This window comes from Rattus norvegicus, chromosome 7, assembly GCF_021556685.1.
Source record: "Rattus norvegicus strain SHRSP/BbbUtx chromosome 7, alternate assembly SHRSP_T2T, whole genome shotgun sequence".
NCBI classification, from domain to species: domain Eukaryota; kingdom Metazoa; phylum Chordata; class Mammalia; order Rodentia; family Muridae; genus Rattus; species Rattus norvegicus.
In genome coordinates this window covers 129,245,215-129,489,007 of record NC_141540.1, presented here as the reverse complement: position 1 = coordinate 129,489,007, position 243,793 = coordinate 129,245,215, and the positions used below count along the sequence as shown (strand labels likewise).

The following is a 243,793-nucleotide window of genomic DNA, read 5'->3' as shown; positions in this document are numbered from 1 at the left end:
ATCTCCTTTTCAGTCCTCACAGGAAGACACAGAATCTATCTCCTTCTGAGCTTCATGGGAAGACACGGAGTCCCATCTATCTCCTGAGTCCTCATGGGAAGACATGGGGTCCCCTCTATCTCCTTCTGAGTCCTCATAGGAAGACATGGGTTCCCTCTATCTCTTCCTGAGTCCTTATGTGAAGACATGACTCCATCTGTCTTCTAGCTCTGGCAGGACAGGTGCAAACTGACTAGTGTTGAAGGTCAACATTCTCAATGAAACAAACCAACACGTTCTGTTCCTGGTGACCTTCAATGATCAATTTTATTATAAAGAACAGTATCAAAATATACAAATCTGCTTATGAACCACCAAGAAATGCAGCTTTTTAAAGGGCCAAGTGAGTATCAGCTTTTTCAGAGTAGGCAGCTTCTCCCTCTGAGGTCTTCCTGGAGAAATGGGGTTGATGTCCATGGGCCACATTTTCTATATATCCTCTCAATAACTTAAAGGGTGAGTCTGGCTTCTGAATCCAGATGTCTATCACAAATCCTCATGGGAGAGTGGCTGTGTGGGGTTTTCCTCTGTGACTTCTGTCAGAAGACATGCAGGTCACCGAGTGAGTATCAGTGCTAAAGTACCTCAAGGATGGGCTTGGATGGGAGGGCAGCTGGTGGATGAGTGCTGCTATCGCAATACCCAGTGGTTGGCTCACACCCTGGGGACAGCACCCTGCCTTCCTCCTGACCTAGCAACTTTCTAAGGACAGCTCAGGGTGAGCCCCAACACCCACTGGGGTGCTTAGGCTGACACTTCAGAGTTTCACAAAGGCTGAGCAGTGAGGTGAGGTAGAGGGCAGGCGATCATGTCCTCTGGCTGCAAAGGTCCTCTTATCCTTGGCATCTCACTGACCGCAGCACAGTCAGGTGACCAGAGTATTCCCAGGCGTGGACACACAGCTGTTTGTTCAGGCTGGGCTTCTAGCAAATCCTTTTCACTCTTAGCCACTCTGAGCTGCCTGTTTCCACTTTCTATAATCCCTAGAGTCTGTCAATCTGAGCTGTCTCTCAAGGAGAGGGGCTGACCACCTTCTGGCTGGCACTTATGAATGTGGCTTGCCTTAGAGATAGGGCTGTTACAGACAATTAGTAATCAAGTGGGCCCTAGTCTAGGATGACTGGTGGCATCTTTATGAAAAGGGAAGAAGGCTTGGACACACGAATGTCACACGAGGACTAGAAAGGTTCTGGAAGGACTGAACAGACGACCCTATTTTACAGCCTCAGAGCCAGCCACAGACCCTGACCTTGGGCTGGGGTTCCAGAACCCCACACCACTTTTAGGAATCCTCTACAAGGCTGTTCACTTCGCTCTTCCCTCTGAGAGGGGCTGCAACACTTGGCTTGTCCGTTCTCCACAACCACCTTCAGACCCTATCTGAAGCCACTAACCAAATCCTCCTCTGTATGGCCTCTCTCACACTGCTGCTGCTACCTCCTCCCCCTCCACGACCCTGGGTGGGCACTGCACAAACTTTCACCTGTCCTCTGAGCTGTCACCAGGGCAACTCTGTGTTAATTTCTTGGCAGTTTTCAAGTGTCTGGTTAGCCCCAACCCTGAGCAGAGCAGGCCACCCCTCCCTGTCTTCTGCTACTCACCGCTTTGTGCTGTCTGCACACAAGCGTCTTCTGTCTCCTCAAAGCCATCCGGACACACGCACACAAAGCTCCCTGGAACATTGTAGCAGTTTTCGTTTCTTCTCTTACAGGCTTTTTCTTCTAGTGAGCATTCATCTATGTCTGAAATGAAAATTCTTCATGTCAGTAAGTGATTGCAAGCGCACACATACACCTCATATTATGCAAGAGGCTCATTCACAATTCGCTTATCAGTGAGAGCAATGGGATCATGACTGCCCATCAGAGGAGGAAGTGAGGATCAGTATGGTGCTCAGAGGAGAGCTTCCTGGGCCTTGGTGGCCAGGCCTCAACTGGCAGAGCAGAGACATCTCAGCATGGAGATAGGAAGCCCAATGCCCTTGGCAGTGCCCAAGATAGTGGAGGTGACAGCCAAGACCCCTGGAAGCTGGTGTGATATAGGGGCTCAGGCAAGTGTGGCTCCAACTGGAACCACAACATTGTCTATGCAGGGACAGAACCCATGGCCAGCGTGTGTCAGAGGCTGAGGGGTTCCCATTCACAAAGGCCCCTTGGGCAGGTGAGGTGTTCCTTCTAGAAAGTTCACCTTGTCTAGCAGACAGCTCACTGACCTGCACACTGTCCACTCTGCTTGGTGTAGCCAGCGATGCATTCTTTACAATTGGCTGGGCCTTTTCCTGTACAGCCCACACAGGTAGAATCACATTCTAGAAACATGGAGGAAGACGTCAGACCACTTCCACTTCAGTAAGGCAAGAGTAGCACACCACAAAACAGACCCTAGTGACATGGGGGAACTTAAGAACAAAGCCACCCGAAGCCCAGTGACAGTCTGCTTCCCCAGCCAAGTAAGAACAGCCAAGCGTAGTCTGCGGGCTCTGCAGGCCCAGTGTCACAGTGGACACGGCAGCCTGCTTGCACTACCTGGTACAACTGCAGACAGGGGGTGGCAGCCTCTTCCCTGCCGCCCTATGAATCGCCTAAGACCCTAAAATACTTATGACCTTGACTGGCAAATTTGGACAGCAGAGTGTGAACAAGCTGGGTGTGGTGGGCACCCCTCTAATCCCAGCGCTCAGGAAGCAGAGGCAGGAAATCTCTGACCAGCAGGGTCTACACAGTGAGCCCCAGGACCACACCGAGAGATCCTGTCTAAGAGTGTGCAGAGTCTTCCCTACGGGGGAAAGGCCTGCTGTGACTGAGCGAGGGAGCTGGAGGCAGCGGAGCACGCCGAGGCTACCGTGAGGTGCAGGGACAGGATGATGCGTGGAGATGTGCTGGCTTTCTGCATGTCGACCACTGATGTGGCCACTTTGAGTTCAGAAACCATACAAAGGTCATCCAGGCCACACAGGGTGAAGGCAGAGAGAAGCCTATGGAGATGACAGGTCCCAGCGCTCTGGTCACCTTCACAGATGTACGATCCGTTGACATTCTCACAGTACTGTGCCTCACTGCAGGGAGGTGTCTCTGCCGCACACTCATCTACATCTGGAAGGAAATGAGGCTGTGTGTGAGCAGAGCCCGAGGTGGCAGAGCGGAGGCACCACCTGCATGACCTTAACGTAAGCCCCTGTGCTTCCACACGAGCTCAAACCATCTCTTCCTTCACTAACCCCCTCAAGGCTCCAGACCAGCTTGAGGCTGAGCTCTGAATTTGCCTAAGGCCAAGCAGCTGCAGAGGGGTGAAAGCAAAACTGGAACTAACAGAGGAAGAGGCTAAGGGGCACCCGAGGCTCCAAAGAGCAAGGCAGCAGCAGCTCCCCTAACGTCTCAGTACAGGGTTTGCAACAGGAAGGGGCAAGGGCTCAGCAACAGCTAGGCCACATTCCTGGTGACGTGGTGCGCCCAGTTGTGGGGACACTGGTTTAATCCAGGTCTGCGTCCTTCTCAGAACCCACATGCAGGCCCTAAGAGTGGCTCTCACAGCCCCAAGTGGGGCAGAGATGGAAGCCACAGACGGGAGTTGGACCTCCCTGGGGATCACCTCTGTAAGGAGCCCCTCACCCCTGCCCACCCCACCGTATGCTCCTCACCCACGCAGGCGTCTTCCACTCGTGCCCAGCCCACTTCACACTGGACACAGTCTTTGTTGCTTGGACCTGAGCATGTCTTGCAAGACTCATCACAGGCTGGAAAGGAAAGGCTGTGTTAGGCGGCCTTCTGGGAGCAGGGTCCCATTGTCTCCCACACTGAGGAAAGCTTCCTTTAGGAATGAGGATTTAAGATCGGCAGGAAAATAACAAAAAAACAGTGAAACCTAGACAACAAGCAACCATTAACTCTGAGCAAGATGTCGCCACATGCAGCATCCCTCTGGTCAATGATGAGGACTGCTGACTATCTCCTTCACAGAGCCATAAAACGTCAAGTGAGCTCAAACACGGATGCTGCCCTGGGCAGGCAGCCAACCACAGCAGCCTAGGCTGCTGGCGAGTCCAGTGCTCTGCTGAGGGACTGGACAGACAGAGCTGACTGACCTCAGTCTCAGGCAGAAGCTACCCAGGTAACCTTGACAACCCTGGTGAGAACAAGGGAGCGGGTGGGCCCATGCTTAACAGTAGCCTCCAAGGGTCCTGGTTCCCTTGTGTAGCCATGTCTTGTCAGCCCAGGAAGTCCTTATTCCCTCTGAGAAGTTGTTTGATCGACTGCAGACACATCTCAGCCTCTATATCTTGCCTCCCTCTCAAAAACCACCTGGCAGGAAACTGAAAGACCTGTCCACCCTCGCCTGGGAGTTAGCCAGAACATTTTAGGTGATCATATGGAATACGGCCATTACTTAGGTCAAAAAACCAAGGGCATTTGGTACAGGCATGAGAACCTGTCACACAGACACTGAACTGCCATGCCATTCCCAGAAAGGCTTTAAGAAACAAGTAGCTTTTCCTTCCGGAGTAGTTTATGGATACTCCAAAAAGGCCGCACCGCCAGGCCTCCTGCACTGCATACGGGGCTGGGGGGCCAAGAGATGCCTGTTCTCGGCTGTGCAGCTTTAACAGAGGACTGCTTCCCCATAGCCTCACCATCAACCAAGCTGGTCAGACTCTGGGCGCTGGTGCTTACCCAAGCAGATGCTGTGGGTCTCGTTCCTCTGCAAACTGAAGTAGCCATCCATGCAGTCAATACACAGTGGTCCCTTGTAGCCCGCGTGACACTGGCAGGACCCGTCGCCCTGCCTGCTGCCATCGCCGCTGCAGTAGCCGTTGCCACTACAAGGCCTCTCGGACCCACCCTGGCATTCTTGGAGGATACAAAACCTTTGCTTGGATTATGCCCCAGGGGTTGGTCATGTTTCTTCTCACATGTACCTCACAGCCTAACAGTCACTGGGATCCCTTACAATCTAAACCTGGCACCATGCCTGCTGAGGGAACAGGGGCCTGAACGCTGAAGGGCCAGAGCCAGACACTGGCTACCCGGAACCCGCAGGATCAACACTGTATTACCTGTGTGGAGCCAGCTATGGGACAATGAATTATGTGCCTGAGAGAAATCCAATGTTGTGTTCAGCATACAGCCAGGGAGGAGCAAGCAGAGCCAGCTCAGCCCATGTGTATGCCTGAAACTGAAACTTCTGTCACCGGACCCAGCCTGACTGATGATCAACAGGACTGGCTCGAGTCTCAAGGCTCCCCTCAGAGAAGGGCCAGGACTAGGTAAGCAAGCTTGCCACCCCCAACTCCTGTCAGTACAGATGGGCTCCTGAGACTGTGATCCCTACCCTAAAGACTCATGAGGAGAACTTCCTAAAGTCAGGAGTTAGCAGTGATGCGGGAGCCTATGGTCCAGGGTCACAGGGCCAGAGCAGGGTTGGACAGCTACCCATCTGAGGAAAGAGGCAGGGTCCCCACATAGAAAGATCATGCAGTTCCAGTTCCCTCTGTGCTTTTAAACACAAGGGAGTCAGAGAAGAGTAACAGGAAAGATGCAGGCTTGGGATTTCCCAAGGAGGAAAAAAAAAATGACGTATACCTTTACAGTCTGGCCCGTAGGTGCCTGGAAGACAGCATGCTTTCAGTGTGCGTACACAGAACCACTCAAATAAGTTGGGGTAATCCTTCTTCCTGAGGATTTAGAAATGGTCGTTAAATCCCATGAGATGTTGGGCTGGGACACGCGTGGCTCAGTGGTGGAGCATACCCAAGAACGCCCCTAGGGATGCTCAAAGCCTTGGATAGCTTCAAACCCTAAAATATATACTTCGGGCGTTTATAAACATACCGGTGGGTTTCAAAACAGTACTCAATGATGCACCGAAGCGAGGCTTATCGCTGCAATTTTCACTTCTTACCTCCAGGCTGAAGCAACTACCTGGGGTGATGTGGGCTAGGAGGCACACTGTACATGCCTTCAGAGCTACAGGATAGGGCAAGCAAGGAAAACACAGGTCCTCTTTGCAAGCCTCCGACTCAAAGGAGAGGGTGGCAGTGCCTTGGTAAATTGGGACAGGGATGTAGGACATCTCCTGCTTCTGTACTGGGAAGAGACCACAAAACTAGAGATCAGAAGATGGGGTTCTGGGTACTCACAGGGACTGCCACCAGGCCTCGAGCTGCTCTTCCTGCTGCTCCAAGAGTTGGTTGCACTCAAAGTCACTGCTGTCACACAGACCCTCCATGATCTCCAGAAGCCGGATCTCACTGAAACACAATCTGTCAGCACCCCGAAGCACCAGCACCCCAAAGCACCAGCACCCTAAAGCACCAGTCCGCTCACTTTACACATGTCCCACCTAGAGACTACTTTAGTGAAGAGGGGAGTCTCCACAACCATGAGCAGGGTTAGTCATTAAGGGGAGGCTAACCTGGGGTGTGCAGTCGACCCAGTAATGGGAAGCACCTCCGCACGAGGAGAGCTTATTCCATTAGTCAGGGAAACCAGAAGTCTCTAGGAGGGCTAGGGGCTCCAGTTTGAGTTTCCAAAAGTCGTGTGTGCGTGTGTGTGCGTGTGAAAAAGCCTTCCAGTGCATGCAGAAGTGGCTGTAGGAGTGTGGAGGCCAGTTGAGTGGCCAGAGGCAGGGATGACCAATGACAGATGTCCACCATCTAAGACTTCCATGTGCCGGTGGTCTGCACTGACCCTCAAAGTCTGACGGCCGACGACCGATTCACAGGCCATGGCAGCAAATCCTTGCAGTTCTTGGGACACTCACCTGAATTCATACTTCGACAGAGTCTTCTCTTCCCACGCCGTGTTGCCGCCTCCGAAATTCTTCCTGGCCGTGTTGGCCATCCCCTGCAGAAGAGGTGGCACCAGCTCGATGGTCCACTGTGAACCCCGCCAGCCCCTGCCCAGAGCCGCTGCCCCGGACCCACCGCCCGCCCACCTGGTTGAACTTGTCCACCAGCGTCCGGCACCTCTGGCACTGTGTCGGCTTCTTGGAGGCCGCGGGTGGCGGCAGCAGCAGCAGTAGCAGCCCGAACCCGGCTGCAAGCAGCAGGTGCATGGCGGGAGGGCAGCCCGGCGACCCACCGAGAACTGCGGCGGAGTCTGAGCCTCCGCCCACCGGCCCGCGCGCCGGCCGTTCCCCGGGCTACTTGACTGCAACGCCGAGGCCCCGCCCACCTTTCACACTGCGCGTTTCTATTGGTCGGAGGAATCCCCCCTGCCTGATGTGGACCAATTGAGGCTCGCCACGAGAAGCCACCAATGAGAAAGCCCCGGGTCAGCGTCCCGCGAGAATGAGGCGGAACCGTAATCTATCCGGTCTTCTTGCCCCGCCCTCCACGAGTGGCCTGCGGCGGCCATCTTTTCTCCGGGCGGGAAGTGCCCGCCTCTGTGGCCAGCTTGAGCAATGGTGGCCATGTTAAGTTCGGGCAAAGATTTGGCTTCTTGGCCTGGCTTCCGCGGCCGGCTTCCTGCGGAAGGTAGTCTTGTGAGTTCCGAGGGGCCATGCGGATAGCAGAGGAGGTTAGCGCGCGCCGCCGGGATTGGGGTACTTGGGAGGTGATGAGGCCGGGGCTCATCCGAGAGCGCGTGACGGCCTTTGAGTTCCTCACCTGGGGAACGGACCTCTCACTTAGGGGCTGGATATCTCACCTGAGGCCTGGACCTTTCATCTATCTTCCTCACCTGGCGGCCGCAGGTGTCATCTATAAACTGCTCTACCTCTGGGTCCGGCTCAATGTGGTTGGAGGGGGGGCAGTAGTCGACATTTCCGCAGGGGGTTCAGACAGTGAGTTCACAATGACCTTTCGAACTTTAAGTGACTTGAGTGAGCAGGAGGAGGAGACGATGTGAATTATCTGTATTTTAGAGAACATCTGTTTATATAAACAATACAGTTTCGTCTGGTCTTTGGTTTACAAGTAGGCCTCATTACATCAGATAAACACTTCCAGGTTAAAGCCACAATTTGAACGAATGACTCCGACAGTTTCCTTGTTAGGTTTGGAGTCACAATTGTCAGGGACAACAGGATCTTTGAAGGGTGCTATCTAATCTGAGGTGCCCTCCTTCTCCACGCCACATTTGTATCTGAGCTTGGCTGCTGGAAGGCGATTAGCCATCTGCCTTCCCTGCAGCTGGCCCCATTCCTGCCGATAGCTGGGTTTTATGTACTGGCGAATATCTACCTATATTGTTTTGCTCCTGGCTGGGTATTCCAGCTCACCCTGGTCTGTTGTCTTGGAAAATGGCTGCTGTTGGTCCTCAGCAGAAAACACACCCCTTTGTGGCTGTGAGGTAGGAGGAGGATCAGGTGAGTTCCATGGGCAGTAGTCACTCTAAAGCTTGGGTCTACTTCAAAGTTGTGCAGAGCAGATAGTTGAAACAGCTAGTCGGACTGCTGCCTCCGAGGCTTGGCTTCTTCCTTCTCTTGGAGACAGGGTCTTGTAATACCAAGGATGACCTTGAACTTTTGCTCCTCTTGCCTCTTAACCTGAGTGTTGAGAATACACAAATATATCTAAGTATCTGGTGTTTATGTGGTTCTGGGGACCGAACCCAAGGCTCTGTGCTCTTAACAAGTTGCCTAGGTTGTCTTGTTCCTCCTGTCTTAGCCTCCCAAGTACTGGAATCATAAGTGTGCATCACCATGCCCCAGTATGATTTTGTGTCAGGCTAGGAACTTTATGTACACATTGTTCCATAACATAATTAGTCGACAGTCAGACTTTTTCAGTTCAGCACTTTTTATTGGGTCTAACACAGCTGGACATAATCAGGTGGGATGAGATGTTGGCCCCACTCACCGTAGCCTTGCAACCAAACTTGGAACGAGCAAGTGCAAGCTGAGGCTTATTTACACTCCACTAAAGTCTTTAGGATAAGCCTCCATGTGGGGATGGGGAATACCTGTGGGGCATTTTCCTGATTGATGATGTGGGAGGGCCCAGCTCACTGTGGATGATGCCTGGGCTGGTGGTCATGGGTGCTATAAGAAGGCAGGCTGTGCAAGCTAGTAAGCAGCACCCCTCCTTGACCTTTGCATCATCTCCTGCTACCACGTTCTTGCCTTGAGTTCTCCCTTGGTTTCCTTGGATCATAAGCTGTGTGATGAAATTAGCCAATTCTCCCCCGAAGTTGTTCTTGGATGTGGTGTTTTATCACAGAAATGGAAACCCTAACTAAGACAATAGGAACTATGAGCGTCATTATATGTCAAGGGGTTGGGACTGGAGAGATGACTGGTTAAGAGTGCTGACTGATCTTTTGGAAGACCAAAATTTAATTCCCAGCACCTACATAGCACCTCACAACTATAATTGTGATTACAGTTCTAGGGGATCAGATGCCCAGACATACATGCTGGCAAAACACTCATATACATAAAAAACAATTTTAAAAAATTTAAAGGGTGCATTAGTCAGGGTTCTCAAGAAGTCTCGAAGTAATAGAATGAAGTGTGTGTGTGTGTATGTGTGTGTATACACATATATACATACACACATGCGATTTATTAGAGTGGCTTACAGACTGTGGTCTAGCTAGTCCAACAATGGTTGCCTATGAATGAAAGGTCCAAGAATCTAGTTGTTCAGCCCACAAGGCTGGATGTTTCTTTCATATGGTCTTTAGTATACACTGGAATCCTGAAGAAATAGGTGCTATTGCCAATGAAGGAATGGATTTGCCAGTGAGGCCAAGAGAAAGAATGAGCGGGCAAAGAGCGAGCTTCCTTCTTCCACATCCTTTATAGAGGTGACCAGCAGAAGGTGTGACCAGCTTAAAGATGGATCTTCCTACTTCAGAAGATTTACTTAAAAGATCCCTTACAGGGTACCCAGCTGCTTGGGTTTTAGTTAATTTCCACACATGTCAAGTTGAGAGAATAGCCATCTCAAGGGGTGCTGTGCTCCCTCCTCTCCACATCTCACCAGTGTGACCTCAGGCCGAGTCTTAGGAGTGTCAGGCCGTGTAAGGTAACAGTGGTACTTGTCTTTGTTTCTGTGAAGGTGCATGAAGTTTAAAGCTCTTCATGGCTGGCAAGAAATCATCAGGCAGGCAGTCACTGCTGCCTCTGGGGCTGTTGGTCACTGTAGCTGCCATCCACCTTGTTGCCTGTCCGTACACCAAGGTAGAAGAGAGCTTCAACCTGCAGGCTACGCATGACCTTCTGTATCACCAGCTGGACATAGACAAGGTGAGGCACTGCCCTGAGCTGAGGCTTGCTCTTCTCGCTAGCCTTGCGCTGACCACACTTCTCCTTGCAGTATGACCACCATGAGTTTCCTGGAGTCGTTCCCAGGACATTCCTGGGGCCGCTGTTGATTGCCGCGTTCTCCAGCCCTGTGGTTTATGTGCTTTCACTGTTGGAAGTCTCCAGATTTTATTCTCAGCTGATAGGTAAGGGCCCCACGAGGGTGAGAGCTTCGACCTTACATGAGCACAGGTGGGGTGGGGATGGGGTGGGGTGGGGATGGGGTAGGGATGGGTGGATTCACCGTAGCCTTCAGCCAGACTTGGGACAAGCAAGCAGGAGCTGTACCTTAGACTCCACTAACTTGCCTTTAGCCAACAGCCAGCCAGGGCTGAAAGGAAGTCGGAGGCTTGGATGGTGTAGGTCTCAGTGCAAACACAGGCCCCATGGCCACTACCGGTACACACGTGCACTCCTATGTAGTCTTGCATATTGTTCCCTGGCTTCACCTGTGTCTCCTGTTGGATCCCTCACATCAGTGACTTTTTTGCTCATTTCATTTAGTCAGAGGCGTCCTTGGACTTGGTGTGATTTTTGGACTCTGGACATTACAGAAGGCAGTAAGACAGCAGTTCGGGGCTACGGTGGCTGTCATGTTCTGCTGGATATCAGCCACACAGTTTCATCTCATGTTCTACTGTACGAGGACGCTCCCCAACGTGTTGGCCCTGGCTGTGGGTATGTAGCTTCAGGATGTGCCTCCTGACCCTCACAGTATTGTCTCCACGACATGGCTCCTCATAACCTGCTCAGGATCTCTTGTTACGGAAGCAGGCTTCTCTGTATCGGGGCTGGTACTCTAGAGAACACCACCCTGAAGCACCCGTGTGCTGTCCCAGCAGACATTCTGCCTAGGCAAGTCAGCTTCTCTGGCGCTTGTTCATTTGAGGTTTTAGTATGCTGGGAACATAGTCCTACTATGTAGTCCAGACCAGCTTTGTGTGCTAGATCCCCCTGCCTTAAACTCCGAAGTGCTGAGCAGCTTCTAGAGTGATTTGTTTATTTAAGCTTTTGCATGCATGGGTATTATGTATGTATTTAAGCACATAATGTGCGTACAGTACCTTCAGAGGTCAGGAGAGGGCATCAGGTCCTCTGCAGCTGGAGTTAGAGAAAGTCGTGAGCTGTCCTGTGGGAGCTGGGAGTGAAACCTGGGTCTTCTTCAAGAACGGCCAGCTTTTTAATTGCTGAACCGTCACTGCTGCCCCGGAGTAATGTGTGTGTGTGTGTGTGTGTGTGTGTGAGAGAGAGAGAGAGAGAGAGAGAGAGGGAGAGAGAGGGAGAGGGAGGGAGAGGGAGAGAGAGGAGAGAGCGCGCCCCTCACTGTGTGTTCTGTTGTTCTGTTTTGCAGTTTTACCGGCCCTCACAGCCTGGCTGCAGCACAGATGGGCCGTCTTTGTCTGGCTCTCCGCCTTTGTCATCATTGGCTTCAGGGCTGAGCTGGCTATGCTGCTGGGCATCATGCTGCTGCTGACCTTGTACCAAAGGAGGATGTCTGTGGCCAGATTGCTCCAGCACGCCATCCCAGCAGGGATTCTTTGCCTAGGCAAGTTGGCATCTCGGCTTTGTCTGTGTGTCTGCCAATGGTTTTGGTATTTGAGACAGAGTCCGACTGTCTTAGTTACTGTTCTGTTGTGAGGGCACACCATGACCAAGGCAGCTTATGAAAGGAAACTTTTAATTGGGTCTGGCTTACAGTTTCAGAGGATTAGTCCGTGATCATCATGGCAGGAAGCATGGCAGGCAGGCAGGTAGGCATGGCACTGGAGCAGTAGCTGAGAGCTGCATCCTGATCCACAGGCAGCGGGGGTGGGGGTGGGGTGGGGACAAGGCCTGGTGCGGGCTTGTTTGAAACCTCAAAGCCCAGCTCCACTGACACACCCCCTTCATAAGCCACACCTCTAATCTTTCCTGAACTGTCCACCAACTAGAACCTAAATATTAAAATTTATTAGCTCTTGGGGGATATTCTTTCTTTTTATATTTATTTTATTGTATATGACTACACTGTAGCTGTCTTCAGACACACCAGAGGAGGGCATCGGATCCCATTACAGATGCTTGTGAGCCACCATGTGGTTGCTGGGAATTGAACTCAAGACGTCTAGAAAAGCAGTCAGTGCTTTTAATGCTGAGCCATCTCTCTAGCCCAAGGAAATATTCTTTTTCAAACCACACACCCACTGTATAGCCCAGGCTGGCCTCAAATTTGAGCTCTTCCTGCTCAAGCCTCCGCAGCTCTGAAGTGACAGATGTGTCAGTTGGAAACGTTGTGTGTGTGTATGTGCGTGGCATCCAGAGGTCAGCCTCGGTGTCAGTCCTCAAGGATAGCCACTCGGTTTGTTCCTAGGGTTTTTGAGATATATTTATTTCTATTTTCTGTGTATGGGTATTTTGCAGCTTTTTTTTTCTGTGAACTACATATGTACCTGGTTCCCATGGAGACCAGAAGAGGGCATCGGATCCCCTAGAACTGAAGTCATGGACAGTTGTCAGCCACATGGAATTGCTAAGACATCCCTTCAGCCTCATACCTGGATGTGTGTGTGTGTGTGTGTGTGTGTGTGTGTGTGTGTGTGTGTGTGTGTTTTCTTCAGACAGAATCTCTACATACCTTTGGCTGTCTTGAAACTCACTTTGTAGACCAGGCCGGCTTCAAACTCACCATACCTGACCTATACCTGGCTTTTTCTGTGGGTTCTGGGATAGAACTCTCAGGCCTTCCTGCTTCAAGGAACGTTTACTAAACTGTTGCCTCAACCCTTGAGATTTTTTTTTTTTATTACACTTAGCTTTTTTTAGTGTGTGTGTGTGTGTGTGTGTGTGTGTGTGTGCATGGCCACACATGGGCCTGTTCTCAGCACAATGCACATTTGGAGGTCAGAGCACAACGTGTGGGAGTCAGTTCTTTCGTACTATCATGTAGGTCTCAGGGATTGAACTCAGGTCATCAGGCTTAGTAGCAAATGCCTTTACCCACTGAGCCATCTCACTGGCCAACATACACGTGTCTGTTTGTAGAAATAAGTGTGTGTGGTTGTGGGTACCCATAGAGTCCAGAAGAGTATGTTGGGTTTCCTTGTACCCAGGAATTGTGACAGGCAATTGTGAGCCTTCCCTTGTGGCTCTGGGAACTGAACTTGGGTCCCCTGTAAGAGCAGTGTGCACTCTTAACTACTGAGTTCTCTCTCTAGTCCTCCTCCTTTTTAAAAGATGCAAACAAGATGTTCTGAACTTTGGCAGCAGTAGAACTTGCCAGTTCTGTCCTAGAGGTAGCTTCTAGTTGGAAGCCTGCATCCACCACTGTCCTTCAGGCTGCTAGGACAGGCAAGAGGAGGGCAGTGTGCCACGCACTGGGGAAGACACTTGATGAGATGGTGTCACACACCATCAGCTCCTTTTATGGGAAGCTGCTGGTGGTTTCTGTGGCCAGCAGTCACTTTGTGGGGCAGTTAAGCACAGTACTCATGTGAGTTGAGGCTTGAATTTTATAGGTGGCCATGTTCCTTACTGAGGACACTTCTGTTCTGTTATTAGGGCTGACGGTTGCTGTGGACTCCTATTTCTGGCGATACCTTGTGTGGCCAGAAGGAGTGGTGCTTTGGTACAACACTGTCCTGAACAAAAGTTCCAACTGGGGTGTATCCTTTCAGTATTAGGTAGGAGTGCATGAGCTAGTCAGCCCGATGACCCTGGCCTGCCTCCAGTCAGCCACAGTCTGGCACAGGTTGGGTGGCTGTCTGAGGGTCAGGGCAGGAGCTTCTCCTAGGGCTCACTCTCTGGCAATGTCTCCCTGAGTATCACCTAGTCCTACCCATAGTCCTCAGGGTAGCTGCTTTTTAAACATTTACACGGAGTACTTCAAATGGTCTCATGGTGAGAAAGGAGAACACAGCGTAACATACCATCCTCATCTCTCAGTACTGGGAAGAAAGGAGAAACGCTAACGGCAGTTCCCATAGTCCTCTGCAGAGCCCTCAGTTACACTGTAGCTGGAAGGGTTTGCTGTGCCCAAGATCAGTCATCCCTGTACCTCCTACGCAGGTCTCGCTATGGCTTTGGCATAACTGACTTTGGGTTTTATGCTGTTACCATTTTAGTTCCATTAAGTGGACAGTGACTCGATCTCTGACAAATTCATGCCTCCTTAACCCCAACCTGAAGACCTCCCCACTCCTGTGGTATTTCTACTCAGCCCTGCCCCGAGGCCTGGGCTGCAGCCTTCTCTTCATACCCCTGGGTGCAGTGGACAGGAGAACCTTTGCGTTGGCTCTGCCAAGCCTTGGATTCGTGGCTTTATACTCGCTCCTCCCACACAAGGAACTGCGGTTCATCATCTATACCTTCCCTGTACTCAACATCATGGCTGCCAGAGGCTGCACCTATGTGTGAGGGTTTTGTCCTTGAGACACTTTCTACTTTTTCATTTTGACTATATATATTTTTTAAAGATTTATTATAGGTATAGAGTTCTGCCTCCATATACACTTGCAAACCAGAAGAGGGCATTGGATCCCATTACAGATGGTTGTGAGCCACCATGTGGTTACAGGGAATTGAACTCAGGACCTCTGGAAGAGCAGCCAGTGCTCTTAACCTCTGAGCCATCTCTCCAGCCCCCATTTTGAGTATATTTTTTTGAGTGCGGACTTTAATTACCCAGGTGCTAGGTATTTTAAAGGTTCATGAGGAATAGATTTACACCAGGCAGTGGAAGCACATGCCATTAATCCCAGCGCTTGGAAAGCAGGGCAGGTGGATCTCTGTGGGCTCAAGCCCAGCCTGGTCTTCAGAGCTACGAAGAACCCCAGGTGGGGTTTGTGGGAGAAAGAAAGAAATAGATTTGCTGTGCAGAGAAGCACATGCCTTTGATCCCAGCACTTGAGAGGCAGTGGCAAGTAGGTCTCTGAGTTTGAGGCTACTGTGATCTGTTTAGTGAGATCTTGTCTCACAAAAGGAAAAAATACGTAAGAAATAAGTAAGTTTGCCAGTTTGACATGGAATAGGATTGTTTTAGAAACAAAGAGTGTTTGGTTTGGCATACACTTAAATTCAAGCACTGTCATTGAGTGTCCTTGTCACTTGAGCAGAGCTTTGGTAAATTGGGTGTCTGTGGTCCTCCGTGTAGCAAAAGGCCTGTGCTCGGTGCCTCTTTCCGTGTTTGTGAGTTTTACTTCTGCCTCTTCCCAGCGCCTTTGTCCCAGGGCTGCTCATGGGAGAAATGGCCAAGGTAGGCCTTCAAGCCTGGGAGGTGGCTGGTCCTGGCTGGGTTCCAGGGCTCTGAATGATTGATCAGGTGGATGGTGTTCTTGGTCCAGGCTGGTGGATGGCAGGAGGGCATTGGAGCTAGAGAAGATACGGTGGTGCTTTTGGTTAATTGTGGAGACATAGGGCGGCTGTGGCTTGGGTTCGTGTGGAAGATGGTGTGGGAGTTGCCGGGGACAGGAACAATGGATGGTACAGATGATGGGGAGGTAACAGACAGAGCAGGTGATGTGACTTGTGGATCAGGAGGTAATAGGGTCAGCTGCTAGTGCAGGGGTTAAGGAGAGGCAGGCTATGAGGAGGGTTCCCTGGGCTGAGTGTGTAGCTAGTTCATAATGTTGTGGGCTCTATAGATCTAGAAGGTCCACTCTGCCCTTTTCCTCGTTTAGACCTGGAGAGTGAATGCCCTGGGAGCCAAAGCAGGAGCCATGCTCAGTACTCACCACTTGGTGGAAACAGGACTGCTGAGCCCGGTATAGGTTGCTCTCAGAACTGGCAGAGTCAGTTCTGAGGGGACTGGCTGGGCCCAGGCAGGACAAGATTCCGGAGAGGCACAGCGATGCTCACTCTGGTAGGGACAAATACATGTTTTCTATTCTTCCCCAGAACAACTGGTAGAGGGAAGGGGCCAGCCCATGGAGCTGCCTTCAGACCACCCTTCAGCTCATGGCTTAGACCCTTAACTGTTCACTTGTACATATTTGCACAAGTTGAAGGGATTTTAACAAGATCTCTCTTAACAAGACACAGTTTTCTTGTGGCCATGACCGAATACCTGACAGAAGCAGCTGTGGGAGGAGTAACTTGTTCTTCAGCTTAGTGTTAGAGATCTTACTCCACAGTCTGCATTAGTGAGGAACTAACTGTTAGAGATCTTAGTCCACAGTCTGCATTAGTGAGGAACTAACTGTTAAGAGATCTTAGTCCACAGTCTGCATTAGTGAGGAGCTAACTGTTAGAGATCTTAGTCCACAGTCTGCATTAGTGAGGAACTAACTGTTAGAGATCTTAGTCCACAGTCTGCATTAGTGAGGAACTAACTGTTAAGAGATCTTAGTCCACAGTCTGCATTAGTGAGGAACTAACTGTTAGAGATCTTAGTCCACAGTCTGCATTAGTGAGGAACTAACTGTTAGAGATCTTAGTCTACAGTCTGCATTAGTGAGGAGCTAACTGTTAGAGATTTTAGTTCATAGTCTGCATTAGTGAGGAGCTAACTGTTAGAGATTTTAGTTCATAGTCTGCATTAGTGAGGAACTAACTGTTAGAGATCTTAGTCCACAGTCTGCATTAGTGAGGCAGAACAGAAAGACACCAGGAACTGCTCACTTCAAGGTGGGCAGGAAACAGAGGAAGGACCAGGCATAATCTTCAGAACATGCACACACACACACACACACACACACACACACACACACACACACACTCACACACACTCACACTCTCTCTCTCTCACACACACTCACACTCTCTCTCACACACACACACACTCACACTCTCTCTCTCACACACACACACACACACCTGTAACCTACATCCTCCACTATACTCACCTCATGGTTTCTAGAGGCTCCTGAGGAAGTGCCACTCACTGAGGGCCGAGTGCTGACATGTGAGTCTGAGGAGCACTGTATGGTTTAATTAGCACTATCCCCCATAGGTTCATCTATTTGAACACGTGGTTCCCAGTTGGTGGCACTATTTCACTCTGTCCCTTAGCTGAAATAGAGTGAACTTTTACTGAAAATTTGTATTTGAGGCCAGTGATTTTAAAATTTAGTTGGTAGACTAATTTTTTTAAAGGGTCAGAAAGCAAACATTCTTCTTTATGTGGGCCACACAGTCTCAGTCACAGCTACTAATTGCCATTCTGTTTAAAGTCATCCTCAGAGACATAGAAATGTTCCTTCTGGTAGGGACAATGACTGTGAAAATGGAAGCAGTACCATGTCCCATCAGTGCTTGTTTACAATATGCCTTTAAAAGACACTGAGGTGTAGGGGCTGGAGAGATGGCTCAGAGGTTAAGAACACTGACTGCTCTTCCAGAGGCCCTGAGTTCAAATCCCAGCAACCACATGGTGACTTACAACCATCTGTAATGAGATCTGATGCCCTCTTCTGGTGTGTCTGAAGATAGCTACAGTGTACTCACATACATAAAATAAATACATCTTTAAGACATTGAGGCAGATCAGAACAGAACCCAGGTTAATTTGGGAGTGATCTGAGCCACAGCTCAGACACCATGGTTCAACCTGAATTCTGCTTTTCTCGACCCAGTCAGGCCTTAAAGACAAACCCTGGGAGAGGTGGGGATGACATTCATTGTCTAAATGGAGCAGGGGTAGCAGGGCTCACACCTAGACTCGCTGTACTTAGGAACAGCAACCTAAGCCATCCTGTTCCACAGTAAACTTCAGCTCATCCTCAGCTGTGTGGTGAGCTTTTCTCAAAAGTAAAATCAGGGAAAGGGCTGGGAGAGCTCCGCTCCACTGTAGTTTGTCCAGCATGCAGAGCTCTGAGTCGGCCTTCAGTACATCATCAGTTAGGTTCAAGCTCGTCTTTGGCTGGACTCCCCCATTTCCAGACCAGCTGGAGCACATGAGACCCTTCCTAGGTAAATAAGTTTCAAAGAAGCTAGATCAGTGCAGGTGGGTAGCAAACTGACTTAGAGTGGCGGGGGGGGGGGGGGGGGGAGATCTATCAAATGTACAATTGCTTATAACAGAAGTCACTATCCCCTGCCCTATACCCTTGGCAGAGGGAGCCATGTCCCATCATGGTGGGGACTCCCAAGTCAGTGTGCCTGCCTGTTTGATTCTCAGTAACTCAAGACCACCCGACTGACTTTGCCTCTGGTCTTAGAGCAAAGACTGACGGCCTCTCCCAAACAGCTTGCCTTAAACTAGGCAGGGCCTTTCCATTCTTTAGCATTCTTATCTATGGAGGATTTAGAGGCACCCAAACTTCATCTCTACGGACCACCTAACTGCACCAGACACCGCGGTATCTGAGCTTTTCTATTCTGCTAACAATTAGGTTTTCTGTGTACAGTAATCAAATATCCTGTAACATTCCATGTTCAGTGAGAGGCACTATCTGAAAGGAAGAAAATCCTGATAGAGCAGGGCCCCTGCTGTCCTCTGACTTGTCCACGTGCATGCAGATGTGTTGTTCATTTTGTACAAAGGTGCACATGTGCACCACACTCATCCCCAGCAGAAGATACTGCTCCTTCCTCAGCAACGAAAGTCAGTCTTGGGAAAGGAAGGGAGTGAGGGTGAGGCAGTACCAGGACCTGCTGCAGGGTTAGGATAGTCTCAGCAGGCAACCACAGGGTGTATGAGGTTTGACCTGGGGACACCAGCATGCGAAAAGATACCTCAGTACAGGACACCTGGTCGCAGTCTGCCTCCCTGCCCTTCCATGTTGGAGGCCTTGGTTTGCTTTGTGTGAACACAACAGGAGCAAGCAGTGAGCTGGATTTCTGCTCAAGAGGAATGCGGAGTCTTTTTAATACCCCTCAGGGCTGGAGGGATGGCTCAGTGGTTAGAGCACTGGCTGCTCTCCCAGAGGTCCTGAGTTCAATTCCCAGCAACCACATAGTGGCTCCCAACCATCTGTAATGGGATCTGACGCCTTCTTCTGGTGTGTCTGAAGACAGCTACAGTGCACTCATATATAATAAAAAAATAAAATATTTTAAAAAATACCCCTTAAAAAGCTAGTATAAACTCGAATTGGCATGTAGAGTGAAAATTTGGAGGATGTTTTACTGTGTGTGTGCATTAGTGGGGAGGTGCGCTGCTGTGGTGTGGATGTGGACGTGAGAGGAAAAATCTGGAGTCTGTTCTCGCTCTACCTTTGTGTGGGTTCTGGGGAGTCACGGTCAGGTTACCAGCTCACATGGCGAGTGCCTTTACCCACTGAGCTATCTCACGGCTTTATGTTTTGAGATAATCTTGCTATGTAACCCAGGCTAGCTTCAAATTTGCCGTCATTCTTCCTCAGCCTTCCCAGTGGTGGGATTCTAGGCCTGCGCCACTGTGCTCAACCACAAAGTTCTTCAGAGACATGTTAGTCATTTCGGTCAGTTGAGGGTTTTTTGTTTGTTTATATCAGCTTTTGTTTGTTTTTTTATTCGGTTTTTTTTTTCAAGACAGGGTTTTTCCTGGCTGTTCTCGGATGCCCTCTGTAAAACCAAGCTGGCCTTGAATTCACAGAGATCTTCTGCCTCTGCCTCCTGAGTACTGCGATCAAAAAAAAAAAAAAAAAAAAAGGTGTGCGCCACCACCGCCTGGCTTTAATTGAGAATTTTAAGGCAACTTTAACCTAAGCTCAGGCTCAACACCCTTCCTGCCCCCATCCAGCCATTACGAGAGATGAATGAGCACAGTACACAGAACAGAAGAGCCAGGCAGCGGTGGCTCACGCCTTTAATCCCAGCACTCAGGAGCCGGAGGCAGGCGGATCTCCGAGTTCAAGGCCAGCCTGGTCTACAGAGAGAGAGTTTCAGGACAGCCAGGGCTACACAGAGAAACCCTGTCTCAAAAAAAAGGAAAACAGAACAAAGAGGACAGACGAGGGGACACTGACATGAGTCTTCCATGTAAACTGAATTAGGTAGGGGCAAGTGGTGTGCGTAATTCAGTAGTCCTGGTCCATTGTGGTCTGCCTGACCATTACCTTGGTTCTGGTTCTGCATGGTGGAGAGAAGCCAGTGTCAGGGTGATCTGGGAGGGTGATCTGTCTGGGTTTTAGGACGACTGGAGACCTTGAAGGATATGGTGGTATTCCTGCCACCATATGCTTTTCATTAAACATCTCTTTTTTTCAGCCTGAATAAAAAGTCTTGGCCGTACAAGGTGAGAGCTCTGCTGGTGTTTGGACATGTCGTGGTAAATGTGGCGTCTACAGCCACATCCCTCTATGTGTCCCATTTCAACTACCCTGGTGGGGTTGCGATGCAGCGGCTACATGAACTGGTGCCACCTCAGACAGGTTAGTCCAAGGTGCTCCCTGGGGAAGCCTGTGCCTGACTGAAGCTCTGCGCTGGCTTCTGACTGAGGTTTGGTTTTCTCAGATGTCCTTGTACACATCGATGTGGCTGCTGCCCAGACAGGCGTGTCACGGTTTCTACAGGTCAACGATGACTGGAGGTTTGTTTTTGAAATATTATAGCGACAGGTCTAGTTGCTTCTCACAGAGGCCACCTATAAGGGGTGGTTGAGTGCAGTGGTGACAGGTGGCCTTTCTCTGGCAGGTATGACAAGAGGGAAGATGTGCAGCTGGGAGCAGCGGGCATGCTGGACTACACCCACATCATCATGGAGGCAGTGCCTGGGCACCTGGCCCTCTACAGGGACACGCACCGAGTCCTAGCCCGGATTGAGGCCACTACAGGTGTGAGCCTGAATCTAATGAAAGTGCCGCCCTTTGATGTCAGCCTGCAGACAAAGCTGGTACTTCTAGAGCGGCTGCTTAGGCCGGCCTGAGGACAGGAGATCTGGAGCATCAAGTGTGGTCACCACCTAACTCAGTAAAGACAGGAAAACAGCACAGGCCAGGGACTTCCAGTAACCCCCGGCGTTGCCCTGCAGCAGGCTGGGCCAGGCCCTACAACAGCCACACCTGAGACACAGGGCCGAGAATGTGGAGCCACCACCAAGTGTGATAATGGCCTGTTCAAACCTGTCTGCCATGGTTAGGTGACCCACAGGAGTGTTTATATTCATTCTGGGAGCCATTCAGAACCAAGAGGACAATGAGTCAGGCTAGAACGCCCTGCCACCCTGCTCTGCAGTGACCCCACTATATGTTTCTTGCCCCTGAACCACACTTGTTGCCCATGGCCTCAGGAGACGACGATGTAAAACCAGGTCTTTACAGATTAGACACACACACACACACCACCAATCATGGCAGCTGTTATAGTCCGAGGCATGCTACCTCCATTTCGGATTAGTTCTGAGGACATAACACATTTTCATAAAAGAACAGAAATAAAAATTATGTTATATTATGTCTTGTTATGTGGTCACTTCTGGAGACACTCTCTGCCCTGGTTTCACAGTAAGAGCCACTGGCTCTGTCACTGTACCAAACATCCAGTCATACAGATGACATGGTGTGTACACATCATGCATCCAATATGCAGGTCCACACCACACAAGCTCATGCGTGTGCAGATAACACACACACAGCCTGGATAGCATCTGCACAGTATACTTCACAGCTACAAAGGCTATGGTGTGTGCGTGCGTGCGTGTGTGTGTGTGAGTGCGTGCGTGCATGTGTGTGTGTGCGTGCGTGTGTGTGTGTGCGCGCGCTCGTGCTGTGTTCAAACATATGCAAGTGCATGTTAAAGCTAGGGGGACATTCCTGGGTCTTGTCCCACAGGCACCATCAGTTTTCTGTTTCCTGGCAGGTGAGCCCCAGGGGCCTGCCTGTCTCTGCATCCAGTGCTGGAATTACGAGCATGTACTACATGTGTGTCTGTTCCCTCCCCTCCCCACCCCAAGCCCTCCAAGTAGTTCTGTGGGCTGAACTCAGGTCGCCGTGCTCACAAGGCAAGCAATCTACCGACAGATCCTCCAGCTGTTTCCAAGTCTTTGAGAGCAGGTAGTTTGAGGCATGTCCTTTGGCTTGCTTGTGTAGACTTTCTGTCTGCACACAACCGTGTCATATACCACAGGGCAGGCTTTAGACTCCAGGTTGCCTCCTGACCCTCAGCCAGTATTCAAAACACTGCCTCAGCCATTTATTTCCATTTCTTATCTGTACTTATGTGTATTCATATATTGTCTTTTGTGTCTGTGTACCTGTGGCTTACTGCTTAACTTCGATGGTCTGAGAATCATTCCTAACTCTGTGTTCCTGTGGTGTGAGATGTCCCCAGTGGGGAGCCCCATCACATGGTACTTAACTTGTGACATGCCCCTTTGAGCATTGCCAGGTGTATAGCACTTTCAGGTGTGTGTCCTGTGAAATTAGCCATGTCTCAAAGTTTCTGGGCTTTTGGTGGAGCGTGGCTTTAGGCCGAGATCTGAGGCTGGGTGTCCTTGTTGACCTTGGGGTGTCTGCTCTTAGGCCCTTCCTGTAGACAGATTAGGAAGTACAGGCATGTCTACATGTAGAGACACATGAACATGTCTGAACAGTCACGGGCCATATCTACACTTCTTGTTTTTGTGGGGCTGGGATTTAACTCAAGGCCTCACGCATACTAGCCTAGCATGCGCCATTGAGCTCTATCCCTAGCTCCAATACTCATAATTCATCCCACGTCATGGAGGTCTTGCCATTTCTTCATGTCACAACTGTGCAACCCCCAACCACAATTAGAATCCTAGTTCTTGGCAGTGTCTATAAATTTGTTCAACAACAAAATACACATTTAGTTCTGGGATTCTGTACCGCCCATCTCTATTTGAACTACAGGACTGTACTTCTAGGGATCAAGCCACTCCTACAGATAAGCTCAGAGAGGTTTCTTCATCCACCTCTGTTAACTACTCTGAGCTATAGAGAATAGAGCCCATAAATGAAGTAGACTGATGTCTCATGCAACCGCCAACTTTACTCAGAGCATCGGATAATTTATGCCCTGGCAGTTAAGAGTTCAGAAAAGTTGGGTTCGGTCCCCAGCTCCGAAAAAAAGAACCAAAAAAAAAAAAAAAAAAAAAAAAAAGAGTTCAGAATGACAAGGACAAGCCACACATAGCATAAACATTTTTCCATAGAGGCATACAGACAGATAAAAATACCCATCTATAGTGAATAATGTAGTGTAAACTCATTCCTATCCACTAGGCATGGGAGGGGCACGAAAGCACATTCCAAGAACAGTTCTGTGTTTTTGAAGAAACTGGAGTCAGATTCATGTTGTGTTTCCTTGGACTTTCCTCACAAGCACTCAGAATTCCCCTCGCATGAATGACTCCATTTTGGGACTGTGTTCTGATAACACCTCCTGCTCTCTTTTTGGACATCAGTGCCAGTGTTTATCTTTGTAAGGATAGGCAGAAACACACGTTTTATTTCTCATTGTAGACGGCTTTTGTCATTTACCAGCCTCTCTGGAAATGCCGTGTCTCTGTATGGAACGCCACCAGGGAGGCTGACTATGGCTTCTGTAACACATCTTCTAGGTACTCGGTGTGTATCCGGCCTTTTGTAATTCAGTGCCTCGAAGGATAACCTCGTGGGACAGACTGTTTCCTCTACACACAGAGGTGTGTCTTCAGGTCGAGGTATACAGGAGCATACTGGGCAGAGGGAGATCATGCCGTGTGTGTCCTACCACCACTCACTGGACAGAGACAGGCCTCCAGTATGGCCGCCATTCTGGCCACTCACTGGACAGAGACAGGCCTCCAGTATGGCCGCCATTCTGGCCACTCACTGGACAGAGACAGGCCTCCAGTATGGCCGCCATTCTGGCCACTCACTGGACAGAGACAGGCCTCCAGTATGGCCGCCATTCTGGCCACTCACTGGACAGAGACAGGCCTCCAGTATGGCCGCCATTCTGGCCACTCACTGGACAGAGACAGGCCTCCAGTATGGCCGCCATTTTGGCCACTCACTGGACAGAGACAGGCCTCCAGTATGGCCGCCATTTTGGCCACTCACTGGACAGAGACAGGCCTCCAGAATGGCCGCCATTTTGGCCCGCTTCCATCTGCAAAGCGGACCATCAGTTTCAAGATGATTTTATGAATTGGCTGTTTGTATCTTTTGTCTATATTCTCTAATGGCTTTTACCTTGTTTTCTTCCACTTTGTAAGATGATGTAATCGTTAGATTTTATTTCCCTGGTTAATGACTTCTTAACCCTGTTAGTCTAGGACCTTATGAAGGGGCTGTCTCCTTCCTGGGAGTTTCTGCTTACCAGTGTCTGGGGGTCAGACCACCATCAGCCTTCTCCTGTACACTCAGAATGCAGCTGTGCTCCCTCTATACCCAGAGTGCAGCTATGCTTTCTGAGTGTGGCTGTCCCTCCTGTAAACTCAGATTACGGCCATGCCTCCTCTATACCCAGAATGAGGCTCTGCTTCCTGGGTCCTCAGCTCTTCCTATGCAGTATTTTCCTGATAGTTTCTGCCATCTGGAAATAAGATCATTTCTCCATACCAAGCACAATCCCTTTTTTGCTGAGATTACACTGGAGAGTACACTTTGCTTATGAAGAAGGCTCAGCCTGCCTGATGCTGTTGAAGTTTCCCAGGGAAGACAGAGCCATTTCTCCCCTGTACTCACATGTCTTTTAAGTGCATGAGGATGTTTTATCCTCTGTTTCTATGCCAGTTTGGATGTGTGTTACTAAACTTATTCCTAAAGGTTTAGATTGCCATCTCCCTGGATTATTTCTAGGTATGAACTGCTGGGGTTTTTCTTTTCTTTTTTCTTTTTTTAGACTTATTTATTTTATGTATATGAGTAAACTGTCACTGTCTTCAGATACACCAGCAGAGGGCATCAGATCTAATTACAAATGTTTGTGGGGCTGGGGATTTAGCTCAGTGGTAGAGCGCTTACCTAGGAAGCGCAAGGCCCTGGGTTCAGTCCCCAGCTCCAAAAAAAAAAAAAAAACAAAAAAAAAACAAATGTTTGTGAGCCACCATGTGGTTGCTGGGAATTGGAACTCAGGACCTCTGGAAGAGCAATCAGTGCTCTTAACCACTGAGCCATCTCTCCAGCCCAGTTTTTTTTTTTTCTTACTAAGATACTATGTACATATAAATGGTTACTCCTATGTGACACCACACACAGGCTGTAGAGCCGTTCACCAGAGGTGTTTGCATTTGATCTCCTCTTATAGCTACCTTGAAACTGGACTTAAAAGGACACACGGGTGCCCTTTCTAGAACGGGCTATCAACTATATAATGCATCATTCTTTGCTCTTTCTTTCCTGTGATATTTGCTTTCTACTGTGGTAAAGATCATTACCACAGGCAGTCCTGGGAGGAAAGGGTTTATTTCAGCTTACAATTCTCAGATCACACCAAGAAAATTCAGGGCAAGGCAGAAACCTGGAGGTAGAAATTGAAGCAGAGGCTATGGAGGAGTGCTGCCTGCTTGCCTTCTTACCTGCTTACACTGCTGTTTTACACCACCCAAGGACAACACACTGGAGGATGGTACTGCTCTACTCCCCATCCCCTACAGCCTCCCCAACCCCTGCCATGAGCTGGGCCCTCCAGCATCAATCATTAATCCAGAAAATGCCCTATGGACTTACCTACAGGCAATCTGATGGGAGCCTTTTCTCACTCAGCCTTCCTCTTCCCAGAAAACTCAAACTTGTCAAACCCACCCACCCAGTGATGTTTCTGAGGTTCCTCTCACCGTGTGTCAGTATTTTGTTCCCTTTGTCTCTGAGAAAACTTCACATTGAGTGGCCATACCCCAGGCTGCTTGTCCACCGCTGATGTCTGCTTATTAAAATGTTGATGTGGAAGTGTGCGCCTGTGTGCACACATAGACATGTTTCCATTTTTTTGCTCAGTAGATTGCTCGCAGAAGAATTATTGCTGGCCTAGGATGTGTCTTTGAGGTGGTATGCCATTGTTTCATGTACAAGTACAACAGTGTCACAACTTACGAATGTGCAGTGTGTAATGCTCCAATCAGAGCAGCACTTCTCTTTCCTTAAACATACAGTGCTCACTCTGGGGGTGTAGGGTATGTAGCTCATGGTTGCGTTCTGGTCCAAAGGGTGGTTTGTTGGAGCACTGTCCAGGAAGAGAGTCGTGTGAGCATGCTGAGTGCTTGTGAGAAGACTCTAAGAAAACACTGAATTGTTCTGGGAAGGTGTTTTCCTGCCCTTCCCAGGTACAGTGGATAGGAGTGACTTTACTTCAGATTACTCAGTATTGCTTGCTGCTGTTATTCTATTAAAAGTCTAAACTATCTTTCCTCTGCCTTTGGCGGGGGTGGGGGGGTGACTTATTTATTCCAGGTGCGGCTTGTCCTTGTGACAGTGTACAGCTTAAACTCATGAGAACTTTACTCAGATGGCCTTTTTTTTTTTCTTTCTTTCTTTTTTTCGGAGCTGGGACCGAACCCAGGGCCTTGCCATGCTAGGCAAGTGCTCTACCACTGAGCTAAACCCTTCAGATGGCCTTTCTTAACCCTCGAAGTCCAACTTGTCTGGGGCTCTGAATAAAGTTGGCTATTGCATGAGACTTTAGTCCACCTCATTTATTGGCTCCATTCCAGGTCCCACTGCCTCTACAGTGATGACAGTGATGGTCTCTTAGTTTTAGTCCATGTCACTGAGATCTGAACTGTATTTATGTCATGACTAACAATGGTGACTATTTTGTGTGTACACTGGTCATTCAGGTATCCTTTTTTTAAAAGATTTATTTATTTATTATATATAAGTACACTGTAGCTGTCTTCAGACACACCACAAGAGGGCATCGGATCTCATTACAGATGGTTGTGAGCCACCATGTGGTTGCTGGGAATTGAACTCAGGACCTCTGGAAGAGCAGCCAGTGCTCTTAACTGCTGAGCCCTCTCTCCAGCCCTCAGGTACCTTTTTTATAAAATATGTTCAAATACTTTGTACACTAATATCTTTACCTTCGTTACAGAACTGTGTTCTGGATATACACCCTAGTATCTTTGTTATGAAACTGTTTTTGTCTTGCCAGCTATTTCGTGTCCTTGCAGCCCTATTTTGAAACTTCCGTCCAACCCGGTCTACAGATGAAGAGAAGCAGGCCAGGCCGGGCACTTACTTGACAGGTCAATCCACGTATGTCTTTACATGCAGACGTGTGTCCTGAGAGCATCCCTACCTTGAGAGAGCTGTGTGAAATAGGACATGAAGACCCTCACCTTCACAGGCAACAGCAAGAGCCTCACCTTCGCAGGCAACAGTAAGAGCCTCACCTTCACAGGCAACAGCAAGAGCCTCACCTTCACAGGCAACAGCAAGACCCTCACCTTCACAGGAAACAGTAAGAGCCTCACCTTCACAGGCAACAGTAAGAGCCTCACCTTCACAGGCAACAGCAAGACCCTCACCTTCACAGGCAACAGCAAGACCCTCACCTTCACAGGCAACAGCAAGACCCTCACCTTCACAGGCAACAGTAAGAGCCTCACCTTCACAGGCAACAGTAAGACCCTCACCTTCGCAGGCAACAGTAAGAGCCTCACCTTCACAGGCAACAGCAAGACCCTCACCTTCACAGGAAACAGTAAGAGCCTCACCTTCACAGGCAACAGTAAGACCCTCACCTTCGCAGGCAACAGTAAGAGCCTCACCTTCACAGGCAACAGCAAGACCCTCACCTTCACAGGCAACAGCAAGACCCTCACCTTCACAGGCAACAGTAAGAGCCTCACCTTCACAGGCAACAGTAAGACCCTCACCTTCGCAGGCAACAGCAAGAGCCTCACCTTCGCAGGCAACAGTAAGAGCCTCACCTTCACAGGCAACAGTAAGACCCTCACCTTCACAGGCAACAGCAAGAGCCTCACCTTCACAGGCAACAGTAAGACCCTCACCTTCACAGGCAACAGCAAGAGCCTCACCTTCGCAGGCAACAGCAAGAGCCTCACCTTCACAGGCAACAGTAAGACCCTCACCTTCACAGGCAACAGCAAGAGCCTCACCTTCGCAGGCAACAGCAAGACCCTCACCTTCACAGGCAACAGCAAGAGCCTCACCTTTGCAGGCAACAGCAAGAGCCTCACCTTCACAGGCAACAGCAAGACCCTCACCTTCACAGGCAACAGCAAGAGCCTCACCTTCACAGGCAACAGCAAGAGCCTCACCTTCACAGGCAACAGCAAGAGCCTCACCTTCGCAGGCAACAGCAAGCTTTTGCCAAAGAAGTTATTACATTTCTATCCTGACCAGGAACACACAAGAAATTCCTTTATCCACCGATAAGGAGGACTCAGTGCTTTTTTTTCTTCCAGTCATTTTGGTGGACACATTTTTCCTTTCCTAAATTTTCATTATAAAAAAATGTCACCATATAGAGAAGTTGAAGAGAGAAGCTAGGAACAGGGCAGGCTGTGGTGCTGCACGTCTTAGTTATTAGCATTTGGAAGGGAAAGACAGGCAAATCTCTGAGTTCAAGGCCAGCCTGGTCTACAAGGAATGTTCCAGGACAGCCAGGGCTACACAAAGAAACCCTGTCTCAAAAAACAAAACTGAAACAACAAAAGAAAGAAAGAGAGAGAGAAGTGGTGGGGAGGCTCAGGGTAAAATGCTTGCTGTCATACCAGAGTCTCAATATGTAGGTCTAGCTGGCCTGGAACTCAATACATAGACCAGGCTAGCCTCAACCTCACAGAGATCTGCCTGCCTCTCCCTCCCTAGTTCTAATATTAAAGGTATGGGGCTGGAGAGATGGCTCCTTGGTTAAGGTCACACTGGCTGCTCTTCCCAGAGGACTTGGGTTCAATTCCCAGGACATGTATGGTGACTCACAACCGGTTCTAACTCCAGATCTAAGGGACTCTCTTCCATTTGCCTCTGTCCTCTGTGGCACCAGGTATCCACTGACACACATGTAGACCAATGCCCATATATATAAAATTTAAGAAAAAAAGCAATTTTCTGGAGGTTGCTAAGAAACCTTAAAAGTTAAAGGGGGCTGGAGAGATAGCTTAGCTGTTAAGAACACTGGCCGTTCTTCCAAAGGAGCCAGGTTGAATTCCTAGCACCACATGGCAGCTCACAATGTCTGTAATTCAATTTCAGGGGATATGACACGTGTAGGCAGAGCACCAATGTCCACGAACAACTGTGGACAGTGCATTGCTGGGCAAATGGTCCTGGGCCATCTGAGGAAACGAGATGACCAAGCCAGGGAGAAGCACTCCTCGGTGGTTTCTGCATCAGTTCCTGCATTTGAGTCCCTGCCCTGAGTTCCTTTCAAGATGGACTGTAATCTGTGAGCCAAATAAATCCTCTGCCCCAAGTTGCTTTTGGCCAGTGTTTTATCACAGTAACAGAGAAACAACTAGGAGAGTAGCTATACAAGTTTGCTTTGCCACCAGCCCAGCCGTGTATGAAGGTTGCTTCCCACTCCCACCACATTGAGGACAGTACTTGTTCTTGAGGGTAGTCAATTCTGACTGCGGGGGAGGTGGAGCCTGAGTGTAGTTTGACTTGCATTTCTCTGGTGATGAGGATGTTAGTTTTTCATCTCCTTCTTGCTCATTTGACTCCTCCTTTAGAACTGCCCAATCTGCCCATCCCACCTATTGGACTACTTGATTTGGGGTGGTTTTATGTTTGGATATTACTCCCTGATGAGTCGAGTAGCTAGCAAAGGTCTTTCTACTAGTCCGTAGGTGTCCTTTCATTCTGCCAGTTTCTTGTGGTACAGCAGCTCTGATTTTGTGCAAACCCATTCATGGTTCTTGCCACTTATTTCCTGGCCTCCTGGAATCGTTTTTAGAAGATCCTTGGACTTGCACTTACCTATATTTTGAAGTCTTTTCCCTGGTTTCCTCTAGCAGTTTCAGTGTTTCTGGTCTTACATTCAGGCTTTTTGTTCCATGCTGAATTCTTTCTTCCTTTCTTTCTCTCTTTTTTTATTGAGGGTTCGAGAAAAGGATCCAGTTTTAGTCTTCTACCTGTGAATAGCCCATTTCCTCAGCATTATTTATCAAAAAGGCAGCTTTTTCAAACCTCAGTGGCTGGAGCTGTGTTGGTTTATCCCCTTGGGCTGTCATTTCAAATACTGTGTTGAACTATTTGTCTGGCATTTTAACATCTTGCTATCATTGGTCTTAGTTATGGAGGAGGAGGAGGAGTTATGAATCATTTAGAGGAGCCATGCTGCCTTCATTTTCCATGTATCTCATGTTCATGAGCTACCGTCCATGTCCCTTAGGGTAGACAGCTCTCTCTCTCTCTCTCTTCCAGTTTCACTTGAGAGCTCTCATTAACAGCTTTCTCTTGAGGCTCAGCTGTCAGTAGCACTGAGGAAAACTAATCACTGTAACAGCAATACCACCAAGCCAAATTAGATACAGAAATAAAAACCAACCAACGGGACATATTGGTATTGGCTATTGGTAAATAGCCATGAAAAATGAGAAGGTAAAAAATAATGTAGAGAAAGACTGCTAAATTAAAAAGTAAACTAATAAAAACTAAAAAAAAAAATAACATGTGAAAGAAAGCAAGCTATATAAACATGAGGAAAAAGATCAAGAGAAAAACTGATTATGTAATAAAGAAAAACGCATGATTAAAAAGGCTCTTTAAACACAAAAAAGAATAGTATTAATATAGTAAAAATAATAAAAAACTGACAAGAATGAACATTTTTGGGGTTGATATTGAAATATGCAGCAGTGAAAGGGAGATGTGTTGTAGCTGAGTGTCATTCGGTCCGGTGCTGAGAATTAGCCAGGAGAGGAAGGTCAGTTCAAGTTACAAGTACCCTTTGTGTACACCGTGAACCAAAGGTGACCACATTCAGCTTGTGGGCTGGGCAGGACCTCATTTACTTGGCTCTCCTGGGCAAACCAGGAAGGAACTCAGGGTTGTTTTTTCAAAGGAATGCATAATACGTTATCCACCCAGAAGCCTGGGAACAGATGTAGCTAATAGCCTGGTGGTGACCTTTGCAAATATCTGTGACTAGGACCACACCAGATTCTTCCCCACACCCTTACTGACAGCTTACCAATCTATAGAACTTTTCTGTATAGATGTCTTATGTGTTCATGTTCAACCTGTAGAACCATCTTTATGGATGATGTCACATGTACTTACTGTGCTGGCTAGTTTTTATGTCAATTTGACATAAGCTAGAGTAATCCGGAAGGAGGGAACCTCAGTGGAGAAAATGCTTCAGTAAGATCAGGCTATAAAAGCAAACTGAGCAAGTCCAGAGAAACAAGCCAGTAAGCAGCACCACTTCACGGCCTCTGCACTAGTTCCTGCCTCCAGATCCCTGCACTGCTTGTGTTCCTGCCCAGACTTCCTTCAGTGATGAACTACAAGAAGTCAAATAAACCCTTTCCTCCCTAATTTGGTCATGGGGTTTATCACAACAGTAATAATCCTAACTAGGACACTCACTCCAGCTAAACAGGAAGAATTCAGGAACAACCCGCCCCAGATGTCATCTGGAGGTCGGAAAACAAACAGCTCAGAAGGTAAGTCAAGGCAGGAGATTGAGAATGAACACATTCACTCAATACACTTACAAATACCTGTCTGCCTAAGTCTATGCCATGAGAACTGGTAACCAGCACGAGGCCTCCTGCCTGCTCTCTTGCAGTGCTACCAGCAACTGAGGACAGAGACAGCCTGGCTGTGTCCTTAGTGCAGAGGGTGCCAGGTATTAAAATACATCCATCACCTGTCAATGTAATATCCAGAAGATCGGTGCTTCCAATGTCAGTTGTCACAGTTCTGCTGAGACAAACAAGCACGGTTTTTTTGCAATCTTTATATTCTATGACTTGAGCGTGGCAGTGTGATGCTGAGAACTTACAGGGACAGAATGGCAGGTGAGGCTGGGGAGGTATGTGGTTCGGTTGCCTAGCACGTACCAAAGTCTTGGCTCTCTCTTCAGTAATGAACAAAAGCAAGGTTGGTAACATACTCTGTCCTCTCAGAACCTGGGAGGCAGAGGAACAGTCAGAAGTTAAAGTTCCTTCTCATCCTTCATCACATAGTGAACTGGTGGCCAGTCTAGGCCACATGAGACCCTACCTCAAAAAGAAAACCTGCAAGCAAATGAAAGGAACAGACGGCAACTGCTGTGGGCAGGGCTCAGCAGTCTTTCCTTGCTCCTATCTGCAACTGTAACGCTTTCTCTGTCAGGAGTTCTGGCTGGGGATAGCGCAGTGGGTGGACTGTGGAACTCATGGTCAAGAGCTCCAGGGCCCTCTGGAAATAGGCTGGTGTCCACTGGGTAAAAGCACAGGCATCAGGTAAGAGGAAAAGCAGAGATAAGTTCTAACCATCATTACCGCCATCAAAAACGCACCTGTTAGGAATCCTGTCCCTACTCCCCAGGGTCCTACTGTGACTATGTTGACATTTCAAACACTGAATGCAGTTCATATGTATTAACACATAAAATGCACTTCTGTTTTATTATCCTAAAAATAAAAAGGCATCATCAGTCAGCAATAGAAAATCGCAAATAAAAAGTTTAATTTCAGAATCCAAGTTCATCATTTATAAATACACTAAAGCGTAGTCCACGCAAATTCAGACTAAGCCTACATACAGTATTTCAACAAAACATTTTTTTTAAAAGGTCAGAAGCAAATGAATGATTTATCCATAATATTTGATTTGAAATGAGAAAATGAAAAACTTTTTTTAGACATTATAAGCAAAACCTTTGGAGTCTGGTAAAGAATCTGACAGCTGAAACTTCATTTTGATAGCCTTGGGATTTCTATAATGTCCCAAGGACGGTTGAGTCTTCCCTATCACAGGAAAAAAATCTAGATGCCTAAGGCTTTTCTCATGACTGCAATAAACAAGTGCTCTCCCTGTTAACAAGCTACCTCCTCAAAGTAGAATCTGAGCTATAGTCTGGTCAAACTGGGAGGGGGTCAGTGCATACTTCTTATGAGATAGCTTTATTGTAGAGAGACGCAAAAACTAAATCAGAGGCCTGGAGATTTGATCAGCGGGCCATCTGTTGTAAACGTGTCATATCATGCTCTGGTGAAGTCCGAAGCATGACTTTAAAACGTGGATCCAATTTCAAGGAGCTCATGATAAGTGGGATATCTCTGAGTTAACTGACCATGTAAAACCTGAATGCAAACACCTGACATGGGAACGTTCTCATGACCAACTAGCCATGTGACTGACACTCCATGATATGCCCAAGTTCAGTTTTGTTTTCAAACGCCTGGTTCTGTCACAGTAAACAGCTTCCAGAATATCCTCTCTTTGACATACTCTTGGAGTCTGTGGTTAAGAACTGTTCAGTCAGGATGGCTTACCGTCCACCTCCTGCAGGTTTCATTTGACAGCCACAAAAGCTGTTTTGTTGCAATTAAAATAATATTTAATTAAAATACAGCACCTGATTTGTGGTTTTTACACAACTGAATAAAAACCCTACACAATAAAATTGTTTACATCTTCCTTTCACTCTAGTAAAACAGATTACTATCTCCTTTAAAAAAAAATTAATAGTTTAAACCTGATCATCCTATTTCATAATTGCCAAGACTTTGTTTCTAGTGGGCTTCTGAAAACGCACCTCGACACCTGGCCTGAAGGAGGAGTAAGGCACATGTGGATATTATGGTGAGAACTGGCAGGTAGCCCCAGATGCCTGGTCTGGTGTCCTACATGGCCCTGCCAGGTGAGTCAGCCCTGGTACAATAGCTAGCGCTCTGAAGCACCTCTCCTTCCAGTCTGGTGGCTCCGTCTCTTGAGTTCAATACTGAAAGCATATTAAGGGGAGATTCACTTTTAAAAAGATGAGCTTTTCAAAATGCTCCATCATGAGCCTGGGCTGGCCAAAGCTGCCAGCCTCCATGGGTGTGCTGAACAGCTTTTCTGAGGGGACTGTACTTGGCGGACAGCCCAGAAATCGCACTGCTAAGGTGGACAGCCCAGGCCAGGATGACCGCTTCAGGTTCCAGTAGGCGAGTGGGTCACAGCTGTGCTCCAGCACCTCTTCCTCCAAATATGCAAGCACCATGTCTTCAGGTAGCTTCTCTCTCTGATCTCTCTTTATTGGTGCGAGTGACCACAGGCTCTCCTCTGTGCCAGTGTCTTTAAGTGGGGACCCTGAGTCACAGCCATTGGAGGCGGCTGTGTCCTCTGAGGTAGAATTCAGTATTTCTAGCTCCCTGATTAAGTCTTGCCTATACTGCTCTGCCTCCTCCTCCGTGAACAGGGAAGCTTTGTAGCGAGGGTCCAGCAGTGTGGCAAAGATGTACCTGGGGTCATGGAGGGTGGCAGACAGGCGGCTCGCCATGGCTTCCTTCAGGGACTTAAGCATGGTGTCAATGCCCATTGTCTCCCCAAATAGCATCTCAACTTTTCTGCTGAGGATGTGGATCATGGGGATGACTTGGCTCAGTGTAGACATGTGGGCACTCATCTCTCGGCTTGCAGCATCGAATGGTCTCAGCACATGGCACACCGACTGCATGACCTCCCACTGGTCACAGCTGATCAGTTCTCTGAAGTTGCACTCAATGGATACCTCGTTGACTGCCCTCTTCTGCTCAATTAGACGTTCAAGCATGTGGAATGATGTGCTCCACTTGGACGGTACATCCTGGATCAGCTGGTGCTGGGGCAGCTCGTACTCTCTCTGCAGTTCTGCTAACTTCTCTCTTGCTCTGGGTGACCGATGGACCCGCTCACATAGCTTCCGGGCAATACTCAGTAAGTTCTGCACCATCCTCTGGCTCTTGATGGCCTCGCTCACAATCAGATTCACTGTGTGACTGAAGCACTGCACACTTGAGTGTTCACCCTCACTCAGCATCTTCCCTATGCTTGGGTTGTCAGTGACAGTGATGCCAATCTGAAGACCAATGGAAGTCACCCAGGCTTCCCACCAACACTCCAGCTGCTTCTGGATGCTGTTTCCACTGTAGTCACAGTCGATCTGTGACACATCTAAAAGTGCTGAGCAATGGTGGTCCTCACAATGTGGTCGGACTGCGGATGCGAAGGTGACCCAGTGAGCTGTAAGGGTCAGATATTCACGAGTCTGGCTACTCATCCAGATTCCAGAGGTGAAATGGACCACGCCGCTCTCAGCTTCCTTCAGATGTGACATAATTATCTGTTTCACATTGTCATACATACCTGGGATGGCTGTTCTGGAGAAGTAGGAAGGGGAGGGTAAGGAGTACTGAGGTTTCAAGTATTCAAGCAGCCTGTTAAAGCCAACGTTGTCTACAAGGGAGTATGGCTGAAGGTCAAGTGCAATCATTTCAGCTATGAGACTTGTGATTTTTTTGGCAACTGGATGAGAGTCATAGAACTTCTCTGTGGAGTCACGCAAAGAGGAAGCCCCTGAGAGCTCCATGCCCAGAGGCCTCCGGATGCCTGGAGAATGGGGCAGAGTGGCCTCTGAGACATCATTCTTGAGTACATGGCCATGGAACCGCTGCAGGTGTCTCAGGAGACAGCTGGTGCCCAGGTTGGTGGGCTTCTTGCCCCTGCTGATGGTCCGGCCACAGTGCAGGCACACCACCTTTGTTGAGTCTGCCGAACAGATAGAGAAGTGATTCCACAGCTTTGAGGTCTTCTTGCTATTAGTAGGAAACATACCTTGATGGTTTTTTCTGATCGCTGCTGGCAAGTCAGTTAACTTGGAGGAGCTTTCTGCAGAAGCTAAGGTGGCGTATGGAGAGTTTGCCAAACTTGTACCCAGAAAGTCCTTCTGGTTCCCAACAACCTCAGGGTGGCGTCTGTACAGGTGTCGCATCAAACAACTGGTGCCAACATCCCCCTTCTTCCCCCGACTAATAACGCAGCTGCAGTACCGGCACACTGCTTTGAGACTGTCCATGGGGGCCAGGGAAAAGTGATGCCAGACTTCTGACTTCAGTCTTCTCATCACCTTCTTGTTTTGCTGGAAGACCGTGCCTGATTCAAACCTTGGATTTACTGTGTCTGCTGGCCGCTTCTCTGGAGAGGACACTACAGAGGCCTCCCCAAAGTCATCAGAGGATGACAACATGGACACATCTTCCCGGGACACATCCCCAGGATTGGTGTGTGATGACAAGTCCTCAGGAAGCCTGTCTGGGGATGAGGAGGCAGAAGGGGGCTCTTTCACGTCTTTGCCTGGAGACAATGATGCAGAGTTGACATCCCCTTCTGGGGGCAGCAGGGCAGGCAGCAGGGTCGGGGGCATAGGGTACAGTGGAGGGATGCCTGTGCTGCCCCCGTTCTCCTGCAGTACAATGGACCGATGTGCTCTCCACATGTGCCTGATGAGGCAGCTGGTGCCCAGGTCCTTCCCGTTCTTCCCCCTACTGAACTCATTCATACAGTGGACACAGACAGCCTTGGAGCTATCAAGGGGTGACAAGTAGAAGTGCTTCCAGACAGCTGACCTCCTCCTGGACCCAGATGTGCTCTTGGGAAGGGAAAGGTTTCTGTCTGCTATGGTTTCTGAAGTGTCATCATAATGGAGCATGGAGAGGTTGGGGGAGGAGCCTGCCAAAGCCTCCTCTCTGTTATACTTTTCAGTGATAGGTACATCAGAGGACACCTCTTCAGAAGAGACTACAGTCACAGATTCTTCCATTATTTGGTCAGGGGATGGGATCTTGGCAGCCATTTTCTGGACAAGTCTGACAGGTGAGAGCATAGTGCTGAGGTCTCCCACATCTGCAGGCTGTGGTGGAAGCAGAAGAGAGGGAGAGGAAAAGGAGGACCCTGCTGATAGACTTCCATTTTCTTGAATGAGCTTGGTGGGGTGTGCCCGCCTCACGTGTCTCATGAGGCAACTTGTACTCAAGTCTTTTTCATTTTTGCCCCTACTGAACTCTTTCATACAGTATGTGCATATTGCTTTAGTGCTATCTCGAGGGGAAATAAAGAAATGCTTCCAAGCCGGAGACTTCTTCCTGGAGCTTATGTGTCGACTGGAAAGAAGGCTCTGGGTCACGGCTTCCATGGCTACGTTGTACAGTGTGCTACTATACTGGGAGAAGAGTGACCCATAGTCATCCTCACTCTCGGCAGGTAAGAATTTCCCAGAGGGCTGACAGGCACAGCTTGCTGCCCTGATTTCTGCCTGTTCATCGCCACTGTCTGTCTGTCTCATATCCTCTGACTCACTTTTAAAGTCCATTCGGCGTTGCAAACTGTGACAGGGAATTTGATCTTCATCTTCCTCCTCTATTTTGAAATTTACTTTGTCAGAAACAAAATCCCTGTCCCCCTCAGGACAAACTTCCTGCTTATCCTCCATGACCAACCATAATTATCCTGGTTGCTTTATCATTCTGACATCTTAAGTTAATAAAAACTTCTTAAAATGTCCACTTGTGACCCCTATAAAGTAGATTTTATTTGCGTTTTCATGATCTCACTTTCTAGGCTGATTAGTATAGCCCACCATGGATGTGACGGGAAAGCCAAGTATGTTGCTCACACAAGCACAGTGTCACAGGGCATGAGTGCTGTCCTGCAGGAACTGCAGTCTAATGCTTCTTGTTACATGCAGCAGACTTCTTCCTCTTCCCCAAGACAGGAGCTCCACCATCTCGAGGACACACACAGTCCTTCTGTACTCCCTGTAAGAGATGATATCAAATTAAGCATGGAAGTGAACTGCATATTCAAAATTATTTTATCACAGGGATCAGCCTAAACATATAGGAGAAAATTTCCATGATAGAAAGCTAAAGTCAAAAACCTTGCTAGTGACATTTTGCAACCCAATCACATAAAAACAAAACCCCCCAAAATCCCAAAACAGCAAAATTAGCAAAAAGATATAAATTCAGATCCTAGTGTCCTGCCATTTAAGGGGCAGGGAACGAATGGGAAGCAGTGGTGACACTAAACGAATTTCACAAGGAAGTTACAGCCTCCTTTGCTTTTTCCAATAATTTATTCACTTTACACTCCAATCACAGTCCCACCCCACCCCATTTCCCCCCTAAGATTTACTATTTATGTTGAGACATCATGTAGCTCTGGCAGGTCAGAAACTCAGTATGTAGACTAGGCTTGCCTTGAACTCCCAGAGAGTTGCCCACCTCTCTCCTAAATGCTGATCAGAGGTGTGTGCCACCATGACCAACAGAAAAGTTTATTTCTGCTGGGTGTGGTAGCACATGCCTTCAACTGCAGCATTAAGGAGGAGGGACAGGAGGAGTTTTGTGAGTTTGAGGCCTTCCTGGTTTACACATTATGTTTAGGGCTAGTCACAGTGCATAGTAAGACCCTGTTGACAAAGATAATTTTTAAAAAACTACATGTATGGGGTTGGGGATTTAGCTCAGTGGTATAGCGCTTGCCTAGGAAGCGCAAGGCCCTGGGTTCGGTCCCCAGCTCCGAAAAAAAGAACCAAAAAAAAAAAAAAATTACACGTATGAGTGTTTTGCATACATGTAGATCTGTACACCACACACATACAGACCCTACAGAGGCTGGAAGAGAGCCTAAGATTCCCTCTGAACTGCAATAACAGAAGGCTGTGAACGACCATGTGATTCTAGGAACTGAACCCAGGCTTTCTGCAAGACCAAGTACTCATAACTGCAGAGCCATCTCTCCAGGCACACCTTACTTTTCAATTTACCAAAGGCACCACAGTGTTATTTAAGTCCTAAATTCCTTGAAATTAATTCATTCTACCTTCCTAGTAGAATATATAAAGATGAGTTTAAAAATTCCAAATGTTCTTATGAAATAAACCACAGAATAACTCAAACTGAAATCCGAAGGAGAATGTATGTCCATGGAACATTTTAAAAAGCAACAAAAGGGGATGGAGAGATGGCCCAGTGGCTAAGAGCACTGACTGTTCTTCCAAAGGTCCTGAGTTCAAATCCCAACAACCATCAGTAATGGGATCTGATGCCCTCTTCTGGTGTGTCTGAGGACAGTGATAGGGTACTCATATACATAAAGTAAATAAATTCTTAAAGAAAAAAAAAAAAGGAACAAAGGGGCTGGCAAGATGGTTGAGTGGGTTAAGGCACTTGCTGCCAAGCCTAATGATTCAAGTTTGATCTCCAGAATCCACATGGTGGAGAGAACCACCTCTTCTTACAAGTTGTCCTTTGACATCCCCCCAATACACACACACACACACACACACACACACACACACACACACACACACACACACACACACACCTTTTAGCACATATAACCTCAACACAAAATAAATAAAAGCAGCAAGAGCTAATGTTGTGATATGGCAACAACATAAACAGGCCCCAGACCTTAAGACAACTGGCCCCAGGACGGAAGCACCACTCTGGCTGCAAGAATGGTAGGCAGCAGCACCTGACAGTAACGGCTGAGCCCATCAGACTCTACAGCTCTGGGAAAGTCTCTAAGCGCGTTAACCTCGCTTCCTGGCTTCTGTAGTTCCGCTTCTGGTCAACTTGTTAACTACAACATGGTTTTTGTGCTTGAAAGCTCACCCTGAGAAGGGGTGGGTTTGGAATCTGAAAACCCAATGTAGTCACTGGCTGGCTCATACTTTCTACTGGTTTAGACCATGTCTGAGCAGTCTTCCCTGGTGGTGATCCCACAACAGCACAAATGCCAGGACAGACACTGTCATTGTTAGAAACTTGCTTCACCAGACACTGCTGGGCACAACAGCAGGTGGAAAACTCTTTTGAGAGGATCTTGAGCACAATGTCTGAATAGCTACTAAGACCCATACTGAGCATCCTGGTGAAGGGACTAAGCATGATATTTGCAGCACTCGAAGATATCAGGTAATTCCCTGACTTATCACTTCTTTTCAAACCAAGCAGTTTTTAGAATAAGACGTTATATTGACAATAAGCTTAAGCCAAACTTACCTGAAGTAAAATTAATACAAACTATCAGTTTTTCTGAAAGAAGACATTCTCAAAAATGGATGCCATAAACAAAATTGACTGAAATAACTCAAGGGCTGAGGAAAACAGGGGTAGAACATCCTCGCATATTAAAACAAAATCAACATTAAGATTAGCTATGAGGAAACAAGGGGCTGGAGAGATACAGGGCACTTGCTGTGTAAACATGAGAACCTGAGTTGCATACTCAGAACCACACAGAGCTGTGCACACTATCTGTAGTTGTAAGGCCAAGAACTCTAAAGGAGAATTTACTCCATTATTTCCCTCAACCAGTCTAACTCTCAAGTGCATTCCAAATACTATACCCTAAGATTACGTGTAATTCTCATCCCTCATAAAGACGTTTGTTTCTGCAGTAGACAGAGACCAATATAGAAAAACAAAACTGGTCAAAATGCACAGAGTAGGGCTGGAGAGATGGCTCAGTGGTTAAGAGCACTGACTGCTCTTCCAGGGGTCCTGAGTTTGATTCTCAGCATCCACATGGTGATCACAACCATCTGTAATGGGCATCTGATGCCTTCTGGTGTATCTGAAGATAGCGATAGTGTACCCGCATATATAAAATAAATAAATCTTTTTTAAAAATGCAGAGAATAAGCTACCATGGGTGCCTAACACCAACAGAGACATCTATAATGCAGCCATGACATTGAAGGCTCAAGAAACAGGAGATGGCAGAACCACTAAGAGAGCCAGAGGAGAAGGACTTCTGCTGTGAGACTGTGTGTCTGTCTCTGTCTGTCTCTGTCTCTGTCTGTGTCTGTCTCTCTCTCTCTCTCTGTCTCTGTCTCTGTCTCTCTCTCTGCAGGAAGCTATCCCCAGAAAATCTCAGTATGGTTACTTAAGTGAGACCTGTACAATGATAAAACAAAAGCTGACATACCAACATGGCTGGGGGTAAAGCTCACAAGACCTCAGCCCTAGATAAAGAATCAAAGGCAACTAATGACTGCTTAGAGGAGAGTTATCTTCTATCTGTCCCAGAGACAAACCTCAAATAGACGATCTAATCTCAAGTAGCCAGCTCTAAACCCATATGCACATGGAGCACACATGTATGTGACAAGAATAAAAGGCTGGACATGATGGTGTATGCCTGCAATCCTACTGCTAAGGGGTGAGGGTAGACATAGATGGGTCCCTGGGGCTTGTTGGCCAGACAGCCTAGTCAACCCATTAAGTTTCAAGTTTAATGGGACCCTGTCTCAAACAAATAACAAAACACCAAGGTGGATAATGACACCTTGAGAAATGACACCTAGGGTTGACTTGTGGCTCTACAGTTTCTTCATGTACACTGTTGCATATTCACACGGAGTGGCGTGGGGGTGGGGAAGTGGAGTCTCCCTAGGAACGGGAAATAGATTTTTCAGGTTGACTAAAGGATAGGAACAGGAGGGATTGGATGGCCCAAGAGGGATGACTGAAATAGGGGGTATTTGGGGGGTGATGTAGAAGCCTAGTGCAGTAGAAACTTCCTGGAACTTAAATGAAGAGACCCTAGGGAAGATTCCTAGTAATGGCAAACACTGGGCCTGAACTGACCATCTTTGATAACCTAGTGGGACCAGGATACAAACCCAGCCACAAAACTTTCAAACCACACCTGTCCTACCTGCAAGATGCATGGGGCAATGGTGGCTCAGAGCTCGTGAGTGTGGCGAACCAATGATTAGTCTAACTTGAGGCTAAAACCAAGAAAGGGAGCCCATGCCGGACACTGCCTGGAGTGCCAGGAACTGGAAGCTGGATAGCTCAGAGATATAAGATAGAACCAAACACAAATGACAAAGAAAAGAAATGCTTCCTAACAATATTCTGCTATACTCATAGATTGGTGTCAGGCCCAATTGTCATCAGAGAAGTGCCATCCAGCAACTGATGAGAGCAGATACTGAGACCCACAGCCGAATATTAGGCAGTTTGGGGAACCCTGTGGAAGAGGGGAAGGAAGAATTTTAAGAGCCAGAGGTGTTGAAGACACCAGGAGAACACAGCCCACAGTGTCAACTCTGCTGGCTCACAGATGCTCAGAGACTGAAGCAGCCATCACAGATACTGCACAGATCTGCACTAGGTATGGCACACATGCTGTGATTGTTGTGGGAATCCTAATAGTAGAAGAGGGGGTGTCTCTGACTCTTTTGCCTGCACTTGGAATCCTTTTCCTCTTATTGGTTACCTTGCCCAGCCTTGATATGAGGGTTTGTACCAAGTCTTTTTGTATCTTGTTGTGCTGTGTTTAGTAGATATCACTGGGAAGCCCTGTCTTTTCTGATGGAAAATGGAGGAGCTATGGATCTGAGGGAGAGTGGAGGTAGGGAGGGAACTGAGAAGAATAGAGGGCTAGGATATGTTGTATGAATAAAACTCAAGAAGAAAGAAAAAGCACAGTTTAGAATATAAATGCTCTCATCACATGTGCGACCTAAATCAATTACAAACAGCTATATATAAAGCAATATACAGTTCATGCATAACTATACACATGTATTTTTAATATTGAAAACAAAATTAAGCAGAATAAGAGACTAAATGGTAGCTAGATTTAGAAAATTAAACAATTAAAGAAACATACAGAAATCAAACTAATCCATTAATGCAACACACTAGGATGGATGGAATAAAAGTTTAAGTGCCCATGAGAATGCACAGCAACAGAACTCAACTACTGATGCATAGAGAAGACAAGGAAGTGCTCTAAAAAGCAGCCTAACAGTTCCAGAAAAGCCAGAAGACTTATGATGCTATCCAGCAGATCCACTGCTAGATACCACTGTTCTGTTCTAGTGCTGTGAAGACACCATGACCAAGGCAACATGTATAAGACAGTTAAGGGCTTGTGGTCTGGAACATGGCAGCAGCAGGTATAGCCCTGAAAACTAGCTGAGATCTTACGGCTGACCCACAATCACAAGGCAGACAGAAATAATTTATTGGAAATGACTTGGGCTTCTGAAACCTTAAAGCCTGCCCTCCAATGACAAATTCCCACCAAAGAGATCACACTTCCTAATCTTTCCAACAGTTTCAACAACTGCAGTCCAAACACTCAAACATGGGCCTACAGCAGCCATTCTCAAATTTCTGCACTGCCTGTCTTATTAGGGTTTTACTGCTGTAAATACAATATGACTATACCAACTCTTACAAAGGACAACATTTAACTGACCTATTATCAGAGGTGTAGTTCACTGTTGCCACAGCAGGAAGCATGGCAGCAAGCAGGCAGACATGGTGCTGGAAGAGCCCAGAGTTCTACATCCTGAGCCACAGGCAGCAGAAGACTGCACCACAGTGGGCATAGCTTGAGCATAGGAGACCTCAAAGCCTACCCTCACAGTGACACACTTCCTCTATTCAAAACACCACACTACCCAAGAGAAATGTTCATACATCAGTATTCAACCAGCTGACAGAAGTGTGGTCCTGAGTAGCAATCTGATCAAAGATCCTCACAATTTCAGTCATAGGAAGGGGTTTCCAAGTACAATAGTTAAGTGACACCATTCAAAGTTATTTATTTCAAGCTAGTACTGATCTCAGGCACAGTCCTAGGCCCCACATCGCCAGCATCCACCCATAAAGCTGCATGTAGCATCCCAATGGCTTTGGTTATAGTGTGCTAGAAAGTTCTTTAGGGAAAAGCACCAGGACCAGGGCAACTGTGGTAGTTTCCACTTAGCAAGGTCAGGCTGGATTCTCACAGAAATAACTATTTCACCCAGTGAGACATCAATGATAATTTCTACATGCAGAAAAAGCACTTTACATAATTCAGCACCCATTCATATTGAAATGGCTCAGCAAATGAAAAAGAGCTTCCATGATCTGCTAAGGGAAATCTAAAAATAGTTGCAATATTTTCCATGTTTAGACAAACCCTGAACACTCACTCCTCCTAAGATCAGGAACACCTCTAGGAGGTTGTTCTCATTGCTTGCAGTCAGAGTCACAATGGGGGCAGGGGTCAGGTGAAAAGAAGAAATAAAAGAGAAATAGTTACATGTAAAAACAAAAAATGGATGTGGTGACACATGCCTTTGATCCTAACACTTGTGAGGCAGATACCGTTAGATTTCTTGAGTTCCAGGCCAGCCTGGTCTACAGAGTGAGTTCTAAGACAGCCAGGGTAACACAAGAGAAATCTGACTTGGAAAATCAATAAACAAACAAACAAACAAATGCTAGACATTGTCATACATGCCTTTAATCCCAGAGTTTGGGATACAAACAGAAGGTATGAGAGCTAAGCTGTGCCTTCTACAGGTTGATCTCTGTAAGTTTGATTTTAGTCTGGTGGGATCCAGACCAGTCAAAGCTACAAAATGAGACCTTGCCTCAAAAGACCTGAATTTGGAGGTGGGTATAATGGTACACATCTTTAATTCCAGCACTTGAAAAGCAGAGGCAGAGGTAGAGGCAGGCAGATCTCTGTGAGTTCAAGGCCAGCCTAGACTACAGAGTGAGTTCTATGACAGCCTGGACTACACAAAAACCCTTTCATGAAAACACACACACACACACACACACACACACACACACACACCCCTGAAGCAGAAACTCTTCTTTTTCCAGTTACATTGTAATAAAAAAAATCTACAAAACCTGAAAGTAAATAATGAATTTTAAGATTTTATGATTTTTTGAGACAGCATTTCTTTGTGTATCCTAGACTGTTCTGGAACTCAAGATCTGCCTGCCATTGACTCCCAAGCACTGGGATTAAAGCGGTATACCACCACTTCCAGCTAAGCAACTGTATTTCTATAGACAATTAACCGAAAAATATCCACTTTAAAAATTATATAACTTCAAAATAAAATTCTAATTTTTTAGAAAATATTTATTTACTTTCCATATATGAGTACACTGTAGCTGTCCTCAGACACACCAGAAGAGGACATCAGATCCCATTACAGATGGCTGTGAGCCACCATGTGGTTGCTGGGAATTGAACTCAGGACCTCTGGAAGAGCAGTCAGTGAACCACTTCATTCAGAAATTACAATTTTTTTTTAAAGTATAGAATAGAGTTTATTCAGGGCATGCAGAGGGGAGTTGAGGGAATAGAGACAGAGAAAGGCAAAGAGAGAGAAAGAGAGAGAGAGAGAGAGAGAGAGAGAGAGATACGGGAGGGGAATGGGGAGAGAGGAGCAAGAGGGGAAGGAATAGGAACAAGAGAAGAGGAGGGAGCAAGAGCAAGGGACAAACAGCCCCTCAAGATATATTTATTTTTACATATTATTTTGATTATATGTGTGATGCAGGACTTACACTTTGAGCCATGATACAGTAGTAGAATCAAGGTTTGCCTTCCCCCTGGGACAAGCAGGGTGAAGAGGGAGTGAAGTTATCAGCAGAGTGACCATAGCCATGGAAAGCTGACGGATGACAGCCTCACAGCTTACCACCCATATTTCAAGGAAACAGAATCTGAAACAAGCCAGAGCAGCTAATTCCTGACAAAGCAAACCCCAATCAAATCAGCAGGGATGAAATAATCTATCAAGAAGGCATAGCTATGGCTGGAGATGTAGCTCAGCTGGTAGAGCGCTTGCCTACATTGCACAGAGCCCAAGTTAGATCCCCAGCACTACAGAAGTCAGGGGTGCTATTGTGCTATAATGCCAGCACTAGAAGCCAAGAAGATCAGAAAGAAGTTCCAGGTCTTTCTTGGCTACATAGATGTCTGGAGGCAATTTGAGCTGGTTACGTGAGACACTGACTGAAAGGCGGATTGAATGTTAAGGATTGGGCTGGAGCAATGGCTCAGTGGTTAAGAGCACTCAGTGCTCTTCCAGGGGTTCTGAGTTCAAATCCTAATGAGATCTAATGCCCTCTTCTGGTGTGTCTATACAGTGTACTTATATATAATTAATTAATTAATTAAAAACAAACAAACAAACAACAGATGAATCGTCCCAAATAAAACGGAATGGTCTTGGTGTTGCCTCCAGCCTCTCCAAGGAAGACTTAAAGGCTGCCTTCTCTGGTCTCACTGGGAGATGTGCCTAGTCTTGCAGCAACCTGATGTGCCAGGGGTGGGGCCTGGGGTGTAAGGTGGGAGGGTTGTGTGCGTGTATGTTACCTAGAAGGGGGCTCTCCTTTCTCAAAGGAGAAGGGAAGAAGGGATTGGGGGGATGAGGTTCTGTATAAGGAGGTACTGGGAGGAAAGGAGGAGCTGTTATTAGGATGTAAAGTGAATAAACTAAAATAAGAACATATTTAAAAAAAAGAACTGGAGAGTTATAGTATAAACCTAATGAACCTAACAGAATATTCTATCTACAATTGCAAAATCCATTATTCTTAGGAGCTCATAAAAATTTCTTCAAAATAGGCCACATTTTAGGCAATAAACACAACTTAACAAATAGAAATATAAAACCATCTCTTGTATTTTATCAAATCATAGTGGAAAAAATTAGAAACAAATACAAAAATTATGTAAACAATAGAAATAAACAAAGACTGAGTAAACTTCTGAATAATGAAAAAACCATGACTGAGAAAAATCAGAGAAGAAATTTAAGCATTTTTTAAATCAAATAAAATAAAGGGCTAGGGGGTTGGGGATTTAGCTCAGTGGTAGAGCGCTTGCCTAGCAAGCGCAAGGCCCTGGGTTCGGTCCCCAGCTCTGGAAAAAAAACAAAACAAAAAAACCCACAAGTCTGAGATTTATAAAAATAAAATAAAATAAAGGGCTAGAGAGATGGCTCAATGGGTAAAAGTGCTTCCCAAACAAGCCAGGGGGCCTGAGTTCAAATACCCAGAAATCACTGTAGAGGATGGATGTGCAGTACAAGCATATGCAATCTTAGTGCCTCTGTTAAGAAATGGGAAGGTAGGGAGAGAGAGTCCCCAGAAGTTCTTAGGCCAGTTAGCCCGGCACATAGAACACCTAGACCAGAAAAACAACACGACAGCCTGTCTCTAACAAGGCAGAAAGCAATGACCAACACCCAAGGTTGTCCTCTGTCTCCACCTTGCACTGTGGATATATACTTTTATACACTCATTCATGAACATGTAATAACACAGAAGAAGAAAGGAAGCAGGGAAAGAGGGAGAGAAAGAAGGAAGAATGAGGAAGAAAAGAGAAAAGGAGAAAATGAAAACTTACCTTAGAGTCTTCAGGATACAACATGGCAGTTCTAGAGTGGAGGGTTATGGAGAGCTGACTCAGGGGTTAAGAAGAGCACCTGCTGCTCCTGTGGACAACCTGTGCTCCGTTCCTGCAGCCCACATTGGGAGACTCACAACTGCCTGTAACTACCTCCAGATGACCCGACTGACACCTTCTGGTCTCTGGGGCAACTACACACACACATGCACACATGCACACAAACATAAATAGAAACAAATGTTTATTTTTGAAAAATGTAAGAGGCTCAGTGAGAAAGCTCAGCAGGTAAAGGCACCTGCTGCTGCCAATGCCAAGCCTGACAACCCAAGTTCAATCTTCAGAACCCGATGGAAAGAAAAAACTAATTCCTTCAACTTGTACTGATACACACACACACACACACACACACACACACACACACACACACAGAATAAAACTAACTCCTTCAATCTGTACTCTGATACACACACATACACACACACACTCTGTGGCACATGTGTGCATGCATGTACCCCCCCCACCAGATTAATATTCAATTTGTTAAAAGTATAAGTGACCAGTAATTAGACAAAAAACAAAATGCTCAAGATCCTTAACCATCAACAAAATTTAAGTTAAAACTATATGCAAATTCTATCTTACCCTAGTCAGAATGGGCTACCCTCAAAACAATATCTGGCCAGAATATGGCAAAAAAGAATCCTACATGACACTGTTGGTGGGAAAGTGAACTTATGTAGTAGCTACCATGGAAAGCACATGAGGGTTCCTGGAAAGTCTAAAACTAGAACTAGCATATGACCCAGCTATAGCACTGCTGGGTATGTACCCCAGAAAGTTTAGGTCAGCCTACCTCAGAGACACCTGTACAACAGTGTTGATCACAGCAGTGTTCACAACCAAGTCATGGAGACACCCAGGAAAGCCACTGTCTTAGAGTTTCCATTGCTAAGAGATACCATGACCAAGGCAACTCTTATAAAGGACATTTAATTGGGGCTGGCTTACAGGTTCAGTCCAGTATCATCATGGCAGGAAGCATCCAGGCAGGCATGGCACTAGAGAAGCACAGAGTTTTATATCTTGTTCTAAAGACAGACTGGCTCACATGGATTTAGGAGAAGTGTCTCAATGCCCACCCCCAAAGTGACACACCTCCTTCTACAAGGCTATATTTCCTAATTGTGCCACTCCCTGGGCCAAATGTATTCAAACCACCACAGCTATCAATAAGATAGACAGAATGTACTATATAAACACAATAGAGTTTTATTCAGCCATAAAGAACAAAATGTCATTTGCAGGAAAATGGAGATGAAACTGGAGATCATGTTAAGTGGAATGAGTCAGACTCAGCAGGCATAAAAGCACATTTCCTTTTCTGTGGAACGCAGGAAGTGAAAGTGTCAAAAGTCACAAAGCTATGCAAACACAATCTGAGCAATTACCAAATCTACTCTTCTCATGCCTCTGCTCCCAAGGACTAATATTCTCAATGTAAAAAGAAAATAGAAACAGTGAAGCAAGAACATATTCTATGTTCGCTGAACACTTACTGGTTCTATTCACTACAAAGGACTGACAACAGCTCACAGCATGGCGTCTCTCATATTTAGCCTGTACTGTAGTTTAAATTCATCTCTTAAAAGCTATTAACAGAATCCAGAGATGAGGAAATGGCTTTTTAGGTTTGGAGCTGGAGGAATAACAAGATGACCCCAGAACAACTTGGCATGACAGACAGCAAGGAGCCTTTAAAAGTGTATGAAGTCGGGGCTGGGGATTTAGCTCAGTGATAGAGCGCTTACCTAGGAAGCGCAACGCCCTGGGTTCGGTCCCCAGCTCCGAAAAAAAGAACCAAAAAAAAAAAAAAAAAAAAAAAAAGTGTATGAAGTCTTTACCAAAACTATCTAGATGATTCTTGCAAAGGTTCCCATTGTCCCAAGAGATAATTTGAACACAAGTAAGCAACACATCAACATACATAAATGTTTAAGTTTACAAAGTCACTGTGCAGGCCAGAGAGATGGCTAAGTGGTTAAGAGCACTAGGTACTCTTTCAGAGGACCTAGGTTCAATTCCCAGCATCCACATGGCAGTTCAAAAACTGTAACTCATGTTATAGGAGATCCAGCATCCTCACACAGACATACATGTAGTCAGATCAACAATGTACATAAGATAAAAATAAATAATTAAAAAAAATAAAGTCGGGCTGGAGAGATGGCTCAATGGTTAAGAGCCCTGACTGCTCTTCCAGAGGTCCTGAGTTCAATTCCCAGCAACCACATGGTGTCTCACAACCATCTGTAAAGAGATCCGATGCCCTCTTCTGGTGTATCTGAAGACAGCTACAGTGTACTTATATATAGTAAATGAATAAATCTTTAAAAATAAAAAAAAAATAAAAATAAAAAAATAAAGTCATTGTATATGGCTTGGTTTGAATACAATTTAAATGTTCTTCTACAGGTCCCTAGAGTAGCAAAACTGGGAGGTGCAGTGGACCTTTAAGAGGTGAGACCGAGGGGGGGTTGGGGATTTAGCTCAGCGGTAGAGCGCTTGCCTAGCAAACACGAGGCCCTGGGTTCGGTCCCCAGCTCTGAAAAAAAAAAAAAAAAAAAAAGAGGTGAGACCGAGGGCTGGAGAGATGGCTCAGGGGTTAAGAGCACAGACTACTCTTCCAGAGGTCCTGAGTTCAATTCCCAGCAACCACATGGTGGCTCACGACCATCTGTAATGAGATCTGATGCCCTCTTCTGGTGTGTCTGAAGACAGCTACAGTGCACTCACATACATAAAATAAATAAATAAATATTTAAAAAAAAAAAAGAGATGAGACCGATGGAAAGTCCTTAGATCACTTAAGTACCCTTGGATGAGACTGTGGGATCCCAATCTCTCACTCTCTCTGTTCCCATTCTAACATATACATACTCCTGCTAAGCAAAGTCCCAAACCAAGGGAAGGGAGGTGTGGTAAGAAACCAGCCTGACCCCATTTTGTAACCAGGAGACATTGTTCAATTTGGTTTGTTTACTATAAAACTTACAAGTTTCTGCTTCTTTGAATTGGGCTGTGTTTCCACCTCCCACAACCATACAGAATGTTCTGTAAAGGAAAACTTCCTTAACTGCTGGTCTTGCTTCTGAAACCATGCTTGAGTGCAAAAACCCCCACCCTGTGGTTTTGCCCTTTAAGAGTCTTGAGAGATTGGCTTCAGGCTAATCTCTCTCTTTTTTTTTTTTAAGATTTATTTATTTATTATATATGAGTACACTGTCACTGTCTTCAGACACACCAGAAGAGGGCATTGGATCCCATTACAGATGGTTGTGAGCCACCATGTGGTTGCTGGGAATTGAACTCAGGACCTCTGGAAGAGCAGTCAGTGCTTTTAACCACTGAGCCACCTCTCCAGTCCCCAGGCTAATCTCTTGATCTGAGGGGGAGACAGCGTTTCAGCTGTGCACAGAATAAAGCTTGCTTTGATTTGGCCATAATTTGTGATTGGTCCTTGGATCTGTAGGATTAACATTTGAAGGCCCCAGCAAGATTAAGACACACCCCTCAACCCAAGCTCAAATTTGGAAGCCAGACACTTCCCTCCAGACCTAGACCTCTGGAACTGAAACATGCTTCCTAGGGGTGTGCACCTTGACAGTCCAAGGACCCAGGGAGCATTTTTAGTTCAGCAGACTGCTGGAGTGAATGGCCTCAACAAAAAGGAAACCAGAAAGCACCTGTCCATGGAAACCTCCATCTAAGAGTCACACTGTGGTAAGTCACAGTTCTATTTCTATGACATCTGTTTCTGATCTGGTCCTGCTGGGGTCTCATCTGGGGACAGTGAAGTGTCTGATGAAGTAAGTACAAGAGCTCCTGTCCAGGGCACTAGCAACACATTCAACTGCCTGTCTGTGCTTGGCCCCATGTCTCCCTCTATTGTTTGTCTCTTCTGTCTCTTTGTTGTGTCTTCCATGGTCTGGACCTGGGGCAACTGGACAGATGAACAGAATGGGCAATAATACTAGTAAGCAATACTCCATTAAGCTGTGTCTTGAACATGTTTTAAAAACTGTATCCTCCTATAGTCAAAGAAGACTATGATTATCCCATCACCAAAGGCTGTTTCCACACTCTCTGTAAATTGGAGTGGCCCACTTTGGGGGTCAAATGATACATCCAATCCTCAAGTAGCATGGCACTGCTCTCAGCAACTATGGTCACCCTGACTACATCACATCTTGCCCCAAGGAGAAGCAACATCAAATCCATCTCCATGGATGAAGGTCTGTATGGTCTACAAGGGGAAAGGTGACCATTTTTTGGTCAATAAAAAAGGGCCCCTTGAGGACCTTCAAATTCAAAGTAGGCTTAGAACACCCCTGTTTTACAGGACCCTCCAGAGGACCCCTCATTCCCCCATATAATTACCTTTATGCTCCATTACCTTCCAGCCTCCACTTCAACCCCAACCCTTACCTCAGTGACCTCATTCTACTACCCCCTACCCCATGCTACTAACAGGCTCGCCCTATCCACACCATACTTTCCCTCCCCACATCCACTAGGAACTCCCTTATGGTCTCTCTGAGGTGACATCAGCTTATTCTTCCTCTGTACCAGCTACCCTCCTGTCCCAATAACCATTATATCTATTCCTTTTTCTACAACCAATCTTTATAACCAAGAGAACCAGGATCTCCCTTTCAGCAGGGGTCCAGGCTCCACAACCTCTGTAACTGATTCTGTCTTCTTTAACCATCATCCTTCTTGGGATGATCACCAACAGATTCTATGAACAAACAGATTCTGACTGAAGCAGCTAAAACACTGGGCAAGATGTTGTTGACTAGGTCCTGACAAGCTAGAGACCTGACTAGAACCATAGGACAGAGGAAGGTAGGAGATTACTTGGTGAGTGTCACCAGGCTTTATTGGAGGGACTGAAGCAGACAGCCCGAAAGCCCACTAACTTATCTACGGTGACAGATGTAAGCAACACTCAAAGGAATCACCCTTGGTGTTTTTCAAATACCTCCTGAAGGCTCACTGCTTATATACTCTTAGACCTGGAGAACTCAGCAAACCTTACAGCAACTAACCTGGACTTTGTAGCCCAGTTGGCCCCATACATATGTAAGAAAGTTCAGAGTTTACAGGGAAGTACAGGTCACAATTATTAGAAATAACCCAAAAGTGTTTGACAATAGAGACAGCAAAGAAGAGCTATTGACAAGGAAAGTAAATCTGGCTATAAAGACCATGTTACACATGTCTGCCAGCCCTGGACAAACAACATACAACAAAAAGAGGAAGCCCCTGCAAAGAGACCCAAGTACTTTCACAAAGAACTGGGGCAGTGAAAAGACGAATGCCCTCAATGAAAACAGGCGGGCCCTGCTCAGCCAACACCAGTCTTAGTCTTGGGGAATAGTCAGCCATAGCTCTTTCATATTGAATCTCCTGAGTCTATGGTAACCTTTTCTTTTTTTTTTTTTTTTTTTGTTCTTTTTTTTTTCGGAGCTGGGGACTGAACCCAGGGCCTTGCGCTTCCTAGGCAAGCGGTCTACCACTGAGCTAAATCCCCAACCCCTATGGTAACCTTTTCAATTGAAGGCCAACCTGTAAACTTCTAGTCAACATGGGGCTTCACTTTTGGTATTACAAAAGCCCCTGGGGTCCCTCACTGAAAAAAACAATGGAGGTGCAGGGATTAACAAGGGAAGTCATAAAATATAAATGGATGACAGAATGGACTGTTAATTTGGGAAAGGAGATGGTCACTTGTTCTTTCCTCATTATCCCCAAATACCTGTTCTCTTGCAGGAAAGAGACTTTCTGAATAAATTCCAGGCAACTATCTTGTGTCAGGAGGTATACCTATGCTACAAGTAGGCAGCCCAACCAAAGCTTTAACCATTGCTTGTCCCCTGAGTGAGAAGTCCTCCTCCCCCAGAGCCTGACTCAAGACCATGAAGGGGAATTAAAATAATAGCTAATTGGGGATGTCCCAACCATTTGTGCTGAAGAAAACTCTCCTGATTTGGATAAATATGTGCCAAAGATAAAGAAGCCAGGGTCCATATTAAATACTCCCTTGAGGCATTCATACTAACTCCATGGCTATTAGCCTTGAACACTCCCTTATTACCAGATCAAAACTACATAGAACCCAAGACTACATAGACCAGTACAGGACAAAAGGGAAACCAACAGGCAGGTGGAGACTATTCACTCAACTGTCTCCAAACTTTAACACTACCCCGCATGTTACCACATGAACATAAGCTTTATATGTACTGTACTTGAAGGATACATTCCTTTTTAATCCCTTTATCAAAATTAAGCCTTACCATCTTTGCGTTTGAATGGGCTAATCTTGATCTGGAAATATTGGGGCAACTAAACCTAAACCTGACTATTTCAGAGGTTGAAGAATTCCCCTACCATCTCTGATGAAGCTCTGACCAGCACGTAAATCATTTAAGGTAGGGCGTATTGAAGTTGCCCTACTTCAGTATGTGGATGACTTACTGTTAGCAGCCAAAGACAGAGAGTTTTTAGCCCCTGGGTGGGGGTGAGGGATCTCTTAAAAACTCTGACTCGATTAGATTTCCGAGTCACCAAAATAAAAGCCCAGGTCACCTATTTGGGATATGAATTTTAAAAAGGAAAAGTACTATTGTCAAAAGCTCACATAGAGGTCATAACAAAAATCCCTACTCCAACCACCAAAAAGCAAATTAGGGAATTCCTGGAGCCATTAGGTCCTGTTGCCCCTGGATACTTAGATTTGCCCAAATTGCCACACCCTCCTGGATTGGACTAAGGAGTATAAACGGGCCTTTAAGAATTTAAAAGGCTCTAGTAGGGGGCTGGAGAGATGGCTCAGGTGGTTAAGAGCACTGACTGCTCTTCCAGAGGTCCTGAGTTCAATTCCCAGCAACCACATGGTGGCTCACAACCATCTGTAATGAGATCTGATGCCCTCTTCTGGTGTGTCTAAAGACAGCTACAGTATACTCACATACATGAAATAAATAAATAAATCTTTAAAAAAAAAAGGCTCTAGTAAAATATAGCACCCCTCTCTCCTGCCACCTGGCTTTACGCATCCCTGCTTTCTCTAGCACTTCCATCTCTGTGCCTATGAAAAACAAAGTTGTTGCCAAGGGGTTTGTTGCCAAGCCCTGGGTCCCTAGAAAAGGCCAGTAACCCATATCTCAGAAAGACTGGACCCCATGGCCTCAGGATGGTTTCCCTATTTATGGACCCTGACAGCTACTCAATCCTTGTAAAAGGGGCAGATAACCTTACTCTAAGACAGACTCTCACCATAACAGCCCCATAACCTGTAGAGACCCTATTAAGAGATATCACTAACTGCTGGATGTCTAATGCCCACCTAACTCAGTACTAGACTCTTCTCCTAGATAAGGACAAGCCATGATCATCAACCCTGCCCCCTATTTCCAGATGATGACTCTGAAGAACCCATCCATGACTACCTGGAGATGCTGGATGTCATCCAAGGTACCCAACCAGACCTGACGGATGTTCTCCCCTTGGCCAGAAACAATGACCTCTACACTTATTATGGCAGCAACCACATTCATAAAGGAGTAAGGTGAGCAGGGTGGTGGTAGTTACAGACTAAACAGAAATATGGGAACAAGCCCTTCCCAGAGGTACATCAGCTCCAAGAGCAGAAATAATAGTCCTAATTCAGGCACGGAAATGAGTCAAAGGAAAGAGTGAACTTTTACACAGACAGTCAATATGCCTTTGCCACAGCTCATGCTCATGGACAAATATACAAAGAGGCCTATCCTCAGAAGGAAAAACCACTAAAAACAAATAGGAAATCATCCAACTATTGGAGGCCATTTGGCTACCAGCTGGACTGATGAGATATACCCTGGCCAGGACATTAAAAGGACAGCAGCTCCCACCCCAACCCCAGGTCCAGGGAACAATTTTGCAAATCAAGCAGCCATGGAGGCAGTGCTAGGGGACGTTTGCCCCCAAACCATCTTGGAGCTATTGATCATCCTTGAGCCCCCACTCCACTTCAATAAAGATGCCCGGGCTGGAGAGATGGCTCAGCGGTTAAGAGCACCCGACTGCTCTTCCAGAGGTCATGAGTTCAATTCCCAGCAACCACATGGTGGCTCACAACCATCTGTAAAGAGATCTGATGCCCTCTTCTGGTGTATCTGAAGACAGCTACAGTGTACTTATATATAATAAATAAATAAATCTTAAAAAAAAATAAAAAATAAAAAAAAAAATAAAGATGCCCACCCCCAAACTCTAGAGGGGATCAAATTATACTACAGTATGAGAACTCATCAAAATTGCCATGGATGGTTGATCCAACCAGACAGGAGAATTTGCATGCCTCGTATTGGGAAGGAATTGGGTGATTGCTTTCCGCGGGCAATGCATTTGTCACCCAAAACCTCAGAACCTATCTTCCCTGTGTTTGGTTGCCTGGACATTGGAAGATACTTCAAAACATCTCAGACTGCTGCTTAACTTGTGCTCAAGTAAATGCCAACAAGGACATACTCCTCCAAGGACACAGTACCTGGTGAATTCTAGAAACTGGACTTTACTGAAGTTAAACAAGGGCCACTGGATATAAGTACTTGCTGGTCTTTGTTGACACTGTTTCAGGCTGGGTAGAGACCTTTCTATTTAAGCAGAAATGGTCTAGATAGTACTGAAAGAGTAAATAATAGAAATTATTTCAAGATTTGGCTTCCCTTAACCCTTGGGTCCAGTGATGGCAGGGCCTTCACAGCCAAGCTACCTCAACTGATTTCAAAGGTTCTGAATATAAGTTGGAAAATATACTGAATGCATCACCCTCAGCGTTCAGGAATGGTAGAAAGGATAAACATGACTTTTAAAGAGGTCTTAAATATACTTTTGAGACTGGTAGTAACTGGGTTGGTCTCCTGCCTTTTGTCTTAGTAAGAGCCCATTATACCCCTTGCCATGAAAAATTTACCCATATAAAATAAGCTATGGACACCCCCCACCACTACCACCATGTCCTCCAGGTACATCAAGGGCTGTTAACAGTCTCCCTTACCTCTGAATTCCTGAAGGAATTACAATTAACTCTGGAGAAGATCTTTCCTCAGCTCTTGGTGACACCATGGGTGACCTACCACTTCAAAACTGACTTCCTTGAACCCAGACGGAAAGGTCCTTACATCATGATTCTCTGGATGTCCATTAAGGTTGCTGGTATTCCTGCCTGGATTCACCATTCACATCCCAAAAAGGCACCAGAAGATTCCACAGGAATAGAGATGCGCCACCAGAGATGGACAGGGACCTTAAGATTAAGATTTCTGGGGGCTGGAGAGATGGCTCAGTGGTTAAGAGCACTGACTGCTCTCCCAGAGGTCCTGAGTTCAAATCCCAGCAACCACATGGTGGCTCACAACCATCTGTAATGGGATCCGATGCCCTGTTCTGGTGTGTCTGAAGACAGCCATAGTGTACTATGATAAATAAATAAATAATTTAAAAAAAAAAATTAAGATTTCCAAGGTTTAATATTTTATTGTTAACTTGAGCTCCTGTTCTTGATCCCATTTTATACTACAGAAGCCATAATATTAGCCTTGTCCTATTAGATTATATCTATGCCTTTACCTATGGTAACCTGGATAGACCCCTACCTAGAAATGGATACTTTGACTAACCAACAATGGAAAAATTTTAGATATCATTACAACTGACAAACAACCCCAGCTAAAAACAGATGTCTCCAAACTCTTCTCCCTTCAGGGATAAGGAAACAAATTGAAGAATGAAAACTTCACTTGGGTACTGTTGGGGAAGGTTGTGGCATTTTAAAACTGGAGAAAAACTTACAAGGGACCTGGACTCAAACCCTAATTCCTGCCAGGGGGATGGCAACTATCACTGTGCCGTGTGAAGCTGTGTATCTATTGCCCCCTGAGAAAAATCCAATAAAGATAATCTACTTTCTTCCCAACCCCACAGAGATTAATCCCAACTATAAACAGTCTCGAAACCCCATAACTTTTACACTTATACTCTGGAGCCTCTAAGTTTCCCCAGCCAAATCACTCTGTGATACACAAAGGTCTTGGGTGAATTAGGTTATATCTATCTCTCCGTGAAAGACCCATTTATTTCAATTACATTCCAAAGAAAATGGGTTCAGTCTGAGATAACTAAACCCACAGGTCCCAATATATATGTACCTCCTCCCAGTACCTCGGGTTCCCCTGGCATGCCTACACCTCATAGATCTGCCAACTAATGTCTTTCCTATTCAAATCTCCCCTAAGACACTCTACCCACCATTCCTCCAATGGAGGTGCTTTTCCTGACTATGATAATGGCAACCTTTTCTTTCCTCAATCACTCTGTATCTAATTTAACACAAGATTGCTGGCTCTGTCTTGACCCTTACTATGTAGGAATGCCTTACAATCTGCCACTCACAGCACTGCTTGCTCCTGGTCTCAATCCACATTATCTCTAGGTGATATACAAGGGTATTCGTCCTATTGAAGGTACCAGATAACTTGACTTCTCCATATGTGGACAACTCTGCAACTATTTTCAAAACCTGACTCCCTCAGGTACTGAAAGCCAGCAGCTATTCCTCCCTGCACACTCAATACATGACGGGCCTGTACAGAATGCATCGCCCAATGTCTCACTGATCATGTGTCACATCCATTTCTTTGCATACTTACCCATAGCCTCTCACAAACTTATATTTATGATGAGGAATTTATACTTATGATGAGGACACAGTCCACTTACATCTAGCCATGGCACTTGACCACCATTGACTAAAATGAGCAGTCTCCATACTGATTCCACTTTTACTGGGTGCAGAGATCACAGGATCCACACCAGGAACTGTGCACAGAATAAAGCTTGCTTTGACTTGGCCATAATTTGTGGTTGGAGGTCTTTCTCCTCGTGCCTGTGGGATTAACATTAGTACCGGTTCTTGGATGTAAACTTCCAGAGTCTCAGATATTTCTCACTGTACTAACACATAGCCGACCAGTTCAGATACCTAAGGATGACTAGAAAATTATTATTTTGTAAACTGGTAGATACAACAGAGAATCACTGTCTTTGGTCTCCTAAATGAACTGCTACCTTAAGTATTAGGAGAGGCTCTTTCTCTGTAGAAGTCTAAGCTGATACCTGGGAGAACTGGGTCAGAACTATAACACAACCGTAGTTTTTGGAAAGAAGTCTAACTGTAGGTATCTTTAAGTGCCAATCAAAGTAAGATACCCAGACATGGAACTACACTGTTTTATTTCTGGTTTGGTTTGGTTTTGACAGTGTCTTCCTAGGTAGCACAAATTGGCCTCAACGCTTTGATTTTCCTGCCTCAGCCTCCTGAGGGCTAAAAACACAGTATGTCACTATACCTGGCTCTGAGTAGCTTCTTTAATTTCTTTCAATTATGTATGTGTCTCTGTATATATGTGTACATATATGTGCAGCTATCAGACATGTGTCTCTGTGTACATGTGTACGTATATGTGCAGATATCAGGTCCTTTGGGCTGGAGCTACAGGTGGTTGGTTGATTGTGAGCTGTGTGCTATGAGTACTGGGTACAGAGCAATCTCACACCGCTCCAACTCTGGGAGGTGCTTCTTGAATGTGAACCAATGAAACATCTTTGAAAAGGAAACTTGTGTGAAGTCTAATCTGAATTTGATCAGGCCTCTAGATCTACCTGCTAATTTACAGAAAGGCAAAAAACAGGAAGAATACAGCTCAGAGGAATACCTCCAGCAAGGTCTAGACTGCAAGAAATACACGGGGCAGCTACACAGGCTATGGGTACAACCTGCACAAGAATGAGTTGTCATTTAAAAAAGTCCAAGTGAAAAATACTCAATTCTGGGTTGGGGATTTAGCTCAGTGGTAGAGCGCTTGCCTAGGAAGCGCAAGGCCCTGGGTTTGGTCCTCAGCTCCGGAAAAAAGAACCAAAAACCAAAACCAAAAAAAAAAAAAAAAGAAAAATACTCAATTCAGTCATAAAACAAACTCACTCACTCACTCTATCTATCTACCTACCTACCTACCACCCACCCACCCACCCACCTGGAAGTTACTGCCATAGAATCCAGGCCAGCAGGTACTTTCACTTCAAGGGCAGGCCGTGAGTCTAGGCAAGTAGAAAATGACAGGATGTTCTTTCCAGACTAAGTGCCAGGTATCATAGAGCAATCCACTGAGACACACCTATTTTATTTAACTTCAGTATCTGCACTATACTTTAAAATAGCTTAGGGTATATATATGAGGTACAGTGGCCTATATTTGTAATTCCATTACTTAGAAAACTGAGGCAGGAGGATTGCCATGAGTTTGAGGTCATCCTCGACTATAAAGTGAGACTTTATCTTAATGAAATAAAAATACACAGGCCTACAAATTAGCTCATCGGGTAAAGACACTTTCCCACTAAGTCTGATGGCCTGAGTTTGATCCCTGAAATGCACATGGTGGAGGAGTTTTATTACTTCCACATGTACACAGTGACACATCCACACTCATACACAACAATGGCTTTAAAAAGAATGTATATGTAAAAACTACACATGCATAATGGTACACACACACACACACACACACACACACACACACACACACACACACAGAGTGACAGGACCCTGTGGCACTACAGCTAATAGACTGTGGTCTCAAGGGTGAGGTAAAAGAATAGACAGGATACACATGCCCTTCTCATTTCTATAAAGGTTATGTATGCTCCAACTGTCCTGATAGGAATAGTTATTCCAAGAGAATCATCCTATCCAAGAGAATGGTCCCCAAGGAATTAGAACTTCCCTCAGTAATCTCATGTTGGGAGAAGTAAGCCTGGTGCCAACAAAGAAAAGCAATCTGGGGCCGGAGAGATGGCTCAGCGGTTAAGAGCACTGACTGCTCTTCCAGAGGTCCTGAGTTCAAATCCCAGCAACCACATGGTGGCTCACAGCCATCTGTAATGAGATCTGATGCCCTCTTCTGGTGTGTCTGAAGACAGCTACATGTGTATGTGTGTGTGTGTATATATACATACATACATACATACATACATACATATATATGAGATATATATATCACATATATATAGTACTTATATATATATAATGAAGGGGCTGGAGAGATGGCTCAGTGGTTAAGAACACCCGACTGCTCTTCCAGAGGTCATGAGTTCAATTCCCAGCAACCACATGGTGGCTCACAACCATCTGTAAAGAGATCTGATGCCCTCTTCTGGTGTATCTGAAGACAGCTACAGTGTATTTATATATAATAAATAAATAAATCTTAAAAAAAAAAAATTTAAAAATTTAATAAATGAATAAATCTTAAAAAAAAAAGAAAAGAAAGAAAAGCAATCTGTCTCCAAGAATATATGGCACAGTTCTGACTTGTGAACCACCCTGCAGGAGCCTGGAGCCTACATAATGATGACTCAATGACGGGCAGGCCCCCACTGACTAGGACTTACTTATAGCTCTTATGTATAGCTCTTACTTTCCACTTAAACCTTAGCCCCATGTCAGGAACTCAAGGATGGATTGGGGGCTCTGGTCACTGGACCTCTATTTGTTTCTTTTCCCAATGTTTCTTTAAGTCCTCTGCTTTTTGTTATTGTGTTTAGTTGGCCTATTGTAAGTAGGTGGCTAAGCTTAGGTTGTTAGGAATGACAGGGGTTAGATTCTGATCCTAATAACTCTGGTAACAATTTGGGCCATGAGCAGGAGAAAAGACATATTTGTCCACCAGCCACTCACAGCATGTGGTCTCCAGAAGGAAAGAGCAAGCAGTGTCACACGGCTGTGGAGACAGTTTAACCAGAGATCCACCCTCCCATCTCAGCAGCACTGGGCACTGTCTGTTCCTACTGTGTGAAGCAGAGAATGGTGAGTGTACTCCTCCCAGATCACTGCTTCTCTCGTGTCGCCTTCTTGTTGTTAGCTTAGGCTCCCTGCCCTGTCTGAACTCTTGCTGAGCCATCTGAGCAACTGCTACTTAGGTGACCAGCCTTATCTTCTGGAACCACTGATCCTGCTGATTTAGCTGTTCTGTTATTTTTATGACAGGCCTTTTCAATTTGGAAGAACTTGTGACAAACTTTGTTGTTCTGTTGAATGACTTGGGATAGTATCTGACAAGTGAGAGGATCATGGACATGAATTAGTCTTTTGGAGCTGAGTCACTTGGGGTTCTACTGAACCATTTGGAACAGCAGATGAGCAGGGTGCTAGAGAAGTCTCTACTGTGATTTATAACCACAGACAATACTGCCAGTACTGTCCTGATGCCCCTAAGGGGAACTCTAGTTAACCAGTCTCCTGTAACTTATTGTGGGAAAAACCTAATTGGCCCACGGAGTTCCGGAAAATAACTGAGCAGCAAACCCTTGCCCGCTTCCTTTCCCACTTTCTGAAACTTATCACACACTGAAATCACTGTTCCTGGCATGCCTGATTTAATGTAGTTCTGAGTGCATGAGGGCATCTGGGAATGATTTCTGGACTATGTTAATATGTAAGAGCTTTTGCCTCTATTTGTTTTCCTCTCCCTTTGAAAATAATTAACAACTAACTATAGATTTGGGGATTGCAGAAAACTGGCTATGTTGGACTTTGCAGAGACAGGCCTAACTAAAATATTAACAGAGATAATCTTCCGGTGGAATGTCTTGAGTCTGGTGCTTTCAAATGTTAATTCTGGAAACTGAGGCTGAGGGGAAAAAAATCTGTTCCAATATTCAAAAGATATAAATGCTCTTTTAAAACAATTACTTTGGAATCAACAAACATCTAAAATACTTTATTTAAAAAACATTCAATGGCACCAAGATAAAAGCTTCGTTAAGGGGCTGGAGAGATGGCTCAGCGGTTAAGAGCACTGACTGCACTTCCAGAGGTCCTGAGTTCAATTCCCAGCAACCACATGGTGGCTCACAACCATCTGTAAAGAGATCCGATGCCCTCTTCTGGTGTGTCTGAAGACAGCTACAGTGTACTTATATATAATAAGTAAATAAATCTTTAAAAAAAAAAAAGCTTCGTTAAGTTAAAAATATATAGTATTGGCTAGAGAGATTTTCCAAAATAGATTCTGCACAAGAAACTGAGTTTTGTTTATTTATTTTCTAAGAGTGAAGACTAACAGAAATTTAGGCTATAAAAATGCCCGTGAGGGGTTTAGCAGCTAATAACTGGTGCTCGCTGCCAAACTTCACAACCTGAGTTCTAGTCCCCATCTCGGCCCACAGGATGAAAGGAAAAAACAACTCACACACGTTGTCCTCTGACCTTTACAAGTTCTGTGTGCACCCACACAAATGAGTAATACAAATTTTAATGTGCACAAAACATTTGTACTTTTTGCTAAGCATACTTAAAATATTTTAAATTAACTTTTAGATTAATTTGTATATAAATACTGTTTGTAGTCCACAGAAATATGTGTATGTGTGTATACATGTCAATGTAGAGATGGAATAATTTTGGGAAAATTGCTAACAGATATTTTGTTATAATATTATGTAATACAACAAAGCATTTTGTTGTAATATTGTAAGATTGCATATCTTAATAACTTGTATATATGTTGGAAAATCATCAAGACTTTATATAGTATAAATAACTGCTTATTTTCTGCAGATATATAAAAAATTATTTTGTGTACATGGGTGTTTTGCTTGCATATATGTCTGTGCACCATGTGTTCAGTGCCCCTAGGACCAGAAGAGAGTGTTGGATGCTCTGGGAATGAAGGTACAGAGAGTTGTGAGCCACCACGTGGGTGCTAGGGACTAAATCCAGTCCTCTGGAAGAACTGCCAGTGCTCTTAACCACTGAGCTACTGCCCCAGCCTCATTTTCTGCTGAGTCTTACAGAACCGACTACTTAGATACATTTCTTTACAAGGTCAAAGTTCAGCCAAGTATCTGTTTATATAAATATTTTATCTTACTTATTTAGTTTTAGACTCAGGGTCTTACTATGTAGCCCTGACTGGCCTGGAATTCCCTTTGTAGACCAACCAGGCTGCCTTTGAAGCACCTGTCTCTATATCCCCAGTACTGGAGTTAAAAGCATGTGTGGGTGCCTCCACACCCAGCAAGGTTTATTTTTCAACCGTGTATGTGCATGTGAGTGGAGTAGCCCATGGATGCCACAAGATGGCATCAGATGCCCTGAAGTTGGAATTGCAGGCACCTGTGAAAAGCCTGTCTTGGTGATGGGAGCAGAACTCACCTCACCAGTTGTTTAGGAAAGCAGTGCGTTCTCGTAACAGCAGAGCTGGCGCTACAGTCTTGGTTTTAAATTATGGTCATTGGTGTTCTGCCTCCATGTCTATCTGTATGAGGTGTTGGGTTCACTGAAACTAGAGTTACAGCTAGTTGTAGGCTGCCTGCCAGGCAAGTGCTATGAATTGAACCTGGGTCCTCTGGAAGAGTTCTTATTTGATGAGCCATCTCTCTAGCTCCTATCTACATCCTTAGTGCTGGTATTAAAGGCATGTGCTGCTATGCCTGGCTTTATGTATTTTAAATGACACGTACAAGCAACTATTCTTATATGAATTTGGTATATTTAATGTGAATATGGTATATATAATACTATATATCTATGATGAAACAAGTATGGAGCTGGGAGTCTGAACTTTATATATTATGTAAATATTTGCAAGCTGGGGACACGGGTCCTTAGCGGGCCTGCCATACAAATATAAAGACCTGAATTTGAATTTCCAGACACCATGTAAAAAGCTGGGCAGAGCAATACGTACTATGGGGGAGCGTGGGAGCCGGAGGAATACACAGTATATTTCTGAGGAGTGTGGGAGCCGGAGGGATACACAGTATATCTCTGAAGCTTATTTGTCAGAGTGAGCCTACTTTAAAACAAAAAGGAATGAGAACAATTGAGGAAAAAACAAGGTCCTCCTTGGGCCTACAAAGATGTACACACACACGCACACTGTACAGCTAAGGACATAAACTTTGGCACATGAAAAAGTGACTGTAAATGTTCTTTTGTATACAAAATATACTATGACCAATGAAGCTCCTCTGACCTGTTATTTCACCTCAGTGCCACTGAGGTGCCTCCATGTGGACAGCCCTGCTATCAGAGGCTGGCCTTGGTAAGTATTTGTTACTGTGCACATGAGATACCCTGCACACCAGAATCAGTCTCTCTGCGGCAACTAGCTCTGTTTGCTGTAAGGTCTAATATTTCAAGTTTTGTCAGTGCTATCGACCTATCAACAACGTGCTGCTTCAAAAGCAGCTGAGTCAGTGTACAGACTGCTTCCCAACAGTGCTGCTAGCTACTGAATTAAATGTGTTGTACAAGCCTCAAAGCTTAGGAGAACACTTTACAAAGCTATTTTCCTCCAAACTAGAATTCTCAGTGGTGCTAACCTTTCCCAGGTCTGTTCATGTATTCCTAGTTGTGTCATGACTAAGAAAGATAACTAGACATGTCCTGATGCCATACCTTACCTAATAATTTTAAGGAATTGGATACCTGCTAAAAAGCACATCTCCTACAGTACTTAATTTTCAAGCCAGTTTTCTTTAAATGTTTGCTCTCACTGGTTGTAAATCTTTGTTACTGTTGTCTGTTAACATTCTACAGAGGTACATCTTTTAACAAAAGGACCTGGTTTTGTTCTGAGTTTAATTTTATGCTTATTTGCATGTGTACACATGCATCCACATAGGCGGATCAGAGGACAACTTGCGGAAGTTGGTTCTCTTCCATCACAGTTCTAGGAATGAACTCCGACTGTCGGACTTGGTGGCAAGCACCCTTACTTAATGAGCCATCTCACTGGCCCCTTAGAAAGATATATTGTATGTGTATACACTGAATATGTGTGGAAGCAGAAGGCAACTTTCAGGAGGTACTTCTCTCCTTCCAACACGTGGGTTCCAGGAAGGTTCCTTTACTAGCTGAGCCATCAACCCGAAGTGATATTTCTGAGAAAATAGAACATCACCCACAGGACAGCCAGAATTTAAGTAGAAGAATGGATTTAAAGACAACCTGACCTAAAAGCCACTCCTTTTAAACCTCTTAGTTGCTTAAAATTGGACATAGAGGGTTTTTTTGTTGTTTTTTTAACTCATTGACATCAATATGTACTCCTTGCCCTTCAACATGGGAACAGATGAGACCAACCAGGACAGACCTCAACCTGGCAATGAGGGGCAGACAGCTGAGATAAAAACTGGATGGTTAAGCAGTGATGTTTTCAGAGTATTTTCAGAGACAAGGTTGGGAAGATTTCAGAATAAGCTGAAGTCGGCTGAGCATGATGGTGCTTGCCTATAATCTCAGCACTCAGGGGTCTGAAGCAGAATCTCAAGTTTGAGGTCAGCCTAAGCCCCATTCAGAAACCCTTTTTCAAAGCCAACAACAAAAGGAACCACCTCCAAAAGTGACATCACATTCAAATAGTAACACATTAAATGAAGACCATTTTGAAATCCCGCTTCTCAACAGTAGTATCCTGGCAAAACTGCAAACACCAGGGTACCCTTTATGGTTAAGATCAGACAAGCCTCCAGGAGGGAACATAGATGCTCTTACCAGAATGACATTTATCTTTCCATCTAGCAACCCCATACTAGGACAATTAGACCTAGAAGATGATGTTCCTCAAATAAAGAGTGCGTAGAAAATGTTCAGCCACAAGAGCTTCCCCACAAAGAAGGCCTGCTACCCTCAAGGACGTGTTGATAACTATACAAATATGGTGCTCTGACTAGGAGTGATGAGCAAGGGCAAGCTGAGATCAAGGTTGGACTCTTTTCTGTGGGCTGGCTACCAAAGTATATTCCATCACCCATGCAACTGTGTCCTACACATGCTACCTACAGAGACGTGAGTCTCTAAATGCTAGGTCACAAGGTCTATACAGAGGCAGAAAGCCAGACACAATACTAATCATGACACAGGTTTCTGGTTTGGAAGAAATAGTACTCAAGACAAATGAAAAATTTACAAACTGGCCACTGGGTGACACCAAGGCTTTTTATTTCATTTCTTAGACTATCAGTGCTAGAAATGGAGTAGAAAGAAAAGTAATCTTATAGGTGAAGAGTCCCAACACCCATGATTTCTTCCAAAAACCTTGTTAGTCCACCAGGAGACAGCTGCAACCCTGAGGGTCCCAACTAACGATAGGACATCAAGGAACATCAACTCTGTAGTTCAGAAACTTCACAGCATAAAAAAGACAAACAAAAAAGACCCAACCTCGTCCTTAGACCTTAATTAAGGCCTGTCCCACACCTGAGGGCAACTTTAACCCACTAGGTGTACTAACATTCTAAGGGAGGCAGCCATCAAGAGCGTAATGCCATAAATGCCACAGAGTCACTGAGCCTATAGAGGTGACAACTCTAACGGCTAAGGCTATCCTGAGATGGAAAGTCCAAAGCTCAACACTAAAGATTGAAGTACAATGAGTTAAACCTCAGAAATCTGGAACCAGAGTTATTTCCACCATGGTCAGAAACCCTGATAAGGCTACCTTGGAAACAAAGCACATTCCACAGTAAGCAAACAGCCCACACTAAGGTCGCTCGGTCCCTGTAATTTTCTGGGTCACATACCACAAATCTGGATTTTTCTAGTTCTTTTTTTGTGTTTCCCCTGAATGTAACACTAGCATCTTCACCAACTCCCTTTCTCTGTGGTGTAAGAAGTCACCACTGACAGGCCCGACAGTCTCAGCTGAAAGTTACTGCAAGTCTTTAAATGTCCTTCACAGGAGGTGAGATATGGCTTTCATGATACAGTGGCCAAACAGAGCCTCAACTCTGTAGCTGGCAGGTGGAGCAGAAACAAGGTGAGCTTTAGTAAGCAACCATGATGGCTGCTTTAGATGAAATTTAGCTGTTCACACATGGTATCTGTCTGAAGAGGTAAGGCAGTTGAACAAGGCAAATGTGGGTTTACTGGTTCACCAGGCCAAGGGACCCAGATCAGGGAATAGGTGGCTACATCAATCACGTGACAGCACCCCTGTAAGGCAGCAGAGCAAGATAGCCCTACCACAGCCTTACTAATGCTGGTAATGTAGACTTTGTACAAAAGAGAAAGAGAAACTTGGGCCACAGCTACTGGGGGGCCCTCACATGGAGGCAGCTGGAAGCAGAACTCACACCTTACTGGACATGTCCCAGCATTTTCACACCAAGTCATTTAAACTATGTAGCCACTGACTTCCCAAAACATAATCCTGGAGCTGACAAGGAAGCTGCAGCAGACTGGCTCTAGACCCTGAATGCACAACATATACTCTGTGGCCCCAGGTCCCTCAGAAAAACCCTTAACTGTGCCAGAAACATTTCGGAGCACACTCTAAGAGACCAAACACAAACCAACAGGTCTGCCCTTAACTGCCTGTAATTTCTTTCCCTCAGAATACTACTTGGGAATTGGATCTCTTTGTTTTAAGTTGAACTTCTGAGTTCAAATAATCCTCTTGCTTCAGCCTTCTGTCTATAGCTGGGAACAAAAGATGTGCCCAGGTACAGGAAGGACTCTATTCTCTAGTTATATAGGTCCCTACCACCATTATAAAATTCTCTGAGGACAGGAATTTATGAAGACACCACTATGGGACCAGGTAGTGCAGTGCCAGGTGCAAGGTAGAGGCAAGAACGGCCCAGCAGACAGTGAAGTTCTTCTGTTTCTCCAGGTGTCCTCATCTTTAGAAATAGGAAAGGTTTCACTATTCTTAACCTTATCTTCCAAAATTTGAACTACTAAAAAGCACATATCAAACAATTAGCAAGAGGACTGTGGGTTATGTATGTAGCTTAGTGGCAGAGCATTTGCCTAGCATGTCTAAGGCCCAGAGGTCAATTCCCGGCACTACAAGGAAATAAATATATAAAATAAAACAAAAAAATATTAGAAATAATTAGCAAGATGGAATGTTGAAATGGCTCAGTGGATAAAGGTGCTTTACAACAGAAAACTGAAAACAAAGTTTGATTCCTAGAATGTATAGACAAGTGGAAGGAGAAAACTGATTCTACAGAGAACTATCTTTGGAGAAGTGTGGCATACATAGTAATAAATGTAAAATATGATTAGCAAAAAAAAAAAAACAAAAAAACAAAAAAACCTTGCTATTGACAGATACATTAAAACCACTTTTGCTAAAGCACCAACTCCTCACCAGGGACCACATGGTGACTAAAAGCAGACAAAAGTCTGGGATTCCTGGGCTCTTTCTGCAAATATCCTGGGTCTTAAGGCTGGGTCCCTCACCTGTTTAATTCTGAGTGTAGCTATGTCAAATCATCGAGGAGTCTGTCTACAAGCAGATGGGAGCTAATCCATTTCATGTTCCTTCAAGGCTGAAGGCTCAGAGAGTAGCTGAGCTGGCTATCTTACTGTCAGCTTCCACAATGTCCTGCTCCAACCCCACAAAAGGCACCTTAGGTCTCCAGTTGTCCTAAAACCCAGACAGATCACCCTCCCAGATCACCCTGACACTGGCTTCTCTCCACCATGTAGAACCAGAACCAAGGTAATGGTCAGGCAGACCACAATGGGACCAGGACTACTGAATTATGCACACCACTTGCCCCTACCTAACTCAGTTTACATGGAAGACTCATGTCAGTGTCCCGAAGGTGAGCTTAAATGCCTACTTTTCATCTCCCCTAATGGTCGTTTTGATTATACTCCTTTTGAGTCCTTTCTTATTTCTGTTTGAATCCCCAAACCCCACCCCAGACAGGGTTGCTCTGTATAGCCCTGGATGTCCTGGAACTGGCTCTGTAGACCAAAATGGCCTCACACTAGACACCTGCTTGTCTCTGCCTCCGGAGTGCTGGGATTAAAGGGTCAAAGGCACATGCTGCCATGCCTAGCTTGTTTGCTTTCTTAAGAGCTAAGTGGCTGGGAACCTAGAGTTGGGCCTCTGGGCTAGGGCTCTGATTACAGGCATTATGTCTAGGATAAAGAAAAAAGTGGGGCTAGGAGTATCTGAAAGATTGGGGTGCAGCAGCTGGCAAGTTCTACACTTCCCAGATGTAAGTGAAGGCCAGAGCTGAGAGACTTTTGCAGATAGATTCAGTGACATACAAAACACCTGCAGGAATGACAGACACCTGCACGGCATCCTCAAAGAGTAAAGAAAAGAATGACAGGGCTTGCTCTGAACTGGTCTATTCAAAGGGAAACGTTCAGAAAGAAACGATGCTGGTTGGAGGGGCCTCTGGTTAGTAACTGTGCCTCTAGCCCCAGATGGCTCTACCGCAGGGCTAACCAAGTCTGTGGCCAAGGAAAGAGTCACTTACCTATGCCCTCCTTTCAGCAGGTCAACCAGAAGTAGAAACTAAAGTACTTGAAGCCAGGCACATAAAAAACACAGATGCGGAGTGAAGAGACAGTGACCATGGCCACTTACTGTCTCCATGTTTCTAGAGCTCCACTTCCCAGTTCTTGCTCCAAACTCTAGGCCCATCAGATACCTGAAATACACACACACACACATTTCTTTCACTGAACAAATACTACACATCAGCTCAAGCACACATATGCAAATTCAACCAACTCCCCTAATTTCCTAAAAACCTTTTCAAAAGTGTTTGGGACTTTCTGTGTAGGTATAGTATCAAAGTCAAAGAACTTCCACTTATAAAAAACATCAAATGCCAGAATCAGGAACTAACTGGTTGGGAACACACTCAAGTAATGGCTTTCTTTCTTTTTGAACATATTTTTGCTTACATTTATTGGTATTTCGCTTGCCCGGGTGTCTGTGCAATGATGTCAGAAGCCCTGGAACTGGAGTTACAAACAGGTGTGCGCTGCCATGTGGTAGCTGGGAATTAAACCCAGGTCCTCTGGAAGAGCAGCCCTGCTCTTACCCAGGGAGCCATCTCTCCAGCACTGCGTTTTCTTTCAACATAAGAGTCTGCCTACCTGCCTAAAGACTGTCTACTGCTGTGGTTAACACCATGACCAAAAGTAACCCAGGGAGGAAAGGGTTTATTTCACCTTACACTTCCAGGTAAGAGTCTATCACCAAGGAAGAGCAGGGCAGGAACGCGGAGGCAGGAACTGAAGCAGAAGCCATGGAGGAGCTTGCTCCTCAAGGATGGCTCAGCCTGCTTTTTTTTTTTTAATATAACATTCAGGATCACTTACCTAGGGGTGGCATAACATCACTCCCCAGACCTCTGGCTGGACTTGCTTACATCGATCGTTTAAAAAAGAAAAAAAGCCTACAAGTCAATTTTATGGAGGCATTTTTCTTTTTCTTTTCTTTTTTTTTTTTTTTTTTTTGGTTCTTTTTTTCGGAGCTGGGGACTGAACCCAGGGCCTTGCGCTTGCTAGGCAAGTGCTCTATCACTGAGCTAAATCCCCAGCCCCGGAGGCATTTTTCTATATTAAGAATTCCACTTCATGGGGTTGGGGATTTAGCTCAGTGGTAGAGCGCTTGCCTAGCAAACCCAAGGCCCTGGGTTCGGTCCCCAGCTCCGAAAAAAAGAAGAAAAAAAAAAAAAAAAAAAAAAAAAAAAAAAGAATTCCACTTCATGGGCGCTGAAGAGGTTGAGAGCACTGACTGCTCTTCCAGAAGGGAGTCCCAGGTTCAATTCCCAGCACCCATATGACAGTTAACAATTGTCTGCCACTCCAATATCTGACACCCTCTCACAGACACACATGCAGGCAAAATACCAACACACAAAATAAATGCATTATTTAGCGGGAAAAAAATCCCTCTTCTGGAGGCTGGAAAGATGGCTCCACGGTTAAGAGCACTGGTGCTCTTTCAAAGACCTGAGTTCAATTCCCAGCACCCACATGGCAGCCCACAGCCATCTATAATTCTAGCTCCAGGAGGATCTGATGCCCTCACACAGACATACATAAAATAATAAATACTTTTCAAAAACTGTTTTGAAGAAGAGTCCTTCTTCTGAGGCTAGAGAGACGGCTCAGTGATTAATAACACTTCCATAGGACCTGGGTTTAATTCAATTCCATTCACCCACAGGCAGTTCTTACAACTGAAACTGTAACTCCAGTTTCAGGGGATCCAACATTCCCTCAGAGACACACTTGTAGGCAAAATACCAATGAATATTAAAAATAAACAAGATATTAAAATAATTCCCTCTTCCAAGATAGGTCTAGGTTTGTGCAAATTGACGAAAACCAACCAGCACACCGAGACTTTGAAACTTCCTAAAGATTCACAAAATATTTTAACTTATACTAGATCTTCTCATGGAAATAAAAGCCACATTTAAAAAGTATATATAAAAGTTTATATAGATTACAGAAGGCACGCACCAATGCCTTCATGGACGAGCCACTAAAACCCTCAGGGTGTAGAGTCAAACTTGTAGCTTCTCAATTCTGCTTGGCGTGGAATTAATTCATGCCTTGCAACTGTGCTTATTCAGAGTCCTTTAAAAAAAGAAAAACTCAAAACTAAAATTTCCCTACTCTTATTAATTTTATCACCACGATATAAAGGGGAAAAATTCTTTCTTCCTATAAAGTCACAAGAACATACTTGCCTTGGCTGACTGGCTTTACAAAGCCAAAAGGCAGAAGTGTCTTTTTAAAAACTGCACTTAATCTTATCCTAATTAACTTCAAAACAAATGACTTCCCTTTTTACAAACACGAGAACAGCGACAGCAGCTCCTCCTGAGGCTCGGAGCTGCAGGGACTTGAAAAGACGCGCTCGAGCCTCGTGAGAAATCTCCAGACACAGAGCGAGAACCCGCAGCCACCCCAGCAGAGAGTGGGTCGCACCAAAAAGGACAAAAGGAACAAAAATGATGGCAGGTAGCACCCGTGAAGACGCTGCGGAGCCAAGGCGTGAGTTAAGTTTCGTTAAGCCTCCGCGGTCAGACCCAGAAGCACACGCTGCAGTCAGGCACCAAGAAGCGTGACACCGACCCGTGTCACCGCCGTGCAGCCTGCCGGCGCCCCTTCCTGGACACGCGCACCCACCGGCACCGGCTTGGGGGCGCCACGACGTGGCGGGAGCCGGGCACCTGACGAAAGATCCAACGGGGCGTCCCGCAGCCGCTCCCCTCCGCGGCCTGGGCCCGCCGGCGGCGCGAGGCGCAGCTGTCAGAGGCCCGGCCGGGCGTACTCACGGGACGCAGCCTCCGCCCGGCCCGCCGCGCACGGACAAAGGCGCGGTCCTCGACCCCTGCGCAGCTCCGGCCGTCGAAGACGCCACTGAAGTGTCCTGCGCGCACTCACCTGAGGCGCCGGCTCCGCGCTGCGCAGCGCGGGCCCGCGGGCTGCGGACAGCGCGACGGGCGCGCCCATTCATTAGCCGCTTTGTCTGCCCCCGCCGCCCCTCCCGCCGCCCCAGCCCCGCCGCCCGCGACGCCGCCGGACGCTGTGCCCCTCCCAGGGCCCCGCGCGGGTCGGGGGCGGGGGCGGGGGCGGGGCTGGCGCGCGCAAGCGCAGTCCGCGCGCACCTGCCCCGCCTTGGGGGGAGACTCGGAGGACCGGAGATGGGCCCAGGCTAGGCAAAAGGGGCGGAGCCGCGAAAACTACGCAGGCGCAATTTCCCCTTAGCCCCATCTCCCGGGGTCAGGTTACTCCGGCGCAGTCTCACACACGAGGTCTGGTCGCTGGCCTCCTTCGTCAAACCACGCAAGCGCGGTCTGGCGCACCTGCCCTGTCAGGATAGCGTCCGAAGACTACGCAGGCGCAGTCGCCGCGGCGGTTGGTTGGAATTGCCACGCGTTTGGGAGCGCGCGTCCTCCGTGGTTTCTTCTGAGGGCTTGGCCGTTAGGGTGGTCCTTCACTCTTCCAACGGCTGGCCGCGGGGCTTCCGGGCTTGTGGTCGAGGCGGGCGTCCTCAGAGGGGCGTGCGCGCAACTTCTTTCAGTAGCCCATGGGTGGAGACCAGACGCAGCAGGTGCTAGCTGCACAGGGCCTGAGGCCATATTTGGGTAAAAGAAATAAGGAGCTTAACGTAGAACACCCTAATTCAAATGCCTGTGCAGACCAAGTAACTTCTGCAGGTGGAATCTGTCCCAGAGGTCCTTCTCTGATGACACTTTAGGCCACAGATTGTTCTTTTATGCTGAAATTCTGTCCCACGCTCATCTCCTGTTTTGCACCTTTGGGGGTTTTCTTCCGTGACTTGAGGAATGTGAGCCCGCGGGGGTGGGAGGGAGGTGGCTAGTGGCTGATGAAACACCTTGCTTACTCTGTCTGATTCGTCATCACTAGTCACTGGACATGGTTTGGGGTTCCGTGTCTAAAGTTCAAGGGAAGATGATTGGGCTGCCGGTGCACTGGAGATGGAACCTTTGGTCATCATTGGTGTGGAACCCTGAGCCTATCTATCTTCTGTCTTCTCTATCTTCCATTCTGGGAAGCTGATGTTTGTGGTTGTAGGTGGTGGCTCCCATATCAGACAGGCCTGGGTGGAGGTCCTCAGCTAGCAGGTTCCTGTAGGGTACAGAAATTCCTTCCCATTAATCGTCCTCGCTGTGTTCTCCCCCTCATACACATCACCCTCCACTTCAGGGGAATGAGAACAGAGATTCACATCTAGCTTCATGAAGGATTTCCAAAGCCCCAGGAGAATTGTTCAGACATGGGTTCTTGAGGTATAGAGCTAAGAGGGGTAGGGTCTGGAACAACTAAAATAGAAGTGAGTGTGAGCTTTAGCTTAGGATGTCTCAGCCCAGCTGGAGGTCTCGACTGGCTTGCTTGTTTGTGTCCCTTTATAATGAAGCACCTAAGAAAACTCTTCACTGGGGGTTGGGGATTTAGCTTAGTGGTAGAGCGCTTGCCTAGGAAGCGCAAGGCCCTGGGTTCGGTCCCCAGCTCTGAAAAAAAAAAAAAAAAAAAAAAAAAAGAAAGCTCTTCACCTGGAGATGGCCCTTCAGGGCCAGGCTGAGCACTCTCGGTGCTCCTAGCCCTACCCAAGCTGTGCAGGGGAGGAAGGGTAACAGGAAGTAGAAGGCAATAAGGCTGCTTGCGTGGTTTGCAAGGAGCAGGCTTCCCCTTCTGTGACTTGTGTAGTGTCAAGATGTCCAGGGGTTTGGGAGGGTTAGGAAACATTTGGGTGTCCACAGGGACCGTGTAAAAGGCACCCACCATCATAGACAAAAGATAGCAGTTCTTGAAGTCCTACTTGACTCTTTATTTGCTATATTAGAGTAAAGCAGTGGGTCTAGCAATGGGGATGCAGATGCTACAGGTAGTGTCAGCCCTTCCAGAGGGACTGTCCCCGAGAAGGGGGAGAGGAGGCAATACATTAGACTGAATTCATACCTAATTTTCAAGAAGATTGAGACCTCAGGACAGGCGTTTGCCTACCATATGATGCAGAAGTCTAGTCTCTCATTTCTAGGCATGAAAGAATCCCCCAAGGGTAATCAGGCAGAAGGCACAAGGGCCTTCACAGTGTGCTTCAGAATGGCTGTCCTGAGCCCCGGATCTTGGAGCTACACTGGCAGTCACTAAGTAGTCTGAGTATATCAATGGCTTTTGGGTGTTAGCCAGGTGTTGTATTAGAGGCTTTTCTCATTACTGTGATCAAGACTAAGACAAAACCATGGCAGGGAGAATTTATTCTTAGGGTACAGTCCACCATGGCAGGGAAGGTGTGACAAGGATCGTGAAGCAGCTGGTCATTGCATCTGCAGTCAGAAGAGACCGAGGAATTCACGTATTTAGCTAGCTTCCTTTTTGCGTAGTCTAAAACCTAAACCTGGGAATGCTGCCCTCTCCCTCAGGAGGGTCTTCTACTCAATTAGCCTAATCATGCTAATCCCTCACAGGCAAGCCCAGAGGCTATGGTAAATTACTGCTAGGTGTTCCTGGAGGTTTGTGTCAGGGCAGTTGGTTTTAGTTCACTTACTCCCTGACCCAGTCCTGCTGAGATTCAATGAGGCCTCTATTTCCCATCTGAGAAATGAAGCAGCTCCCTGCCTTGATTGTACACCAGCCCGTCCAGATGGGCAGGGAGAGATGAGTTGCACATATGACCAAACCATGTCAATGGCCAGTTTTTCTAAATGAAGGGGTGAGAGCCCAGATAAAATGAAGTAGTGCAGGTATTCCCATTGGAGAGGGTCTTGGGCTAGGTGTTTCCAGGTTCTTGGCTCCTCATTTAAGAGTAAAAAGCTGGAGACCTCTCTTAGAGGTCCTGAGTTCAATTCCCAGTAACCACGTGGTGACTCACAACCATCTATAACGTAGATGCCCTCTTCTGGCATGTGTTTGTACTTGCAGATAGAACACTCATACATAACATTCATAAATCTTTAAGACTGAAATGAAAGAAACCATTCAAATAACAGAACAATTCAGAACACATTACAAGAAAATAGTGGCCTACATGAGTGAAGATACTCATTATGTCTGTGTACTACCTGCACGTAGTGCTCATAAAGGCCAGAAGAAGACCTCCAGTCCTTTAGAACTGGAATTACAGAAGGTTGTGAGCGACCATGTAGATACTGGGAGTCACAATGATGTCCTTTGCAAGACCAGCAAGTGCTCTTAACTTCCAAGCTATCTCTCCAGCCATAGGGCTTCCTTTCGTGGAGCTCCGGAGAAGGAGTTTGGTTACTAGGGTTCTTCTGTAGCATGGTTCTTTATCTTGACAGATTGAGTCATAAACTTTAACGCTATGCATATTCTTTCTCATAGTACATCTGGTTTTGATCATACACACCCAATTTTGCATAGACATTAGATGGTAAATAGATTCTCCTTAAAAGTTCAGTTAGAGGGAACAGTTTGCTTTGTTGTGCATGCACACTCAAACCAGTTGAGGTTAGATCAATCCTCTACCTCTGTTCCCACAAGTGGAGAATATGTTTGACAAGTTTGACGGTTCTTTAAGAGGAAGAGAAACTTATTCCATTATTCAGTTTGTAGCTAGATTTAAAAAAAAAAAAAAAAAAAAACAGTCCTGGGTTGCTAACAGGTTGCTAAATACTGAGCTCAGAGAGCTCCACGAGTGGCTGTGTGCCCGTGAGTGTGCTCAGTACATACAGGGGAGAGTCCTAAACTAGCAAATGCATTATAAAAGAGGTGTGGGCATAGTCTAAACCAAGGAGAGTCTCAGGTTGCTAATCTATTCCCTATGGTTGCCTGTCTCACTGGATTGCGGCTGCATTTGGAGCCCCTTTGTGTGCCGTTAATGGGGAATGTTTAGATGGCTACTGGAGTGACATGGAGGCAATGAGAGACCATTCCCAGAGACCACTGAGATACCATAGGTGAAGAACTGCCTTGGGGGAAGGTTGAGATCACTACCAAGAGAGGCTGATGCGCTCTGGTGAGAGGGATGGAACTTGTGGATGAGAGCTTTCTTGTCAGAGTAAGGGGCAGTCAAAGGATTATAATAGCAGTGAGTAGCAGCTGGAAAGTCCTGTGTGCCAAACCCTTGCTCAGACTCCTAGCTGGAGTTTACCATTTTAGCCCCTCTTAGGGTCTTGTGTGGAGCAGACGCTTTCAGCTTTGGTTAAGGTCCCATTTATCAATATTTCCTGTGAAATCATGTTTTTGATATTCAGTTTAAGAAACTTTTGCTTAATTCTAAATCCCAGAGACTTTCTACTACTTCTATCTACTGGAATGATTAATTTATTTTTAAATCCTTTGTACCAGGCTGTGGTGGCCCATGCCTTTAATCCTAGAACTTGGGAGGCAGAGGCAGGGGGATCTCTGAGTTAGAGGTCCGCCTGATCTACAGACCAAGTTCTAGGACAAATAACAAATAAGGGGCCCTAGAACTTGGTGAATGCTATACGTGGTTGTTTGCATTCCTACAGCAGGATGGGAAGTGGAGCAAGGAGAATCATCCAGGAATGCCTGGGCCAGCTAACCTGGCAGTAGAGCGGCAGAAACAAGAGAGACCTGAACAAGTTGTAAAGCAAGAACAAACTAAAAAAGTTGCCCTTTGACCTTCACACACATGCTAGCACTTGCACTTACACACATGTATACAAAATAAAGAAAAAAAGTAAGTCATTTGTGTCTTGAGAACATGCTGGGCTCACTTACTAGTTCTATGAAGTTTTTTAAAAGATTTATTTTTTGTATGTGTATGAGTCTGTGTTTGCACACATGTGTGGTTTCCCTGGAAGCAAGAAAAGGGTGTTGGGTTCCCAACTGCTTGTTACAAGAGTTGTAAGCTGCCTGACTTGTGTGCTGGGAATTGAACCCCATTCCTCTAGAAGAACAGCAAGCCCTCTTAACCACTGAATGAGTGAAAATAAGGACATGGCTGCTCCTGCGTACAACAGAGGAGAGTGTTTCATTGTAGATATTCGGGAAAATACAGCCAAGGGCATCTGGAAGGTTCCAGACTGAACCAGGCCCTGAGAGGAGAGAGAGAAGAGAACAAGAGTACACCTGAGAACCAAGAGGGGACCAAAACAGCAAGAACAAATGGCTGAGTTATACAGGAGAAAGGAGAAGCTGGGGGAAGGGAAGGGAAGCTTATGGCCTGCAGAGGTTTAGAGTAGGGGGCAGAGTATGTCAGCAGCCAGAATGACTCTAGCAGGCACTTGTGATTGGGGGCTGAGGGAGCCTAGAGGTTAGGCTAGATAAGAGGTAAGACATTGATAGAGGTAAGACCTTGATATGCTAAGAGGCACCACAGGCCTAGGTTAATGGAGGAGTCAGGGTTCTCTTTTTCCCCCAGATAAGGGAAATGACTCCTTTTAGCAAGTAATAATCTTAAATCCCTGGGGGAATGTTGCCTTTTGTCTAAATGTTGGTCTTTGGGAAGGAATTTCTAAAGACCTAACACTGAGCCATCTCCCCAGCCCTTCCTTTTATTAGGGTTTTTGTTGCTGTTTTTTGGTAGTGGTTATTTTGTTTGTTTGTTTGTTTTTGAGACAGGATTCCTCTGTGTAGCCCTGGTTGTCCTGGAACTATATGGACCAGGCAGTCTTGAACTGAGAGATCTGCCTGCCTCTGCCTCCTGAGTGCTAGAACTAAAGGTATGAGTCATCACACTCAGCTTGTGTATTTCTATTTCATCTCCCTATACATAAATGTGTGTTTGATTTAATGCTGGGAAGTGGGTCAGGGTCTTGCACACTAAGCAAGCACACTATATCACTGAGTTATACTGCCAACTAGAGATATTTTAAGGAATTGGCCTTATTATGGAGACTTGGTGAGCCCAAAATTCAGTGAGGGAGGCAAAGAGGCTGGAGGCTAAGGAAGGAGTTGAGTAAAGTTCTAGTCCAAAGGCCATCTGCTACACAGCCAGAAGGAGCTGGTGTTGCAGAATGAGTTGTGCAACCTTCTTGCTCTACAGGTTGTGTTCAGGCCTACAGTGAATTGGCAGAGGCCTCCCCACATTATGAGAACGACCTTTCCCCTCTCATTTAAGTGTAACTCTCATTCAGAAACATGCTGAATGTTGTGTGGTAACCCAAATGTCTTACTTACTATTCTATTGCTGTGAGGAGACACTATGACCGAAGCAACTCATAGGAAAGACAGCGTTCAATTGAGGGCTTGCTTACAGAATCAGAAGGTTAGTCCATCATCATCATGGTAGGGTGCATGGTGGCAGGCAGGCAGGCATGGTGCTAGAAAGCTTTAATCCTGGTCAGTAAGCAGCAGGCAGAGATGGGGGAGTACTATGGGAGGGGGTGATGCCAGGTGGGGGTGGGGGTGGGGGTAAGTTTGGGAACTGAGAAAGCAGTGCCAGAGTGAGGGTGGGTGTACTCAAGATGCATACAAAACACAGACTGGGTGGGCCCAGTCTGGCTTTTGAAACCTTAGACCCCATTCCCAGTGATACACTTCCTCCAAGCCTTCTAATCCTTTCCAAACACTCCATCAACTGAGGACTGAGCATGCAAATACATGAACCCATGGGAAACATTCAAACCACCACACCCAGGGATGTTGCTACCCTACTAGCCAGCATAATTTCCTTCTGATTCACAACATCTGGGTACTCCAGAATTTAACTTCCTATGTCTCCCCTGTATCTGTACTATTCTTGGTATCCTTTTCTTGACTGAACTTTATCAATTTTACTGATCACTTTTAAAAACCAACTTTTTGTTTCATTGATTTTTCTCATTTTCAATTCCATTGATTTCTACTTATATTATTTCCTTCCATTTGTTTTGGGTTTATTTTCCTCATCTTGGTCCAGGTTTTCAAGATGGAAGCTGGAATCCTGCATGATTGCTTTGAGGTACTGTTTCTTTTCTTTTTGAGACATATTCTTGCTATGTAATCTGGATCTCCCTATGTAGACCAGGCTGGTATTGAACTTGGAACAATGTCTGGGATTATAGACATTATATATAACTAAGCCTGGTCATGTTTCTTTTTCTCTAAGATATGTGTTTAGCATCTAGATTTCCCAACATCCAGAGTTTTTGATACATTGTATCTTTTTCACTCAATTCAGTAGATTTCAATTTCCTAATGCTACTTTTTTGTTATTTTGGTTTTTAATTTTAGGTTGTGGAGAGATGGCTCCTGGTTAAAAGCACTTGTTGGGGTTGGGGATTTAGCTCAGTGGTAGAGCGCTTGCCTAGCAAGCACAAGGCCCTGGGTTCGGTCCCCAGCTCCGAGAAAAAAAAAAGAAAAGAAAAAAAAATAAAAAGAAAAGCACTTGTTGCTCTTACAGAGGATCTGAGTATAGTTCCCAGCACCCACATCACAGGGACTCACAAACATAATTTCAGTTCCAAGGGATCTGACCCTCCCTCTTCTGACCACCACGACATTACATATGGTACACACACATGCATTTAGGCAGAATACTCATACAAATAAAATATAAATTAAATATAATATTTAAAAATGTTTAGTTTTTCTAATGTTTTTTTAAGTGTCAAAAAAATGTTTAGTTTTGGGCTGGAGAGATAGCTCAGTGGTTAAGATCACTGACTGTTCTTCCAGAGGTCCTGAGTTCAATTCTCAGCAACCACATGGTGACTCACAACCATCTGTAATAGGATCTGATGCCCTCTTCTGGTGTGTCTGAGAACATTTATAGTGTACTCATATAAATATAATAAATACACCTTTTAAAAAACTTTTAACTTTAATGTTAATGTGTGGGTAAGTACATGTGAGTTCAGCTGTCTGAGGAGATCAGAAGAGGGTTTCCTGGAAATGGGGTTTCAGGGAGTTGTGACGCATCTGACATAGGTGTTGGGAAGTAAACTCCGTCCTCTGTAAGAACAGTATTCTCTCTTAGCCATTGAGCCATCTCTTCAGCCCTTATTATGAAATAGGATCTCACTAAATAAACCACGCTAGCCTTGAACTCTCAAGCCTCCTAATTTCTGCCTCCAAAAGTCTGGGATTGCAATCATGCACCACCACACCAGGCCTTTGGCATGTTTTTGTGTCGTGTGCTTTATTATTGGGGTTTTTTGTTTTGTTTTTGTTGGTTTGTTTGTTTTTGAAACAGTGTCTATGTAGCCTTAGTTGTCCTGGAACTTGCTCTGTAGACCAGGCTGGCTTCAGAGAGGTCTGCCTGCCTCTGCTTCCCAAGTTCTGAGATTAAAGACGTGTACCACCCACCATACTCAGTTGTCCTGTCCTTTTTCTTTTTACTGTTTGCATTTATGTTTTTTTTTTATGTCCTTTCATTTTCAGCCTATGTAATGTCTATTCCAGGTTGTCAACTTGACTATTTCTGGAATGAACTACAATCCAGACTTGGAAGGTCCACCTGTCGTCCAGAACTTGAGGCTGGGAGTTTCTGACCTGGATCTTGGCATGGAGAACTTAAGGCATAGTGGCTATGAATCCCAGGAGACTGAGGCAAGGAGAGCTCTGAGTTAAGGTCAACCTGGGACAAAACAGGTCCCAGATCCAGCATGGTGGTACACATCTTTAATCTGGGCCACACCTCCTGTTGGAGGGCTACATAAGGACACTAGAAGAAGATTTGCATTTCTTTACCTGCTTGAGCTTACTTGCCAGCACATTTGTTGGAATCTACCAGCCTCGTGGGACTGAGCAACTCTTAGATCCTTGGACTTCCATTCACAGGTGACTGTTGTTGGGAGTTGAACTACAGACTGTAAGTCATCATAACAAATCCCCTGACTGTACAGTATATCGTAGACTACCCATAAGTCCTGTGACTCTAGAGAACCCTGACTAATACAGCCTGCCTACACCATGCTCGGAGTAAACTTTCTGCAGACATCTTGTAGTTGAGTCATTTATTTATTCCCTTTGACAACCTGTGGTTCTTTATATATAGTTTACATCTAAAGTTATTTGTTTGTTTTGTTTTGTTTTTCAAGACAAAGTTTCTCTGTGTAGCCCTGGCTGTTTTGAAACTCACTCGGTAGACCAGGCCGGCCTCAAACTCAGAGATCTTCCTGTCTCTGCCTCACAAATACCGGGATCAAAGGCATCTACCACCACCACCACCACTGGACTAAAGTAGTTTTTGGTGCATTAGTGTTTAGCTTTGTGGTTTTGCTTTTTGTTGTCCTCCTTACTCATTTCACTTCTTTTTTCGTGCCTTCCTGTGGGATACTTGAACACTGTTTAGAATTCCATTATGATTTTTTATAATGTTATTAGAATAGTATTTGTGTTTTTCAGTGGTTTTCTGGGCCTCATAATAAAATCAAATATATTATATGTCTGTTCATATAGACACTTAGCATTATGAGTGAAGTATAGAAACTTCCCTTTACCTTGCCCACTAAAACCTATGAATGGTTTTGTTTTGTTTGTTTTGTTTTGTTTTGTTTTGTTTTGAGACAGGATTTCTCTATGTGACCCTGGCTATCCTAGAACTTGCTCTATAGACCAGGCTGGCTTCAGACTCATAGAGCTCTACCTGCTTCTGCCTCCTGAGTATTGGGATTAAAGGCCTGCGCAATTGCCACCATAGGTAAAACCTACACATTCTTTAAAAATCTCCTATGTGTACATTTTGTAACATATCAGACAGTGTTAATTTTTTGCTTTAACAATTCAGTGTGGTTTGAGAAACACAGTGAGGGTGTCTTCTTTCACCCTGTCTTGTCATTGCTAAACTGGTATTTTTTCCTTGCTCAAGTTATCTTCTGTTATCATTCCATTCCTCCTTGAGTTTCATTCAGCTAGTCTTCTTGTGTGTGACACACGTGTGCGCGTGCACACACACACACACACATACACACACACACACACACACACACACACACACACACGGTCGTGTTGTTAGCATCCAAGAATTGCTGAAGGAAGACCCCAGACTCAAATAGCACACAAAGGCAAAGAATGGTTTATTCTGTAGAAATTACCAGCATGCAGGGGTCAACCATTCATCAAAATGGTGATAACCTGAGGGCCCCTTTTATACAGGGCTAGGGGAATTTTCCAGAAGGATTGCGTAACCTCTAATATGATTGGTAGGGCAAAGCAGTGACTTTAGTACAGTTTTGATTGGTGAGTCTTGAAGGATTTCAGAAATCAGCTCAGTTCTGGCCTCGATAGCTCCTCCAACCAGGTGTCCCGGAGCTGACTCAGCTCCAGACTTATCGTACGTCAGGGTCGTCATTGATTAAAGGTCCATTGTCAGTGGCTCCTTCTGAGGAACCTACCATTCTTCCTAGGGAATTGAAAATTCCAAGTTTTTGGAACCTCTCAATGTATATGTGGCCACACGTGCAAATGCATCTGTGCACATGCACAGAGACCAGAAAAGGGTATCAGTATTCTCTACCAATCTCTGTCTATTCCTCTGAGGCAGGGTTTTTCTGAGAACTTGGAGCTCTTGGTTGCTTTGTTTTTTTTTGTTTTTTTTTTTTGTTTTTTTGTTTTTTTTTTTTTTCTTCTTTTTCCTTTTTCTTTTTTTCAGAGCTGGGGACCGAACCCAGGGCCTTGCACTTCCTAGGCAAGCGCTCTACCATTGAGCTAAATCCCCAACCCCGGTTGCTTTGTTTTGATTTGATTTGATTTTCTGGGCTAGGCTGGAAGCCAGAAAGCCTCAACAATCTTTCTGTCTGCCCTCAGAGCTGTGGTTTTACAGGCATTCACAGGATGCAAGCTTATCGTATGTGAGCACTGACATCTGGATTCTAGGCCTCCTGATTATGCGGCAAGCACCCTACCTGCTAAGTCATTGCTCCCACTTGTGCCTAGCGTAGCTCTGTTCATGGTGCACGGTTCTCACAGTCTTCCCATTGTTCTCCATGGTTAGAGACTCTTTTTATTCTCATTCAATCTAAAGGACTTTCATTAAGTAGAGGATTCCCAGTGGACTGTGCATTTCGTGAGAAGCAGTGTCCACATCTTCTTGGCGTCAGTGGCTTCTGGTAAGAAGTGCAGTCCCTGAGATTGCTTTTTGCTGCAGGCAGGGTGTGCATCTTCCCGAGTCCTTTGCAGATGCTGACTCACACACTGCTTTCCTGGGGCTTGTTCTCTTTGCACGTCATCAACCTTGAGTATGCAGGTTCACATCTCTCCCATTTTTTTTTATGAAGTTTCTGCTATTGGATCTTCAAATATTTTCTCAGCTGCATGCTTCTTCTCAGCCTCCAGTGACACAAAGCCTAACAAAAACTAGATTTATTTTTAATTGTCCCATAAATCCCTACGTTATGTTCAATTTCTTTCCATCTATTTTCTTTTCTCTCTATTGTGCAATTGAGCAATTCTTATGATCTGATCTTCCAATTCAGAATCTAGACTCATTCCTCTGCTTAATTTGCTATTGAATCTATCCAGTAAGTTTTCAAAAGGCCAAGTTTTGGTTCATTGTGTTTTTTTAGTTCTGTAATTTCCTTTTGGTTCTTTGGATAAAGAATTTTTCCTGAACTTTTCTATTTGTTTATCTCAAGATAATTAGTAATGGCTATTGAAGTATTTTTGTGATAGGTGTTTGACAGTCCCTGTCAGACAGTCTTCACATCTGATTCCTTTGTGTGATCACTGGTTGATGATCTCTTCCCGTTCACATTGTGAGATTTTATTTAAGTAAACTTCTAACCATGATTGGACAGTTTGGATTAGCGTTAGGAAATGGAATCCTACTTATGCCTTCTCTGTCACTTAGCGAGGCCATTGTCCTATGTGGTAAGGCTTCCTGGGCTGCTCCTTGGCTGTGGTTTCCATGGCAGTGTAGCTCTCAGAGCCCTTGCCATGCTTTTCTGTTCTATTTCATTCAGCTGGTGCCACCGAGGCATGGAGTTAATTTTTTGGCGTTGCCTGATAGAATGGGAGAAGGAGACACCAGCTAAGGTGGACTCGCTACTCACCGGTTTCTGCCTTGTCTCTGAATCCATGGAAGGCACTCAGGCATCTCTCTCTACTGGGCAGGGGTCTAGGGAAACACAGAGGTACCTGGCATTTCTGCCATGACTGGAGTCCCAGAAGATACTGGGAATGGGCTCCTCCTTGAGGAGGGGTGGGAGACTGCAAGCTGTGTGTTTCCTAGGCACCTGCTTTCCCTACTGTCGTGGAGACTTACGTAATTATCCGTTGTGTCATTTAAAAGTTATATTTGGCTGGAATGAGCAGGAAGAGATTAGTCTACACCTGTAGGCTTGACTGGAAGCCTCTGGTTATTTATTGCTTTGAGACAGGGTCTTGTCTTGCCTCATTTTAGTTTCTTGGGTGCTGGTATTGTAGGTGGGTACCCCATGCCAGGCTCCGGGGCACTTCTAGAGCAGTTTCATGTCCACTGGCAGTCACTCTCAATTTGTTTCTTCCAGACTCCTCTGCAAGTAAATCTGTTTGTGGACTTGTCTAGACAAGGCATTCTCTCTAAGTGGAGACATACGGCGTGCGTCCTTCTGTTCCTGGCTTCTTTTGCTGAACTTGTTTTCCAGATTCAATTATGGTTTAACATCTCAGTACTACATCTTTTTTATCTCAAATAATGTCCTATTTATGGAAGTGCATTTTATTGTTCACCAGTCGCTTTCCCCTTTATGCTTATTGTGAATAATATTGCTTCTAACGTTTCATACCAGACATGTATTTTCAGGCTGGAGAGATGGCTCAGTGGTGATTGTTCTTGCAGATGACCTGAGTTCAACTCCCAGCATCCACACAACAGGCAGCTTACAATGACTTGTGACTCCAGTATCCAAGGGATGCCTCTGGCTTCGGGCACATATACAGACATACACACATGTACATGTAAATAAATAATAAGAAAATATTTTTTAAAAATTAAGATGTGTATTTTTACCTTGTTTGAGTGTTAACTTATAGTGGAATTGTAGTGACAGGCTAACTCCATGCCTAGCTTTCTGAGTCAGAAGAAGGTACATGTGAGCATCCAGGTGTCTCTACATCCCTGCCAACACTTACCGTACAGCTTTTGGGTTCCAGCTACCTCGGTGGATATGCGGTAGCATCTCCTTGTGGACTCCTTACAGTTCCTTGACGGCTGATGATATGAAGTCTCCCTGTGCTCATTGGTCTGTACGTCTTCTTTGCAGAAGACTTTGCTCAAGTCTTAGGCCTATATTTGAATGTTTTTGTTTGGTTGTTTTGAGTTGAAGATCTTGACTTTCATGCTGAGGGACATGGGATCCATGACATTCTCAGTCTGGGAGCAATGGAACCCACCAAGGTGCTGCATAGAGAAGTAGGGAGGTACATGGTAGATCTGGGTGAGTCAGACACGGGTCACGAAGGTGAGGGATGCAGGTCTGGTTCTGGGTACAGAGTGAAGAGGAACTCACATAATTTGCTCACGGGAGTTTTGTTTTGTTTGTTTTTTGAGATAGGGTCTCTCTGTGTAGTCTTGAATGTCCTGGAACTCCCTTTGTGAACCAGGCTGGCCTTGAACTCATAGAGATTTGCCTATCTCTGCCCTCCAAGTGCTAGGATTAAAGGTGAGTACTATCACTGCATGGTGATTTTTTTTTTTGAGGCAGTCTCATTTTGTGGCTCTGGCTATCTTCTATTTCACTGTGTAGATCAGAGGAACTCAGGTCTTCCTTCCTCTGCCTCCTGAGAGCTAGGATTAAAGGCGTGCACCACCGTGCATAGCTCCTGATGGATCTTATGGATCGTGATGGATCTGAGCAGTTGAGATGTTTATCATTCAGAAGTACAAAGGCCCCAGTAATTGAGACTGCCTTCATGTCAGTTTCTGAAACAGAGTGGGCAGCTTTATTAAAGGAAATTTGTTGCCCCACCATCTGGAGCCCCAAAGTCTGAAATGAGTGTCTGTAGGGCCACCTCCCTCCCTCTCAAACCTACGGTGGAACACCCTTCTCTGTCTTCCAGCTCCTGGTGACTGTGCGTCTTTCTGCACACTTGGCTTTGTGGTAACGTCACTGCAATCCTTGTCCCACAGTGCATGCGTCTAAATTTCTCCTTTCCCACGGGCTGAGTGGGGCCTGCCTTAATGATATGACCTTGATTATACCTGTGAAGACTGTTTCCAAACCAGGTCATGGTTCAGTACTTTGATTGAGGACTTTGATCAATTAAAACAGCTTCCTATGAGGCACACTTCTTCCCACAGTGGAGAGAGACAACAGAGCAATTTGGGGATGAAGGCTGAAGCCAAGCCTCAGATGGGTTGTGATGTCTAAGAGGCCCATTGGGCTTCTTAGAGAGGAAGCGGAGGAGACTGCTGAAGGAACCTTACAACGTGACTCATGCAACGCTAAAGCACAGAAATGTCAGATATCTCTTTAATCATCAATGAGCAGGGCCAGCATGATGGTAAACCATCTCATGAGACTGGAGAGTGGTATTTACGATGACTGACACAGAGCTTGTGTGAGTAGGCTTGCTAGGCTAGATTACAAACTAAAACTGTTAAAGCTCTTCAGGGCTGCCAAACTGCCATCTTCCCTATCATCTCTCCCCCAGGCAAAAATAAGTTTCCATGTTCCATTATTGAATTTATTTGCACCCAGACAAGACTCATTTAACTTAGCCATCTGTTTTCTGCAAGACAAAAATCTACCTTTACTGACTTGTAAAAAGACCAGAATTAATGATCCAGCAAGATGTACGACTTAGGAGTCAGAAAATTCCGTCGGCAAGTCGGCTGGACAACACTCAGCTTGCTGTTGAAAAGACACATGCCACTTGTTTGCCTAATCATAAATTCTAGAAAAGCTTTATTAGTTCCTTCTTGTGATGGTAGTCTTCAAGGGTATTGCTATCCCAGGAAAGTCAGTTTCCTCGTGCTGACCTGATTCACGCACACAGGCCCTGTAAGAAGAGGTGGCAATTTACGTGATGAGCCTCCTTGTTAAGTGGTATATCTAAGCCATGGATTACACAAGACCCAGGCTGGAATAGCAGCTCTGTCTGAGGATGTCATCATGAGGAATGTAGGACTGGGCCTCAATATGCCCAGGGTACATTCCCATTTGCCTTTCTGTCCCTTGATTAGGAAACTGAGCCAAACTGATCTTCAAGTTTGCTTATGGTCTCTGTGCATGTAGGTGAGTTTTCCTCTTCTCCCTAGCTCAGTGGCTACCATGGTTCCTGGCTTTACAGACCTTGTCTTTCTTTGTGTAGGGCTGGCCCTTTGTATGTCAGAGTCCAGGTGCCTGGCTAGCGTGGGTCTGAGGGTGATGCAGAGTAACACATGTACTCCAAACTTTGTTCCTTTATGGTGGGCATGCCACGTGACTCATGAGAAAGACCTTAAAGGTCTTAATGTAAGGCATTGGTTACATAATTTGATTTCCCAGTAAAGAGGACAACTGCTATTATACTTTTGTTAATCATTAGATTTCCATTAAGAAGAAAGGTTATAAGCCAGACACGGTAGCAAATACCTGTGATCTCAGCACTTTGGAGACAGAGGCAGGAGGGTTAAGTTAAAGGTTAGTCTGGGCTACAACAGTGAGTCCTAGACTAACCTGGGCAGTCAGATTCTGCTGAAAAACAAAAGAGTAAGTATCTGTGTGCTCAGTATTACCAACTTTACCTCGGAGACAACCCTCTGGGAATGTCAGTGAGAGAGAAGCTAGATCAGGGTTATTAAGGTGGGAAGACCGTCTCCTAATTGTAGGTGGCACCAGTCTACTGGCTGGGGGCTCTGAATAAAATGGGGAAATCTATAACTTTTTGACTGTGGTACAGTATGACCAGCTTCCCTCTGATGATGCCCTGCACCTTACAGTGAGCCCAAGCAAGCTCTCTCATCCTTAAATTGCTTTTGTTATTTTTTCACAGCAGCAAGAAAGGAAACTAATGCAACACTGTAACGAACAACTGATGAAAAACACTCCAGACTCTAATGAAAAGTACTATACTGCTACTTAGGGCATTTCTTCTGTTTTGTGAGAACACAGTTAAGGAAAGGTTTTATTGGCTGGAGAAATGGCTCAGTGGTTAAGAGTACTGACTGCTCTTCCAGCAGTCCTGAGTTCAAATCCCAGCACCCACATAGTGGCTTGCAACCACCTGTAATGGGATTAGATCCCCTCTTCTGTGCATCTGAAGAGAGTGATGTACTCACATTCATAAAATATATAAATAAATAATTTAAAAAAAAGATTTCTTTTTAAAGATTTATTTATTTATTGTATAAGTACATTGTAGCTGTCTTCAGACACACCAGAAGAGGGCATCAGATCCCATTACAGATGGTTGTGAGCCACCATGTGGTTGCTGGGAATTGAACTCAGGACCTCTGGAAGTGCAGTCAGTGCTCTTAACCACTGAGCCATCTCTCCAGCCCAAATAAATTAATTTTTTTTCCTTTTTTTTTTTTTTTTTTCAGAGCTGGGGACCGAACCCAGGGCCTTGCACTCGCTAGGCAAGCGCTCTACCGCTGAGCTAAATCCCCAACCCCCAAAAAGGTTTTATTTGTGCCAGAAAACAGAACTTTGAGAAACCCACTAATGCCCTGTTCCTTGCTCTTTTTTTTTTTTTTTTGGTTTTTTTTTTTTTTTTTTTTTTTTTTTCTGGAGCTGGGGACCGAACCCAGGGCCTTGCAGTTGCTAGGCAAGCGCTCTACCACTCAGCTAAATCCCCAACCCCTCCTTGCTCTTTTTTATGTCTCCTAGAATGGGACCGCATCCTGGGGAGCTAAGCCTTAAGCTTTTGAATAGTGCATACAAGGAGGAAGGCCAGGGTTCTGTCTGATGGAGGCCAGAGATGGCCTCAAAAAGGCACTGAGACGGGTGATACTTAGACATTTCTCACAGTTAAGTTATAGAAGGAAGGAAAGACAGAATGAACCATCTGCTAGATTAGAATGGGAGGTTAAGGGCTGGTGAGATAGTTCAGTGGTTAAGAGCACTGACTGCTCTTCCAGAGGTCCTGAGTTCAAATCCCAGCAACCACATGGTGGCTCACAACCATCTGTAATGGGATCTGATGCCCTCTTCTGGTGTGTCTGAAGACAGCTACAGTGTACTCATCTATAATAAATAAATCTTAAAAAAAAAAAGGTTAACCCAGTTCCCAGCACACCTATCCCACAACTCCTAACCTGTTATCCCAGCTCCAGGATATCCAAAACCCTTTTCTGGCCTCTACTAGCACTGGGCTCATATGTACAAACAGACACATATACACAGAATGTAATCTGTGGGATGATGTCACAGGTGAGGCAGGTACAAGATAGAAGGAGGCCTGTCATTGGACAAAAAGGAAGGATAGGCGGGAGAAAAGTTTGAAGGAAGAGGAGGAGACTGGAACAAAAAGGAGGAAGAGACAGGAGGGAGAGGGAGAGAAGCTGTGGCAGGACAATATGGCGGGTGACGTTAAGACTCCACGCTGTACCTTTACAGGTTGTTACGAAAGTTCTTAAGGGATGGATGGTACTGGGCTTTGTCTGTTTAGGAGGGCAATTATATCTTATCAAATGGGTCAAAGTTTATTGTGTCGTGTGGTTTTTCATGTGGAGAACTGAGTTTGGGAGAGTGTGTGGCAGCAGAGGGGCCGCCACGGAGTTGGGATGTGTGTTTCCGGCATGGAACCCTGCCTTGGGAACTAGATGGGTAGGGAGAGTGCTCACGGCTCAGAGCAAGGCTTTCTGCAGTGTGATATGGGATGGAGCAGAGCGGGTGAGAGGCTTTGCTGACTGAGACTTAAGATATCCAGCAGATATCATGGGGCGCTGTGGTGCCAGACCTAGTGGGGATAAAAGACAAGCTTACTCTTTTTATTTTTTATATTTTTACAACAACAGTAATCAATTAAAAAAATCACTAGTTATTGTAAAAAATAAAGTTAAGGAATTTAAAAAAGATCACAAAAGAGTTGAGCATGGTCACATGTGCCTGTAATCTCTGTTCACACCGCAAAGGCTGAAGCAGGAGGATTTCAGTTTAAGTTTAGTTTAAGTTAAGATTTTTATATAGCCTGTGCTATATAATGAGTTCCAACCTAGCTAGATATTGAGACCCTATATCAAAAATAAAAAGTGGACAATAATAACCAACCAACCAGATTAAAAAACTTTTTTTTTTTTTTTTGGTTCTTTTTTTTCGGAGCTGGGGACTGAACCCAGGGCCTTGCGCTTCCTAGGCAAGCGCTCTACCACTGAGCTAAATCCCCAACCCCAAAAAACTCTTGACAGATGAGTCTAACTCAATTATAATTTTTTAAAAAAGTTTTACTTGTCTTCAGACACACCAGAAGAGGGCATCAGATCTCACTACAGATGGTTGTGAGCCACCATGTGGTTGCTGGGATTTGAACTCAGGACCTCTGGAAGAATAGTCATCTTAACCACTGAGCCATCTCTCCAGCCCTCAATTACAATTCTTTATTTGAACCTATTCCTGCTATCTCTTGTCTCCCCCTGCCCCCTGCAACCCCCCACACCTGAATGGCCTCTTTGTAGTCTAGTCTGCTCAAACTCACAATATCTCTGTGTTACTCATCAGAGAACTAGGAGTATGTGCACATAACACAATGGCCAGCTGGTGTCATGGTCCTTACTGGCCATGCTTTAGTTTCTTTTGTTGCTGCTGTTGTTTTTTGATACAAGGTTTCTCTGTGTAGCCCTGGCTGTCCAAGAACTTGCTCTGTGGACCACGCTGGCCCAGAAACTCAGTGATAGGGGTGAAGGTATGAACCAACACTGCCAGGCACTTTAGTCTTTTACCTTTGTCCTTCTTATTGTTAGTGTTGTTGACTTCCTTTTCTTACATTTGAAAGGTGTAAGTCACATTTTATTTTTCAGGTGGAAATTGTGACATTACATATTTTGACATTAAATATTATATATTTTAACATTATAATATTATAATCCATTTTCTTTGGATTCTAAAATCTGCTAATCATGCAATGTAAGAACACTACTGTATTTGCATTTCTTGTTGCCTTTTTTCTTCACAGGTGCAGTAGAGTTTGTCTGAGAGATTTGGTAGTATTTGACATTAACAGTCCAAATTAGTTTCCTGGCTGAAATCCATGTCTTGCTACTAAATTCACTTTTAGTTTTGCTAACATGTATCTTTTAGTAATTTTTAAAAGATATTTGTTTCAGTAAACTTGACTATATATTGACAATGAACACTAGTTTCTACTGTGTGTGAATTCTAGATTCAATTCTTTTAGAATTTTAGATAATTCCTCCTACATACATTATCTGAGTCATCATAAAGTAGGCCCTTCCAGAAAGCAGTGGATGCCTTTAATCCCAGCACTCGGGAGGCAGAGGAAGCAGATCTTTGTGAGTTTGAGGCCAGCCTAGTCTACAGAGTGAGTTCCAGGATAGCCAGGGCTACACAGTGAAACCCTGTCTTGAAACAAACAAACAAACAAACAAACAAACAACAAAAATGAAGGCCTTCCAGTCTGATAGCTTTTCAGTTGCTTTAATCCTTGAAGTCGTAGGCTCCGTCTCATGCCTGTCTGTGGGACCCCACAACCTACTAAGAACTGCTTTCTCTGAGAAGTGCCATTCTCCCTCAGCCCTTCCTGCTCTGTGAAGGCTTTGTGTCTTCTCAACTTTGGATTTATGAGACAGTGTCTTACTTTTGCTCTGTGCTGTGGGAGCTCCTCCCCTCGTTGGTTTGCATTTAGTTTTCCTAAGGTAAGAGGAGGTTGAGAGCTCATCTTGCTTGTTCTTCATGGCCAGTTGTCCGGCATGCTTAGATTCAGATGAGTGGATGTCTCTAGAAGAGGCAGCGCTTGCAGTTCCTGGCTTTGCGGCATATGTGCTCAGGCCTCACGGGTTCTCCTTCCATGGCTCACTGGTGTGCCTGAAGAGAATACTAGCTAAACATGAGGCCTGGCTTGGGAGTGGCTCCAGAATGAACTCACCCTTAAAGACTATTTTCCAGCAGGGCAATCGCCTTTAATCCCAGAGCTCTGGAGGCAGAGGCATGCAAATCTCTTGAGTTCAAGGCCTGTCTGGTCTACAGAGGAAGTTCAGAGATACATTGAGAGGCCTTGTATTGAAAAATAAAACAACAACAAAACAACTACTTTCCAGCCCATAGTTTGGCTACAATGGGATATGAGAGTTGGCCAGCGGAAAGCTCATGGGGCTCCAGCCCCGACCTGGCATGGATGCATAACCGAGCAGACTGCTTTGTTCCAGTAACTGGTGGTATAGCCTGAGCAGGGAGCCTGCCCTGCCTGTCCTGTGGGGGAAGCAGCTCCGCTCCTGAGGGAAAGCTTTGTCCTGAATGTCACAGGCACACGACATCTGACACAAGACTTCCAAGGCAACCAAAGAGCCACCTAGTCTTCACCCACATTTCGAAATATTTAGAGATTAATCTCATAATTAACATTCTCAAGAAGCCACTAACTTTTTAAACTAAAGACTAAAGTAGAAGGAATGAGCTGGAGAGTGGGACCAGTCCAAGCCACAGGGCCCTGATCTTGAAACCTTCAAGGCTGGGCAGCAGAAGTTTTTAACCTGTGAGCCACGACCCCTTTAGTGGTCCTGCATATCAGATATTTACATCCATAACAGCAGCAAATGATAGTTATGAAGTAGAAATGAAATAACTTTATGGCTGGGGGGGTCACCACAACATTGGTCAACAGTAGTAGGAAGGCTGAGAACTGCTGCTCTATAGTGTTTACCAGGTCCTAGGTAGACATCAATGCTTAATCACCTCTACTAGGGCAGTGCTTGTAAGAGGAAGGCCTAAGTCACATGCGTGGCAGCCCATGCTTTTAGGGAGGCAGGTCTCTGTCTACATAGTGAGTTCCAGACAGCCAGAAATACTTAGTCTCAAAACAACAAAACCAAAAGCCAACCAACAACCAAACAAAAAAAGAGGGCATGCCCCCTGGCTGCCCCATAGTTTCTGAGAGCTCCAGTACTTGTCACAGTAACTAGCTAGCCATCCTCAGTTCCTTTCCATACCCTCTCCTACCCAACCACTGACCTCATCTTGTGCCATTTTTAGTGCCTTTCTATGCCACCTGAGGGTTCCCATCCTTGTCATTTATTCCTCAGAGGGATCTACCCTTGTTTGATGACCCTTCATCAGAGCCCTTATTTCCATTCCCTCTTAACTCATCCTTCATGAACTCCTCTTACCCCCCTTAGGATGCACCTCTTGATTCTCTCAAGAACCAGTCCCTTAAAAATCACGCACTCAGGAAACTCCGCCTGGCTCCTTAGGGTCAACATTCTGGCTCTACTCACTGCTACTGACCCCACAGTAAACATCATCTGGTTACCCTACTCTTACAGCAGTCCTTTACTCCTCAGGAGCCTTATCCTGTCTCCCCCAGAACTCTCCTCCTAGTCACCCCACTCTTGCAGCACTCCTCCCATCCCCCGCTCCGGATCCCCACCCTAACTCCCTGAGAGCCACCCTTCCTGGTCACCCCACTCTCTCCTTCGCGTCCCGCCCCGCCCCCTTATCCCGGCTTGGTGCGGCGCGCGTCATGGCGGCGGCGGGCGGGGCGCGTCTCGCACGCAGCGCGCCGGGCGGAGCGCTCGCCGCATTGTTTGCTTCGCTGGGGAGCGAGCAGCGCCTCGGCAGGCGTCCGAGCAGCTCCGCGTTCGCGTCCTCCGCCCGGCCGGGCCCCGAGCCGGCCTTAGCCGGCTGTGCCGGCGCCGCCGACCCCGCCCGAGCCGTGGCGCCCTGCGGGTCCGGAGCCGCTGGCCGAGCGCGCCCCGGAGCCCGGCGGGGCACGGCTGCGCGGCCGTTGGCGGAGGAGCCGCGGCGCCATTAGCGCCGCCTCGGCCGCGCCGGCCCCCGCGCCCGCCCGCCCGCCGGGCTCCCGCGGCCGCGGCGCCCCGAAGGTGAGTGTCTGACGGTCGCCGTTCGCCGCCCGCCTCGCCGGCCGGGGCGGAGGTGCAGGCGCCATGTTTAGAGGCGGCAGCGGCGGCTCCGCATTGTCCGCGGGCGGGGAGGCCGGAGAGTCGGGGCGGCGAGGCCCGGAGGCCGTGAGGCCTGGTGGGCGCGGGAGCCGGAGGAACTGAGAAGGCCGAGCGGGCGAGTGCCGCCGTGAGCCGGCGCGGCCGGGGACGCCGAGATGGGTGCCGGCGGCTTGCCCGAGAGGCCGGGTCTGGGAGGCGAGGCCGCGGCGAAATCGCGGAGGCGGAGGCCGCAGCCGGGTGGGGGCGGAGAGGGACACGGAGGCCGCGGCGGGGTCGGGGAGACAGAGGAGTAGAAGGAGGCCGCCGCGGCGCGGGAGGGGCGGCCAAGAGAATGGAGCGGGCGGCAGGTTTCAGGAGGCGGGGAAGCCGCCGGGCCGGGCGGGCTCTGGGCGGCCCGGCTGTCTGTGCAGCTGGGGCAACTGCGGGGACGGGCGTCGGACAGCGGAGGAGGCGGAAGGCCTGGGGTCTCGTGGCGTCTGCCCACGTCCTCGCCTGTAGCCTTGGCGGTGCGGAGCCGGTCGCATTATGTAACAGATAGGTCCGATCTATTTTGCCAAGACAGGAAACTCCCTTGAAGAGGGACGGGCTCGGAAGATTTCCTAAGTCGAGCGGGGCCTGGTATCTCCGGAGTAAGCCCGCAGCTCCGCCAAACTCCGTGGATGTGTGCAGGAAACGCCGAGAAACGAACGCGCGTGCGCGGCTTTCTTGGGCCTTTAGGAGAGAAGCAACTTTCCTATGCTTAATTTGCAGAAAACACTGCTCCTCATCGTGCACTGCAGTTGTGACACACTTACACACACCTAGGAAACCGCCCCCTTAATGGAGGACATTCACTTCACCCAGCCGCGACTGTTTTAGAGTATCTGTCATCTGGTAACACATAGTTACAGAATTTTGATATTATTTAGTTACTGTTTTATCACTTGTTGGATCTAGCACTGTTCTGAGTCTGTGTTTACTCCTCAGATTGTCACTTTAGAGTAAGTGTCTTTCCTGTGTGCTTTCACAGTGAGGGGTAGAAGCTGGAAGAGTTTAAATGGCTTGTCTACAAACCAGGCAGGAAATGAACTGAGCTGATTTTGAGCAGAGTCTTTCCCTCTTTCTGCTAACAAAGCTTTTTAGGATGCGTTTAGCACAGTTATTTCTGGAGAACCATGCTTATTGCCTTTGCTGATTCTTTCATGGAAATGCTCATTCCTGCATAGAGCCAGAGGGTCAAAGTGCTGGGTGTATGAAAATGAGGAAGCAGATGAGATTGTTGGTCACTGCTGGGCAGTGCCTCTAAATGCCCTCTTTCCCCCGGTCACAATTACATTTTCAAATTACAGAGTAGCTGTGGCCATTAAGTATTAGGTTCAGTTCTTGTAGAAAAGTGGTTTAAAGACCTTCAGTGCTCACTAGGAGAATGTGGGGTTTGACAGGCTGGTTACAGTACTTTACTGTAGAGGAGAAAATTACATGTTTGTTTTTAATCTGGGAGCTGTTGCTTCTGCCTGCCTCAGTAGTAAATTGTGAAGCATCCGAGGTGAACTGTGGTTCTTTCTGTGCAGAATATGGTGCTGACACCTGGATTTGCACCTATCTCATCTCAGGGATGTTGCTAGAGGCCTAGGGCTGGCTAGGGCTGCTTTGATGACAGCTCCCTTAGAATCCTTTGCTGAGCAGGCACCTGGAAGCTCCTCAGATGCAGGTGCATTGGGGTCTGCTGTTCTTGTTCATAGAGCGATAGTATCTACAGAATGTGGGTTTCTGCAATCTGCAAGGTCTGTCTTTAAAAATGCGTATAAGATTTGCAGAGATTTCCTTTTGGGATTTAAAACATGAAGTCTGCTCTTCGAGGGCTTTTCTCAGAGACTAGTAAGATAAGTATGAGCTGAGAATTCGGGGTTCCTGGAGAGCCCTGCTTGTGGGCTATTCTGACATTTCAACTTGGTATATTTTGGGAGTCAGTCTTTATCTACTTGTCAGTTGAGTGGGCTTGTTCAGTGGGAGGCATGAGTGGCCCTGGCCCTTGTTACTCCATGTGTTCATTCTGCTTGACTAGTGGTCCAGAGTGGGCACGTCTGCACATAAGATCTGCATCGGAGAAAACTAAAAGTGAGGAGTCCACTACAAGGAGTGGGAGTGTAGGCTGTTAGCTCCCTGGTTTTGTTCATACTGGAAATGAACACATCTCTGAAGTTTTCAGGCATGTGAACCAGTGATAAGGGGTGGGGTGGGGGGCTCTGCAGGCTGTGGTCTGAGGGAAACCATCCTTTTTTTGGGGGGCAAGAGCTGAGCACTTTCAAGTGTATCAGGAGGAGAGCAGAAGTGCCACTTGATACCTTGCCCTCAGCTAGGCGTACTTGGAGAGTATGTGGCCCAGCCCACAGCCAGGTCCTGGCCTGAGTGAAAGGGAAAGGCTGGTGCTGCCACGGCAGCTTCCAGGGTGGTCACTGCTGAGGCGTCCTAAAAGCTCCATTGGGCTCTTGGGGCAAAGATCTCCCACAGACCAGCACAGCGTTCCCTTCAAGTCCTGTATGGGATGTTTGTGGAAAGAATGGACTACTTTATGCTGTTGAGTTATGGATGCTTCTGGCCCCCAGCACAAAGTTCCCAGGAGCACTCTGCTGGGCAGTAGTGAGAAAGAAAGACCTAAGGGATTGCTAAGAGTAGGTGGCCACAGGCCATAGTCTCTGTTGTGAAGTCTGTCAGTAAAACAGTCTGACTTGTGGGCAAGAGGCCAAGCTCTCAGCTCTGGAGACCTATGTTGCTGTTTGTAGGTAACTTTTGGCTTGGTCTAAAAAGGTGACTTGTGGGTGGAATGCACCTGTGCCCTAGCTATTCAGCAGGAACCCCGAGGGCTGCAGCTTCCTGCTGTCTTCCCTGACTGTCAGTACCTTTACCTGGGTGTGGTGAGGGAGGTTACTGTTGGAGGCTTGTTGTAATGTGTTTGGAAGTCTTCAACTCTGAGCTTTGTGGGGTGATTTGTTAGTGCTGCCCAAGCATATTTTGTAGTTTTCTGAAGTCTTCTGTCACCCTGCATGGAGTTAACTTTTCTTTGACTTTATTCTAGGTAATCATTGCCAAATGAGGAGGAAAGGACGATGTCATCGAGGTTCTGCAGCGAGGCATCCTTCTTCCCCGTGCAGTATTAAACACTCCCCCACTCGTGAAACATTGACATACGCACAAGCTCAAAGGATGGTGGAGATAGAAATCGAAGGGCGTTTGCATCGGATCAGTATTTTCGATCCCTTGGAGATCATTCTAGAAGATGACCTCACTGCTCAAGAAATGAGTGAATGCAACAGTAATAAAGAAAACAGTGAGAGGCCACCTGTTTGCTTAAGAACTAAGCGTCACAAAAACAACAGAGTCAAAAAGAAAAATGAAGTCTTGCCCAGCACCCATGGCACACCGGCTTCAGCCAGTGCCCTTCCTGAGCCCAAGGTGCGGATTGTGGAGTATAGTCCTCCATCTGCACCCAGGAGGCCCCCTGTGTACTACAAGTTCATCGAGAAGTCAGCCGAGGAGCTGGACAACGAGGTAGAGTACGACATGGATGAGGAAGATTACGCCTGGTTAGAGATCATCAATGAGAAGCGGAAGGGCGACTGTGTCTCTGCCGTGTCACAGAACATGTTTGAGTTCCTGATGGACCGCTTTGAGAAGGAGTCCTACTGTGAGAACCAGAAGCAGGGTGAACACCAGTCCTTGATAGACGAGGACGCTGTGTGCTGCATCTGCATGGATGGCGAATGCCAGAACAGCAACGTTATACTCTTCTGTGACATGTGCAACCTGGCTGTGCACCAGGAGTGCTACGGGGTGCCCTACATCCCTGAGGGCCAGTGGCTTTGCCGCCACTGCCTGCAGTCTCGGGCCCGCCCTGCGGATTGCGTGCTGTGCCCGAATAAGGGTGGTGCCTTCAAAAAGACAGACGATGACCGCTGGGGCCATGTGGTATGTGCACTGTGGATCCCAGAGGTTGGCTTTGCCAACACGGTATTCATTGAGCCCATCGATGGTGTGAGGAACATACCTCCTGCCCGGTGGAAACTGACGTGCTACCTCTGTAAGCAGAAAGGCGTGGGTGCCTGCATTCAGTGCCACAAAGCAAATTGCTACACAGCATTCCATGTGACGTGTGCCCAGAAGGCTGGTCTGTACATGAAGATGGAGCCTGTGAAGGAGCTGACTGGAGGCAGCACCACCTTCTCTGTCAGAAAGACTGCTTACTGTGATGTCCACACACCTCCAGGCTGTACCCGGAGGCCTCTGAACATTTATGGAGATGTTGAAATGAAAAATGGTGTGTGTCGAAAAGAAAGCTCAGTCAAAACGGTCAGGTCTACATCCAAGGTCAGGAAAAAAGCAAAAAAGGCTAAGAAAGCACTGGCTGAGCCCTGCGCGGTCCTGCCGACCGTGTGTGCTCCATATATCCCCCCTCAGAGGTAAGTGCATCTGAGCTTCAGCTCAGATGGGCCTGGAGGGAAGGACTTGATGCAGGACACAAGTCAGGGCCTGCAGGAGTCCTGGCACATCTCCACCGCACCTCCTGATAGTCTGTGTCCTAAGCTGTAGCCATTCATTCACTACTGCCCAGTGGGGCGTAAGTGCAAGAGAAATTACAGATTGGGATAATGTATGGTTCTTAGTCACCTGTTGACCGTGAATATAAGGTAGGTATGCTCAATGGGAGCCACAGCCACACCAGTGTTCAACCCTGGGCTTCTGGATCTCAGCATCCTGAGTTTTGTTTCTATCTACAATGCCATTAAACTGCCTTCTTACCAGATTTTAGGACCTTGTAGAAAAGCATCTGGAAAAGTGAACCACCATCCTCAGTAAGGTGACCATTGAGATGAGGTTAGAACCAGGGCTGCTGTCAGCAGGGAGATGGTGTTCTGTCTTCCTGCCCGCCTTGAACTCCCAGGGATCCTCTCCCTGTCTCCCTGGTGCTGGGATTCAGGATGCTCCAACCATACTTGACTTCTTCTACTACTTACGTCTGCAGTAGTGCACATGTCGCTTGATCTGCAGGAGGGCTGCTGTGCCAAGCCCTGCATCTGTGTTCCCTGAGGGAGGACTTGTCTCCTTGTGTCTTCTGGACTTGCTCTGTGGCATGCTGTTTTTGTTCCATTATTTCAAGAAATGTACTGTATATCACATCATAGCCTGTGAATGCCAAGTGAATCCACTCCTTTTGCATCCATTTGAATCCATTTTAGAGCCTTGAGGAAGTGATTTTTTTGTGAAGGGGGCGTGGACTTTTAGTCTGGTCAGGTTTGTAGAGCCCCAAGATGACGAAGTTCATGTGAGGCAACTGCCCTAAAGCAACATACATGGTGGACAGTAGATTTCAGGGGTGTGTGTGTGTGTGTGTGTGTGTTTGTTTGTGTTTTGAGATCAAGTCTCTTGTGTTCTTGGCTGTCCTGGAACTCCCATCCACTGCCTGCCCCTGCCTTATGAGTGCTATGATCAAAGGCGTGCACCACCACCACTGCTCAGAAGCTGTCTTTAACACAGCGAGCGAACATTAGTTTTGTGTGTGTGTGTTATTATGAATGTCTGGTTTGAAGAAGTTAATCATTCTTACTAGCATGCTGTGGTTATACCGTGGAGTTGGGCATTGTGCCACAGTGGGCTTACTGTTTGAGCTAGGAGCACAAATGGAAAAAGAGCTAGCACTGCCTTTATGCTAGAGTTTGAAATGGGTAAATGCTGTTTGTTTTTGTAGACCTATACTTCTAGTCAGTGAATCAAACACAGAGGTCTCATAACCAACCCCTTGTTCAGAGAAGAGTCCCATTAGGACCAGCATGCCTGAAAAGTTTTTCAGCCTGACTTAGAAGATGGTCTCTCTGGGATTTCTGTGTCTGTAGAGGCAGAAAGCATAGGGTTATGTGAAGAGCCTCTGCTCAGGGAGGTTCTGCTTTACCAAAAGTGAAATAGCTGAGCCATCAGTCGTCTTGTCGTTGCTTTCTCTGGCCAGTGCCAGATGCTCTGTTGCAGGTGGTGTGATCCTGCACCCTGTCCTGTGGTTCCTGATGTTCAGGTTTTGGGACATGAAAGCTGCCAGGTGGGCGGGACTGTTGCAAGGAGGATCTGCAGGTGACAACAAAGACTCTGTCCTTCAGAGCCATTGAGGAAAGAACTCGAAGCTTTAAACTTAAATCTTCCAGGGTCTGTTGTGGAATTCAGCAGATAAGAGGTGCATTGTGGCTCGTGTTTTTCTCCTCCAGACAAGGTCTTATTTATAGGCCAAGACTACCTGGGGCTTATGGAGCACACGCCCGGTCGGCCTCAGAACTGTGAGTCTCTTGCTTCAGCTTGTCAAGTGCTCACTGTCCTGTCCTGGCTTGCCTTCCTTTGTTTTGTCCTGTTTTGTTTTGTGACAGGATTTCACTATATAACCCAGGCAGGTTTCAGACTGCCAGCCTCAGCCTCGTGAATAATGGAATTACAGGTGTAAGTCATCATGCATAGCTGCTTGCTGCTGCTGCTGCTGCTTTTTAAAGATTTATTCATTTTGTATGTGTGTTTTGCCTGTACCTATATATGCGTACCATGTGTATGACTGGTTCCCTCTACTCAGATCCCCTGGAACTAGAGTTGGGGTGGGTTTTGAGTCACCAGTGAGGTGGAATTGAATATGGTTGAACAGCTCCTTGGCACCAGCTGTAACTAGTAGACTGAGGGCAGGCAGTGCTGGGGACCATACTGTACTGTACCGTTCCGTGCCCAGCCCTTGGGAAGCAGAGGCAGGAGGATTTCTGTACAGAGTTCAAGGCCACCCTAGTCTATGTGGTGAGCTCCAGGAGAGCCAGGGTTACATAGAGAGACTGAGGAAGGTCTAAAGAAGACAATTTTTGTGTGGGTTTTTGTCCTTTTGTGTGTGTGTGTGTGTGTGTGTGTGTGTGTGTGTGTGTGTGTATGTTTTCTGAGGCAGGGTTTTCCTGTATGGTCCTGGCTGTCCTGGAACTCACCCTGTAGACCAGGCTGGCCTTGAACTTGACATCTCCCTGTCCCTGCGTCCCAAAGGCGTGCACCACCACTACTCTGCCAATTTCTTTTAAGTATGAGTACATACTATAGTATGAATTTTCTGGGAATTGAACTCAGGACCTCTGGAAGAGCAGTCAGTGCTCTTAACCGCTGAGCCATCTCTCCAGACCTTGCCAATTTTTTTTTTTTTTTTAAAGAAAAACATTTTGATGTGTTTTTCTATGCTCTTCTGATAGAATTTGCTGTTACCCTGCTCATCCATCTGATTCTGTCTCACAGAGGAGGAAAGAGAAGGAACAGGTAAAGGGCAAAGCTTATTTGTTCCCTCCCCTGAAGTATGAAGCCTGGTTCTTCCCTGCCTTGGCCATATGGGGCCATATTCTTTATCCCTGGAACAGGCTGCTGGTGAGCAGCAGCTGTGTGTGCCCAGATCTGGGACTTGACTCAGATAGCCTCTGTCGCCAGATGCTTGGCGTGCAGTTTACTCAGATGCCCAAGTAGTGGTTGGTGCTGGGCTAGTGAGACTGCTCTCCTCCTCTTTGCTGTTCACACTGCCAGTCCTGATGTCTCTGGGAAAAGACCAAGTGACGTGTGAGCACTTGATGCATTCAGTAGGTAGACCGGGTCTTGCCTTTTCGTGTGGTCTCTGGTTTGAGTTCTGTACACTCCCCTCCCCATGCTTCTGGTGGCTTACTGTATGGCCAGTCCCTGACTTAAGATTTGACTTACCAGCTTTTTTCTCTTTTTGTTAATGGCACAGCTGTTTGTTTGTTTATTTAGCATTTGACAGAAAGGGTTTTTCCTCTTGCATGGTACTGACTGTACGAGAACTCGCTCTGTAGGTCCTGCTGGCCACCAACTCAGAGATCTGTCTGTTTTTGCTTCCCAAGTGTTGTGATTAAAGACGTGTACCAACACACCTGACTTTTTTCTCTCTACCCTCTCTTCCCTCCTCCCCTAGTCAGTCAGTCAGTCTGTCTGTCTACGTAAGTTTTTGAGGTAAGATCCGACTCCCTCCATGTGCCTCTGCCCCCTGAAGGCTGGGGTTGAAGGCGTGTCCACAGCATGCCTGGCTTAGTTACCAGTTTTGAAAAACGGTACATGCAGAAATATTATGCATTCAGTAAAAATATAATGTGAATTTTGCTCTTTGTGGGCTGGTATGTATCATACTCCTTGGGGATGCTGGACATTGCGCTGGTGTGAGCCAGGGCTTCAGTGAGCTGCACGAAGAGGGGGCCACGTCGTTTAACTGGGCTGTTGGGTAGCATCGTTGTAAGAATGAACCTTTGACTTGTTATGTGAGGTTGTCCGCATGTAGCCTCCTCCTGGCAAAGAGCATCTGCATTTGATAAACATTTCCGTCTGCCACGGTTGGCTCCTTCCCTGCCAGGTGGAAGCCATGCCCTGCATCTCCTGAGAGCAGTGTAAGGAGGGCTTGCTGCTGTGCAGGGCCTTGGAAAGCAGGCAGATGCAGCTACAGAAGTGATGTTGGGGAAGCATTTAAACAACCAACAGAAAAGTACAAATGACACACACTGTCATGTGTGGAAGGCAGAGCCCACCTGAGAGCTGGCCACTGGAAAGAGAGGAACTCTCTGTCTGAGAGATGAGTGGGCCCGCCTACTGAGCTGCAGCAGCGTGCCCCTAGAAAGCTGGATCACTGTCGAGCTGAAATCACTGTGTACCGACTCTGTCCCCAACCTGTACACCTTCCCTTAGTGGATCTGGGTCTCCTGTGCATCTCCAGTGTGGCTGATGTCCTCTTAATTCTTACATAGTTACTTTGGCATAGGTAGAAGTGGACTTCCTTTAGACGTTTATTGGGGGTAGGGTTGTTCCTTTGCCTCACTACTGCTGCTGTGAGTCCACTTGAAGCTGACATTGGGATGGACTTAGTGCCAGAGCTGCCCAGAGTCTCTTCTTGTGGGATGGAGCAGGACTTCCAAGTCTGGCTGTTAGAATTTTTTTAGTGATAACATTTCAAAACATAAAAATAAAGGGAACAAAAAGGACTGCATAAGAAAGAAGGACTGCATTACATCACCCAGTTATTTGCTGCTAGTGTTCTGCTGTGAATTCTGACAATCCTTATGTATGGGTTGTAGGAGAGGCCTTACATGGTCATGTGCTCTCAGGGCGCAGGTTTAAGTTACCCTTTGCAGTGGGGAAGGACACGCAGGTGTCCTGTCCTGTACATGGTCACCTTCTAGAGGTGATCTTGATACCTGGTCGTTGCTCCATATCTGTGCCTCCAGCTCCATGCCCCAACCCAGCCTGCCTCACACAACACTCAGGCCCTGTGAGTCATAGGAAGACCATTCTGATACCTGCTTTGTTCTAAGGTGCTAGAGCATTGGGTCAAATGGAAGGTAAGGGGCCAGAGGGCCTAGAGGTAGGCAGGCTCTACCTAGAGGCAGGGGACACCATTTTGGCTGTTTAGTCTTTTCAGCTTTCCTGGGTTTGGATGGTTTGTCTTTGTCTTCTGTGATACCTGGAAGAATGTTCTTCCTTTTGTTCTTATTTTATAACTGTAATTTTGCTACTGTTACAATTAAATATTTTTGGAGATAGAGTTTTGCCAAAAGGGTCACAGCCTACAGATTGAGAACCACTGGTCTACAGTATTGATGGTCTTTTTTGTTTGTTTGAGACAGGTCTATGTTGACCAGGCTGGATTTGAACTCAAGAGATCCACCTGCCTCTGCCTTCCAACTGCTGAGAATAAAGGTGTGTGCCACCGTGCCTCAGTGTTTCAGAGTGTGTTGTTTCTTAGATCTAGTTTGACATCTTTGGTGGGACTTCAGAACAAGTCCAGACTGAGGGTGGTTTCTGCCTGACCAGTCTTCCTATGATGATTAGAATAGGTGTTCATCCTCAGGGCCTGGGGTCTTCCTTCTCTGTGGGGCTTTTGTCTTCATACTTTTGTGCTGGTTTGTCAGTTACCTGAGTAGGCTGGGAAGTTACTTACCACATAGGCATGGGCATGGTGAGAGTGTCTGAGAGGAGCCTTCCTTTTCTTATTTCATGGGAGGAGAACAGTCAACCATATGATAGCACTTATAATACACTTGGCCCCTGCCTAGAGGTAAATTGTAGACTTTTGGGTCCTGGGAGGCAGAAAACCTAGGCTTTAAAATGATGCTTGGGTTTTTTTTTTTTTTTTTTTTTTTTATTTCCATGACGTAATGATTCTATTCATTGATACTAAGGTTAGAGACTCCTGCCAGCTTGACCATGGAGCTGTCCTGAATATGAATGGAGTTCATTATAAAGATGTAGGATGTGGGGTTGGGGATTTAGCTCAGTGGTAGAGTGCTTGCCTAGCAAACGCTAGGCCCTGGGTTCAGTCCCCAGCTCCGAAAAAAAGAAAAAGAAAAAAAAAAAAAGATGTAGGATGTATAGGAAATGTTGCATTAAGAAAGGAGGCTGGGGTGGAGAGATGGTTCAGTGTTAAGAGCACTGCTCTTCCAGAGGTCCTGAGTTCAATTCCTGGCAACCACATGGTGGCTCACAACTATCTGTAATATTAGAGATCTGGTGCCCTCTTCTGGTGTGTCTGAAGACATTGATGGTGTACTCAAATACATAAAATAAGTAAATAAATCTTTAAAAAAGTGAAAAAGAAAGGAGGCTGGTTTCTAAAATTCACTGTCCAGAAGTGACTGGGGCATCTTGAGGTTGTGGATTTGTCTGTGCACACGGATGGGCAGAAGTTCTTTTCCTACTTTTCATGATTTTTGCCTAGGACAAACCAGAGACTAACATAATCTGAATCATCAAGTGTCACAGAGAGCCTCAGTTCCCTTTGGAGGCCTGCAGTCCTGGATCCATTCTCGTTCTTAGGGCGGCATTCCTGTGCATTCCCGTGCATTCCTGTGCATTCCCGTGCATCTGGTTGGTTTGTACCAGCTTCTTTCTGCAAGGCTTGCCTTCTACTTTCTAGTGATTGCTGGAATTTATAAAGGAAAAAAAAAGCTGTAAGAAGTACAGAGAGGGGTTGGGGATTTAGCTCAGTGGTAGCAAGCGCAAGGCCCTGAGTTCGGTCCCCAGCTCCGAAAAAAAGAAAAAAGAAAAAAGAAAAGGAAAAAAAAAAAAGAAGTACAGAGAACCATTTGTTGAGCAACTTAAGCTGTGACTGCTTAGTCCTCCCTTGCCTGTACCTCCCTTTGCCTTGTTTAGAAGCCAGTCCCAGCCATGTGACTGTGTCCATGACTCTACAGTATATAAAGATCCTTCTCAGAACTGAAGATTGATGCTGACTGATGAAGTGAGTGTTGATCCGTCCTTTTCTGTGTAGAGTAAGCCCAGTGGTCAGGAGCCTTTGGGGTCCTAGAATTGTTTGTTGAGGATGGTGTGAGGGAGCCTAAGTGTTCCAGCCCCACAGTTACTTACCTCATGTGTTCTTAGTCTGGTTCCACAGCATTGCTGAGCCTGGAGGTAGATCATAACACCTGGGGCTTTTTACTGACTGTCCCATGACTGCATGACTGTCCCCGTGACATCAGTGCTCTACAGGAATACTGACTGGTAGGGACTACCCTGCCACTCACATAGGGTTTTTTTTTTTTCTCTCCCCTTCTTTTTTTAGAGATAGGGTCTCTTCATAGGTCTGGCTGTCCTGGAAATCACTATGTAATCCAGACTGCCTTGCTTCTGCCTCTCTAGTACTGGGATTAGGGTTTATACCACCACACCTGGCTAACGTGAAAGGATTACCTGGTGAGGCCGTCTCAAAACAATAACCACAACTCTACCCACCTTCTTTTCCAAAATACCCCCAAAATTACCCTTTTGTGACTTTGCTAGGTTTTTTGTTTTTATATCAATATATAATACATCTTAGGTTATTTTTGTAGACAGCATCTGTGAAAATGGCAGTTTAGGTGGGCTTTTTTGGTCTGTCAGCTTTTTTACTCAACCTCAGACGAGGCCCTGCCTATTGAGCTGCCCAGAAGGAGATTGACTCTGCTATGCAGTGTACTGTGCTGTGTTTTTTGTTTTTTTGGTTTTTTTTGTTGTTTGTTTGTTTTTTAAAGCAGTCTTACTGTGTAGCTCCAGCTGGCCTGAAACTTGTATGTAGACCAGGCTGGCCTCCAACTCACAGAGATCCATCTGCCTCTGTGTATTGAGTGCTGGGGAGAATTCTTAATAATAAGTAATATTTAAATCACAACCGAGTCACTTGTTTTTAAAAAAGACTAGTTAGGATTTCCATGGATGGATACTAGTATTAGAAGGGGACGAGGTAGCCCAATGTTTCTTGCTGTTCTTTCCTTTCCTTTTGAGATGGTCTCTCTGTGCAGCTCAAGTGGCCTCAACCTCACCATCTTTCTGCCTCAGACTCGGAAGTGCTGTGTGTGCGGCCTGCCCCGCTTTCTTCCTGGTTTGTTCTTACTGACGGAGCTGCTGGAAATCCTGCCCTATGTAGACGGTATAAAAGTGACTTTGTGTGGCAGTGTATGTATCAAGTTACCAAGTTAGCTGTAAGCAGTGACTTCCACCTTAGACCTAGGCCTGTAAAGACTGGAATGGCGGGCAGTGTACGTCACTTGCCACCCTCACTCTGTACGCATCTCTTCACACCTCTCAGCATAACGGTCCAGTTAGTTTTCCTCCTGTGTTTTTGTTTTGTTTAGTAGCTGTGTTTAGGAATGCTTGAGGTTTTTGAGTGTACTCTCGCCAGCATTTAAAATTTTTAAATAGACTATGATATTAAAAGATTCACAAGACAGACGTGTGGTTAATAAGGTACAATGGAGTGATTGTAATTAGTCTGTGTCCAGTGAGCCCTTGCTTGTGGCAGCCCCTGCACAGTCCCTTCCTATGAGTGTTCTGGCTTGTGTTAGGTTTGCTTCATGGACTTTTCCTCTAGTAATCTTGGTGTATTTGTGCCTTTGATATAATGCCTGTACCAGATTTTAGTTATAAAAGCTAAATAGACAAGGTTGGATAGTTTATAAAGAAGTTTTTTTGAGCTCACAATTTGGGGAGCAGAGAGCACAAGATTGGGCTTCACATCAACTTACTGTGTGGCTGAATCCTATCCGGGCAGTGGCATGCATGGTGGTGGGAGCATGTGTGGGAAGTGGAAATGATGTGGTGAAATAGGAAGCCAGAGCACAGGGAGCTGCCGGCTTTTGGTCTTCCTGCTGGCACCTGTCACTCCAGGGATCTGGGGCAGGCTAGGGTAAGTGCCTGCTTCCTTCTAGAGGTTCATTTTGGTCTTGTCCACTTCCAGGTTCCTGTATGCTGTGGGTGGGTCTGCCTTGTGTTGGTTGCCTGTCAGTGGTATGGTTTGGCCTGTTTTCTCTGAGTTAGTTGGTAGTTGGCTTGAGTGTTGATGAGTGTGGGGTGCACTGGTTGGACATGCTTGCTCTTGACTGGTCTGTTTTTGGGGAGCTACAGTATTGTAGTGCCTGTTGTCCACCTTTCTCCGAGGTGTGAGGTTGCTCACGGGGTGAGTCAGGGTCTGCATGTAACGTTTGGGTACATCCTGTAGAATACATGGAAATTATTTTTATATAAGTCTTGTTTACAACTTGCAAGCTATTCACAACTTCCCAAGTTCTTGCACTGGAGAAGGGGGTGGGGCTAATATGAAATTGGTATCTTAATTAAAGCAAATTGCTAACCATTATTTCTTTGGATTTTTAAATTGTTAAAAAATTCTTGTATCTGGCTGGGTATGGTGGTGCACATGGTTTATCTCAGCACCTGGGAGGCAGAGGCAGAACTCTGAGCTCATGGCTAGCCTGGCCTATAAAGCTAGTTCCGGGACAGCCATGGCTCCATTATTACACAGAGAACCCTGTCTTGAAAATCAACCAAAACCAGCCAAAATTCTTGTATCTCTGTACTGCTTCCTGCAAACATTAAAATAACCACGAGTGTAGTGTTAAACATTTGTTCGCATGTTGTTGGGATGTGTGTAGTTTACTGCCCAGATGTCACACCTCTGAAAACACAAGCAGTACTAGTGAAGTAGCCAGGCCTCCTGACCTGCTGATGTAGCTTCCTGTGGGTCTTGATCACTGTCTGCTGTAGCCTGGTTTCCTGTCTCCATCTGGGTGTCCTTTGGTGGGTTTGTCATTAGAGATGATGCTTCGTGGACTTGGTGTCTGACCCACCCACACTGAACAGGCAGAGCCACCTAGAGCAGTGCACCATTTAGTGGAGCTCAGCCAGGAGGCTTGACAGCCTCACTGTGTGAAGCATTCTCACGGGCAAGCCGGCCTTGGCAGAGCTGGGCCTTCTACCTGTGCTGGTGTGTTTTGATTGTTCTGTGGAATTTAGGTTTGCATTCTTCTTCTTCTTCTTTTTTTTTTTTTTAAAGCAAGAAAAAACGAAAAAACTGAACTTCGAAAATTTTAGAGCCTGTTCTGAAATTTTGATGTGTGGTACAATGAAGGAACACCTTCTTGTAGCCTTTTGGAGTTTCATTCTTTTGAAATTGTGGGGTTTGGTGGAGTTTGTCTTTCAGTATCTTTGTGAGGCACACTGAGCTCTTTTTCTGCGGCTGTGGTGTAAAGCAGCCCAGAATTTCTCAGAGGTTTTTACAGCTTGGTGCTGCTAGTCCACAAAGGACGAAGTTTCTCAGATGGTTGTCATTTACTAAGAGCAGACTGTTCCCAACCTAAGTGAGTGGGTGAGCCACTCTGTTTCTGGAGTTTCTTCAAGGTTCAGTGTGACCAGGGCTGGTGGTGCCACCTGGTGAGAGCAGGCTGTGACCTCAGAGTCCAGCCATCAGCATCTCAGCTGACAGTGATCAATAGTGGTTGCTGTGTGTGTAGATAGGACGTCACACAGGAGCAGTTTGTTAAGCTGTTTCTTTTAGATGTTTGACCTGATGACTGTTTTGGTGGATGAAATCTTTAGTTAGTTGAAGGTTATGAACTGTTTCTATAGTACCAGGGACAGGCTCAGGAGAGAACTGCAGTGTTATTGAAGGTAACATTGTCCTGTCTAGTTTTCTAAATGCAAACACTTTTTAATGTGCTTTTCAAAGCTAAACTCTCAGTTTTTCCATGTTTTAGATTAAATAGGATTGCGAATCAGGTGGCCATTCAGCGGAAGAAGCAGTTTGTGGAGCGAGCCCACAGCTACTGGTTACTCAAAAGGCTGTCTAGGAATGGTGCTCCCCTGCTGCGGCGGCTCCAGTCCAGCCTGCAGTCCCAGAGAAACACGCAGCAGGTATGTGTACATGCTCATCTGCCTTTCGGTGTCACGTGCCTCCAAACACAGGCTGCCCCTTCAGGCTGGATGTGCTGACCCCGACCCCTGACCCCTGAGCCTTGAACTACTAAGCTGCAGATTATTCAGGTGGCTCCTATTTGCCCAAGGTTTGCTGTGGCTCCAGGGTTGAGTTGTGCCTCCTTCAGCCCAGGGAAAAGGGAGTGCGAAGAGAACCTAGTTCAGCTTGAGCCACATGCATAGTCAAGACAGGAGACCTGATGAGGCCTATGCAGTTCTCTACACATTGCCCGAGAAACACATCTGGTGGTTTCTGCTGGTTCCAGTGGGAGGAGCTGATCATTTCATTTGTAACATATCAACCAAGGTTATCGGAAGTTTACAACTGTAGAATCCTGTTGCGTCCCTGTGGCTGTCACAGGTATGGCTGTCACAGGCACAGTTGTGGGATGAGCTCAGGGCTCTCATCCTGTATCCTGTCTGTCAGATGTGTAGTGGTTCTGGAGCCCTCTTGTGTGGATTAGACACTTATATCTGGAAGTTACCAAGTATTGCTCAATGGACGAGGTTCAGTCCATTATCATCCTGGCGGGAAGCATGGCAGCATCCAGGCAGACAGAGTGCTGTTGAAGGAACCAAGAGTTCTACGTCTTGATCCAAAGGCAGTTAGGAGAAGACTGCTGTCTTCTAGGCAGCTAAGAGGAGGATCTCAAAGCTCACCCCCACAGTGACATACTCCTTCTAAAGAAAGGACACACCTCCTAACAGTGCCACTCCCTGGGCCAAGCATGTACAAACCACCAGATAGGGTATCTGAAGCAGCCCATCTGAGGAGTGTCATGGTATAACCAGGCTTTGAAGTGCCTAGAACAGTAGAGGCTGTTTTAGTTGTTGAGTGGATCAACCATGTTCTTTACGTCAACATACTGTGAGAGGCTGCTGTTCTCAATACCGCCCTTAACTCTTGGCGCCCAGCCCTACCATGAGATGGCTTGTCCTGGGAAAGAGGGACTCTCCTTTGTACCAGAGGAGAAAAAGGTTTTAGGGCAAGAGAGTCTTAGGGATATTGGTCATTAAGTGGGGGAGGTGTTTGGTAACCCTGGGCACTGGTAGGAACGATGCTTATGTGATGGTGGCAGTGTTGGGAAGAGAAGATGTGGAGAGAAAAGTGGAGAATCCAGACCACAGGTATTGTCTTGGGCTAGAGGAGAGTCCTAGTGAACCGCTGAGGAAGAGTGTTTTGGTAGATTATCAGAATGGAATGCCGTTAGTATAGTGGTGGGGCCTTCAGCTGTTGGCTTCTTCTCCTCTGCATACATAGGAGCATAGAACAAAGGGCATGGGATGCCAGTGTCCCTGTGGGTAGCTTCCCTAGAGAGGTGGATCTGGGAGGAAGAAGAGGCTACAGGAAGGAAGATAGGAAGGAGGTGATAAGGGAAGGAAACAAGGCTGGCCCCCTGATGGTCATCCCTGTCAAAGGGCAGGCCTTTGCACAGGACATTGAGGCCGTCAGAGAGAGGGAGCACCGAATTGTGAGGATGCAAGCTCTGTGGTGTTCTGGGCTGGGTCATTCTAGAATTACCAGAAGGGAAGTAGAAGGCTTTGTCCATGGCAGAGAGGTCTGCTCTGCTGTGTTGGACCAGGCAGGACATGAAATTGGAAGTTGTAAACTATACCCACATTGTCTTAGTAAGGCTTGATGTAATGGCCCTGAGCCTTGCCTTTGACATCGTGTATGCTCCGTCTCAGCCTGGATCTATAGACTAGAAATACTGAATGTTAGAATTTGACTTACCTTTGACTTTAGCTGTCTCTGCTCAGCCCAGCTTTGGAAAAAGGCTGTGCGATTTCTCTACTGTGACTAACCTTGTGGAGGATGGATGAGGCATAGGGATGGTGGGACAGGATGAGCTGCTATGAGAGGACATCACTGACGTTGGTGTTGTGGGGAGTCTTTCACTGTGGTGGCTAGAAGCTTCCCAGCTGTGCGGTGACTCCGTAGGCCCTACTCTGGTAGGAAAGCAGGCATGTTGCTTGTGCCCTCTGCTGAGGTATAGTAGGAGGTGGGTTGGTGTGGCTCCTTAGATTTGGTCCAACAGTTTGTCAGGTGCAAGCCCCCATTCATCCTGTTTTGGTTTTTTTTTTTTTTTTTTTTTTTTAATTTCCTGTTTTCCTTTCCCTCTAGCTCTGGGCCTCTACTTGTACCCATTTATTCATAGAATTCTGGAAGTCTTGGGTCTGACATGGCTGAGCCTAGCTGCCCTTAGGGTCATGGTTGAAGTGTATGGGAGCCACTGCTGCCGATCTGCTGTGTGCTTCACAGATACGCTGACCAGTTCTCCCAGTACAGGGGCCCTTGGCCTCACTGCTGGACTGGTCCTTGTCACAGGGCTGGGTTTCTGCCGTCCTCCTTTATCCCAGCACTAGATCGTGACCTGTGTTAGGAGTGGAAACACTGAATGCTTGTGCTCTTCTTGGGCGTGAGCTTCCTCTTCTCAGAAGTCTCTCCTGGAAGACTCCCAGCATTGGTTGCTATGTACCAAAGTAGACTGCTTCAGGATCGTACTGGGAAAGCTGGTTCATAGATGGGATGGTTGGTGTAGATTGGTGTACAGGGTCCTGTCTTCATGAGCCTGAGGCATGTTGGAGTACAGACAGTGGCCCAGTTACCCCATGACCTTATAAAGATTAAAACCAGGCCACGAGCAAACCACCGAGTTTTGCCTATCCCTAAATACTCAAGCTCAGATCTATTGGCAATCGGGAGATTTCTTTTGCTTCATGGGGGTTCTCTGTGAGTAACCAAGTCTGTTTCTAAGTAGCAGATAGGAAGTTGTCCAGATGTTAGGGTATTAGTTTCTTTTTTCTTTGTTTATTTTTGAGACCGGGTTGACCTGGAGCTTGCTATATATGCTGGCCTTGAACTCATAGAACTCAGTCTCTGCCTCCTAAGAGTTGAAATTAAAGGTGTACATGGACACACCTGGTGGTGGTTGGTTTCTGAACCTCCCTTTCCTTGTATTTACTTACTTGGCCTATATGAGATGATACTGTCATCAACCCCAACTAAATGCTTAAGAATTGTCGGTAATATCAGGTACAGCGTACATTACTGTGGGTGCTGAAGTATGTGCATTGAGACAGATCATGCCATACCCATTCTGTGCTGTCATTTTCAACCATGAAGAGTGGCTGTCGACAGAGTTTTTGGTCGGTGACACTTTTCCCTGAGATCCTCCATCCTTGACCAGTGTGCTGGTAGCTTGGGTTGCAGAATCTCTGCTGTGGTGTCATTGGGCTGTGAGAGGCAAAGCTGTCCAGAGAGAGAAGGGTCTCATGTCTGTGTTCTACAGCTGGCTGTCAGCACTTTGCTCGTGGTTGACAGATGTGGCTATTACTGTCCAGTAGTGCAGAAACTTTTGGGTAGGCTATTCTCCATCCCTTTACCATAGGGACAGGACACTGTTACTGCAAGGAGGTCATCCCATGTCTTTAACACAGAATAGAGAGTGGGGATATAGCTTTGGATGATGACTATTGTGTTGGATGAGGACCCGGGTCTTGGACAGGCTCACTATGGGGTGGCAGGAAAGAGTGATATCTGGGTTGGGAGAGCAGAGCTCTGGGGAACTTGGTTTAAATAAGATGCATGGATTACTGAGAGGATGTGGCATGTTGAATTTCTTAGGAAGTGGCTGGAAAACCTGGTCCTTTGTAGATAGGGCTCTGGTCTTGTTTGGTGTCCTTGGTTGCTATCGAGGGACATGTGCTATCCCTGTGGCATTGGCTCTTGTCCCCTGTACATTTGTGAGGTAGTAAGAGTACCCTTTGGACATTTCAGCCTTGAGTGGCTCCATCAGGAGTCTGTCGTCGTCTTCTTTTTTTTTTTAAATTTATTCATTTATTATATATAAGTACACTGTAGCTGTCTTCAGATACACCAGAAGAGGGCATTGGATCTCTTTTTTTTTTTTTTTTTTTTTTGGTTCTTTTTTTCGGAGCTGGGGACCGAACCCAGGGCCTTGCGCTTCCTAGGCAAGCGCTCTACCACTGAGCTAAATCCCCAACCCCGGATCTCTTTACAGATGTTGCAAGCCACCATGTGGGGTTGCTGGGAATTGAACTTAGGACCTTTGGAAGAGCAGTCGTTGCTCTTAGCCGCTGAGCCATCTCTCCAGCCCGGGGTTTCTGTCTTCTTAATCCTGCTTAGAACTCTGAGCTTCTCAAGGATTCACATCCCATGTGACCAGGCAGAGCCCCACTGCTTTTCTGCTACTGTCTGTGTCGCTTGACTTCCCAGTGCTGTACTTTTTGCACATTTTGATGGTTAGGGTAGAGAGGGGCTGGTGCAAGATGCTGACCAAGTTAGGAGAGGTGCTATCTGGTGTACTGCTCTGTCACCTGAGAAGGCAGCTGTGACTGGCAACTACAGTGCCCATGCTAGTCTATGGGGTTAGTTAGAAGTGATCCCTACACTTACCTGCCGAGCCCCGAACTGAGCCTGTGTAATATTCCGCTGCCAGTAAGGATTGCTTAGGTTTGTACCTTTTGTACATCTCCTTTCTAATACTCCCTCCATTCCTACCTCCTGGAGTCAAACCAAGACCCCTTGTGCCGTGGTCCCATTAGACCTTCCTGTTCCTTGTCACTGGGTCCCAGGTCCTGTTACCCTTTTAGTCTCACTTGTTGTATGAGCTTGTTAGACCCCTGGCAGGAACTTCTGGCTTTGACTGATGGAAAGTTTCATTTAATTTTCTCAGAGAGAAAATGATGAAGAGATGAAAGCTGCCAAAGAGAAGCTGAAGTACTGGCAGCGGCTACGGCATGACCTAGAGCGTGCCCGCCTGCTGATCGAGCTGCTGCGCAAGCGGGAGAAACTCAAACGGGAGCAGGTGAGTGTGTGGGGCCCTCGGGAGCTGCCACCTTCAGGGCTGGCTCTCTCTAGATGGACATCTTGCTGCTGGCCCCTGTGTACCTGCTGATTCTGTGTGCTGTCCCCTCCCTACAGCATATCCCTACCTTATAGTTGGTCCTGTGGTACCTCTGTGTTCTTTTTGGGTAGCCACTGCCTCAATGTCTTAAAGGAGAATACTTGTCCTTGCAGAGAGAAGGCTGCCTTGTGGTAGGGTGGTAGCGTTCACGTAGGCTGCTCTGTGCTGATGGTTGGAGTGTCGCTTCTGTGATTGTGCAGTATGTGGAGGTGCACGATCTGTCTCTAAGAGAGCTGTCCCTACACTCCTCTAGAGATAGTCTATGCTGTTGTTGCCAGGTGAAGGTGGAGCAGATGGCTATGGAGCTCCGGTTGACACCTCTGACTGTGCTGCTACGCTCAGTCCTGGAGCAGCTACAGGAGAAGGACCCTGCAAAGATCTTTGCCCAGCCCGTGAGTCTCAAGGAGGTGCGTGCTGCTGTGACTCTGTTCTTTTTCATGTGGTTGGATCCATACTGCTGCTTGGTTAGGAAGCACGGGACTAGGGAGAGCAGGTTACCTGCTTCCTTAATTCTCATTATTATTTAATATTTAATGAATTTTAGTGGATAGTAGTTTAATTATAAAAGATTGTGCCTCTTTGTAAGGCACTGAGAATTTCTACTCAAAAATTAGCTATTGGTAAAGAGAACCCTGCTGGTTCCCCATCTGTTGTACTTTTAGTTCAAGGAAGTAGGTTGGGAGGGTCCCTGCAGTGACTGGGCTTAGTTTGTATTGCCTAGAGTTGATGGGAGGGCGGGGCGGAGTTGTATGTCTCAGGTGTGATTGACTATAGAAAGCATGAAATAAGTTTTGATTTTTTTTCTTTGGTTTGTAAATGTTTATTTTCCTTCCTAAAATTAGGTACCAGATTATTTGGATCACATTAAACATCCCATGGACTTTGCTACAATGAGGAAACGGCTAGAAGCTCAAGGGTATAAAAACCTCCATGCGTTTGAGGAGGATTTTAATCTCATTGTAGATAACTGCATGAAGTACAATGCCAAGGACACCGTGTTTTATAGAGCTGCAGTGAGGCTGCGAGATCAGGGAGGTGTTGTCTTGAGGCAGGCCCGGCGTGAGGTGGATAGCATCGGCCTGGAAGAGGCCTCGGGAATGCACCTGCCTGAGCGACCCATCGCAGCCCCTCGGCGGCCCTTCTCCTGGGAAGAGGGTAAGAACCCGGCACTGCATCCAGGAGGACAGCGGATGCTTTTTCTCTCAGACTGTACTTATTAAGACTCCAGCATGCAGGCAGCACGCGTGCTCCTGAGGTGCATGTGCACCGTATATGCAGCACATCTCACATGGGCCTTGCCACATTTTCACACACTTACTGCAAGAAGCAGGGGTCTAGGTGGTGAAGGCCGTGAAGACACCATAGTTGAGCATTCATCCCCAAAGGGACTAGCCTTGCTTCTGAGGAGGTCTTGCAGTGAGAAGGCAGCCATTAGTCATCATATTTCAGCTGAGAAATAAAAGCAGGAACTAAAATTGGCTGTGCCTCTGATCCTCTCTCTGGGATGCTTTCAGGTCCTCAGAGGGCTCAGCCTTAGCCTGTTTTTAGGACATGGCCTAACCCTCCTAGCCCTTCAGGGTGAGCTTGTACTCTGGACCCCACCAGGCACATGCTGTTGTGCTGTTCATTAATTTCCTCCAAGTACGGTGCTGATTTTGGAGATAAGGTCTTGATGGGCAGCCTTGGGATTGACAGAAGTCACCTGCTCCTGCCTCCTGAGCGCTGTGGTTACATGTGCACCGCCATGTCTGGCCTTCAAGCAGTTCTTGTGAAGGTTTTGCCCCTTAATCTTTATTTTGTAGGTGCATGAAGTTTGCTTGTATTTACCTAAGATCCTGTGTTCCTGTTTTGACTGCCCAGGACATGGTGGAACTGTACTGACTTAGGTTTATCCAGTGCTTTTCCTTCTCCTGGATGGTCAGCCAGCTCTGACTCTGCCTTTGCTTTCCCATTGGTTATATTTGTGACTTAGTGACGTCAGGGCCCTCAAAGGCTCCCTCACTCCCCAGAGAAACTGTCTCTTTAGTACTCGCGCTTCTGCAGGGCATACAGGATAGATAGAATTCTTTTTTTCAAGATAGGATGTAGTGCCACACTCAGGAAGCTAAAACAGGACATTTGCCGCAAATTCAAGGCCAGTCTAGACTGTAGTGATTTCCAGGCTACTGTGAGTTACACTCCGAGACCCTGCCTAAAAACCAAAATTGATCCAAAAAGTATAATTAGAAAGAAAACACAAGCAGGCCAGAGTGTGGTTTAGTAGTTTCTTTTCATGCACAAAGGGTTCAGTGTCAGCACAGCATAAACTGGGTATGTTGATACAAAGATTAGGATTTAAAGGTCATATTGGCTACATAGTGAATTAAGGCTAGCCTGTGTTACATGAGACCTTGTTTGGAAAAATAGATGCATTGCACACATACAGGTGAGAGACAGGTGAGAGATTTGTGCAACCCTAGATACAGGTCCAGTGCAACTGGTTAGTGGGAGCCATCTTGTGCTGAGATGTCCCCCCAGCAGGAGACGAGCCTGATTGCGCCCAGGATTAGAGTGACTCTCAGTCCTTCATGTACATCCTGTTCTTTCTTCAGCCTGTGTGGGAGGCAAGGGTAGTGCTCCAGTCTTAGCTGATGTGGCTATGACTGCTCTGAATGGTATTGGGTGCCCTTAGAAGCAGAGGAGTCAATGACCTCTGGGAGTCTTCGACCCCATAGCTTCTGATTCTCATGCTCTGTGGATGGACAGGGCCTGGAGGCCTCAAAGTTGATACTTCCAGGAAACTAACTTTGCCAAAGGGGAAAGTAATAATGAAAAGCACAAATTGATTTCTTCCTCAGTGATTGAGTAGGATGAGCTCTGGGTACCTCTGCCACTGTTTTGAGCCTGCTCTAATGAAGATGCTTGTCTTAGGGTTTACTGCTGTGAACAGAAACCCCTCCAGAAACCCCCTATCCCATCCCCCTTCATCCTCCTACTTCTATGAGGGTGCTCCCTCACCCACCGACCCACTCCTTCCCACCTCCCCCTGACATTCCCCTACAAGCAACATTTAATTGGGGCTGGCTTACAGGTTCAAGGTTCAGTCCATTATCATCAAGAAGGGAACATGGCAGTATCCAGACAGGCACACGGTGCAGAAGAAGCTAAGAATTCTACATCTTCCTCTGTAGGCTGCTAGTAGAATACTGGCTCCCAGGCAGCTAGGAGCCACGCCTACTCCAACAAGACCACACCTCCTAGCAGTGCCACTCCTGAGCCTTGCCTATACAAACCATCACATTCCACTCCCTGGCCCCCAGAGGCTTGTTCAGACAAGTCTGTGAGAGGCCATACCTAAACATAACATAATGCAAATTACATTTAGTCCAATTTCAAAGTCGTGGTCTCAACAATGTTCTAAGTTCAAAGTCTCTTCAGAGATTCATTCAGTTGTTTAGCTAATCTCCAAAGCAGGACAGGAACCAGCGGGGCAAAGTTTGCATCTCCATGTCTGTCAAAGTGATCTTCAGATCACCCACCCCCTTTGCCATCCTTGTTGACTGCAGCAATGTCTTTCTTCTGGGCTGGCCCCATTCCCTGTTAGCAGCTTTCCCCAGCAGAGTCTCCAAGGCCACCTCTGTTTTATAGCTTCTTGATTTAGCTTCTGGGATCCACTTACGATCCTCTGGGCTCCTTCAAAGGGCTGGTGTCATGTCTCCAGCTCTGCCCTCTGTAGCCCTCTGAACTCAGAGGACCTACCACTACTGTACTTGGTGATCATCCCATGGTACTGGCATCTTCAATACACTGGGGACTTCTGCTGCAGCTAGGCCTTACCAATAACCTCTCACAGGCTCTCTTCATGGTGCCAAGCCTCCTTTGCATGACCTTTTCAGTCCTGGGCCATCAACTACACCTGAGGCTGTACCTTCACCATGGCCACAGTGCCCAGCCTCAGCTGCTTTTCATGACCCTTCCTACCTTCAAAACCAGTGCCACCCGGGTGACTCTTACACATTAATAAGTATGGAATACAGCTTCTTTGTGTTCTCAGAAAAAACTCCCAGAAGATTTCATCTCAGTGATGGTCTAATTTTTTTAATGAGTACAGTATAGCTCTCTTCAGACACACAAGAACAGAGTATTGGTCCCTGTTATAGATGGTTGCGAGCCACCACGTGGTTTCCGGAATTGAACTCAGGACCTCTGACCCCTGAGCCAACTCTTCAGCCCTGCTGGTCTCTTCTTAATCACCACTAATTTTTTAGCTCCAGTTAACTAGCATCAATTGTCCCAGTAGTCTGTTTTCTCTTGACCAAAAAGCCAGAGACACATGACTAAAGCTGCCAAATTCTGCTGCTTGCAGGAGCTGGAATATGGTCCCCTTCTATAACACTGTCACCAGCTTCCTGTTTTCCACCCTAGCTCGGCTGTCTCGGTTCTTGCTCAGTAGATTGACCTTGAACTCAGAGATCGGCATGCCTGGCTCCTGGGATTAAAGGTGTGTAACACCAGGCCTGGATTTACGCTTTTCTTCACCTACAACTTGCTCCTAGGCTGGCCTTGAATTTAGAGATCTGCTTGCCTTTGCCTGGGGAGGGGGGTCAAAGGCTTGTTCTACCTTGTCTGGACCTAAATTTAGCTGAGTGGGATCTTGCCCCAAGGTTCTGCCACTCCCTTAATTCAATTTATTATCTTTGAATATAGGTTTTAGCTCACTTCCTGATTTCCTTTCTAACCTTGGTATGCTTATTCAAAACACTCTTGAATTTTAACCGGAGAAGAAAGTCTGTGATGGGTGTTTCCGAGACGTCCTTTGTAAATGCAATTATTCTGAGTCTCTTCACCTTAGCCTCAGGCAGACTCTTCAGGCAAGGGCAAAAAGCAGCCATATTCTTCACCAAACTACAAAACCAGTCTCTAGGCCACAACTGAAATTCTTCTCCACTGAAACCTCTTGGGCCAGGTCTACACAGTTCAAATCACTCACAGCAACAAAGTCTTCCATATTCCTACTAGAATATCCCTTAAGCCCTACTTAAAACATTATGGCTTTCCAAATTCAAAGTCCCCCAAATGTACATTCTTCCACATGAAAACATGGTCACTCCTGTCACAGCAGTGCCCCAGTCCCTGGACCAATGTCTTACGGTTCACTGCTGTGAACAGACACCATGACCAAGACCGCTCTTATATAATTGGGGCTGGCTTACGGGTTTCGAGGTTCAGTCCATTATCATCAAGGTGGGAGCATGGCAACAGGCAGACATGGTGCAAGAGGAGCTGAGGGTTCTCCATCTTCCTCTGGAGGCTGCTGACGGAATACTGGCTCCCAGGCAGCGAGCCTACACTCACAAGGCCACACCTACTCCGACAAGGCTGTACCTCCCAACAGGGCCACTCCCTAAGCCAAGCACATACAAATCCAAAAGAAGCGGACAAGCAGGGTGTGCAGGCCTAGCACTCAGTGGTTGAGGAAGGAGAGTCACTAGTGAGGCCAGCCTGTGAGATCCTATCTCAGCAAGCGAAGAACAGAGCAAAAGGAAACCAGCATTGGAAAGTTTTGAGGGGAGGGGTGTTAAGATTATTTTTTATTTTCGGTACTTCAGATTAAAGGAATTTTGTTTACCGGAACTCATTTGAGGCGTTAACTTTTAGATTTTGTTAGAAATAGTGTGACTATGAGCCCTGAGGTAGCCAGCCGGGCAGGGTTTGCTCGTGTCTAGTGCTGGTCAGTGCTGTTCTTCAGACAGGGCAGTTCGGGTTCTCACTGGTCAGCTGCCAGGTCTGGGCAGGTCTCCTTTATGCTGTGTATGTCTCTCTGTTGCCCCTGCTGGTCTTTGGTTTTATCTTTGCAAGATTAAAGAATTTCTTTGGCTGTTTTACTAAGTTCTGTAGTCAGTGTTCTTAGAATTTGGGGAAACCCGCGGACTGGGCGCCTGCTGTTGATGTGGGCGTAGTACCCTGCAGCTCCTGTTGGCTGTCTCACACATTTCTGGTGGTCTTCGCGCCCCTCACGTTTTACACAGCAGGACTGTGTGGGAGCCTCTTCCAGGAGAGGCCACACACGCTTTCTGCATGTCCTCTGCTGTGGCCACGTTAGTCCTTTGTGTCACACTAACTGAAGGAGTGCCTTTTTTCTAGCGCCAGCCTTGTCATGTGTTCAGAATCAGGGTAGAGGGGACTATATATGGCATCAAATGGTGAAATGAAACAAAACAAAAACCAACCAAACAAACAAAAAAGAAATGGTGAAGCTTGTGCTATGGCCATGGGCAGGCTTTAAAGAATACTTGGGATCAGTGTGTTATTCTTAGAGGAGCCCGAGAGTCGGGTGGCTGATGATGTCTGTTCTTTGGTTCAGTGGACAGGTTGCTGGACCCAGCCAACAGGGCCCACATGAGCTTGGAGGAGCAGCTGAGAGAACTACTGGACAAGTTGGACCTGACCTGCTCCATGAAGTCCAGCGGCTCACGGAGTAAACGGGCAAAGCTGCTCAAAAAAGAGATTGCTCTTCTCCGAAACAAGCTGAGCCAGCAGCACAGCCAGACCCCATCCATAGGGGCAGGCACAGGAGGCTTTGAAGACGATGCTGCTCCACTGGCGCCAGACACAGGGGAGGAAGGTAAGCATGATGGGGTGGGAGGGCCGTACCTCATGGACATGGGTGTCTCCTGACAGGCTTAGATGATGCTCTGTAGTAATCAATCGTGAACTTGTAAGTTTTGAAGGTCACAGAACTCTTGGTCACTGGATAGTCCTCCTAGGTTTTCTTTTTAACTTGAGCCTGAAAGACTTTACAAGGGATAGTTTATAGAGCTGATGCTGGATTGAAGGTGGCTTCTATGGAGGGAATAAGAAATTCTTAGTTGTATTTTCTAAATTGAGGCAGAGTATTAGATGGTTAGATCCCCTGAAATTGTTTTTACTTTGTGTGTGTAGGTCAGAGGACTAGTTGGAGTTGGTTTTCCTGGCATCTTACAACATCTGGGTATCAAGCCAAGGCGATGAGGCCTCGTGAGCACCTCTACCCCTTTGCCCCTGCTGCCTTATGCCAGCTTTTTTTTTAAAGATTTATTTATTTATTATATATAAGTACACTGTAGCTGTCTTCAGATACACCAGAAGAGGGCATCGGATCTCTTTACAGATGGTTGTGAGCCACCATGTGGTTGCTGGGAATTGAACTCATGACCTCTGGAAGAGCAGTCGGGTGCTCTTAACCACTGAGCCATCTCTCCAGCCCTATGCCAGCTTTTTGAAAGGAATGATTCTTGCTAGAGTGGAGCCCGGCCCTGGCTGGAGGGGACTGACGTGCTTCTGAGCACAGGCCTCTCCCGACTCTCCGCTTCAGGCCCTTCCTGTGGGTCACCACAGCAGTGGACATGGTCTTACTCTGGCAGCAGCAAGTGGCATCTGGGAAGAGCTGGATAGCTGAGATGTTAGGGTGGAGAGGAAGGGAGGAGTACAGAAGAGGCTGTCTGCCCAGTGGGCTCTACACCTGATAAGCAGGTCATTGTGTGGTGGCACGTTTAGAGAAGCATAGCACCCTATAATCCACTTGCCTTACCGTCACCACATTCCAGTTCCATGAAATGGAAAGGAAAATAAAACTGCTTCTGCCACTGCTGTTAGCAGTTTGACTTAGTATCTTCCTGGGTATTTTTTCTGCCCCATCCAAATAAGAATATGAAAACATTAGCACAAGGCAGATGTAGCTGTGGTTTGCATTTGGTCTGTATGCTGACTGTTAGTAGATATCCTCAGAATGACATGGTCTCAGTCATGCTTGTGCCATGTTAAATTTAGTCTTATTTTAATAGCTGGTGACAATCTTCTAGCCCACTTCATCCTTCTCTGGTTGCTTCTTTCATGTGGTTATGCTAGGCAACCAGCAGAAGCTAGGGCTAACACTACTGAGTTCTCCGGGCCTTACACCCTTCCAGTGTGTCCACTTGTAAATCCACAAACACCCTTTGCCTTGCCATTAGGGAACAGGTTTGTGTGGTCCACACAGTAGAGGTTTTATTCTTCAGTGTGTGACACATTTTCCCCTCATTTTCTAGAAGCCAAATGATGTGCACATGGCTATTTTCTGCCTCTGTTGGGGGCTCTATGCTTTCTTTAAGGAACTTTTATTGATGGGACCTTTGACAAACATGCATCCAGGGTACTGTTATTGTTTGCATTCTGTGGTGATTCCCTGTAGTGCCATTGCCTGCTTCCCATGGAGCCCTTGCAGGCTCCTCTTCCCACTGCTAGAGTCGGACCCTTGGTCCAGCCACCCAGTGAGTGAGTCTGTGCGCTGTTTCTTGTGAAGAGTCAGCTGGGGAGAAGGTTTAGGCAGGACAGCTCATGGATATTGCAGTTTGATATTATTGCTCTTGATAGAGAAACCTCTTTTCTCACAGCTGTGTGCAGGTGTGCAGAATCCCCTCCCCACCTCCCCAACCCCCCAAGTTCCCTCACCAGTCTGGTTTTACAGGGCTGAGGAAGAGCAGTGCTATTGGAAGACCAGATCTGGTGTTGTGTACTGCTGTGGCCCCTTTAAAGGAAGCAATAGGTGTTTCCTGAAGCAGAATTGCTATTGGCCAGTGTTTAAAATGCAGGAAAGGAGCATTTTCCTTTTAGCTGAGAGGAAAGATAAATGGAGAAGGAAATAGCCTGATGGTTTGTTCTGAGGCAGAGCTGTGGGGTGGAATTTAGGGCCTCTTAAAGAGATTGAATTCCAGACAGGCAGTGGGGGAGAACTTAAATTCTGCTGTAAACAACAGAAGCAGAACTGTGAAAATTGCTATATGCATGTTGGGACAGAACCCCGAACTCAAGACATTACGTAATTCAGCATATTCTTCCCCAAGAGGGTGTTTTGGTTGGGTGCAGTCATACATCTCAGAGGCAGAGGCAGAGGCAGAGGCAGGGGCAGGGGCAGAGGCAGAGGCAGAGGCAGAGGCAGAGGCAGAGGCAGAGGCAGGTAGAGCTCTATGAACTTACAGGCCAGCCTGATCTATAGAGCAAGTGCCAGACCAGCTAGGGCCCTGAGACCTTATGACCAATTAAAAATAATTGTTTTTTGTTTGTTTGTTTGTTTGTTTTGTTTTGTTTTGTTTTTGAGAATGATCATAGATTTTTTTTTCACACTAGGAAGGCTTATCAATATAAAATAAGCAATTTCACTAAAAACTGTAATTAAATAACATTTTTGTATTGTAACATTTAGGGTGTTTGCATTAGAAGGAACATCCCAAAGGCTAATGTCTGAGGAACAAAATAGGTCTTATTCTCTTGGACAGTGGACATGCCCTGGCTTTCTTGTGCAACGGGAAGGCTGTTAGGAGGCCTTCCATGCTGAACTTAAGGTTGAAGAATTCAGTCAGTTGAAGTCTAAGGGACACATGAAATAGGGCCATGATAAACCTGTGGGACAAACTTGAGCTCTTAGACCTTTTTATTCATTCATTTTTAACTAGGAGCTTTGGGGAGCCCAGAGTCTATGTAGGTTGTGGGGTGTGGAAGACTCTGGGCCAGATCCGCACTGCCAGTTACTGTTCCTGCTCTGTGCACCCCATGTTAAACTCCACTGAATGAGTGGCGACTGCTCCTTCAGGGCTGGCTGGAGAGGGAAGCAGGAGTAGATTGCTGGCAGGGGTTGGTGCCGTTCCTAGCTGTTAAATGTGTCTACACATTCTGCTGTGGTATCCAGAGTTGTCAGTGGCTTTGGTGGAAGCATTCAATTGGCTTTGTGTAGAGCGTCATGGTCAAACAGCATAGCTGGTCTGAGTGAAGTCTGTGGTCCGCATGTGAAAGAGGATGGGCAGCTTTCCCTCTCTGCTCTGGGTTGTAAGTTGAGTTGGGGAGTTTTGAGTACTGCTATTCTTACTCATTTTCAAGTTGTGTGGCACTGGTTCTGGAAGTTAACAGAACACGGTTTACAAGTAATGTTCAGTTGTTAGCAGACAGTGAGGTTTTGAAAATCAAAATGTTTTTTTTTCTATTCTTTTTTTCCCGGAGCTGGGGACTGAACCCAGGGCCTTGCGCTTGCTAGGCAAGCGCTCTACCACTGAGCCAAATCCCCAACCCCTGAAAATAAAAATGTTTTACGTTTGTATTTTAACTGCCAGTAAGAGTTCTTTCTGCCTGAGGGAGGGACCTGATGGAGTGTTAGCTGCAGCCCTGGCACTGCCCAGTGTGCTAGAGTGAGAGTTCACTCATAAGGAGCCTGACTGCCTCAGGGGTTGCTAGGGCTCACTGTGGTGAGGAGACTAAGGAACACCCCCAGTTGTGGTCCATGTAACCATAAGGTTACTGGAGGCGATGCTTCACTTGACCTGTATAGCCTTATGTATCCAGTGTGCTTGTTTCTGTAACACCTAGGAGTATGACAGTGAACTCTGGTGGTGGTTGAGACCCAGGGCTTCTCCTCAGGTTGCTACAAAGCAGGGAGGATACATGGCTTGAGTGTAGAGGGGACCATAGATGAGTGGCCTGGCTATGCAGTCCCTCGTGGATAAGCAGCTTTGGATTAGACAGTGGGTGCAGGGAATGGAGTGTGGTGGAGGCCTTGTGGGGAGGGACAGGCATGTTCACTTGTCTTAGCAGTAGTGACTGAATCTGGAAGTTAAGCAGGAGGCACAAAATGGGTCTTTGGTACCTCTAGGCTGTGGAAAGATGGGAGAGCTACAGTGTCTGGAGCCCTGGGTAGGAGGCTTCTGGTGCTGTTCTCTGGTGGTCTTGTACTGCTTGGGGCTGCCCATTAATTAGCCTTGGCCTTGAAGAGGCCAGAGGGACTGGATTGGACATTTTGGAAGCCTCAGTCAGGATAAGCTGCGTGGACTCAGTTAAAAGGTACAGACCCATGAAGGAAGAGGAGGTAGGAGGCAGACTGGAGACTTCAGTGTAAGTGAGCCAGAAAGTGGCCACTCACCCACCCCAGCTTATCTACCAGCCTGACACAGCAGCCAGTGGCTTCTGTTTTCATGTTTATGTACCAAGAATGCCATGCATGGCTCAGCACTGCTCCTAATCCCATCTTCTCAGTGTCCCTGTGTGCCTTGCAAATCATACTGTCCTTCTGAAGCTGTTAATGAACCTAACCCAAGCGGGCAGGAAGAGTTTCATATTGAACATGTAAGTGATTCAAGATTGAGCATTTCCACTTCATTGGAAGTTTAATCTTCAAGTACAGAGTTTTGGTTCCTGTAGCAGGAGTTTGTGCAGTCCTTAACTCTTGGGTAAAGCTTTTCAACCACAGCCCTCTTAAACAGGCTGTTTGTTGAGGCTGTGTCACCACTGTGGTGGGGTTGTTTCTTACAGGCTCCATAGGCACACAGTTAGCCCCGAGCCACTGACGTGCTGGAGTGGCTGTCTCCAGTCTGGTGTCCCTCAGCTTTGTGTTGCTGGTAGGGGGAGGACAAGGAGACCAGTCTTGGCATAGAGCCTTTGTTGTGAGTTAATCAAGTGACCCTGAGTAGCCTTTTATTTTCACAGTGACTTTTGAATGTAAAGTATTGTGACACAGTGTAAATGTTTTGTGGGAGATTTGTACTTTGAATAAAGTAGAAACTATACCTAGTGGTAACACGTGCATGCTACTTTGGAATGTTGAAATGGATCTCTTAAGTTTCCTACCACATGTCCTGTAGTGAGAATTTCTGAAAGAATCCTTAGCAGTTTAACCGGGGGGCCTAACCTTACACAGTGGGTTTCACTGCTCTTCTGTTGTGAGCCCTTTGTGTGTGGAGACAGGAAGATATTTCTCCCTGGGCTTGCGTTTAGTGATTAAGATGTCAGGTCATATTGGTTTTATTTTTATTTTTATTTTATTTTACTGTATGAGTGTTTTGCCTCTGCAAGTGTGCCCAGTGCACATGCCTTGTGCCACAGAGACCAGAAGAGGGTGTTGGATTGGTTAGAGCTGGAGTTAGAGAGAGTTGTTGACTGCTACGTGGGTGCTGGGAACCGAACCTCTGTCCCTTGCAGGAGCAGCGCGTGCTCTTAACCACTGAGCCAGCTCTTCAGCTCCCGTGTTGGTGATTTGTAAATACCTAAACTTCCTGAAGAGGTTGAAATAAGTTTGGGGGTCTTTTTTATTTTTAAAGATATGAGGGTAGAGTGGGCAACTCGCTGGTCTGTGTATTCTAAGGGAGCGAAGATGAGCCTACCTCCGTTAGAGTCCTCTCCAGCCACTTACCACCCCCAGACTTTGGCTTTGACTTTGGCTTAGAAGCCCTGGTTCGGCAGTTCAGTGTTTGTTTTCTTTCTCTTCGTCACTTTGTGCTGCAGCATAAGCTACTGTGGAACCTTTATGGCTCCCTGAGTTCTGTGACTGTTTCCTCAAGGTAAGTACATACTGATGCAGAGATTGTCCTGAACTTAGATAAGAGTTTTAATATTGCTGTGTGTTAAATGCTCTTTCACAGTTTTTTCCAGAAAGTAACTTGTGCACCTGGGCGTAGGACACCAGGCCCGAAATCTCTTGTTAGGGAAACACACAGTGTTACCTGAGGCCCCGGGCTGCACACGAGAGCAGACCATTGTGTGTGATGCTGTTTCCTTAATTGAATTAGTGTTTTGGTGGACTTCACATTTATATAAGTTTTATAATAGATTTTATAATCTTCAGTTTTCAAAATCACTTTATTTATAATTTTTTCAGGAGATAAATCTCCCCCTAAACTTGAACCATCAGATGCATTACCTCTTCCTTCAGACCCGGAGACTAATTCAGAACCACCAACCCTCAAACCAGTAGAACTCAACCCCGAGCAGAGTAAGCTATTCAAAAGAGTCACATTTGATAATGAATCACATAGCACTTGCACTCAGAGCGCACTGGTAAGCGGACACCCTCCAGAGCCCACCCTCGCCAGTAGTGGCGATGTGCCGGCGGCGGCGGCCTCCGCAGTGGCGGAGCCATCAAGCGATGTAAACAGACGCACTTCTGTTCTCTTCTGCAAATCGAAAAGTGTAAGCCCCCCAAAGTCTGCCAAGAACACTGAAACCCAGCCAACTTCTCCTCAGCTAGGGACCAAAACCTTTTTGTCTGTAGTCCTTCCGAGGTTGGAGACTCTACTGCAGCCAAGGAAAAGGTCGAGGAGCACATGTGGAGACTCCGAAGTGGAGGAGGAGTCCCCGGGAAAGCGCCTGGATACAGGTAAATGTCAGGGGCAGCCCTCCGGGGAACTCTTAATGTAAAACTGTGGTGCTGAGCATCCTCTCAGTCCTAAAGCTGCAGAATTGTTTCAACCAGCGGCCATTCAGCCTCTTGGCAACCCAGCAGCTGGCCATACAGCAGTGGCATGTCTGGCCCCGCCCTCCTTTGTTCCTCCTCTTTCTCTGTGGCTTTTCACCTATTGACTTTGAATGTGATTTGCGTACCTTGACTATTGTGTGCATGTGTGTGTAAACTGGTACCTGTGAATGGCCACACCTGGCACTAGGTGTCCTGGGGTGGTGGGTGTCGCCTAAGAGCAGTGCCCACAAACTCAGCCATAGATTTGAACCTGAACCTCTCTTTACTGAAGACTGCATCTTCCCTGAGCTTTCTGAAAATATTCTGTCATCTCATTACTTGTAACACTTCATAATTGGCTTAAAGAAAATTGTGATGTTCCCTCGATGTGTTTTGTATCTTGTTTTAGTACACGTGCACTTGACTGGTAAGTACATGTCAAGGTACATGTACTACTAATGCTTGGTAAAATCATACTCAAAACGTTTCTCCTTTTTTGGTAAGCTTTTTTCTTTTTTTTTCCCTTAAAGGTTTATTTGTTTATTTATTTATTTTATGTATGTGAGTACACTGTAGCTGTCTTCAGACACACCCGAAGAGGGCATTAGATCCCATTACAGATGGTTGTGAGCCACCATGTGGTTGCTGGGAATTGAACTCAGGACCTCTGGAAAGGCAGGCAGTGCTCTTAACCACTGAGCCATCTTTCCAGCCCCCAGGTTTTTGTTCTTAATGGAGGTAGTCCTTTTCTTTTTAAATGAGAAATTTGCTGAGGTGTGGTAGCTCATGCCTTTAATTCTAGCACTGGCCGGGGGTGGGGGTGGGGGATGGGGGGTGGGGGGTGGGAAGAAGACAGGCAGACTTTTATGAGTTTGAGGCCAGCATGGTCTGTAGAGTGAGTTCCAGGATAGCCAGGGCTACACAGAGAAACCCTGTCTCAAAAAAACAAAAACAAACAAAAAAAGCTAAATTAGTTTGGTTGGATGCCACAGTGTACATACATATGGGGTGGGGTTGGGAATAAATCATCAGAGAACTGGGAAGTTCATTATCTCTGGGATTGAACTGGGGCCATCAGCTTGGTGGCACATGAATTCCCACTGAACCATCACCAAGGCCCACGGTTAACCTGAGAAGTGTTTTTATTTTCTAAGACGTTGCCATGTGTGCCTGTACCTTTAGAACCTCCATGGAAATTCCCTGTGCTGTGCTTGGACAGTACTGGCCTGGCTTCCTCACAGCCTCCTTCCTGTCTAATCCCAGATAAGACACAGTGGGGAATGGGTGTTTGTGCTCTGAGGCAGTGGTTGCCAGCATCAGATGTGATGTTCAATGTCTGCTCTGTTGGAGGCAGGCTTACTTACACCTTTGTTTTTTACCTGGATTAGCGTCTTAGTTACTTCTCTGTTGCTATAAAGAGACACATGACAAAGGCGACTTCCTTGGAAGAGAAATGAGGTTCGTGTTTCTTGAGGGTTAAGAGTCTGTCCCCATCATGGCAGGGAGATGTCAGGCATCCTGGCAGGCATGGCATTAGAGAGAGGAGAGATAGTGATCACAGAAGCAGGAGAGATCGCTGACTGGAAATGGCTTGGGTTTTGAAACCTTAAAACTGGCGACACACCTCTTCCAATAAGGTCATTCCTCCCTAATCTTTCCCAAACAGTTACACTAACTGGGGACAAATATTCAAATACGTGATGCTGTAGGGATCATTCAAAACATCACATTCCATTTCTTGGACCCCTGTAGGCTTGTGGCTATATCACAGTGAAAAGTGTATTTATTTAGTCCAACTTCAAAAGTCCCCATAGTCTCACAGTTTCAACAGTTTAAAAGTTCAAAGTCTTCTGAGACTCCTGATTTTAACCCCTTGTAAAATCAAAATTAAAAAAAAAAAACAAATCACATACTTGCAGCATACAATGGCACAGAAAATACATGAACATTCCAAAAGGCAGGAGAGGGAGCACAGTGAGGAAATACTAGACCACAGCAAGGCCTTAATCCAGCAGGGCAAACTCCCAGTCCTTTAGCTCTGTGTCCAATGTCAAAGACTGAGGTGGCTTTCCTTCCAGCTCTGCGGATTGCAAACCATCTCCCTGATGAACTGGTTCCATGCTGTTTGTAGCTCTCCTTGGTAGACGTCCCGTAACGTTGGGAGCTTTAACATCTTGGCATCTCCAACACAGTTCAGCCACACTCAGTAGCCTTTCGGACTTCCCCATGCAGAGACTGACCTTCAACGAGTCTGGTTTCAGTGACTTTCCTTAAGGGAGGAGGAAGATTCCATACCTCCTTCATTCCTGTATTCTTCAACAAGACTCTGAAGTCAGAACGACTGGGCTGAAGAGCTGTATTAGGCTGCCAGCTGGGATGGAACTTGGCCTGACTTGAATTACATTGGCATAAGCCTTGACTTGTTGCTTTTTAGGAACAGATCATTCTTTAGCCCTGTTCTTCTCACAAGGGTCAGCTGAGTAGAATCTCATCCTAAGGACACCACTCCTTTTATTCCATTTCTCCTCCTCTCTGTTAGAACAAGCCTGGGCTCCATTATTAAATTTGGTGCTATTTCTTTTCTCCTTAAACTCTGTATTTTGTGCTTTCTTTTTTCCACACTTGTTCTTTTTCATTGTAGATAACACATAAGAGTGATTACTAACAACTATACAACAGAGTTTATTAGATTAAATCCCCCTCCCCCATTCTAATTTAGTTTCGGGCTGATTGTTGTTGTTGTTGTTTTTCCAAGACAGAAAGCCTCTCTTTGTAATCCTGGCTGCCCTGGGTCTGTAGACCAGGCTGACCTGAAGCCTGGAGATCTGCCTGCTTCTGCTCCCATAGGCTGGGATAAAAGGCACACACCACCACCTCCTGCTATCTCCGGCTGATTCTCAGATTAAAGACAAAAGCATCCACATTGTTTGCAAAAACATATCACAAGAATGGTCTTTAGCCCAGTCACTAATGTTGTTTCCCTCTTAAAGCTCTTGAACGGGCCCTTCCTAGTCTACGTTGCTTTCAGGATGGTCTTCCAGGCTTCCTATTACTATGGCTCATTAACCCCACTTACAGTGTTCAACCAGTCCAAAGTCCCAAGGTTTTCTAAAAAGTACCATGGTCAGGCCGGTCACCCTAACTCCCTGGTACCAGCTTCTGTCTTAGTTACCTTTCTGTTGCTGTGAAGAGTAACTTGTAAGAGCAGGCATTTGATTTATGGCTCATGGTTCCATAGGGTTAGAGTCTGTCAGTCCGACACCATTTTGGTGCTGAGAGCTCTTATCTGATCTACAAGCATGACTCAGAGAAAGGGAATGCTAGCCCAACGGCCTGGGCTTTGGAACCTGGAAACCCCTCCCCAGCAACACAGTTCCTACAAGGCCACACCTCTAAATGTTACTAAACACTTCACCAACTGGGGACCAGGCATTCAAATGTGATCAGATGGGGGGCCATTCTCACTCAGACCACCACACTAAGGAAATTGCATTTCCTTCCAGGCACTCTAGTGTTGGCTGTTCTTGTCTACACGTCAGCAATGAGCAATACATAAGTTGCTGATGAGTGAAATCTGTTTCCTGGAACCTTGCCAGGTGGTCCAGGTCAGAGATTTGGAAGGGCAAGGCTGGCTTGGTAGTGACAGTGGACTGTTGGCACCTCTCCATCTCTCTCCATCTCTCTTGAGTTACCTGGCCTGAAGCACCACACCCTGAAGAGCATTTCTTGCCAAAGTTAGTAAATTGTGATTTTTTTTTTGGTTACCGAAAAATTTCTTCAAATTTTACTTCTTTTGTGTGTGTGTGATACTAGGGAACATGAACACACACACACACACACACACACACACACACACACACACACACACACACACACACAACTTTATATCTGTCTGTCTATCTTGGAGGTTGACTCTGGTGCTTCATGGCAAGTTGTGTACTATGGAACCCCTTTCAACTGTGTGTGTGTGTGTGTGTGTGTGTGTGTGTGTGTGTGTGTGTGTGTGTGTGTATGCCACAGTGTGTGGGGGATCAAAAGATTGTCTCTACCATGTGGGTCCCAGCATACATTAGACTTGTGTAGCAAGTACCTTTACCTTTGCACTGACCCATCTTGGTGACCCTTTCAAAAAAGTTTGAAGCAAGCTGGTTTTGGACCTTTTCTATAACAAAGGCCTTAACTCATTAGCCTGTTACCTCAGCCTCTGAAGTAGCTGAAATCACAGGCCTGTACTAGTAGGCCCAGCTAATTTCATTTTTATTTTGCACTTAGTAATTTTATAGAAACTGTTCTCAATGCCCTCTTATTTAAATCCAGTAACACTTGGTTTTGATGAAGCAGTTCTAACATGCCAGAGGAAGCAGCTTGAAACGGAAGTTGTTTCACTTCTGGGTGTTTCTGAAGCCATGTAACTTTAGCTTTTCTTAGCCGCATTTAGTGCAAGACTGGTGTCTTTTGAGCTCTCTGAAAGTCCTTTGTCACTGAACTGGCCGTACTATGCTGTGTTCTACTGCTAGGAGATTACTCAGTGTCTCAGTACCAAGTGACTTGCGTGCACAGGATGGCTTTCTACCTCCTCAGGGTTCATATCTTTCAGCAACAGAAAGTTTATTGACCCTGCAAGACACTGTAGAAAAAGCTTTCACCGTGGAGCTGCTGTTTTGAGCCCCTGCTCTGTACCTGGCAGCTTCTGCCAAGTACTGTGGCTAACTAGGCCATGTGGGCTCTGCGAGACTGTTTGTCACCTCTGGGTTACTAATCAGGAGTTCATGAAATGTTATGTGTGTGCACATCTCAGTTCTTTTCTGGGTTCTTAGTAATAACGATGAGTCCCACGGAATCTTAATAATAGACCTTTAGTTTGTGTGATTCCCCAGTGCCTTTGATCCTGACTGAAATGGAGATTTCTGCTTTCTTATTCCAGAATGGCAGTAGATTTCAGTGGATGCATGATGAATTCCTAATCGCACTCCTGAGCAGCCGGGAGCCTTGTTAGCACTAAGATCTGACCCTCAGGAACAGGAGGCGTCTACTGCTGCATCTGCTTGCCCGTGGTGGGCCAGGCATGGGCTGAATGGGCCCATCCTACCATCGGTGCTGGCTGTGCCTCCACTTGAACCTTCTGGTGCTTTCTGCGCACCTGGATTTCTTGTTTCAAGTTGCAGTTCTTCGCTGTTTGAGGACTTGGAATATTCAGAACCTTCTGATCTTTTCCAGGTTCATCTGGCACTGAACTTTTAGGGGAATTCTCTGGTGCTCTCCAGTGCACTGCAAGATTCCAAGTTAGATTAAGTATGGACTTACTTATTTTTAAACTGCCCATCCACAGGCCTCCGCTTGCTCATGCCTGCAGGACAGGCGGGCCATGTGGGCAGTGCCGAGCATGGTGTGACTGCTGTTATGGTTATCATAATTTTTGGAGCTGGCTCTGTTTCGTAGATTTTTTTACTCTGCCTGTTTTATTTCCGTCAATGGACCATCAGGCCAGGACCCGTGTCACTCCTTACTCATACTGTGGTGTGGAGATTCTCCATGAAATGTGTGGTGTGGTGATAAGCAAGTGAATGTCTTCCATGGCCACAGGCTGTTGAGGGAGGAGACATTCCTGCCCTTGCAGTCAGACTAAATGGCTTCTCACTGTTTTCCAGGTTCTCAGTTAACCACTAATGTGCCTGGGTAGCTCACTCTTTGGATCCTAATCCTTTTCTCTTAACCTCGACTTGGATTGGAGTTCTGCTAAATGGCCTCTTGGATTGCAAAGCCTTCGCTGCCTTCTTACCTTGCTCCTAGTTCTTGAGGATCACATTGGAGTCATCTGCTGAGCCGTCCTCTAAACAGACACTCAGACACACCTACCCCGGAGGAGATCTGTCCCGGGCCAGCAGTTGGAGGAGCCTGGTGCCTGAGCTGATGTCTCGGTGCCTCAGGTCTTCCTGGTGCTATAGCAGAACCTGCTGTAGCTTGGACAACAAATCCAGCAGTTTTGCCTCATCCTGAGCACATCCAAAACTGACCTGTGATGACTGGGGGCTCTGGTTAGGGCGTCTTGGTCTAGATGTCTGAAGGGACTGACTGTACACACATGTTGCCCTAATGGCCCTAAATAGAGCTCCTTACTTGGTTGTTAGCATCTTTTGTTCTCTGTCTGGTGTCCCTTTCCTCTCCTTCCATGTGTCTTGGCTTACTAAGCACTGCTCGTCTAGTTATTAGCTGTGCAGATATCTGCTGAGCCAACCGGGAAGTCCTGCATGGCCCTCAAGAGGGCATTTCGGCTTGGCTTCTGGCCTGTCGTGGCCATATGCAGCCGTGTCTTCACTCATGAAAAGCAGAGTGGTGGGTGGGGTGGTATTGTTTGCCGTGCTTTTATCAGAAGGTGGGAACATGCACCCACTGTGACATTCTTTTGGTGCCATCGGAAGACCATAGATGCCTCTGCTGCCACCCTCAAGTGGTCGTGTTCCGAGCCTAGGACGCAGGCTTAACAAGCTGGAGCTTTGGGCACACGATCCTGTGCTGTCTGAAATGAGTCCGTGGACTCTGGAGAGCTGTCTCTTGGTAGTGGGTGTTACCAGCAAGGATGCACTCAGTGACTATAATATCTCATAGGCCTTGTGTGTTCTGTAGGTGAGAGCCTGGTCAGTGTAGCTTACTAGGCCCCAACATTCTCACTTGCTGCAGCCCGTGAGCTCTTGCATTGTGCAGGTTAGGAGCCCATGGTAGAAAGGATCATGTCCCTACTATCCCACCTTGTGCCTCTCAGCTTTGCAAATAGACAACCTGGGACTTCTCCCTGGCCTGTGGGTGAGAGCTGAAGACCTGAGCACCTCAGGGTACCCTTTATTGGCCACTCTGTGTACCCCAGTTGTGCTGTAGATACCTGGGCCGGGGGGAGCTTTTAGGGATGCTGTGGTAGTTACAAGGCTGGGGCTGGCCCACCTAGGGACATGTTGCAGTGGTACTTTGTGGCCTCCTTTGGGCCTGAGTAAGGCAGGCGTTCGAACTCTGCCTTAGTCTTTGGAGACATCAGGACCCTCTGCACCATATGCATGGGGCCATTGGCTTTGTGTAGAAGCCATCTCATCTTTTGCTCTGGTTGTCAGGAGTAGTTGGCATGTATGTGATCTTCTACAGTAAACTTCAGTGCTAGGAGGGCACTTTCCTTTGCTCTCCTTTCCGCAGCTAATGGGAGAATCATTGTAGGAAGTGGATCACAAAGAGGGAGGCAGAGACTGCTCATTACCTGGCTTTGGGTCACAGCCATGCATTCTTCAGACAGTGGCTGCAAGAGCTTTTCAAGCTCGTGTCTCTGGCCTGTGTTGCCTCTTGGGGCATGTCCAGGGCCTTGGAATAAGAGTCTGATTGGGCCATGCAAGCACTGTAGTAGTTTGGGCTGTAGCACCCTCTGAAAAGCAGACCCAGAGAACTGCTTGTCTCTGCAGGCCCCAGGGGTCTCTCCTGGAAGCTTCTCAGGTTTCACAGTGGCTCTGCCAGCTTTTCAAGGTGTTACGTGTCTTTATGAAACGTGTGAAAACTTTCTGTAAACTTAGGAGCCCAGATGCAGTGTACCCTGGTAATTAAACACTTGGGAAAATGGCAGAGACATTTAATCATATTTTTTCCCTTCTCAAAGTTATAAACTTTCTCTTAGTTTTTCCAACCTCCTCCAGACTCCCCAAGGGGCTGTTTAGGCCCTGACAAGGCCCCTTGTTACAGGTAAAAGCTATTGCCATCCTTGTCGGGAATACCAAGTGTTTTTGGGAACTGTACTTCTGGGTTCTTTCCTGGGGTGTCTTCTAGCACAGAGAGGCTTGACCTGCCAGTTCTGCCTAGCCATGGCAGATGATTTGGGGCTTGTAGTTTTCTAAGATCTTGGGTCCTGGAGCAAGGGCTCTGCGTTTCTCTGTCCATCCAGGTAACAGGGCTGTCTCTGTGTTGACTTTGCTGACCTAAGTCAGCAGGTGTCCATTCTACGTTGTGTGTTGCACCTACCCAAGGCAGCACCATGTTCTCCTACCTCCTAAGAATTCTTGGGCCTTGAGGCTTTTAGGAGAGGAATGCGGCTTCTTCCCTGTCTTGTGTCTTCTGCTTTGCCAGTGAGCAAACAAGAAGCTTCTCAGAAGTCTTTTTAGCACAAGCAGGTCCTTTTCACAGGTGGGAGAATGCAATGAAGACCTTAGTCACCTCATACGTCCAAGAAAATGTTCTTTAAAAATAAGTTTACATGCTTTACTTTGGAAAATAGAGCTTACATTTTTAAGGTTATATGGGGAAGATGGGCATATGTGAACAAAAAGTGTTGTCTGTTTGCTGTTCCCGTCCCCTTCCCTTTCCCAAACTGGTGCAGCCAGAAGAAGCCAGACAAGCACACAGCCTGGGGACATGATCCTTCTGATTCAGGGAGGTCTGCAAGGACCATGGGTGGATGTGCCTTTTTCTACTTACTGACTTAAATTGAGGGTCACGCTTGCTTGCAAGGAATATGGTGGTTGCCTTGACTCAGATTTGCCTTTATTAAAATACTTTACAAATATCCAGATGCTGTGGTTGCGTTTGTGCAGACATTATACCTGATGTATATCTTGGCTCAGCTTCCTGCCAAGTTCCACATTTTTTGGTGCTTGGGGACCTGGCATTGCTCAGGTGAATTGGGCCCACACTTGCTAGTTTAAAATGTTTTATCTATATGTTTAAAAAGTCCTTGTTAAAACATTGATGTTTCTATTTTTTTTTTTTTTTTTTTTTTTTTTTTTTGCTGGTGGTCAGACCCAGGGCCTGCATGCATGCTAGGCAGGTGCTCTGTTACTGGACTGTATTGCCCTGATCTCTCTTTGTGTTCCTCCCTTTCCCTCCCCTCTCCTCCCCTCCCCTCCCCTCTCCCTCCCCTCTCCTCCCCTCCCCTCCCTTCCTACAGTTGTGCATGACCAGTGTATTTTGTGGAGGACTGCAGTGTTCCACCTCCCTCGGGTACTGCAGGGCTCTCATCTAGACACTGCTACCTTGTCTAGTGAACAGTCTAGTTTTGTTGTAAGCTCACAGACCTTACAGCATGGGATACGTTAACTTGGGAAGTGGTGACAGTTTCTTTTTGCTTTGCACTCATGGGACTCATTGAGCAAGTGCAGAACTGCTCTGACTTTTTCCTTACACAGCAGTGCCTCTGCGTCTGTCCACTGAGGTCATGGGAGTGAGAGATGAGGTGCTGGCTTTTTTGTGTATAGAATGTTCTTTGTGGGACCAGTGATGTAGCTCAACTAGCTGGACTAGCAGCCGGGAACTCTGGGCTTGAGCCCCAGCACCTCAGGAACCAGGGATGGAGGCAAGAAGATCAGAGATTCAGGAGCAACCTGGACCTGAAACCCTGCCTCACAGAAGCACAGTTATTTGGAAAACTGATTGTAATTTTTGAGGAGGAGAAAGGTATTAAGTTGAGCTAGTGCTCTGGTATATTGTGACCATGTATCTGTCTGCTTCTTGTGTTCCAGGTCTCACCAATGGCTTTGGGGGTACTAGAAGCGAGCAGGAGCCAGGCAGCGGCCCAGGGAGGAAAGCTGCGCCCCGACGGCGCTGTGCATCTGAGTCCAGCATTTGTTCCAGCAACAGCCCACTGTGTGACTCAAGGTAGCCCTCTGCCTTCTGCAGCAGGGGCCTTGGCCGCCTTCTGAATGAAGATCTAGAAAGATTGCCCTGGAGTTTTATGTGTGTGCTCTGCCATTCAGGGACAGTTTCTCATGGGATAAATTGAACCTGCTCAGTAGAATTTAACAGAAGTCAGAAGTTACTCTAAATTATACTGTATAATTAAATCAGCATAATTAAACTCTGCACCTCCCACTCCCCAAACCTTTTCTCTTACTAAGATTGTGGTGTGCACTGAGTGCTCTGCCTGCCGGTACTGTAGTGACCACTCTGTCAAGTGGCCTCATGGGGACAGGCTTACTTTCCTTGGGTCTCCACACCACATTGTCCTTTGGCAGCCTGGCACCTGGTATAGGATGAAGCCCCAGGAAGGGCACTATAAACCGTAGTCTGAGTTTGACTCATCTCTGCTTTCCTCCCGAAGCTTTAGTACACCCAAGTGTGGCCGAGGGAAGCCTGCGCTTGTACGAAGGCACACACTGGAAGACCGCAGTGAGCTGATATCTTGTATTGAAAATGGAAACTACGCCAAGGCGGCCAGGATTGCAGCTGGTGAGTTGGGATACAGACTTGGATGGAAAGGCAAGGTCTGGTCTTGGTGGCTTGGGGCTGTGAGTCAAGCCCCCCACATTAGAGGAAAGGAATAAGCATATGCTTAACTCACTGATGCTGGGGTTTCAGGCCTGTCCGGAGCTGCATTGTATTTGGCTTGGGTAGTTCCTGATGATGGAATTTGTCCAGGACAGGGTCTGTTGAGGATATCTGCCTTGTAACTGAAGGTGTCACAGCAGGCTGATCATTCCTAGCTTCAGGCTCCGTGTAAGGGAGGAGTGCCTGCTAGGCTGATGCTGTTTAGATTTTCCTGTTAGTGGACCAAGCCCACTCCGGGGATAGAAGTACTTGGCTGTTGTTTGAGGCTTGTCAGGGCAAAGACCTGAAATTGAGAAGGGCTGGAGACTGCAGGGAATGGGCTGTGGCCATAGAGGCTGCAGTGCAGTGCGACAGCAGTGCTGGAGGTCCTGGGTTACGGAGAAGCTAGGACATGGTGCTGCTGAGAGTGGCATCACTTACCAACAGTAGTCGGTGAGGCCTGTACACAGGCGTGTCCTGGGCGGCTGGATAGACTCAGCGAGGCTCACAAGAGCCAGGTGGCAGTAGTTTGGAATAAGCCAGAACTTGTATTTGGCTGTTTGGTTGTGTAATAGGCGTCTGGTACATGCTAAGGATCCTGTCTTTAGAATCGAGGTTTAAGTATGGCGAGGTACAGGGGACCTGAAGTCCTAGGCCTTAGAACTGGGGGTGGTGGGAAGCAGGGAGCCCTTTGGCAGGCTTCTAGGCCTCACTTCCACGGGAGGAACAGTGAGGTTCCTGCTTCTCCTGGCTGAGGTGTTGTAGAACTATCTGCTCTAGCAGCTAGGGGAGCTGGGGCCTGAGAGGAGTGGGACTTTTTCTAGCCCCAGGCTTAGTGGCTGTGTTGGGTATTAGTGGTTCTCCTGCTTGGTCTGACTCAGGTGTTCCTTTTTTCCTAGAGGTGGGACAGAACAGCATGTGGATTTCCACCGATGCCGCTGCCTCCGTCCTGGAGCCCCTGAAGGTGGTGTGGGCCAAGTGTAGCGGCTATCCCTCCTACCCAGCACTGGTGAGTCTGGAGGCAGTGAGTAGGGTGTTCTGGTGGGACCTGGGTTGGGGCGCCAGTGCATGCTCTGCACCTTGCAGTCTGTGCTGCCAAAGGTGTGATTGTCAGAGCTTGGGGCAGGTGTATGAATGGCTGTGGGTTTAGGCATGTGGCTCTGAGTCACTGGAACATGTCCTTGGCAGATTATTGACCCCAAGATGCCACGAGTGCCTGGCCACCACAATGGTGTCACCATCCCCGCCCCGCCCCTGGATGTGCTGAAGATCGGTGAACACATGCAGACCAAGTCTGAGGAGAAGCTGTTCCTTGTTTTGTTCTTTGACAATAAGAGAAGCTGGTGAGTGTGGTGTTTAGAACTCTACAGCAGGCGGAGCTGGGGTTCTGTTACACCTGGGGCTTCGCTTACCCATGCTGAGTCAGGGTGCCTCCGAGCAGTCTTTCCTGGTCCTTGTCTGCTGCCGCCTGGGCACGGTGGAGTGCTGGTCTCTCCTGACAGCTCCTCTCACTTCCTAGATCCCTGAGTGGCTCAGGCTGTCTTCAGTTCTTGCTCTAGACTCTCTTGCAATGGGCTTTTTGATCCTACAGCTCTGCCAGGACACAAGCTCCACCCCTTTCCACCCTCTCTATCTTCCTGTCCTCTCTCTACCCAGAGCTACCGGAACTCCCTTATGCCACGGATCAGACCCTAATATTCCCTGAGGGTATTATCTAGTGACACCTTGACCATATTTAGTTGAATCCAGCTCTTTCCTGTGTAACTAGGTCCTTTCAGCTGGCCTTGCTTAGGACTAAGAGGTGCGTCAGTAGTTAGTGTCCTGTTGAGTGGCCACTCTTGGGGAGATAGCAGGTCCCCTGTGGTCCTCTTCTCTCTGCCTGGCTCTGGCTCCTGGCAGTTGGTGTTCATTGAGGCTTAGACTGGCCTTGCCCACTCGATGGTTCTGTGTATAGTCTTCTCACCCATCCTAGGAGGCCTCCTTACTCTGCTCCAGAGTTCACTGGCCTATGTTATGTGTATACATATCCTGCTTGGTCCCTTACATACACGTGTACCTGGGCTCACCTAGTGGGCCACACACTTGTGTTATCTTGGGCCTGTTCTGTGTGCATAGCTGTATGTTCCAGATTTATCTCCAAGGCCACTTTCATGTGTATGGAAAAGAGGATTGTATTATGGTTTACATGCCTTACCTGAGTCCAGACAGGGCTGGCTAGGTGGATGCCCTATGCAGCTGAACTTCCTGCATGAGGTGTCCAGCATGTGGGGAGCTTGGGTTGGGTACCGCCAGGTTCCTTGTTGTGCACATGGGCTGATGGTTAGTGGGCCATACCAAGTATGGGCTGGCGGTTCTTATGCTCTGTCTTCTCTTTAAAAGGCAGTGGCTTCCCAAGTCCAAGATGGTTCCTCTTGGTGTGGATGAGACCATTGACAAACTGAAAATGATGGAAGGGAGGAACTCTAGCATCCGGAAGGCTGTGCGGATTGCATTTGATCGAGCCATGAATCATCTGAGCCGAGTCCATGGGGAGCCAGCCAGTGACCTCAGTGACATTGACTGAGGTGGCTTCCAGCAAAAGGCAGTGGCTAAAGCCACAGCCAACCAGGAGCCCTGTCAATAGTGTTGATAAGCTGTACATGTTTGTATATTGTTCAGAACTTAACTTATTCTGATTTTCTAGGTGTAGTTCTTTAATTCTTTTTCCCCCCCCCGGGAGGGGAGGTTTCACTTCCAAGTTTTCTATGAAACCATCTGGTCTTGGCTTTGCAGGTGAGGAGGGTCTGTTCCGAGCAGTGTGGTGTGGGGTCCCACTGCAGGTGCCGAGTGCCGAGGCCTCACTTACTTCTAATCTGTAGGGTTTTTTTTTTTAAAGACTTTTGAATGTTTAATAATTTTGTAGATCATGCTCTTTACACAGAGTACCGCTTATTTAATAAGACGGGGTGTAAATTTACAATGACAAATGTGTATTTTAAGAAAGAAAATGACATTATTTTGAATGGTACTTTGTGCAAAGAGGGAATAAATTTATGCTGTGTGCATCACTTGCAAATCACCAAAAAATGTCCCGCCAGCTGCTGCCGGCCAGGGCCCGTTCTCACCGTTCTGACTGCCCTGAGTCTCCTGTTCTGCCCTGGCTCCTGCAGGCGTGCCTCCCAGCGGGTTATTTATTGTAGAAAGTGTACTCATTTGCTTTATAATGAAAAAATAAATTTGCAAAGGTATATTGATATGCATTTTTATACAGGCACATAAAAACTCAACTTGGTGTGGGAGCAGAATGTGTTGCGAGGTTATATACATGATGGGCCTGTGTGTACTTTGATTTTTGTAACTTGTAATCTTTTGTTTACAATGAGGAGCTTTCTGTAACTTGTTTTAATTTAGAACACTTTGGTAGCAATAGACCTTTGGATACATTTTTGTATGGTACATGTGATGTATATAGAATTAGTACTTTATTTTTATTTCTAAGAGGTAAAGCATTATGTTAGGGGAAAAGGCAGGGTGGGTTTCCAAATTTGCATTTTTATATTAAAAATAAAGTGAAGATTTGGACAGTGTGGCCCTCTCATTCCTGCATCACTAGGAGGCTGGGTGAGCTGTAGCCTGAGGTACATGTGGGAGCACTGAGGCCTTGAGTGGGTGGTGTGACCAGGTGTGACACACTTGATCTAACAGCTGACCTGGGGTGGCATTATTTATTATTTTGCCTAATCATATTTTTATTTTAAAGCTAAATAGTTACTAAAAATTTTAAATGTTCTTTTAAGTCTACATGTTTGTAATATCTCCATAGAAACTTGAAAAATAAAAAGTCTTCCTTTGGTAGTTTTTGTCCCGTGTTTGGCAGATGGTTAAAAAAAAGGGGGGGGTCAGCATCCCCTTCTGGCTCTCTGAGGAAGCCTGGGGTGGACTGAGGCAGTGGACCTGTGCTGATGGTGTGCTGACACTGTTGACTGTCCACTGCTGTCCACTGCTGCCGCCCCACCTCCTGCTGTTGGTTCTGGTTTGAGTTGTGGTTGATTTTTGCCCTGGGACAGCCCGTGGGGTGGAGCTAGTGCATGTGTGGGCTGGGGTGTGAGCTGCTACAGGAATGGCTTGGTGTGTCTTGAGATTGTCAAGGATACAGAGAGCTAACAAGAGGTTGAATCCTGTTGTCATCCCTGCTTCCTGGGAAGCCAGGGCCAGGTATCTCCGCCTGAGAGATTGTCTGAAATGTTTCAGAACTAGCTGGGTATTTCTCAGCTCTCATTCCTGTCTCTCCAACCCCCTGATCCAGATCTCACTGTGTACCCCACTGGTGTAAGGCCAATCTGTCCAGACTTCCTTCCCTGACAATTTAGAAGGTGCCAAATAGACTAGGTGACCAGTCACCCTGGAGCCCACTAAGCAGCATCAACCATGGAGGCAGGGATGCGAGCACCGTCCTGGTTGAATAGCAAGTCTCTGTGCTGAATGTGGCCTTTTGTGGGAATGGCTTGGTCAGAGAGTGTGACCTCAGCCTAGAGTGACACTTTGGCTGGGCCATTATGGACCAGTGTTGGGAGTGTGTATTGCGTCTCAGGAGGCCCCCATTGTCTTCTCAGACTCACAGCCTTAGTCCTGGGACCACACTTAAACTGTTGGTTTTTTTTTTTGTTTGTTTGTTTATTTTGTTTTGTTTTTCCCTTTTTTTTTAAGTTTTTGAATTAAAAAAATCTTGAATTCCATATTTGTATACAAAGAACTGTAATCATACCCACCTCCAGGTCCTTATTCTAACTCTTTCTGTATCCCCCAGGTGTACTCATGTCCCTCTCTCCACTTGTTTTTCCTTATTAGCCCACTAATTCCAGTTAATGTCCATATGGGTATGGGGCCATCCATGGAGCTTGGGAACACTAAAAGGTGTCTACCCCAGCAGCCATTAAGTGCCAACAGCAGCGACTCCTTAGTAGGGAATGGGGCCTGGAGATCATGGGCCTCATCTATACTGGGAACTCAATGGTTCAGTCTTGTACCGGTTTGATTAGATAATCACAGCTGGCTTCTGTGGGTTCATGACTCTGCCATGTCTGAACGAGTCATTTCACAGCACACGGCTTCAACTTCTAGCTCTTACGTTCTTTCCTCACCTCTTCTGTGACATCCCCTTGGTGTGCGAGGGTGTTCATATCCTACTCAGGGCTAAGCTCAGTTTCCTCTCAGTGCTTTGATCTGCTGGTTGTGCGTATTTCCACAGACGGCTGAACACTTTACTGCCTCTGATTTATGTTGTGAGCAGCCGAGGTCCTGGGCCAGCTCTGGTTCCCATCCTGGCGCCGAAATGAGTTGCTTGGGTGTCTCTCTTGGATTCATGTTGAGAGATGGAGCTGGTCCAAGCATGGTCGTCTTGAAGACACAGATGGTTTTCCTCCATCTTTTTGTGTACACGAATCTGTGAAATGGTACCATGACACTTGTTGCCTTCCGAATTAGCAAAATTTCAGACCCAAGACACTAAAACTGATGTGTATGTATGAACATTTCATAGTGAAATTCAACTGTGTGATACCTTGAAAGAAAAAAACGGAGAGTTGTAAGGTGGACCAGATGTAAATGAAGCCCACAGAGCATGGTGGAACTCACTATGTGCTAGCTGTAAAGAAAAAATAATTGAGAGATGTAAGGTAGACACGAAGCCCACACAGCTCAGTTTACAGGCATTAAAAACAGCCTGGCGGGTGGCGCAGGCTTCTAGTCCCAGGACTTAGAAGGCAGAGGCAGAGACCAGCATAGGCTACACAGCGAGTTCTCTGACCGCCAAGGCTATATAAAGAAACCCTGCCTTGAACTGTACTCCCCCTCTAACATATTTACTCCACTGTGTGTATGAATGCTCTGCCTTTATGTATGTATGCGTGCCTTGGAGGTCAGAAGAGTGTGTTGGATCTCAGGTTTTAAGCTGGCCTTACAGGGGCTGGGAATCAAACCCAAGCCTCTGCAAGAGCAGTTGTTCTTAGCCATGGAGCCACCTCTCCAGCCCTTCATACCATGATCTTCAAAAACCTCCCAAGTGCTGGGATTAAAGGCATCCACCACCACCATCTGCTGTTAAAAAAAAAAAAATCGCTTTTTAAAAATTACGGTAAAAATGTAAAACCAACACCCTGGAAAATACAACAACAAAAAAATCAGAGTGCCCACAAACAAAAATCAGTTCATGTGACCTCTCTCCACCTGGCCTCACCACAGCCCTGGGTGCAGAGCCCCCACCTGAAAGCTTCTTCCCTAAGTTCTTTTTCCTCTGCAGCTGGAGGGCAGACAGGAAAGCAAGGTCAAGCCAGTGAGGAATTGGGGGTGGGGTGACATGAGGAAATACAGTTGAGTTGTGTTCTTGTTTTTCTTTCTGGCTACTGGGGTGTAGGTTTGATAGATGGCCTGGAGCAGCCTTTATGGACCGGGCTGAGTGTGACAACCACAAGACAGATGAGCCCTGTGGCTGCAGTCTAATGCAGAACCTCCCTGTGGGTCTGAACATTGGTTATGTGATAGAAACATTTATACTTTAAACCCTGTTATGTTTCTTTACAGCTGGTAAATTTCAAATCGTTCAAAACCAGGGTTGAACACTTTGAGGCCGGTAACCTGTGGCCTGGTTCAGTTTTTGTTAGGTTGATTTTGATTGGTGTTAGATGTAGTTCATGGTGAAGCAGGGTTTTGGATTCTGGTGGTTCTGGGGACTTTCCTCTCTTCGTGTTGATCAGTGGGCTTCTAGAAAGCTCAAAAGGCATCCACCACAGCTTCTTAGACGTTCTCAGACCCTGCCGTTTTCTGAAGATCTGAAGCAAGTGCTCATGATTTGGTCACTTAAACTACACTCCTCCCTGCAGACTAGTGGCTGGTGCTCCCCAGATTATGATATATGGGCATTTGAGAGCATGAGGTGGTAGGGTGCTCAGTCTAGGGTGCTAGGCTTAGTGAGTGAGGAACCCCCAGAGAAGAGAAGAGAAGAGAAGGCTGCCGGAGATGCAGCCCAGTGCTCCCAGGGGCAATGCTACTCTGGACGTGGGGCCTCACTACCTTACAGCCCTAAATACCCATATTATCACTACAGAGGGATTGATGGCTCCAAACAAAAATAATTGGCCTTGGTCACAACCGAGATGAGCGAAGCCTGTAGAGACGATGTCACCTAATTTGTTGGTCAGGTAAAGAGAAAGTGAAGAAGGTGTGAGGAATAGGGTGGTCATTGCCCTCCCACAGAGAAAGCAAGTAGATCACTTCATGGGGTCCTGAGAACTGGGTCCAAGGGGATCACATACGGTCAAAGTTCAGTTGGATGTGTCTGTCCAGTGGGCATATATGCCACTTTGAGGTCATGCGTGCTCAAGCTATGCCTAGTGGGTCCCTTCTGCTGCCTGTGGACCATGTCTGCCTGTATGCTGCCATGATGATAACAGTCTAACCCTCGGAACTGTTAGCCAGCCCCAGTTGAATGTTTTCCCTTGTAAGAGTTGGTCTGGACATGGCATCTCTTCATAGCAATGAAACTCTAACCAAGATGACTTGCTTTAAGCAACATGCCATTTAAGTAATCAGAACTTGGGCTCACGGAGCCATAGCCTCATTGCTACATCCGCCCATTTACCCAGGAGACTCAAAGAAAAGCTCTGATTCCCTGACTATGCCGGCTGAAGCTCCACCAGTGCTGTGGCGATGTCTCCGGGTTGAAGTTTAATGAGAAGACCCATAGGTTAAAGGCTTGAGATAGGGGGCTCAGGTGCAGGCAGGCAACTGTGTGAGCATCTTGCTAGGCAGGCCACTCCCTCGTCAGTGGCACCAGCTACCTTTGAAGATACAGTAGATATTTTTATTTAGTCATTCCTAAAGGCTACAAGTCAGTGCTTCCTCCCCAGTTTCAGATGAGACCACAGGAACTGGCTTACTTCCCATTTCCAAGTTCTTGCGCTCTGTCACGTAGCTAGCTGACAAGGCTGCATGGCAATGTTGGGGCAAGGGCAAGTACTTCAGGTGGAGTATTGCTTCAGAGGTCCAGGGGACGGGAGGGGAGGAATTCTTGCACCCTTGCCACATGGTCTCTGGGTGTCCCATGTTGCTCCCCCAAGTACCCCTGTCTCTGGTTGGCTCTGTAGCCTGCCTTATCATTCCCCTGGATGGGGCTTCTCCCTACCTTCAAGATGATGAAACAGGTCTGTGTATGGAGGTGTGAGTCGTATAGAAAATCAGGGGTTCAGGGAGCTGCGGACTGACCAGGGAGGGAAGCCCTTTGATCATGTTGGCGGAGGTCTGGAGGAGTGAAAGGCCCTTCTGATGGGTCCTGCCCCGGGCAACACCTGGGGCATGGACAGCAAACCCAGGTGGGTGACAGTATTTACCTGCTTCAGCGTGGAAGGCTCTTGGTGAATGACCCTTGGCTGAACAGATAGCTCCCCAGGAAATCTGGTAATGTGAGGACAGCTGTGACCAAGTCCCCTGAATAAACACTAACGGCTAAGTCATATATCCTGGTCCTGTTTTCTTCTTTTAGACAGGTTATTATATATAGCTTGAAACTTGCTATGTAGACCATGTTGGCCTTGAACTTGGAGAGCTCTCCCTGCCCCCCATGTACTGGTACTGAAGGGTGCACCACCGTGCCTTAAAACATGTTTTCACTGGGCTGGAGAGATGGATGGTGACATAGTGAAGAGCACTGGCTTCTCAAGGACCCAGATCTGATTCCCAACATCAACACTGTGGCTTAGAACCATCTGTAACGCCAGTGCTAGGGGATCTGGCGCCCTCTTTTGGCTTCCATAGGCATTAAGTGCCCAGGTGGTAGATGTTCGTACATGCAGGCAATACTTACAAGCATGAAATAATAAACTTAAAATGTCTTTTTAAAAAAAGATTTATTTATTTATTTATTTATTTATTTTTATTTATTTATTTCATGTGTGTGAGTACACTGTCGCTGACTTCAGTGATGGTTGTGAGCCACCATGTGGTTGCTGGGAATTGAACTCAGGACCTCTGGAAGAGCAGTCAGTGCTCTTTACCGCTGAGCCATCTCTCCAGTCCCTTAAAATATCTTATTTACTTCATTGCTCATGAAGTTAATACTTGGACGTGTGACTAGATTTTATGCAGGCCAACAAAACACCTCACGTTTCAAGAACAGGATATATGTTGAGGTTATCATTCATGTATAATTTGTTAAAACAAACAAACAAAAAACACCACCCCACCTCTGTCCCCAAACATATCATGCAGGTGTTTGACAAATGTTGATCAGAAGTCTGCTAACAAATTGGGAGAGATTTTGGCCACACCAGTGTTTTGTTTGGATTCCCCCAGAATGCTGGGACTAAAGGTGTATACTGCCACACCTTTTGGAGGGATGTAGTTAAATAAATGTACTAAGTGAAAAGTCTCACCAGGAGGCCAGGCTCCTGTCCTTGTGAGACTCTGAGCCAAATGCTGGGTGGTGGGAAGTCCTGCCGGAGTCTACCCTTGCCCACAGCTACTGAGCTGATGCAGTAGCCAGGGTAACACACAGATGCTTACAGCTCTGCGGCTGACTGCTTGGTTACAGAGTCCATGCCCAGATGATCACAGCAGGTAGGGCCAGAAACTGGGCCAGGCTCCACTGGCCAGCATCTATTGCCTGGGGGAATCCCGTGGCATGTGCTGTGTGTCCGAAGGCTGTGGGTCTGTTCCCCAGACTTTGTAAAGAGTAGTTCCATCTCCCTGAAGTTCCTTGCTATTCCCTCAGGTCATTCTTTGTGGGTGCTTTGTGGTTCTTGGGGGCTGTTCTGCTCTTAGCCACTGCTGACTTTGGGAAAGATCTAAGTGGGTGTTCTGAGCAGCCCTTGCTGGGCCACCAATGACTTCTGGTGTAAGCTACCCCACTTACTAAGGTCCTGTTTCCCAATCGGTTCTTTTTTTTTTTTTTTAAAGAAATCTTTTTTATTTATTATATATATGTACACTGTAGCTGTCTTCAGACACACCCGAAGAGGGCATCAGATCCCATTACAGATGGTTGTGAGCCACCATGTGGTTGCTGGGAATTGAACTCAGGACCTCTTGAAGAGCAGTCACTGCCCTTAACCACTGAGTCATCTCTCCAACCCTCCGATTGATTCTTGATCTATCAGTAAAGATGCCAAGGGCCAATTGCTTGGTGGAAGGAAAAGGGTGGGACTTCCAGGTCCTGGGAAGAGGAAGAGGAAGATCAGGAAAAGAAGGAGGAGGAGGAAAAGATAAGATTGAAGGTGACAATGATGTGGTGGTGGTGGTGGTGGTGGTGGTGGTGGTGGTGGTAGGACACAGAGGAGGAAGGGAATTTTTCACCATTCTTCAGAGGGAGAAAAGGAGACCAGCCATGTGAGATCGTGGATGGAACAGCTATAGACTGATTCCCCGGTGGGAGGTTAGGGTGTTGAGCAGGGAATAAAGGTGGCTGAGCAAGTGAATCTGAGGGTGACTGAGAGGTGCTGAGCTCAGAGTATTGGGAAGAGTGTGCTAGCCTTGGAAGAGTATTGGGAAGAGCGTGCTAGCCTTGGGAGATTGGAGGTGCCCAGCAGTTGGGCCCAGGAGGCAGGTTGAAAATATACTAATGTGTGTGTGTTTTATCTGCGTATCTGAGGGAGCCTGGGTGGGGCTGGTGGCATGGGCCACCCAGGGCTTAAAGCAGGGTAGCAAAAACTACATGCTACATTCTGGTGGTGCTGTCTGTTTGAGCTATAGCCCATTCTGGATAGTAGCCTCTGAGAAAAAGTGTCAAGAGCTAGAATTTGAGCCCTATGTGGGCAAATCGAAATGTTTTCCATAACGCCCAGCTGCCCTGGGGATCTAGCCTCCTGGTGGGAGGGAAAGAAAAGACTTTGTAGATGTAGGCCCCAGCACAGCAGTTCTCAACCTGTGTATTGTGACCTCTCTGGGGGTCGCATATCAGATATCCTGCATATCAGATTACATTACATATCAAATTTCAACTCATAACAACAGCAAAATTAACAGTTATGAAGTAGCAACAAGATAATTTTACGGTTGGGGTCACCACAACATGAGGAGTTGTATTAAAGGGTCACAGCATTAGGAAGTTTGACAACCACTGAGAGGGATAGGCCTTGGTTAGGGTTGACCACCACAGAGGTCTGGGGAGAGAGGCTGGTCAGCAGGAAGATCTTAACAGGCTCCCTAGGGCACCCCCAGCCCACTCTTTCTCTCTAGATCCTTTAAGCTTTATTGAGGCAGCAGACATGTAACAAAATTGATGTTCTTACTATGGAATTAGATGCTTGTGAACATTAGCTCACTGGGAATTGATTTGTACACCTGCTTGGCAGGACTCTGTCTATAGAGGCCTCAAGGCACAGGCTAAGGCCCTCAGTATGTAGAGCACAAGTGGCAGAGACCTGGGGAAACCTTGGACAGCAGCAGGACCCCCTTACACTGTCTAGGATTGAAGCAAACATTGCACCCTCAGAAGCAAGTGCTGGGATGTGTCTGCCCCATCTGGCTCAGAACAGTGGTTCTCTGTGGGTTCTCGTGCTGCCGGCTGGAACTGAAGGCTGATCTGGAACCCAGGCTGCCTCCTTCCCATAAGGTGCTGTTCTGGCCTCTGAGGAACTTACCAGAAACTTACACTCTTCCCCTTTCACTACTGATGTGCTAACCAGCTGAGCAAGGGCAGAAGACCAACTTCTGATGAGGAGAAGCTGTTAGAAAAGTTTATTTTTAGCCGAGTGGTGGTGCCACACACCTTTAATCCCAGCACTCGGGAGGGAGGCAGAGGCAGGCTGATGTCTGTGAGTTTGAGGCCAGCCTGGACTGGTCTACAGAATGACTTCCAAGACAGCAGCTGTGGCTCCACAGAGAAGCCCTGCTTTAAAAATAAAAAAAACAACAAAGAAACAAACCAAACCAAACCGAACCAACCAACCAAACAACAAAAAGGAAAAAAAAGAAAGAGAAAAGAAAAAAAGGAAAAAGAAAAGGTTGCTATCGATCAATGGCGTAAACCTACACCCTAGAGCAGCTATGCCCAGTCAAAAACAGCATCGGGAGCTTGGGAGACTGCTACAGCACCAGGTCAGGCTGTTGGTACCGACCATCTCTTCCAGGATCCCGGAGTCATTTTTCTGGGAAGATGGAGCTCCTCAGACATCTCCCAGTCCTGCTAGGTCCAGAGGCTAGACCTTGTGGATGTAGTTCTTGCAGGCTTTGGGAGATGCTTAGTAGAAAGTAGCTGGAACTGTGCCCTAGCCAGGTAGACCCAGGGGTCAGCTGAACTCTACCATCACTTCTTGCCAGGACCGGTGGATTGAACAGAGAGGGTTCTGAACACCAGGCACTTAGCCTAGGTTGGAAGTGGTGAAAGAGACTGGCTGTGCACTGGCTCTCCTGGGTTGGGGTATAGCATCCCAGGCCTTGACAGAGCCCCTTGGGTACCCTGGCTAGTAAAAGGCCATCCCACCACTCCACACTAGGGATGGAAGCCAGAGGTAGAGCACTTCTTTTTTTTTTTTTTTTTTTTTTTTTGTTCTTTTTTTTGGAGCTGGGGACCGAACCCAGGGCCTTGCGCTTCCTAGGTAAGCACTCTACCACTGAGCTAAATCCCCAGCCCCAGTAGAGCACTTCTTTAGAGTGCACTTTGACTCCCAACACTCACAGGAGGAAGAGGAGGAGGAAGAAGAAGAAAGGGAAGGGAAAGGAGAAGAGGGAGAGAAGGGAGATGGAGAAATTGGTTTGTGAATGATGAGGTACGTTTAGACTTTTCTCTTGATAGATTTCTTCAAGTTAATTGAAAATAAAATGCATGATCTTTTCTTTTATGAGAAAAGGCAGATTTAGCTGGGACTAATCAGCAACGGGGGCCAGAGAAAACTCAGAGACCGTGCAAGGAGAATAAAAGTCTGAAGACGTTTGAAAGATATTGTAATTCTCTCAAAACAATGTGCAGGATGATGCATTAATATCAAAGCCTGGAGTTACCGTGCGCTCCTCTGGGCTACCCGAGCCATTATCCCAGCTCCGCTGCTTTCAATCTCACTGTCATTATCTCTTAATTAAATCATGTTATTGATGGGGCTGGCTGTCACATTTATACTGACTGCTTCTGATGGGCTACTGTGAGAGCTGGGGGCTGGAGCCCATAGATATCTGCCTGGATTAAAGGATGTTTCTGGGTCCTGGCCCCTCACCATTTCTCTTTGTAGAGATGGTCCTGCCTGTTTCTGTCCCCACCTTTCCTTGCAGAAACCTGTGGCTTTTGGTACTGTGGGTGCTGAGTGGCTGGCGATCTGCCTCCCTATGACCTTCGGTTACGCTATCTTTTGAACTCAGCCAGAAGGCCCCCAAAGGTCCCAGAGACCTGAAGGAGCCTGGTAACAAAAACCACACACACCCCACTTAAAGGATCTACTTCTCATCTCATTGTTTCTGGAGTGGGAACAGGATGCGATATAGTTGTGTGTGTGTGTGTGTGTGTGTGTGTGTGTGTGTGTGTGTGTGTGTTGTCTTAGCTTTAACTGTCGACTTGCTACAGTCTAGAAATCACCAGAGAGGAAAATCCCAATTGAGGAATTTCCTAGATCAGATTGACCTGTGGACACGACTGTAGGGGATTGTCTTGACTGTTAGTTGACACAGGAGAGCCCCACTGTCTTAGGGTTCCTGTTGCTATGAAGAGATACCATGACCCTGGCAACTCTTAGAAAGGAACGCATTTAATTGGGGATGGCTTACAAGCAGTTTCTGAGGTTTAGTCCATCATTGTTGTGGTGGGAAGTGTGGCAGCACAGAGGGCAGACATGGTGCTGGAGAGGTAGCTGAGAATTCTACATCCAGATGGACAGACGGCAGGAAGAAAAAGACATTGGGCCTCACTTGAGCATTTGAAATCTCAAAGCCTATTCCCAGTGACACACTTCCTCCAACAAGTCCACACCTACTCCAACAACAAGGATGCATTTCCTAATAGTGCCATTCCCTGAGTCTAAGGGGGCCATTTTCATTCAACCACCACACGTCTACTCTGGGAAACACTAATCCTCGGGCAGGTGGTCCTGGGCTTTATAAAGAAGCTCGGTTAGCATGGGCTTGTGAGTGAACCAGTCAGCAGAGTTCCTCCACGGATCTGTGAGTGAATTCCCTCGTTAGAGGAGACAGTGTGCGGAACAGCAAGCAGGCTTACCTTCAAGTTACTAGTTGAGTTCCTGCCTTGACTTCCTTCAGTGAAGGACTGTGACTTCCAGGTGTGAGGCAAATAAATCTTTCCCTCTCCTCAGCAGAGCAACAGAAATGAAACTAAGAACAGGGTCCCTGCCATTGATCTGCCACATGGATGGAATGTCTTTGGGAGGAACCCTACTTAGCTCAACATGTGACTTATACTTGTTGTCCCTTTTGGTGGCGGTGTCCCTTGTCTCTGGCTGTAGTCTTGAGGCTGTTTTCAGGTCCCCGAGGCTACCTGTAGGTTCCTACAATGTGTGTTTTCAAAAGGCTGCTTTGCTTTCAATGCAGGGAAGAGGGACCCCAGCAAGAATGTGTGCACCTTCACCTTTGTCCCATCTTATGGTGAGCATCAAAAGGGTCTCACAACATTCAGGAGTAATATATACCGGGAGCTCTCCAGGATGGGGTTACCTTTCAGATGAGTGAGTGCTGCTACTCAGTGGTCTGAGAACCTCCACATAGACTCCATGTGGGTCTTTGGGATGGGAAAGGCTGAGTTCCTTGCCCCCCTCAAAGTTTAAGATATTGTTTTCCACCCTTACCAAGCCTGCATTTTGGGCAGGCCCATATGTGTATTTGCCTAACCACAGAACACCTGTGGGTTTGCTTCATCCAGTAGCAGACAATGTATTCTTCGCATGCTCCTAGGGAACGTTCACCACAGTAGGCCATTTTAGAAAACACACCTTACAAATTAAGAACACACACACACACACACACACACACACACACAGACACACACACCACCATCACCACCACCACCACCACCACCACCATCATCATCCTCATCCCATATGTGATCTCATCATACCACAGTGTTGTTAAAATGTAGGATTTGATACCTGATCATCCCAAAGCACTTGGAGAATAAGCAACAAATGGGTCAAGAACAACTAGGAGAAAACTGAAAGAATATTTTGAACTAAATGATTATAATGCAATTTATCTGGAATTGTTGGATGTGTGGAAGTAGTTCTTAGTGGAAATTTATAGCATTTGATGCATGTGTTAGAAAGAAGAGAGTTCTAAAATCACCCACACTCCCACCAAAGGACTCTAGAAAAGCAATATCAAAATGATTTCTAAAATAATCCACAATCATAAGACAGAACTGCAATCCACAAAATTGGGAAGGTTCAATAGACTGATAAACCTCTAGCTAGACCAACTAAGAATAAAGTCAGTAGAGCTCAGAGGAGCCATTAGTACAGATCTTAGAGACACTGGCAAGGTAACAAGGAGACATAGCCCACTGCCCACCTTGGACAATCTGTGTGCACAGGACAAAATGTCACACCGGAAGCAGACAATCTGGAATAGGCCTGTATTTATGAAAGTGATCAAGTCAGTCATCATTTACCTTCAAAATAGGATGCACAGGCCAGATGGTCTCCTCATTGGTGAATGCTACCAAAATGACCACAACATGACCAGGGCAACTCTTATAAAAAGAATCGTGGAGGTTCTCTACAGCCCATTCCAGCGAAACAAAACAACTATACAAGCAAACAACACTACAACAAAAGACCTGGAGGGGCAGCTCATAATTCACTCTGAGGACAGCAGAATCCTAACTCTGAACCAAACAGAAGCATAAAAACAACAACAACAGCAAAACCCCAAACCAACCAAACAAAACCCCTCCACACCATGATCTAGGTGTGGTGACCCATGCTTGCGATGACATCATTTAGGAGCCTGAGGCAGGAAAATTGCTGTAAGTTTGAAGCCAGCATGGGCTGGGTGAGTGTTCTAGTGGTGTGAAGAGACACCATGACCAAGGCAACTCTTATAAAAAGAAATGATTTAATTGGGGCTGGCTTACAGTTTCAGAGATTTGGTCCATTATCATCAGGGGAGCATGGCCCTGGAGGAGGAGCTGACAGCTACACTCTGCCTCACAGGCAGAGAAGGGGGCGGGGAGGGAGAGAGCGCTCAAAGCACATCCTCGCTGGCCACACCGGCCCCAACAAGACCTTTCCTCCTAATCCTTATAATCCTTTCAAATAGTTACACTCCTGGTGACTAAGCACTCAAATATATCTATGGGGCCATTCTTACTCAAACCATCACACAGACACAGGTGAGTTTCTATGCATTTGAGGCTAGCCTGGACTACCAAGGGAGTTCCAGGCTAGCCAGGGCTACATAGTAAGACCTTATCTCAGTAAATAAATACATTTATAAAAAATTACTTGTAATATAATAATTGTATAAATTCATGTAATAGGATGCAATGATCAAACTGAATTAATTATCATACTCCTTACCTCAAACATATTGGTTTCTTTGCTGTAAAACTCAACAAGTATTCCTTTGTAACCATGAGCTTCTTCCTGAACAAGGGGATTTAAAAAAAAAGTTGTTTTTTTTTATTCTCCCTCTTATGCTAGTATCTTTGCTCTCTCTCATACTGTATTAGTCTATTTTTTGTATGTGGAAGCTTTTTATTTTTTATTTTTTGACAAACTCAACAGAGGTTATTTTCGATATCTTCCTATGTTATATGTAGACACAGACCCAAGATTATGTTCAGTAAGATGCTTGTTGCAATGTCTTTATTCATTTTATTTTTTCATATGATTTAAAAAATTTATTAATGTTGTTCTTTCACAATTAAAACAAAGAAGAAAAGGAGTGGGAGGAGTGGGGCTGGAGAGATGGCTCAGCAGTTAAGAGCACTGGCTGCTCTTCCAAAGGACCAATGTTCAATTCTCGGCACCCACATGGTAGCTCACAGCTGTCTGCAACTCCAGTTCTAGGGGATCCGACACCCTCACACAGACACACATTCAGGCAAAACAGCAATGAACATAATTTTTTTTTAAAAAGGAAAAAAATTAGGGAAGAAGGAGAGGCCATATCTTTTATAAACAGACTCAGAATGCATTAGATACACATATAAAATTGTTAAAGAAATATTAAACCAATAAAATAATCCCAATTAAAAAAAAACTTTCCACAAAACACTTAGGAATAGAGTCCAACAATGAATGTAAAGATCTTACTTACTTAACCAGATGGGATTTCTCCTAGGAATGGAACGTTGGTTCAATACTTAAAGGCCAACGACACAACCAATCACATCACCAGGCTAAAGAAGAAAATGACAAAGATTATGCCAATTAAAAGAGTGGGCTGGAGAGATGGCTCAGAGGTTAAGAGCACTGACTGCTCTTCCAGAGGTCCTGAGTTCAATTCCCAGCAACCACATGGTGGCTCACAACCATCTGTAATGGGATCTGATGCCCTCTTCTGGTGTGTCTGAAGACAGCTACAGTGTACTCATATAAATAAAAGAAAAAAAAGGGGGGGGCTGGAGGGATGGCTCAGGGGTTAAGAGCACCAGCTGCTCTTCCAGAGGTCCCGAGTTCAATTCCCAGCAACCACATGGTGGCTCACAACCATCTGTAATGGGATCTGATGCTTTCTTCTGGTGTGTCTGAAGACAGTGACAGTGTACTCACATACATAAATAAATCTTTAAAAAAAAAGAGAAAAAAAGGGATTTGACAAGGTTCAACTCCCATTCTGCTAAACACTCTGAGTAAACTAGGAATAAAACAGAACTCCCCTAATTTGAATATCTACAAAAACTTTCTGTGACCATCATAGCCAATGCTAAACCACTAGATGCTTTCTGTTCTTTTCTGAAGACTCAGTTTAGGGGATCTCCTCCAGGCAGCTTTCTGGCTTTCATTTCCTTTTCGGAAAGTAAAGACTTTGTGCATTGCAGTTCCCTGAGTAGCCACAGCATAGTGTCTGTGTCTGTTGCTCCTCTCAGGGCGGGGTTGGTGTCATTGCCTCTAAGCCTGACAGAATACTGGGAGGAACTGGCTGAAGGACGGATGGAGGAGAAACACAGAGCACCACCAGGTCAGAGCACTCTTGGGGGTTCTCAGAAGTGGCCAGGGAACACGCAAAGGCAGGTTCCTAAGTGGCTTTCCGCTCTGCTGCCCCCTGCTTGTGATGAACGGGTAGTGGTGATCACATCTCAGCTGGTGATGCCAATGGTCGAGTCCTCCAGTGAGTGAGCAGTACTTCAGGAGCTTCACGATCCATCTGAACACAGATCTTCTGGTGATGATAGGCTGTGTCGTCTATCCATCCCTCTATCCACACACACCTACCTCTCTACCCTATTAACATCAGCTCATCCACCCTTCCCTCCGTCCATCACTAGTCCCTACAACCCTTCACCTACATCTTCATCCATCACTTATCTCTTCAGCCCTACAGCCATTCCTGCATCCACCCACCCATCTTTCTGTCTCCCTATGAATCCATTCTCTCTTCTACCCACGTGCCTACCACCTCTCCATGCCTCTACACATGCCTCCATTTTCCCAGACAGTACCCATATCTCCACTACAAACCATGGGTCCATCTGTTCACTGGATGTTAGGGACTGAATTAACAGGACTGAATACCTGTTAAGGCTTGAAGGCTGTCTTAGGGTTTCTATTCCTGCACAAAACATCATGACCAAGAAGCAAGCTGGGGAGGAAAGGGTTTATTCAGCTTACACTTCCACATCGCTGTTCATCACCAAAGGAAGTCAGGACTGGAACTCAAGCAGGTCAGGAAGCAGGAGCTGATGCAGAGGCTATAGAGAGATGTTACTTACTGGCTTGCTTCCCTCGGCTTGCTCAGCTTGCTTTCTTATAGAACCCAAGACTACCAGCCCAGGGATGGCACCACCCACAATGGCCTGGGCCCTCCCCCTTGATCGCTAGTTGAGAAAATGCCTTACAGCTGAATCTCATGGAGACATTTCCTCAATGCAGGCTTCTTTTACTCTGATGACTCTAGCTTGTGTCAAGTTAACACACAAAACCAGCCAGTACAAAGGCTATACAGGAAGGTAGTTTTTCCACATAAGATACCAGCATAGGGGCCCACTTACTTAAGCCTACTTTTCAAGTTCGTTGGTTTATTTGTTCCTTCCTTCCTTCCATGAGGGATCTGGGATACAGAACATTTCAACTCTTAAGGAGACTGTGTTCTAGAATTAATTTGAAAAACAAGCAAACAAACAAACCAAAAACCAAACAACGAAACAAACTCTAGTGCTAAGTAAAGAATAGCCACAGAAATGCTGTTTGGACAGAGAACTCCAGGCTTCTTGGTCACCATAGAGAGGTTTACACTGAAAAGTAAGAATGGCTTTGGAAGTGAGCCCTGAGGGCTGTGAGCTCCTGGAGCCTCTCTCCCAGGACTCAGCACAGGCCTGGCAGTTCAAGCTTCTTAGAAAGCCAGACTGGGGTTGGGGATTTAGCTCAGTGGTAGAGCGCTTGCTTAGCAAGCACAAGGCCCTGGGTTCGGTGCTCAGCTCCGGAAAAAAAAAAAAAAGACAAAATAACAAAAAGAAAGCCAGACTTACGTGGTTAAAGCTCCGAATAGACCTGTCTCTTCTCGTCACAGCTCAGCAGGCTTTGGTGTGTACTCCTTACAGCCAAGCACACATTTGCAGCGTAACGCAACGCACACTTTCTGGGAAGTTTGTTGTCTCTTCAGCCCCAGGGTCTTACAGCCCTGGTGACTGACCTTGTTGCTTTGCCTTTTCTTATAGGCAGAGCAGAACAGAGGACGCCATCTTGTGAAGTGTGAGCATGCGCGCACATGCGCACGCATGTACACATAAGTTGTATTTTCATGTATATAAGTGTATGTGTGTAAGTCTGAGGTCAATGCTGGGTATCATCCTCAAACACCTTCTATCTTATTTCCTAGAGTTTGGTTCTTTGGCTAGGCTGGTTAGTGAACACCAGGGCCTCATCTGTCTCCACACCACAGCATTGGCTTTTAGTTGGATGCCGAGGAGCTGAATCCCGGCTCTCATGCTCGCACAGTAAGTGCTTTACCCACTGAGCCATCCCACTGACCCTGCTTTCACCTTTTATTTACTTAAATTATTTCTCATGTAGCTTAATTAGGCTGGCCTTTAACTAGCAATGAGGCTGAGAATGACCTTAAACTTTGACCCTCCTACCTCTACGTCCCCAGACTGGGTACAGGCGTGTGCCATTACACCTGACATTCTTTTTTACTGCTGGGAAGTATTCCAATTTGTTATCATACTATAATTTATCTACTCTCTAGTTTGGGTGTTTGGCTATTTTAAGCAAAATGTTTATATCCACTTATAAGCCGTGGCATGGGACATAAAATTTCATTTTTCTTGAGTTATTAAATGACATGGTAGCTATAGGTTTGGCTTCATAAAACCCACTGATCTTTTACAAATTTGGTGTTTTGTTCTGCATCCCCAACAGCAATGCAACAGACTTCTCTGCCAGCATTTGGCATTTTCATTTTTAAGGAACTAATGCAGCCCTCTGCTCCATCAAGTCTGATGATTACAATAAACCCAATTTTCTAAGAAGCTCAATTTCGGTACATGATGAAAACCACACCCACATATTATAAGCAAACCACAGCAAGCTAGCACTAAAGAATTAAAAGCGGGTGTGTGTGTGGGGGGAAACAGGCAAAATGACAGCTGAAAATGTTGCATGAAAAAAAAAAAAAACAAAACCATTGAGAACCTAGCACAGCATCTGTGAAAATATCTTTGAAAACCGAAGGCAGAATGCAGGCTTTCAGGCATACAGAAGCCAAAAACATATATCTTTGTCTGTTTTCTGTCACCAGCAATAACACAATACCATAGTGTGGATTTTATAAGGATGGTATAGTTAGTCTGTGGTTCTTCACTGTCTCAGAGCTGACACTGGTGCCAGTTTTCCTGTCAGTGGGTTCCCGAGAGAGTTCAGGTCATCACGGAGGGCATTTCTGTTCTCTCTCCCCCTTTTTCTTTTATCTAAAGCACCTGGACTCAATCCTAGGGTTCCACCCTGTTGACTTGGTCTAATTACCTCCCAAAGGGTCGACTTCTAAACACCTAAGTCAGATTAAATTTCCATCCTCACGATGCCTCACAGGAGGCGTTAAAACTTTGGAGCTGAAGCCTGGGAACGCTCAAACCACCCTCCAAACCACAGGAGTGTTTGTTAAAAGACACTCCACAGAGGGTTAGGCAAGTCTCCCGGCAGAGAGAAAAGCATCCTCCAGGCACGGATTGGCCAAGCTGCTTGAAAAATGCAGACAAAAGCAATAACTCAGATATGTTGGAAATGCTTGCTATTTAACAATGTATCTAACTGTTAAAAAAGCCGTAGCTGAAATGTATCAGGGGGATTATAACCGATATAGTGAGTGATCAGATCATAGCAGACAGGTGAAGTTGACGCAGAATTAACTGTTCAAACACTTTATATAATGTGTGAACTGGTGCAATTTGCTGGAGGTGGAACATCCATCTGGATTTTCCAATAAATCGACCCTAAGCTAATAAACTTGTAGCTAATAAGTTGACAGTTAAAGATAAAATAGAATACTGAAAATATTATATTGATGTATGAAGGCAAGGGAGTGAAGATATAGACAAGGAACAGATGGTACAAACAGGCCGATAGGTTTAAACTCACACATGGCAATTGTCACTCAAAAGTCATAGACAACAGGTTGTGGTGGCACACGCCTGTAAGCCCAGTACTTGAGAAGCTGAGGCAAGAGAATCGAGAATTTGAGACTAGTCTGGGCTACGCAGTGAGACCATCTCAACACAAAGCAAAAGCTAGAGACTCTCAGATGATATAAAAAGGAAGACCAACTAAGTGCTTCTTGTAAGAAACACATTTTTAGCTATGATTGATGGGGCAGGCACATCCCTTTAATCCCAGCACTTAGGAGGCAGAGACACATGGATCTCTGAGAGATCGAGGCCAGCTTAATCTACGGAGTGAGTTCCAGGACAGCCAAGGCTACACAGAGAAACCATGTTTGGAAAACCAACCCAACCCAACCAACCAAACGCCCCACCCCCGCCAAGAAAAGAACCCAAACCAAAAACAACAAACAAGACAAACAGCCAACCAGACAACCCTCAACACCCTCCCTCCCTCAACCCCACATTTTAAAGGAGGCAGGGACCTTAAGAGGTTGGAAAAAGATATATTCTAACACTAATCAGTGTAAACTTGGGTGTCTCAGAAACAGATTTCTAAGTAAAGATTGTGTGTGGATGAAGAAGGTCTTCTCATGATGATGGAGGGGTTAATTCACTTAAGAATGATGATCACATCATTAACAATGGGAATAACTGCATGAATAAATGGGGAAATCCAGGACTACAGACACAGACTCAGGGCCCTGTTCCTCAGGAATTGGCGGGCTAAGGAGGCAGAACCCAGCCAGGACACAGAAAGCATTTATAGACTGGCCACCCATCACCAGTGAGATGTCCATTCCTTCTGAACAAATGTGGAGTGCTTACAATGACAGCCTATATTATGGACATAGAACAAATCTTTATCATTTTAGACAATTACGAATTAAGCACATTCTCTGGATACAATGGGAGACAAACCATCCAAGACACAGGCAAACAAATGACTTAACAAAAGCTCAATGATCTTGGGAAAATAAGTCTTTGGGAATGGCACGATACACTTTTAAATAAAAAGTGGGCCAGAGAAGAAATCAAAGTAAATTAGAAAAATATTTAAATTATTGATTGACTGTGTGTGCGTGCATATGTGTGTGTGTGTGTGTGTGTGTGTGTGTGTGTGTGTGTGTGTGCTTTCGGTCGCACAAGGGTAGATGAACCCTATCAGGTTCTTGGAAGATCAGTGAGTGCTCTTTCCTGCTGAGCCATCTCTCCAGACTCATGCTCTGCTCTTCTTCCTCTCCTCCTCCTCCTCTTCCTCCTCCTCCTCCTTCTCCTTCTCCTCCTCCTTCTCCTCCTCCTCCTTCTCCTTCTTCTCCTTCTCCTCCTCCTCCTCTTCCCCCTCCTCCTCCCTTCTTCTTCTTCTTCTTCTTCTTCTTCTTCTTCTTCTTCTTCTTCTTCTTCTTCTTCTTCTTCTTCTTCCTTCTCTTCTTCTTCTTCTTCTTCTTCTTCTTCTTCTTCTTCTTCTTCTTCTTCTTCTTCTTCTTCTTCTCCTTCTTCTTCTTCTCTTCTTCTTCTTCTTCTTCTTCTTCTTCTTCTTCTTCTTCTTCTTCTTCTTCTTCTTCTTCTTCTTCTTCTTCTTCTTCTTCTCCTTCTTCTTCTTCTCCTTCTCCTTCTCCTTCTTCTTCTTCTTCTTCTCCTTCTTCTTCTCCTTCTTCTTCTTCTTCTTCTTCTTCTTCTTCTTCTTCTTCTTCTTCTTCTTCTTCTTCTTCTTCTTCTTCTTCTTCTTCTTCTTCTTCTCCTTCTCCTTCTCCTTCTCCTTCTCCTTCTCCTTCTCCTTCTCCTTCTCCTTCTCCTTCTTCTTCTTCTTCTTCTTCTTCTTCTTCTTCTTCTTCTTCTTCTTCTTCTTCTTCTTCTTCTTCTGATAAGCAGGGTTTCTCTGTGTAGCCTGGAGTTCAGGCTGTCCTGGAACTCATTCTGTAGACCAGGTTGGGCTCTAACTCAGAGACCCACCTGCCTCTACCTTTTGAGTGCTGGGATTCAAGGTGTGCATCATCACTACCTGTCTTCCTTATTTATTTATATATTTGAGACAGGGTCTCACTAGGTAGCTCCGAGTGTTCTGGAACGTGCTCTGTAGACCAGGCTTGGCCTGGAACTCACAGAGCTCTTCCCTGCCTCTGCTTCCCAAGTGCTGTGTGGTTCAAGGCATGTACACTTGGTACACTGTCTAACAAACTCCATTCCTAAAATCCAAAGAGAACTAGGGACAGGAGGGAACTTGAGTAAGTCGTCAAGGATTACTTATATCCTTGTACCTTGGAGAGGAAGATCAAGAGTAGATATTTATGGGGTTGGGGATTTAGCTCAGTGGTAGAGCGCTTGCCTAGGAAGTGCAAGGCCCTGGGTTCAGTCCCCAGCTCCGGGGGAAAAAAAAAAGAGTAGATATTTACTTTAAGGGGTGGCTACCCAGGCAATTAGACAGGAAGCTTGACTGAACACGCAGCAGTCTGGAAGGCGAGAAGAGTCGCCAGTTTCATGCACAGACAACCTGGCCATCTACACAGACGGTGGGAAAAGCCACCAGGAAAGATGTGAGTTTAGGGAGATGGTGAATGAATCTGGTAGATAAATGCACCCCTTTCTGAGGTTAGCAAGTTGGTGTGTGCAGAAATTGACAGATTGGTTCTAAGCCAAAAATCTTTAACCAAATTGCTTTCCGTTGGAGAACAAAGCTGGAAGTCTAGCACTCTGTGTTTGGGTTTGGAGTCCCCTAGGAAGCATACCTTTGACATAGATAGGTGTTGAGGGTGTTTCCAGAGAGGTTTAATTGAGGAGCAGGACCATCCTAGAGGCTGGCAATAAAAGAGGGAAAGGAGTAAGCCAGATGAGCACTGGCTTACCCTTCTTTGCCCACAGGCTACCCCTGGGAGGAACAGCCCACTGGGGTACCCTAGCTGTAACCTCCCTCTGCAGGGTGCTCTTTGTCCTTCCCCCAGATGCAGTAGCCAGTGCTTCTGTTCATTTCTGTCTCTCACATCCCATTAGGTAAGGAAGATGTGGAGTTGCAGCAGGCATCTGGGTCAGGGCAGTGTGGGCAGGTCAGGTCTATCCAGCATTGGAGCTGTGGCCTCACCTTGGCTCAACCTGCCAGAGTCCCTTGCAGCCTAGTCCTGTGGAAGGAAGTGCGCAGCGGTGTGGAGGCATTAAATGGTTAAGTGTGACGCTGAACAGATCAGTGTGTGGTGAGGTTCCTTCCTTGTGCCAAACTCTCCGTGACCAGCTTGTGAGTTCTCCGTGGTGTCTGGGGTCTAAGCCAGACTGGAGACCTTCAGAATGGGCTAGTCAGCTCTGGGACGCCGTGCTCTGAAGCATTACTTAAACTGCCTATTGTGTTTTGGGAGAGGCTGTGTGGATGTGGGTGGAGCCTCCTTGCACTGCCTCTTCTGACCCTGAACAGTGTCCTAGGTTACAGGTGCGGTCAGCAGCCAGCCATATGGTTCCTAGCGATATCGGAGACTTTCAGAGGGCTCTGTAGTAGATAAGCAGTGATTTTTATTAGTAGAATTTAATTCTGCTTAAAAGAAAGTATGACTTAAAAGATACTGAATCTCGATTTTTTTTTTTTTTTCTTTTTCAGTGCTGGTCAGAAAGTGATTAGGGAAAGCCGTGCACTCGCACACTCGCAGGGATCACATAGCTCTTCACATCCGGGGCTATTGGAACTGATGCGGTGTGTGTGTGTGTGTGTGTGTGTGTGTGTGTGTGTGTGTGTGTGTGTAGCTGTTCTTCCCTCTCTTCCACACCTCACTCCTCTTGACCCCTGCGTCACCTCATCACATGACACTTTCCTCCTATTCCCGGGGTTGTTGTGGGCCTGGGGGACCTGCAGGGCGCAGGTGGTGCTCTCGCATTTCTCACCACAGATTGGCAGATTCCCAACCCTCCGCGTCCCCCACTCCCTCAGACCCCCACTCTCTGCCCCTCTTCCCTCCGTTCTTCTCCCACTTTGCTCCGGTTCCCCTCTCCTCTCTCCCTCATTTCTCCTCTCCTTTTCCGACTCTGTCCCGCTTCCCTCCCCTCTGTCCTGCCCCCGACTCACTTTCCTAGCTCACTTCAACCCTCTCTTGCACCACCTCTAACTCTCACCTTTTTGCCCTTTCTAGTTATCGAAACTTCTTTCGGTGAAGTCCACGCAGTCTTTCGCCGCCAGGGGGCTCTGTTGCCCTCCGTGCACGGAAATGGGAAATGTCAAACGTAACAGAAAAAGTTCAGCAGTAATTTCAGTCAGAATCTTGAGGAGTCCTGGAATTGGAAATGGCTCTAAAGGTGGGTGTGGGGTCCTGTTGTACACTATGGAGCCTACTGTACATGACCTGGCTGTCAGGAAGGACCTGCCTGTCAATAAATCTGAGACTGCGAGATTTCCTGTGGGGGGTGGGGTATGGGAAAACCCCTGAGTTGGATATCTTTCTATGGCCAGGGGGGTGGGTATGGATGTGGGTGAGGGACTCCACTTCTGAAGGGCATTGAGTGTGGGCATAGGTCCTCAGGACATTCTGGTGTGTATATGGAGGTCTGGGAAGGACACTGATCTGCCTCCAGTCCTGGCTTTGCACTGTGACCCTCTGGTGCTTGTTTGACCTGGCCAGGATGGGGACACTGGGACTTGGCAAGTCATACAGTTCCTGTGCTCTCATTTGCCTGCTTGTCTTACAGAAAGTGCAGTTAAAAAATGAAGACTTTATTAGTAAGTTTTTTCCCCCCTGCATGCTCATTTGAGATTTGAAAGTCGGATTTTTAAAAGGGAGGTTGTAATATAGTTTCACTGGCCTGCACTTGGTGTTAGGGCTCCGGGATGCCCCGTTCCTGAGGTCAGTGGATTGTTTGGCGCTATGTAGACACAGTCCTGCCACTGGCCAGGACTTCTTCTGTCTTGGGCAGTCCCCAGCAGGTGCCTTCGAGCTGTAGATCTCAAATCTCCTGTGACGGGGCCTGGGGGAAGCAACTGGCATTGTAGAGTGGTTCCATCCATGTCAGACACACAGCCTGGGCTTGCGGCTCTCCCTGATCTGCACCAGAGATGGGAAGGGCTGGAATGCTTGTGTGTACACTTCCAGCCTTGTCTCACTATGCACCCTGGTACTCCCTTCTGACCCCTATCTTCGTCCTGGTCCCCCATCTCCACCCATCTTCCCTCTACATCCCTTGTACAGGACTGTTCTCTGAGTCCAATAGCCACCTTGGGGAGTTCAGTCATGGGCTTACTGACTCTTTACATTCCCTCACAGAAAAGCACGGAGTCCCTCACCTTCATTGTAGGCAACTCTGCCCCAATAGCAGGTGGACTCGGGGAGGGGCTAGAGCAGACCTGACAGGAAGACCTGGGGAGGAGGCTCCATTTATGTGCCCATGGAGACCCACCAAACCTTCTTCTGGTTGATGACTTTCTAGTGAGACCTTTGGAGGGGCACCCCAGTTCTAGTGAGTAACCCCTGACCTATGCTCCACGAGGAAGTCCAATAAACTAATTGGTTCCCCAGAGGGAGTTTTGGGGTAATCCTATCTCAGTTCATTGTTGGAACCTTAGGAGAAGGGATAGATGCCTCCCCATGGGAAGGAATTTTAGCAACAACCCTCATCTTCCACCCTAGCCTTCCAGCTGGATCTTGGGCCCTCATCCTTATCCTGGCCCTGTATCCCTATTCTGGTCCCCCATCTCCACCCTGGTTTTTTCATCCCCATAATGCTTTCCCCCATTCTCACTCTGGTCCCCCACTTTCATCTCTGACCTCCAGGGAGTCTCCTGAGCCTGTTCTTCTGTGTCTAATCAGAGAAGCAATGGGAACCTCCCACTCTTGTCAGAGTAAACTGAGCTGACACCCATGTTTGAGCATTCGAGGAGCTGAGGCTATTTCTGTTAAATGTGCTAGCCTACAGTTCTGGGCTTACCGTGAGAGCCCTACTGGTCTGCACTTAATTGGAGTCAAGGAATATCCAGAGTGCTGTGTTCTATGCTTGGGAGGTAGGGTCTAGCCTCAGTGCGGAGGAGGCTAACCCTAGAGTTCCAGATGTGGTGATTGGTCAGATATTCTCATTTCCCTGCGATGACTTGAACACTGGAGGCAAAACCTCAGCTCATCCTCCATCTACTTCGTGTGTTGATTGCCTTTCTGAGGTGGCGTGTCCTTCTCTGCATGCCTTTTTGGGTGTGGATTGATCCATAAATAATACATAATGTTGTTTTGTGTGCTATAAAAATTTGCATAAATGGGATCACATTGCCTGGTTTCTTCCCCACCTTCCTTCCCTCTGCACAGCGTGATGATTTGGGGATTCATCCATGTTAATAAATGTGCCTCTCATTTTATTCATTAACGGTTGCGTGAGGAGAACGAGCTGTGGCTTATGTCTCTGCTTGCTTGTGGAGATGATTTATGGGCTCATAGGTCCCAGCAAAGTCAAGGCCTGCCCTTGGGTGCTTTGTGGCCCTGCTCTGTTCTCTAGGGGCACCCAGCTAGTCACACCCTGCTCTGTAGCCAGCACTTCTAGGTGAGATGTGGGACACATCCAGTTGTTCATATCAGCCATTAGGTCAGGAAGGAACCCTCCACCTGACCCTCCAATGTGAGTGCAGGGCACCCACAGATTCCAGGTGCATGCACAACTGAGAGGTGTGGGTGACTGTTGGACGGGAGCTATGGTCTGAGCTTGCGGTTTGAAGCATGGTCCACTGCTGGGGTTCAGGAGAGGGCAGGTGGTGCACTGAGAGGCCCTGGCAGTACTGCTTGGGCCTTCACAAGTGTATGTGGGTGGATTTAATGGCCAGAGGTGACTCACAGATCAAGAGTGAGGTGGCAGGGGCCTGAGAGGCTTGGGGTGGGGGTGGGGGACTCAGGATGATGTCATAGTCTGACATGGCCTGGTTGGTGTGAGGGAGCATGGCAGAGGTCACCCTGGAGATATGGGATCACTCTTGGGTTATAAGTTTTAGAGTAGTGAGCAGTGTACTTCAGGGTAGGGGTGCACGGGCCAGAAGGAAAATTTTTTCTCGTGGTGTTTGAGATCAACCCCAGAGCCTCACACATGCTACCCCTCATCTGTACCCTGAGTTCCCAGACCTGTGTGCCCAGAGGTAGAGTCTTAAACAGCGAGATTAACTAGAGACTTTTTCGAGATGAGTTCTCCACGTGACCTCTGGTAACTCCCAGTGAAAGAGGAAAGTTAGCAAAACTATATTTAAAAAAATCCACACTTTTGAATCTCTAGAAGTTATCCTGGGGTCACACAGCAAGTAAAAAATGACGGAAAGTCAGTGAAGACTCAAGACAGTGAGAGCTGGTGACACTGGAGCTGAGCCTCACTCCCTCTTCCTCACCATGCCTCAGCCTCTTCCAGGGGGATTTGTGGCCAGGGGGACTGAATTGGTTCTCCCCTCAGCTCCTGTGTCTCAGTGAGCACAGTTCTCCAGCATTCCTTGTCCTTCTAACTCCAACTGGGGAACCCTCGGAGTATTGAAACCATTCGGAGTAAAATTACAGATTACGATGGACTGAAATTCGAAATCATAAACGAGTCGTTGAGATGGCTCAGTGAGTAAAGGCTCTTGCCCTCGAGCCTGAGTTCCACCTCCAGAACCTACAGGGTGGAAAGAGAGGTCCGGTTCCTCAGGTTGTCCTCTGACCCGAATAACCAAGTGGGGCAAAGAGGGGATCAAGAAGGAAACACCAGAGACAAGGGAAGATGGAGACAGAATGCCCAGGCACACAGCATGCAGCCACAGAAGTACTTCAGCAGAGACGATGACGGAGATGGAGGGGAAAAGGCAAGGACCAAGAGGAAGGAAGCCGGGGTTGGGGATTTAGCTCAGCGGAAGAGCGCTTGCCTAGCGAGCGCAAGGCCCTGGGTTCCGTCCCCAGCTCCGGAAAAAGAAAAAAAAAAAAAAAAAAGAGGAAGGAAGACAGGAAGTGATACAAAAGAGTTCTTTACAGGGTGCACAGAATCAACAAGAAGCCTTTAGTCAGAGCGCCTAAGACCGGAGAGTGCTCCAATTCCTGCGATGTGGAGCGAAAGACGGGACTTAACTGGGTATAAGTTCAGCAAAAGAAGTGGGAGGCGTACACCCTGAAAACTTCAAAGCAGCACCGAAAGAAATTAAATTCCACCTAAGTAGATGGAAAGACATCCTAAGGTCGTGGATCAGTAGCTTAAATGTTGTCAACGTTGTTTAATGCTTTCCCGTGGTCTGGAGAGATAGTTCAGTGGTTAAAGCACTTGCCGTTTAGGCATGAAGTCTGACAGTTTGATCCCTAGAAACCCGTGTAAATGCAAGATGGGGATGTCAGGCAGCCCACCTGCAACTCCATCTTGGGGAGATGGAGAGAAGGGACTCTCAGAGCGGGCTAAGGAGACCAGCTTCATCAGTGAGTTCTGGGTTTGATTGAGAGTCCTGCCTCAGTGAATAAGGCAGGGGAGCAACCGAGAAAGATTCCTGACATCCATCTCACTCCTCCACATGCATACACACAGACCTGCACTTGCACCCCATAGACACATGGGCACTCATGCACATGGAAAAACTTGCATATTCGTATGTACAACACACACACACACACACACACACACACACACACATGAAAAATAAAAAAGGAATTAATACAAAACTTCAATTTGAGAGCCAAGGCAATCTTGAAAAAAGCCTAGTTGAAAGGTTCCCACTTTCTTACTTCACGGTGTTCTACACGGCAGCACGTGCCCATGTGTGACCTTGAGGAGGTCAGAGGATGACATTGGGTCTTGCTGTGTCTGTCTGCTTGTCTGTCTGTCTGCCTGTCTGTATGTCTGTCTATTCCCTTAAGACAGAGCCTTTCATGAATCTGGAACTTGCAGATGTCCTTGGCTAGCCACAATGATCCTTCTGTCTACACTTAACTCAGCTCTGGGGTTACAGGCACAGGTGACCATGGCAGACTTTTTTACACGAGTGCCAGGGGTCCAAATTCAGGTCCTCACGCTCATGTGGAAAGTGTTCCTATCCATGAGATCCCATCTCCCAAGACCCTCAGTTGCTTGTCTTTTCTTTTCTTAAAATTTTATTGTTTGTGTGTATCTCGTTTATGTGTATATGTGTTCATGTGTACATTTGTGTGGTGTCCAGAGATGGGGCTTGGGTGTTTTCCCCAATTACTTTCCACATTTTAAAACATGTCATGTGTTTGGGTGTTTTGCCTACACACCTTCTGTGTACCTGGGTGCCCACAGAGGTCAGAAGAGAGAATTGTAACTTGGATCCCTGGAACTGGAGTTGCAAATAGCTGCGAGCCATCATGTGGGTGCTGAAAACTGGACCTGGGTCCCCTGGAAGAACAGCTAGTGGTCCTAACCATTGAGACATCTCTCTAGCTCCCCAGTTGCTCTTTAAAAAAGATTTATTTATTTTATTTATATGAGTACACTTGTAGCTGTCTTCAGACACATCAGAAGAGGGCATCAGATCCCATTACAGATGATTAGAAGCCACCATGTGGTTGCTGGGAATTGAACTCAGGGGAAGAGCAGTCAGTGCTCTTAACTGCTGAGCCATCTCTCCAGCCTTCCTCAGCTGCTTTTTTTTTTTTTTGATAAAGCTGCCAAGACGTGGGGGGAAAGAATTACTTTTCACCAGATGCTATTGACACGACTGGATATTCAAAAAAGTAAATTTGGATCTTTATCTCACAACAGATAAACAGTAAATCAAGGGAAACCAAAGATCTGACTGAAAGAAGTAAAACTCCGAAAAATCGTAGAAGAAAACGTAGATCTTCATAACCTTGGATTAGGTTACAATACCTTAAATACAATAGCCAAATCACAAACAACATATGGAAAAGAGAGTAATGAATGGACTCATTTAAAAGTAAAATGTCTTGCAAGGAAGACACGGTCAAGGAAGTGAATCCATGGAACAGGAGGTTGCCTTTGCATATTATGTATCTTATAGTGGTTTGTTTAGAAGGAAGGGCTGGAGAGATGATGGCTGAGAGTGCTTGGTACACAGCCATGCGCACCTGAGTTCAGATCCCAGCACCCGTGTAAGAAGCTGGGCATCTAGCACATGTTTGTGACTCCAGCTCTGACAGGGATGGAGAGGGGAATCTCTGGGGTTTGTTAGCTTCTAATCTAGCCAAGAAAATATGAGCCTAAGGTTCAGGGAGAGACTTTGCCTATAAATTATGTGTGGAGAGTGCTAGAGGAAGCCATTTCACATCTTTGTGTGCATGCGCAGTTGAATGCATCCGTGCACAACACACACACACACACACACACACACATACACACACACAAATCAATCTTTAAAACATAAGAATTATATAAAGTACCATCTCATTCGATAATCCGAATATTGACTTAACAATGAACAAAGGATCTGAATCGAGTTCTCCTCAATTGAGCTATGTTAATGGCAGGACATGAAGATGTATTCAACGTGACTACCCACCAAGAGTGGTCAAACCAAAACCACAGAGATAGCACTTCAACCCTTCCCCTCCAGTGAGCATGGCTGTACTCCAGTTGGTGTGCAGGGACAGCTGTTCTAAGGATATGGAGATCATCGAGTGGCACAGCCAGCCTGGGGACATTCTAGAAGATCCCGACTGGTCAAAGGCAGAATTACTACATGTGATGGTTAATCTTTTATTTTTAAAGATTTGTTTAAATTTTATGTGTATGGCTGTTTTTGCCTGGCTGTTTGTACAATGTGTGAAGTGTTGTGCCCCCCGGAAGAGGGCATTGTTCTCTTGGAGCAGGAGGGTTGTGAACCATCAAATGGGTGCTGGGAACTGAGCCCAGGTCCTCTGGAAGAGTGGCCTGTTTCAGCTAGGCTGGCTTATGAGCTCTTTACCCCTGTGCTGGGGTTACACCTATGCAAAACCTTTTCTGGCTTAATATTTTTTCTGTGAGAATTTTATACATGCATATAATGATTTTTTTTCTTTTTTTTTTTTTCGGAGCTGGGGACTGAACCCAGGGCCTTGCGTTTGCTAGGCAAGCGCTCTACCACCGAGCTAAATCCCTAACCCCATGATTTTTTTTTTAAAAAATCATTATTTTATTTTATTTTTTTTTTGGTTCTTTTTTTTTTTCAGAGCTGGGGACCGAACCCAGGGCCTTGCGCTTGCTAGGCAAGCGCTCTACCACTGAGCTAAATCCCCAACCCCCACTGAGCTAAATCACCAACCCCATTATTTTTTTTAAGACTTTCATATATGAGTACTGCATTTCAATCATTCTCCCTCCATTTCTTTCCCATTCATTTTATCCAGCCCAGGACTTTATCAGTGGTGTGGTGCTGCCCACATTCAGGGTTGGTCTTCCCGACTCAGTTAACCCGGTTTAGACACTTCCTCACAGACATGCCCAGAAGTTTGTCTCTCAGATGATTCTAGATCCTGCCACGCCGACAGTCAAACCAGCCATCACAGTCCTTCTTGGTGGGAAGGCTGAGGAGGATGAAGCAAGGGTGAGAGCTCTTTGTTCTGAACTAGGAGGGGAGGGAGAGAGACTTCAGCCCCTGTATGGTAATAATAGTCAGAACACCATACAGATCTCAGTCATGGGCCTGCAGGAGTGAGGACATGGAGGCCAGGCTGGGTATGGGCGGGGGTGATCAAATTCTCTCAGAAGAGCTGGTTAGAGGGTCCAATTTCAGACCCTGACCTGGACATTGATGGGCCCGTGGCTCTGGGTAGGCAACTTGTTTCACTCTGAATATTGGTTCTATCTACCCAAAGGCAATTGAATGGCCACTCCTGTGTTCTCATTTGGGGTAGTAACCACTCTGGTTCTGAGGGGCCTTGCTTCTGGGAGGTCTTTCTTGGGCTGATGACCGTCCACAGGGCTTTCTGGACACTCATGGGCACAGAAATAGCAGTAGGGTCTGTAGCTCAGGACAGAGTGGCAGCAAGACATAGACCCTGGGGTGGAAACAGGTGAGGTGGGGTCTACAGGGTGGCTGGAGTGATCACGATGACCAAGGGAGGCTTCACGGAGGCCACTAACACAAAACAAAGCAACCTCTCAAGGTTGGACAGGAAGGTGTTCCAGGTAGAAGACACCTTGTAAGGCAGAGTGTGGTATATGTTAGGGTTCCAGGATCCCATCGAGGAGCCTTGGAGGCTGGGGCCTCCTGGTGAGAGTAGAGGCAGATGGGTCACTGGTCAGAGGGGAAGTGTTCTCCTGGCCTCTGAAGAATGGCTTGAGGCTTAAACAGAGGTGGATGGGCTGAATGGCAGGAAGAACATTCCTAGGGATTGAAACTGGCCCAAGTTTTCAGGAAAGGAGAGGGCAAGGCTCTCCATTCACTCTGAACTTCACCCCATGTTCTCTAACCGTGGCTGCTCAGAACTATGGCTGGTACCTACTTACTATGACCTTGGGATCCACCTGTATCATGCCTCAGGATCAGGGAATGTTCCAGTGAGAGGCGAGTGCTTCCTGCAGGTGGGGTACCCACCAAGAGTTTGAGGTGAAGAGATTTATCAACACGCACTGTCTTTTTGACAAAACAAGGCATTTTCTCTAAGTGATATTTGCAGCTGAAAGAGAACCCGACTTTTCAGATCTGTAATCTGAGCCTATTCAGAAACCCACCCCCAAGTGGCCTCATCCTGTGTTTTATGAAATAAAGTCAAAATTGCCAACGCACTTCCTTATATCTCTGTTTGGGAAGAGGATATGAATAACCAGGCTCGGTGGAAGCTGCTTGCTGATATAGACACACAGCTGCGAACTATTCCCAGCAGAATCAGCAGCAGCAGAAGCCCCCAGATGCTAGGTCTAGTTTCAGGATGTGTGGCCATGGGGCTGCAGAAGTAGCCCGGGAGAGACCAGGGTTGCTCTGCAGGGTCCAGGGACATGGCATTTATTTCCTTGTGTATGATCTGATAGGTATAATATCAGCCTAGGGAAGAGAGGGGGTGGAGAGCTGTCTAATCTCTGCCTCACAGGGATGCCTGCTGTTTATGGCAATTCTCGGGTCCAGGAAATGTTTCTCTCATAGGAATCATGTCCGCAGTATCCTTACCTTAGGCTACTGTCACGGATGTATCCTGTCACTGTTTAAGGTGCCCACCTCACAACCTTCCTCATCCTTCCTATAAGGAGTTGGAGACCCGTACTTTAGAACTGCAGGCCTCTCTGCTCAGGTCCTCTTCAGCGTCTGTTGATAATATCTGGAGCACCATGGCCAAGGAAGAAAGCACCCAGTATCCAGGAGCTGTGCTGATTACTTAGTGGAGATACCCTAGAGGCCATCAGACCTCTGATAGACTAGGATCCCTGTACCTAGGCTGACCCTATGGCCTTTGGATACCAGAATGGTCAGGAGCCTGAAGTTTGTGTGACAGATGGTGCTGTAAGGTTGCCCTGCCTACCTGTCCTGACCTTTGCAGAATCCTTGGCTTATAACCTTGCCCTATCCTCCACATCCGAATCTGCTCTGAGATGCCCCAATATTACACCACACCGTTGAGCAAATTGTCTGTTGGTATCACCCAGTCAGCACTGTGGACAGCGCCCCTCGATGCTGCCAATAGATTCAGTTTCTGATTCCAGATTTGGTCTCTTGGTTATTTTTTTTTAAATTAAATTAAATTTTTTTTTACTTATTCACTGTGCATCCTGTTCACTACCCCCTCCCAGTCACCACCTTCCACAATCCTTTTCCCTTTCCCCTCTCCTTCTCCTCTGAGGGGGTGGGGCCCCCTTGGGTATACCCTCCCACCCAGCACTTCAAGTCTCTGTGAGGCTAGGTGCTTCCTCTTCCTGCCTTAACTGAGTCCAGATAAGGCAGCCCAGCTAGTAGAACACATCCAAAGTACAGGCAACAGTCTTTTGGGATAGCCCCGTTCTAGTTGTTCAGGACCCACATGAAGACCAAGCTGTACGCCTAGGTCCAGGCGTGTATGTTCTTTGATTGGTGGTTCAGATTCTGAGAGCCCCAAGGCTCCAGGTTATTTGACTCTGTTGGTCTTCCTGTGGAGTTCCTATCCCCTTTGGGGACTCCTATGGAAGAATAGGAGTCACTTGAGTCTTGCAGGGGCTGTCCCCTTCTCTCCCTCCCTCTTTTAAGAACCTCAAGTCTGGACGCTTCACCTAGATCTGATCTCTGGAGGACCGCCCTGTCACAGGCAGTGGGCCTGGCTCCACATATTGCATTGGTTGCCCCCCTTTTTTGTTTGTATTTTGCAATGAAATTATCAGGGGTGGGGTGGGTGGGGGATGGGCAAGGGTCAAGAGTCCTGTCTTCATGCCTGGTGTCAGGAAGGCAAGTGTCTCCAGCAGCACAGATCTTAGGGGTGGCTCTGGAATCATGGTGGCGACAGAGTCCTGCGGAGAGACACTCCTCCGTTCTCACACCCACTCATCCTGTCTTGCCTAGGCTTGAGTGTTATCTCGAAGTCCATCCTTCAAGAAGCTGTACCTTCCAGGCTGTAGGGACCACTCTGAGGTTACCATAGGGAGAGACTTGGCCGTCTCTTGCTTGAAATGCACATAGACCAGCAGAGGGCAGGCCTTTCTCAGCAATGAGCTACATTTCTCCAACGTGGACGCGGCTTCTGATGACTGCAAATGAATATGTGCACCTGAAGGCCCACAGCTGGGACTCTGAGAGTTTATCATGGCGCCAAGGCTGTGTGGGTGTCGTAAGGCAGAACAAGGTGTGTGCGGGGACCCATAGACTCTTTAGGTCACCCAGATAGTAAGAACACCCATTGTGGGATTGATTTCCCCAGGCTTCTGAGGTAGAAGCCATGGCATCTCTTCGGCCAGCTCTGCAGGCTTCCGCCCACAGCAGACCCTCCCCTCAGCACAGCTAACCCTGGTGAGATCTGTCCCTGTGGAGAGGCAGTTGCTGGACTTTCTTGAGGCTCTGCAAGTCTTCACACAGGGTCATCTGCAGTAGGCAGGGGATGGTGCCAGGCCTGCAGTGGGGCCTATGTATCTTGAAATGAGTGCTTTTCCCCAGATGTAAGGTCCCCCTCCTCCTGCTGACCATTCCTCATGGAGGATACAGGGTCCATTCTTCCTTGAGAAATGTGTCTTCTTCCTGTGCTTGGCTATCTCTGCTCCAGTTAGATTTCTCTTTTGAGGTCTGGGGGGAGGTTTCAGGAACATCTAAACTCCCCCATACCTGGCCCAAAGTCAGCGGTTAACTTTGCTTAGACTGAGCAGTCTCAGAGGACTGATGTGCAGCTTGGCTGAGGGGCCAGGGAGTTTCTAGAAGAAAGCTCAGTGCCATATTTGGGCAGAGAGCTTGTGTATGGTTGGCTCAGTAAGGAAGCCTACCAGTTCCAGAGCTGCCTGGGATCTGCTTCGCCTCCTGCCTGGACCACTGGGCACAGTGAGGTCTTCTCTGCCAAGCTGCTGCCCTGGCACCTGGACTGACTTCTGCCCTGTCAATCTCTTGCCTGACTCTCTGTCTTCTTTCTGCCTTGAGACTGTCACTCAGCTGTGTAGGCAGTATGCAAAAAACCATTTACTTTTTGAAAAAAAAAAAGAGGGTGACACTCTTTCGATACTGTCCCTTGTGTGGAGCTATGACGGTAACACTGAGACTTGAGTGTTACCATCTTTGAGATGGTACTTACGAACCAGTGTTCCTTCAGCCCTTGATATGGAAGAGTTGGCACAGGAGACAGAGTCACTCATGAGATTTCAACCCTCTTCGGAACAGGGGCCCAACTGGGAAGGAGACGGTTTCTCTCTGCTCACACAGGGCTGGTTCAAAGGCTGGCTGGGAAAGCAGGTGAGCAGATGTGTGTGTGTGGTCCTGGTCCTGTGAGACAAAGGCTGCTGTGCTGAGTGGGTGCAGCAGGGCCCAGGAAGAGGACAGCAACTCAGCTGACAGCTCTGGGAGGAACACATTCTAAACCAAGGCTTCAGAGGTAAGAGTCAAGCTGGTCCTGTCCAGGGGGATCAGGAGAGAGGGATTCTGAAGGAGGGAGTAGTGTGTACTAGGTTCTGGAGATAGATGATTCTGAACGCATTGCTCAATGACTCCAGTGATGGTATTAGAGAAGCCTCCCGAATCCCACGTGTGAGAGCTGTTAGAGCATAGCACGGGCCTGATTGTTCTGTCCATTATGAGTCTGGAGCCTATATCTTCTGTGATTCCTCTATTTTTTAACAAGGTTCTAAAGTTGAGCTGAGGTCTCTTTTTCCAGACAGAGAGGATGCTATGTACAGAGTTCATGGACCAGTATGGAAGTGGTGCTCTCAACACCTTTGAGGCCCCTTTACCAGAGCCCTAGACATCTCTATACCACAGGAGGCTAGGAGATGCCATGTGTCTGTGATAAGAAGTGGGTTTGGGGACCTGCTGGCCTGTTGATGCTATACTGTGTTCTCCCGATCAACACACAATGGCTCCACTGTCATGTTTCCCACTCATAGAACACACCCCAAAGGTTCTCATTAGACCACACACGGCTCTAAGTTCCAGGCCCCTGAGATAGTTCTCTTTGATATACATAAGCTGCAAAATGAAATTCTTTTTGCAATTACACATAATTATGATCTATCTATCTATCTATCTATCTATCTATCTATCTATCTATCTATCTATCTATGTGTTTATCTATGTATCTATCTATGTATCTATGTATCTATCTATGTATCTATGTATCTATGTATCTATCTATGTATCTATGTATCTATCTATGTATCTATCTATGTATCTATCTATGTATCTATCTATCTATATATATATATACACACACACACATACATGGGAGGCTCACACAGCAAATCTAGCAATGTGTTCAAAGAATGCTATACATCAGGACCTAGTGGAATTTATGCCTGAATGGAAGGATAATTTGACATGTAAACTTTGGTCAATGTGACAGACCCTTTTAACAGAATGAAGGAAAGATGCCAGATGATACAGAAGACCTTTTATAAAATACAAAATCTGATTAAAAACCAAACAAACCCACAAACTAGGAACAGAATGAAACTACCTCACCTCGATCAAAGCCATCTATGAAAAGCCCACAACACATCATACTCAACGACCAAAGATTGAAAGCTTCCTCTTGAGGTCACGTAGTATGTAAAAAATCCCAAAACCTCTACAAGAAGCTGTTAGAACTGATACGTGAACACAGAAAAATCGCACAGTACAGAGTCAGCACGCAAACCCAGATACTCTCTATACATTGACAGTAGACAATAAGAAAATAAATAAGGGGGGCTGGGGATTTAGCTCAGTGGTAGAGCGCTTACCTAGGAAGCGCAAGGCCCTGGGTTCGGTCCCCAGCTCCGAAAAAAAGAACAACAACAAAAAAAAGAAAATAAATAAGGAAAAAATCTTTTTGTAATAACGATAAAAAATAAAATTCTTAGATTTTTTAAGAGCACTGACTGCTCTTCCAGAGGTCCTGAGTTCAAATCCCAGCAACCACATGGTGGCTCACAACCATCTGTAATGGGATCCGATGCCCTCTTCTGGTGTGTGTGAAGACAGTGACTGTGGACTTATGTGTAATAAATAAATAAATCTTTGAAAAACCTGAGTAAGGGCTGGAAGGATGGCTCCTTTTACTTCTCGGCTGCCATGGGGAGCTTCTTCATGTGTTCCTGTCTCGATGAGCTGTTTTATCACAGGCTCAAGAGCAGTGGTGTCTGTGAACGCTGAGTCGTTTATTTGGACGATGAATCCCTAACCCGGATGCAAAGGGCAGCGGAAGAAGAGCAGGCAAATTAGACACCTTTGAAAAGAAACCTTCTGTGTGTCAAGGAACACTTAAGAATGAGTGAGAAGGGGGGATCTATGTGCTGGGAGAGAGCTGATGGGAGATTAATGTTCTGAATATGCAAAAAACTACAACTCGACAACAGAAAAACCCACACAATTAAAGCACAGGCAAAGGAGTTGGCCAAGCATTTCCCCGGAGGAGACAAACAAATGCCCAATAAATAACACAGAAGATGCTCACTATCACAGCTCACCAGGGAGACGAAAGCCAAAGCTAGAATAGCTCTGGTGGTGGGAAGGGGATGCCGGGGCCTCCTGAGCACTTCACCAAACTCTCAGTTCACAACTGTTGTGGGAACAGTGCGTGGAAATCACTGACATCACCAGGAAGCCCGCTTCTGGCTCCATGCTATCTTCAAAACAATTGAAAGCAGAGACGCCAACAGTCTGCGCACTCACGATCATCGCAGCAGAATCCGCAGCCCATCGAGTGAGTGGAGAACACGACGTCGGCCTGTCTGGCAGAGCATCACGCAGCCTCAGGAGGAAGGGAGTCTGACACACCCTGCAACGTGGACGAACCTCAAAGGTGTGCAGAGTGAAGTCGGCAGGCAGAAAGGAAGATGTACAGCATGGCTCTGAGCCTGAGGGTTGGTCCCTAGTGTCATCAAACTTAGGGACTTAGGTGGAATGGAACCATCCCAGGCTAGAATGTAGGGAGCTGGTTCTACGGGGACAGATTCAGCTTGGAGGGTGATCATGACCCGTCCTGTGGCCAGGACAGTGGCATCTCAATGGTTGCTGGGCCAGCAGGAGCTGGGGTGGGGAAAGGGCTGGTGGTCTAGTGTGCTGAGGTGTCTTTACTGGGTCAGTTCCTACAGGATGAGATGAACGGTGGAAGCCGGGTATTCAGCAGTGCCCACCACACAGTCGCGGATGTGGAGGGGGTTGGGCTGAATGTCACATGGTTGAGAAGCCCAAGAGTAAATAGCTATTCAACACGGCAAAGGTCTAATTGAAAACTTGCCTTAATCTTTTAGCTTTTCTTTGTAATATCTAGCTCCAAGACATGTGGGAGGCACGTGTTTTGTGTGTGTGTGTGTATCTGTGTGTTTATGCGTGTGGTGGGAGGGGGCAGAGGTCAACTCTGGTTCCTCAGGTGCCGAGCACCTTTTGTTTGACAGAGTCTCTAGGTAGCCAGGATCTCAACAAAGCAGCTATATTGGCTGGCACTAACCCCAGGTGTCCACACGCTAGCATTGAGATTTCAAGTTAGGAGCCATGGTGGCACGAATTTTAAATATGTGGGCTAAGGATCAAATTTAGGCCCTCAAAGCACTTAACTGACTGAACTATCTCCTGAACCCCTGATGGGACTTTTAAAGAGTTGCTGTGTGTTTGTTGGGAGAGAGAGGGGGTGGGGGTGGGGCTGGTGCATGTGTTCTAACAGATCCAACACCTTCTTCTGACCTCTGTGAGCACCAGGCAAGTTTGCGACACACATACATATGTATGCAGCAAGACAAGTATAAAACACATAAAATAAAATAAATCGATAAAATTTAAAAAGAAGACTGTTAATTTCGAATAAGATGTACTAACCTTTCCTTCTTTTCAGAGGTGTATTTAATTGTGTGTGTGTGTGTGTGTGTGTGCGCACATGTGTACCAGTGCCTATATAGGGCAGTAATATCAGATTTCCTTGGATCTGGAGTCACTGTGGATGCTGGGAACCAAACTTGGGTCCTCTTGAAGAATATAGCACGTGTTTTTAACCTCTGAGCTATCTCTCCAGCACCTATAAAATTCTTAAAGGCATCCTTATATAATGAATGATACATTTTTTATTTGTTTATTTATTTGTTTCTGGAAACAGAGTCTCAGGCTCCTGTGCTGGCCTTGAACTCATTATCTAGTTGAAGATGACTTTGAACTTCTGACTTTTCCGTCCCTGCCTCTTGAGTGTGGGAATCACAGGAGTGGACCGCCATGCTAGGTAAACACTGTGCCAACTGAGCTCCACCCACAAGGAGACAGAATTTGAGTCGCACTTGTTTATGCTTTCCTCTCCTCAGGAGGCATCTGGAATAGTGTTCAGCACATGTGAACAAATGTAGAATTATTTTTTTCTTTGTTTTTGCTCAGTAAGACTTTATAGTTTAATTCTTTATTTTTGCCCACATGGCCTTAAGATTTTTATAATAAGTGATGTCCTATTTTAAAAATTTAGGTAACCTATTTTTAAGAATTAGGGTAACTCCTAGAAATTGGATGGATACCTTTCAAAATGGAAAAACAGAATAAAGAAAGCTCAACTCACAACTGTCAGGGAAAAAGTCACTCAGGGATGGAAAGTAGGACACACGGAGAAGAGCTGAGGTGGCCTCGGGGAATCTGCCGTCGTCCTAAGTGACGAGAGGGTAAGAGCTGGGTGGACTTGAAGCTGAGCACAGAAACTGCGCTGCTCTGCTAGTGTTTTTTCACTTTTTCATTTTTAAATTTCATTTTTAGTTTGTGTGTGTGTGTGTGTGTGTGTGTGTCTGTCTGTCTGTCTGTCTATCTATCTATCTCTTTGTGTATGTCCATGTGTGTGCAGTGCCAGCAGAGGCCAGAAGGGGGCCTCATGCCCTCTGGAGATTGAGTTGTTGTCGGAGGTTGTAAGCTATGTGACACGGTACCAGGAACTAAACTCACGTCCTATGCAAGAGCAACAAGCGCTTTTCACTGCCGAGCCATCTCTTCAGCCATTCTACCAGGACTTAAAAGGAGACTCCAAAGAAGGGAAGTGAAACCGTTCAGCCCATGCTCCGGTCCCATCCTGCGCGCTCTCTGTGGGTCAATGTGGCTGTGTCCACACAGAGCCGGAGCCCCTTGGAGGCCAGGGGGATGGAGATATGAATTAGATTTATCCTTCTACAGCGTGAACAGAGTAGTCACTTTATGCCCAGCTGTTACTTATCAGTGAAAAAAGAAAACATCCTGATATTAGTATCGGATGAAATAACGTTCAAGACAGAAAGCAGCAAAATGAGACACAATGTTTTCTCCCTGATGATTTAAAAGTCCAGAACGTGTAATTTTGAAGGCAATGGTTGTTAGTAGACAGGCAATTCTACTGGCCTACTCTCAGGGACCCCAGCAGCTGCTTACGTCATTACCTGCGGCTGACTAGGTGTGCCAGGTGTGCGCTTCGGATAAAAGGGCTCCAGCCACCCCAGATTTCCCTCTGCATTCTCTCTCTCACTGCCCTCGCTCTCCTCTCTCTCTCTCTCTCTCTCTCTCTCTCTCTCTCTCTCTCTCTCTCTCTCTCTCTCTCTCTCTGCCTTTGTGCCCCTTTGCTGCCTTCTTCTTCTCCTCGTTTTTTGCCCTCTCTCTCCCTGTTTCTTCTCTCTGTCTGCCTGCCTGTCTGCCTCTATCTCTCCCGCAGGTCCCCTCTTCCCCAGCACCAGATTTGTTGCGTGGCATAGTTTCTTAGGGACACAACTTGACACACACTGCCAAAAGTACCCTCTGGCATTTTGTTATCAGACAACGGTGACAGTCTGTTTAGAATGCTCTCTCAAGATCCTGCCTCCGCCGAAGTTGCAGACAAAAGCAAGAAAGTGATGACGATTGTAAGCCCCACCCTTGCTGTTGCTATGCAGTGTGAGCAGAATCCAGAAGAGGTTGTTGGATCACTCAGGTCATTGGGCGTGGCAGCAAGAGCTTTAACTTGCTGAGATATTGTAGCCCTACTTTTACGTTATTTCGAAGGGCTTTTCACTCTGATTCCCACAGTGGCTGCACTCACATTTCTGGAGCAGTGCGTAGCTATTGCCCGTGTCTGTGGCTATTGTCTTAATGGTATTAGTTCTGATTGGAGATGGAATCTCAGTATCTCACTTGCTTTAAGTTCCTGGTACTTTTCAAATACTCCTTGCTCCCACTTATATCTTGAAGTTTTTTTTCTTCATGTTTTTATTTAACACTTTTAGAGTGTCCGGTCTTACATTAAGGGATTGGATACACTTTGAATTGATTTTTGTACAAGACGAGAGGTGGGGATCCAGTTTTGTTCTATATGTGAATATTTGGTCTTCCCAGCACTGTCGGTTTAAAGAATGGGCTCTACTCCAGCATATGCTTTTGGAGATGGTACAGTTTGTAAAGTGCTTGCCACACTATCATGAGGAGCTGAATTAGATCCCTAGCCCTCCTACCAAATATCAAGTGACTGTGGCTGTGTGAGCTGATTTCTGGTTCTTCTGTGCCTTGGGCCTATGTGTCTATTTTGGTATCAGTGCCATGTTTTTAACTATGGTTGTATAGGATAGCTTGAGATTGGGTATGGAGATATCCTCAGTGTCACTTACTATTCTAAGTCTTTTGTGCTTCTATATGAGTTTTAGAATTGTTTTACTTGGGCTGGAGAGATGGCTCAGTGGTTAAGAGCACTGACTGCTCTTCCAGAGGTCCTGAGTTCAAATCCCAGCAACCACATGGTGGCTCACAACCATCTGTCATGGGATCCGATGCCCTCTTCTGGTGTGTCTGAAGACAGCCACAGTGTACAAATAAATCTTTAAAAAAAGAATTGTTTTTCTTTTTCTACCTCTGTGCAGAATGTCATTGGAATTTTGATGGGGATTACATTGAATCTGGAGATTGCTTTTGGTAACATAGGCATTGATTTTAATTTCGTCTATCCACAAGATCATCATCAGCTTCATTCTTTGCCATTTAAACATTTTTATTGTAGGGTCTTCCATCTTCCCGGTTAGGCTTATTCCAAGGTGCTATTTTCTACTCTATTGTGAAAGGATTCTTCTCCTGAGTTTTCCTCAGTGTGTTCACTATTCGCATATAGGAAGGTTACTGAGTTTTGTGTGTTGATTTTGTGTCCAGTTGCTTTGCTGAGGGTGTTTATCAGCTCTCAGAACTTCCTGGGGGGCGGGGAGTCTACAGAGTTCCCCCCTCTAAATATTTTAGTCTTATTTATTTTATTTATTTAGTATGAGTGTTTTACCACATGTATGATTTTTTTTTAATTCTTTTTTTCGGAGCTGGGGACTGAACCCAGGGTCTTGGGCTTGCTAGGCAAGCGCTCTACCACTGAGCTAAATCCCCAACCCCCGCATGTATGATTTTGTAGCATGTGTATGCCTGATACATGTGGAGGTCAGAAGAAAGCATTGAATTCCCCAGAACTGGGAGGTATGGATGGCTGTGAGCTACTTGTGGGTGCTGGGAACCACATCCAGGTCATCTGCAAGAGCAACCAGTGTTCTTAATTACTGAGCCATCTCTCCATGCCCAGGGTCTCCTGTTTATAGGATCATGTCTTCTACAAATAGGAATTATGTGACTTCTTCCCTATTTGTTTATCCTTCCTCCTCTCCCTCCCCCTTTCTTTGTTTCTTTCTTTGTTTCTTTGCTTCTTTGTTTCTTTCTTTCTTTCTTTCTTTCTTTCTTTCTTTCTTTCTTTCTTTCTTTCATCTTATTGCTCTTGTTAACACTTCAACTACCATACGGAATAAGAGTGGAGAGACTGGGTACCCTTATCTTGTACCCGATTCTAGTGGGTGTGCTTTGAGTTTTCTCCCCTCAGTATAAATGTTGGGTAGAAGTTTGTTGTCTGTAGCCCTGATTACTTTGTGGCATGCTCCTTCTAGTCTTAGTTTCTTCAGATATTTCAACATGAAGGGATGCTGGACTTTGCTAAAGGCCTTTTTATGGTCATGTGATTTCTGTCCTAAGGTCTATTTGCAATGTGTGATGTATCACACCAGTTTGCATATATATTGAACTGTCCTTGCATTCCTGGGATGAAAACCAACTTGGTAATGGTGAATGAGGTTTTGGATGTGTTATTGGGTTAGGTTTGCTATTTATTTTTTGAGGATTTGTTTTTGTGTGTATTTTTTCATGTGTGTGAGACGAGGTTCCCAGAAACTAATTGAATGATGAAATTCCAAAGTCTTCCAGAATTCTCAACATAGTCACCACTTGGAGAACTGAAGAATGAAATTTATTCAAGAAACCCATACCTGCCTAGACAGTAGTGGTGCATACCTTTAATCCCAGCATTCAAGATGCAAAGGCAGGTAGATCTTTGAGTTCGAGGCCAGCCTGGTGTACTGAGCATATTCCAGGACAGCCAGGGCTACAGAGAGAAACCCTGTCTCAAAAAAGGGAAAAAAACCCAAACCAAACCAGAACAAAAAAAAAAAGATGAAGAGGAAGAAGAAAAAGAAGAGGAGGAGGAGGAAGATGAAGAGGGGAGGAGGAAGATGAGGAGGGGAAAATGGGAGGAGGAGAAAGAGGAGGAGGAGGAGGAAGAAAGAAGAAGAAGAAGAAGGAGAAGAAGAAGAAGAAGAAGAAGAAGAAGAAGAAGAAGAAGAAGAAGAAGAAGAAGAAGAAGAAGAAGAAGAAGACGACCACACCTGTACTTCTGGGCATGATTTGTTGTTTTCTGAATGCCCCCCTCAATTTTTAATAAACTCCATGTTTTACATTGGCTCATCCTGAAATTTCTTTCTGTATTTAACAACAACAAAAAAGAATATCACAGTTTTGTCTGAGTGGAGATTTCTTCAAAGAATTTCTCATGCTGTTCCAGGGGGAACGTGCAACGTACCTTGGTCCTCACCATATCTGACATCGCACACTGGCGTCTACTATGACAGACTGGAGGGCAGAGGCTCATGAAGAGTGGAATCCTCAGTCAAAGAAGATGGGGCCACTTATCTAGACTTTCCAGCCAATTGCAGATACTTGGCTGCATTGCTCCACTGAGACCCGGTGAGCAAGTCACTGTTGTCTGGGGACTCTGAGGCTTATGGTTGGACTCAGGCACACTGCTGCATTTGGTGGCTGGAAGGACCTTCTGCATACATGTGATCTTGGACCTGTGTGAGACCTTGAAGTATCCTGCCTCAATTAAAAAAAATTGTCCCAAGAAGCTATGTGGAGCTTCCAAATGTCAACACCCTTCAGTAAGCAGGGTTGAAACCCACTTTATGTCCACCTGGTCATTATAAGTTTCTTTTCTCTCTCAGAGTTTAACAAGTATTGATACAGATCTTTAAGGGTTTTTACTTTTGTCTGAAAAATTAAATTTTGTCCTTGGTGACAATTCATCATTGTTTTTTTTTTTTTTCTTTTCTTTTTTTCGGGGCTGGGGATCGAACCCATGACCTTGCGCTTCCTAGGCAAGCGCTCTACCACTGAGCCAAATCCCCAAACCCTTATCATTGTTTTTCTTGGTGTGATGGCCACCTTGCTTGCACCCTTGGGAAAATGTCTGCCAGATACCGGAGCTCAGAGCCAGTTATGTTCAACTCTCTAGAGAGAGGACGCCCTGGAAGGAAGTGGCCAGGTGCTGCTGGTGGTGGGTCAGAGCACGTGTTTCCTGAGGATGCTGCTGTCACTTAGCACAGGAAGAGGGCTCTGCACACGCCCATTTGTTGTATGCCCCATGAAGATGCACAATCAAATGCACACATAATTGTTTAGGTGGCAACTGGTAGAGTTGACATCCTCATCCTGAGTAGAGTCAGACTCCACAGTCACACCATTAGACTCAGTGCCAGCCAATGACAGGACAGCATGTACTGAGGGATCAGCAAGGACCAGTATGGACACTGGAGGAGGCAAGAAGACCATCTCTTGGGGAGGTGATAGGCACAGAGGGATACCTGCTCTTGGATGAGAAGGTAGTGGCTATGAAGCAGGCACAGAGGGATACCTGCTCTTGGATGAGAAGGTAGTGGCTATGAAGCAGGGGGTGTGGGTTGGGGAGTCTTTCTGGCTTCTGAGAAGTCTCTGCTGCTCAGGGGGCTTGCTATGGACACATGACAAAACTGATGTGGAATGGATGGGACTGTGGTACCTGGGAGCTGCATCAATTCTCACACTTGCCACTCGAAGTCAACATTCCCTGCTGTCAAGAGATGCTAGGACAGAGTCAGACCTTTGTGGTGGAGAGCAAGAGTGAGAATAGACCCCTGGTTACTGAGTCTGGGGTGTAGAGGCATCTTATCTAGTAGACACATCAGAGCTTAGCTTGGAGAAGAGTCATCCCTATTGGGGGGAAGGGGCTGTGCCTTCTCTGGAGATGGCTCAGTTTGTGCCATTTTGAATGGGCAGGTGAGTACCCATACATTCAGTCAAATGCGGTCTAGGTGTGTGTGTGTGTGAGGCAAATGAAGGAAAACCAACCTCTAAAAGGAACAGTGTATTAGGAAACACAAGCCTTTGACTAGACATGGGACTGAGCAAAAATGAAAAATAACACGGTAATTGGAATTGTAGTTCAATAATTGGGTTAAGTGGGATTAGTGTTGGCTAAAGGGAATTTGCATTCTAATGTTGAAAAAATCAGGAAGAAAGAAGCAAACAGCACCAGTCACTGTGTCGTATGTTTGAGGCTCTGCTGGATCTGTTTTGCTAACGTTCTGCATGTGTTTGTGAAATCTCCTTGTGATGTGTGGCTGCCATGTTTTTCTGGCACCATACCTATATTGGGCTTGCACCTCTGAAACAGGGGGACTGTGTGGGCCTGGTCAGGCTCACTGAGAAAGTTTTACGTAGAAATTATTATTATTATTATTATTATTATTATTATTATTAATTGTTATTGTTGTTGTTGTTGTTGGTTAACTTGACACAAATCTTAGGACCTACTTAGGGAAAAAGCTTAGGACCTACTTAGGGAGAAGAAGTATTAATTGAGGAATTGTCTTCTGTGGACACCTCTGTCAAGTATTTTCTTGATTGCTGATTGATGCGGATGCCACCCCTAGGCAGGTGGTCTGGGTGCTATAAGGAAGCAGGCTGAGCAAGGCACGGGAAACAAGCCGAAATGCAGGATTCTCCCCTGGCCTCTGCTTCCACTTCAGTTCCTGACTTTAGGCTCCTGACTTGAGATCCTGCCCTGACTTCCATTCATCATGGACTGGGGTAAGCTGCCTCGGGAAATAAACCCTTTCCTTTTTCAAGTTGCGTTCGGTCACCGAGTTTCATCCTGCCACGGAAAGCAAACTGGGACAGTTAGCTTTTGCTGTGTGACAAACCAGTTCCAAATCACAGTAACAGGTGACAACTATCACAGGGCTCACGGTTTTTCTGGGTCAGACCTTGGGTTGTGGTGACCTGGCAGTTTCAGCCGGTGTCTGGGAGAGTGAGGGGGCGATAGTCACGAATGTTAAGGATCCTGGAACGACTGGAGATAGAAATTCCTTCTAGACCAACACTCTAAGGTGGTGCTCAAACACCATGATTCTCTTAGAAGCTGTACCAGCTCCAGGAGATGCCTCAGCATCCTGTCAGCCAGACCACACACTCCCAGTAACTGTCCTGCCCCTCCTCAAGGCCGCCCTGTCCTCCAGCAGGAGAAGCCTCGCTGGTTTATGCCTCTGTGTTCTGAAAATCCCTGACTGGAATGTGAAGATTGTTTCCCCTCTCACTGAGGGCCTGTTTCCATGAAAACACCTTCACTTTGCTTTTGTGCTTAAGCCCCCGATGCTAAACATACATTAAAAATATTTATTGGCTTTTAATAGAAGAGCCCTTAACTGTGCAGCCGGAGTGAATTTGTGGGTTAATTTAGCACATGGTCCTCCCAGCAGCTCGGTGTCGGCAGAAACGTTTGCTGGAAGACACGGCTGCTGTTGCTGTGTAGCTGAGCGCGGCTGATGAAAGGGGTTCTAATGCCTGCTGATTGGATCTGAGCTTGAAATTAAATTGAAGTGTAGGGTTTCTGATCACCTGTCAGAAGGAGGGGCTCACCTGTTCCCTGTAATATTGAGACTGTCCCGATGTACACGGTTGGGAGGCTTTGAAGACACCACTGTGGATGGCGCTGAGCCCAAAGCGGCCAGCCCTGTTCTTTGGGAGACGTGATCTGCAGACCAATTTGTCAAGAGTGTGGAGGCCTTGATCCAGGCAAGTGGAATATTTAGAAAGACAGATCAGAGGACGCCGCGGTTGCTCCCCACCAGGCTGTTCTTCTATACTAGCCTTGGGCCGTCTCACTCCGTGGCTCCCCTCAAGTCAGAGAGCTGCCCACTTAGCCTCAAACCTGCAGGTCAGGTACACAAGGTCTGTGGAGGAGGAGCAAGGGGCAGTGGTGGCCACTATGATTTTCTAAGTTCTGAATGAGCTCTGTGGGGGGAATGGTGAGATCTTCTGGGACCTGTACTCTTTCTGCTCTGACTTGCGGGGGCCACACGGGACCCATCTCCCTATTCTTCTGCGACTTACCTTGGTCAGTAGATGCAGTGACAACGGCAAGGTGCTGGCTGATCTCTTGTGGAATTCTGCCTTCTTTCCGGGTGCTCGGGGATCAGCCTAGATGATGGAAAGAATGCCCGCCACTCTTGCCTAGGATTCCCTAAAGGAGCCCATATCTAGCTCACCCCTAAGCACGGAGTTATTTAGAGCAGTCTGCTGGCCCGTTGTTCACGAGCCGATTCCAGGTTCATTTTCAGTTGTTGGACTTGGGATATTTGTCATGCAGAAATAGCTGACTGACGGACAGGACTGGGATCTGGGGCTGGCTTGCAGTTCACCAGGAATAGAGAGGGGGAACCAGAGAAGCTAAAGGGAAGGGACTGGAGGGGAGGGAAAGGAAGGTGAGAGAAAGGAGGGAAGGGTGTGGGGTGAGTTCAGTCACGGCTCCTGCCTCTGCACCACCTGTGGCTCTCTCCAGGGGGCGCTCCAGTCCCTGTGGGCTCACACACTAAGGATGAAGTGGAGAGAGGGAACCTTACAGCCTCCTTGCTAGCTTGATCGCTTCCACCCGCTGCCCGCAGAGGGGAGAGCCGGAAATGGCAATTTGGAAATTTAATTATAGCTGGCGAAGAAACGTATGCTTCTTAGAATAATTTTATTTAAAAAGCCCTCAAAATATAGGGCCTATTTCCCCCCCTCTATCTTGTGATTAATTCAAACCAAATAAAAGGAACCCGTGAACTTGTATTGACACCCTACGGGGAGTTTTCATTTGCAATACCTGTAAACCTTGAAATCTCAATTTGTGTCAAATAAGCTCCTACAGGTACAGTCTCGGCTCTGGCAGTAGCGTGTCACATTCTGTTCCATTTAAATAAATTACATACTCTATCACAGCGGCATTATTCCATCTTATAATCAAATTGGCAATCTGGCGAGTCCTGGCCGAATGGGTCTGCAGGGGAGGGGCGGGCATGCAGCACTGGGCAGGGAGCACTGTAATGCTGGCAGCCGCTGATCAGGGATGAAATCGAGATGTAAATACAGCTATACATTCCGATGAAGCAGCTGCGGGCTCCGGGGTGATGGCTCCCCTCAGCTCCTCGGGGTTTCTTGGCTGTTCCTTCATAGGCGCAGCAGGTTTTTGCTGAGGCTTCGATAAGCCATTCCCACGGTCACGTGTAATGGTGGGGTGGGCAGTGGTCACATGGAGACAAGTGTCTGTCAGCATGGAGACAGTGGCTTCTATCCCTGGGCACGGCTAAATACTAAGGGCTGGAGCCTGTGTGTCCCGGGGGTGTGTGTGGGCTGGCTCCTTCTAAGGCATCTATCTCTTCCTAGCTTGCAGGTGCTATATGCTCCTTGTGTGCTCACATGGTTCCCATTCATTCATTCATTCATTCATTCATTCATTCATTCATTCATCATCCATCCATCATTCATTCTCCATTCTCTGTCTCTTCATTCTTTCTCCTTTCCCCTTTTTATCCTATCCTCCTCCTCCTCCCCCTCCTCCTCCCCCTCCTCCTTCTCCTTCTCCTCCTCCCCCTCCTCCTCCCCCTCCTCCTCCTTCTCCTCCTCCCCCTCCTCCTCCTCCTTCTCCTCCTCCCCCTCCTCCTCCTCCTTCTCCTCCTCCTTCTCCCCCTCCTCCTTCTCCCCCTCCTCCTTCTCCCCCTCCTCCTCCTTCCCCTCCTCCCCCTCCTCCTCCCCCTCCTCCTTCTCCCCTCCTCCTTCTTCCCCTCCTCCCCCTCCTCCTCCCCCTCCTCCTTCTCCCCTCCTCCTTCTTCCCCTCCTCCTCCTCCTCCCCCTCCTCCTCCCCCTCCCCCTCCCCCTCCTCCCCCTCCTCCTCCTCCCCCTCCTCCCCCTCCCCCTCCTCCTCCTCCTCCTCCTTCTCCCCATCCTCCTTCTTCCCCTCCTCCTCCTCCTTCTTCCCCTCCTCCTCCTCCCCCTCCCCCTCCTCCTCCTCCTTCTCCCCCTCCTCCTCCTCCTCCTTCTCCCCCTCCTCCCCTCCTCCTCCCCCTCTTCCTTCTCCTCCTCCTCCTTCTCCCCCTCCTCCTTCTCCCCCTCCTCCTTCTCCCCCTCCTCCTCCCCCTCCCCCTCCTCCCCCTCCCCCTCCTCCTCCTCCTCCTTCTCCCCATCCTCCTTCTTCCCCTCCTCCTCCTCCTTCTTCCCCTCCTCCTCCTTCTTCCCCTCCTCCTCCTTCCCCTCCCCCTCCTCCTCCTCCTTCTCCCCCTCCTCCTCCTCCTCCTTCTCCCCCTCCTCCCCCTCCTCCTCCCCCTCTTCCTTCTCCCCCTCCTCCTTCTCCCCCTCCTCCTTCTCCCCCTCCTCCTTCTCCCCCTCCTCCTTCTTCCCCTCCTCCCCCTCCTCCTCCTCTCCCTCTTCCTCCTCCTTCTTTTCTTTCCTTTTTCCTTTCTGAGACAGGGCTTCTCGGTGTCACCCTAGCTGTTCTGGAACTCACTGTGTAGACCAGGCTGACCTGGAACTCAGAGATCCACCTGCCTCTGCCTCCCGAGTGCTGGGATCAAAGGTGTGCGCCACCACTGCCAGGGTCAGAATTCAGTATATTAATTTGGTGGTAAGGGCACAGCTTAGCCTATAGCATTTGGTATCAGAGTAGGAAACCATTTATCCCTGTTCCTGGATGTTACTGTAGGTCCCGGAGGCTGTCATCTGTCAGGTTGTTTTCCATGTCTGTTGAGATGATCGATTCTTATTTTTTAATCTACCAACACAATGAATTGCAGTGGCTGATTTTCGAATGTTAAAAGCCTTACCCCGCTGGGACTAGCTCCATTAGCTTATGTGTTATTACCCTTTTCAGATATGGCTGGAAATAATTTTTAACGTTTTTTGTTAAAAACTGTTGAATTTATGTTCCCTAGAATATTTGTCAGGAGTTTTCTTGAAATGTCTTTTTCCATTTTTTTTTTCCTCATCAGAGCAGTGTTGGCCTCTCGGGATTTTGGTGAATTAACTACTCGTTCTTCAATTTCCTGGAATTATTTGAGTGAAAAAAAATCAGTATTATTTCTGTCTTCAATGTTTGGTCTGAATTCCCTAGTAAATTCATATAGGCTTGGAAGTTTTCCTTGGGATATCTAATATAAATTAACTCTAACACCACACATACACACACACACACACACCCCGCATGCACGCTTGTGCACACACGCACATCTGTCTATTCAGATCCTCTCTTCCTGGGTGAATTTTAGTAGTTGGTTTATTTTCGTTTTAGGAATTAGACTGTTTTATCCACCCTGGAGTCAAGCTTACACGAGCAAACTTGCTTATCAGATTTATTTCTTGCCTTAGGATTCCCTGCGGGGTCGCCGGGTCTCACCTCTGTTCTGATGCTGCCTGTTTCTTACTTTATTTCTTCGTTAGTTTTTAGAGGGTTTGAGTTTTACAAACCTTTGAGACCCAGATCTTGGTTTTATTGATTTATTTTTATTTTTTCTGCTTTATTTATGATTACCTCTCTCACCTTTTCACCTTCAGCTTTGTGAGACCGGACCATAATCTGCAGCTATGAGTGGCCTAAAAGTCTCTACGTAGGTCAGATTGGTCTCAAGCTCACAGCAATCCTCCTGCTTCCCGAGTCTTTGGATTATAAGCACGAATGTCTGCTTTCTACTCCTTCGGATCTTTGTTATTTCTCTTTCTACCACACATGTCTAGTTCAATATGTTTGCTTCCACAATCCCTTCCTGCTCTTTAAGGCGAGGCAAGAGGTCCCTGATTAGGGGCTTTTTATATATTACAGTATGGCTGCACATTGATATCTGTGGGGACTTCTTTCCTGGCTGCCCTGCAGACCACCGATCGAAGCTACTTAGTTCTGATGGAGGTAGAGCTTAAACTCACCATAGGATCAGTTTCAGGCTCTCACGTGCTTTAAATTCTCCCACAATTGCTAATAACAAGGGATACAGCGTAAACGCTATGCAAATAGCTGGTTGAACATTAGCTGTTGTTTGGGAAACAATGAAAAGTCTGCGTGCGCGTTCAGTACAGACAAGATTAAGAAGTGACTGACGGTTGGCTGTCAGATCTGCTGATGTAGAATCTGGACGTCAGTGCTGACCGTCAGTACTTAGTTCCGTGACCATCCCTGATGGTTATCTGAATTGTACCACAGAGTTTGCCGTGCTGCGTTTCCATGTTAGTTGTTTGAGACAGGGTTTCTCCTTGTAGCCCTGGTTGTCCTAGAACTCACTCAGTAGACCAGTCTGGCCCGGAACCTATGGAAATTTGCCTGTTTCTGCCTCCTGATTAATGCTGGGATTAAAGGCATGCGCCATCGCTGCCCGGCTCCATTTTTAATTAGTTGAAGGTACTCACCTTCAACTCCTAAGCTATGTGACTGATCATTTCTAGAAACCAGCTGTGTACTTCAAAGACCAATCGACTGACTAACACAGCAGTGATGTTGAGGTTGGAATGTCACGGGTCCAAAGGCTAATTACTTTATCTTGGGCTATTTCTAGCCCCTGGAACAGCCGTTTCTCTGCCTGCCCCCTCTCCCAGCCCTCCCGCCATGTTGGAACTTCCTGTGGCTAACAGATTAAAACCCTTTTTAATCTATGAACTTAGCAGACCACTACTTTTCACCAACCTATAAGCCAAGAATATTATCGGGCAAAGCTTCCCCCATCTTGCTGGAGCCACCAATGTGCTGTTGTAGATTCTTTGTTTGGCAAAACTATGAAACTTCATGAAAATGCTCCCATGTTGGAATATGGAGTTTGGGGTGACTTAAATCTGTTTGCAGGCTATGGTTGCTTAAAATGGTTTCAGAATAAACTCCAATTCTCTTTAAGGTCAGAGCTGCCTTTGTGTATGTCACAGTTATTTAGAAGATGTTTCTTAATTTCCAAGTACTTCATGATTTCTAAGGTAGCTTTTGGTTACTGATTACTGATCTAATTCATTATCACTGGATCGATCTATCTATCTATCTATCTATCTATCTATCTATCTATCTATCTATCTATCTATCTATCTACCATATCTATCTATCTATCTATCTACCTATCTATCTATCTATCTATCTATCTATCTATCTATCTATCTATCTATCTATCTACCATATCTATCTATCCATCCCTCATCTATCATATCAATTTATCAATCAATCTATCTATCATCTGTAATATCAATCTATCAATCATCTATCTATCATCGATCAGTCATATCTATCTATTACCTATCATATCAATCTATCATATCAATCAATCAATCAATCAATCTGTCTATAATATCTATCTGTCCATCCATCCATCATCTATCATATCAATCAATCAATCAATCTGTCTATAATATCTATCTGTCCATCCATCCATCATCTATCATATCAATCTATCAATCAATCTATCTATCATCTATAATATCAATCTATCAATCAATCTATCTATCATCTATCAGTCATATCTATCTATCTATCTATCTATCACCTATCATATCAATCTATCATGTCAATCTATCTATCTATCTATCTATCTATCTATTCTATCTATCTATCTATCTATCTATCTATCTATCTATCTATCTTTCTTTTTTTTTTTTTAAACACAGGATCTCACCATGTAGCCCTGGCTGGCCTAGAGTTCACTATATAGATCAGGCTGGTCTTAAACTCACAGAGACCCACACCTGTCTCTGCCTCAGAAGTGCTGGGTTTAATGGCGTGAGCCAGCATGCCCAGTTGTTTATATTTGCCCAGCTACTTATATTTTGAAATTACATTTTCATTTTTAGGGAGTTTGGTGTATGCATATATTTTGATGGAATCTGCTCTCCAGTCACTCCTCTTTGATTCATCCTCTTATTCCACCATCACTTTCCCTCCCAGCTTCCTGTGCTCTAACTGTGTAGACTGTGTGTGTGTGTGTGTGTGTGTGTGTGTGTGTGTGTGTGTGTGCCTGTGCCTTTCACCACCTCCAGCAGCTATCCATTGATCCTCACCATTGCCTGTCTTGGTGACAGACACAGTCAGTAACCAGGGAGAATTTGTACTTTGCACATGTGTGTTGTGCGCTACAGCTCTTATTTGGGTCCAGTTGTTGGCCAACTAAATATATACATATACATGTGCGTGTGCATATACATACCTCTATATGTGGAGACCCCAGCAGGATGCCAGGTGCCTTCCCTTGTCCTCTTCTGCATACTCTCTTTTTTTTTTTGTCTTTTTTTGTCTTTTTTTTTTTTCCAGAGCTGGGGACCGAACCCAGGGCCTTGTGCTTGCTAGGCAAGCGCTCTACCACTGAGCTAAATCCCCAACGCCTGCATACTCTCTATACAGGCGCTCTCCCTGGACCAGAAACTTATTTTAGCTGGGAAAGATCTGCCTGTCTTTGCTCTCCCACTGTCGGGGATGCAGGCATGTGCAGCTGTGCCTGGTTTTCTATATGGGTGCTGGGGATTAGAACTCAGGTCCTCATGCTCACAGAGCACTAGTCTTACCCACCCCCTACCTCCCCAGCTCTAGATTTGCTGATTAATTCTAGATCTCTTATTCCCTCAGGTAAGGTGAAGCATGTTGAAATGTATACACTGTGAGTTTCACATCTAGATAATGTGAATGTGTATCTGTGTTTGCTTCAGATGTACAACCCTACTGCCCAGAACACAGCTGCCCAGTTATACCCTCCCTAGCAGCTTGTTATGCTCCCTCTGCCCCCCCTGCAAGAGCTGGCTTCCTTAGTGTCATGAAATGACCCTAGTCTCCTCCAGTGCTAGGTGACACCCATGGGAGGAAGGCACCAGAGACCTTTTGTGACTCGGTTTCTGTGATCTTACACCTGCAGGCTTGGTGATGGGTGGAGTCTTGAGATTGCAGATGAAGAGGTCTCTTACTTATGGAATCATCAGGGAAGATGCAGGATGGGTCAGTGCCTGGTAGAGATCACAGCCTCTTTACCAGGGAGCTCTCCGTGGTGTTCAGGAGACCAATACTCCCTGTCTCTCCTGACCATTCAACCCACAAAACCCAAACTTCTAAATGTAGCCAGTCACGTTCTTTGGTCCCCAAGTGTCTTCAAGTATGGGAGGCTCTTACTTGTCACCCCATGGCTAACAGGGGTGCTCTCTAGGGGGAATGCTTTGTCTCGCATTCCGGGCGCCTCGGTTTCTGAATGATGGAGTATTTTTCTTTGAAAACAAGTAGATTCCCAGCATGAGAGTAGACAAGTGTGGCCACTCATCCCCCAAATGTGGCACTGGTAACCTTTAATAACACTGGGCATTCTGCACCACCATGTTCCACAGCTCAGACTGTCTGCATGGCTCCTGGTCTCCAGCACGGACTCTGCAATTGAAAAGCCCCCCCACCCCTAATAGCAGCGGCTCACAGGAAGGCGGAGGGAGGGCGGGAGGCCGCCTGGTCTGCAGAGGGATGTCAGAATGCCTGGGATGCTGCAGGGCCTGATAAGTGGGATTTATCCTCGGGAGCGTAATGAGAGTTGACACCTATTTCTGACATGACTGTATCATAGATTGCTGGGGGGCAGGATAGCATCACCATTCCGAGCAGGCAGAGATGTATTTGCTGAAGGTGAAAATGTCATTTAAACTGTTGATACCTTTCGAATTGTCTTGGCAAGATGCCACAACTAGCCTAGGCCTTTCCCAAATAAATGTATACATTCTGAAGCTCCTTGCTGAGAACGGCGGCGTGGGCCGGTCACGTTACTGCTCCGCCTGTCTGCCTGGTAAATTCACACTCGGTGCTGAGGGACTTTGATGAGCTATGATGATGATGCACAATCAATGCAGCTACAGGCTTGGCTCCTCACGCCCCCTCAGCCCCAGAGGCTGCTCTACGGCCCAGGCTTGGAGACGAGGGCTGGGAACCCGTGGCCATATTTTTCCTGGCTCCCTGAGAGGCCTGTGTCTGGTGCATGCATGAAAGAGAGGAAAATGACTACTCAGGTGCCCCATGGAGAGAGAGGGGGTTCACTAGAGAACCCCTGGGTGTCTCTGGGAGGAAAGGACCCTCTTTGGGAAGACTTTGATCTTGGCTATAGGCAATGGACACATGGCTCAGACCCGCTGGCTCTTCATTATGGTGATGACACATTGTTCCATTGCCTAAGTGCACGGAGACGTTTGGGGGAAGAAGTTGCATGGGACAGCCTTCCTTTCACACTGTGTATTCACTTCTGTGCTGCTGTGGACAAAATACTCCACAGAAACACCTTCAGAGATGAAGGCTTCTTTTGGCTCAGGCTTTCAGAGGGATTTTTAGTCCACTATGGCAGAGAAGGTAGGGCAAGGGTCCTCTGGGGCAGCAGTGGCATGAGGTAGGAGCCAGAACCAAGGAAAGTTACAGCCTCCACCAGCCCGCCTGTGTCGACCTACATATGTCAGCGATATCTTACCTTTTAAAGGCTGCCACAAGTTAGAGAAAAAACATCCAACACATGAGCAGACAATTTCAGACTCAAACCGTAATACACCACCTGTCTGGAGCCTCGCTCTGACCCATGTCCTTCTTCATTTATCTGTCTTCTGTTGTTGCCATAGCAAATCACCAGAGCTGGGTCTGGTGGCACAGGCCTGTGATCCCAGCTACTCTGCAGGCTGAGGCAGAGGGCACAGAACAGGTTCACGGGCAGCGTGGTCAACTCAGTAAGATCCTATCTTAAAGAACAAGGCAAAAGGGCTGGAAATCCAGGCCATTGCATTTCCATGTACAATGCTTATGCATATATGAGACCCTAGGTTCAGTCCTCTGCACTGTCCAAAAGCAAAAACAAACAAACAAAAAACCCACCACCACCACCACCACCAACAACAACAACCAAAGACAAATGAAAAGATACTTGTTTGGCTCATGGTTCTGTGGTCTGGACAGCATGCTTGGTGAGGCTTGAATGGCTGTATCATAACATGGTGGAGGTAGGTGAGACCAGTGACTGAAGACAAGACTGGAAGCCAGGGACCCTCATGACCCAGGCTTGTTTTCTTATAGGAACTGACTGGGCTCTTATGAGAATTACACAAACCCCTTCTGAGGGTAGCACCATCAGGATCTAACAAACATTAGGAACTAGAGGGTGACGTTTGTAGCATAGGAACCCTTTGGGGACAAACTACGTCCAAGGCACAGCACACTCTGACAACAATGTTGAGCAGAGGCCGCTTGTCTCAGTGGTGCCATGGATGGGTAGAGAGAACCTCAGTACAGTTAGACCAGCTTGAGACCTGTGGTGGTTTGAATGCGCTTGGCCCACGAGAAGCAGTGCTGTTAGGAGATGTGACCTGGTTGGAATAGGAGTGGCCTTGTTGGAGGAAGTGTGTCACTGTGTGTGTAGGTGGGCTTTGAGGGCTCCTAGACCTCAGGCTCTGCCCAGTGCAGAAGAGACATTCTTCCCAGTTACCTGCAGGAGGGTCTCCTCCTGGCTGCCTTCAGATCAAGATTTGGAACTCTCTTCTCTTCCAGCACCACGTCTGCCTGCACGCTGTCATGCTTCCCCTTGTGATAATAATGGACTGAACCTCTGAAACTGCAAGTCAGCCCCAATTAAATGTTTTACTTTATAAGAGTTGTCACGGTCATGGTGTCTCTTCATAGCAATAAAACCTTAACTAAGACAAGACCTCTTGGAGAATAAGAGAACAACCCTTTTTATGTGGAAAACTTCAAGTATGCTTAACAAGGAAGGGAATCATAAATCCCCTTGTTCCTTTTGTTTTCTGAACTACGCGTGTATCTGTGCAGCGGCCAGAGGAAGTCATAGGGTGCCCTGCTCTAGGATTCTCTGCCTTATTCTTTTGAGGCAGGGTCTCTCACTGGACTTGGGGCCAGACCGATGGCCACCAAGCTCTAAGGAGCCTCATATCTTCGTACTTTCAGTTCTAGAGTACAGGCTGGCATTTGACCATGCCCAGATTTTTACTTCAGTGCTAGGGATTTGAACTCAGGTCCTTTTGCTTGCACAGAAAGTACTGAGCTCTCTCTCCAGCCTGAGACTCTTCCTCTCATGGGCACTCTTCTCAGTGAAAACCTCATCTCTGAGCCCACAGGTGACCTGTGTTCCCAGCCTGACCCTTAGGTGTCCTGTTATGACATCTCCAGGCTGGAGCCTTGTCTGTGGTCATTTAAACATAGAAAGGGTTACATTTGTATCCCTAAACGATGAAGTGTTTTAAAGGGCTACACGATCATTCTCACAACTAAAAGTTGTCTGCAGTTTCTCTATACATAGATGGCTTGTCAGGATCCACAAGAGCCATGTTCAGAGTTCACGCTTTCTCAGACAACTTGCTGGTCCACAGACAGCCCTTGTGACTTGTTATATCACATAGTGTCATGTAAGTCATTACTCTGTATGGCTCCCCCGCCTCTCCATGGGGAGTCTATTTGTCAAAGAAGCAGGGGCTCTTGACTGGCTGACTTCCCTACCATTGGATCTTGCTGGTTACATCCTGCAGGGCTGCTGGCATGTTCTCCCGTCCCTAATTCCCTGTGAGCTGATAGATCAAATGCCCGATAGGCTTCAGCCTTACATTTTGGGAGAGAACACTTCATGGTTGGTTCTGAGTTCCTTGTCAGGTTACATGTGATGTTCAACTGTGTTCTGTTGTCAGGCAGGCACTATTGACATTTAGGACCCCAGAGCTGTTTTAAATTAGGAGTTTGTGACAAGACCACACTCTGCTTCTGTTCTCCTTTCCTGCAAGACTGTATTTCTGTTGACGATATCAGTCAACTGCTTTGTCCAGACAAACCTGGTGGGTGAGTGAGGAGAATTGTTTCCATTGCTTTCGATTTCAAGCCCTTTAGTGTCCAAGGCCTAGGGGCTGGATCTGCAAACCCACAGGCTTCTAGCTGCAAACCCTAAGAGCTAGGAGCCTGTTGTTCCAGGTACTAGAAGCTGAACACACATGACTTCATGTATTCAGGTCAGAGGCTTATTGCTCTGGGCTTTAGCAAGCAGCAGCCTGGCATTTTGAAGCAATTGCAATAATCTTCTGGCTCCCAAATGGGTCTCATATACTAGGATTTTTTTAGTCCCATAGTATTACCAGTATTGGCTCTAGAATGTCAGAACCCTCAGCCATTGACAATGGCTAGCGTTATAGTCCTCAGGCCTACTGTGTCTGAAATTCTTGGCCCTTAAGGTTTAATAGCTTCCTGGAACTCTTCCAGAGGTGGGTGGCACCTGGCAGTTTCTCTTTTCTGGCCTTCACAGCCTTGTCTTTCTTTCTTCAGCCTCTGCTCTCTGCCTTACCTCACCTTCTCTTTACTTCTGTCACCCCTTCTTGACTCTGTCTCTGTGCTCTGTTTTCTATGCTTGACGCTTTCTGAAGTTCTGGGACCTTTCAGCTGTCCTCTGACACAGGCTTTCTGGACCACAGCTGACCTGCATGCAAATGAAGGACTGTGCTTGAACCAATCACAGCACTGTCCCTCAAGCAAATGAAAGACTGTGTTTGTTCCATTCTGCTGCACTACTAAGGGAAGTTCTTCCTTTGGTTTAGGTGAAAGGGTCCTCTGGAGTTCAGAGTTCTGGGAATTAGGGCAACAAGGTCTGGCACAGGTTGCCTGAAACAGTTACAGCAAAGGTAACACTCTTCCGAGCTAAAGCTGCTCATTGACTGCAGGCAGCTGTGACTGCAACATAGTTTCCTCAAGGCATCTATAGTCTATGCGAAGCAATTAGGCTGATGTGGAGGCAGTCTCAATGGCTATTTGGTTAATAATCCTCTGCAAATGAGGGAAGGCCCCACAAAAGTGCCTGTTCTTGAGTTTCAGTCCTTCATTGGAAACATTAAAAGGGTGTTTACAAAAGATCCAATGGAGGCTAAAACACACAAAAACAGTTCTCACAGCATTCAATAGCACTAAACATTTTATTTATTTATTTATTTATTTATTTATTTATTTATTTATTCATTCATTCATTCATTCATTCATTCATTCCACTTTACATCCTGCTCACTGACCCTCCTCCCCAGTGACCCCCTCCCTGAATTCTTCTGCCGTTCCCCCATCCGGTGGGGCCCCCTGGGTATCCTCCTCCCCCACACACATCAAGTCTCTGCTGGGGCTAGGCACATCCTCTTCCACTAAGGCCAGACAAGGCAGGGCAGCTAGAAGAACATATCCCAAGGACAGGCAACAGCTTTTGGGATAACTCCCACTCCAGTTGTTTGGGACCCACATGAAGACTAAGCTGCACATCTTCTACATGTGTGTGAGGAGGTTTTTTTTTTTTTTTTTTTTTGTTTTTTGTTTTTTGTTTTTTTTTGATACAAGGTCTCTCTATGTAGCCCTGGCAGTCCTGGAATACTATGTTGACCCGGCTGGCCTCAAATATAAAGAGATCCTCCTGTCTCTGCCTCAGTGTGCTGGGATTAAAGGTGTGTGCTGTTGGGGCTGGAGAGATGACTCAGAGGTTAAGAGCACTGACTGCTCTTTCAAAGGTCCTGAGTTCAATTCTCAGCAACCACATGGTGGCTCACAACCATCTGTAATGGGATCTGATGCCCTCTTCTGGTGTGTCTGAAGACAGATACAGTGTACTTATAATAAATAAAATAAATCTTAAAAAAAAATGTGTGTGCTACCACACCTGGCCAGTGACAGTATTTAATGGTGCTGAACTCCTGCCGCAGTGTCCTATGAAAGGTATGTCCCTCTACCTGTCTCATGAACACCCACCTTTCTTCCTTCACAACTTGCAAACTTCCAGACGCAATCCGTAAAGGAAAGTTGGATATAAAATGCATGTCTTACTTACCTTTACCTGTGAGCCAGAGGGCAAGCCTTTATTTTTCCTTTTATAAGTGGTGCTGGGGGTAACTCGCAGTCTCAGCCATGCTAGCTGAGGCCTCACCACTGAGCTGCATTGGCAGCATGTTCCCATGCTCTTGAACTCTCAGGTTTTACGCTTTGTGTCAAGGCACTGTACTGTTTTCCTCGACTCTGTCTCCTCCGTGGTTAGGGTAGGGCCATCAGAATTGACTCTGGTTATTGAAATTAAGGCAGAACTTCTTGGATGGAGCTAAGACATTTAGGACAGACACAGGAGTAGGCAGGCGACACAGACACCCTTCAGGGGTGCAAACGCCCCTGGAGGATGGAAAACACACCATACAGCTGAAACTCCCCCAAGTGCATTGACTTTTTAGGGTTCAGCTGGATGTGTTGGAAGATGCCACCCTTCTCTTGCCTTCCTTGAACTCCCTTCTTCCTCCTATTTTTTTTTTTTAAGGATTTTCCCTTCTTCCTGGGTAGACTGTGACCCTGAGTGCTTTGATTCTTTTTTTTTCTTTTTTCTTTTTTTTTAATTGTTTTTAATTTATTCATTTATTATATATAAGTACACTGTAGCTGTCTTCAGATACACCAGAAGAGGGCATCAGATCTTTTTACAGATGGTTGTGAGCCACCATGTGGTTGCTGGGAATTGAACTCATGACCTCTGGAAGAGCAGTCGGATGCTCTTAACCACTGAGCCATCTCTCCAGCCCTTCTTTTTTCTTTTTATTCGGAGCTGAGGACTGAGCCCATGGCCTTGCGCTTGCTAGGCAAGTGCTCTACCACTGAGCTAAGTCCCCAACCCGAGTGCTTTGATTCTTTTTTTTTTTTTAAAGATTTATTTATTTATTATATATGAGTACAGTTTAGCTGTCTTCAGACACACCAGAAGAGGGCATCGGATCCCATTTACAGATGGTTGTGAGCCACCATGTGATTGCTGGGATTTGAACTCAGGACCTCTGGAAGAGCAGTCAGTGCTCTTAACCACTGAGCCATCTCTCCAGCCCCCGAGTGCTTTGATTCCTGATTCCTTGGGATTCTAGGCTTCCCAGGGCTGGGCCTCAGCAGTACAACTGGGGGATGAACCTGCTCTCAGGATAGAGAGTGACACTTACCCTCTCAACAGTCTTTAGCAACTCTAGAACCTGGCTTGTGGCTGAGCTGATGGGAGAGCTCAGAGCTAAGCCAGGTCCTTGATCACCCTGACCATGAGTGGAGGCACAGCATCACCTTGCCAGAGGGAGTCAGGGCCACCACAGAGCTCACTGGATTTTGGTTGTGGAGTTGACACTTTGAGGAGCCTTCCCGCTCTCAAGGCAGAGGTGAAGCCCCAAGGTCAGATCTTCATTTCCAATTTGCCCAGACGGGATCCTTATTGAAGTCTGCCCAGTGTCACCATGGCCTGAACCATGTCCAGCTTAGGGCTGGGGTCTCTTCAAATTCCCCTTCAGCATGGATACTGCCGTCTTATGAGCCCCAGGGTGATCCCCGCACCAGGGCTCCTGAGGCAGGGGTGGGGAGAACATACCCCTCAGCTGAGCTGTTCTTCTTGCCCTGGGAGAGCTGACGTGGTGGAGGCCAGGTTGAGCGGGAGCAGCTGCTTTTGGTGATTAGTTTCCTTCAAACCATCCTCTGGCAGGTTCAGGAACCTGCTAGAAACGAGGCTGGGCTGGGCGGCAGCCGTGAAGAGAAGATAATCAAGACAAATGACCCGTCTGGAAGCCCATGGACACAGTTTCACTCATGCCTGGCACTACTTCCAGACATGATACAGCACCAGCGGCCATCAAAGAGGGTGTCCTAGCTCCTCTCCTGCCTAGAGACTATGGTGGCTCCAGTCTTGCCCATTCCCTCCTGTACAACTGAAGGGTACTGAAGATTCTGTCCATGTTTGACATTGTTGCTGTTCTTGCCCTTGGCACCTGGCCCACCCATTCCTGGCTGAGCCTGAATCCCTGGATGCTCTAGGGTCACTTTGTGTTTATTTTCTCCTGCTTTCAGATTGAAGACCGGAGACGGTTTTGACGGACTGCCCATCCACTGGGCTGGCTTGTACAGGCTGTGCCAAGGTTTACAGGTGCTGGTTGGGTCATAACAAAATGGTGCTCTGGGGTTCTATGGCGTACATTTCACCTGCTATGTATTACATAGATTACGTGGCCTTGCTGGAGAGAGCACTGTTGTGGCCACGGGCTCTGGATGAACCATTTGTGTGGGTGTCGGGGGTTAGTCTGTATCGAATGATTTCCTATAGACGAGGGCCAGGACCGGTTGGGCAAGGAAGAAGACTTTGGAAGAAGACTGGGCAGGAACAGGAGGGAGTTCTTTGAATCTGAGGTGGACAGGTGGTACATAGGACACTTCGGTATGGTCAGTCCTGGGCCAGAGGTTTTCATTCCCTCCAAGGAGGAGGTTTTAGGGATGATCAATAGTGAATTCATCATGTTCTTCATGCTCCAGCAGTTTCTGTGCTCGAACCCACTAAAGCTTGGAAAATTCAAGACCCTCCCAAAGACCTGATCACTCACCATTAATTAATTCATTTGTTCATTCATGCCATGTGCCTGGAGTTTCTTTCTTGCCCTCTGAGCTCAGTGGTGGTGACTCTATGTTCTTAGGGACCCATGTGCTGGATAGAAATGAGTGTGTTCTGTTCTCAAGCATCATGAAGCGTCCTGAGGCTTCACAGACTCACACAGGGAGCCATGCCTGGACTCCAGGGCATGTCTCTGGGCTCCCAAACATCTTTGTTTATCACGACCTTGTCTGGAATGATTAATCTTATCAATCTGAGATTAAGAAATACCTAGGGGATTAGTAAAGCATGTCTCTGGGTGTTAGATTAAGAGGGCTCTGACCAAATCAATGGATGGAGTCAGCATTATTGAGAGGTGATGAAAAGTAGTAGGAGGGGGGCCTTAGTAGAAGGAAGTGGGTTACAGGAGGAAATAGGTCACTGGGGATCCGTCTTTGAGGCGTCTATCTTGTGTGGCACACTCCCTGGATCCCCATTTATCTGCTTCCTGATAGAGACACTGCCGGACAACAGCCCAGAGTTCTTTCTGCTATGGACAGTAGCCTATGCATGGTTTCCTCACAATTCTATATGTTTCCTCTTATGGCTTCATCACTGGTCTATGTGGCTTCTTCATAAGGTTTTCTCAGGTTTGCGTGACTACACCATGCATCGGAAATACTCCTAGACCCAGTGGTTTCTGTTTGTATTAGGTTTTAAGACTTGTGATTCTTGGTTTTATTCTTATTTTGTATGACTATATAACATAGTCACATACATGCTTCAGAAGTGAAGACTAGATGGAAACATGTGTTCAGTGACATGTCCCTATCTTTATGCACCTCCCTCAGTAAACGTCTGTTAGGATAAGTACATTATCTATAGGGATCCTTTGGAGAAGGGAAGAGGAAGGAAGCCCCATCCTGACATTAGGTGATCTGGGTTTTTTTTTTTTTGTTTTGTTTTGTTTTGTTTTTGTTTTTGTTTTTTTTTTTTTCGGAGCTGGGGACTGAACCCAGGGCCTTGTGCTTCCTAGGCAAGCGCTCTACCACTGAGCTAAATCCCCAACCCCTGTTTTTTTTTTTTTTTTTAAGATATATTTGTTTATTTTATGTATACGAGTCCACTGTAGCTGTCTTCAGACACAACAGAAGGGGGCGTCAGACTCCATTACAGATGGTTGCGAGCCACCAGGTGGTTGCTGGGAATTGAACTCAGGACCTCTGGAAGAGCAGCCAGTGCTCTTAACCACTGGGCCATCTCTCCAGCCCGGGTGACCTGTTTTAAAGCAGGTGTCCTAGTTAATGTGAAGAAGCAGCCTCATTGATTCTCTTCCTGGGCTTCAACCCTGTAGCCAGCCAACTGCTCATGAGAGACACATGGTGATCCACCTTGCCTCAGCTGTCAGCTTCAAAGCATGAGTGGAAGGTGTGTTTCAGGCAGCCTTCACTGATGATCTGGGTTTAGGATGGCCCTGTAGTTGACTTGGAGTAAGAGGCAGGTTGTAGTCTTAGTGAATGGGTGGTCTCTTACTCTCCCATGGAGTCCTTCCCCAGGTGTCTGGTCTCTGAGGGCCCCAGAGTAGTGCAGAATTCACAACATGAATGGGTGCTCAATATAGTGGTCTTCTTGGGTAATCCCCACTTTGTGCCTTGGGCAGTGCATGCCACACCTGCCTTCCAACAGTGACTGCCACAGCAGCTGAATAGAGGTGCTCCTGTAGGCAGCCCTGCCCCATCCAGGGCTTCACTGGTTAAAAACAGCAAGGTAGAAGATTTCTCCATTTCACCCCTGGCCTTGTCTCCTGGGTTGGAGAAAGGCTGTCTTTTCTAGAAACAATTTAGTATTCTCTTTTAAGTAATTGATATGTTTGTTAAAAACTGTATCTCGTTACACTCCAAACAGAGAATCACAATTCTCTGTAGAAATACATTTTGTGCATAAACAAAATAAATCACGGTCTGCAACGAGAGTGGAGAGTCGCTGGAGGGGAGTCGAGCCGAGCCGCGTGTCGTGATGACATAATGAGATCCTAATTACTGCACGGTGATTACATTATCCCGGTAAGAAGTTGTGACAGATTATTTGTGAATGCCGACACAGTGACTAATAAAAGGGGCTGCATTTCTGAGTTATTTGGTGACACTGATTTATGGGATGACGAGGAGAATTCGGATGTGCTGGCATCTGGGTTTGGGTGAAGGAGGTGAAGCTGGTTTGGCAGTCTCCTCAAATCTGCCCTGAAGATGAGGTGGTCCCTGCTGTGTGTCCGAGCCCACCCTAGACTGTCACAGGCCGTGCAAGCAATCTGGTAGGATGGTGGTGGTGGTGGGGTGTCCTGAAGGGAGGTGACATTATCCAGGTGTACCTGTTCCACTGCCCCAGACCTCAGCCTGCAGCCTCCACTAGGGGGCACTCATAGCTACTTGGAGTTCCTTGCTGGTCACTCAGGCTGCCTGCTCTGTGGAGCTTGAGGCAGGACGGCAATCCTTGTCTTTAGAAATGTTTCTGTTGGGTCTTTTTTTTTTTTTTTCCTTCTTTTTTTTTTCGGAGCTGGGGACCGAACCCAGGGCCTTGCGCTTCCTAGGCAAGCGTTCTACCACTGAGCTAAATCCCCAACCCTCTGCTGGGTCTTAAGAGCTGAGTTTGAGACCAAGGAGAAGGAGTCCCTGAGCCATGCACTTTCCTCACCGGGCTGGAGTCCCCTCTGGGAGGTTTTAAGGTCTTAGAGACTTTCTCACTTTCGTCGTGTTCCATCCAGCTCTCCCTTTTGCCTACACCCCCTGAGTTTCAGATAACCTACAAAGCAGGAGAGCAATCAGCTCGGGATTTGCTCCTCGGCAATCCAGTCTGCCTCAGAACACTGAGGTGTTCTGTGGAGTCTCAGCGCCAACTGTCCCCAATTGAACAGGCTTCTGTGCTGGGCAGACATGTCACTTTTGCCAACGCTGCCTGGTTGTGAAGCAGTGCTGTCTGAATCAAGCAGATGAAAATGCAGCGGGCTGGGACAAGGAGCTGCTATCTTCCCTAGACGCTCGGTCTGTTTTTCCTATCACTGGGGGGTCCCTGGACCTCACCAGGCAGGCTCATGGCTGAGCGCCAAAGTTGGAGCAGAGAGCAAATGCGGTGGACCTCTTAGTTCACTGGCTGTCGAGGGCCGCTGAAATACCCTTCCGGGGAGGCGCAGAACGCTGTGCCTGAGCTTTACGGTCCGGCTAACATTTCTTTCCATCAGCTTTCTGCAACCATCGGACTGTTTCTTGGGATCTAGACAGTTTCTCAGCCCCTCCCCCCCTCCGCAGTCTCAACCTGCCACAGATCGGCTTTTAAAGAAGATAAGCTTTCTTCAAGTTGTTTCCTTAAAGAGGCCGATTTCCCTTACGCAGCATCTTCCGAGAAGCACGCAAACGAGGCTTGGCGTATAGATTTGAGACAGGCTACGAGATAATTGCTAACGATGAAAACGTGCGGCTTGCCGCCAAGCCCTCAAATTCTAATTTTCTAAGAGAATCAGTTCACAAACGTGTAATCCCAACTGCATCGGCTGTCTTTTTTATGCCTGTGCAGCTTAGACTTCACCCCAAAGTGATATCCAATCTGTCCTGAGAGGATGTTTACTGTGAATTTGGCAGTGGCATTTCTGTGCTCTCCCGAGGGGTGTTTATCGTGTTGCCACCCAGATGCAGTGGGTGTCATTTGCTGGGGTTCATTATTGCAGATATCAGCAGTCAATATATTTTTTCCCCCTTCTAAAAGGACATTCGTTGGCTTTTAGTAACTCTCAGAAAGCTTGGCCCCATCTGAGCGTTCATGGTGTGGGCTGCTGGCCAGCGTTCTGGGGAGAGAGGACAATCAGCCTCTTCTTAGATATTGAGAGTGAGCGGGTGCTGAAGGGCAGAGAGATATAGAGAGAGATAGACAGATAAGGAGAGGACAGACAGAAAGAGGAGAAAGATGGAGAGAAAGAGTTGGAAACAGCTGACAGAAATGGATGGAAAGAGAGGAGGAAACAATCTCTAGGTCATCAAGGTACCAGGAGGCAGGAAGGACCATCCTGGGGGTTCCTGTGTGAGTTTGGAATGAATGCCTAGAAGGGGAGGATCTCCCCAAAACATCAGGGAGGGGCTGCAAGAAAGCTGTTGGCAAAATGCTGTGAATGAGGGCTTGAGTCTCATCCCCTGAAGCCATGTTAGAGATCTGAGCAGGTTGGTGTGCTCCGGAGTCTAGTGCTGGGAGGCAGGGAGAGGTGGATCCCTGTGGTTTGCTGGTCGGCCAGCCTGGCGTCACTGATGAGCTCCCATCCAAGACTCACAAGTTCTCCAGAATCACCTCTAGGTTTGTCTCCCAGGAGAGTCTAATTTCGGTTGAGTTGACATGGAGATTGATCATGATAGGGAGTGAAGAAGGATCCATCAACACAACATAGAGGGTTGATTCCACCGTGCCTAACTATCCAAGTAGGCATGGACGTGTCGAGAGCTCTGTGTGGTCTTGAATTGCCGAGGTAGCTGGGATGGATTTCTGTAGGCAAATTTATCTTATCTAGGTGGGAGGTTTGTACCTTTATCAACTGGTTGTGAGTTTAGTGTGTGGATGTATTGTGGATTGAAAATTTAACATATAAATCTGATTGTTGGGTTGCAGTTTGTTGAGTCTTGATTTCACTGGGTTGTTGGGAGTGTGGGCAGCGTTCGTGGCAGGGAGCCACGATAGGCCAGCCCATGCTGGACTTCTAGAGCCCTGATTTTACTGGGTAGCTGGTATCAGAGAGTTGGCGGCTAGCAGAGAGCCTCCGGGAGAGATGCTAACCAGAGATAAACTATGGTTAGTTCCATTTGGTCCCACAGGTGCCGGAACTAACTCCAGGGACCAGAGTGGCCAGGTGTTCGGAATGGCTCATGAACCGCCTGGGTCAGAGAGTACTTGGGGGCAGCGTCGAGCTACTGAGATAAATTAACGCTAGTTCCGATGGTCCAGCGGAGCCGGAACTAGAGAGAGAGTGCGGGACCGCTCTGGTCAGAGAGAGAAGCGTGGAACCAGTCGCGACAATTTTTTGTTTTTACCGCAACAATTTCCACATCAGCAAGAGCTACTACTGGGCTAGCGACTATCCCCATAACACATGAAATCCACGCTGAGTGAACGCTGGGATCTGAATGTGCCACAGTTGATGTCCTCAACCTCCTATTGTCAGGATTTGGGTTTTTCTATGTCTTGTAAAACTAATAAAAGTTTCCTGATGAAAATTCCCTTTTTTTTTTGAGACTGGGTTTTTTTGTGTCTCCTTGGAATTTGCTCTGTAGACCGGGCTGACCTCAAACTCAGAGATCTACCCGCCTCTGCCTCCCAAATGCCGGGATCAAAGGTTCTAGCCACCACCACCAGGTCCAGAGAGGGAGCCACACTGAAGTTCCTTAGGTGTTCAGAGTCTCACTATCTACCCAGTCCGCCTCAGGGTGACTCAGAGAAGCCTCAGGGTCTTAACACCCGTGCTCTGGGGGTACTGATTGCATTTTGTCCCCGGATGCTGTGGTGGGAAGATCCTGAAAACTGCTTATAGGGGCACAGATCACAGGCGACCCTAGGGATACATGTCCCCCATCAGTTTCACATAGGTCTGTGAAAGTTTCCAAGGGAGTCTGCACACTCTGGAAGTCAGCCTACTCACATTGACACTTCAGACTTTTTTGGACTGGTAACAGATTAGCAAAAGCATTTTAAACGTGTTTTTTTTTTTTTTTTTTAAACTTTGTATTCACCTAGATACGGATGCTTCTGAGCTCGCCAGCTCCACTCCTCCTCCGTGTTCAGATCTGATGCGCATTTTTTAACACAAGTGATTTGTCTGCTTCTTACAGCTTTGGTGGAGTTATTTATACATTCTGGACACTAATCTGTTGTCAGCCGAGTGCGTTACAAATACCTTCTCCCAGTTGGTGCCCGGAGCCTTCCGTTTGTTTATGCTGTTTGGTGAATTTCAATGGCCCAGAATGTGCCAGTCTCTTCCCTCAGTGTTTGCGATTCTGGGGTTTTAAGAAAGCACTCCTTGCCCTGCAGCCATAGGATGCTCTCCTGTGTTGACTTTGTTGTGCTCTATAAATGTTTGTTATTGTTAAGCCCTTAGGCCATTTGGAACTGGATTTTGCAATAAGGTGAGAACCTATTTTCTCTCGCTCTTTTATTTTTAGATGTTCACCAATTCCCCCAGCACTAACAGTTGCAGCCCCCACACCCTCAGTTTGGCCTTGCTCAGGCCAGCCTTGAACTGGAAGTCCTCCTGTCTCAGTCTCCCCTGAGTCGGGATAACAGTTGGGATGACACCACATTCCGGCTCTTCTCTTTAATTGGCAATGCAGAGCTTTATTAAAAGCATATGGATGCTTACATATGCACGCCCTGCCTTTTGTACACGGATACCCATGTGCGAGGGCACATGTGTGTACGTCTGCACAGATAACATTCACATACACATACACATCTGTGCAAGGAATGTATATGTACATGGCTTCCTTCAATTTCTACACTGTGAGGGCTTGAGCTCTGTTCCCCAAGGCTCGACCTGAACCCCTGGCGGCCTCAGGAGGAAGCCTGTGGCCAGAGTAAGTCCAGCTCCCAGAATGTCCAGATGCCCTCTCACACTGGCAGGTGACAGTTTTAGCACTTTCCACAGGCTGGTAGACATTCAGGACCCCTGACCTAGCACAAACATGTTGTCCACCCGAGACCTGTGACTCGCTTATAGTGTACATGTGGCCTTCAAGTCAAAGCCCTGGGCCACACTGAAGTGTCCTCTGCTCCATATTCAGCTTTGAGCCCTGGGAATTCCTCTTCCTTTGGCACCTGCATATCTTCTTGATGTCGCATTAGAGCTGGTATGCCTATGTGCCTGATTAGGAGAATCAGACAGGCGAATGTGCTATAGATGGAGCCACAGCCATTTATCCCAACCTTGCTCTGGCTGTAGCCTCACCACACCCTTTCCTTGCACTTCCCTGAGCTGGCCCTTGGATACTGCTTATGTAGACTTCCGGTTTTCTCTGTATGTTGAAAGTTCCTTTCTGCTAGTTAGCTTCTGATGTAACCCCCAGAGCCCTGTGTTCCTAGGCTGGGCAGATGAACCCTGCAGGGGCTGTCACACTCATACTGGGCAGGGCTTCAGAGGGCTTCAGGTTAGCTCTTGGACTCATATGCCCTTCTGCAAACTAGAACATCCAAGTGGAGAATCATATGACACTTTCTAAGTCTGGAGGGGAAATCCTTCAGGCCAAGTCACCCTGGGCATGTCATGAAGCCGGGGTCCCACTGTCTAATTGTTGGGGCAGCAGCTTCTCTCCTCACTCGGCCGTGTGTCCCTAGAGGGGAGATCTGACGCTCCAAAGCCATCCCTGTTGCTCATCTGTCTCACCTGTCATCAGCAGCTGCCTGGGCCCCTGACTGGGGGCAGGTGTCAGGTCGCACCCATTGTGGGGTTTCTGCTCCTTGGTTCAAGCTGGGCCTGACCTCTGTATCATTTCATGATTAAAATTATAATCCTTCAAGCACTGAGGCTATAATTTGCAAACATACCTTTATTTTCGGAGCTCTCAGGTGTTCTTTGTCACTAACGGAAATCTCTGCCTGTAATGTCATTGTCCCTCTTGGTCTGGCCCTCAGTGGCAGCCTCCACTGGCAAGCAGCCCTGCACCCCGCCCCCACCCCCGCCCCCACACACATGCACACGCACACACATACACCTGTCTCCTTGTAAGCCCGGCTGCAGCTGGGAAGTTCATGGCTTTGAAACCTAGCGATTTCACCTCCAGGATGATCCTCTGATCTCATTACGTTCTCACTCTGCCGTGCAGACTTAATGCGGCTTCATCTCTAATCTTCCCAAAGATGGTTTATGGTTCGTTACTGCAGACAGTGCTGGAGCCACATGGTTGTGTGTGCGATGGGGGAGGGAGGAAGTGGGAGAGAGGTGTGGCTTAGCCACTTGCAAAGCTGAGAGGACTCCTGAGCTAGGTGCTCACTGGACAGTTTCTAGGTGGATGGGAGCAGCTAGCTGCCTTGTCAGAAGGGACCCCACCCGGCTCTGTGTATTTCTATTATAAAGGCACAAGTTTACCACGTGTGCAGAAGAGCTGCTCATGGCTTTCTCTTCATGGTACGGGACAGCATGGGGACAGGTGACAGACTGCAGGACAGGTGACAGACTCCAGGACAGGTGACAGGGTTGCTGGTTGCCGTTGGCTGTTATTGATCTGCCTCTTGGGGCCCTAGCATTTCTATACCCTCTGAAAGCTCTCCAGAATTCCAAATATCACACAATTGCAGAAACTATCTGCAGCTGGCAAAATCACACCCCATGTGAAAGCATGAAGCAAATCACAGCTGTTTTGGACAATCTGAAGAAGCCTAGATCACATACGTGGGATTAAAACAAAAACATATTCTTATATTTCTGTGGTATTTTTTTAAGAAACCAAAATGCCAAAATTGTCATTGTCACTACACAGGTCATCACACATCACACACACACACACACACACACACACACACACACACACACACCACATCACATATCACACACATCAAACACACAATACACATTACACACATACATCACATATACACCACACACATACACATCATACACATCACACACACATTACACATCACACACATACATCACATACATATCACACATACATACTACAACATTGCATATACACTACACATACACAGCACACACATATCACACATCACACACACAGGTCAACATGTATTCTCTGGTTCTGTCTGTCTGTGGGTCCTTGGGCACCCAGGCCGATGTGCTCCATCCACAGTGGTCTACACTTGGCAGCAAGACGTTAAAGTGGATGAAACTGAGAAAGTAAGGAGGAAAGTTTTATTCCCCCATGAATTTTGAAAATGATGCTTAAATTTACAGTTGAGAGTCAACTTCACAATGCCTTTGATGGGAATTCAACAAATGGACTTGTAACATTTGCAATGAATGCAAAGTGCAATCAGCAAGATGGTGGGATGGGGTCAAGGACAGGCAGGGTTCCATGGAAGTGCAAAGTGCTGATTCTCTGTAGACAGCACTGAAGGAAAGTCATGAGTAGGAGACCAGAGAAATGGAATGGGTTCTGTCTGGGAATTCTCAGATGCCTGGTGGAGAAATCCCAAACTGAAAATCTGATGTCCAGCCAAAACTGCTAGCTACAGAGTGCTCTGCCTGGCTCTATAACCAGAGGCCTGGCCCAGGAGAGAATCTCCATCAGCCAGGACTGGCTTTATTTGCACAGCAGAGATCACATACCTGCACAGCAAACCACACCAAATCTCCAGAGCTAGACACTGGCGATCTGGACTGCTAGCATTGGACATCAGGCCACAGCACAAAAGAACTTACCCAATGGGGTACATCTTTAAGGTCCAGATGTGCTCCCCTCAGCCCGCTGCAGCACATCTGCATTTCACCATTAGTTACAGCCAGCCTGCTCTCTGCTCCCAGGGTTCTCAGCAGTCTCTTCTTCCCCTCCCTGGTCTGAGAGTGAATATGCTCACTGTCAGTAGCTTTCTTCCTCTGCCATGGTGGACAGTCCAATACCGATGAACAATGCTGTCTGTATTCTGTGATAGCCCCGAGACTGCCACTAAAAAGTCACACGCAGAGACACAGTCAGCAGCTCGGCAGTTGGACAAGATACAAAACGTCTGGAAGGGTCAGAGGCGGAATGAATGGAGAAACAGAGGAAGCAGACAGAATGGTGGAGCCGAATTCATCACGTGAGCTCTACAGTACACATCAATGGTCTTTATTCACAAGGCTCCAAAGGCAGGAACAACTGTCTATCAACAGACACATGGAAATAAATGCTTGCATACAATAGAATATTATCTGGGCATAACAAGGATTGATGTTTCAACCATGAGAATGTCGTTGCTATTCATGTGCACAGGTTTTGGGTGTAGATGTGTGATTAAAATGTGATCATGTGTGATTAAAATGTTAAGTAGCCCATTAGGTGCACTTTAATACATGTCCTTAATCTCAGCACTTGGGAGACAGAGGCAAGGTGACCTCTGTCGGGTTTTAGGCCAGCCTGGTCTACATAGCCAGTTCCAGGCCAGCTGGGCTACATAGAGTAACCCTGTGTCAAGCAAACTAAAATTGATTAGAAAGGAAGAGAAGACAAGTGAAAGATGATGACAAACCCCAGCAGGTGACATTCTCTTGAAAACCACGGCTCGATGTTGTAACAAGATTGGGCTTCAAGGCCTTCAGGAGCCATCTGGGATCTAGCTCTGTGTTTCATACAGTCACAAACACGGTAACCCAGACAGTTTGTGTTCCTTTAGGATCCATAATCGTGACACCAAGACTGCTCTGAGCTGTTTTACAGACAACACCATGAACACCATGATAGGATGGTCACAATACCATCCAGGGATGCAGGTCTGCACCCACACTGCCATCCAGGGACGCAGGTCTGCACCCACACTACATCCAGGGATGCAGGTCTGCACCCACACTACCATCCAGGGACGCAGGTCTGCACCCACACTACCATCCAGGGACGCAGGTCTGCACCCACACTACCATCCAGGGACGCAGGTCTGCACCCACACTGCCATCCAGGGACGCAGGTCTGCACCCACACTGCCATCCAGGGACGCAGGTCTGCACCCACACTGCCATCCAGGGACGCAGGTCTGCACCCACACTGCCATCCAGGGATGCAGGTCTGCACCCACACTACCATCCAGGGATGCAGGTCTGCACCCACACTACCATCCAGGGACGCAGGTCTGCACCCACACTGCCATCCAGGGATGCAGGTCTGCACCCACACTACCATCTAGGGACACAGGTCTGCACCCACACTGCCATCCAGGGATGCAGGTCTGCACCCACACTACCATCCAGGGATTCAGGTCTGCACCCACACTGCCATCCAGGGACGCAGGTCTGCACCCACACTGCCATTCAGGGACGCAGGTCTGTCACCTATAGTTTTAAATTTGGACAGCTGACCTTGGTAGCCACATTTAATCTCGACATTTGCCAGTGATAACATGAGGTGAACACATTCTCATCATATGTTCAGGGTTAAACGGTCGTTTCTATTAGACCTCTGTCCTGACTCAGGCGGTCCAGAGGCAAGGAATGCTACAGTTCTGACAGAACAGTCAACAGTTTAGTCAAAGAACAGTTGTCAGAGCGAAGGCTGGAAGGTGGCTCAGCATCTAAAGTGTTTGCAGAGCAAGCATGAAGACTGGAATCGCAGTCCCTAGAAACCCAAATTAATGCCAGGAAGATGTGGCAGCCTCCCTGTAATTCCAGTCTTGGAAGGGACACAGAACGGACCCCTTGCCAGCTGACTGGTGATGTCGATGAGCTCTGGGTTCAACCGAGAGACACTGGCTCAATGAATACAATGAAGGGACAATTGGGAATAATTCATGACGTCAATCTTGGGCTCTCCAGCTGCCCATTCACACATGTATGCTCACACGCATGTGCAAAAGCATGCTAACACCCCCATTCACAGCACACGCACACACATGGAAAGTTGCCAGACTCCTAAGAGAACATGTTCCAGTCATGCTCCACCAACCAGACATTCCACGTATTCCATGTATATAATTTATATTATATTCTAATATAAATAGGGTCTGAATAAAAGAGAGAGAAATGTGTACAATGAGCAAGGAGGTCTGGAGTCACCATGTAAAAGTCAGACAGAGTTGTGTTCAGAGCAAAGGTGATTGTGAGAGACAAAGGAGGTTCTGTATGGACCAAAGCTCTCAGCCCACGGAGGAGGCGATAATCTTAGATAAACAATTAACGACTAAGGTAAGACATGTGAAGAAGAAAGATGGATCAGAAACAGATGCACCCACAGTTGTTGGGGGCTTTATTGACTCTGAGTACTCGGAGGGATAGCTATAAAGTCAGCAAGGGTATAAAATACCCTTCGTCCTCACCCAGCCAGGCTCAACTCAACGTTTTCAAGAGTGCTTGGAGCACTGGCTAAGGCAGGGCGTATTCTACCTCGTTCTATAACACCCGTAAAACAGTTGAAATCAAACCATGCCCATCCTTTGAAGACAATGAAGCTAAACTAGGAAGCAGCAGAAAGATCAAAGAGAAAACTTCATCTACTAGAAAATTAAACATGACACATCTAGATAATCCACAGTCAAAGATGTCTCATGGAAAATTAAAGAAAAAAAATCAACTTTAAATTGGGGAGAATGTTTACTTAAGTGTATCCAAAGAGAGGAAGGACTTAAATCAACCATCTGAGACTGCAGCTTAGAAAGTTGCCTTTCCAAGGGGCTGGAGAGGGGGCTCAGTGGCTAAGATTCATACAGCTCTGGTAGAGTGCTGGAGCTCAGCCAGCATCCACACGTAGCAGCTCACACTTGTAACTCCCGCTCCAGAGGATCCAACCCTCTCCTGTGGCTTCCATGGTCACCTGTACTCATGGACACATACACCTCAACATCCACACATAATTAAGACTAAAAAAATTAAAGAGTAAATTATTTGTTGTACAAATGTTGGCATTGAAGTGTGGGTTCCTGGCACCCACATACATGCTGGGCAGGTATTGTGGTCTACCTGTAATCCTAGCACTCCCGAGGCAGGGGCAGTGGATCTCTGGAGCAAGCTGGCTAGCCAGATCAGATGAATTTGGCAAGCTCTGGATTCAAGCAATACATTCTTCCTCAATATATAAGGTAGAGAGTTATTGAAAAAGACATCTGCATTAACCTCTGGCTTCCACATGCACGCATAGACACAGACACAGACACAGACACAGACACAGACACAGACACAGACACAGACACAGACAAAGTCTCTCTCTCCTCTCTCTCTCTCTCTCTTTCTCCTATATGCTTCCAATACATACACACGTTCATGCACACACATGCACACACCTGCACATTTCCATAGGAGTAAGTTTGTATAAAAGAGGAAAAAAGTAAAAAATCACTAGACTTGAAACAACAAAGTGTGGGGAAAAATGAAAATCATAATCGAGGCTCTGAAAAGATAAACAAAAAAGTCTAAAGTTCCATCAGAACTGACAAATAGAAAAAAAGGGCACGCACTGCACATATCAGGAGTGGAAAGATGGGCCCTGCTCCAGAGCGAGCTGATGGAAGGAATACAGACATCACAGCCTGAGGCTGCCCCTGGAGAGAAAGGAAGCTGCAGACTCTGATTCACTGGGGATAAAGCAGGTGGGAGAGAGAGGTCTGAGATGCTGGAGAAATGAGAGGGCCCGGGTTCAAATCCCCAGCATGTACATAAAGGCCTAGGTGAGGAGGTGCACTCTAGTCCTAGGTGATGAATGTGCGTGGGATGAAGGTGGTGGCAGATGGATGGACACTGAGGTGTCTCTGGCCAGCCAGTCTAGCAAGACAGTAAACTCCAGGCTTAGTGAGAGGCACTGACTGTCTCAGAAGATATGATGTAACAGGAAAGATAGCTGATGTCAACCTCTTGCCTCCACACGTATGTGCATGAGGGAGTGCTCCTGATCTCCCCTCCACTTATCATGGGATGGGAACATGAAATAAAAAGCCAAAATTAAGCTTAGAAGCCCTTTTGAGAAAAACTCTCCAGGACAGATGATCTTGCTGGAAAACTCCAGCAAGTATTAAAAGACACCATCACCATTATCACCACTACCATCATCATCACCACCATCATCACCATCATCACCATCATCACCATCATCATCATCACCATCATCATCATCATTATCACCATCACCACCATCATCACCATTATCATCGGTGGCGGTGGCAGCAGCAGCAGCGGCATGGGGATGAGAACATAGGTTGTTTAAGAAGACAGAAAAGGGGTTGGGGATTTAGCTCAGTGGTAGAGAGCTTGCCTAAGAAGCGCAAGGCCCTGGGTTTGGTCCCCAGCTCCGAAAAAAAGAACCAAAAAAAAAAAAAAAAAAAAAAAGAAGACAGAAAAGCAGAGAACATTTCCCACACATTTAATGAAAAGTGTTACCTTGATTCCAAACGCAGACACTATATCTGGGCTAATCAGTGTCCCTCCTGAGTGGGAAGCCTGTCAGTCACTGTCCAGGTGCTGTGACTGCATTGCCTGCAAGCATCAGTCTGTGGGAGGAAGGATTGTTAGCCTTGGCTCACGGTCTCAATTCATCGTGGCTCCAAAGGCCCACAGAGTCTCCTCCAACTGCAGCAGACAGGGAGGCGGGGAGAGCAATGGAGCTCCGGGAAGCCATATCTGCAGAAGCCCTCCCCTCCTGACCTACTTTTGCTAGCCAGGCCCCATCTCCTCGAGATTCTACAGCCTCCCAAAATAGCACTCCTAACTGGAAAAGAAGTGCGCCAAACCAGACCCTGTTGGGGACATTTCCAACTGAAATTCTCAGCAAAATAGCAAAATATTAACAAATTGTGTAGTATCCTGGAGTGCACATATGTATACACACACACACACACACAGACACACAGACACACACACACACAGACACACACACACACACACACACACACACACACACACACACACGAGAGACATTTAGCTTAAGAATGCCAGGATCGGTTTAAATACTTAGAAACATACATATTCACCATATAACTCTCTAACGAAGAGAAAATATTTGGTGATATCATTTGACACAGAAAAAGTACCTCTGTACATGTGCATGTGTGCATGCGTGTGTGCTTATGGGCAACACTAATTGTGCATGAGGTTGGAGGGAGATGGGGAAGGGAGCTTGAGAGTAGGAGAGAACTGGCGAGTGCTTACTGATAATTATCCGTTTTTTAAATCCATGGAACTTTCAAAGAATAAAACATATAATAAGGGCTGGAGATTTGCCTCCGTGGTTGAGGTCATTTGTTGCTTTCGCAGAGGATCTGGGTTTGGTTCCTGGCACTCATGTCGTGGCTCACAGCCATTCCTAACGTCCAGGGTATCTGCCGAACTTTTTCTGACTTCTGTGGGCGTTGGTCATGCATGGGATGTGCATACATACATGGAGGCAAAACACTCATACTCACAAAATAAGTAGACCTAAAAGTATAATACACGCAATCAAACCTCCCAAAAAGGATGGAAAATAAAAATTAACTGTGCCGGGAAGGTGCCAAGATCGGTTGCACGTTGTAATTTTGTTACTGTGCCTGGTTTGTAAACTTAAAAGTTAATAGAGCAGTATCTAAAAGGAATGTTTAACTCACCATTGTATATTCTCATAGGGAAAATATGATGACATAATTCATTATACCACACTTAAACCACACTAGGATATCTACCATCTCAGAAAGTTGCCATTTATTGTGGTAGGTCCTGTGGAAATGTACTCTTTTAGAAATTTGCAGGCTTACAGGACATCGTTGTTAACCATGGTCGCTGTGCCTTGCTGTGGTCACTTGGCCTTACTCTTGTCTAACGGAAGCTTGGAACACTGCCCAGGCTCGGCCTTTCCCAGCGTCTCATAAGAACTGGACCAAAGCACAGAAAGGGAGAGAACATCCCCAAACAAATGGGGTTGAATAGAAAGATGAGCCAGAGGTGGCAGAATATTTCAAATAGTTTATGGCATGTGAGAAGCGAGAGAATTCGAGAGACTGGCAGAGACGCATGTCAGCTCAGAGAAAAGGCAAAAAAGGCTGCCGTGCCAATGCGGTGTATTTGGTGGTTTGGATGAGAACGTCCCCCCAGAGGGATTTGAGCATTTGGCAATGCTTCACCCCCACCCCCATGGACTCTTATTCCACCGGAACTCTAAGGCAAGCAGACCTTTCCTTCTATTAGCTGCCTTGGACACGGTTATTATCACAGCCTTAGAGGAGTAATTAGGACCAAGCGAGACAGTGTTCTTTAAGGTTCCAGACTGTGAAATTCCTGCCCCCTTTCCCACAGGCTGGTATGTCAGAGACGTATGATCTTCACGCTTGTCCAGCACACCTCCCTCCCCAAACCCTACATTCCTCTGGCTTAGGACACAGAGCCTTATCTAAGGTATCTAATGGGGCTGGCAATGCCCTCCCTTTCTGATGTGTGGACTCAGTCATGGAGCAACTTTTCAACTCCAGGATGAGCTGAGAACATGCCAGCAGCCAGCTAGGGAAGATCGGGACCTAGTGCCCCCTGCCCACCCATGACTCTCTGAGGAATTCTAAGCGCACCTCATACCAAAAACGGATCGCACACCATTTATTTCTTACACGGGGAAAGGGGTTATATCTAGAAAAACTTCACCTGATCCAATAAAAGAAAAAAATAGGCGAAGACTTGAACTTGTACTTCATAGAAAAGGATGCTGAGAGGACTCCATTCGGACAGGACAACCATTCATGCAGAAAGCTTCATGGATGCTACGGAACCGGAAAATTCAAAAACCTTCCAAGATGAAACCTACAAGCTCGGCAGGGTGGCAGGAGGAACCCGGCGCTCGAAGGCAACCGGAGCCTGCACGCTGAGCGTGGAAATTGATCCCAGGGCCCCTACCACTCACAGGTGACTGAACACAGGGGGAGACTCGGGTATAATCACATGGAAGTCTGGCCATGGGACCCCCAAACCCAGAAATAAACAGAGCAACACACCAGGCTGCAGAGAAGAAGACTCTTAGCTCAGGTTCTGTCTCCCCGAAACCCTCTGGCAAGATCCTGCCTTTCCTTCTCTCCTCATGATTTATTTTTGATTTTATTATTATTATTAATTATTATAATTATTATTACATTGAGACAGACTCTATAATTTGTAGCCATGGCTGTTTTAGAACCCACTATGTAGACCAGGCTTGGCTTCAAACTCAAGAGATCCATCTGTCTCTGCCTTCCAATAGTTGGGATTAAAGGAGTGCACTACCACATTTAGCTAATTATTTTGTTGCTCGCTGAGACTTCCAAAAAAGCATTTTTTAGATCACTTTATGTGTATGAGTGTTTTGCTCATATGCATGTATGTGTATCCTAGGACTGGAGTTAGTGGACAGTCGTGAACTGTGATGTAGATGGTGGGAGTCGAACCCAGGTCCTCTGCAAGAATGAGTGATCTTAGTCCACTGAGCAATCTTTTCAGCCCCAATTATAATGTGTGTGTGTGTATGTGTGTGTGTGTGTATGTGTGTGTGTGTATGTGTGTGTATGTGTGTGTGTATGTGTGTGTGTATGTGTGTGTATGTGTGTGTGTATGTGTGTGTGTGTATGTGTGTGTGTGTATGTGTGTGTATGTGTGTGTATGTGTGTGTATGTGTGTGTATGTGTGTATGTGTGTGTGTGTGTGTGTGTGCACATACGAGCACATGGGCATACATGCTATAATGGACACATGGAAGTCAGGGGACAACCTTTTGGGAGTTAGCTCTCTCTTCATACATTATTGAGGTAGAGTCTGTTCTGTTTCTCCTGCACTGCAAGCTTTGAGATGCTGGCCCAGCACTTCTGCAGTTGGGCGATTTTCTTATCTCTACCACGTGTCTATAGGGATTCCTCAGGTGAGCCGTTACGCATCCAGCCTTTCCCGTCGGTCTCGGGGATGGAACGTGGACCATGAGGCTAGCCATCTCCCCCTTCAGCCTTGCATTTGTTTCTCACAGGAATTTTAAGTTTAAAGCAGAACTGAGCAGAAGGCATAGAGATGTCTAGTTCAGCCTCACCCCTGCACGCTATCAGCACTCCCTGTAGACCTCTTTACTCACCTAAACTTAGAACTCCTACTCTAAGCTGTAAATGGAACAGAGTTACAACACTTTTGGAAGGGAAGTTGGAGGAATTGTCTCATTTGATGCTACAGCAGCCACAGCCAGATACTAAAACAGGGGGCTGTGTGCGGGGAGGCGGAACAGAGACCACTGAGATGCTAGTGCTAGAGGAACCAGAAACAGACCCTCCCAGGCCCGAGTGAATCTGATACTGTGCCAAAGGAAGCCAGTGGGAGAGAGAGAGTCCACCAGCACACAGGCTGGAGTGAATGAACTCACAGAGGCCATGCTGGGTCTTGTATAAATCACAGAGAAATACCCAGGAAACCAATCAGGGAACAGGCAGACGCTTCTCTGAAGCGGTGTGTGGATGGAAAACAGGCACAGGGAAAGAGGGTTCACTCCATCAGCCAGGAGAGAATGAAAACCACGAGAGGTCTCACCACACATCATGAGAATGGCGAGATGAAATGCCTGGTGTTATCGCCAAAGGGTGTGGGACGGTCATGTCCCTCATCCCTGACAGCAGTGACAGAAGGTGTGAATGACACAGGAAACAGGCGCTGCAGGATTTGGAGGTGTCCCATTCTGTGACCGGCAAGTGCAACCTTGGGCGTTGGTGCCAGAGAAACAGAAAAGTACAGGTGCACAACTGCCACACACAGTCGTTAGTGGCCTCATCTGTGACGGGTCCAAACTGGCCAAATACTGCAGCAGATCCATACCACTGATCATACTTATCAATAAAAGACAACTCCTAACACAAGCAAACCTTACCTGAATCTCCAGGACAATACAAATTAATAAAATAATAATAATATAATAATAATATAATAATAATAACAATACCCTTGAACAATGGCATGCCGTATAACTCCATTTATGTAGTGCTTTTGAAACGATAGAACCCCGGAGATGTAGAAGGTCTTAGGTGAAGGGGGAAGGGGCACTTATAAAAGGGGAGTTCTGTGTTCGTGTGGTGCTAGATGCATGAGCACTCATGGAGTTACATGTGCAGGGCTGGTAGGTGGCACTGGTATAGACTTCTTGGTGTTGACATGGTACTTCAGTCACAAGAGGTGTCATGTGGTGGCAGAGCAGGTAAACTGGTTTTATGTCAACTTGACACAAGCTCCAGTCAAGAGAGAGGAAGCAGCCTCCCTTGAGGAAATGCCTCCATGAGACCCAGCTGTAAGGCATTTTCTCAGTTAGTGATCAAGGAGGGAGGGCCCAGCCCATTGTGGGTGGTGCCGTCCCTGGGCTGGTGGTCTTGGGTTCTATAGGAAAGCAAGCTGAGCAAGCCGAGGGAAGCAAGCCAGTAAGTAACATCCCTCCATGGCCTCCGCATCAGCTCCTGCCTCCAGGTTCCTATCCTGTGTTGAGTTCCAGTCCTGACTTCCTTTGGTGATGAACAGCAATGTGGAAGTGTAAGCTGAATAAACCCTTTCCTCCCCAACTTGCTTCTTGGCCATCGTGTTTTGTTGCAACAATGGAAACCCTAAGATGGCAGGTTAGGCACTAGGAGCCCCATGTTTTGTCTTACAGGAGGGACCTCCCATATCCTTACCTTAAAACAGAAGTTATAGTTAGTGATTTCTACCCTCTGTTTTAAGGAACCTCTGGTCAATCTTGTACAGCTCGATCAAAAAGTGTAAGTAACCTCAGACATCCCGGTCATTTCCTGTGGCTAGTGAGGTCTTGAGTGAAATGTGAATAGATACAGCCAATGGAAGAAGACTCAGTCTTTCCATCACCAAGATGGTTCATCAGGTGAAGGTATTTGCCATCGTGCCTGATGATTCTTGTGATACTCGGCATCCACATGGGGGAAGAGAACAGACCTCTGACTTCGACACAAGCCTTATAGCATGTGGGCATCCACCAAATAAGGACATACATGTAACAAAAAGATAAAACAAATCAAAACAAAACCCCAAACCAAAACTAGGGTACACTGATAAACCACAAAGCAGAGACTCTAATTAAAATCAAATCCACCAATATGAAAAAAAATGAGAAAAAAAACCCCCTACCGTTGCAAGGAATTGGACTTGTGAGGAATGCAAAGACCGTTCAGAACCCAATGACGCTCTTTGAGCCCACCGCAGGAGGCAGGTTATCATCTTGCGATTACTTTAGAATGTACAGTTAAAATTAAACGAGAGTGGGTACCCACTCAGGACCGGTAGTCAAAGGGATGCCTTTAATTGCTTTCCACCTGACAGCATGGTAGAGCCCCAATCGGGCACAGGAAGCTCAATTTCCTCTGCGTTCCTGCGACACCTGACTTTCCTCTCCTGTTTTATTGCCCAAGAAAATCTGAGGTATATTACTTTTTACTCTGCCGTGTTGGTTTCCTTCAGGGAACTGGCTTGTTCAGGTTTGTGTGGCACTGTGCTTTGCTCTGGACACCCGTAAATGACTCAGGCCGTATTGTGAGGCTCACTCATTTTGTAATGTTCCGGGGAATGGAAAGGACTGAGCCAGGCCAGGGAGATGTGGGAGCCACAAATAGCCTTCAGGTTTGCGCACTTGGCCCGATTGCCTGGTGAGTGTGTGTTCTGATACAGCAGCTCTGTTGTAGTTTTGTCTGTGTAGATGGTGCACATTTGGGTGCAGAGCATCACCGAGGAAAGGACGAAGCCCATCAACGCCACCAGGAGGAGGAAGAGGATAGGGGCAGGTGGGGACACGCTGCTGCTCGAATCCCACTCGCCCCGGGCGTAGCTGCACAGGACAGGGATGCCCAGCAGGAGTAGAACATGGGTTCCGCTAAGTCCAATGTACATTATGAAAAGCAAGAAGTACTTCTGGTTGTCCTCACCCACGCAGTTGTTGACCCAGGGGCAGTGGTGGTCGTTCTTGCGGATGCAGCGCTTGCACACTGCACAGTGAGCTGCTCTCTTCGGTATGGCAGAGCGGCAGTCAGGACAGTAGGACACTGTGTCAGGCCCGGGCCTGTTACCCAGGGGCACAGAGCCTGGGTCGGTCAGCATAGTCCGTAGGTGTGACACGAGCGCCAACGAGGCCAGCAGATGGAAGATCATACCATTGGCCACTATGTACAACATGTTGTTAGATGGTATAAGCAGGTCCCGGACTAGTACCCACCCACCGCTCAGCACCAGCGCCCACGTGGCCATGGCACACAGGATGCCAATGGGATCAAGTATGAACCAGCAGCGTTGGTTGGGGGTCTGCAGCGGGGTCTCTAGTCCGGTGCTGGACTCAGACATGCCACGTTTTTGGACCCATGAGAACATCTAGAGAGTCCTCAGGCCTGCTTAAGAGCCAGCATCCTGATGGTTGACCCAGCGTCCTGGAGGAACCCCCTACAGAGAGGGTCCTCCAGAGAGAGGAAGGTGCTCTGGCCTTCCTCTCCCACTCAGCTTATCTGGAATTGGTTCCTGAGCTCCCTGACAGGCTGATGCTTGCAACATTCTAGAATGTTCCCTCAGGTGGGTTTATGAACACAGAAAGGGCCTAGTTTCCCTCAAGGCCTGGGAGAGGACTGGGAGAAGGAGACACCTATAGGTGCTGGCCCTTTGGTTCTGTTTTCTCTACTCTGAAGAGACCTGTTGGAGCCTCTTTGCTCTCAGGCAAGAGGAAGTTAAATAAATTATCAGGAGAGACAAGGTGAGGACGCCACACCTGCTGACTGGTCCAGAGCCTGGGCTTCTGCCCCTTCCTGTTCTGGACTGAAGGTCTACCCAGGGGAGGACTCAGTAGGTTAGATGAGAGATTATGAGCCTCTCCTCAGAAGGTGTGGTGTTGATGAATGTGACAACTCCAAGGCCTGCAAAGACAGCTCTAGAACCCTCTTGAGGAGCTCCCACATGTACCTCCATCGAGAGCCCAGCAAGCAGATCTTTCAACACTTCCTGTGGAACAAGAGGAGAGACCCAGGGAAGTATGTGGTGGTGCTGCCCGTGCATGACCAGGTCCCATTAGGGAGCATAGCATACAGAGTGGTGGAGGTACAGTGTTTGGGTCAGCATCCCCACAAAGAGCATCTGTCCAGTGGGGCCAGTGTGGCAATAATATGGTTGATCTAACCACAAAAGAAGGCTTGCTTTAGGCTCACTTGGTGACAGACATGTTGGAGAGTGCTGGGGTCTGCGGCCTCTCAGGCGTGACAGCTTTTGGACAAAGCTTCAGAGATGACCTGATCCAACTGCTTTCTCCTTCCACAGCTCAAATTCAGTGGTATGGGGGACAAATATGGGTGGCTGGACTTCTGGAGGCACCACCAGGGTAGAGGGACCTGTTTGTCCATGAACACAGGAGAGGCAGGATGGGGTGGTGGTGCTTTTCAATTGTGTTGTATTCAGGACTCGTCTGTACAGAGGCTAGGGTGCTTTGGGCTCTCCAGTGTTCTGAGCCCCTTTAAAAACCCTTCTGTTAGGGTAGGCTGCAGAGATGGAGTGTGTGTGTGTGTGTGTGTGTGTGTGTGTGTGTGTGTGATAAATCGCAGCAAGGATCATTTCTGCTGCTCCTTGTATGTCACTATCACCACATCTAACAGAAGTGGGTATGCAGGGACTAGGGGACAAACTATAGCTTGCTGGTGAAAAGTCACTGTTGTCCCTTACCCCACCCCCTTATCAGGTCTCTTTGTCATGTGGAGTGGCTTTCCTTTGGGCAGCAGAATCTGTGGGGTGTTGAAGCCTCTGTGAACATACATGTTACACCTGCATACATGCAAACCATTGGAGTCCTCCACCATGCTAGCTCCCCTGCCTTCTGTCTGTTCTGTTTCATGCTGCTGGGAACTTTCTGAGCTTTCCCCTCTCCAAACCCTCCGAACACACCTTGACCTCCCTGATGTCTGCTGGAAGCCATCAGCCAAGTGTTTGAGTTCTGCGTCGTGAAATTGGAAATAGCTGTTCACCTGCTTCTTTGTCCCCCATGTATGGTGACTCATGTGGGACTTTCAGGGAATTCCGCTCTCTGGGATAGAACTCAAGAAAATCCTCGTGAGTCGTGGGGCTTCTGGATGAGCCTCTTGTCCATTCTAGGTGTTGACATTCCTGTGTCTACCTGCTAGATGGCCCATCCAAACTGCCTGGGTGCCCTGGTTGTGGTTCCTTCTATTTCTACATCTAAGTGTATGCAGTTGCTGTTTCTCCTCATGACCCAGATATGGTGTGTGGTTCTCTGTACACTTGGGTGTCTTAGTCAGGGTTACTGTTCACGCACAAAACATCATGACTAAGAAGCAAGTTGGGGAGGAAAGGGTTGATTCAGCTCACACTTCCACATTGCTGTTCATCACCGAAGGAAGTCAGGACTGGAACTCAGGCAGGGCAGGAAGCAGGAGCTGATGCAGAGGCCATGGAGGGATGCTTCTTACTGGCTTGCTTCCCCTGGCTTGCTCAGCTTGCTCTCTTATAGAACCTAGCCCAGGGATGGCCCCGCCCACAATGGGTCCTCCCACCCTTGATCACTAATTTAGAAAATGCCTTACAGCTGGATCTCATGGAGGCATTTCCTCAAGGGAGGCTCCTTTGTCTGTGATGACTCCAGCTTGTGTCAAGTGGACACACAAAGCCAGCCGGTACCCTGGGTTTTGTGTTTGAGCCTGGAATGGGGCTACCATCTTGCTGGTGTTGGGGCCACATCTTAAATGCTTGCTCTCAGTGGTGCACTGCCAGCACTACAGGAATATAACGGGACTTCCCTGAGAAGCACATACTCTACAGTGTGGGTCTGGTGGCTTAGGTTCCATGATCAGGACCCAGTTAGGTTCTCAGCGTAGATCGTCAGGGGTGGGCTCGGGATCCCTCTCTATTGACGCCAACTGAGTGACACCAGCAGCAAGGAAGTGTGTGAACGGCTCATGGAAAGGCTGGGGGAAAGGCAGAATGGAGACCTCAGGGTTTGGACATACCTGCCGGTTGCTGGGAACTTGAAGGCTTAGTCTACCTCCTCGCCGAGACGCTCTGGCCTGGGACAGGAGCTTGGCTGTGGGAAGCTGGATTGGGATGGAATGCCTTCCTATGGATCTATGGCTCATTCCTCCCAGCTGTGCAGAGTTTGGGGTATAAAACTCCCACTTCTCCTATGTTCAGGGTGGTTCTCCCCCCCCCCCCCATTTAGGGAGAGGAGTCACCGAGCCAGATATATTTATTTATATAATAAAGCTTGCTTAATTTGACTAAAAAAATTTGGACCAGTGGTCTTTACTCTCCTTCACTTGGTTGATGGCAGGCACTACGACTCGGCATCCAGGGGATCCAGGGCAGTAATGAGGGCAGGGACCTGGAGAGGGGAACTGAAGTAGAGGCCACGGAAGAATGCCATGAATGTACTGACTTGCTCAGCGGCCTTTCTTACACAGCCCTCTGTCTTAGCTATGGTTTTTATTACTGTGATGAAGACACCATGACCAAAAAGCAAGTTGGTGAGGAAAGGGTTAATTTGGCTTACACTTACATTGTTGGACAGGAACTCAAGCAGGGCTGGAACCCAGAGGGAGGAGCCGATGCAGAGGCCATGGAGGGATGTTACCTACCCGCTTGCTTCCCACGGTTTGCTCAGCTTGATTTCTTATAGAACCCAGGACCATCAGCCTGGGAATGGCACCACCCACCATGGGCTGAGCCCTTTCCCCTTGATGACTAATTGAGAAAATGCCCTACAGCTGGACTCACGGAGGCATTTTTCTCAACGGAGGCTCCTTCCTCTCTGATGACTCTAACTTGTGTCAAGTTGACACACAACGCCAGCCAGTACACTCTCTTACATCGATATTAATCAAGAAACTACCCCACAGGACAGTCTGACAGAGGTAGTTTCCCATCTAAGGTTCTCTTTCCCCAGGTATGTTAAGTTGATAGCCACGGTTACCCATCTGCTGCCCAGTCCCCAGCTCTTAGAGTTTCCCTGAAGCCCTGCTTCTCTCCAGGTGAAGCCAAAGCACATGCTGGAAGGACAGTGATTGTCACCTATACTGCAGGTCATTGTCTCAGAGGCTTGCCCTTACCTGGGGACTGCTGTCCAAGCTGAGCCCTGAGATATGCTGGGGATATGCTTGCCCATGGAGAACGCTGGGTTCATCTGGCCAGCGCTATGGTTACATCAAATGAGGTTCCACTGTTATTGTGTTATCTCTGCCAGGGTTTGGAATGCGGTCGTTCTCGGCTTCAGGTGAAGGGTCTTGCTTCCCGTTTAACGCTTTGAGGGGCACATTTCTCGTTTCCATGCTTTAGAGGGTACACTTCCTGTTTCTGCACTTTGCCCTTGTCAGATCTCAAAGAAATCTGGGACAAGTCTCACTCAGTACCTGTGGCTCCTCCCAGCACTTATCATCCTGCCTCTTACCCTAAACCTTTCCAACCCAGGGGCTGGGCTTCCCTTCCCTATACAACTATATAACTCGGCCATTTTGACTACATGCTCTCTTGGTTCTTCTCTTGGTTCCCCCTACCACCTCCCCTTCAGCATTTTGTCTTAAGTTCTACCCCACAGTTACCTGGCAATAGCCAGGTGTGCCTGACTCACTTTAAGAGGGGCTGCTTGCTCCTCCTTGTCCTCTTGCCCTTTCCCCTCTCTCCCCATTCCCTCCTCCCACCTCCACATGCTAATGGCCAGCCTTTACTCCTACTCCTCTCTCTCTCTCTCTCTCTCTCTCTCTCTCTCTCTCTCTCTCTCATACACACACACACACACACACACACACACACACACACACACACACACACACACACACAGAGCTTCCTCAGTTCTCCTATCATGGCTGGGTACAGTCTGCTGGCCAGGTTCAGTCTGGATCCTTCCGGATGCCTCTGGCTGTGCTCTCCCTCATATCTACAATAAAACCTCAACCATACCCAGAAGTGGTCATGCCCTCATTTTCATTCAGTCCTGTCGTTTGCCCATCAGGCTTCCATCATCCCAAAGCCCCTTCCCCAGAATCTACGCAGTTCCCTACAATTTCCATGCCTTCTCCGGGGCACAAAGCCTATCCTAGGATTCCATGCTCACGTGGCACAGAATGCTCTGTGTACATCAGGGTTCACTGAACTCTGTGGTGTTCTTTGGTAGTGCAGCCTGTGCTGTAGCTGCACCAGCCTAATTTCTTTTGTTGTTGGAGCTCAGAGCTTCTGAATATTTACTGGCTATCCAAAGATGAGGGGGCAAAGGTCTAGTTTCCCAGTAATTGACAAGAGACTGTTCCCTCCTGGATCCTGCTTCTCCTTGCAACTGCAGCAGATTGGGTCCTGAGGTCTCTTTTCTCTCTCCCTTCCTCTCCCCTCCCCTCCTCTGCTTTCCCCTTCCCTCCTTCTCCTCCCTTCCCCTCCCCTGCTTTCCCCTTCCCTCCTCCTCCCTTCTCCTCCCTTCCCTTCCCCTCCTCTCCTTTTCCCTCCTTTCCCCTTCTCTTCTTGCCCCTTTCTCTTTCTTTCTTTTCCAAGCAGGGTTTCTCTGGGTAGCCCTGGCTAACATAGGTCTCGCTCTCTACACCAGAATGGTCTTGAACTCAGAAGCCACCTGTCTCTGCCTCCCAAGTGCTGGGATCAAAGGCGTGCCCCACCACTGCTTGGCTTCCTCCGTTTTTCTTATTTGACATCTCTCAACCCCGCCCTTCATCTTTCACGCCTGGGACTTTTCTCCTGGTTTTCTACCTCACATTTTGATTTCCTTTCGGTTGATTTATTCACACCCTTGTCTTCGAATTGAACAAAACTGGATGTTTTAAATGTTATTTTTTTCTACCTAGACAGTAGACACATGGTTCATATCTTCTGAATTTATGGCGCTTTTTTTTTTTTTTTTGGTTCTTTTTTTCAGAGCTGGGGACCGAACCCAGGGCCTTGCGCTTCCTAGGTAAGCGCTCTACCACTGAGCTAAATCCCCAGCCCCGATGGTGCTTTTTATCCTGCCGACTTATTTGTGATTAATATCTGCAAATCCTTTGCGAAGTTTGGAGGGAAAGTGTGTGCTGGGAATGGGCCTATTTATTAATCGACCTTATTATCCACGTGATTAATTTCTACCGTCTCTTCTATTTTGTCTGGCTCCAGGCTGGGTCGTGGGTTAAGTCTTTCACTACATCGCGTCTCTGTCAAGTTTCAAAGTATTCTTATTCACCTTATATTAACCTGTGTGGGTTGTTGGTCAGCACCTGTGGTCTCGCTGAAGTAGGCTCAGTATTTGGGTTGGACCTTTTGTTCAGTGACATACTGTTCCCCCATCCCCCACACCAGCGCTCCGATTGCCTGTGCTGTATCATGTCCTATCCTGTGGTCACTTGAATTAGTTGTTTTTCTCATCCATGTTACCAAATATCAAATGAGAAGCCACGTAAGAGAGGAAGGACATAGCTCCTAGTCCCTCATGGTGGGGGGAGTCGTTGATGCAAACTCCTGCTCTGACCTCAGTTGCTCGCATTCTGAGACACACAGGAGCAACCAGAGCTTGGGAATGTAGATTCAGGCTACCCTGAATAGCGTGTTCCAGTGTGGAAGAGATAGCAGGGTTTTACAGTTTCAGGATAAAAGAAAGTCATGAAGGCACTTTCAGAGGCCGCGGGGAGCAGCACAGCGGGAGAAAGTCTGTTCTGCAGTCCTCGGATGCTGTCTGAAGGTGGTTTTAGACTTCTGGTTGGTGGAAGCTGGTGGTTTGCTCAGTTAATGCGTTCTGAAAGGTTTTAGCTAAGGTTGTTGTTTGGTCTGACACAGAGGTGAAGGATGAATGGCTGTGAAGGGGGGCTGAAGGGAGCCCAGGATAATTGGCTTTGATCTGCAACGTTTGAATTCTGCAGCGTGCGGATCCCATGATGCCTGGCCATGCACGGTTGGCCCTGCTCAAGGTCACGTCTGGGATCCTAACTGTGTGTTTTTGAGAAATGATACTTTCATAAATTACTGATAAATAATTTGCCAGGAATGAAAATGAGCAGGGATTAGGTTTCTCAAAGGTCTCCAGGCTCCAAGCGTTGTGAAGCTACCCACTGTGTGTAGATTTGTAAAATATTTATGCCTTGAAGCACTGTGGACCTCAGTCTACTTTGATGTATTTGGGAAGCATCTGACCCAGGAAGCTGGACCTCAGTCTCCAGTGATGTGTGAGTTGAACAGTTTTGAGGAGAGGGCACAACCCTTGCCTACAGAGAGTGAGCTAAGGCCAAGCAGGATGGGTGCCACTTCCAGGGGGACCTCAAATGAGTAAAAATAGCTTTTAAGAGCTTTGAGGAAAGCCTGTGGCATCATTCACATGGCAGACTGATCACATTCAGGCTGGATGCTAGCGGTCAACCTTGCACCCAGTGTGTCTGAAGGAAGCCCTTAGGCCTCTGTAAGCTGAAGCTTCTGCCCCAGGACCTGTTGTGATTGGTGTATGCATGGCCACGCCCCCTCAGGGAGGCTGCTCCAGGAGCCTGGTGCTCTTCCTGGGCTCTCTCACTTCCTACAAGATTCCCTATAGCGGCCCTACCTGTCTGTGAGATCTTTGGTTCTCTCCCATCCTTGCTTTATCTCCCTGTCCTGCCTAGGGTACCACTTCTGATACGACCTTCTGGAGTTGGCTCTCTATATACTCCCATTCCTGTTTCAGGATGAGTATAGACTCCTGAAGGGATGTGCAGGCCAGAGCAGTTACAGCACTGTGGCAGGTACCACAAAGGCAGGTCCCTTGTTTGGATAACCCTTGAAGAACACAGGGACCGAAACACTGGAGGCTCATGGGTAACGACCCAGCTTTCTTTGAGAGAGGCTGTTCTGATCAAGAGATGATGGTTACCAGACAGGAGGTCTAGCCAGGATCTGGTCAGAGGGTTGTGAGAGACTGGCATGGGATTGAGTCAGATTGGGCACAGGGCTGGACTGTCTGGATGGACATACATGGTGGAAAGACAGAACCAACTTTTGCAAGTTGTCCTCTGACCTCCACATGTGCACTTAGGCATACATGTGTGTGAACACACACACACACACACACACACACACACACGATAAGTGTAATAAAAATTTATTGTTCAGTTTATTTCTTTTTTTTTTTTTTTGGTTCTTTTTTTTTGGAGCTGGGGACCGAACCCAGGGCCTTGTGCTTCCTAGGTAAGCGCTCTACCACTGAGCTAAATCCCCAGCCCCGTTCAGTTTATTTCTAAGAGGCCCTTCCTGTAAGATCCCTGGCAGTTGTAAGCATGTACTATTCTCTCACTGGCTCAGGTTGGATAAATCTTCATGGTCCTTTGGGCTCATGTGGGTGGAATACAGAGATGTCCTTGTCTTTTTGGCCTGGGTTCTAATGATGCCAAACATCCCTGTATTTTGGCTACTTGAATCTACTTGTCCTGTGGAGACCAGGTCTGCACTTCTTCCTGGTTTATCGTGATTCGTCTCTCATGAGTGAGGGTACACTTTGTCCCTTTTGGGCAGCAGGAGGCTTTCCCTCTAGGTTGTGGGTACTCACCTCTGTTCTTCTGCTTTGACGCGTGGCTGCTGTGGGGTGGGCACTGCCTTGGTTCTGTCAGCGTTGTTGGACGCTCGCTACCTGTGGCTATATGAGCATCTTAGCCAGGGTATGGTGCAGCTCTGTTTTCTGGTTTTGTTTTAGAGCCTAGTGTTGTGCTTCCCTGACACCCATGGTGATGTGGACACGTGATCCTGAGTCTCTGGGCTCCCCCTGTAGCTGCTGCTCTGCCTGTATTCTCCTGAGGCATTCGGCAGGAGGGCAGGAAAGTCAGAGGAGTGGGAGGGCGGAACTTCCCTTTTGCCCCTGGCCTGGTTGCCTAGATTGTCCTTGCCTTCTCATTAGTAGCTTGGAAAGTCATTCAGCTTTCACAGGAGAGGATCTTTGAATTCAATAAATACAGACAAAGAAGAAAAACAAGAGACACAAGCATCCCAGGGGCTTAAGTGACCTGTTCACATAAAGCAGACGGATGGGGACTTTAGGAGAAAGGACACTCCAATTAATCAGGAGGCAAACCAGCTTTAAGTGATTGTTTTGGGAGAATTGACCTTCCTTTGTGGCTCTGTGGATTTCTTCCCTCGGATGCAGAGAGTACACATTAGGAGAGTGTGCGCTCAATTACACTATCTGGGGCACACTCATGTATCCTGACTAATAAATCATACTGCTCATCAACACACACACACACACACACACACATATACACACACATGTATGCACACACACAGCCCATCACATGTGTATACAAGCATTCACACACTACTCAGTAACACTGCCCAATAACAGACTGTCCAGAAACATTCATACATGCACGGTTCAGGTTGCCCGGTATTAGGCACATGCACACATGCACACACACATGTGCGCAATGCTCAGCACACACATAAACACACATTTACACATATACAGTCTCCTATACCTCAACATACGCTGACACCCCACTTTTCTCAAAGCCTCCTTTCCCTTCTGTGGTTCCCTTTCTAACCCAAGAACATGTATCAGAGCGAGTGTCCATTTGTTCACAGGTGATTTTCGTGCCGACTCTGTGAGTTCCGGCACAGTGACCCGAAGCCTCCTTGGAGTGAGGGCAGGACAGATTCTAACCAAGGAGTCTCAGCTGGGTGTTGGAAACAAAGCCACAATAGCAGGAAACACAAGTTAGTGTTTTCACAAATCTATTTCATTTTCTGACAAGAAACTTCAATTAGTGGTCACTCAACCAAATCAAGTCACTCGGGTATTATGGTTTTGAACTTAAACTTGACACTGGTAATGAGATGTCAGTCCCTAAATTCTGAATTTGCCGTGCACTTATGTACCCTCCCCAGTGAGGCCATTGAGTAGGTTTCAGGAAAAAGAAACAGGAAGATAATTTTGATGACTTTGGTGACCTCTTCCTGTATGATTCCTTTCCTTCTTTCTTCTCTGCCTTTTCTTTCTTTTCTTTTTATTTGTTGTGTATGTTTGTGTGTATGTTCTTGTGTGTGTATGCGTGTGTGCATGTTTGTGTGTTTGTCCTTGTGTATATATGCATGTGTGCATGCTTGTGTGTATGTGTATATATGTTCTTGTGTATGTATGCATGTGTGCATGTTTGTGTGTATGTATATATGTTCTTGTGTATGTATGCGTGCATGTGTGTTTGTGTGTACGTGTATATATGTTCTTGTGTATGTATGCATTTATGCATGCTTGTGTGTATATGTATATATGTTCTTGTGTATATATGCGTGTGTGCATGCTTGCAAGTATGTGTGTAGGTTCTTGTGTATGTATACATGTGTATATGTTTGTGTGTTTGTTCTTGTGTATATATGCATGTGTGCATGTTTGTGTGTATGTATGCTCTTGTATATGTATACATGTGTGCATTGTTTATGTATGCATGTGTACATGTGCATGTTCTTATGTATGCATACATATGTGCATGCTTGTGTGTATGTTCTTGTGTATGTATGCATGTGTGCATGTGTATGTGCTCTTATGTATGAATACATGTGTGCATGTTTGTGTGTATTTATGTATGTCCTTGTGTATGTATACATGTGTGTATATAGAAGCCAGAAGTCAATTTCAAGTGTCTTCCTTGATCATTAACTTTTTAATCTTATCTTTTCAAAAAGATTTAAAAATTGTGTGTGTGTGTGTGTGTGTGTGTGTGCACTTGAATAGGATGCCAGGAGAGGGTGTCAGCTCCCTTGGATGTGGAGGTACAGGCAGCTTTAAGCCACCTGGCATGGGGTTCTCTGGAAGAGCTGGACACACTTGTTAGGGTGTCTTAGTCAGGGTTTCTATTCCTGCACAAACATCATGACCAAGAAGCAAGTTGGGGAGGAAAGGGTTTATTCAGCTTACACTTCCATATTGCTGCTCATCACCAAAGGAAGTCAGGACTGGAACTCAAGCAGGTCAGGAATCTGGAGCTGATACAGAGGCCATGGAGGGATGTTACTTACTGGCTTGCTTCCCCAGGCTTGCTCAGCTTGCTTTCTTATAGAACCCACCCACAATGGGCTGGGTCCTTTCACCTTGATCACTAACTGAGAAAATGCCTTACAGCTGGGTCTCATGGAGGCATTTCCTCAAGGGAGGCTCCTTTGTCTGTGATAACTCCAGCTTGTGTCAAGTGGACACACAAAACCAGTCAGTATAGACCACCACCTCAAGTGTGTGCTTAGAGATGTGAGTGACCCACCCACCTCTGTCACGTGTTCCAGCCATGAACCCAGCTGCTCTGCCATGCAGTCTCCACTGTGAGCTCAAATCAATCCTCCCTCCAGTTAGATATTAGGAAACACACAGTGAGAAATCAGGGGTGGGAATTGCCCTCAAAGTCTCGCCCCTAGTGACTGTCTAGCTAGGATTCATCTTGTAAGGGTTTTGAAACATCCCCAAATATGTCACCAAACATTCAAACCATGAGCCAGTGGTGGGCGGCCATCAGATCTAAACCGTAACGCCAGCCCAATACCACATGCTTTTTTCTTCAGGCTCACAATTGTAAGCACGAAGTACAAAAGATACTTTTGAGGAGACTCAGTGTTTTGGAGACAGGGTCTCATGTATCCCAGACTGGCCTCAAAACTCCCTAAGTAGTGGAGGATGAACTTGAACTTCTGATCTTCCTGTCTCCACTTCTCAAGAGCCTGGCTGACAGGTGTGGGTCACCATGCTTGGCTTATGCGGTGCTGGGGATTGAACCCGGATCTTTGTGTGCTCTCCCAGCCGAGCTACATTTCCAGCCCATGCGAGGTGCTCGTTTTTAAACACCGCAAACCCCATATGTAAGAAGGAACTCTTGTAGTTCAGGCAATGTGTCCTCACGTATCTTTCTCGGTTTTGCATGTGAACCCGAGTCTCTTCACAAACAGGCAATAATCCACTCGGACAGATCCACAGCTCGGGGACTTCAGGATAATTAGTGAAGAGTGTTAACCAGCAGTGCTGCCAAAACGTTTTGCTCCAGGTCCAAGATGAGCGTCTGCGGCCAGGATGGGCCTGTTTCCTGTGGTGAATTCCCATCACGATGCTGCCGCTATTTCCTGTCCAGCTAAAGATCAGAAAGTGACAGGCTGCCTCTCGCTTCCCTGCCTGCCCAGCCTGCTGGTTTCAGCAGTAGTTTGTCATGCCAGAATGCCTAACGAGACCAGCTCCCAACACCTGTGGCCCTAATAATCACCAGAGTGGGACATTTCTGTGTGGTGCGTTCCCAAAGAATTGAAGAAGTACTTGGCACTTGGAAAATGGGTTAGCTGATAAAGCTACTTGTCTTGTGAGTTTGATCCTCAGAACTTTGGTAAAAAGCCAGGTAAATTGTTATGCACTTTTATCCCAGAGCTGGGGAGGATCCCAGTACTCACTGGCCAGCCTGATGGTCGAGCCTATTCTGTAAGCTCCAGGACAGTCAGAGACAATCAGAAAATAAGGTGAATGGTATCTGAAAAATACACCTGAGGCTGTCCTGTGGCCTCCACATGCATATGCACGCACACATACACACATATAAACACACACAGATATGTTGTTGTAAAGATATAAAAATAATAAAGAGTAACAGTGTCTTTTACCCCGCTAGCTTTGTACCGCGGTGCCCCAAGATATCTGCTTTGGCACCGGGGGCTGGAGGACTGACCTGGCACCACCTCACCCACTACACCACTCAGGATGGAATCTTACTCCTCAGAGCCTGCCGAGAGAGTGGACAGGAGAAAACGATGCCTGGATTTGGGGGTGAAGCCAACTTGCTTGCCCACTCTGCAGAATGGCGGTCCTGGACATGTCTCAGCTGTCCATGATGTATCCATCTTTCTTGTTTCTCCCTTCCCAGCTCTGCAGGAACCTAACTGAGAGACAATTGCAATTGGTATGGTGGCCTAGAGCCATGCGGATGGTCCGGTAGGTGGTGAGAGGGGTAGTTTTACTATGCCCCTGCTCTTGTGACATTGTCCCTTTGGTCCTTGTGACATTACTATCCTTTCCCATTGTGTTTTGAAGCCCCCCCATATAAAAATTGATTTATTAGGCTCTTTATGTGATGCAGATATTGGTTTTCTTTGTTTGTATGATGTTTTTGGATGACTGTAAGCTCTCAACAGTTTGGCAGTTACTGTCAGCAACAGTTTCTTCACATAGCGAACTCTTTTCCCTCTGCTTTGGAGAAGGGATTCATTTCCATGTTGTTCCTTGAAAAATTTTAGCCGCAGAGTTTTACCCTTAGGCCTGTAATTCATGAGAGTGTTTTTGCTGTGTGGGAGCCTGCACTTGCCAACGGGGTCTTGGTAGTGGGATGCGGCCCTGCCTACCTCCTGCATATGGCTTTTGCGTGTGGGCACAACTCAAAGGTTTCCAAAAGCTCAGAGAATTTACTGCTTCACATGTGCAAGGAGGTGAGGGAGGTGTGAGGGTGTGGCCAGAGAGGCTCTGGCCATCCGCCGAGCCTGACTCTCTTGGCCGTTTCACGATCCTCCCTGGATCTGTTCATCTGTCTAGAGTGGATGTTGAATTGTCCTTGTTTGTTACTCAGAGTGCCACTAGTCCTTAGGGCCTTTCTTGTGCAAATCGGAAGCTCAGCCTTCTGTGTTCTGCAAAAAATTAATGTTACAGATTGGCCAGAGGAGAATTGACATCCTTCTGCTTCCCGGATCATGGATAAAGATAGTCTTCTTGTCGCACCGTTCGATAATGCTTCTCAGAAAGTTTCAGAAATCTGTCCAGGGTCATCTGGCCTGGAGTAGATGTACTTCTAAATCTCATCTGTGTTAAAATGTTATTGTAAGTGGTTTCTTTTAGAATGGTCATTTTGTAGTGGCTTATGTAGAAAAAATTGATTTTGTTTCATTGATTTTGTCTTCTGCAGTCTTGCTTAACTTTCTTATTAATTCCTGCACTTTATCTATAGATAATTTGATCTTATCATCTATGAATAGACAGTTTATCATCTGTTTCCCTTTTAATCTCTTTTCCCTTATTTGTAGGCAGGCATCTGGTGCCCAGTGGTTGGGGCTGATGGAAACCAGAGTCTTTGCTTTTATTTCCCTACCAAGGACACTTTCTGGGTGACTTCCTTTTCCCCACTTTTCCTTCCTTTTTCCTTTCCTTCTCTTTCCTGCACTTCCTTTCCCTTTCTATCCTTCCCTTCCTCTCTTTCCCCCCTCTTTCTTCCTCCCTCCCTGCCTTCCTTCTTCTTTCCTTCCCTTCTCTTTCCTTCACTTCCTTTCACTTTCCTTCCTCTCCTTCCCTCCCTCCCTCCCTTCCTTCCCTCCCTCCTTTCCTCCTTCCCTCCCTCCCTTCCTTCCTTCCTTCCTTCCTTCCTTCCTTCCTTCTTTCCTTCTTTCCTTCTCTTTCCTGCTAGGCAAATGCCCTATCTCAGCATCGTATCCACAGCCTTTCTTAAGTTCCCTTGGCAGACTCTTTAGGAAGCCCCCAGCCCCCTTTTCAGGTCACCCTGCTTGGTGTCTGCTGGGCTTTATCCCCTTGCTTCTGTAGTATTTTACAGGCTCTGTGTGCTTCATCTTGGCCAGTGTGCGTCACTGTTGTGGCCTCTGGCTCCTTTCCCCTGCAATGATGTTTCTTTATCTTCCCTTCTTGGGTCCTTGTGAGTGTCTGTTGGGAGCCCACGGTGGTGAGCTCTCAGTCCAGGATTGCTTTTCCTCCTTCACATCCTGGCAGTCACCCTGCCATCTGACTCAGGATTCTAGGCATGGCTGTTTTATCTTGGTTCGCTGAAGCCTGTTCATGGGGTCCAGGATCCTGTGCTGCTGCTGAGGACTCCTGGGGTCATCGGCTGTCCTGACTGGCACCATGGGCTTGCTGTTATGGGATTGGTGGATTCCTCTATTCGTCCCACTTCTGACTTACACAACTCTTCAAATATGTAGGCTGAGCCTTATGAAAGAAGACACATCCTCGGCCTGTCTCTTGGATATCTCCAGTGCATGTCCTCTTTCCTCTTGTGAAGCTTGGCTAGCATCCTCTAGTCTGTCATTCACCCTGCACTGATGCTTACTCTGCCTCTCCATCCACTCATTTGCCGTAGCTGTGTCCACATTAGTGACAAACATCTACTGTCTTCTAATTTTTATGTCTAGATTTTTGTTCTATTGATTCGACTTACACACATTTCACATTGGTTAGGATCTTCTTTACTGCTTTCTGTTTTATATACTGCTATATACACTGTCTTAGTCAGGGTTTCTACTCCTGCACAAACACCATGGCCAAGAAGCAAGTTGGGGAGGAAAGGGTTTATTCAGCTTACACTTCCACATTGCTGTTCATCTCCAAAGGAAGTCAGGACAGGAACTCACACAGGGCAGGAACCTGGAGGCAGGAGCTGATGCAGATGCCATGGAGGGTGCTGTTTACTGGTTTGCTTCCCATGGCTTGTTCAACCCAGAACCACCAGCCCAAGGATAGAACCACCCACAATGGGCTGGGCCTCCCCCATTGATCACCAATTGAGAAAATGCCTTACAGATGAATTTTATGGAGGGAGGCATTTCCTCAATAGAGGCTGCTTCCTCTCTGATGACTCCAGTCAAGTTGGCACACAAAACCAGCTGTATATACATTTTCAAGTTGGACATTAAAAAAAATAAACATTTTTGAGTCCATTTTGTATTATTATAACCAAAGACCCAAGGTAGAACACTTTATGAAGGAAGGAGGATTATTTCACTACGGAGGCCCAGGGGCATGGTGCCGGTGCTAGCATTGGGGAGTACAGATGAGGAGAGCAAGCTACCCATGAAGAGCTGAGGGGCAGAACCAAACCCTTCCTTATAATCCATTCTTAAGAGAGCTAAACCAGCCTCACGGAACTTCATTGGTTCTTCCTGAGGCTCATAATCTGACTAGATTATCTTCTTCCACCAGGTTCCACCCTTTGGAGGCCTCCCTGCCTCAACACCACCATACTGGGAGCCAAGCCTCTGGCACTTGTACACTAAGGAAACACATTCGAAGCACAGCATGCCCATGGCTCAAAATCCATTCTAGTCCCCGAAGCCTGGTGTCGATCTGTGTACTGGGGTGCTATCCGCCGGGATCTGCTGGGCTCTGGCCTGGCAGGAGTGGCCAAAGAGTTGCAGATCTCCAAGGGGGAGCTGGAGCAAGGTGAGGCTTTTCCATGATGGTTGCTGTCCCAGAGTGGTGGCAGGTGATACAGGTCACAGCAGGTGGCTAGGAACCAAAGTGGGGACCACCAGGCAGGAAGTGGCTGCGGTAGGCCTGAGCAGCTTTTGACAGCTTTGTAAGAGAATAATCTTCCTTTTGGGGGTTACAGCTTAATAAAACGGGCACTCAGACGGCCTTTGGTGAAATAACTCGTGCATTTTACTCCTTGTGGACAGGGTCTTATATACATTTTGGGGTGGGTTGAAGTCTAAAGGCAGATGATTTCTAGTGGGTTGGTCTGAGACATTAGGGATGCCTCATCTGCATGTCGAGGGGCTTTGGGTCTTGTCCCTACATGACTGATTGTCACAGTCCTCTCCATGGGGTGTCATGGTCATGTGTTCCAGGACAGGAACCTGGTCAGCAGTAGATTTAAATGCCTACTGTTCTCAATCATGAGTATCTCAGGGGTTTCTGAATCTGCTCAACCTTTCCAGGTTTTCTGTCTGGTAGCATGGTCCACTATCCTACAGCCTGGGGTCTGCTTTCTGCCTCTGCTTCTGGTAGATATTTATTTATTTATTTATTTATTTATTTATTTATTTATTTGTCATATCTTGTTCCCTAGGGTCTGATCCACTTTTTTTCCCCTTTGATTATTAATTTTTCTCTGTCAAAAATTAATTTATAGTTTGGTAATTTTGTATATGTATGTGTGATGGTTTGTATATGCTCAGTCAGAGTGGCAGTATTAGAAGGTGTGGCCTTGTTGGAGTAGGTGTGTCATGGTGGGCGTGGGTTTTAAGACCCTCATCCTTGCTGCCTGGAGGGCAGTATTCTGCTAGCAGCCTTCAGATGGAGATGTAGAACTCTCAGCTCCTCCTGCACCATGCCTGCCTGGATCTGCCATGCTCCCACCTTGATGATGATGGACTGAACCTCTAAACCTGTAAACCAGCCCCAATTAAATGGTGTTCTTTATAAGAGTTGCCGTGGTCAGGGTGTCTGTTCAGAGCTGTAACCCTAACTAAGACATTATGTAAACTATTTTGATCATATCCACTATCTTTGCTTGTTGGCCTTCTGCTCCTGTTGAGCATAGAGGAGGGGCTTCGAGAATGTAGGAAATGAAGGAGGGGGGGGAGTGCATCTGTCTGGACATGTGCTTCCTTCTCCTGGGGAGTGGCAGTAGCTTTGTTACATTCCTGGGACTTGGTAGGTAGGGAGGACACTCCAGGGGCTTTGGGTCTCCACCCGTACAGACTTTGGTTCCCTTGATACAGATTCACCTTCACTTCATACGATTCTCTCTCTCTCTCTCCCCCCTCCCCCTCCCTCTTCCCCTTTCTCCCTCTCCCCTCCCCCTCCCCCTCCCTCTTCCTTCTCCCTCTCCCTCTCTTCCCCTTCCCCTCCCTCTCCCCTCCCCCTCCCCTCTTCCTCCCCCTCTCCCTCTCCCTCTCTCCCCTTCCCATTCCTCAGAGTTGTGGTTTAGATACGAAGGCACAAATGTTGAAGGCTCCAGCCCCAGCTGGGAGATCCAACATTTAGAGGTGACGGTGCTACAAGGACCTGTCCTTATGAATGGCTTAACCACCTGATGGCTTTTCCAGTTGATAGAATTACTGAGAGATGAAGCCCCATTGGAGGGCATGGAAAGATATACTTTGCTCTCAGTTACTTTATGTATCTCTACTTCCTGGCCACCACGAAGCTTGGTTCTGCCCTGTTTACCAGTCATGTTGTAACTCATCGAGGCCATGAAACACAGAACTAGGGACCTTGAATGCTCTGAAACCATCAGCCACAGCTAACAAAACATCTGAATGATGCCCCCTTCCCTGAGACCCCTGTCCATTCTTCATCTGAATGGGGTATTTGGTCAATGGCTATCTTTGGGAAGGGAAGCCCATCACAACGGTTTCCCAAGACACACTGCCCCAATCCATGATGCCCTGTGGTATTTCTGCCTCTTCGGTATTCACTAAGCTCAGGCAAGTGCTGAGTAGACCTCCTACTGAGTGGCACCAAGCTGTCGGTCGTGGAGATCCCAGCTCCTATTGCATCCCTGAGGCTTAGAGTTCTAAATGTCCTAAAGAGCTCATGTGGAAACGACCCTGCACCACTTTCTAATCTATGTTCTCCCTCCCCACTTGTTGAGCCCTGAGTTACTTTGAGTTGACTTCAGCCAGACACCAGGAATGAGGGCCATGGGGCCACTTGAGAGAGAATACTGTTCAGCTGCAATGTGTGGCTCTATCAGTATGGAAAGAAGGATGTCAGGAGGAAAAGGTAATTCCTGATCTGGAACCATCTACTCCATGACCAAGAGACAGCCAGTCTCTGAGTCTCTCTGAAGATACGTGCACAGTTGCTGGCCACCTGTCAGTCATCACTCAAGCATCAGGGAGAAGGAAAGGACAAAGTGGGTGTTATGATTGGCCCTTTCAACTTGACATAACATAGGCTTACCTGGGAAAAAGAGTCCTAAAGAAGAATTGGGTTGGTTCATGGACGTGTTTGTGGTGGGGGGTTGCCTTAATTAAATAAACAGATGTAGGAAGAACTGTCCACCATAGCAAGGAAAAGGTATCACCCACAGTTAGTTTTAATTGCCAACTTAACAACAATCTAGATTTATTTGAGAAGAGAGTCTCAATGAGGGCCATAGTCCACTGTGGGTGGCACCATTCCCTTGGCTTGGGTTTGGAACTATGTAAGGGTGGGGAAATGAAGCTGAGCACTAGCAATCATGAATGCATTGATTGTCTCTGCTCTTAGTGGTAAATTTGTTGTTGTCTCAAGCTCCTGTTAACATGTGTGACTTTCCCAGAGTGATGGACCTTGAGTTGCGAGCTAAAATATATTCTTGTTCTCTATGTTGCTTTTTGTCGGGATATTTTATCATAGCAACAGAAACAAAGCCAGAATGATGCCTCCAGAACAATGTCCAACAAAGCTCGGGCTCCTCTTCTCCCCATTCAGGCTGCTCATTTGCCTTTTTGTCCAGGACCCAGTTAGTCTGACTTTTGAGACTGCCTTAGCCTCACTTTCCTGTACCTGGATCTCTGGACATAGCTCAGTCATCTTGGCTGACCTTCTAGGCCCTGTGGACTCTGCACTCCTGCCCAGTTCCTGTGTAGCTCAGTGTAGCCTCGTCTGCCTCAGAGCTCTAATCCATCACTTCTTTGCAGCCTCCGAGTGTAGGTGACAAGCAGGCAGGCAGGGAGCACATGGGGCCATCCTGGGCTCTTCCTAGAATGTCCCACCTTGCAGGCTGGATTTCTGCCATTGAGTCCATTGAGTCAAGGAGGGGCTGCTGATGGCTCCCAGCACACTTCTGATATTGAACTAGCTGTGACACCATAGAGGGAACCAGAGACATGTACCTTTGGGTTTTTACTGTCGTGTTAGCAAAACCAGCCATTCCAACTGCAAAATAACAGGAACACCTCAGGGGTAGGACGAAGTGGGATCTGAAGGACAGGGCCCTCTTCTGGGACCTCCTCCCTCGTGACTGCTAATTTTAACATCACATTCACATCCAACAAAGACGATGGCAGCTTGTGCAGCCTTGACTGCAGAGGAGTGTTTTAAAGGGAGCAGCTTCCCTGGCTGTCCTCCTTTCTGGATCGCTGGTTTCCTCATCACCAGTGCTAACAGGCTGGTGCTGCCACGTCAGGCTCAATACATCACCGTTTAATCAGACGTGGCAGCTGCCGGGCAGCCAAGCCCAGTGACAGCTTGCAGCTGAAAAGGCTCTGATCCGACCAAAACATCTTAATGCTGCAAATGAGCCTCGGGCTGAGTCCACCTCAAATAGAAAGTCTGATGATAGGTTCCATCCTCCATGGACCCCTGATGGTGCCTCTCTGTGTCCCAGAGACCACTGAAAGATCCCACGCAGAGAGACCCTTACTCAAGTCTTGGGAAATCGCGGACCCCAGACACAGAGAGACCATTTTGGATGTAATA

At 46.9% G+C, this 243,793-nt stretch overlaps 6 protein-coding genes and 4 long non-coding RNA genes across 34 annotated transcripts in view; 5 read left to right on the top strand and 5 right to left on the bottom strand.

The window, feature by feature from the left end:
* Nucleotides 1–280: 280 nt before the first annotated feature.
* Creld2 (CRELD disulfide isomerase 2) lies at nt 281–7,155 on the bottom strand. Of its 2 annotated transcripts, NM_001037208.1 has the most exon segments (10): nt 281–575; nt 1,641–1,781; nt 2,252–2,347; nt 3,048–3,131; nt 3,677–3,772; nt 4,707–4,883; nt 5,616–5,707; nt 6,173–6,283; nt 6,796–6,878; nt 6,970–7,136. In NM_001037208.1, coding segments are annotated over 10 exon segments (1,050 nt in total). In that variant the 5' UTR covers nt 7,090–7,136; the 3' UTR covers nt 281–525.
* A 216-nt stretch (nt 7,156–7,371) lies between these two features.
* On the top strand, nt 7,372–21,579 carry Alg12 (ALG12, alpha-1,6-mannosyltransferase). Of its 6 annotated transcripts, none has more exons than XM_087557519.1 (10): nt 7,372–7,510; nt 10,040–10,227; nt 10,298–10,430; nt 10,789–10,962; nt 11,636–11,830; nt 13,822–13,925; nt 14,449–14,672; nt 20,389–20,552; nt 20,635–20,710; nt 20,815–21,573. In XM_087557519.1, the coding sequence occupies exons 2-10, from the start codon at nt 10,063–10,065 to the stop codon at nt 21,044–21,046; spliced, it is 1,467 nt and encodes a 488-aa protein (XP_087413645.1). In that variant the 5' UTR covers nt 7,372–7,510; nt 10,040–10,062; the 3' UTR covers nt 21,047–21,573.
* A 2,122-nt stretch (nt 21,580–23,701) lies between these two features.
* On the top strand, nt 23,702–29,508 carry LOC148004925 (uncharacterized). Of its 3 annotated transcripts, none has more exons than XR_015625847.1 (2): nt 23,702–23,785; nt 29,289–29,508. XR_015625847.1 is itself a non-coding variant. In XM_087559853.1 (2 exons), the coding sequence occupies exon 2, from the start codon at nt 27,393–27,395 to the stop codon at nt 28,467–28,469; it is 1,077 nt and encodes a 358-aa protein (XP_087415979.1). In that variant the 5' UTR covers nt 23,702–23,785; nt 27,220–27,392; the 3' UTR covers nt 28,470–28,724. The 3 variants fall into 3 exon arrangements, 2 of the variants coding, with proteins under 2 accessions (XP_087415979.1, XP_087415978.1); XM_087559853.1 differs by lacking the exon at nt 29,289–29,508 and adding an exon at nt 27,220–28,724; XM_087559852.1 differs by lacking the exon at nt 29,289–29,508 and adding an exon at nt 27,220–28,724 and having other exon boundaries at nt 23,702–23,803.
* Nucleotides 29,509–32,690: 3,182 nt separating this feature from the next.
* On the bottom strand, nt 32,691–72,716 carry Zbed4 (zinc finger, BED-type containing 4). Of its 4 annotated transcripts, none has more exons than XM_087557517.1 (3): nt 72,571–72,716; nt 69,746–69,809; nt 32,691–37,804 (listed from the first exon to the last, which is right to left on the bottom strand). In XM_087557517.1, the coding sequence occupies exon 3, from the start codon at nt 37,477–37,479 to the stop codon at nt 33,967–33,969; it is 3,513 nt and encodes a 1,170-aa protein (XP_087413643.1). In that variant the 5' UTR covers nt 37,480–37,804; nt 69,746–69,809; nt 72,571–72,716; the 3' UTR covers nt 32,691–33,966.
* Nucleotides 72,717–73,029: 313 nt separating this feature from the next.
* Nucleotides 73,030–81,498, top strand: LOC102547254 (uncharacterized). Of its 2 annotated transcripts, none has more exons than XR_015625848.1 (3): nt 73,030–73,274; nt 79,478–79,519; nt 80,962–81,498. It is a non-coding gene; the product is annotated as an uncharacterized LOC102547254 (long non-coding RNA). The 2 variants fall into 2 exon arrangements; XR_015625849.1 differs by lacking the exon at nt 73,030–73,274 and adding an exon at nt 76,792–78,844.
* Nucleotides 81,499–94,152: 12,654 nt separating this feature from the next.
* Nucleotides 94,153–142,018, top strand: Brd1 (bromodomain containing 1). 8 transcript variants are annotated; one of them, XR_015624122.1, is made up of 14 exons: nt 94,153–94,456; nt 97,590–98,970; nt 109,561–109,717; nt 114,478–114,609; nt 114,987–115,115; nt 115,551–115,863; nt 121,052–121,312; nt 127,343–127,653; nt 127,736–127,840; nt 137,401–137,536; nt 137,979–138,106; nt 139,084–139,193; nt 139,373–139,527; nt 140,564–142,018. XR_015624122.1 is itself a non-coding variant. In XM_087557512.1 (14 exons), the coding sequence occupies exons 2-14, from the start codon at nt 97,604–97,606 to the stop codon at nt 140,745–140,747; spliced, it is 3,291 nt and encodes a 1,096-aa protein (XP_087413638.1). In that variant the 5' UTR covers nt 94,153–94,456; nt 97,590–97,603; the 3' UTR covers nt 140,748–142,018. The 8 variants fall into 8 exon arrangements, 7 of the variants coding, with proteins under 7 accessions (XP_087413638.1, NP_001101573.1, NP_001401875.1 ...); XM_087557512.1 differs by having other exon boundaries at nt 127,343–127,456; NM_001108103.3 differs by lacking the exon at nt 127,343–127,653.
* An 802-nt stretch (nt 142,019–142,820) lies between these two features.
* Nucleotides 142,821–157,996, bottom strand: LOC108351525 (uncharacterized). 4 transcript variants are annotated; one of them, XR_015625845.1, is made up of 5 exons: nt 157,779–157,996; nt 156,922–157,001; nt 155,408–155,489; nt 154,666–154,731; nt 142,821–143,606 (listed from the first exon to the last, which is right to left on the bottom strand). It is a non-coding gene; the product is annotated as an uncharacterized LOC108351525 (long non-coding RNA). The 4 variants fall into 4 exon arrangements; XR_015625846.1 differs by having other exon boundaries at nt 142,868–143,723; nt 157,779–157,963; XR_015625843.1 differs by lacking the exon at nt 142,821–143,606 and adding an exon at nt 148,093–148,367 and having other exon boundaries at nt 157,779–157,985.
* A 64,980-nt stretch (nt 157,997–222,976) lies between these two features.
* Zdhhc25 (zinc finger, DHHC-type containing 25) lies at nt 222,977–224,209 on the bottom strand. Its single transcript, NM_001039333.1, is given in 1 exon segment — nt 222,977–224,209. A coding segment is annotated over 1 exon segment (840 nt). The 5' UTR covers nt 224,056–224,209; the 3' UTR covers nt 222,977–223,215.
* Nucleotides 224,210–224,287: 78 nt separating this feature from the next.
* LOC120093707 (uncharacterized) lies at nt 224,288–240,024 on the top strand. 3 transcript variants are annotated; one of them, XR_015624932.1, is made up of 4 exons: nt 224,288–224,428; nt 235,579–235,979; nt 236,283–236,602; nt 239,582–240,024. It is a non-coding gene; the product is annotated as an uncharacterized LOC120093707 (long non-coding RNA). The 3 variants fall into 3 exon arrangements; XR_015624933.1 differs by lacking the exon at nt 239,582–240,024 and having other exon boundaries at nt 224,289–224,428; nt 235,579–235,908; nt 236,283–236,735; XR_015624931.1 differs by lacking the exon at nt 239,582–240,024 and having other exon boundaries at nt 224,294–224,428; nt 236,283–236,735.
* Nucleotides 240,025–243,779: 3,755 nt separating this feature from the next.
* LOC148004924 (uncharacterized) overlaps nt 243,780–243,793 on the bottom strand; it is a 6,701-nt gene continuing 6,687 nt past the window's right edge. Inside the window, exon 2 of the long non-coding RNA XR_015624930.1 lies at nt 243,780–243,793. This exon is cut by the window's right edge and continues 1,756 nt beyond it. This is a non-coding gene — a long non-coding RNA (uncharacterized LOC148004924).

Bases quoted from the DNA above. Each gene is read 5' to 3' on its own strand.
- Creld2 (XM_087558287.1), bottom strand. From the start codon at position 7,089: ATGCACCTGCTGCTTGCAGCCGGGTTCGGGCTGCTACTGCTGCTGCTG. The intron at 2,348-3,047 runs GTGACCAGAGCG...CCATGTTTCTAG, and splicing joins CGGATCGTACATCTGTGAAG to AATGTGATTCTACCTGTGTG. The intron at 1,782-2,251 runs GTCAGTGAGCTG...TTTTCATTTCAG, and splicing joins GCAGAGTGGACAGTGTGCAG to ACATAGATGAATGCTCACTA.
- Brd1 (NM_001414946.1), top strand. From the start codon at position 97,604: ATGAGGAGGAAAGGACGATGTCATCGAGGTTCTGCAGCGAGGCATCCT. The intron at 114,610-114,986 runs GTGAGTGTGTGG...TGTTGTTGCCAG, and splicing joins AGAAACTCAAACGGGAGCAG to GTGAAGGTGGAGCAGATGGC. The intron at 139,194-139,372 runs GTGAGTCTGGAG...TGTCCTTGGCAG, and splicing joins ATCCCTCCTACCCAGCACTG to ATTATTGACCCCAAGATGCC.
- Zbed4 (XM_087557517.1), bottom strand. From the start codon at position 37,479: ATGGAGGATAAGCAGGAAGTTTGTCCTGAGGGGGACAGGGATTTTGTT.
- LOC148004925 (XM_087559853.1), top strand. From the start codon at position 27,393: ATGAAGACCCTCACCTTCACAGGCAACAGCAAGAGCCTCACCTTCGCA.
- Alg12 (XM_087557519.1), top strand. From the start codon at position 10,063: ATGGCTGGCAAGAAATCATCAGGCAGGCAGTCACTGCTGCCTCTGGGG. The intron at 14,673-20,388 runs GTGAGGGTTTTG...TCTTTTTTTCAG, and splicing joins GCCAGAGGCTGCACCTATGT to CCTGAATAAAAAGTCTTGGC. The intron at 20,711-20,814 runs GTTTGTTTTTGA...TTTCTCTGGCAG, and splicing joins CAGGTCAACGATGACTGGAG to GTATGACAAGAGGGAAGATG.